The following is a 288,358-nucleotide window of genomic DNA, read 5'->3' as shown; positions in this document are numbered from 1 at the left end:
ACACATCTGAAGTTTCCCAAAAGCATGTTGCAAAAGGTGTTCTGGTCTGATGAAACCAAAGTTGAACTTTTTGGCCTTAATTCCAAAAGATATGTTTGGCGCAACAACAACACTGCATATCACCTAAAGAACACCATACCCACAGTGAAGCATGGTGGTGTCAGCATCATGCTTTGGGGCTGTTTTTCTTCAGCTGGAAATGGGGCCTTAGTCAAGGTAGAGGGAATAATGAACAGTTCCAAATACCAGACAATATTGGCACCAAACCTTCAGGCTTCTGCTAAAAAGCTGAACATGAAGAGGAACTTCATCTTTCAGCATGACAACGACCCAAAGCATACATCCAAATCAACAAAGCAATGGCTTCACCAGAAGAAGATTAAAGTTTTGTGATGGCCCAGCCAGAGCCCAAACCTGAATCCAATTCAAAATCTGTGGGGTGATCTGAAGAGGGCTGTGCACAGGAGATGCCCTCGCATTCTGACAGATTTAGAGTGTTTTTGCAAAGAAGAGTGGGCAAATCTTGCCAAGTCAAGATGTGCCATGCTGAAAAACTCATACCCAAAAAGACTGAGTGCTGAAATAAAACCAAAAGGTGCTTCAATAAAGTATTAGTTTAAGGGTGTTCTCACTTATGCAACCATATTATTTTAGTTTTTTATTTTTATTTCCCTTTACCTAAAAGATTTCAGTTTGTTTTTCAATTGACCAATAACAGTTTCAATTGAGTTGTACAGTTTATAGGTCACATTACAGGTGGAAAAAGATCGGAAAAAATTTCTTTGTCTCATTTTTTTACATCACAGAAACCTGACATTTTAACAGGGGTGTGTAGACTTTTTATATCCACTGTATGTGCCCATTTTAAAATACTTGAGGATATGTTTGAGAAATTCATACAGTATATGCTATTTCACATTAGTCAACTTGCATGTGCAAATAATGTTATGAATACTGATCCTGAAGCTAATGTTGGTTGCTCTTTCAGAACAAGCTAATAAGGGTTATCCAGTTGTAGAAAACCTTGAAAGTAAGTCTGTAGTACTGTTGATATGGCCAAATACCTTGCATTCATGCTTATAGTCATGTTTTTAATGAGAGGTTGGAAAAGTCAACCTAGCATGACTAATGCACTCCTTTTTGTCAAGTATATTATAAAATATATTGAACAATAATATAAATGCATTTGTATTATATTAAAGGGGCAGTCAACACCAGAATTTTTGTTGTTTAAAAAGATAGATAATCCCTTAATTACCAATTCCCCAGTTTTGCATAACCAACACAGTTATAATTATACACATTTTACCTCTGTGATTACCTTGTATCTAAGCCTCAGCAGACTGCCCCCTTATTTCAGTTCTTTTGACAGACTTGCAGTTTAGCCAATCAGAGCTGTCTCCATGATAAATTCACGTGCAGGAGCTCAATGTTATCTGTATGAAACACGTGAACTAATGCCCTCTAGTGGTGAAAAACTATCAAAATGCCTTTAGATTAGAGGCGGCCTTCAAAGTCTAAGATATTAGCATATGAACCTTCTAGGTTTAGCTTTTAACTAAGAAGACCAAGAGAACAAAGCAAAATTGGTGATATAAGTAAATTGGAAAGTTGTTTAAAATTAGATGCCCTATCTGAATCATGAAAGTATTTTTGGGACTTGACTGTCCCTTTAAGCACGGTGATGTATGCAGAACATAGGTTGTGATTGCAATAATATAGAGGTGATAAATAAATTTTAATTACTTATTTTAATTAATTACAAGAACACTGGACACTGTGATATATTCCTTAATTAGAAAATATTGATCAAATACAATTACTGATATGTTCCACCTTCGCAAACCGGTCAAGGGCCCACATATATCAGGCACGCACACTGGGAAAGTTTCATTTGATTATTTTATTTATATTATTTATATGGTTCACAAATCGAAGATTCAATTTTCGGACATTTATAAATGTAAGCAAATAATATTTTAAGATATAATTATATTTTCCAATGTATTGATATATGTAATATATTGCTGCCCTAGGCATAGGTCTAGTTTGAAATATGAAGATATATGCTTGCATATATTTTTATATGTACATACATAATGATATTTCCATAAGTATAATAGTGTAAATATTCCTATACATGGGACAACAATATATATTACATATAGCAATGTATTTCTATATTGAAACACTTGCATTGTTTGCAAGATTTACAATGTCAATGGGAACCATGCCTCAAAAAATCTAATGTTTACTTTTTTACACCTAGTTGAGCTGTGGTAATGTTTCTCAATGTATTGACAGCCTCCGACAGTGTATCCACGGATTACAATTTCATTGGAAACCTGGAATAAGTGATCACTTAACGGCTTCTAATACTTCTATGGGGCACGAAAATGTTTTCAGCAAACAGACCCCAGCTACCGATATTTAGGTAGAACACGACATCGGAAGAAGTTGATAAACACAATTGTTTCAGACCGCAGATTTATCGGTTTGTGTGCCCTTGTGCAAAACAAATTACGGCTCAGTGGAAGCAAGCGCTTACTCTGGTGAGAAGAAGAAATTTTAAGGCAAAATGTCTTTCCTTTTTTACACGGAGATAATCTTTACAGTTATGTTGCATCACTTGTAAATAATTTAGCATATGACTAATATACCTCTTTAAATCTTGACTTCTATGTCTGCTTAGAGAATCTGGTGGTAAAGGGTAATTCATTTTTTATATCATTTTACACACGGTATTACTATAAAGATATGGACAAACTCGAACTGAATTCCTTTGATGGAGCAGAACAGCTAACGCCATCCCATACATCACATGCCCATTAGAATCTACAGCACAGCTTTCCCATGATTAGTGTGACAACATAACTAGAAAATTGCTTGTTGCCATAATCAAGCATTGCTGCAACATCTAAAAGTGGAACCCATCCGGCTTTAGAATCTTGCTGATAGATATGTTTTTCACTTCATTTACTTAGCTTATTACTTGTTTTGTATCTAAACACATAAAGATAATGAATGGAATGCTAATGAAAAACTCATGATCATTTGGATTTATTGAAAAAGAATTTTGTTAGAATAAATTAGGATGTCATTTTTACCCATTAAAGTATTTGGCAAAGTTTTCTATTTCTGCAGAAGAATGAAAATAATCACATTTTTGCTGACTATGTACAATTAAACATTTCTGCCAGTTACTCTGTCGCACGTACTCTGTTTTTTTGGACGAGCAGATCATTCTGCATCACTTTTACAAATACATTTTATATATCTTAGAAATTATTTACAATGCTCAATTAAATGAATTAATTTGCATTTATTTAAAGGAGCATGTTCTCATTAATATGAGAGCACAGCATATATACATACTGATTTATATTCTTTTTTTTTCCCCTAGAAATATATGGAGTCAATATATTTCACTTTAAACTGAAACTAAGGCAGCAGAATTAGTTGTGAACTGATTACTAATTATCACTGACTTATAGCTAATTTCAAAATAGACTTAGAAATCAGTTTTTTTTATATTGTGATTGGGTAAACATGAAAAACAAAATGAGAAAAAAAGTTTTTTAAGGAAGATTTTTAGAAAAAAACATCAGCAAATTGATTCATCATAGATGAAGACCACATTGAGGGCCAGATTTCAAGTGAAGTGGAATTTATCGCTCCTGCTCGAGCCCTAATACCGCTGAAAGTAAACTTGTTAGCGCTTATTGCAAGTTGAAAGTCATTGTTTTTTTTGCACTCCAGCAAAACCCGATGTGCGCTAACTTCAGGACTTTAGATATCACAACCACACTAACTTTTTCTCCCCATACACTTCAATGGAATGCACTGAAGGAAAAAAATCTAACACGTATCGATTGAGCGCTAATCTGACACTACGTTTAACCAAGTGTACCATACCCAAAGGTAATTATGCATATTTTTAAAATTCCAATGTTCTTCAAATAGAAGAAAATATTTTTATGTATTTATACATACCTATATATACATATATAGATACATACAGATATATATATATTTAAACATAATATATATGTGTGTGTATACATGTGTTTAATTGTGTTTATATGTATGTTTATAGAGGTATGCAGATATAAATACATAAATATACTTCTATACATTCTATACACACATGTTCAGGGGCCGATTTAACATGCTGCGAATGCAGCAATTTCTGCGCGAGCCATTAGGCTCACCGAAAACATAAGTTAAGAAGCGGTGGTCTTAAGACCACTGCTCCTTAACTTATCCGCCACCTCTGAGGCGGCGGACAGCAATCAGCCCGATCAGATGTGATTGGGATGATTGACACCCCCTGCTAGAGCATGGGGAACACCACATAGCTGGTGTGACCACTTTGGATTTACCTTTTGGGACATTTGAAAAAGATACCAGTTAGGCATCGAAACGTCATGTTTTTCCCAAGATTTTAACTTTTTGTATTAATAAAAGCTAAATTTTACTTACAAATGACCAGTGAGTGCTGCCTTTTTTATATATGTGTGTGTGTGTGTGTATATATATGTGTGTGTGTGTGTATATATATATGTGTGTGTGTATATATATGTGTGTGTGTGTGTGTGTATATATATATATATATATATATATATATATTCTAATATTCCAATATGAGTAGGAGATTTTTACTCACACTTTCAGAGACCAGGGTGTCAGGAAAAATAGATATAATCCAAAAAAGACTTGAATCTGCACTCACTGGACTCCTTATAGAGGTGGAGTACACTGTTTATTAAAGTGACGTTTTGGAGCTCAACAGATTGAAGAAAGGAGCTGTTGTGCTTCAAAATGTCGCTTTAATAAACATCAGTTGCATATGGGTCTAGTGAGTGTAGATTCAAGTCTTTTTGGATTATATATATATTTAAATATACTGTACTGTATATACATAAATACTGTATACCTATATGTATAATCTACAATAAATAAAGAAGGTACCTCATGTGCATATCAATAGGTCAGCAGCAACAAACATTGAGCTTGAGATACAGGGTGCTCACGTCTCGCTGCAGCACCCTGTTGTGCTATTGGACACACGATCACTGGCCCAAGGATACTGGAACCGATAGAACCCCCTGGAAAATGGTTGTCCACAAACAGCAAGCTGGAAATGATTCAATAAAGCTCAATATGTATTAAAATCCAATAAAAACATTAGTACAACATAAAATGAAGATAACTAATTACGTAAAACCACACAAGCACTGTGTTTCTCGGTTGAAGCCGTTTCATCAGCCACATTTAACCAACATAACCAGCAGGTTTAAACACACGTAACCAATCTGTACTCCAAAGGTGTGTTTAAACCCATCAACAATCAACACAATGCTAATTCTATCTAACATGGTGTACCTTGTGAATCTGGGCCCAATTTAGGTAAGGTCACAGGATATTCCCTATCTGCTCTCTCCCTCCAGGTGGCTCTTTTGAGTGGTTGCCATCTTGTTTGTGCAGCACTAGAATTTCTCAAAACATACATTTTTAGTTCCTAATTTTCTTGGGACCACAAAAAACTATGGCTTATGTTCTTAGTTTTGGTTTTTCCAAGGGGGCCACAAAAACTATGGCTATATGTGGTCCATAGGTGCTAGTTGGTCATCTTTTTGTTCAAGACAATCAATCAAGAAAAAAAAAAAAAATCTTTGGGTTTGTAATTGAGGCTTTTATATTCTACTGTTGCAGACAATCAGAGGCTTAACTCTTTGTGGTCAATTTATTAAAGTCTGGCAGACATGATACGCTGTAGTGTATCATGTCCACCAGACATCGCTGAATACGGACAGCATATGCTGTCCATATTCAGCATTGCACAAACAGTTCTAGTGAACTGCTTGTGCAATACCGCCACCTGCAGATTTGCGGCCGCTAGCAGGGGGTGTCAATCAGCCAGAGGTGGCATATGAACTAAGGAGCAGCGGTCTATAGACCACAGCTTCTTAACTCCGGTTTCCAGTGAGCCTGAAGGCTTGCGCGGAAACAGGGTGAATTGGCCCAATTCAGCCAATAATAAATTGACCCCTTTATATATCTGTTTCAGATTAACACTCTAAAACACAAAAACAATCTAATAAAAATAATTTAGCAGAACAAATGATTTTTTCTGAAATGTAGTTACTACTTTTATCTCTGGGGGAAAATATGGAACTTATTTAACACTCTCAAGGGAACTTTCAAATTAAAAACAATCTTCACTTGGAGATGTGCAACTATATACATTAGTTTACAATCATGTAGAGAACTTTTTTCAGGGATAAATTATATTAACATTTATTGGGCCAAGCTTTGAAACTAAATCCTTTTGGGTCTTAGTAAATTTAAGACTAATGTCTCTATTTTAGAAATATCTTTTGCTAAAGCAGAGTACTTCCAATTCCATTTTAATGTGATAAAATACTCTAGAGATGGAGCATGAATACTTTGTCCAAAATCATTTACATTTATGGTTGGTCTTACTTAATGTTTAATTATCTCACTGTTATTACTGCCATTAAATGCTTTGAAAAGGAAAATGTCTAGCATCGCAATCTACATGTTCATTAGAGTTGTATTCTATGTTCTGCAAGTATTTATCTTTAACTTCAAAACAAAAAACTCTTGGAATGTGGTTGCCCCATGTGGCAAACCTTAATCCTTTGAACAGATGATTATGATTCACTGTGAGTACAAATTTATTTACTGAGGCTACTAAATTACGTGAACAGTATAATTGTGCCAGAGCTATTGGGTAGTTTTTTCTATTTAAAAAGTAGTAATTGTTATATCTGTCCTACAGCAAAACAGTGGAAGGCAATAATTTATGTCTCTTAGTGGGTAAACATGATTCCTGTTCATACTTACAGAGCCAAACACATATTTGAAATCCTTTTTTTTTGTTCAACTTTTCTAAGATGAAACTATGTATTACTTATCTGTGGAAGTAGTTTATTTTATAAATCAATCAAATTATTTATTTAGTTATTTTGTGAGTGAACCATATAAATCATGATTTATTTTTTTTATCATGAGAAACTTTGAGGCTGCAGATATACCTCAAATGGCAAAAAAAAAAACACTATCATAAATGAAAAAATTGTTTATAGAGAACATTGCAAGTAACGTCATACATGAAAGTGATATTTGGCTCCACTGTGTAATACCAGTGCATGCTAATGTGTGCTGGTATTACAAGTTAACAGAAATGTGAACGCAAGCTCACATTCTCATTGCTGGGCAACATTGCGCTCACAAGAGCACGCTTACATAGGCTCCGATGGGAGCCTTATTCTGATGCTGTCAGAGACAGCATGAGAACCTAAGCACAGCAAATGGGGTAAGTAGCTCAGCGATTGCAGCATTTGTAAATATGTATGTATATGCCGATATACATATATATATTTATGTATTAATATGTGTATATACACGTATTAACACATAAATATATACAGTATGTATATAAGCATACACATATATATTTACTGGGAACACACAGTTCCCAGAGACCGCAATGTAAAGACACTTTTCAGTGCCGTTTTTCACCCCACTCTAGCCACTTTTACCCCAAAGTACTGCCTAGAGCAATTATTTTATTATAAATAATGATGCTGCTATCTTTCACCATGATTACAAGTTGTGCGGTAAATGGGGCCGTACTGCTATTTCCATAGCGCTGCCATTACAAGTCACAATAAAACTTTCTTTTGTTATACGGTATGGTGCGTTAAGCCGCATACCTCTCAAAATCCAAGTTACAACTTGGCGTGCTTGTGCATGTATTCTCCCATAGAGATCAATGGAGAACAAATGTAGGAAAAAAACCTAACCCATTAAAGTCTATGGAGAAAAGAAAGTTTTACAAAAACCTAACACCCTAAAATAAACCCCTAGTCTATTAACCCCACATCATTTCCCTCAAATCGCCAACACTAAATAAACTGATTACCTCTAAACCGCTGTCCGCCACACATTGTCAACACTAAATAAACTGATTAACCTCTAAACCACCGTCCAACACATCGCTAACACTAAATAAACTGATTAACCTGTAATCCACTGTCCCCCACATTGCCAACACTAAATAAACTGATTAACCTCTATACCCCCACCCCCTACATCGCTACTACTAAAATAAACCTATTAACCCCTAAAACACCATCCCCACACTCACGACTACCTAAAATAAACTATTAACCCTTAAACCTAATACCCCCTAACTTTAAATTAAAGTTCAAATTTACTAACTACCTTAAAATAAATAAAAACTTTCCTGTGAGAACAATAAAACCTAAGCTAAAACTACCATTACAGGAATTAATTAAAATCTAAAATTACAAAAAAAAAATAACATTAAAGAAAATAACAAACAAAATTATCCAAAATTTGTTCCTAATCTAATCCCCTTAAAAAGCCACACCAAAATAAAAAAACCCTAATCTAACAATAAACTATCAATAGCCCTTAAATGGGACTTTTGTAGGACATTTCCCTAAAGCTATCAGCTCTAAAAAAAAAAAAAATACAAATTCCCCCTAAAATTACAACCCCTACCTACACAACCTCCCAAAATAAAAAAAACACCTAAAGGGTCATTTGTATGGGAATTGCCCTTAAAAGGGTAATCAGCTCTTTTATTGCCCATAAAAATAAAAAATAAACTAATTTAAAAAATTAAACCTACCCCAACCACCCCCAAAAAAAAAATTAATACTAACCCCAAAATAGGTACTCACCATTACTAATTTCCGGCGATCCATCTTCTTCCAGGTGGCAAAAAGTCTTTATCCAGGCGGATCCATCTTCATCCATCGTGGGACCAACTTCTTTATTCTTGCCGGAGAAGAAGGATCGCCGTACTTCATCAATGGTGAGTACCTATTTTGGGGTTAGTGTTAGGTTGTTTTTTTTGTTTTCTTGGGGTGGTTTTTTGTTTTATGTTAGGGCTTTTTTTATTTTTATGGGCTGTAAAAGAGCTGATTGGTAATTAGTAAGTTTTTATTATTTTGGGAGGTTGGGTGTTTTATTATAGGCTGTACTATGTATTTGTTTCAGGGCAAAAGAGCTGTAAAACTTAGGGCAATGCCTTACAAAAGACCCTTTTAAGGGCTATTGGTTATTTATAGATTAAGGTTTTTTTAATCTTGGGCTGTTTTTAAGGGGGGTTTAGATTAGGAATAACTTTTTTTTATTTTGGATAATTTTGTTTGTTATTTTCTCTAATGTTATGTTTTTTATTTTTTGTAACCTATTTTTTTGCCTATAAGATTAGTTTATTTTTTAATGTAATGTTAGGTTTTTTTTCTGTAATGTTAATTTTTTTTCTTTTGTGTAATTTTAGATTTTTATCATAAGGGCTAAACCCCCATTGGACATTTATCTACTAGAACTCCCCCCCCCCCAACATGAAAAAATTACACAGACACGACAATTGGGTTAAGACCGGTCATGGTCACTTTTATTTAATAATTTAACTTTATTAACTATAGACTTCATAGAAGTCTATCATCATCACCAAGTGGCGGCATAAGGAGCAAACTGCTAACCCCAAACACCAAGAGGACAAGGCTGGAGAGGAATATTGGTTAAGCGTGCCTTTTGCTAGGCCACGCCCATGCAGAGCAGCGAAACGCCCTAGAGGAGCATGGTCAGCAGGCCTGCGGGGTGAAGCACCCCATGGTTGGCACCTAGGGACATACGCTCCTCCCATTAGCTCGACCGTCACCCGTTTCGGGCTTACGCCCTTAGATGAAGCCTTGACCTCCCGCTGCCAGGGGATAATTTCTAACCTAACCTGAGCTACGGGAAATTGCCTAGAAAGCCATCCAGCAAACTAGTACAACTAGGGGACGGGAAATTAACGCTGAGGTCTTACATGAGAGAGTTCAACTAATCAGACTCCAGCCTCAGGGACTAGAGCTTAACACCTTTTCCATTGCCACCATTATCACATTCTTTTCAAAATTATATCCAAAAAGGGGGAGGGAGGGAGGGAGGGCGGGGAAAAACTGCTTGAAAGATCTGGAACAAAGATGATGAAGCCAGGCCTGCACATGCTTAAATAGTGAGTACAAAGATCCTCCCCTTACCTTGCAACAATGTTGCAAGGGCACATACACACTGCTAGATCCCATGTCAGGCAGGGGGTGAGGCCCTTAAAACGTTCCTTGCTGACAGGCAGCCCTACACTATCATAAGGGCTAAACCCCCATTGGACATTTATCTACTAGAACTCCCCACCCCCCCCCCCAACCTGATAAAATTACACAGACACAAAAATTGGGTTAAGACCGGTCATGGTCACTTTTATTTAATAATTTAACTTTATTAACTATAGACTTCATAGAAGTATATCATCATCACCAAGTGGCAGCATAACGAGCAAACTGCTAACCCCAAACACCAAGAGGACAAGGCTGGATAGGAATATTGGTTAAGCGTGCCTTTTGCTAGGCCACGCCCATGCGGAGCAGCAAAACGCCCTAGAGGAGCACGGTCAGCAGGCCCTCAGGGTGAAGCACCCCATGGTCGGCACCTAGGGACATACGATCCACCCATTAGCTCGACCGTCCCCCGTTTCGGGCTTATGCCCTTAGATGAAGCCTTGACCTCCCGCCACAAAAGCCTACCTTACAAACTAAGGAAGCTCTTGCCGCCACAACCCTTAAATTTGAGTAGACAAAACCCTCCTTATATCAGTCAATAAAATTCCTAAACCCTATTCAGACAGGTGAACCCCATCTGGCCTGTACAGATGCCGTTTATTGGCAGACAGGGCCTCGTGCATCACTGCAAAACCCCCAGCGGCCATGACCGCTCTGCCCAACTCCCTGTTCACCTTCTTACGCACCCTATATATATAACCTGTAATCCACTGTCCCCCACATTGCCAACACTAAATAAACTGATTAACCTCTATACCCCCACCCCTACATCGCTACTACTAAAATAAACCTAATAACCCCTAAAACACCATCCCCACACTCACGACTACCTAAAATAAACTATTAACCCTTAAACCTAATACCCCCTAACTTTAAATTAAAGTTCAAATTTACTAACTACCTTAAAATAAATAAAAACTTTCCTGTGAGAACAATAAAACCTAAGCTAAAACTACCATTACAGGAATTAATTAAAATCTAAAATTACAAAAAAAAAAAAAAAAACATTAAAGAAAATAACAAACAAAATTATCCAAAATTTGTTCCTAATCTAATCCCCTTAAAAAGCCACACCAAAATAAAAAAAAACCTAATCTAACAATAAACTATCAATAGCCCTTAAATGGGACTTTTGTAGGACATTTCCCTAAAGCTATCAGCTCTAAAAAAAAAAAAAATACAAATTCCCCCTAAAATTACAACCCCTACCTACACAACCTCCCAAAATAAAAAAACACCTAAAGGGTCATTTGTATGGGAATTGCCCTTAAAAGGGTAATCAGCTCTTTTATTGCCCATAAAAATAAAAAATAAACTAATTTAAAAAATTAAACCTACCCCAACCACCCCCAAAAAAAAAATTAATACTAACCCCAAAATAGGTACTCACCATTACTAATTTCCGGCGATCCATCTTCTTCCAGGTGGCAAAAAGTCTTTATCCAGGCGGATCCATCTTCATCCATCGTGGGACCAACTTCTTTATTCTTGCCGGAGAAGAAGGATCGCCGTACTTCATCAATGGTGAGTACCTATTTTGGGGTTAGTGTTAGGTTGTTTTTTTTGTTTTCTTGGGGTGGTTTTTTGTTTTATGTTAGGGCTTTTTTTATTTTTATGGGCTGTAAAAGAGCTGATTGGTAATTAGTAAGTTTTTATTATTTTGGGAGGTTGGGTGTTTTATTATAGGCTGTACTATGTATTTGTTTCAGGGCAAAAGAGCTGTAAAACTTAGGGCAATGCCTTACAAAAGACCCTTTTAAGGGCTATTGGTTATTTATAGATTAAGGTTTTTTTAATCTTGGGCTGTTTTTAAGGGGGGTTTAGATTAGGAATAACTTTTTTTTATTTTGGATAATTTTGTTTGTTATTTTCTCTAATGTTATTTTTTTTATTTTTTGTAACCTATTTTTTTGCCTATAAGATTAGTTTATTTTTTAATGTAATGTTAGGTTTTTTTTTCTGTAATGTTAATTTTTTTTTATTTTGTGTAATTTTAGATTTTTATCATAAGGGCTAAACCCCCATTGGACATTTATCTACTAGAACTCCCCCCCCCCAACATGAAAAAATTACACAGACACGACAATTGGGTTAAGACCGGTCATGGTCACTTTTATTTAATAATTTAACTTTATTAACTATAGACTTCGTAGAAGTCTATCATCATCACCAAGTGGCGGCATAAGGAGCAAACTGCTAACCCCAAACACCAAGAGGACAAGGCTGGAGAGGAATATTGGTTAAGCGTGCCTTTTGCTAGGCCACGCCCATGCAGAGCAGCAAAATGCCCTAGAGGAGCATGGTCAGCAGGCCTGCGGGGTGAAGCACCCCATGGTTGGCACCTAGGGACATACGCTCCTCCCATTAGCTCGACCGTCACCCGTTTCGGGCTTACGCCCTTAGATGAAGCCTTGACCTCCCGCTGCCAGGGGATAATTTCTAACCTAACCTGAGCTACGGGAAATTGCCTAGAAAGCCATCCAGCAAACTAGTACAACTAGGGGACGGGAAACTAACGCTGAGGTCTTACATGAGAGAGTTCAACTAATCAGACTCCAGCCTCAGGGACTAGAGCTTAACACCTTTTCCATTGCCACCATTATCACATTCTTTTCAAAATTATATCCAAAAAGGGGGAGGGAGGGAGGGAGGGCGGGGAAAAACTGCTTGAAAGATCTGGAACAAAGATGATGAAGCCAGACCTGCACATGCTTAAATAGTGAGTACAAAGATCCTCCCCTTACCTTGCAACAATGTTGCAAGGGCACATACACACTGCTAGATCCCATGTCAGGCAGGGGGGAGGCCCTTAAAATGTTCCTTGCTGACAGGCAGCCCTACACTATCATAAGGGCTAAACCCCCATTGGACATTTATCTACTAGAACTCCCCACCCCCCCCCCCAACCTGATAAAATTACACAGACACAAAAATTGGGTTAAGACCGGTCATGGTCACTTTTATTTAATAATTTAACTTTATTAACTATAAACTTCATAGAAGTATATCATCATCACCATGGCGGCATAACGAGCAAACTGCTAACCCCAAACACCAAGAGGACAAGGCTGGATAGGAATATTGGTTAAGCGTGCCTTTTGCTAGGCCACGCCCATGCGGAGCAGCAAAACGCCCTAGAGGAGCACGGTCAGCAGGCCCTCAGGGTGAAGCACCCCATGGTCGGCACCTAGGGACATACGATCCACCCATTAGCTCGACCGTCCCCCGTTTCAGGCTTATGCCCTTAGATGAAGCCTTGACCTCCTGCCACAAGAGCCTACCTTACAAACTATGGAAGCTCTTGCCGCCACAACCCTTAAATTTGAGTAGACAAAACCCTCCTTATATCAGTCAATAAAATTCCTAAACCCTATTCAGACAGGTGAACCCCATCTGGCCTGTACAGATGCCGTTTATCAGCAGACAGGGCCTCGTGCATCACTACAAAACCCCCAGCGGCCATGACCGCTCTGCCTGTTCACCTTCTTACGCACCCTATATGCTACTCTAGGAGGGAAGCCGTGCCAATGGAGCCGGGCAACTATGTTAGACCATCCGATCCTAACTCCCTGAAAAGTTGTCGCTAACCACCGAATATCCGACTTCATGGCAGATATGAGATCTAAAGCTGGGGTGGAGCCTAAATCATTACCTCCCACATGCAACAAAACTATCTGGGGGACACCCCATCTGCGCCGGGCCTCTTAAAGCAATTGGGGCAAATCAGACCAACGCAAGCCCCTGCGTCCAAGCCATCTCAGGGATGCCCGGGAAAGCTGGAATCCTAATTGCTGTCCTTCTGGGAGGGATAGGGCTCTGAAGGCAGCCCAATGAATAAAAGAGTGCCCAACTATCCATACCCTAACAGGACGAATGGTGACACCTAGGATAGATAAAGATAATTAACACATTGACCAACGGTTAGGAAACATAACTTACCACTCTGCACATGGGAAAGATGGAGGGAGCTACTCAACTCCCTACCGATGGGCGGATGTACCCCCTGTATTTCCAGCGTCCCAACCTCTTAATAGCCTCCACGGGCCACCCTAGCATGGCAGCAATAGTGGCGGCTCCAATCCTAAACGAATGTGGAGTGATTTTTGCCGTATCCAACCTTGACAAAGCGGCTGCTTTGAACAGAACTCGTTGGAATTGATATCTAGATAAATTAGACCCGTCTTTGTGTACCAAGAACTGGGCCCCTCCAACTGGCCTAACCTCCATAAAGGACTTCGCCAGCGCCACTGGATGAGGCCTGCAAACACTGGGCTGTAATGGGTTCCATCACGTCCTCTGACATGGTTCCAGCCTGCCCCAACCTTTCACCACCTGACGCACCAAGAACAAGCCGGAAAAATCCGGCAACCCATACATCTTGATAAAGAACGTCAAGGCTGCCAGTCTCCCATGCACCCCGCCTTTTTTAACGCCCCCATTCCACATACTCACCAACCATTCCAACAATAAATCCTGGGAACCATTAACAAGTGCTACTGACCTGTTGTGACAGAACTTGAGCCACTCCTCCCAATGATGCGAATAGGATGTCCAAGTTGAGGGGGCTAAAGACGCTCGCACTAGGTGCAAAACTGCCTCCTGTTCTATGCTATCTACCAAAGAAAAGGGGGACATATGCGACCTTTAACCGCTGCCTCCGGCACCAACCTCCTAAACTGCTCCCACTGAAATCTGGATAACGCATCAGCTACCTTGTTCTTCCATGCATATGCCATGCATGGAAATCAATATTCAGCACCAAACATCTGAGGTTTTTCGTCAGCCCCAATGTCGGCCAGCTATGAGGCCATGGCTCCGCACTCCACTCTCCATTCAAAAATGCCCCATAGCCAAACGCGCCAGCCGCATCTGTGTATAGGTGAAGTGCCCGACTAGACACCGGGCCTTCCCTCCACAGTCGCACCCCATTAAATTCCCTCAGGAAACAGTGCCAAATGCCCAGATCTTCTCTCATATCTGAAGTGCCCCTAATCAACCTACACTTCTTCTCACCGCCTTTCAAAGGCTCTTCCATGCGGCGATTAAATATCTGACCCATGGGAATCACCTTGCCCGCAAAGTTCAGAAGACAAGCAGGGTCTGTAAGCCCCGCAATGGTATCGAGTGAGCTGCAGCAGCCATCGAAACCGCTTCCAGCATGTGACGTACCTTGTCCTTGGGCAAGCGGCATAGCTGGGTACTAGAATCAATCTCAATGCCTAGAAAGGTAAGCCTTGTGCAGGGGCCTTGGGTTTTATCCTCCGCCAGAGGAACCCCAAATTTACTCATCAGCTCCCTCATGATTCCCATTGCCCAAACACACGCCTCTGACCCTGGATCCCCTACCAGCAAAAAATCATCCAGGTAGTGCGCAACGGAGCCCCCCCCCCATTGTCATCTCAACTGCCCAATGCAAAAATGTACTAAACATTTCGAAGAAGGCACAAGAAACAGAGCAGCCCATCGGCAAACAGCTGTCGACATAATACTGTCCCTCAAATTTAATGCCCATCAGCCGAAAAGAAGAAGAAGAAGAAGGACCCCCACCCGGGGGTCGACTGTACCAGAAAAAGAGACACAGGGGGGTCCAAGGGGCTTGGCAGAGGGTCCCCTGCAAACAAGGGGCCCAACACCCCTGAAGATGGCCGCAAGGATTGCATCAGCCAATAGGATTTTTTCACCTTTAATTCCAATTGGCTGATAGAATTCTATCAGCCAATTGGAATTCGAGGGATGCCATCTTGGATGACGTCATTTAAAGGAACCTTCATTCATCGTTAGTCGTCGGAAAAAGAGGATGCTCCGCACCGGATGTCTTGAAGATGGAGCTGCTCCGTGCTGGATGGATGAAGATAGAAGATGCTGTCTGGATGAAGACTTCTGCCCATCTGGAGGACTACTTCTGCCGTCTTGGATGAAGACTTTTCCAGGCTTCGTTGAGGATGGATCTCCGGTCTTCAAAACTGTAAGTGGATCTTCAGGGGTTAGTGTTAGGTTTTTTAAAGGGTTTTTTGGGTGGGTTTTATTTTTAGATTAGGACTTTTGGGCTGAAAAAGAGCTAAATTCCCTTTTAAGGGCAATGCCCATACAAATGCCCTTTTCAGGGCAATGGGGAGCTTAGTTTTTTTTAGTTAGGATTTTATTTGGGTGCTTGGTTGTGTGGGTGGTGGGTTTTACTTTTGGGGGGTTGTTTGTATTTTTTTAAAGGTAAAAGAGCTGATTTCTTTGGGGCAATGCCCTGCAAAAGGCTAGGTTTTTGGTTTTTTTTTGGGGGGGGGGCTTTTTTATTTTGATAGGGCTATTAGATTAGGTGTAATTAGTTTAAATATCTGATAATTTCTTTTTTATTTTGTGTAATTTAGTGGGTTTTTTTTTTGTAATTTAGGTAATTGTATTTAATTAATTTAATTTATTTAATTGTAGTGAAATGTTAGGTGTTAGTGCAAGACAGGTTTGGTTTTATTTTACAGGTAAATTTGTATTTATTTTAACTAGGTAGTTAGTAAATAGTTGATAACTATTTAGTTACTATTCTACCTAGTTAAAATAAATACAAACGCCTGTAAAATAAAAATAAACCCTAAGCTAGCTACAATGTAACTAATAGTTATATTGTAGCTAGCTTAGGGTTTATTTTATAGGTAAGTATTTAGTTTTAAATAGGAATAATTTAGGTAATGATAGGAATTTTTATTTAGATTTATTTTAATTATATTTAAGTTAGGGGATGTTAGGGTTAGACTTAGGTTTAGGGGTTAATAAATTTAGTATAGTGGCGGCGACGTTGGGTGCGGCAGATTAGGGAATAATACATGTAGGTAGGTGGGGGGCGATGTTAGAGGCGGTAGATTAGGGGTTAATAATATTTAAGCGAAAGGATGAAAAGGTTAGAAGGAGCGCCATACAGAGAGGCTTTAGTACTTGTATTTTAATTTAGAATAACTTAACGTTATATATTTATACGTAAATGACAAATGACAATTGGACTATATAAGTGGAGACAGACTTCTCCTTATGAATTGTTATACTTTTGTGGATAACGGATTGAGTTAAAACCAAAGGATATAAAGATCTAATCCATATATTTGGTAGGTGGGTTATGAGTAAGCTAATCACTCACTGGGTATGTGCAAGTGAAAAATGATTCAAAGCAGTATGTTCAGGAATCTATTTGATACAATTATAGACAAATCTAAAAACAGTTTTGGATTAAAAATGACAAACATTTGTGTAAAACACAATTCTAAAATGCTTAATATTATCTGTTAGGCTAATATATCCGCTAGGAGGACACCTATAATAGCAATAGCTAAGTATATGTAAGTTATGAGAGCAGCGTGAAAATAATAAATGTTGTGATATTAAGTATCAGAGTGAGAACAAGAATTTGGGATAGAACACTCTTAGTGTACAGAATGTGGGAAAGGAGATCGTTGCTGAAAAAACACTCCTAGTGTAAAAAAATGGAAAAAAAGAGGATCGTTGCTGATTAACGTGACAGATAAAGATTGTACTTAGAGGACGGTTAAGGGAAGTGCTTTAGTTTGTAAAGAATAGTAGATATCGATACGTTAATGTAACTATATATAGTGAGAAAAAAACGTTACAATAATGTAACTGTGTTACGTGTCGAGGTAAAGTTTAGTGAAGAGAGAGGGATATATCCAATAGTTTTATGTATGATGAATATGTTAAGAGTCCAGCGGGAAACACAGCTATAATGTGCAGAAATCAATGATCGCATATAGACATGTGTTAATAGATGTGTATACGATAAGTGAATATTCTTGTGATGTCAGTTAGAAAATGAAGGAGACGGCGCTCCTATGATAATTTGTATGACAATATGAGGATATTCAAAGATGACGAAAATGCAAAAATGGATTGGCCAATCCAATACAGATATATGATATTGAAATAACTCTTAGCGATTTACACAATAGAAATTAAAACATAAAATAAAACAATTAAAAAAGATTTGGATGATGTCAGATGAAATCTGACTATAAACACATAGAAAAAAATGTCTTTCTAAGACCAAATGGGTAAAAAATAAAAAGTTAAAAAACACAAACTTTAGTCTTTGGGGGTTTAAAAGTCCAAATGATGTCTTTTGTATCCAAACGATTGTTGAGTTAGAAAACAGTTAGATCTGGAGTAAATCCATATGACAGATATCCCAATAAGGACAATCAAGTTATTGGTGAAATATTCAACTTGGGAGTTTAGTGAGGAGATATCCCTGTTTACCTATATCGGAAAAAAAAGAGAAAAGTGACTTGGCAAAGCGAACAATTCTCAAAGAAATTTAGGAGACAGGCTTACCTATCTATAGCAAATATTCGGGCTGGTCTGTCGGAGTTCGTCAACGCGTTTCAACCTCTGAAGGAGGTCTTCATCAAGACTAGTACCAGCTACTTTGCTTTGCTAGAATTTAAAGTATTCCATAGCCTATAGCGTGTAGGGGATGTGGCTTGGAATCGTGCCACTTTTTAGTAATTCCTTGGTGGCCATTTTGAATATGGGCGTTAGTGTGGGCAAAAATCGGTTCTTAAGACAGATCTTTGGTAGCCAAGATGTATAGTGATATTCACATCTATGGCCATCACATCTATAGTAAATAGGTTGTATATAAATATATATTACAGTGATTTTAGACTACAGCCTGAAATATTAAGTTGCTACGATAGGTAAGGTACAATATTATGGTATATATCCCATATCACAGTACATGTACATAAAAAAGGGGTGATCTTAAAGAATATTTTAGTATAAATCATTAGTTCAAGAAGAACATATGTAGATTGCATCTATCATAATAAAATGATGACAGATAACCTCATTAAATGTGGCATAAAATCCTAACTAGATATATATTGCAACCTGACAACCTTAAAGGTGTATATTAATGCACTTATACTATTTGGTGTAAATGGAAATATCAATGAATCTTGCTTGAAACTTAATGAAACCTAAGAAAAGTGAAGGGAAAAAAAATAAATAATTTTAAAAGTGAAGGAAAAAAATAAATATTGATTGTTGATTGTTGATTTCATCTGACATTTCTATTGTGTACATCACTAAGAGTTATTTCGATATCATATATCTGTATTGGATTGGCCAATCCATTTTTGCATTTTCGTCATACTTTGAATATCCTCATATTGTCATACAAATTATCATAGGAGCGCCGTCTCCTTCATTTTCTAACTGACATCACAAGAATATTCACTTATCGTATACACATCTATTAACACATGTCTATATGCGATCACTGATTTCTGCACATTATAGCTGTGTTTCCCACTGGACTCTTAACATATTCATCATCCATAAAACTATTGGATATATATCCCTCTCTCTTCACTTAACTTTACCTCGACACGTGACACAGTTACATTATTGTAACGTTTTTTCTCACTATATATAGTTACATTAACGTATAGATTTCTAGTATTCTTTAAAAACTAAAGCACTTCCCATAACCGTCCTCTAAGTACAATCTTTATCTGTCACGTTAATCAGCAACGATCCTCTTTTTTTTCCATTTTTTTACACTAGGAGTGTTTTTTCAGCAACAATCTCCTTTCCCACATTCTGTACAACAAGAGTGTTCTATCCCAAATTCTTGTTCTTCATCTGATACTTAATATCACAACATTTATTATTTTCACGCTGCTCTCATAACTTACATATACTTAGCTATTGCTATTATAGGTGTCCTCCTAGCGGATATATTAGCCTAACAGATAATATTAGGTATTTTAGAATTGTGTTTTACGCAAATATTCGTCTAATAATTTGTGTTTGTCATTTTTAAAACCAAAACTGTTTTTTATATTTGTCTATAATTGTATCAAATAGATTCCTGAACATACTGCTTTGAATTATTTTTCCCTTGCACATACCCAGTGAGTGATTAGCTTACTCATAAGCAACCTATCAAATATATGGATTCGATCTTTATATCCTTTGGTTTTAACTCAATCCGTTATCCACAAAAGTATAACAATTTATAAGGACAAGTCTGTCTCCACTTATATAGTCCAATTGTCATTTACGTATAAATATATAACGTTAAGTCATTATTCTAAATTAAAATACAAGTACTAAAGCCTCTCTGTTTGGCGCTCCTTCTAACCTTTTCCATCCTTTCGCTGTAACATACAACAACCGTATTGGGCGGCCGTTTCTTTAGAAGTCGAGCCAGTACCCTGTTATTTCTTGGCACTTTCCACTACACACCACTCCTATTGTTAATAATATTTAACTAGTGTTTGCGAGGCGGGATTGCGGCGGTTTGGTTAATATGTTTAGTATAGTGGCGGCATTGTCCGGAGCGGCAGATTAGGGGGTTAATAATTTTATTTTAGTGTTTGCGATGCGGGAGGGTCTCGGTTTAGGGGTTAATAGGTAGTTTATGGGTGTTAGTTATGAGTTTTATGCTACAGCTTTGTAGCGTAAAGCTCTTAACTACGGACTTTATTGCATTACGAATCTTGCGGGATAGGCTGTACCGATCACTTTTTGGCCTCCCAGAAAAAGCTTGTAATACCGGCGCTAAGGAAGTCCCATTGAAAAAGACTTTACGCAAATTGCTTAAGTTAATTTGCGGTATGGCCAAAAAAGTGTGCGGTGCCCCTAAACCTGCAAGGCTTGTAATACCAGCGGGAGTGAAAAAGCATCGTTACAACCCATTACGCTGCTTTTTCACTCAAAACTCGTAATCTAGCCGTATATATGTTATAATGTATAATACCTTATATGTTATAATATATTATATAGTGTATGTTATAATATATCATTCCTTATTTGTTATAATATATCATACCTTGTATGTTATATAGTATCATACCTTGTATATTATAATGTATCATACCTTGTATGTTATAATGTATCAATATGTTATACTTTATCATACCTTAAATGTTATAATGTATCATACCATATGTTATAAAGAATAATACTTTTTATGTTATAATGTATCATACCATATATGTTATAATGTATAATACCTTATATGTTATAATATATCATACCTTGTATGTTATCATATATAATTCCTTTTATGTTATAATATATCATACCTTGAATGTTATCATATATAATTCCTTTTATGTTATAATATATCATACCTTGTATGTTATCATATATAATTCCTTTTATGTTATAATATATCATACCTTGAATGTTATCATATATAATTCCTTTCATGTTATAATATATCATACTTTGTGTGTTATAATGTATCATACCTTGTACACTATAATGTATCATACCTTGCATGTTATACATTATCAAACCTTCTTTGTTATAATGTATCATGCCTTGTATGTTATAACGTATTATACCTTGTATGTTATAATGTATCAAACCTTGTATGTTATAATGTATCATGCCTTGTATGTTATAACGTATTATACCTTGTATGTTATAATGTATCAAACCTTGTATGTTATAATGTATCATACCTAACCTTATATGTTATAAAGTATCATACCTTATATGTTATATTTTATCAAACCGGACAGATAGCGCAGCATGCTAAGGCACTGTGGCTGAGCTCTGTAATAACCCAATGTAGAAAAGTCAGAAATTGCCCAAGCACCAAAGGTGTAGCAAAATTTGTTTGCAGGTGTGCCAACTATTGGACCTGCACCAAGGTCCCAAGAAAACAGTCCAAAAATAATAGTATAGCTGCACCACCAATTGTATTAAAACATCATAATTTTATTTAGCCACTTTAAAACAGACAACGTTTCTGACCCATGTCCTTATTCATGTCTAACATTCAACTCTAAAAACAAACCTTATAAAGGCTGTAGCACCACCCACCACACCTATTTTCACCTGTGATCACTTAATACAAAATAAATTTTACTTTTGTGTTACGTAATGCCATCTAGTGGCCATCATTAACATCTCTTGTTGCATTATCATACTTTTTCAACAAAGGACATAAAGAGAACAAAAACTTTTTCATCATTGTTAATTATACATCAGGTTAATATACTCAGTATAGAAAAGGAATAAATATAAACTTATTATCTTTATTCATTGTATTGCAATGTATCTTTTTCATAAAAAAAACATAAAAAAGAGATTTTTGCTTTTTCTTAACTCTCTTTAGACATTGCTAATTCAAATATCTTTTGACAAAAGGCCAATCTTCATTATTTCCCTTCCAATTAGATCATATTAAATGATCATCTTAAAAAGAGAATAATTAATAATAATAATAATTATTAATTAATTAATAATAATTAATAACGCACCACCCTTATCAGCCTCCTTAAAAATATAGCCTGTATTCTCTTTAAGACTCCTAACATTGTTCCAATCCTCTCTATTAAAGTTAACATTTGAATGAGCAAATTTAGAGTGACCTTTTTCTACATTCCTGCAGAGTTTTTTTAATATCATTCTCAACCAATTGTATGTATGTACTCACACCTGGGTTCACTGTTTGCGGTGTAAAATTACTTTTATTGTATAAACCCAGTGATTTAAGCCCAAGTTTGTTACATACATTATCCTTATTGACAGAGAAATTTACATTACCAACATTCCCCTCTGCAAAATGACACTTTAATTTCAGGGATCTAAAAAAACGATGTAAATCTTTTTGCAATGTAAAGGTATCAAGTCTCTGCTGTGTTGGACAAAATGAAAGTCCTTTAGATAATGTCTCATGTTCCCCTTGTCTCAGAGGGTGGGTACTCAGATTGAGCACTACTGACCGTGTTTGCTGCGTGTCATTACCCGGTGTGTGCTCCTGCCTCCACCCCTCTGGCCCCTCTGACCTCTCCGGCGGTTCCCGATGCCTCCACCGCCTCTGATATCTCCTGCCACCCCATCTGCATTGCTTCCTCTTTCCGGATCAGAGTCCCCCGACGCTGAATCAGAAGTTTGGCTCCATGAGCCTGCATATTCATTCCTGGCCTCACGACGTCTGTAACCGGAACTAGCTCCACGGGCACTTCCGGGACCACTTCCGGTCCGTCCTCCAAAGCCCCGGTACACAGTTCTGGACTGATAATCCCTTTCATCTCGGTTCCACTTGTTACGTTTTCTCTCCTGGATCTCTTCCCTCAGCTTGAGGACCTCTTTATCAATCGCCTCTATGTATTGCAGTAGGGCATCTGGAGAAAGGTTAGTTTGGAGTTCTTGCTTTAGTGCATTAATCTGTTCTTTCTGTTTGTTCAGCTCTAGTTGTAAATACTCCACAGTCAAAACCATAAGGTCAAAAGAGCATTTATTTAGGATTCTCTCAAATTTCTGGCAATATTCTTGATTATCTTTTAGCAGTGTTGGTCGTGTGTTCATGCGCAGCCCTCTAGGTATGCGCTTCACCCGATGGTATTCTGCCAAAGTGACTGCATGTAACTCATATGCAGTATTTTTCTTTTTGAGATGTTCAAAGTCTTTATTAGTTGTCTGCAATGGGGTGGTCTGCAGAAAATCCCTAGATCCACAGATTAGGGTGGTGATACGTGCTGCTTCAGTCTCTGTGTAGCAAAAGGTGTGTGGCTCCACTTTGTCCAATTCCGTTGTTTCATCCATGATCCCCTGTGCCTGTGGCTGGTGCAATAAAACTATAGAAAAGTCAGAAATTGCCCAAGCACCAAGGGTGTAGCAAAACTTGTTTGCAGGTGTGCCAACTATTGGACCTGCACCAAGGTCCCAAGAAAACAGTCCAAAAATAAGAGTATAGCTGCACCACCAATTGTATTAAAACATCATGTTTTTATTTAGCCACTTTAAAACAGACAACGTTTCGGACCCATGTCCTTATTCATGTCTAACATTCAACTCTAAAAACAAACCTTATAAAGGCTGTAGCACCACCCACCACACATATTTTCACCTGTGTTCACTTAATACAAAATACATTTTACTTTTGTGTTACTTAATGCCATCTAGTGGCCATCATTAACATCTCTTGTTGCATTATCCTACTTTTTCAACAAAGGACATAAAGAGAACAAAAACTTTTTCATCATTGTTAATTATACATCAGGTTAATATACTCAGTATAGAAAAGGAATAAATATAAACTTATTATCTTTATTCATTGTATTGCAATGTATCTTTTTCATAAAAAAACATAAAAAAGAGATTTTTGCTTTTTCTTAACTCTCTTTAGACATTGCTAATTCAAATATCTTTTGACAAAAGGCCAATCTTCATTATTTCCCTTCCAATTAGATCATATTAAATGATCATCTTAAAAAGAGAATAATTCTTGGAGTTGATAAACAATTCTCAAACACGTCCTTCAACAAAGGATATAAAAACAAAAAGGTCAACCCAAAAATAATTCTCTCCTTTATAAAAATTCAAGTTTCCAAAACCCTCCACATAATCAGCATTAAATTAGGGAAAATATTGACTAAATGAATTAAAATTCAAAAATATGAAAAAAACCTTTCAACAAAAGATACCCAAAGAACAGAGTAAATACAACCATCCGTATCCCTGAAGTTTTAAACCCAAGGCATTTTATGAAAAAACTTGTCAGTAAAACTGCTATCAAGAACCTAATCATCCATACTTACTGACACACACTCCAATCCATTTCCCTATTCATTCCATTGGGTGTCATAGTCCCCAGTTCATGAATCCAGTACAATTCTCTATACTTTAACAGCTTAACCCTATTACCACCCCTCCTAGGAAGATCTATATGTTCCAATATCTGGAATCTCAGCTGATTGATCTGATGCCCAGCAGTAATGAAGTGGTGAGATACAGGGGCATCCAATTTACCTGTTCTAATATTACTTTTGTGTTGGTTAATGCGCTCCCGTACCTTCTTGGTGGTCTCGCCAACATACCCCAGACCACATGGGCATTTAATCAGATACACCACAAACTTAGAGTTAAGAAGTATAGTAATCTCTAAGTTTATACTTTTTACCCAACGAGGGGTGTGTAAAAAAGGGGCCCCTAATGATACTATTGCAATTTTGAAAATTAAGGCATGGGAAACATCCCAAGTTTTTATGCCCAATTTGCCCCTGGGTAATCCTACTCCTTGGGCCCACATCAGCTTTGACCAATGTATCTTTAAGGTTCTTACCCCTTTTGAAGGCAGCCATAGGGGGACTAGAGAATTCTTCAACATTGGGATTAGAAATTTGTAAAATGTGCCAATGTTTTTTTAGTACTTTTTGTATTTGGTTACTCCAAGGCGAATAATCATTAACAAAGATCATTCTTTTATCTTTCTTATTTCTCATCCTCTCCTTAAGTAATTCTGTCCTAGGGATCTGCAATACATCTTCAATCCCCTGTTCAATTAGGTTACTTGGGTATCCCCTCTGTTTAAAATGTTCACCCATTTCCAATAATCTCTCTTTTACCAGATTTTCATCTGAGACAATTCGTCTTACTTGCATAAATTGGCTTTTGGGTAAACTTTTTAACAGTGCCGGGGAATGCGCACTCTTATAGTGCAATAGATTGTTATAGTCTGTCTGTTTTTTAAAAAGATCAACAGCTAACAGCCCATCTTGTTTATACACTGAGGTATCAAGGAAATCAATCCTTTCCTCACTTATGGTCTGTTTGAACTTTATATGCCGTGTAGCACTATTGACATCTTTAACAAACTGTTCCAGGGTTCCAATGTCACCCAACCAAATGCCAAAAATATCATCTATATAGCGCCACCAGGTGGCACCATATAGATGAAAAAAATGATGGTTATAAACAAAATACTCTTCAAATGTGTTCATACAAATATTTGCATAGGTTGGGGCGCCATTGGAACCCATGGCCGTACCCTGTAATTGCAGATAAAAATTATCTTGAAAAAGAAAGAAATTACATCTCAATACAATATTCAAAAGATCAAGAATAAAGTTTCGCTGGTCATTATTGATGGTTATATCCTGATCCAAACACCTATTCACTGCCCCTACACCTGCCTCATGTGTGATTGAGGTGTAAAGGCTAGTTACATCAAGACTATAAAGTATACCTTTGTTGTTCTCAAGTACTATATTCTGTAGTTTGTTGATAAAATCTTCTGTATCCCTGATATAGGAGGTGGAATATGTGTAGGGTCTAAGGACTCTGTCCAAATATATGGAGGCTTTAGATAGTGTGGAGCCCACCCCTGCCACTATGGGGGGGCCAGGGGGTTCTTTCAAATTTTTATGAACCTTTGGGAGCGTATATAGGACAGGTATAATGTCCTCTGTATCCAAAATAAATTTTGTTGTCTTGTTGTCAATCACTCCAATCTTCTGAGCTCTCAACACACACGCTTCCAGCTCTTTCTTTACTTTGAAGATTGGATTCATTGACAACAATTGATATACTTCACCATCTGCCAACTGTCCCAAAATTTCTTGTATATGGTAATCCCTCTCAAGGACCACTAACGCACCACCCTTATCAGCCTCCTTAAAAATATAGCCTGTATTCTCTTTAAGACTCCTAACATTGTTCCAATCCTCTCTATTAAAGTTAACATTTGAATGAGCAAATTTAGAGTGACCTTTTTCTACATTCCTGCAGAGTTTCTTAATATCATTCTCAACCAATTGTATGTATGTACTCACACCTGGGTTCACTGTTTGCGGTGTAAAATTACTTTTATTGTATAAACCCAGTGATTTAAGCCCAAGTTTGTTACATACATTATCCTTATTGACAGAGAAATTTACATTACCAACATTCCCCTCTGCAAAATGACACTTTAATTTCAGGGATCTAAAAAAACGATGTAAGTCTTTTTGCAATGTAAAGGTATCAAGTCTCTGCTGTGTTGGACAAAATGAAAGTCCTTTAGATAATGTCTCATGTTCCCCTTGTCTCAGAGGGTGGGTACTCAGATTGAGCACTACTGACCGTGTTTGCTGCGTGTCATTACCCGGTGTGTGCTCCTGCCTCCACCCCTCTGGCCCCTCTGACCTCTCCGGCGGTTCCCGATGCCTCCACCGCCTCTGATATCTCCTGCCACCCCATCTGCATTGCTTCCTCTTTCCGGATCAGAGTCCCCCGACGCTGAATCAGAAGTTTGGCTCCATGAGCCTGCATATTCATTCCTGGCCTCACGACGTCTGTAACCGGAACTAGCTCCACGGGCACTTCCGGGACCACTTCCGGTCCGTCCTCCAAAGCCCCGGTACACAGTTCTGGACTGATAATCCCTTTCATCTCGGTTCCACTTGTTACGTTTTCTCTCCTGGATCTCTTCCCTCAGCTTGAGGACCTCTTTATCAATCGCCTCTATGTATTGCAGTAGGGCATCTGGAGAAAGGTTAGTTTGGAGTTCTTGCTTTAGTGCATTAATCTGTTCTTTCTGTTTGTTCAGCTCTAGTTGTAAATACTCCACAGTCAAAACCATAAGGTCAAAAGAGCATTTATTTAGGATTCTCTCAAATTTCTGGCAATATTCTTGATTATCTTTTAGCAGTGTTGGTCGTGTGTTCATGCGCAGCCCTCTAGGTATGCGCTTCACCCGATGGTATTCTGCCAAAGTGACTGCATGTAACTCATATGCAGTATTTTTCTTTTTGAGATGTTCAAAGTCTTTATTAGTTGTCTGCAATGGGGTGGTCTGCAGAAAATCCCTAGATCCACAGATTAGGGTGGTGATACGTGCTGCTTCAGTCTCTGTGTAGCAAAAGGTGTGTGGCTCCACTTTGTCCAATTCCGTTGTTTCATCCATGATCCCCTGTGCCTGTGGCTGGTGCAATAAAACTATAGAAAAGTCAGAAATTGCCCAAGCACCAAAGGTGTAGCAAAATTTGTTTGCAGGTGTGCCAACTATTGGACCTGCACCAAGGTCCCAAGAAAACAGTCCAAAAATAATAGTATAGCTGCACCACCAATTGTATTAAAACATCATGTTTTTATTTAGCCACTTTAAAACAGACAACGTTTCGGACCCATGTCTTTATTCATGTCTAACATTCAACTCTAAAAACAAACCTTATAAAGGCTGTAGCACCACCCACCACACCTATTTTCACCTGTGTTCACTTAATACAAAATACATTTTACTTTTGTGTTACGTAATGCCATCTAGTGGCCATCATTAACATCTCTTGTTGCATTATCATACTTTTTCAACAAAGGACATAAAGAGAACAAAAACTTTTTTCATCATTGTTAATTATACATCAGGTTAATATACTCAGTATAGAAAAGGAATAAATATAAACTTATTATCTTTATTCATTGTATTGCAATGTATCTTTTTCATAAAAAAACATAAAAAAGAGATTTTTGCTTTTTCTTAACTCTCTTTAGACATTGCTAATTCAAATATCTTTTGACAAAAGGCCAATCTTCATTATTTCCCTTCCAATTAGATCATATTAAATGATCATCTTAAAAAGAGAATAATTCTTGGAGTTGATAAACAATTCTCAAACACGTCCTTCAACAAAGGATATAAAAACAAAAAGGTCAACCCAAAAAGAATTCTCTCCTTTATAAAAATTCAAGTTTCCAAAACCCTCCACATAATCGCCTTGGAGTAACCAAATACAAAAAGTACTAAAAAAACATTGGCACATTTTACAAATTTCTAATCCCAATGTTGAAGAATTTTCTTAAAGATACATTGGTCAAAGCTGATGTGAGCCCAAGGAGTAGGATTATCCAGGGGCACATTGGGCATTAAAACTTGGGATGTTTCCCATGCCTTAATTGTCAAAATTGCAATAGTATCATTAGGGGCCCCTTTTTTACACACCCCTCGTCGGGTAAGAAGCATAAACTTAGAGATTACTATACTTGTAACTCTAAGTTTGTGGTGTATCTGATTAAATGCCCATGTGGTCTGGGGTATGTTGGCGAGACCACCAAGAAGGTACGGGAGCGCATTAACCAACTCAAAAGTAATATTAGAACAGGAAAATTGGATGCCCCTGTATCTCACCACTTCATTACTGCTGGGCATCAGATCAATCAGCTGAGATTCCAGATATTGGAACATATAGATCTTCCTAGGAGGGGTGGTAATAGGGTTAAGCTGTTAAAGTATAGAGAATTGTATTGGATTCATGAACTGGGGACTATGACACCCAATGGAATGAATAGGGAAATGGATTGGAGTGTGTGTCAGTAAGTATGGATGATTAGGTTCTTGATAGCAGTTTTACTGACAAGTTTTTTCATAAAATGCCTTGGGTTTAAAACTTCAGGGATACGGATGGTTGTATTTACTCTGTTCTTTGGGTATCTTTTGTTCAAAGGTTTTTTTTCATATTTTTTAATTTTAATTCATTTAGTCAATATTTTCCTAATTTAATGCTGATTATGTGGAGGGTTTTGGAAACTTGAATTTTTATAAAGGAGAGAATTATTTTTGGGTTGACCTTTTTGTTTTTATATCCTTTGTTGAAGGACGTGTTTGAGAATTGTTTATCAACTCCAAGAATTATTCTCTTTTTAAGATGATCATTTAATATGATCTAATTGGAAGGGAAATAATGAAGATTGGCCTTTTGTCAAAAGATATTTGAATTAGCAATGTCTAAAGAGAGTTAAGAAAAAGCAAAAATCTCTCTTTTATGTTTTTTTTTATGAAAGAGATACATTGCAATACAATGAATAAAGATAATAAGTTTATATTTATTCTTTTTCTATACTGAGTATATTAACCTGATGTATAATTAACAATGATGAAAAAAGTTTTTGTTCTCTTTATGTCCTTTGTTGAAAAAGTATGATAATGCAACAAGAGATGTTAATGATGGCCACTAGATGGCATTAAGTAACACAAAAGTAAAATTTATTTTGTATTAAGTGAACACAGGTGAAAATAGGTGTGGTGGGTGGTGCTACAGCCTTTATAAGGTTTGTTTTTAGAGTTGAATGTTAGACATGAATAAGGACATGGGTCCGAAACGTTGTCTGTTTTAAAGTGGCTAAATAAAAACATGATGTTTTAATACAATTGGTGGTGCAGCTATACTATTATTTTTGGTCTGTAATAACCCAAGGGGTGCATGTTTGATCCCCGGCAAGGTCCACTCAGCCTTTCATCCTTCCAAGGTCGATAAAATGAGCAGCACCTTGAGACCCTTACGGGTGATTAGTCGTGCTTTGCTAGTACCCAATACATACATACCTTAAATGTTATAATGTATCATAACATATGTTATAAAGTATAATATGTTATAATGTATCATACCATATATGTTATAATTTATAATACCTTATATGTTATAATATATCATAACTTATATGCTATAAAATATAATTCATTTTATGGTATACTGTATAATTCCTTTTATGGAATAATGTATCAGACCTTTTATGTTACAATGTATCCTTTTTTGTTATAATATATCTTACCTTATATGGTATAATACATAATTTATTTTATGGTATAATGTATCATTCCTTATTTGGTATAATGTATCATACCTTTTATGTTATAATGTAGCATTCCTTTTATGTTATAATGTATTATTACTTTTATGGTATAAAAAATCATACCTTTTATGATATATTGTATCATTCCTTTTATGGTATAATGTATCATACCTTATATGTTATAATGTATCATTCCTTTTATGGTATAATGTATCATACTTTATATGGTACAATGGATCATTCATTTTATGGTATAATGCATCATATCTTTTATGTTATAATGTATCATTCCTTATACGGTATAATGTATCATTCATTTTATGGTATAATGTATTATACCTTTTATGTTATAATGTATCATACCTTGTATGTTATAATATATCATTTCTTATATGTTGTAATATATCATACCTTTGTAAGTTCCCACGGGAATAGGGCCCTCAATCCCTCCTGTATGTGTTTGTAAATTTTGTCCTGTATCTTACAAGTCTTTTATTGTTTTATTTAAATGAATTGTATCCATGGACAGCGCTGCAGAATATGTTGGCGCTTAATAAATAAAGTATAATAATAATAATAATAATACCTTATATTTTATAAGGTATCATACCTTATGTTATAATATATTATACCTTATATGTTATAATGTATTATACCTTATATGTTATAATATATCATACCTTATATGTTATAATGTATCATACCATATATGTTATAATGTATAATTCCATATATATTATATCATACCTTATATGTTATAAGGTATAATACATGTTATATGTTATAATATATGTTATATGTTATAATATATAATACCTTGTGTGTTATAATATATAATTCCTTATATGTTATAATATATCATACCTTCGGCTAGATTACGAGTTTTGCAGTAAGAGTGGTGCGGTATTAACTTGCACGTTATCTGGCAAGATGTGAGCGTACAGCAAAATTGATCTCCATACCGCACTCCAATACCAGCGCTGCTGAAAGCTGCAGTGAGCTGGTTTTACGTGCTCGTGCATGATTTCCCCATAGACATCAATGGGGAGAGCTGGCTGATAAAAGTCTAACACCTGCAAAAAAGCAGCGTAAAGCTCCGTAACGCAGCCCCATGTATTTTTCCATGTTTTCCTATGGGGAAACAAAATTTATGTTTACAACTAACACCCTAAAATGAACCCTGAGTCTAAACACCCCTAATCATAAACTGATTAACCCCTAATCTGCCGCCCCCGACATCGCCGACACCTACATTATGCTTAATAACCCCTAATCTCCCGCTCCGTATATCGCTGCCAGTATAATAAACATATTGACCCCTAAACCGCCGCACTATTGCCTTGCAGACACTAGTTAAGTATTATTAACCCCTAATCTGCCGCCCCTAACATCGCCGCCACCTACCTACATTTATTAACCCCTAATCTGCCGCCCCCAACGTCGCCACCACTATACTAAATGTATTAATCCCCCCAAAAAAAGTCTAACCCTAACCCTAACACCCCCTAGCTTAAATATAATTAAAATAAATCTAAATAAAAATTCCTACCATTACCTAAATTATTCCAATTTAAAACTAAATACTTATCTGTTAAATAAACCCTAAGCTAGCTACAATATAACTAATAGTTACATTGCAGCTAGCTTAGGGTTTATTTTTATTTTACAGGCAAGTTTGTATTTATTTTAACTAGGTAGAATAGTAACCAAATAGTTATTAACTATTTACCTAGTTAAAATAAATACAAATGTATCTGTAAAATAAAACCTAACCTGTCTTACACTAACACCTAACATTACATTACACTACAATTAAATATATTTAATACATTAAATACAATTACCTAAATTACCAAAAAAAAACCACTAAATTACACAAAATAAAAAAGAAATGATCAGATATTTAAACTAATTACACCTAATCTAATAGCCCTATCAAAATAAAAAAGCCCCCCCCCTAAATAAAAAAAACCCTAGCCTAAACTAAACTACCAATAACCCTTAAAAGGGCCTTTTGCGAGTCATTGCCCCAAATAAATCAGCTCTTTTACCTGTAAAAAAAATACAAACAACCCCCCAACAGTAAAACCCACCACTCACACAACCAACCCCCCACATAAAATCCTAACTAAAAAAACCTAAGCTCCCCATTGCCCTGAAAAGGGCATTTGTATAAGCGTTGCCATTAAAAGGGCATTTACCTCCTTTTAAGCCCAAAAGCCCTAATCTAAAAATAAAACCTGGCCAAAAAACCCTTAAAATAACCTAATACTAACCCAGGAAGATCCAATTACAGTTTTGAAGACCGGACATCCATCGTTAACGAAGCCGGTAGAAGTCTTCATCCAAGCGGCAAGAAATCCTCAATGAAGCCTGGAGAAGTCTTCATCCAAGCCGGCAGAAGTGGGCCTTCAGACGGGCAGAAGTCTTCATTCAGACGGCATCTTCTATCTTCATCCATCAGGCGTGGAGCAGCTCCATCTTCAAGACATCGGGCATGGAGCATCCTCTTCTTCTGACGACTAACGACGAATGAAGGTTCCTTTAAATGACGTCATCCAAGATGGCGTCCCTTGAATTCCGATTGGAATCGGAATTAAAGGTGAAAAAATCCTATAGGCTGATGCAATCAGCCAATAGGATTGAGCTCGCATTCTATTGGCTGATTGGAACAGCCAATAGAATGTGAGCTCAATCCTATTGGCTGATTGGATCAGCCAATAGGATTGAAGCTCAATCCTATTGGCTGATTGCATCAGCCAATATGATTTTTTCACCCTTAATTCCGATTGGCTGATAGAATTCTATCAGCCAATTGGAATTCAAGGGACGCCATCTTGGATGACGTCATTTAAAGGAATTTGTCGTTAGTCAATGGAAGAAGAGGATGCTCCATGCCGCATGTCTTGAAGATGGATCCACTCCGTGCCTGATGGATAAAGATAGAAGATGCCGTCTGGATTAAGACTTCTGCCCGTCTGGAGGACCACTTCTGCCGGCTTGGATGAAAAATTCTCCCGGATTCTTTGAGGATTTCTTGCCGCTTGGATGAAGACTTCTTCCAGCTTTGCTGACGATGGGTGTCCCGTCTTCAAAACTGTAAGTGGATTTTCGGGGGTTAGTGTTAGGTTTTTTTTAAGTTTTTTTTGGGTGGGTTTTATTTTTAGATTAGGGCTTTTGGGCTGAAAAAGAGCTAAGTGCCCTTTTAAGGGCAATGCCCATACAAATGCCCTTTTCAGGGCGATAGGGAGCTTAGGTGTTTTTAGTTTGGATTTTATTTGGGGGTTTGGTTATGTGGGTGGTGGGTTTTACTGTTGGGGGGTTGATTGTGGGGTTTTTTACAGGTAAAAGAGCTGATTTCTTTGGGGCAATGCCCCGCAAAAGGTCCTTTTAAGGGCTATTGGTAGTTTAATTTAGGCTTGCATTTTTTGTTTTTTGTGGGGGGGGGGGCTTTTTTATTTTGATAGGGCTATTAGATTAGGTGTAATTAGTTTAAATATCTGATAATTTCTTTTTTATTTTGTGTAATTTAGTGTTTGTATTTTTTGGTAATTTAGGTAATTGTATTTAATTAATTTAATTTATTTAATTGTAGTGTAGTGTTAGGTGTTAGTGTAAGACAGGTTAGGTTTTATTTTACAGGTAAATTTGTATTTATTTTAACTAGGTAGCTAGTAAAAAATTAATAACTATTTAGTAACTATTCTACCTAGCTAAAATAAATACCAACTTGCCTGTAAAATAAAAATAAACCCTAAGCTAGCTACACTGTAACTGTTAGTTATATTGTAGCTAGCTTAGGGTTTATTTTACAAGTAAGTATTTAGTTTTAAATATGAATAATTTAGGTAATGATAGGAATTTTTATTTAGATTTATTTTAATTATATTTAAGTTAGGGGGTGTTAGGGTTAGGGTTAGACTTAGGTTTAGGGGTTAATACATTTAATATAGTGGCGGCGTTGTAGAGGGGGCAGATTAGAGGTTAATAAATGTAATGTAGGTGGCGGTGGGCTCCGTTAATATATCATAACTTGTATGTTTTAATGTATTATACCTTCTATGTTATAAAGTATCAAACCTTGTATGTTATAATGTATCATACCTTATATGTTATAATATATCATACCTTATATTTTATAATGTATCATATCTTATATGTTATAATATATTATACCTTATATGTTATAATATATCATACCATATATTTAATAATGTATCATACCTTATATGTTATATTGTACCTTATATGCTATAATATATCATACCTTATATGTTATCATATATATATATATATATAGATAGATAGATAGATAGATAGATAGATATACAGTATATATATATATATATATATATATATATATATATATATATACAGAGAGAAATGCACTCACAGGAACGAACATCCAGCTCAATACCATTGTTAGCCTGTTCTATAGAGATTTACCACCTGGGTGCAACTTCTTTTAGCCCAGCAATGCTTTTCACAGAGTAAAACTTTCCTGTAGTATATCAGTCTGATCCTGCCTATTACGGTCAGTGCAACACCGAAATACCAGGCAATTCTTCTCTGAAAAAGGAATACAGCAACCCCAGACGATCGTTTTGGCCTTCATTGGGCCTCGTCAGTGAGGTGTAGCCACATTCCTCTAAGCACACTGAGCAAGGAGTCCACGTCTGGTTGCCCCTTTTTCCCTTAGGGAGACTAAATACATACAGAGAGAAATGCACTCACAGGAACGAACATCCAGCTCAATACCATTGTTAGCCTGTTCTATGGCGATTTACCACCTGGGTGCAATTTCTTTTAGCCCAGCAATGCTTTTCACAGAGTAAAACTTTCCTGTAGTATATCAGTCTGATCCCGCCTATTACGGTCAGTCCAGCACCGAAATACCAGGCAATTCTTCTCTGAACAAGGAATACAGCAACCCCAGACGATCGTTTCGGCCTTCATTGGGCCTCGTCAGTGAGGTGTAGCCACATTCCTCTAAGCACACTGAGCAAGGGGTCCACGTCTGGTTGCCCCTTTTTCCCTTAGGGAGACTAAATACATACAGAGAGAAATGCACTCACAGGAAAAAATGGGGAAACCAGATGTGGACTCCTTGCTCAGTGTGCTTAGAGGAATACTGCTACACCTCACTGACGAGGCTCAATGAAGGCAGAAACGATCGTCTGTGTCAGGGTTACTGCTTGCTAATGATCTGTCCCTTTAAGAGCCTCCTATATCAAGCACTTCCCCCCAGCATTCATTGCTGGTTAATTGAGAAAGGATTCACAGCACAAGCGTTACACTGAGAGTTTTCCTCACTCTCCAACAGCCTCATAAATTCTTATTTGAAGAGTTACTGATAACATCTCTTATTTTTCATTCCTACATCTAGCAGCTCTTCTACTCAATTCAACACTGGAAGATATTTCATACTATAAGGAAATCAAACTAACTCGACATCAAACCCTGAAGCATTTACAAGGTAACAGGATTCAAGCAGCTTCATACACAGCACAGCAAGTAGCGGTGACGTCATCAGCTGCAGCCGCAACCGCTCTCCCTCTGAGTACCACGCTGCTGTTCATAACAAACGGACAAGTAACAATTCCTGTGTTCTCAGGTCAGACCTAATTATTTTATTATTAATCGTTATCCTTACTTAATTTGATGAACTTTACCTGCCTAATTAAGGAATACTATATTTTACGTTACTGCTTAATTTGAACTGTTTGCATTATCAAATGCCCTGAAAGTAATACAGTTTATGAAGTTAATAAACTGTCACTTATTGGGCAAATAGTAATACATTATATGAAGCACTGACAACGAATTCATCAAGCTTCTTTTATGTTACAAACCTACTTTTGAGGAAATTGTTGGTTCTTATTTATAAAACAAAATTAAATGCTTGTTCAAATTGCTACAAATACAGACTATTACAGAATTAACCAGCCCTAAGGAAGAAAGGATTTAGTGTTTGTGTACACAGAATTATCCTATACTAAACATATACTTTCAACAGCAATTATGGAACAAGATCTTTTAAGTGATAAAGTTCAAGTCCTGTCAGACAGATTAGAAGCTCTATCAGGTTCTTTCCATGAACTACAAGTGGAAAATCAGGCTTTGAAGGCCTGCTTAAGAGAGACTCTGGCACCTAAACCTGCAAGTGCAGATTCTATCCCTAAACCTATGGTCTCCCCCCCAGAAAAATTCTCTGGTGACCGTTCAAGATTCAGAGAGTTTAAAAACTCCTGCTTGTTGCTTTTTCAATTAAAGCCACGTACTTATCCCACAGAAAGATCAAGAGTGCTCACTGTGATATCATATTTGAGGGGGGAACCTAGGGCTTGGGCTGACTCTTTTTTTGAAAATGATGATGCAATACTGGGATCTCTAGATGAATTCTTTGATCAAATGTCAGCATTATATGATGACCCTTTCAAACAGGTCACAGCTGAAAACTTACTTAGATCTTTAAAACAAAGAAAGAACCCAGTGGAGTCTTACATCACACAATTTAAAATTTCTGCCCGTGATTCGGGATGGAATGAGGTCCCCCTTAAAACTCAATATCGTTTAGGATTGTCTGAGGATATAAAGGATGAACTTTCACGCACAGGTATTCCAGATTCATTGGAAGATTTCTTTTCTCTCACTATTAACATAGATAGACGGCTTAGGGAACGCCGCTCTGAAAAGGCTAGCGGTACAAAAAGCTTTCTCTCCACACCTGTTTATCAAACTAAGGAATCACCACAACCTATGGACATAGGCTTCATAAAGGGTCCCCTCTCCTCTCAGGAAAAGACTAGGAGGAAGTTGCATAGTTCGTGCATGTATTGTGCCTGCCCTACACATGAAGTAAAGGACTGCCCAGTTCTGGCTAGGAATAAGAAGGGTAGGTTGCCTAACATCTCTGAATCCCTGTTGATGAAAACCATTAAACCATCATATTTAACTATCCCTATTATTTTACAGTGGGATCAAATCAGGATAACAACTGAAGCTATCCTGGACACCGGCTCATGTAGAAATTTTGTTGATTTTTCTTTTGTGAAACAGAATAAAATACCTCTGGTCTCTAAGAAAACTCCAGTCTCTGTGAAGGTCATTGATGGCTCTTTTTTAAAATCAGGTCCTGTCACACACCAAACTACACCATTACAGGTAATATCTTGCACACACATCACAGAAACACTCACTTTCGATGTCATATCTTCACCAATGTTTAATGTAATCCTTGGTATAAATTGGTTTTGTAAACACAAACCAACTATAAACTGGAATGACCTCAGTTTATCTTTTCCTCATCTCACTCAAAATAGTGAGACATCATCAGATTTAATTATGCTACAGGTTGAGGATAATATTTTACCCAAACAATATGCAGACTTCTCAGATGTTTTTAATAAAAAAGAAGCTGAATGTTTGCCCCCTCATAGGGATTACGATTGTCCTATTGATTTACTCCCAGGAGTTTCAATTCCCTATGGACATATCTACCCCCTTTCTAAACCAGAACTAGAACACCTTAAAAATTATATCGATGAGAACCTCCGAAAAGGTTTTATAAGACCTAGTACCTCTCCTGCAGGTGCAGGCATATTTTTTGTTACCAATAAAGATGGCACGTTAAGACCAATCATTGATTACAGGGAATTGAACAGGCGTACCAGAAAAAACAGGTACCCCCTACCTTTAATCCCTGAATTAATTGAAAGATTAAGGGGGGCCTCAATTTTCACTAAATTGGATCTTCGAGGTGCCTATAATCTTATACGAATGAGAGCTGGCGACGAATGGCTCACTGCTTTTCGGACTAGATATGGGCTATTCGAATATACAGTGATGCCATTCGGTCTGTGCAATGCCCCAGCAACATTCCAATGCTTAATCAATGATCTTTTCAGAGATATTTTGGATGTATATGTTGTTGTCTATTTGGACGATATTCTAGTTTACTCACAAAATTTAGATCAACGTAGAATGCATGTTAGAGAGGTTCTCACTAGGTTACGAAAAAATAACCTATACGCTAAACTAGAAAAATGTATATTTGAATCAAATAATATCTCTTTTCTGGGGTATAACATCTCTCCTGAAGGAATCAAGATGCAAGATGACAAGGTTCAGGCCATTCATAATTGGCCGACTCCTCAATGTAAGAAAGATGTTCAACGTTTCCTTGGCTTCTCAAATTATTATAGGAAATTCATTCCTGGATTTGCTGCTATTACCAAACCTCTTACTGAACTCACCAAATTGAATCATCCTTTCAGGTGGACAAGCCATACTCAACAGGTATTTGACCTTTTAAAAAATAAATTCACTACAGCACCCATTCTCCAATACCCGGATTTAGAAAAGCAATTCATCCTGGAATTTGACGCTTCTGAGTTCGCAATAGGGGCAATCCTCTCTCAAAGGAAATCATTCAAAGAACCCTTACATCCGGTCGCATTCTTCTCTAGATTCATGCAACCAGCAGAGTTAAATTATCCAGTTGGCGAGAAAGAATTACTTGCAATAAAGTGTTCCTTCGATCACTGGAGGCACTTGCTTGAGGGTGCAACACAACCAACTGTCATATATACTGACCACAAAAATCTGCAATATCTTCAGTCTAATCGAACTCTATCCTCCAGACAATTACGCTGGAGTCTTTACTTCTCTCGTTTCCATTACATCATTACCTACAGGCCTGGTACAAAAAATGGCAAGGCTGACGCCCTCTCTAGACAAGGTCCTAAACCTATAATACCATGCATTCCTACTACTATTGTTCCTAAGGACTCTATCATTGGAGTTATAACAAGTCTAACTACAGTGATAAAAGATGCTACTGCTATTGATCCATCAGTACCTCATACAGATCTTACTTACAATTCTGATGGCTTACTCTATAAGGACGGGAAGCTATACATACCTCCAAATCTTAGATCTTCAATCTTGAAAACAGTTCATGAGTCCCCCCTTGCTGGACACATGGGAAGGGATAAAACTTTGGATTTACTTAAGAGATCTTTTTGGTGGCCTACTCTTAACCTCGATCTCAAAGAATATATTTCTAAATGTGTTATATGTGCAACCTCCAAACCTTCTAAACAACTCCCTGTGGGTCTTTTACAGCCTTTACCTGTACCTCAAGTACCCTGGGAGGCGGTATCCCTGGACTTTATCGTGGACTTACCTGTCTCTAACAAATATACCACTATAATGGTTGTCACCGATCTATTCTCAAAGATGGCACATTTCATACCGGTTACCTCCCTACCCACTTCCAAGTTCACCAGTGAATTGTTCATTCAAAACATTGTAAGACTGCATGGAATACCTAAAACCATCCTTAGTGACCGTGGAACCCAATTCACATCTAAGTTCTGGAGAAATTTGTGTGCTGCTCTGCATATAGAACAAAAACTCACCACTGCTTACCATCCTCAGACGAATGGGCAGACGGAGAGGGTGAACCAGTGGCTAGAGCAATACCTACGTTGTTTCTGCTCTCACCAACAAGATTCTTGGGCCACCTACTTGCCCCTAGCAGAATTTGCCTATAATAATAATAAGAGTTCTACAACTGGCACATCACCATTTTTTATAAATTATGGTTTACATCCAAATTTCACACTACTTCCGAAGATTGACACCCCATGTCCTCAGGTGAATGATCTGGTTAATGACATTTCTGCTAACTTTTCTTCAATTCGTGAACATATTCTTCAGGCACAGGCATCACAACGCAGGTACTACGATCTTCGCCACAGACCTAGTCCTCAATATTCCGTAGGACAACAAGTATGGCTCTCCACTAAGAACCTCAAGATACCTTATCCTTGTAGGAAACTAGGTAAACTCTTTTTGGGTCCTTACCCTATCGTCAGGGTAAATGGTCCAACAACAGTTACACTCCAACTACCATCAACTTTTAAGATACATCCAACTTTCCATGTGTCTCTTATCAAACCTTGCAACCTACCCATAACAAATATTACATCAGAAGACCCAATACCTTCTGCTAATCTTGATTGCCAGTATGAGGTTCATAGCATTCTGGATTCTAGACTACGTCGTGGGAATCTTTTCTATTTGGTTCATTGGAAAGGTTTTGGCCATGAGGATGATTCCTGGGAGCCTGCCTCGAACATATCTGCTCCACGTCTGATTTCCCTCTTCCATAGACGTAACCCTGATCGTCCTAGGCCTTGAACCTCGCTGTGGTTCTTTTTGTGGGGGGCTCTGTCAGGGTTACTGCTTGCTAATGATCTGTCCCTTTAAGAGCCTCCTATATCAAGCACTTCCCCCCAGCATTCATTGCTGGTTAATTGAGAAAGGATTCACAGCACAAGCGTTACACTGAGAGTTTTCCTCACTCTCCAACAGCCTCATAAATTCTTATTTGAAGAGTTACTGATAACATCTCTTATTTTTCATTCCTACATCTAGCAGCTCTTCTACTCAATTCAACACTGGAAGATATTTCATACTATAAGGAAATCAAACTAACTCGACATCAAACCCTGAAGCATTTACAAGGTAACAGGATTCAAGCAGCTTCATACACAGCACAGCAAGTAGCGGTGACGTCATCAGCTGCAGCCGCAACCGCTCTCCCTCTGAGTACCACGCTGCTGTTCATAACAAACGGACAAGTAACAATTCCTGTGTTCTCAGGTCAGACCTAATTATTTTATTATTAATCGTTATCCTTACTTAATTTGATGAACTTTACCTGCCTAATTAAGGAATACTATATTTTACGTTACTGCTTAATTTGAACTGTTTGCATTATCAAATGCCCTGAAAGTAATACAGTTTATGAAGTTAATAAACTGTCACTTATTGGGCAAATAGTAATACATTATATGAAGCACTGACAACGAATTCATCAAGCTTCTTTTATGTTACAAACCTACTTTTGAGGAAATTGTTGGTTCTTATTTATAAAACAAAATTAAATGCTTGTTCAAATTGCTACAAATACAGACTATTACAGTCTGGGGTTGCTTTGTTCCTTGTTCAGAGAGGAATTGCCTGGTATTTCGGTGCTGGACTGACCGTAATAGGCGGGATCAGACTGATATACTACAGGAAAGTTCTACTCTGTGAAAAGCATTGCTGGGCTAAAAGAAGTTGCACCCAGGTGGTAAATCGCCATAGAACAGGCTAACAATGGTATTGAGCTGGTTGTTCGTTCCTGTGAGTGCATTTCTCTCTCTGTGTGTGTATATATATATATATATATATATATATATATATATATATATATATATATATAACCTTATATTGTATATAGTATTATACCTTATATGTTATCATATATCATACCTTATATGTTAAAATGTATCATACCATATATGCTATAATGTATAATTCCTTATATGTTATAATATATCATACCTTATATTTTATAATATATCATACCTTATATGTTATAATGTATCATACTATATATATAATATAATGTATAATACCTTATATGTTATAATATATCATATCTTGTATGTTATAATAATATCATTCCTTATTTGTTATAATATATCATACCTTGCATGTTATAATGTATCATACCTTATATGTTATACTTTATCATACCTTAAATATTATATTGTATCATATCATATGTTATAAAGTATAATACCTTATATGTTATAATGTATCATACCTTATATGTTATAATATATCATACCTTATATGTTATAATATATCATACCTTATATGTTATAATGTATCAATCCTTTTATGGTATAATGTATAATTTCTTTTATGGTATAATATATCATACCCTTTATGTTATAATGTATCATTTCTTTTTTGGTACAATGTATCTTAACTTATATGGTATAATGCATCATTTATTTATGGTATAATGTATCATTCCTTATATGCTATAATGTATCATTCCTTTTATGGTATAATGTACCATGCCTTTTATGGTATAATGTATCATACCTTTTATGTTATAATGTTTCATTCATTTTATGGTATAATGTAGCATTCTTTTTATGTTATGATGTATCATTACTTTTATGGTATAATGTATCATACCTTTTATGATATATTGTATCATTCTTTTTATGTTATAATGTATCATACCTTATTTGGTATAACGTACCATTCCTTTTATGGTATAATGTATCATACATTTTATGTTGTAATGTAACATTCCTTTTATGGTATAATGTATCATTACATATATGGTATAATGTATCATTCCTTTTATGGTATAATGTACCATTCATTTTATGGTATAATGTATCATACCTTTTATGCTATATTGTATCATTCCTTATATGGTATAATGTATCATTCATTTTATGTTATAATGCATCATTTCTTATATGTTATAATGTATTATTTCTTTTATGGTATAATGTATCATACCTTATATTTTATAATGTATAATACCTTATATTGAATAATGTATCATTCCTTTTATGGTATAATGTATCATTCCTTTTATGGTATAATTTATCATTCCTGTTATGGTATAACATATCATTCCTTTTATGGTATAATGTATAGTTCCTTATATGGTATAGTGTATCATACCATATATGTGATAATGTATCATTCCTTTTATGACCTTGACATGGTGCCTGGGCTTGTCCCATTTGGCCAGATGCGGTTACTAACTTTTCCAGGTTTGCTTTCATTCTTAGCTGAGAGTTTGAAAGTGAGTGCTGGACTTTATCTGTGTGCTGTATTAATTTATTTTTTAATTTTCCTTATGGGTCTTGCACCCAGACTTGTCTGGGGTTAACCGCCTGAGACTCTGGACACAGCACAGCTTCCTGTTAGTGCTATTGAGCACCCCAGGCTGAGCATGTTGCAGGGTCATAGGATGTGCACCCAGTCCAGTCTGAGAGTTAAGTTACCTTTCCGTGTTTTGTTTATGTCTAGGGTGATTAAAAAAAAGATATTAAATCAACCTCAGTTTTTCTTATTATGAGCAAACAAGTATCAACTTCCTTGAAACTAATACAGTATAGACAATAATATATAGTATATAATATAGTATAATATATAATGTGATATAATATAAACTCCCTTAAATAGAAAAATAATCTATGGTGAAATATTGGAACTAACTCCTCCACAGAAGCGACCAAGAGCTGAGACAAGGTGGTATAAGGAGTTAGTGGGTATGAATGGTCAGTCCTGCTGATCCAAATAGGGCCTATAGATTCATTACTGAGGTGTGTTGTAGAAGTAATCACTTAGGAAGCAATGAAAAACACGAATTAGGGTGCGTTATAGACAAGACAAGCCACCTAATTAGTTCCCCTAAAATAGGGGGCTCATTGCATGGGAGGGCAGAGTGGTGGGTTAGGTATATTAGGTCTTATGTTACTGGAGTAGGAAGGGTTTACCAGAGCTAATTTACTAAAGGATGTTGAACTTCTCAGATCCCCTTGTCGACCTCTGGGTGACTTATGGCACAGTTAGGCGATAAAAAATATAAAAGGTTAAGAATCAGAATTAACATTGAAAATATACTTAGCTAAAATTAGCATGATGCTAGGGGAACTAACTTGTAAAGTATAGAATTCTATGGTGTGATGGATGAGTATAGGCTTTAGGCCAATAAACATTAGCATGCAAGTATATATCAATGAGTAAATAATGCGTCACCTTTGGGCTTAATGTATAAGGTTAATAGGAGAGTAGCACCAAGTCCACTGGTAGCAATGTCATTGTGATGAACAAGGTTCTAATGTGTGTGCACATAGACAATAAACATCAATAAAAGGATTAAATCCCCAACCTCCTAGCGACAGTCCTCCACAACCTCAGTTCAATATTTATCCAAAGAGAGTCCAGTTGTAGTACCTCATTCATGAATAGTATCTGCCTGACTCACAAACCGTGCAAACCATATACAGATATATCCCACTGCTCACAGAAATAATAGGAAAAAATAAGTTAGGTTTATAATGTGGTATTGCCATTACCTCTAGAAAAAAAAGATTACTGCCGTATGTCCCTCGCTAGTGTAAGATAAAATATAAAGGCATTTACGCTATAAAAGAAAACTTAGTTCTCCCCTCCCCTTAATTGGGACCTGTCTACTGAGTGTGGGCCCTACACCCAGCGCAGGTGGACCTTGTCAACTAGAAAAAAATTGTAATTAAAGGAAAGGAGAATATGGCAAATTCTAAGAGGGTTAGGCAGGAATAAATGGGCTAGATAACACAACCTATAAATTACGCAGCTGAACTAAAGGAGCAGGCAGGTATGTATAAAACAGGGTATGGCTGAACCATACACTGTGTGACATATGTTAGGGTTAATACTAAGAATTAATATTAACATAAAACTGTGGGGCAATTCTATAACGCAAGCTAAATGGCTTAATGTAAGAGGCTAAGGATTGCTGGTTATTTAATTATATAGAAAAAGTAATGGGCTAGAAATATACACAGCCACGTGAACCTGTATGTATACATAAATATAAGCCCGGGGCCTATCAACACCAGTTAACTGTATACAGAGCATAACAATATATATAGGTAGACACTATTATGTTTGTTTTTATCTCTTATGTATCAAAAGGTAGGGTCCAGGCAGGACTGTATGTGAAAAAAATAATCTACAAAGGAGCCTGTACTAGCATTGTTTTCCTCAAAATATGCACTAATCTAGCTATATCAGGATAGGTATCTTCATGACATAATCTAATAAACAGTGTAGCAAAAGCGTAAGGGTGTGGAATACCATAAAACATTAAACACAAGCCAACTATAAGCAGTTAATTGCTATTTTAAGGCATTCTAAAGAACATCCAGCCTACTAACATATATATCCCATATGCTAACCAATCACGAGACAAAAGATAGTCTACTTATTATATCAGAGAATTGAATAGGCATTTGCCTTGATTTGCCTTGAGCTAGAAAAGGGAATCTAACCAGGAGAGGTATATAAAAAAAAAATACAAGCTAGACAAACATACAAATCAGGTAAATAACCATAGTCAAAAAAAGATTTTGTGAAAAATTAAGAAAGAAAATTATTTGCTAGGGCGTCAAGCAGTATTGGGGTCAGCAGGGGAGCCTACTTTAGTTATTAGGTAAACAATACTAGTTAGTATACTATAGGATAGGGCCCTTTATAACAATAAAGCAATACATCGCATGATGTATAAAACAGGATGTAATACAGAGTGATCTATCTAAATAGCACAAGACTGGAGGCATTTAAAATGGCTAATCAGTAGTGTATCAGAGCGTCAAGTCCAATGCTGGTTGGCCTTTAAAACTAATAAGTCTATTTTATATAACTAGAATGAATGTCAGTTTTCCTATTCAATCTCACTGGCAGACCTAGTAAGATGTATTCTCTACCCCACACCAGACCGTAAGGTTGAAGACTCTCCATGGACTTGCTGTTGCAACCTATCCCATTATGTTTCAGTCAAGGCATGAAGCTCACTAGCTAGAGCAGGTTGTGCTGTCAGGTAGCGGAACATCTCACTATTTCCAGAGCTCTTGAGTTTCTCAAGGACCCCCTCCAGGGTATGAAGGTAAAACAATCTTGCGCCGCTCCCTAGGCTGATTGTAAGTGCCGCTTTAGGATCGTAACCAGCGCCAGGGAAGCCAAGTTTCCTAGTAATGCTAGGGAAGCAGGAACTCTGAATGTCCATTAACCCCCCTTTCTGAGCCTGATTTTGCCAAGTCAACAGCCCGGTATAAGATATTACCTCTTTCTCGGCCGTGCACAAAAGAGCTGTATCTTGTATATTTCCGCTTGGTTTGTGTAGTCCGTTGCTCTGGTTAAACTGGTAGGCAGATATGTAGGTATGAGTGGGTTTAACAGAATTCTGACTCAGGTATGCTTTTATACCCTGGAAGGAGGCCTCAATATAGCCCAAAGCAATTGATTCCCAATCTTCCATGGCCACCATTTTCTTACTCGGAGACAGCAATATCGCAGCTCCGATAGCTTCTAGGGCTGCTGTGGTAGCTTGTTTCAGTGTTCTGGGGATTAATACCGGTTCACCCTGCGATCATTATGAGCTGGAAGTCTTATAATGGCCGTTTTCTGCCTTTCATCAACTGCTCCTACAAGCTGTATGTCTATGTTCTTCTCGCATGCTGATATTAGAAGTTAATGTGGAGTATAGGTGCCCAGACCTGGTTAGCAGGATACATTATGTAGACATCTTATAGGGATCCTTAGCAAAGTGGTAATATCTCATGGTAAACTGAGTTTTTACCTAAAATATTGGACTTAAGAGCCAGAGCTCTTGCAACAAGCGTCCGACATCTTAGGCAGTTGGCTCCGCCCCCCGTAAGTATATACTTTCAAACTGTTAATTAAATTAAGGATTAGATGATTTGAAGATAAGCCCCCCCCCCATGTTATTCATTGCAATCACCAGTTTCACATATGTTAACAAGCAACACACAACTATAAAAAAAACACCACACCTAGCCTAACCTCAGAACAGATATTTCAAAATGCAGGGTGAGAGAGAAGCTGACAATGCTGAAGTTAGACAGCGTAGGCCTGACATCCCCAGAGTGAGGCTGGATATAGAAACCCTGAATGAGCAGCAGGTGTTTGAAAGTTTCATGCTCACCAGCGAGAAAATATATCAGTTATATGCCCTGTTGCAAGACAGGCTGGAAAGCCATGGCTATTCAAGCAGGACTGTCCCTGGAATGACCAAACTACTAGGGGCACTTCATTTTTTTGCTTCTGGATCCTTTCAGGTGACAGGGGGCATTGTAACTGGGGTGCATAAGTCTACGTTTTTTAAGCATCTTTCACAAGTTCTTGATGGACTTTATGATAAATGCAGAATTTTTTTTCCCCCACATCACCCAGAGGTTGGCGTGATGTTAAGAGGGACTTTTTTATTTTAGGTGGCATACCCAATGTCCTTGGGGTCATTGAGTGCACTCATATTGGCCTAAGACCCCCTGTGCGCAGGGAGATAATATTTAGGAATCACAAACACTTCCACTCCTTAAATGTGCAGATTATATGCAATGCAGACATGCACATATTACATGTCGTGGCAGGGTTCCCAGGAAGTAGCCATGATGCCTACATCCTCAGGAATTCTGGTGTGTGAAGATTGTTTGAGACAAATTGGGGGGTAGTTATCAAGCCGTTAACCTCAAATACACTGGAATTCCGCAGCGTATTTGTGGCGAGGCTGATTCGCCTTAGTTATCAAAGGCTCGAGACCGGCAAAAGTAGAATTTTGTGACTCAGTCCGACACAGATCGATTCTTACGTCACTCCAGATGTTCCGCACACAAGTGCGGCACATTCTCACTACTTTTGCTAGTTATCAAATGACTAGCAGGTACGCTCGGCACTTTTACGGCCCAGCGTACCTGGTTTTCAAACCGCCACCCCTGGAGGCGGCGGATCCCATAGGAATCAATGGGAGTCTGACCATAGCAAAAGTACAAGTTCGCTGCTGACAGACATCCCATTGATTTCTATGGGAGCTGTCTAGCTGTCTGCACCTAACACCCTAACATGTACCCCGAGTCTAAACACCACTAATCTGTCCCCCCCTACACCGCCGCAACTAAATAAAATTATTACCCCCTAAACCGCCGCTCCCGGAGCCCACCGTAAGCTACTCTATACATATTAACCCCTAAACCGCCGCTCCCGGAGCCCACCGCAACTATAATAAATGTAAAATCGCTGCTCCCTGAACCCGCCGCAACCTATATTACATGTATTAACCCCTATCTTGCCCCCCCTACACCGTCGCCACCTATAATACATTTATTAACCCCTAATCTGCCCCCCCTACACCGTCGCCACCTATAATAAATTTATTAACCCCTATCCTGCCCCCCACTACGCCGCCGCCACTGTAATAAAATTATTAACCCCTAAACCTAATCTAACCCTAACGCCCCCCTAACTTAAATATTAATTAAATCAATCTAAATAATATTTTTATTATTAACTAAATTAATCCTATTTAAAACTAAATAATTACATTTAAAATAAACCCTAATATAGCTACAATATAAATAATAATTATATTCTAGCTATCTTAGGATTTATTTTTATTTTACAGGTACCTTTCAACTTATTTTAACTAGGTACAATAGCTATTAAATAGTTATTAACTATTTAATAACTTACCTAGCTAAAATAAACTGAAATTTACCTGTAAAATAAATCCTAACCTAAGTTATAATTACACCTAACACTACACTATACGTTAATAAATTATTCCTATTTAAAACTAAATACTTACCAGTAAAATAAACCCTAAGATAGCTACAATATAAATAATAATTATATTCTAGCTATTTTAGGATTTATATTTATTTTACAGGTAACTTTGTATTTATTTTAGCTAGTTAGAATAGTAATTAAATAGTTATTAACTATTTAATAACTACCTAGCTAAAAGAAATACAAAATTACCTGTAAAATAAATCCGAACCTAAGTTACAATTAAACTTAATACTACACTATCATTAAATTAATTAAATAAACTACCTACAAATAACTACAATTAAATACAATTACATAAACTAACTAAAGTACAAAAAATAAAAAAGCTAAGTTACAAAAAATAAAACAATAAGTTACAAACATTTTAAAAATATTACAACAATTTTAAGCTACTTACACCTAATCTAAGCCCCCTAATAAAATAACAAACCCCCAAAATAAAAAAATGCCCTACCCTATTCTAAATTAAATTAAGTTCAAAGCTCTTTTACCTTACCAGCCCTTAAAAGGGCCATTTGTGGGGGCATGCCCCCAAAACTTCAGCTCTTTTGCCTGTAAAAGAAAAATACAACCCCCCCCCCAACATTAAAACCCACCAAACACATACCCCTAATCTAACCCAAACCCCCCTTACAAAAACCTAACACTAATCCCCTGAAGATCATCCTACCTTGTCTTCACTCAGCCGAGCAGCGATGGAACCGAAGTGGACATCCGGAGCGGAAGAAGTTAATCCTCCAAGCGGCGCTGAAGAAATCTTCCATCCGATGAAGTCATCATCCAGGCGGCGCTGAAGAAATCTTCCATCCGATGAAGTCATCATCCAGGCGGCGCTGAAGAAGTCTTTGATCCGGCCGATGTCATCTTCCAAGAGGCGCTGAAGAGGTCTTCACCGACGGCCTACGACGAATGAAGGCTCCTTTAAGGGACGTCATCCAAGATGGCGTCTCCTCAATTCCGATTGGCTGATAGGATTCTATCAGCCAATCGGAATTAAGGTAGGAAAAATCTGATTGGCTGATGGAATCAGCCAATCAGATTGAGCTCGCATTCTATTGGCTGATCGGAACAGCCAATAGAATGCGAGCTCAATCTGATTGGCTGATTGGATCAGCCAATCGGATTGAACTTGAATCTGATTGGCTGATTCCATCAGCCAATCAGAATTTTCCTACCTTAATTCCGATTGGCTGATAGAATCCTATCAGCCAATCGGAATTCGAGGGACGCCATCTTGGATGACGTTATTTAAAGGAACTGTCATTCGGCGAGTAGGCGTCGGTGGAAGAGGATGGATCCACGTCGGCTGGAAGAAGATGGCTCCGGAAGAAAGAAGATTGAAGATGCCACTTGATAGAAGACTTCAGCCCGATGATGGACTTCTTCAGCCGCCGCTTGGATCAAGACTTCAGCCCGATGATGGACCTCTTCAGCCCGATGATGGACTTCTTCAGCCCCCACTTGGGCTTGGATGAAGACTTCGGAGCCTCTTCTGGACCGACCGGTGATACCCGGCGTGGTGAAGATAAGGTAGGGAGATCTTCAGGGGCTTAGTGTTAGGTTTATTTAAGGGGGGTTTGGGTTATATTAGGGGTATGTGGGTGGTGGGTTGTAATGTTGGGGGGGTATTGTATTTTTTTTTACAGGCAAAAGAGCTGAATTCTTTGGGGCATGCCCCACAAAAGGCCCATTTAAGGGCTGGTAAGGTAAAAGAGCTTTTCTATTTGTATTTTAGAATAGGGTAGGGCATTTTTTTATTTTGGTGGGCTTTGTTATTTTATTAGGGGGCTTAGAGTAGGTGTAATTAGCTTAAAATTGTTGTAATCTTTTTCTAATGTTTGTTGTGCAGATTAGGGGTTAATAATAATATGCAGGTGTCAGCAATAGCGAGGGCGGCAGATTAGGGGTTAATAAGTGTAAGGTTAGGGGTGTTTAGACTCGGGTACATGTTAGGGTGTTAGGTGCAGACTTAGGAAGTGTTTCCCCATAGGAAACAATGGGGCTGCGTTAGGAGCTGAACGCTGCTTTTTTGCAGGTGTTAGTTTTTTTTTCAGCTCAAATGGCCCCATTGTTTCCTATGGGGAAATCGTGCACGAGCACGTTTTGAAGCTGGCCGCGTCTGTAAGCACCGCTTGTATTTAGAGTTGCAGTGGCGGTAAATTATGCTATACGGTCCCTTTTTGGAGCCTAACGCAGCCCTTCTGTGAACTCTAAATACCAGCGGTATTTAAAAGGTGCGGGGGAAAAAAAAACAGCGTTAGCTATGCGGGTCGTTACGGACAAAACTCTAAATCTAGCCGTTCATTTCTGTTGATTCCATAGGAGACCTGAAAAGTTCATCACAATACCACTCCCCTCCCTCTCGCCTCATCCCCATATTTACCACATTTTCCCTAAATAAATGTGTACTTTACTCAGATATAGTCATGGTGAATGCTTCTTTATTTCCAGCTATGTACTAATCAATGCATTCATCTTTAAAGGGACCTAAAAAAATCGCTTCTCTTATGATTTATGTATAACATAATTATCTAAAATCTCATTTTTATTATATTCCAAATATGACTTTGTTCTCTTGGTATGATTTTTTAAAGAGCAGCAATGTACTCCTGGTTACTAAAAATGAGTACATGGGTGAGCCAATGACAACCAGGATATATATTGCCAACAATAAACAGTTCCAACCTAGGTTCTATGCTGCCCCTGATCTTACCTAGATAAAACTATAATTAAAGGATACTAAGAATATTAAGCAATATAAAGAATATAATTATATTAGATTGGCTTGTAAATATATATGTTTTAGCAAAATAATGGAATCAAATATTTGTGTTATGTCACTTTAAATTAAATGGATAGTTTATTCCCAATAAAACATTCATGAACCAGATAAATCATTTAATTCCAATCAACTTACATATGTACTCATAATCAATTTAATTTAATTATGTTTCTTATTTCAATCATGTATTTAAGTATAGGAGACGTTCCATGTAATGTTCAGCACCTGTGGTGCATTTGCTGATTGTTGCCTTTATTTAGACAACAATCTTCAAGTGCTCCCCATGTGCAGAATCAAAATGGGTAGATTCCTAAGCTAACATTCCTGTTTTACAAAATTGCAGATGATAATGAAGTAAAATAGATTATAGGAGTACATATTTAAGTATATAAATACTGCATGCTCTGATTCATGAGTTTAATTTGGACTAGACTATCCCTTTAAGAAATATTTCAGATGCTCATTTCAAAGAGACAAATCCAGATATATAGGGCGCGATCCGATATACGGCTTAGTTTTCGGCGCAAGCGAGAGAACCCGCGCCGCCCGTAATTTCACCTCGCACATCGGGGTATCCAATATACGGCACCGTGAGATGCTAAAGTGGCATAAGTAGGACAAACTGGCGTGGTTCCTAAAAGTGAACAAATACACATTTTAGTTGTCGCAAGTACTTACACCAGTATTTTGTCCATGTAAAGTCTCAATAAAGTGTAGTTTTATGCAAATTAGGCTAACACTCGTAAAAATTACCCGCAAGTTAACTCCATCTAAAAATGTGCAACGTAATTACGCTATTCAGAAGTCATCTATAAACCCATGCGCAGCTGCCATTTTCTTCAGTGTGTTTGGATGGTTCGTTGAGCTACAGCACACTACAGTGAGTTTAGGATTAGTAAGAGTAGTGAGAGAGGCGCAGCATAATAGTTAGTTAAGTCAGATTTTTGTTTGGGTAAGCTTGTACATTTACTTACACTTATTTTTACATATTGCACACATATTGCATACATACATATACAAAATACACAACACTTTTTTTTTTCTAACACCTCACACATTTTATTTCAATTTTACTGTGTGATAGGCTGAGTGTTTGGTTGTGATTGTGTGTGATTGAACTGGAAGTGAGTGTGAGTGTGTGAGTGTGTGTAGTGTGAGGATGGCAGGGAGAGGTATTGCGGAGGGGAGGAGGGGAGCGGAGTTGCAGGGAGAGGAGTAATGTAGCGGACAGGAGGAGCAGCGGGGTCCCCATCAGGGATTAAGTGGAGTGGAGAGAGGGAGAGTTAGAAGGGATGATGGGAGGGGAGATGCCCAGAGACCAGGCACACTTAGAAGAGGGACAGAGGGTGCACATGGGGACAGAAGGGGGGGAGGAGGGAGAGGATAGGGAGGAACCCACAACAGGGACAACCCAGGGAGCAAGCCAGGTGGCCACAGAGGATGAGCGCATGAGATGCCCAAACTTCTCATTCAATGAGAATGTTGCACTAGTCTAGGCCATCATGGACAACCACAGTGCCCTCTTTGGCCAGGAGAAGGGCAAAGGCGTTGCCCGAAGGCGTAAGGCAGCATGGTTGGCGGTAGAGGATGCTGTAAACAGTGTGGCCCCGCAGAGGAGGACTGTCAAGGGACTTAAAAAAAGGTGGAACGATTGTAAGAGGCGGGTGAAAGAGAAGATGGGGCAAGAAGCCATGCACCAGAGGGGAACAGGCGGTGGTCCACCCCTGGAAACCGAATACAACACCTGGCAGCAGGGGCGTATTTAGGTTTTGTGCTCAAAATTCTGCTGCCCCCCCCACCCTCCACCCCACCCCAGGTTTAAGGCCTTTTTTAGACATAATATTTTGGGGTGTAAAAAATTAAAAAAATAATGTCTTTTTAAGTAGATGTTCACCAGGACTTGCATTCAATCTGGTCACACACACACACACACACACATATATATATATATATATATATATATATATATATATATATATATATATAGACATTATTTTGCAAGTCAGATGATTAAAGTGTTTATATCAGAATAAAATATCCTTCACTGTATGTTAGTTTGTCAGTAGGTAGTTGTTTAACCTTAAACATCTTCTTTGGTGATTGACAGTTATTTAAGCAAAATATCTGCTTGGATAAATATGGAATGAATATACAAACTGGCCTTTAAAAGTACTTAAAAAATACAACAGTAGTTATGATAGGTTTAGGAATTGTATCCTAGGGGATAAAGTCACATGATACAATCATAATAAAGTATATACTTGTATTGTTTCTGAATGTATTAAATGCATACAACATATTTTCAGTTGTGTTTTAAGTCACATAGTTGTATAGATTCAGCAATAAATACTTATTCTTTGCATGTATGACAGATAGACAAACAGTAAATGTACAAGTATTTAGTGACTAATCCGTTTAAGTATTTTAATGCCTAATGAAGATGTATTGAAGGGAGAAAGGCATATGCTGTTTCACAGTGGTCACGTTGTAGTGCACACTCCACTGTGTAGTCTGTGTGAGTCTCAATCACGCGGTGGAGCCAGGAAGAATACCGCATTCCCTCTCAGTCCAGGCCAGGCTGCGCAAGTGAGCTCCGCCTCCACTGTCATCACGTCATGCGCACCCACATACAATCCCATAGGATAGCAATAAGCCGGGCCAGCCATTTAAGTCATTAGTAATTGGTTGATTTAGCCACCCGGCCCTGAGTTCAGTAGAGTGGCCCTAGGGACTCAAAATTCTGCTGCCCCTTAAAAATCTGCTGCCCTAGGCACCGGCCTTGTTGGCCTATGCCTTAATACGCCCCTGCCTGGCAGGAGATGATACGCAGCTCCCTAAGTATCACAGCAGCCTGTGGACTTCCTGGGGCTCAGGACTCAGGGGCTGCAACCACAGCACCTCATGCTGGTGAATAACATCCCACACACCAGTATTATATGTATTTGAGATATAACATCCTTTAATGTCACACATTCATGCACACAATGAGGAGCATGGTATTTGGCCTACTAACAAAAACATCTACAATTATATTTCACATTAATGCTACTTAACACAATGCAATTCATGATATGAGGTGGAATAGTGCAATACTAACATGTCTCAGAGTAACACAGGCCACAAGCCACATGTTGAGTTTTCAGTAAATTGACACTATAGCCATCACAATACTTTTAGCTCAGAAAGCAGGTTCTGTGCCTACATCAGGCTAAAGTAAATTGTGTGCACATAGTTTCAATTAAATAACAAATTTTCTCCATCACTGACATGTACACATAACTATTGTATGAAACACATACCTGAATACTGTGCAGATTAAAATCCATTGTGCACATGCATGTTATACAGTTTGACATGAGAATGAGTATTGTCCCTAGCATGTATCAATGTACATTGTATGCCCACATGGACATATATATATGACTGTACTAATCCCTATCATCATTTGACTCCTCCACAGAACCTCCTGTCACCAGGCTGCTAACAGGCAAACCGCCACCTCCACCACCAGTCACAGGCATACAGCCACCTCCACCACCAGTCTTCAGGCAGCAACATGGACAGTATGCTCCCAGGCATGAGCAGGGTTGGATTGCCTCAGTTGAGGACCCAGAAGTGATGCCACCACCATTGGCATACGACCCCTGGCAAGATACCTGGCCTGAGGAATATTATTTTGGCTTTGAGGGGGAGCCAAGTCAGCCATGAAGGGTCCATGTCTTTACCCCCCCCCCCCAACACAATATCAGGCCAGGCATGGCTTTTACACACAGGGGATGTCGCAAGAAATGCAAACTGGACAGGCTGAGTGGTCACACACTAGTCGTCAATGGGACTACCAATCCAGCCTGAGAGCTCCACCATCCACTTCCCTAGGGAGAGCTCCACCATCCTCTTCCCTTGGGAGAGCTCCACCACCCTCTTCCCTCGGGAGAGCTCCACCATCCTCAGATGAGCATATAGCTGAAGTTGTCCCTGAAGCACCAGCAGCTGAAGTTGTCCCTGAAGCACCAGCAGCTGAAGTTGGCCATGAAGCACCAGCAGCTGAAGATGGCCATGATGCACCAGCAGCTGAAGTTGTCCCTGAAGCACCAGCAGCTGAAGTTGGCCATGATGCACCAGCAGTTGAAGATGGCCATGATGCACCAGCAGATGAAGTTGGCCATGATGCACCAGCAGCTGAAGTTGGCCATGATGCACCAGCAGATAGAACTGAACCTGCACCTATAATCACTGCTGCTCAAGAGCCTGTAGATCCACTGTATTCTCCCCTGGGCGAGGAATACATTTCACTCCTGAGGAGGCTCATAACAAGCTGTGAGAGCAGACAAAAAGGCCAACACAGGTTTCACAGGAGCCAACAGAGGTTACTCCAGCGTACCATAGAGCTGCAGAGCGACATGGCAGCATCATTAAATGGTATAGTACAAAACCAGTCGCAGATGATGAGAGTTATTTCTGATATGCAGATGCAGATTGACAACAGATGGCGGGAACAAAACCAACTCTTGGGTGTGTTGGTTGAGCACTTTACACACCAGCAGGACACTGCCTCCAGCCTATCATCTGTGGCCAGCACACCAGCAGAAACAGAACAATCCTCTCAAACCAGGTGAACAAGAAAATCCACTACAGCCACCTCAGCTCCCTCATACAAGAAGCCAAAAAAGAAATAAATATTCTTATAGTTCACCATAAATCTTGTCCTCTGTTATTTACCATATATTTGTCATCCACATCCATGTGAGGTGTGTTTTAGTACAGTAATATTGTTAAAATATATAATAAGACCTGTGTGGAAATGGCCCAAAAAAGGTCATATTATCATGTTTATGACATATTCATGTTCTATAAACCACATCACATAGTTGTGTATGAAGGGTACATATAGTAATATTCACTTATAAGATGTAAATCAAGGTTTCTCACATCGAATATAAATTGACACATGGGTATATCTAAATAATAATTTATTTACAGAAGGTGTGAACATAAGGTATAAACATTTTCATTCTTCTTAATGATAGTCAATAAATCATAGTGACCTAAACATCAATTAAACAAATGAGACATTTTCAGTAATTAGGGTGGTTAAGGGAAGGGGGTTGGGATGTAGTAGTTTCACTTACATGCAGTGGAAATCCGCAGTATGTAATTCTGCAAGACATGATATATACACATGAAATGGTTGGTGAGGACAGTCAAACATCATAATACATGTGAATGTTACGGTTTACTGTACTTATGAACAAGCAACTTACAGGTGAAGTATTCACGGATCACAAAGTCCCTCACTTCATTCCCCCTCATTGTCCCCCTGTCCACATCCTCAGGTACAGGAACCAGCTGTTGTTCTTCTGGTTCCATGTCCCCCAATATACGTGTGTCCACAGCAATGTTGTGTAGAAAACAACATGCATTGACAATGGAACACACTTTGTTGGGGTTATACTGTAAAGCTCCACCTGTCAAATCCAGACACCTGAATCTGGTTTTGAGCAGGCCAAAGCTCCTTTTGATGACATTTCAGGTCCGTATGTGGGTCTCCTGGTACCTGAGTTGTGGCTCTGTAAGGGGGTGCACCAAGGGGGTTAACAGCCATGGTCTGTAGCCGTACCCTGCGTCACCTGTCATGTAACATATGTATTCTGATTACTACAGGTTCATCATGTGCTTAAAGGGACATAACATGGATTTCATTTAAAAGATATTTTTTTCAAAAACATTAAATTGGTGCATTGTAAGCTATCTACTTTTATACGAATCCAAACAAAGTTAAAGGGACACTGAACCCAAATTATTTATTTTGTGATTCAGATAGAGCATGTAGTTTTAAACAATTTTTCAATTTACTTTTATCACCAACTTTGCTTTGTTCTCTTGGTATTCTTAGTTGCAAGCTTAACCTAGGAGTTTCATATGCTAATTTCTTAGACCTTGAAGGCCACATTTTTTCAGAATGCATTTTAACAGTTTTTCACCACTAGAGGGTGTTAGTTCACGTAATTCATATAGATAACACTGTACTCGTGCACGTGAAGTTATCTGGGAGCAGGCACTGATTGGCTAAACTGCAAGTCTGTCAAAAGAACTGAAATAAAGGGGCAGTTTGCAGAGGCTTAGATACAAGATAATCACAGAGGTTAAAAGTATATTATTCTAACTGTGTTGGTTATGCAAAACTGCGGAATGGGTAATAAAGGGATTATCTATCTTTTAAAACAATAAAAATTCTGGTGTAGACTGTCCCTTTAAGAAAATGTCCTTTAAGTGAAAAACTATTTATAGTATACTGTCCCTTTAAAGGGACATGAAACACACATTTCTTCTTTCATGACTTAAAAAGAAGCTGCAATTTTAGTCAACTTTATAATTTACTTCTATTATGTAATTTTCTCCATTCTCTTAATATCATTCGCTGACAAGCATATTAGATATGCTCATTAGCTACTGATTGGTGGCTGCACATAGATGCCTCATATGATTGGCTCATCTATGTGCATTGCTATTTCTTAAACAAAGGATATCTAAAGAATAAATCAAATGAGATAATAGAGGTAAATTGTACTGTTGTTTAACATTGTATTCTCTATCTGAAACATAAGATAATTATTTTGTGTTTAGTGTCCCTTTAGTAGAAATATACAGACAGAATGAAGGTACTCACCAAGCAGCCATCCTCCCGAGAGTGTGCCAGATTCGAAAAGCTGGAATAAGGAGGTCTGGCGCAGGATGTAGGAATCATGTGCACTACCTGGAAAGCCTGCATACACATGTGTGAATTTCAGAGTGGTATCGCAGACCATCTAGCAAATCAAGGAATAAAACCCTTTCCTGTTAATATAGAGGATTGGCTCCTCATGTGGGCCCACGATACGCACATGTGTGCAATCAATTGCCCCATGACATTGGGAATACCCCCCAGTCGATAGAAGCCTTGTTTAAGACGGTTCCATTCCTGGGGGGTACGGAGGAAATTAATGTATCGCTGTGTCTGGTTATCTAGAGCAGTCAAAACCTCCCCTAGAATCCTGGAGAAGGTAGACTGCGCTAGGCCAGACATAAGGCCCTCTGTTGACTGGAATGAGCCGGATGCCAAGAAGTGTACAACACACAACAGCTTCTGCATACCAGTCAGAGCTCGGTTCCTATTCGCTTGAGGGTCAATATTATCCTTCAAGACCTCATATAGGTCAATGAGGCTTGCAGAAGTCAAGCGATACTTTTCCCTGACCTCCACTTCTGTCATCCTAAACCCAAACAGGGTGACCCTAACCTTGTGTATCCTTGGTGCCCTTGCTCTTCCCCTCTGCTGAGGCCGACGTCTTATAGGCCCTGCTGGCCTATGACCAGCTGCAGCAACAACAGCAGCAGGGGCAGCACCAGGAACAGGGACAACAGCAGGAGGAGCAGGGAGAGCAGCAGGAGCAGGGATGGCTACAGCACCATGATCAGGGACCTCAGCAGCAGGTGCATCCTCCAACAGGGGCTTAAAGGGCTTCCAGTACCCCTTGTGCCCCATGATGCTGTCTGTGTATTTGTTGCAGAAAATGCAGGGGAAACATGATGGCTAATGAGGGTGTGCATTGCCAGGTGTTTTAAGGCTGCAGGTGAGAGGTTGTGCTGTTTGTGATTGGTTTGACACACTTGCAGGGGTAGGAATTAAGAATGCTTAGAAGAGGTTTAACTGTTTGAGGTTTGCTGCTGATATGTATGTTGTTGAGCATGCATTTGTTGGGCCTTCAGAGAGTTACGTTGTTTTTTTAGTCAGTGCAAGGGTTCCTGTGCCTGCAATTTGTGGTGAGATGAGAATGGAGTAGATTTTCTGAATTCTGAGCGCATAAGTCTTTACGCTGTATATTGGATACCAAACTGCGCGTGTTTTGTATGTCTATGGGTAAAAATAATACTGGCGAAGGCAGAAATATACGCGCGTACGTTGTATGCTACGCCGTATATGTGATACCAAACCAGCGCAAAATTTGGCGTTGCCGGCTTTTGCGGGCGACGCTGCATATTGGTTTGGGCCCCTAATCCTTAAAATAAACATATATTATCAATACATACAATCCCCTGAGATTGCACAGTTGAATGACATGGTAACCTGATAGAAAATAAAATAGAAAAATAAGGCAAAGGAATTAAGTTGTTTATAATAAAGATGAGTTTTATTATTACAGATTTACCCTCATTCAAATGTAATTTTCAATGTGAAAATCATTGAATATATTTATTCAATACAAAACGATGACACATTAAAGTATAATGTGGCATAGTACTAATATTTATAGAATATATGTAACTAGTCCTAAAGCCCATTCACACGGGCCATTTTTTGCAGTACAGCAGTCCCACCCCTTGCGCTCTCTCCCTCCCCCTCTCTTTTGATCTCTCTCCCCCCTCTCTTTTGCTCTTTCTCCCCCTCTCTTTTGAGCTATCTCCCCCTCTCTTTTGCGCTCTCTCCCCCTTCTCTTTGGCGCTCTCTCTCTCCCCCCTCTCTTTTGTGCTCTCTCTCTCCCCTCTCTTTTGCTCTTTCCCTCCCCTCTTCTCTTTTGCGCTCTCTCTGCCCCTCTCATTTTTCTCTCTCTCTCCCCATCTCTTTTGCGCTCTCTCTCTCCCATCTCTTTTGTGCTCTCTCTCCCCCATCTCTTTTGTGCTCTCTCTCCCCATCTCTTTTGAGCTCTCTCTCCCCCATCTCTTTTGCGCTCTCTCTCCCCCTCTTTTTTTAGCTCTCTCTCCCCCCTCTCTCTCTCCCCCTCTTTCTTTCCCCCCCTCTCTCTCTCTCCCCCCTCTCTTTTGTGCTCTCTCTCTCTCCCCCTCTTTTGCTCTTTCTCTCTCTCCCCCCTCTCTTTTGCGCTCTCTCTCCCCCTCTCTTTTGCGCTCTCTCCCCCTCTCTTCACACTCTTTCCCCCCCTCTTTTGCTCTCTCTCTCTCTCCCCCATCTCTTTTGCGCTCTCTCTCCCCTCTCTTTTGAGCTCTCTCTCTCCCCCATCTCTTTTGCGCTCTCTCTCCCCCTCTCTTTTGAGCTCTCTCTCCCCCATCTCTTTTGCGCTCTCTCTCCCCCTCTTTTTTTAGCTCTCTCTCCCCCCTCTCTCTCTCCCCCTCTTTCTTTCCCCCCTCTCTCTCTCTCCCCCCTCTCTTTTGTGCTCTCTCTCTCTCCCCCTCTTTTGCTCTTTCTCTCTCTCCCCCCTCTCTTTTGCGCTCTCTCTCCCCCTCTCTTTTGCGCTCTCTCCCCCTCTCTTCACACTCTTTCCCCCCCTCTTTTGCTCTCTCTCTCTCCCCCACATCTTTTGCGCTCTCTCTCCCCTCTCTTTTGAGCTCTCTCTCTCCCCCATCTCTTTTGCGCTCTCTCTCTCCCTCTCTTTTGAGCTCTCTCTCCCCCCCTCTCTCTCCCCTCTCTCTCTCCACCCCCCTCTCGATCCCCCATCTCTTTTGTGCTCTCTCCCCCTCTCTTTTGAGCTCTCTCCCCCCCTCTATCTCCCCTCTTTCTCTCCCCCCCTTCTCTCTCTCTCCCTCCCCCCTCCTCTCTCTCTCTCCCCCCCTCTCTCTCTCCCCCCCTCCTCATCTCTCCCCCTCCTCTCTCTCTCTCCCCCCTCCTCTCTCTCTCTCCCCCCCCCTCTCTCTCTCTCTCTCTCTCTCTCTCTCCCCTACTCTCTCTCTCCCCCCTCCTCTCTCTCTCTCTCCCCCTCCTCTCTCTCTCCCCCCCTCCTCTTTCTCTCCCCCCTCCTCTCTCTCTCCCCCCTCCTCTCTCTCTCTACCCCCTCCTCTCTCTCTCTCCCCCTCCTCTCTCTCTTTTCCCCCCTCCTCTCTCTCTCCCCCTCCTCTCTCCCCCCCTCCTCTCTCTCTCTCTCTCCCCCTCCTCTCTCTCTCCTCCCCTCCTCTCTCTCCCCCCTCCTCTTTCTCTCCCCCCTCCTCTCTCTCTCCCCCCTCCTCTCTCTCTCTCTACCCCCTCCTCTCTCTCTCTCCCCCTCCTCTCTCTCTTTTCCCCCCTCCTCTCTCTCTCCCCCTCCTCTCTCTCTCTCCCCCTCCTCTCTCTCTCCCCCTCCTCTCTCTCTCCTCCCCTCCTCTCTCTCTCTCTCCCACCTCCTCTTTCTCTCCCCCCTCCTCTCTCTCTCTCCCCCCTCCTCTCTCTCTCTACCCCCTCCTCTCTCTCTCTCCCCCTCCTCTCTCTCTTTTCCCCCCTCCTCTCTCTCTCCCCCTCCTCTCTCCCCCCCTCCTCTCTCTCTCTCCCCCTCCTCTCTCTCTCCTCCCCTCCTCTTTGTCTCCTCCCCTCCTCTCTCTCTCCCCCCTCCTCTCTCTCTCCCCTCCTCTCTCTCTCCCCTCTCCTCTTTTGTGCTCTCTCTCTCTCCCCCTCTTTTGCTCTCTCTCTCTGCTCCTCTCATTTGTGTTCTCTCTCTCCCCTTCTCTTTTGCGCTCTCTCCCCCCTTCTCTTTCGCTCTCTCTCTCTCCCCCCTCTCTTTTGTGCTCTCTCTCCACCCTCTTTTACTCTCTCTCTTTCCCCCTCTCTTTTGCTCTCTCTCTCTCCCCCATCTCTTTTGCGCTCTCTCCCCCTCTCCTCTCTCCCCTCCTCTGTCTCTCTCTCCCCTCCTATCTCTCTCTCTCTCTCTCCCCTCCTCTCTCTCTCTCTCTCTCTCCCCTCCTCTCTCTCCCCTTCTCCTCTCTCTCCCCCCTACTCTCTCTCTCTCTCTCCCCTACTCTCTCTCTCCCCCCTCCTCTCTCTCTCTCTCTCTCTCTCCCCCTCCTCTCTCTCTCCCCCCTCCTCTTTCTCTCCCCCCTCCTCTCTCTCTCCCCCCCTCCTCTCTCTCTCTACCCCCTCCTCTCTCTCTCTCTCTCCCCCTCCTCTCTCTCTTTTCCCCCCTCCTCTCTCTCTCTCTCCCCCTCCTCTCTCCCCCCCCTCCTCTCTCTCTCTCTCTCTCTCCCCCTCCTCTCTCTCTCCTCCCCTCCTCTCTCTCTCTCTCTCCCCCCTCCTCTCTCTCTCCCCCCTCCTCTCTCTCTCCCCCTCCTCTCTCTCTCTCTCTCTCTCTCCCCCTCTTCTCTCTCCCCCCTCCTCTCTCTCCCCCCCTCCTCTCTCCCCCCTCCTCTCTCTCTCCCCCCCTCCTCTTTGTCTCCTCCCCTCCTCTCTCTCTCCCCCCTCCTCTCTCTCTCCCCTCTCTCTTTTGTGCTCTCTCTCTCTCCCCCTCTTTTGCTCTCTCTCTCTCTGCTCCTCTCATTTGTGTTCTCTCTCTCCCCTTCTCTTTTGCGCTCTCTCCCCCCTTCTCTTTTGCTCTCTCTCTCTCCCCCCTCTCTTTTGTGCTCTCTCTCCCCCCTCTTTTACTCTCTCTCTTTCCCCCTCTCTCTCTCTCTCTCTCTCTCTCTCTCTCCCCCCTCCTCTCTCCCCCTCCTCTCTCTCTCTCTCTCTCTCTCTCTCTCCCCCCCTCCTCTTTGTCTCCTCCCCTCCTCTCTCTCTCCCCCCTCCTCTCTCTCCCCCCTCCTCTCTCTCTCCCCCCCTCCTCTTTGTCTCCTCCCCTCCTCTCTCTCTCCCCCCTCCTCTCTCTCTCCCCTCCTCTCTCTCTCCCCTCTCCTCTTTTGTGCTCTCTCTCTCTCCCCCTCTTTTGCTCTCTCTCTCTGCTCCTCTCATTTGTGTTCTCTCTCTCCCCTTCTCTTTTGCGCTCTCTCCCCCCTTCTCTTTCGCTCTCTCTCTCTCCCCCCTCTCTTTTGTGCTCTCTCTCCACCCTCTTTTACTCTCTCTCTTTCCCCCTCTCTTTTGCTCTCTCTCTCTCTCCCCCATCTCTTTTGCGCTCTCTCCCCCTCTCCTCTCTCCCCTCCTCTGTCTCTCTCTCCCCTCCTATCTCTCTCTCTCTCTCTCCCCTCCTCTCTCTCTCTCTCTCCCCTCCTCTCTCTCCCCTTCTCCTCTCTCTCCCCCCTACTCTCTCTCTCTCTCTCCCCTACTCTCTCTCTCCCCCCTCCTCTCTCTCTCTCTCTCTCCCCCTCCTCTCTCTCTCCCCCCTCCTCTTTCTCTCCCCCCTCCTCTCTCTCTCCCCCCCTCCTCTCTCTCTCTACCCCCTCCTCTCTCTCTCTCTCTCCCCCTCCTCTCTCTCTTTTCCCCCCTCCTCTCTCTCTCTCTCCCCCTCCTCTCTCCCCCCCCCCTCCTCTCTCTCTCTCTCTCTCTCCCCCTCCTCTCTCTCTCCTCCCCTCCTCTCTCTCTCTCTCTCCCACCTCCTCTCTCTCTCCCCCCCTCCTCTCTCCCTCCCCCTCCTCTCTCTCTCTCTCTCTCTCTCTCTCTCTCCCCCTCTTCTCTCTCCCCCCTCCTCTCTCTCCCCCCCTCCTCTCTCCCCCCTCCTCTCTCTCTCCCCCCCTCCTCTTTGTCTCCTCCCCTCCTCTCTCTCTCCCCCCCTCCTCTCTCTCTCCCCCCTCCTCTCTCTCTCCCCTCTCTCTTTTGTGCTCTCTCTCTCTCCCCCTCTTTTGCTCTCTCTCTCTCTGCTCCTCTCATTTGTGTTCTCTCTCTCCCCTTCTCTTTTGCGCTCTCTCCCCCCTTCTCTTTTGCTCTCTCTCTCTCCCCCCTCTCTTTTGTGCTCTCTCTCCCCCCTCTTTTACTCTCTCTCTTTCCCCCTCTCTTTTGCTCTCTCTCTCTCCCCCATCTCTTTTGCGCTCTCTCCCCCTCTCCTCTCTCCCCTCCTCTGTCTCTCTCTCCCCTCCTCTCTCTCTCTCTCTCTCCCCTTCTCCTCTCTCTCTCCTCTCTCTCTCCCCTCCTCTCTCTCCCCTCCTCTTTGTCTCTCAGTCTACCCTCTCTATCTCGCGACCGTGCCCGACCTCGCCCCTTCACACCCGACCACGCCCCTTTTACAACCATTTGTGTCCGGTCATGCCCCCTTCATGTTGGTCATTCCCCAGCTCACGCCCGGCCAAGCCCACTTCTGCCACAGATGAGATCAGCTAGGGAGTAGGACTCAAAGGCCAGGTGTGTTTGTCCTTGTGCTGTCTCTACTGCGCATGACAGCTTTGGACAAACACACTTGGCCTTTTATATAATAGGATATCATGTCTGCTAAAGCAGCGATTACATCTGCAATATTTAGAATATGAACTAAAATGCATAAGTGCTAAATATGACATACTTCAAGATATTTGAAGTATTGTCTTTAACATGGAGTTATTGAAACAATTTAAAAGTGCATAGTGCATTGGTCCCAGGGAGAGTCTGTGTCTGTTCATATGATGTAAATTAAAATGTATTAATCACCTCTATATCAGGGCAATCACATATATGCTTTGCATACATCAGTGCTTAAATATCATAGAGATGCATTTCTCTAATCAGTCTAAATATTTAATAATATTCTTGACAAAAAGGAGTGCATTAGTCATGATAGGTATAGGTTTCAGATATTACATTCCAAACTATAAAAATTAATGCAAAGTATTAGGCCATATCAACAGGAAGGAGTATTTACTTTACAACTCTTCTACAACTGGATAACCCTTATTAGCTTCATCTGAAGGAGCAAACATATGCTCGTGGAATATTAATCATAACATTTACACATGCCACGTTAACAGATGTTAGATAGCATATACTGTATTGATTTCAGACACGTATCCTCAAGTATTCTTAAATGGCATAATATTCTTGATAGAAGTACACATACATTTATTAACAATGTACACCTGCATATTAATTGACATCATGTGAAATAAAAATGAATAACGAGGTTAATATTTTGCTAATGAACAGCTTTAGAATAATATTGTAATATATTTTTTAATATGGATTAAAAAAATATGCATATTTATGAGATGGAAATCACACTTAAAAAGTGCTTTAGTGCACAAATTAGACATGATATATCTTGGGGGGGGAATATTAATTAATTCTTGCGGCGGGATTTGGACTTTGGAAGAGAGGTACTTGGGGGGGAACTGTGGTGTCTTGTGCGTCTCCCACCAGCTAAATGTGAGGCTAACAGAAGTGATTCAGGGTTCTGCAGGGAGATAACGGAGGATGTAAGTGAGGATGGAGTTTGCGGCCTATCTGCGAGCCTCTCCACTGCCTCTACCAGGCGGACAAGTGAGGCTGCGGAAAGCCTGCTGCTGCTGGAGCCTGGACGGCCTAAGCTCTCTATATATCATCTTCTGTATATCATCCTGATGTGACTGTTGTAGACCTGGTGTCTAAGGTACAAATTGTTGGCTGGTTACAGGGCTGTCTCTCTGTATTGTTGACTGGGAGGTTTTCTGTGATGGCGGTGATGGTGGTGGTGTGGATTCCTGGTGTGCCATAGGAGTGGGAGGCATATAGTATAGATGATGCAGATCTTTATGCTGCTGTGATGGGTGCATCATCTGCTTCGGTGAGTGCAGCTGTTGCAGTGAGTGCAGCTGTTGCGGTGGGTGCAGCTGTTGCGGTGGGTGCAGCTGTTGCTGTGAGTGCAGCTGTTGCGGGAGTGCAGCTGTTGCGGTGGGTGGAACTGTTGTGGTGGGTGCAGCTGTTGCTGTGAGGGCAGCTGTTGCGGTGGGTGCAGCTGTTGCGGTGGGTGCAGCTGTTGCTGTGAGCGCAGCTGTTGCAGTGGGTGCATGTACTGCCAGTGTTGAGGAGGATGTGTCTGCTGGGGTTCATACCCCATAACATAGTATGTCGCCCCCGAGGTAGATGGGGAAGGGCCTGACACATCCTCCACCTCATATGTCCTGGGCTGCTGCATATCACATTCTAGTTGGCTGATATAGGAGGTAGTTTCCCCATAGACATCCTCCTCCTCCTCAGTGAATGTAGAATCATCCTGCTGTGGTATTGGTGCAGCTTAATAGTCCTCCTGTTCGGAACCTACAAGAAAATATATGTATATATTATCTGTCTAATAGAATATATTACTTTGTAGCATAACAATACAAACAATTAGATTTAAAATTAAAGGAAAAAAAATGGCAAACTCCATCTAGAGGTGCGCTTGAGAGTGAAACATATCCAAATTCCAAACGATGGATGAAGATCTAGGCTGCTCTCTCAACACAAAACAGTTCACCAAAAGAAATCCTAAAAAGGAACAAAGAGGCGCCAATAGGGTAATATCGTAGGAACCAAGGGCAAACAGGTAAGGCCAACAGTTATACTCACAGACGAGGCGGCACTATGGTATGCCAGATATCGCAGACCGGGGCCTATTCGTCGCCCGGCAGACAACCACTCGGCAAAAGACACTGAACCATCACGTGGGGCCTTTACGCCAATCGGATTGACCAATCGATGATGAATCTTGCCGCACACCTCTCTCTTCTGAAAATCCCAGCGGATCAATCGTACTCAGCGAGTACTTGGGGGGGTCAGAGAGGCACTACACAGAGCCGTTTCATCAGGCTATACTCCATACACCAGTATAGCCTGATGAAACGGCTCTGTGTAGCTGAGAAACCCGTTGCTCTTCACTTTTAAACTTTTAATAAATAGTTTTTTATTATACCCCTTTGGAGCCTTGATTTTTATCACCATTCTACAAGTTACTGGTGTTTTAGGATTCAAGACTTTCAGTGCCTCTCTGTCCTCACCGAGTACTTGCTGAGTACGATTGATCCGCTGGGATTTTCAGAAGAGAGAGGTGTGCGGCAAGATTCATCATTGATTGGTCAATCCGCCGTCCAGAGAGGTGTGGACGTGATTCTGTACCTGATTGGCAGAAAGGCCCCACATGACGGTTCAGCGTCTTTTGCCGAGTGGTTGTCTGCCGGGCAATGAATAGGCCCCGGTCTGCGATATCTGGCATACCATAGTGCCGCCTCGTCTGTGAGTATAACTGTTGGCCTTACCTGTTTGCCCTTGGTTTCTACAATATTACCCTATTGGCGCCTCTTTGTTCCTTTTTAGGATTTCTTTTAGATTTAAAATTGTTGTGTATATATGTACATACATACATAACAACATACATACATACACAGATACATACATACACACATACATACATAAAGTGTGTTTGGTATGAAATCTAAGCATATATGACCATAACTGATTAATCTTTATAGATTTTGTCGTAAAGGAACATTGTAAATAACAGCTTTATATGAAATTTTTGATATTATTGAATATTATGTTATCAGTATCCTTGCTTGTCGGAGCAGATATACTATACAGAGTGTTTGCTGAACATATTAAATACAACTATGTAAATTGACATTTGTAGCTAAAAACAGATGGATATTTATGATCTAAAACATATATACAACATATAACTGGTTATATTTAATATAGAATATTCACCTTCATACATCTCTTCAGCTGGCACAGAGGTGTCCATTGTCCCCTTACATCCGTGAACAGCTTCACCCGAGATGATGTTGGACAGCATCTCCTCCCATGACTTCATGCAAAGGACCACCACCTGTCCCACGTACATATTTAGCCAGCTGCACCATCTTGGCCTTGGTTTCCCTCCTGCAGTCATGATATCTGTGTTTTATGCTGGCAGTAGAACAATTGCGTCCTAAGCAGCTGACTGCCACTCGAATCTCCTCCCACAACTTGTTCCTGACACCCGCCCTCAGGTTAGCGTTCTCCAGCTCAGGTGCCCTCTCCAAGTAGGCCTTAACAAGAGCATGCCCTTCACACCTGAAGGGCCAGCAGAAACAGACTCTCCCTCCTGTGACTGGGGACCAGCCCTCTCTACCTCCTCTGTCCCTGCAGGCTGTGACAGGCTACCACCAGCACCACCCCCACTTGCCACAGTCTGCCCCACTCTCCCTCTTCTTTGGGTGTCTAGTTGAGGCTGACTCCTCCTCACTCCTCACTCCTCCCAACTCCACTCCTCTTCCACCCTCTCTCCTTCCCTCCTCTGCCAGGGTTTGAGGAAGGACAAATCCTCAACCCAAACCTCGGCTCCTAGACCTGCCTATACTCCTCCCTACTTCCCCCCTACCCCTCCCTCCAACTCCACTAGGCCTATCCATCCCTTTCTCCTTCCTTCCGAACTCTAACCTAACACTAAAGTCCCTAGCTTACCTACCTACACTAATTCACCTAACCAAACCCTAAATTAAATATCCCCAAAACTAACTACCTAACCTATCTAGACTCTAACTATCTCTATTCTATATCCCTGCAAATAAAAAAAATGTGGGGGTGAAAATAAACAAAGGGATGTAAATGAGAAAAGGATGGGCTAAATATAAAAAAAAAAAAGGATTCTAACAACATTAAAAGAAAAATAATAAGGGATGCAAATGAAGAAAGGAATGGGCTATATAGTCAAATGGAAAAAAATATGGGATATTTAAAAAAAAAAGGATAGACAAAATGTATAAATGAAAAAAAAAGTGAAATAAAGTTATATAGTGAGGAATGGAAGGGTAGTTAAAGGGGAGATGGGAAATGGGATAAGGGGGTTAATGAAAGGAGTAATAAAGGAAGATGGGGATATGGGGGGTTGATGAAATAAAAAAAGATGTGAATGTGTTTGTATCAAATAAAAGTGTGTGTGTTTGTGTATATAAACTAATGTGTGTTTATTAACTAATGTATGGATGTGTGTGTGTGTTCCTAATATTATATGAGGTCTACAATAAGAATATATGAAAAACAAATCTCCAACGCCTAGATTTAGAGTTTTGCGGCCAAAGGGGTGCGTAGCTAACGCTGCCTCCCCCGCCCCCCGCACCTTTTAAATAACTCTGGTATTTAGAGTTTTCTGAAGGGCAGCGTTAGGCTCCAAAAAGGGAGCGTAGAGCACATTTACCGCCACTGCAACTCTAAATACCAGCGTTGCTTACGGACGCGGCCAGCTTCAAACACGTGCTCGTGCACGATTTCCTCATAGGAAACAATGGGGCATTTTGAGCTGAAAAAAACCTAACACCTGCAAAAAAGCAGCGTTCAGCTCCTAACGCAGACCCATTGTTTCCTATGGGGAAACACTTCCTAAGTCTGCACCTAACACCCTAACATGTACCCCGAGTCTAAACACCCCTAGCTTTACACTTATTAACCAGCATATTATTATTAACCCCTAATCTGCCGCTCTGTACACCGCCGCAACCTACATTATCCCTATGAACCCCTAATCTGCTGCCCCTAACATCGCCGACCCCTATATTATATCTATTAACCCCTAATCTGCCCCCCCCCCAACGTCGCCGCTACCTACCTACACTTATTAACCCCTAATCTGCCGACCGGACCTCACCGCTACTATAATAAATGTATTAACCCCTAAACCGCCGCACTCCCGCCTCGCAAACCCTATAATAAACAGTATTAAAACCTAATCTGCCCTCCCTAACATCTGTGACACCTAACTTCAAGTATTAACCCCTAATCTGCCGACCAGACCTCGCCGCTACTCTAATAAATGTATTAACCCCTAAAGCTAAGTCTAACCCTAACACCCCCCTAAATTAAATATAATTTTATTCTACCGAAATAAATTAAATCTTATTAAAAAAATTAATCCTATTTAAAAATAAATACTTACCTGTAAAATAAACCCTAATATAGCTACAATATAAATAATAATTATATTGTAGCTATTTTAGGATTTATATTTATTTTACAGGCATTTATTTTAACTAGGTACAACAGCTATTAAATAGTTAATAACTATTTAATAGCTACCTAGTTAAAATAATTACAAAATTACCTGTAAAATAAATCATAACCTAAGTTACAATTAAACCTAATACTACACTATCAAAAAATTTATTAAATAAACTAGCTACAATTAACTACAATTAAATCAACTAATCTAAATTACAAAAAAACAAACACTAAATTACAAAAAACAAACAAACACTAAAATACAAAAATAAAAAAGATTACAAGACTTTTAAACTAATTACACCTACTCTAAGCCCCGTAAAAAAATAATAAAGCCCCCCAAAATAAAAAAATGCCCTACCCTATTCTAAATTAAAAATTAAACAGCTCTGTTACCTTACCAGCCCTTAAAAGGGCCTTTTGCAGGGCATGCCCCAAAGAAAACAGCTCTTTTGCATTTAAATACCCCCCCCAACATTACAACCCACCACCCACATACCCCTAATCTAACCCAAACCCCTCTTAAAAACCCTAACACTAAGCCCCTGAAGATCTTCCTACCTTATCTTTACCACGCCGGGTATCACCGATCCGTCCAGGAAGAGGCTCCGAAGTCTTCATCCTATCCTAAGAAGAGGAGATCAGGACCAGCAAACATCTTCATCCAAGTGGCATCTTCTATCTTCATCCATCCGACGAGGAGCGGCTCCATCTTCAAGACCTCCGGCGCGGATCCATCCTCTTCTTCCGACATCCTAAGTGCGAATGAAGGTTCCTTTAAGGGACGTCATCCAAGATGGCATGCCTCGAATTCCGATTGGCTGATAGGATTCTATCAGCCAATCGAAATTAAGGTAGGAAAAATCTGATTGGCTGATTGAATCAGCCAATCAGATTCAAGTTCAATCGGTTTTGCTGATCCAATCAGCCAATCAGATTGAGCTTGCATTCTATTGGCTGTTCAGATCTTGTCGTTAGAATTCTAACGCTCACTTCAGCCAAGACTCCAAATATCAGCGTTAGAAAGATCCCATAGAAAAGATAGGATACGCAATTGACGTAAGGGGATCTGCGGTATGGAAAAGTCACGGCTGGAAAGTGAGCGTTAGACCCTTTCCTGACTGACTCTAAATACCCCCTAACGCTGGTTTTGACGGCTAAAGCAGAACTCTAAATCTAGGCGCAACTATCCACTAACTCTGAAAAAAATATCCAAACCACCAAACTCCTACCAGCGCAACTAGCTCCCGTGTCTTTCTCTCTAGAGGCGATCACAGGTAAAGAGAGCAGGCGCAAACCGTTATTCTTATAGACAGAGGTTGCGTTACCATGGCAATGCACTTGTTATGGTGAGCTTTTCGTTGAATCCGACATCGGTTGGCAGCGCAAACTTACGTTTGGCCGAAAAGAGCGACTGCACGAAACAAGCTAATCTTTTCAATAGAAACCTAAAATGGATTTTTAACGATTCAATGGAAGCGATCTCTTAATGTTTGTTGAACATTTACATTATTTTTTTTTAAACAAATGTAAATATTCCTCTGTTATAGGTGAAAAAGACACAGAAACACACAGAAACTCTAACACAAATACAGACACACATGCAAAGATTCACTCGCACACACAGAAACACTAACACACATACAGACACACACAGGTAAAAACACTAACACACACAGAAACACTAACAGTCGCATAGACACAAATGCACAGACACACACACATAGACACAAATCTACACAGAAACTTTAACACACACAGCAAAACACACACACATTCACAAAAACATAGACACACGCTCACACAGAAACACTAACACACGCACAGACACACACATTCACACAGAAACAGTAACACACACAGAAAAACATACACACATTCACAAAAACATAGACAAGACCTTGCTGAATGCGGAGAGCAATACGCTCTCCATATTTATCATTGAATATATTGTGTAAAATCTCATGCTCTATCAGAGTCATGAAACAAATTTGGATTTCATATCCCTTGAATTTGGGTTTCATATCCATTGAAAGTCATTTTATATCAGGCAAAAATGATTTTCTGTAAGAGCCTGTATGTTTAAATTTTATTATAGTTAATACTTTTCTGTGCAATTAATTTTTTAGCAAGCATTTGTATTTATTTTGTAAGACTTGTAAGCAATTTTTGAGTTCTTTAGAGCCTAGTTTTCCAAAATATATAAGGTTTCAATTTTAAGAGGTATTTTTGCCTTAGTGATTTTACATATAAAAATGTAAATATCAAAAGCAGTGACAACAATGAGCACTATGTGACCCACACAAAGCATAAGCAAAATACATATCTGACTTACAGTACAATAAACCCAGGAGGTACATATAGGGCATCGGAACAGGCGGAGTATTAGGGGACCAATGGGAATAGAGGATGTCAGATATAATTACAAATGGAAGCCCGGGGCGTGATCCAATATACGGCGCAGGTTTTGGCGCAAGCGTGGAAACCTGCGCCACCCGTAGTTTCACCTCGCACATCGGGCTATCACATATACGGCGCCGACAGTTGCTAAAGTGCCGTAAGTACAAATTTATGGAGTCGCCAGTGACTTACGGCACTTTAGAAACTGCCACCGCCTAAAAAAACGAACTAAAATATTAAATCTCCCGTAACTGTCTAATACGCCTCCCAAAAATAGCCCGACACGTATACACTTCTATCGGCAATCCCCCCTCTCACTCCTAACAATAAATGTATTAATCCCTAAGCCGCCGCTCCCAGACCCCGCTGCCACCTATATTATATGTATTCCCCCCTAATCTGATCCCCCTACTCCGCCGCCACCTATATTATATGTATTACCCCCTAATCTGATCCCCCTACACCACCGCCACCTATATTATATGTATTACCCCCTAATCTGATCCCCCTACACCGCCGCCACCTATATTAAATTTATTACCCCCTAATCTGACCCCCCAACACCACCGCCACCTATATTAACTATATTACCCCTAATCTGAGCCCCCTATACCGCCGCCACCTATATAAACCATATTACCCCCTAAACCTAAGTCTAACCCTAACACCCCCTAACTTAATTATTATTTAAATAAATCAAAATAATATTAATATTAACTAAATTATTCCTATTTAAAATTAAATACCTATAAAATAACCCTAAGATAGCTACAATATAATTAATAATTACATTGTAGCTATTTTAGAGCTTATATTTATTTTACGGTAACTTTGTATTTATTTTAACTAGGTACAATAGCTATTAAATAGTTATTAACTATTTAATAGCTACCTAGTTAAAATAATTACAAAATTATCTGTAAAATAAAGCCTAACCTAAGTTACCATTACACCTAACACTACTGTACACTATCAATAAATTAATCAAATAAACTACAATTATCTAAACTAAAATACAATTAAATAAACTAAACTATATTACAAAAAACCTCACTAAAATATAAAAAATAAAAAAATATTACAAGAATTTTAAGCTAATTACACCTAATCTAAGACCAATAATAAAATAAAAAAGCCCCCCAAAATAATAAATTTTCCCTACCCTAAACTAAATTACAAAAGTAATCAGCTCTATTACCAGCCCTTAAAAGGGCCTTTTGCGGGGCATTGCCCCCAAATAATCAGCTCTTTTACCTGTAAAAAAAAAGGAACAATCCCCCCCATTACAACCCACCACCCACACACCCCTACTCTAAAACCCACCCGATCCCCCCTTAAAAAAACCTAAGTCTAATCCCCAAGTGGTCCTTACCTGTCCTGAAGACCGGCGGAGAAGGTCCTGTTCCAGGCGGTGAAGTCTTCTTCCAAGCAGCAACCTCTTCTTCTTCCAGGAACCAGCTGGCGCGGAGCGGAGGAGTTGAAGACCGATGACCGCGGAGCTGAAGACCGTTGACTCTGGAACTGAAGACCGGCCATGCTGGAACTGAATATCGGCGATGCTGGAACTGAAGACCGCGGAGCCATGGAGCGTGGAGGATCCTCTTCCTACGATCTCCGCCGTACACTGAATAGGAATTCAAGGTACACGATTAAAAATGGCGTCCCTTAAATTCCTATTGGCTGATTTGAGCCTTCAAAGTCAAATCAGCCAATCGGATGAGAGCTACTGTAATTCTATTGGCTGATTTGAATAGCCAATAGAATTACATTAGCTTGACGGTCTTCAGCTCCGTGGTCATCGGTCTTCAACTCCTCTGCTCTGCACTGGCTGATTCCTGGAAGAAGAAGAGGTCACCGCTTGGAAGAAGACTTCACCGCCTGGAACAGGACCTTCTCTGCCGGTCTTCAGGACAGGTAAGGACCACTTGGGGGTTAGACTTAGGTTTTTTTAAGGGGGGATCGGGTGGGTTTTAGAGTAGGGGTGTGTGGGTGGTGGGTTGTAATGGGGGGGGATTGTTCTTTCTTTTACAGGTAAAAGAGCTGATTACTTTGGGGCAATGACCCGCAAAAGGCCCTTTTAAGGGCTGGTAATAGAGCTGATTACTTTTGTAATTTAGTTTAGGGTAGGGAAATTTTATTATTTTGGGGGGCTTTTTTATTTTATTAGGGGGCTTAGATTACGTGTAATTAGCTTAAAATGCTTGTAATATTTTTTTATTTTTTGTAATTTAGTGTTTGTTTTTTTTTTTAATATAGTTTAGTTTATTTAATTGTATTTCAGTTTAGATAATTGTAGTTTATTTAATGAATTTATTGATAGTGTAGTGTTAGGTGTATTTGTAACTTAGGTTAGGATTTATTTTACAGGTAATTTTGTAATTATTTTAACTAGGTAGCTATTAAATAGTTATTAACTATTTAATAGCTATTGTACCTAGTTAAAATAAATACAAAGTTACCTGTAAAATAAATACAAACCCTAAAATAGCTACAATGTAATTATTAATTATATTGTAGCTATCTTAGGGTTTATTTTATTGGTAAGTATTTAGTTTTAAATAGGAATAATTTAGTTAATAATATTAATATTATTTAGATTTATTTAAATAATAATTAAGTTAGGGGGTGTTAGGGTTAGACTTTAGGGGGTAATATATTTAATATAGGTGGCGGCGGCGTAGGGGATCAGATAAGGGGGTAATACATATAATATAGGTGGTGGTGGTGTAGGGGGGTCAGATTAGGGGGTAATATATTTAATATAGGTGGCGGCTGGGTCCGGGAGCGGCGGTTTAGGGGTTAAACAGTTTATTAGGTATTGCGGTGGGGGATTGCGGTTGACAGGTAGATAGACATTGCGTTAGGTGTTATTTTGCAGGCATTTTAGGGAGTTATGGTGCTTCAATACTCAGCGTAAGTCTTGCTACGCCTGCATTTTATGGCGAGGTGAAAATGGAGTAAGCTTTCTCCATTTTTGCCACGTAAGTCCTTACGCTGTATATTTGATACCAAACTGCACAGGTTTTGTATATCACTCTATGGGCCAAAAAACTACGGCCGAAGGGTGAAATATACGAGCGTAACTTCTATGTTACACCATATATGTGATACCAGACCACAGCAAAACTTGACGTCGCCGGCTTTTGCGGGCGACGTTGCATATCGGATCGAGCCCCCGATGTCTGAGAATCTGAATAATAAAACAGCAGGTTCTCTCTTGCAATCTGTAATGGGACCAGACAGGGTTGCCCCCTGTCCCCCCTCTTGTTCGCTCTGACAATTGAAATATTAGCGAACAGGATTAGAGCAAACCCAGAGATAAACGGAATCAGTATAGGGGACACCACACATAAGCTCACTATGTATGCTGATGATGTCCTACTGCTGATATCAGACGTGGGACAATCCCTCAACATGGCCATTGAGGAATTCACACTCTTTGGTAGTGTCTCGAACTTTTTATTAAACCCTTCAAAATCTGAGATTATGAACCTCACAATCCCTGGGGCTGAGTTTGAGAAATTAGATGACGATTGTCCCTTGCGAGTAATAAGGGATAAACTGAAATATCTGGGGATATTCCTGACACCTAGTGTTAAAGAGATAGTGACTTTGAACTACAAGACCATCAGGGATGAGATCCTTAGAGATCTGTCGAACTGGAGAAATAAAACCATCTCCTGGTTAGGCCGTATAGGAGTGGTCAAAATGAATGTGATGCCAAGGGTGCTTTACATCATGCAGACCATCCCATCATTTACAGCCTCCCACATCATACATCAAATACAGTCCGCTGTAGAGTCTTATATATGGCGAGATCTGAAGCCAAGAATCAGTAGGAGAACTATATTCCTACCCCGGAACAGAGGTGGATTGGGTGTGCCTGACTTGAAAGTATATCAAGGGGCAATTTCCCTTCAGAGATTAGTTGAATGGTGTCACAACTCAACACAAAAAGCCTGGATACAGGTGGACAATGCTATCCTCAAGAGGGGAAATGTGGGAGCCCTAGCGTGGATCTCTCCCACACATAGACCCCTTGAGATTAAACTCTACCCTCTGATAGAGGAGGTGCTCACGAATTGGGATAGATTAATTAGGAAGACTTCTCATGTATCCACCTTTGTCTCACCAGTTACTCCTCTCAGAGAGAATCCTGATTTGGATTTTCTAACCAGACCCTCTTCTCGGTATGAGACATATGGCCTTGCTGAATCGGCAGTACATAACATATTTCAGCAGGATAAATTGAAATCCCAGGAGGAATTGGCGGTATGGGATAATGGGGTGTTTGCCTCCTGGTTCAGAATGGCACAGATTAGACACTACTTTGATACTCACAGAGACAAAAAAATTTTGACAAGGCGCATGACTCCCTTCGAGACTCTCTGTACGATGACGCACCACCCAACCCATTTGATCTCACAACTATATAAAATACTGTTGCTGGGAGAAGGCCATTTTCTCCCATCTTTCACACAGACCTGGCAAGACGAACTAGGCCTTGAGATAGGGCACAAGGACTGGCATAAAATCTTTGACCGGACGAGAAGGGCTTCTGTGTCGGCTAAGATACAGGAGACACAATATAAATTGTTAAGTAGGTGGTACCTGACTCCCCACAGACTAAAACATATATATCCACACACAAGCGGGAACTGCTGGAGAGGATGTGGAGGGGAGGGAACCCTTTTACACGTTTGGTGGGCCTGCCCGAGGATACAACCTTTCTGGACCAGAATCCTGGCTGAGATGAGTAGAATACTTGATATGATCATACCTCCTAACCCTTGCTACTTACTATATCACCAGCTACCTAAAATTGTTGGGGAAGATAAGTTCCTACTTCTCTTGTTGATGCTTAATGGCGCAAAAGGCCTAATCCCCTTATATTGGAAAAAACAGAACACTCCCACTATACAAGAATGGAAGAACAAAGTTGCTGAGACTTGAAAGATTCCACTATCTTAAAATTGGGAAATTAGGCACACATGAGCTTATGTTGTTGAGGTGGGAAGGGCGAGGAGTCTAATTTTTTTTATAAAGTTACTTGTCACGGAGATTGAAATAAGAGAACATGATCTCCATTCCCCATTTGCTGTATCAGTTCCCCTGGGTTTTTTTTTTTTTCTTCTCTCGCCTCTCTCTTCTTCTCCTACCTTCTACATCCCCCCTCTCCTGCAGGCAGACTTCCCCACCCTACCCCAACTTCCCTTTCTTGTTAGTTAATGATTTACATAGTCGAGATTAACTTAGCCCCCAGTAGTGTGTTAAAAGTGAGCTGTGGTAATGAGACTTTTCTAGTTGATCTATACTCGACGAAATACGATAGTTATTATGCATTTATTGTTATTTAAATAGATGAATCATCCGATATGGATAGCTCTTTTCATAAAAACAGCCAATCTAAATAGCCTTAATAGTATAATCAGTGTATAGTGGCTGTGTAACTATCGCCGATATCTAGGCTGTTAGAGTTGAATTGAATATTTACTATACCACGAAATGACTCTTGATCAATGTACACCTGAACAATCATATGTAATATTGAATATGGTTATGTATTTATCGTAATTTTATGTTTGCTCATTTTGTTATCTCATTTCGCTAATAAAGCTTATTTGAAAACTAAAATAAAAAATAAAAAAAAATTAAAAAAAAACAGCAGGTTCTCAGATTTACAATTTATCATTAGTGATGTCGCGAACCTAAATATTTCAGTTTGCGAACGGCGGACTCGAACTTCCGCGACTGTTCGCGAACGGGCGAACCGGGCGAACCGCCATTGACTTCAATAGGCAGGCAAACTTTAAAACCAACAGGGACTCTTTCTGGCCACAATAGTGATGGAAAAGTTGTTTCAAGGGGACTAACACCTGGACTGTGGCATGCCGGAGGGGGATCCATGGCAAAACTCCCATGTAAAATTACATAGTTGATGCAGAGTCTGGTTTTAAGTCATAAAGGGTATAAATCACCTAACATTCCTAAATAGTTTGGAATAACGTGCTTTAAAACATAAGGTATGATGTTGTATTGATGAGGTAGTGTAAGGGTTACGCCCGCTTCACAGTGACAGACCAAACTCCCCGTTTAAAGGGACAGTCTACACCAGAATTTTTATTGTTTTAAAAGATAGATAACCCCTTTATTACCCATTTCCCAGTTTTGCATAACTAACACATTTATAATAATATACTTTTAACCTCTGTGATTATCTTGTATCTAAGCCTCTGCAAACTGCCCCTTTTTTCAGTTCTTTTGACAGACTTGCAGTCTAGCCAATCAGTGCCTGCTCCCAGATAACTTCTCGTGCCCGAGCACAGTGTTATCTATATGAAATACATGAACTAACATCCTCTAGTGGTGAAAAACTGTTAAAATGCAATCTGAAAGAGGTGGGCTTCAAGGTCTAAGAAATTAGCATATGAACCTCCTAGGTTAAGCTTTCAACTAAGAATACCAAGAGAACAAAGCAAAATTGGTGATAAAAGTAAATAGGAAAATTGTTTAAAATTACATGCTCTATCTAAATTAAGAAAGTTTATTTTGGCCTAGACTGTACCTTTAACGCACCGCAAACAACCACAAACAGTCCATTTGCACAACCGCAAACTCCCCATTTGCACAAGGTTGGATACCAAGCTAGCCATGTCCCGTTCCTTGACCTCACTGATGTCATTGAAGGTCTATTCCTCCACCCAGCCACGTACAACACCAAGGGTCCCCGAAAGGTGACAACAAGCCCCCTGGGACGCCTGCTGTGTTTGGTCTTCCACCTCCTCAAAGCCACCTTCCTCCTCTGACTCCTCTTCTTCAGACTCCTCTCTCTGCGTTGCCTCTCTCTGCGTTATTATAAGGTGTGTTAAGTAGTACTATTCCTATCAGTTTAATCCCTGTTATGTCCCCTATCAGGGGACGTGTATATGGCATGGATTTTAGGAACTGGGAGATGGAAAAAGATGCTTGGTCGGTCCTCCTACTTCAAATTTGGGGCACTGTGCGTGCAATCTAATGTGCCACCAGATAGGAGTGGTGTGTTAAGTAGTACTATTCCTATCAGTTTAATCCCTGTTAAGTGCCTTTTTTTTGGTTTGGTTTTTGAAGCCACAGTGCAGCATCAGAGGCCAGAAAAATTTGGCATGTACACATGCCTGAAAAATTAGGTATTGTTGAAGCCGTTGCTGTAGCAGCGGCCAGAAAAATTGATGTTTGTTTCCCAGGCAGAAAGTGCCCTAAAACATTGCGGCTTGAACCATAGTTGGTGGTGGATAAGTCACGCAAATCATCCGGCATTCGAAGATAAAATACAGCAGCGTGTGGACCATTTTTAGCCCAAGGCAGCTCATCTCATCAGGCCTTTTTTACTCAAATGTATCACCCAATGTCAGTCCCTTTGGGATCCATCCCTCATTCATTTTAATAAAGGTGAGGTAATCTAGACTTTTTTGACCTAGGCGACTTCTCATCTCAGTGACAATACCTCCTGCTGCACTGAAGGTCCTTTCTGACAGGACACTTGAAGCGGGGCAAGCCAGAAGTTCTAGTGCAAATTGGGATAGCTCAGGCCACAGGTCAAGCCTGCACACCCAGTAGTCAAGGGGTTCATCGCTCCTCAGAGTGTTGAGATCTGCAGTTAAGGCGAGGTAGTCTGCTACCTGTTGGTAGAGTTGTTCTCTGAGGGTGGACCCCGAAGGGCTGTGGCGATGCAAAGGAGTTAAAAAGTTCTGCATGTCCTCCATCAACAACACGTCTGTAAAGCATTCTGTCCTTGCTGGCGTGGTCGTGGGAGTTGGAGGATTACTTTCACCTCTTCCCCTGTTAGATTCCCGTTGTGCTGTGACATCACCCTTATACGCTGTGTAAAGCATACTTTTTAATTTATTTTGGAACTGCTGCATCCTTTCCGACTTGTGGTAATTTGGTAACATTTCAGGCACTTTATGCTTATACCGGGGGTTTAGTAGCATGGACACCCAGTACAGGTCGTTCTCCTTCAGCTTTTTTATATGAGGGTCACTCAACAGGCACGACAGCATGAAAGACCCCATTGCACAAGGTTGGATGCCGAGCTACTCATGTCCCGTTCCTCATCCTCAGTGATCTCACTGAAGGTATCTTCTTCCCCCCAGCCACATACAACACCACGGGTACCAGATAGGTGACAACGAGCACCCTGGGATACCTGTTGTGGTTGGTCTTCCTCCTCCTCCTCAAAGCCACATTCCTCCTCTGACTCCTCTTCCTCACAATCCTCTTCCAGCGTTGCCGCTGGTCCAGCAAGCGATGCTGATAAGGCTGTTTCTGGTGGTGATGGTGACCACAACTCTTCCTCTTCACGCTCATCTACGGCCTGACCAAGCACTCTTCGCAGGGCACGCTCCAGGAAGAAAACAAATGGTATGATGTCGCTGATGGTGCCTTCGGTGCGACTGACTAGGTTTTTCACCTCCTCAAAAGGACGCATGAGCCTACAGGCATTGCGCATGAGTGCAAAGTAACATGGCTAAAAAATTCCCAGCTCCGGAGATGCTGTCCTAGCACCCTGTTCATACAAATACTCGTTAACGGCTTTTTCTTGTTGGAACAGGTGGTCAAACATTAGGAGTGTTGAATTCCAACATGTTGGGCTGTCACAAATCAAGCGCCTCACTGGCATGTTGTTTCGCCGCTGGATATTGGAAAAGTGCGCCATGGCCGTGTAGGAACGCCTCAAATGGCCACACACCTTCCTGGCCTGCTTCAGGACATCCTGTAAGCCTGGGTACTTATGCACAAAGTGTTGTACGATCAGATTACACACATGTGCCATGCACGGCACATGTGTAAACTTGCCCAATTTCAATGCCGCCACCAAATTACTTCTGTTGTCAGAAACCACTTTGCCGATCTCCAGTTGGTGCGGAGTCAGCCACTGATCCACCTGTGCATTCAGGGGGACAGGAGTGCTGGTGCGGTGTGACTCTCTGCTTTCAGGCAAGTCAACCCCAAGACGGTGTGACACTGCCGTATCCGGGATGTGGAATAGTACCTGCGGAGCTGGGGGGTGCCGTTGATCTGGAGCAAGACGCAGCAGCAGAAGAGGACTCAGCTGAGGAGGTTTTGGAAGAGAATGGAGTAGGAGGAGTAGAGGAGGTGGCAGCAGGCCTGCCTGCAAGTCGTGGGCGGTGTCACCAACTCATCCTCTGCAGAGCCACGCATTCCATGCTTGGCAGCCGTCAGCAGGTTTACCCCAATGCGCAGTGTAGGTGATATACCTGCCCTGACCATGCTTTGCAGACCAGCTATCAGTGGTCATATGGACCCTTGCCCCAACACTGTGTGCCAGACATGCCATTACTTCCTTTCGCACAATCGAGTACAGGTTGGGGATTGCCTTTTGTGAAAAGAAATTTCGGCTGGGTACCTTCCACTGCGGTGTCCCAATAGCTGCAAATTTTTTGAATGCCTCAGACTCCACCAGCTTGTATATTAAAAGCTGGCAGGCTAAGAGTTCAGACAAGCCAGCTGTCAGACGCTGGACAAGGGGGTGACTTTGTGACTTTGGCTTCTTATGCTCAAACATGTCCTTGACAGACACCTGACTGTGGGCAGATGATGAGCAGGAACTGCTCCGGAAGAGATACGGAGTGGCGGATGGTTGAGAGGGGGCAAGGAGGACAGCAGTGTTTGACGTGGCTGAAGATGTTGGACCAGGAGGAGGATTGCGGCTTTGAGTTTGTGTGCTGCTTCTACTCATGTGTTGATCCCATAGGTGTTTGTGATGTGCGATCATGTGCCTTCGCAAAGCAGTTGTACCTAGGTGGGTGTTGGACTTCCCACGACTCATTTTCTTTTGGCACAGGTTGCAAATGGCATCGCTGTTGTCAGAGGCAGACACACAAAAAAAATGCCACACTGCTGAGCTCTGCGATGACGGCATTGTGGTGGTGGCAAAAGCATGCGTTGATTGGCGTGCTGTCTGGCTGACCCCGAGTGCCGATGCATGCTGTCTGACTGTGCCACTAGCTCCTTGCGACGACCTCCCCCTGCTTCCAACTCGTCTCCTCCTCTCTGTCTCCCCATCTGAACTTTCCCCTGTTCTTCTTCTCTTCTAGCGGGCACCCATGTGACATCCACGGACGCATCGTCATCATCAACCACTTCACTTGTATCTGACAAATTAACAAAGGAAGCAGCAGCGGGTACAACATGATCATCATCACACCGTACGTCCATGTCTGTATTGCTGCCTGACTGAGACATATCACTGTTATCTACATCCTCTGTCAATGATGGTTGCGCATCACTCATTTCTTCCAACTGATGTGTAAAAAACTCCTCTGACACATCAAGTGAAGCGGCTGTGGTGCTAGTGTTGGTGGTGGCGGCAGGCTGGTGAGTGGTAACTTGAGAGGTGCCCGAAGATAAGCTGGAGGAGGATGGTGCATCAAGGTTCAGAGCGGAAGGTATAGAAGATTGGGTGTCCTGTGTTATAAAGTCAACTACTTCCTCAGAACTTTTCGAGTTCATGGGACGTGGCCTCTGAACACTGGGAATATTTTAGTGCCAAAGGGAATCACAGCACCACAACCACGACAGCACCTGCGGGTTGGCCTGTCATTTTTTTTTTAAATGTACACTTACACTACTATTAAACAAAATATGAGTGGTGGCACTGGGCAAGTGGGCTCAGTATAAGCTGTGAGCCTGACACAAAAAAGCAGACTGATGTTTCACAGTCCAAAATGTTTTTTGTTTTTAAATTTACAATACTGTTACACCAGATATGAGTGGTGTGGCACTGGGCAAGTGGGTCTGGCACACACATTGGCAGGCAAGCAACTGCAATTAGATTACACAAGCAGACTGATATTTCACAGTCGAAAAAGTTTTTTTTTTTTAAATTTACACTACTGTTACACCAGATATGAGTGGGGGCACTGGGGGCACAGTATACGCTGTGAGCCTAGCACACACGCTGGCAGGCAGGCAACTGCAATTAGATTAAACTAGCAGACTGATGTTTCACAGTCGAAAAAGTTTTTTTTTTTTTAATTTACACTACTGTTACACCAGATATGAGTGGGGGCACTGGGCAAGTGGGCACAGTATACGCTGTGAGCCTGGCTCACACGCTGGCAGGCAACTGCAATTAGATTACACTAGCAGACTGATGTTTCACAGTCAAAAAAGTTTTTTTTTAAAATTTACACTACTGTTACAACAGATATGAGTGGTGACACTAGTTGGCAAGTAGGCCTGGCACACACGCTGGCAGGCAGGCAACTGCAAATAGATTACACAAGCAGACTGATGTTTCACAGTCAAAAAAGTTTTTTTTTTAAATTTACCCTACTGTTACAACAGATATGAGTGGTGACACTAGTTGGCAAGTGGGCCTGGCACACACGCTGGCAGGCAGGCAACTGCAATTAGATTACACTAGCAGACTGATGTTTCACAGTCAAAAAAGTTTTTTTTAAAAAAAAATTACACTACTGTTACAACAGATATGAGTGGTGGCACTAGTTGGCAAGTGGGCCTGCACACACGCTGGCAGGCAGGCAACTACAATTAGATTACACTAGCAGACTGATGTTTCACAGTCAAAAAAGTTTTGTTTTAAAAAATTTACACTACTGTTACAACAGATAATAGTGGTTGCACTAGTTGCCAAGTGGGCCTGGCACACACGCTGGCAGGCAGGCAACTGCAATTAGATTACACTAGCAGACTGATGTTTCACAGTCAAAAAAGTTTTTTTTTAAATTTACACTACTGTTACAACAGATATGAGTGGTGGCACTAGTTGGCAAGTGGGCCTGGCACACACGTTGGCAGGCAAGCAACTGCTATTAGATTACACTAGCAGACTGATGTTTCACAGTCAAAAAAGATTTTTTTTTAAAAAAATTACACTAGTGTTACAACAGATATGAGTGGTGGCACTAGTTGGCAAGTGGGCCTGGCACACACGCTGGCAGGCAGGCAACTGCTATTAGATTACACTAGCAGACTGATGTTTCACAGTCAAAAAAGTTTTGTTTTTTTTAAATTTACACTACTGTTACAACAGATATGAGTGGTGGCACTAGTTGGCAAGTGGGCCTGGCACACATGCTGGCAGGCAGGCAACTGCAATTAGATTACACTAGCAGACTGATGTTTCACAGTCAAAAAAGTTTTTTTTTAAAAAAAATTACACTACTGTTACAACAGATATGAGTGGTGGCACTAGTTGGCAAGTGGGCCTGGCACACACGCTGTCAGTCAGGCAGGCAACTGCAATTAGATTACACTAGCAGACTGATGTTTTACAGTCAAAAAAGTTTATTTTTAAAAAATGTACACTACTGTTACAACAGATATTAGTGGTTGCACTAGTTGCCAAGTGGGCCTGGCATACATGCTGGCAGGCAGGCAACAGCAATTAGATTACACTAGCAGACTGATGTTTCACAGTCAAAAAAGTTAGTTTTTTTAAATTTACACTACTGTTACAACAGATATGAGTGGTAGCACTAGTTGGCAAGTGGGTCTGGCACACACGCTGGCAGGCAGGCAACTGCTATTAGATTACACTAGCAGACTGATGTTTCACAGTCAAAAAATATTTTTTTTTTAAAAAATTTACACTACTGTTACAACAGATATGAGTGGTGGCACTAGTTGGCAAGTGGGCCTGGCACACACACTGGCAGGCACTCAACTGCAATTAGATTACACTAGCAGACTGATGTTTCACAGCCAAAAAAGTTTTTTTTTTTTTTTAAATGTACACTACTGTTACAACAGATATGAGTGGTGGCACTAGTTGGCAAGTGGGCTTGGGACACTGGCTGGCAGGCAGGCAACTGCAATTAGATTACACTAGCAGACTGATGTTTCACAGCCAAAAAAGTTTTTTTTTTTAAAAATTACACTACTGTTACAACAGATATGAGTGGTGGCACTAGTTGGCAAGTGGGCCTGGCACACACGCTGGCAGGCAGGCAACTGCAAGTAGATTACACTAGTAGACTGATGTTTCACAGTCAAAATTACACAGGCAAAAAAAAAAAAAGACTGATGTTCTAGCCCTAAAAAGGGCTTTTTGGGGTGCTGTCCTTACAGCAGAGATCAGATGAGTCCTTCAGGACTGTAGTGGACACTGAATACACTAGCCTAGCTATCAATTTCCCTATGAAATCAGCAGCAGCTACACTGTCCCTCCTCTCACTAACAATGCAGCTTCCGAATGAATCTAAAATGGTTGCTGTCCAGGAGCTGGGAGGGTCTGGGAGGGAGTGTCTGCTGCTGATTGGCTGAAATGTGTCTGCAGACTGTGAGATACAGGGTCAAAGTTTACTCAATGATGACGAATAGGGGGCGGATTGAAAATCGCATATGGTCGCTCGCCGCTGCGAATGCGAACAAGCTATGTTCGCCGGGAACTATTCGCCGGCGAACAATTCACGACATCACTATTTATCATGTGCTGTGCAAACTACAGACCATTATGGGAAGAGCAACCATACACCCATGAGCAGGAAAAATCTATGTTCAAGCTGTTGGGAAAAAAAAACAAACAGCCAGATTACGAGTTTTGCGTTATGGCTGCTCGTTAATAACTTGTATGTTATTTTCACTGCTCACCTTTCATAGCGCTGCTATTATAGCTTTGCAAAAAACAGCTTGTGCGGGCGATATGGTTGCGTTGAGCTCCATACTGCACCCAAATACAAGCTGTGTTTTGACGTGCTTGTGCACGATTTCCCCATACACATCAATGGGGAAAGCCTAACACCTGCAATCGCATAGCGTAAAGCTCTGTAACGCAGCCCCATTGATGTCTATGGGGAAAAAAAAATGTATGTTTAAACCTAACACCCTAACATAAACCCTGATTCTAAACACCCCTAATCTTACGCCTCCGACATCGCCGACACCTAGATTACAATTATTAACCCCTAATTTGCCGCCCCAATGTCGCCGCCACCTATATAAATGTATTAACCCCTAATCTGCCGCCCCCAATGTCGCCACCACCTATATAAATGTATTAACCCCTCACCTGCCACCCCCAATGTCGCCGCCAGTATACTAAAGTTATTAACCACTAAACCACTGTCCTCCCACATCACTAACACTAAATAAATATATTAACCCCTAACGTAACCCTAAGTCTAACCCTAACGTAACCCTAACACCCCCTAACTTAAATATAATTATAATAAATCTAAATGAAACCTACTATTAATAACTAACTAATTCCTATTTAAAACTAAATACTTACCTGTAAAATAAACCCTAAGCTAGCTACAAAATAACTAATAGTTATAATATTGTAGCTAACTTAGGTTTTATTTTTATTTCACAGCTAAGTTTTTATTTATTTTAACTAGGTAGACTAGTTAGTAAATAGTTATTAACTATTTACTAAATGCCTAGTTAAAATAAATACAAAGTTACCTATAAAAAAAAAACCTAACCTGAGTTACACTAACACCTAACATTACAACAAAATTAAATTAATTAAATTAACAAAATCCATTTTTCTAAATTACAAAAAAGTAAACACTAAATTACACAAAATAAAAAAAGAAATTATCAAAAATAAAATGAATTACACCTAATATAATAGCCCTATCAAAATAAAAAAGCCCCCCCAAAATAAAAAATAAAAATGAAAGCTCAATCCTATTGGCTGATTGCAACAGCCAATAGGATTCCTATTGGCTGATAGAATTCTATCAGCCAATTGTTATTTAAGGGATGCCATCTTGGGTGACGTCATTTAAAGGGAAACTTCATTGTTCAACAGACGTCGGAAGAAGAGGATGCTCCTCGCCGGATGTCTTGAAGATGGACCCGCTCCGCGCCGGATGGATGAAGATAGAAGATGCCATTATTTTTTGTACTTTAGGTAATTGTATTTTGTTAATGTAATGTATTTATTTTTATTGTAATGTTAGGTTTTAGTGTAAGGCAGGTTAGGTTTTGTTTTACATGTAAATGTGTATTTATCTTAACTAGGTAGGTAGTAAATAGTTAATAACTATTTACTAATTAGTCTACCTAGCTAAAATAAATACAAACTTGCCTGTGAAATAAAAATAAAACCTAAGATAGATACAATGTAACTATTAGTTATTTTGTAGCTAGCTTAGGGTTTATTTTACAGGTAAGTATTTAGTTTTAAATAGGAATTATTTAGTTATTAATAATAGGTTTTATTTAGATTTATTTTAATGATATTTAAGTTAGGGGGTGTTAGGGTTAGGTTTAGGGTTTAATAGGTTTATTATAGCGGCAGGGTTGGCGGACAGCAGATTATGGGTTAATTTTTTTAAATAGTGGTTTTGATGCTAGAGGGCGGTGGTTTAGGGGTTAATAATTTTATTATAGTGGCGACGATGTCGGGGAGCGGTGGAATAGGGGTTAGTGGCAGTGATGTCCAGAGCAGCAGATTAGGGGTTAATAAATGTATTATAGAGTTTGTGATGCGGGAGGGCCTCGGTTTAGGGGTTAATAGGTAGTTTATGGGTGTTTAGTGTACTTTGTGACAGTTTAGTTATGAGTTTTATGCTACAGCTTTGTAATGTAAAGCTCATAACTACTGATTTTAGATGGCGGTACGAATCTTCTCGGTATAGCCTGTGCCGCTCACTTTTTGGCTTCCCAGGCAAAACTCGTAATACCGGCGCTATAGAAGTCCAATTGAAAAATTACTTTTTTAAAACTGCAGTACTGACGTTGCATGATGGACAAAAAAGTATGCGGTACACCTATACCTGCAAGACTCGTAATAGCAGCGGTAGGGAAAAAGTAGCGTTATGAAGCATAACGCTGCTTTTTCACTCATAACGCCAAACTCGTATTCTAGCTGAATGTTATTAGGAAAGTAGCAAAATATGTCACAGAAGCCAAAAATTAGAAAAAAAAATTAGATATTGTAAACCACACCCCATTACCCTTGGTCTCATGGGATGAATTGTTATGGATCAATGTGGTACTGTAATATACTCTAGTCAATGGGGTTGATCACAATCGTTTAGAAAAAAACTATTAAATGATTTGTCTACAAAAATTCCCACAGACTTTTAATAGTGTTTTTTTTTTCTGTTGAAAGTAATTAGATAAGTGATAGTGAAAGGATAGGGATCAACCTAAATGTGCTATATATTCTAAATCGTTCTTCTATTGATTTGTCACTAGAGGGAGCCAGTCTGCTCTAATCCGTTGAGCACAAATTTTGTTTGCAACTATTTACTTTTCATTTGTAATCTGCACGCTAGTTAGTATGGTCGTGATTATGCTTATTGCTTAGCGCGCTAAAAGCACCACTTGTAATCTAGCACATAGTAAAGGAATGGAATTTGTTCAAAATAGAACATTTTATATGTTTTATACAAGACAGTCCTTTTAAAGTGTGTTCCTTCCTATGGGCAAGATTATGACTGATCCAGTAAGCTTAATCAGTAGCATTCCAGTAACGTTACTAGTTTATGTGTATTAAAAAACTTTAGTTACTCATAACCTCATACTGACATCTCTAAATGGCTGCTGTTTATAAGAATGGAATGGCTTAGAAATAGAAGTTAAAACAAGTTTACATAACATATTTTTAAGATTGAAAAATTCTCAAATTCATGAAAATGTTGCCCTTAACTAGGCTGACCATATTGCCGCTTTAAAAAGGGACACATATGAAAAATACATATGTCAGGGCTGTTTTCAGGGCTGTTTAAAGAAATGGTTTTGTATAAGAACCCTCACATATGTATTTTTCATATGTGTTCCTTCTTAAAGCGGCAATATGGTCAGCCTACCCTTAACCCAGGTAAGCTATGGGGTAGCAGCAATCAGATCTCCTGTCCCATGATAAACGGGACAGTTGGGATTTTTTGGATTTCAATCTTCCTTTTTTTATTTCATCACTTTCATTCTCTAGTGCTTCTGCATTGAAATTTTTAATGAGTTTTAAGACTTTATAAGCATTGCAGGTGCTGATACCACTATTAGCATAACTAAAGAAATGCTAATTTAACTAATTGTCAAGCCACATAATGTCAAATAAAAATGAACAATTGAAAAAACAATAGATAATGATATAATTATACATCATAAGGGAAAGTGAACTTATCATTTGCTGTTTTTTCGGTTAATACATTATATTATAATGTCCCATTGTTCTTTGATTGTGTGAATAATTAAGTGTGAATATCAGAAATAGCAAAGGTTAAAGCTATTTTTATGATTTCATATTTTTAATCATTCATTAACTTGCTAAAACTGGGGTTTCTAACCTTTTTGAGAAGCAATCAGAAATATTCTTCTGAGTAAGTTTAGCAATATAGACATAAATGCATGACCTAGTCACCTAGACAGTCTAGTCAAAACTAAACTTTCATGATTCAGATAGGGCATGCAATTTTAAACAACTTTCCAATTTACTTTTATCATCAAATTGGCTTTGCCCTCTTTGTATTCTTTGTGGAAATCTAAACCTAGGTAGGGTCATATGCTAATTTCTAAGCCGTTGAACTGCCTCTTATCTCAGTGCATATTTATAGTTTTTGACAGTTAGACACTGCTAGTTCATGTGTGTCATTTAGATAGCATTGTGCGCACTCTCGAGGAGTTAAGAGTCAGCACTGATTGGCTAAAATGCAAGTCTGTCAAAATATCTGAAATAAGGGGGCTGTCTGCAGAGACTTAGAAACAAAGTAATCACAGGGGTAAAAATGTATATTAATATAACAGTGTTGGTTATGCAAAATTGGGGAATAGGTAATAAAGGGATTATCTATATTTTCAAACAATAAGAATTCTGGAGTAGACTGTCCCTTTAAAAGGACATTCTTCTGTGAATTTCTCTCTGTGATAATGTGCTCTTATTAATGTATTAATCTTATAAATCTAATCTATTTTACCTTTGGAGTTTGGTATATTGTTCACAAGTATCTCCTTTATTTTGTAATTTGAAATAGCTGCTATAGCTTGATGAAACCACCACCTATAATGAAACTATGAATACTGCAGTATCCTTTATAGAAAAACTGTGTAAACAAGAGGTAGCAGCCAAAACCTTACTGTGGAAAAGGGAGAAATAGGGAGAGTCCAGCCCATTTAAAAGGATGTTCCTGCAGCTACATGGAATACAATGAAATGGTATCAGCTATTTTTCTGAGTACATTGTTCTTTTAATGTTTTTCAAAGACTTGTGTTACTACATGTACAGCATTGGCTGTATTGGATATTGTATAATTAGGTTACAATTAAAATGTCAGTAGTAAGTATTGGCCATTGTCTATAAAGAGAGAGATAAGATCAGAAATCCTTTGTGTATAGAGAGTTATTAAACAGTGGCCATTTTGCATTGGGAAGCAGAAACAAGATACACATCTCTGTTCTTCCTGCAGGTTCAGTCATTTTAAATGAACGTGTTCCTGAGAACAATGGGTGGTGGTTTTAGTGAGCACAATCAATTATTTCAAATACAAACATTAAATCAAAATGAACAATTATCCATTCATGTGATACTCATTAACATACATTTAATTTACCAAGTGAATGGTAAAATGGATGTCCCTACAAAAGCTCGTTTGTTTTTATTCTTGTGAAATGTTAAAGAGTTCTGTGTTACAGTCAATGGGGTCAATTTATTAAGGTGCAGACGAACATGATACGCTGTATCGTATTCTGTCCGCCGCACATCGATAAATACCGACAGCATACTCTGTCGGCATTTATCATTGCACCAGCAGTTCTTGTGAACTTCTGGTGCAATGCCGCCCCCTGCAGATTTGGCCGCTAGCAAGGGGTGTCATTCAACCCGATCATATCCGATCGGCTGATTGCTGTCCGCCACCTCAGTCTTAAGACCGCTGCCTCTTAACTTCCGCTTCAGGCGGACCTGAAGCAGAGTGGGTCGGAAGCAGCATCCACTGCTTCATAAATCGACCTCAGTGCGTGATTAGTCTTACAGCGCTAGTTGTAAAATTTCCTGTTAGGTTTAAAGGGACAGTATGCTATAAAATTGTTTTTTCCTCATTGTGTTTCCAATTATTTTTTTTACCAGCTGCTTAGTATAAAATGTATGAGATTTGCTTTTTAAGGCTTATTTGTGTATATGAATTAGCTGGTTTTGTGTTTTGAGGCCACAACATAATAAAATGGGCTGAGCTTGTAAGTATAATCAGATCTCGTTACTTTATCACATTGTGTACATATATCTGCTTCTTTATCTTATATATGTCCATAAACCAATCACCAATACTTGGATAGAACAATGGAAAATTAACATTGTATTACCTTATCTCTTCTATAACCCACTGGGAGTGTAATTTCTTCTACTGGTTGTGTTAATACAGCTTGGCCTTGAGGCCAAAAACTTTCAGGATGGGTGGGGATAACACAGGCTAAATAAACTAATTACATTTCCAATAATATAATGAAAATACTTGTAAACAATTTAATACACTCCAGCAGGTAAAGTGGATCATTGGGAACATATTAAAGGGGAGAAATGTTTTGAGTAAACTGTCCCTTTAAGATCTTTGTCCCACATATTTCAAATATGTTCAGATTGCTTTCTTACATGTAACACAATACACATTTGTAGAGCTTACTGTCACTTTCATCTTAATCATGATCAGTGTAAGTATTGGTTTTAATTTGGTGCTTTGACTGGCAGTACTTCTGTGGCATTATAATATATAAAATTAGTATTAGGATAGTATTAGTTAGTTAGGATTTAGACAGCAGTGAGTTAAAGGGACATGAAATCCAAATCTTTTCTTTCATGATTCAGATAGAGAATACAATTTTTAACAACTTTCCAATTTACTTCTATTATCTAATTTGTTTCTTTCTCTTGATATCCTTTGCTGAAGAAACAGCAATGCACTACTGGGAGCTAGCTGAAAAACCAATGACAAGGCATATATTTGCAGCCACCAATCAGCAGCTTCTTAGCCTACTTTGGTATACTTTTCGACAAAGTGTATAAAGAGAACAAAACACATTAGATAATAGAAATAAATGGGAAATTATTTAAAATTGTATTGTCTGAATCACAAAAAAGGGGATTGTATGTCCCTTTAAGTCAAGGACGTTCATATACCTAGGTACATAGAACAGGTGCCCATGCCAGTCATAACAATAATGAGACCTGTAGTCTATGGAAATGTATTAAAGCATTATTAAACTATGAATGACTAGAATTAAAGGGACACTGAACCCACATTTTTTCTTTCATGATTCAGATAGAGCATGACATTTTAAGCAACTTTCTAATTTACACCTATTATCAAATTTTCTTTATTCTCTTGGTATCTTTATTTGAAATGCAAGAATGTAAGTTTAGATGCCGGCCCATTTTTGGTGAACAACCTGGGTTGTCCTTGCTGATTGGTGGATAAATTCATCCACCAATAAAAAAGTGCTATCCAGAGTTTTGAACCAAAAAAGCTTAGATGCCTTCTTTTTCAAATAAAGATAGCAAGAGAACAAAGAAAAATTGATAATAGGTGTAAATTAGAAAGTTGCTAAAAATTGCATGCTCTATCTGAAACACGAAAGAAACAATTTGGGTTCAGTGTCCCTTTAAAATAGAAGTATCTATGTCATGCAAATTGGTTAAAGCCTTGTGGCATAGAACAAGCTGATTGGTCTGAGATGAGTATAAATCCTGTAAGATCTTAGCTGAATATTGTTACTGGATACTTCCTGGATGTTGAGGTCCCATATTAATTGTAATGCTTGTTTGTAATGATTAATAAATACATTCATGTCAATAAGATAACTGGGGCATAAGATAACTATAATTAAGGAAATCATTTTCACTAACAGTTTTTTATCTCTCCTCTTTGAGTGATATCAAACCCCCTGTTACTGGTCACTCACAAAGGGACAGGCCCTAGACTGGGAAATTTGGATAAAACAATTTCAACTTTATCATTTTAATGGCAAGTACCATTATTTACTATTAACCCCTTAATTACAGATGACAACACAAGGTCATCACCCGCACAGTGCTTTTAGTAAAGAAGCCACTTCACAGAACTTAAAGGTCCAAGCAACTCAACATTTTACTTCTATTATTGAATTTGCTTCATTCTCTTGGTATCCTTTTTTGAAGGAGCATCCATTAACTACTGGGAGCTAACTGAACACACCGGGTAAGCCAATGGCAAGAGGCATATATGTGCAGTCACCAATCAGCAGCTAGGCTCCCAGTAGTTAATTGTTGTGCTTGAGCCTACCTAGGTATTATTTCCAACAAAGGATACCAAGAAAATTAAGCAAATTAGATAATAGAAGTAAAATTGAAATTTGTTTAAAATTGTATTATCTATCTGAATCATGACAGTTTAATTTTTACGTTACCGTCCCTCAAAGGGAGATGGATGGGGTTAAGTATTTATTTAAACCCCGCTATCTCAGCTCTCTTAAAGGACCAGTCAACACATTAGATTTGCATAATCAACAAATGCAAGATAACAAGACAATGCAATAGCACTTAGTCTGAACTTCAAATGAGTAGTAGATTTTTTTATAACAAATGTCAAAGTTATGTATATTTCCACTCCCCTTGTACCATGTGATAGCAATCAGCCAATCACAAATGCATATACGTATAGTCTGTGAATTCTTGCACATGCTCAGTTGGATCTGGTGACTCAAAAATTGTAAATATAAAAGACTGTGCACATTTTTTTAATGGAAGTAAATTGGAAAGTTTAAAATTACATGCTGTATCTGAATCATAAAAATTGAATTTAACCTGAGTGTCCCTTTAAGCCCTAGAAACCCCCCAGACTCACCATTTGAAAGGTAATCCCCCTTTTTTTTAAACAGTGTGTGTTTTACGGGGAAAAAGGAAAGCACATTTTTTTAAACAAAAATAAAACAATTTAAACACAATTTACAGTTACATACCCTTGTAACAGGTCATCAAAATGGCCAAGAGACCCCAATGACCACTTATTATAAAGCTCAGAAGCCCCTCTTTAAAAAAAAATAAAAAAATAGTACCTTAATAAGTTTTAATAGCCAGGTGATTATTGTGATAATAGTGATGACCTGGGGGGATTAAATGTGCATTTACTTGAGAAGAGGCTTATGGGAGCCCCTATGTGCACATCAAAGTTAAATACTTAGGACCAAAGGCCCTTAGTTATACCAGAATAACAACTTCTTTTTTTTTTTTTTCTTTTTTTTTTATTGAGGTTTATTTAAAGGCATACATCAATCAGAAAAATAAATTCTTGTGTCACGTGAGATAAGGCTTCAATGTTACAGGAGTGGTAAAAAAAAAAAAACATAAAAGAAACGTAGAGCCAACAATTTACATAGCATGCAAACATTATACAGATAGGATGCCAATCATTTAGGAACCTTCTACATGACACAATAGGCTACTCTTGGACCATCATAAGTAACAGGAAATAGTAAGGCGAAAGAAGGAAATTGTAAACAAGGAGACCACTTTTGGATCTCATTAGTAAACCTTGATTTTATAAGGTTTTATAACGTGCTTATATAATTTTTGTAACGTGCAATAACTGGTAATTGTTAAAGCTTGCAATAACTGGTAACTTTAACAAAGGACACTGGAAATAAAAGTGCTAGCCTACTAGTCAAAAATTAAACAGAATATGGAGCTAAAAAGAAGCATATTTATAGTTCTGAAGATCCCTTCATATAGTTTGAATGGAAGGGAAGGTCCGGTATGAACTGAAGTAGCCAATGGAGGTTGCCTGATAGGGTTGCTCACAGGGAATGTTGGGGTTCGTTATAACATTCCTACCTAAAAGGTTGATATTTATATTTTAAGGAAAATTAATAATAAAGGGAGGCATAATGGTTCACATCATTATGGGAGATATGATTACTAGTATAAACATTGCATGGAAGTTCTGGATGGGCCAATCTGGTAGTTGAAAGAACAATAAAAGGTTTGCATTAGAAACCAAACAGTGATCTATTAGGCTGTGAAACTTGTATGCAAGTAGTCTAGCCCACCTTCACCTTTAGGAAAAACATCATACGAAAAATTAGCATTTGTAACTTGCAATAACTGGTAACATTTTTATTTTTTTTATAAAAAGGACACTGAAGGTAAAAGTGCTAACGCCCGTCTATTAGGTAAAGATTAAACAGAATATGGGGCTAAAATAAAGCATAACTATGATTTTTATGATCTCTCCATGCAGTTTAAATAGAAGGGGAGGCCAAATACAAAATGGGGTAACTAAAGGGGGTTGATTGATAGAATTGCACATGGCGAATGTTGAGGTCTGCCAGAATGTTTATAACTGAGAAATTAATATATTTGTCTTTTAAAGAGAGTTAATAATAAAGCATGGCATAATGACTCAGATCTTGAAGGAAGGTATGATTACTGAAATAAATATTGTATGAAAGTCCGGGATGGGCTAATCTGGTAGTTGAGAAAATAAAAAGGTTTGCATTTAGTACTGAACAGCTATCTAGAAAACTGTGGAACATGCACCTACATTTCTAAAATTAAATTAAGCATTTGTATATAGCACAAGGAACCAGAGTAAATAAATAGTACTCCTCTCCACTCCCCCAGGCTGATAACAATAGTGCGGGACCTGCCCGTGCAACATACATAACTAATATTTGAAGGGAGAGAGAAAAGCACACTCCATAGCACTAAGTGCAACATGAATAGATAGCATTTACACAGTAAAGGATTAGCTAACATGGGTAATAACATTGAAAATTAGTGATGTGGGCAATCACGAAGGGCAATATGTAACTATGTAATTAAGTACAGTGAAACCAGATACCTCAAACCTAAATTTACCAATATCCAATGTATAAAAACTGTGATAATAGCCAGACAAGAGAGCATTGTGAATGTGAATTATGTCAAACAGAGGAACCTCGTATTAGAGTCCATTAGTCTATGTAAATATAGCTGAGTGACATGTCCGGAATATTGGATGTCCAGATGCTTAACCTACTTCATAAAACAGGTAACGGCCTCCGTTTTGGCCCCCGGACAGATAAGGTAACCAAGCCTCCAGGATCCCATCCAAAGCACGTCAATGTCATGTAGAGGTATAAGTTCAGATTCTGCAAAGCTGGCAGCGGGCTGAGCTGCGTCACCAAGGGACATCCACGGTCCCATCATGGCTGAAGGGAATATGCGGCAAAAGAGCTCAGACTGATGGGATCCTGCTTCTGCACTAAGAGAGCCTGTAGTGTAACAGCAGAGACCTGAGGTAAGCTATTGACGCTACTCAGGGCGATCGTTGCATCTTTCTCCGGCACTAGATCAAGCTGAGCTGGTGCTTCTCCGTCTTTAGGCTCACTGTCTCTCTCCATTATGCTAAGGGTGGGGTACAAGGGCTGGGGCCCCAAAGCGCTGTCACCCTCTCTCTCTATCATGTAGGTCTCGGGTTGTTGGAGTGGGTTAGCGCTGCAGCTAAGAAAAGCTGCATTTAGCTCAACCTCTAAGGCAGCATGGTGACCAGCTAGCACCCTGCGCAGCTCCTCCAGGAAACTTGCAGGGATCTCCATTGTGTATGCGTAACGGTACACTATAGGCAAGGATGAGGAAGTCCAAGTGTATAGTGTGTCTTGTTGAAAAAAGTAGATGCCAGACTTATAAGCACAGGACGTGCTTCCTAACGCACTAGCACTTACTATAAAATAGGAAAGGGACCTAGGAGCGCCAAAAGTAGGCGGAGGAACTAGAAGTGGGCTAATAAATATCAAAATGAAAATCAAAATCGGGCCCTCAATTAGCAAGTGGTCCAATATCTTTCAAATTAAGCGAAAAAATGGATACAAACCATTAACAATATAAGGTACAATTTAATCAATTAAGGTACAATTTAAACAATTAAAACATAGATAAAATCATGGATCCATGGTACAGTAACATCAATGGCATATAAAATTAGCATATGATAAAAACAATACGTAAAAAACAATACGTAAAAACAATCTGATTAAATGATGCTGGTATGAGCAAGAAAAATGGGCAAGAAAGGATGTCAGTGGGAACCGTGTTCCCTATATAAGGTGCGGATGTGCCTCTAAAGAATTATTCCAAAAAATAGGAAAAAGTGTGCGTAGGGGGGTACCCCCTCAAAAAATGAACAGTACCAAAAATTGTGTCTGTGATAATCCAAAACACAGAAAAAACAAAATATCAAATATCAAAAGTCAAAAGTGTGAAAAAAATTGTGTAGAAGGCTGTATATAAATGTGTCCGTGTAAAAAGATCGTGGAAAAAAACGGTGATAAACAATGTCAGTAAAGTAAAGATCCAAATAGTATGTGTGTTGTTAGGCAAAATTTCCTTCAGTTTCCTCAAAGGAAGGTTCCAAACAATATGATGATAGTGGGTGAGGGAGTGTCCGGTAAAACCTGGCTGTAGTCCTTATATCCAATCTGTAAAAGAAACATACAATAGTGCAATAAAGCTAATGGATATGTGTATATAATAGGAAAAAAGCTCACCAAATTGCCAACGCGTTTCGGCCCAAAACTGGGCCTTTTTCAAGACTATGGATGGTGTGTAGTGGTGGCTCTATTTAAGGCTAGTAATAGCCAATCAGTGTATCTGTGCTGATTATTTGGCGCCCAAAATTTCGCGCCAAGAATTTTGCGCCAAAAATTTTGCGCCAAAAATTTTTCCCGGAAAAGGAAGTGCTTATGCTTATAAGCTTATGCTAATATTTTTTTAAAAATTTTTTCCTATTTTTTGGAATAATTCTTTAGAGGCACATCCGCACCTTATATAGGGAACACGGTTCCCACTGACATCCTTTCTTGCCCATTTTTCTTGCTCATACCAGCATCATTTAATCAGATTGTTTTTACGTATTGTTTTTTACGTATTGTTTTTATCATATGCTAATTTTATATGCCATTGATGTTACTGTACCATGGATCCATGATTTTATCTATGTTTTAATTGTTTAAATTGTACCTTAATTGATTAAATTGTACCTTATATTGTTAATGGTTTGTATCCATTTTTTCGCTTAATTTGAAAGATATTGGACCACTTGCTAATTGAGGGCCCGATTTTGATTTTGATATTTATTAGCCCACTTCTAGTTCCTCCGCCTACTTTTGGCGCTCCTAGGTCCCTTTCCTATTTTATAGTACCTATTTAAGGGTAGCTAGGTACCCTTCCAGTACCTAGGAGCTAGTAGGAATTTTGTGTTAGCGCTGTGAGATACCTTAGCACTAGCACTTACTCCCTAGAGAGGCCATGAAGCAAATTCCAAAACTCTTGATCATCCTTGATGTTGCATGGCCTACACAGATTAAAAGCTCTGCCCGCTGTGCCTCACACAGCTTCCTCCATCAGGGCAAATGTTCTTGTTTACATAGACTAAACTGACACCACTTCCAATACACCCAGCTCTGCCCAACCACATCCACAGCACATACTTGGCCTCACCCCTTCTGTTTCACAAACCACTGGCAGACCTCTTCACCTCTCCCCAGTGCTGTTATAATGTGGGGGGGCACCTTTGTAATGGCTTGACTGCCAACGGTGAACTACAGCTCTGTGTGTTATTAAGAATCCCCTTACAACAACTAATGCCTTGTGAGGACTGAGGTTCCAACATGAATACTACAGCCTCTCTCACAAAACTGCAGAATGTCTGTACAGTGAGACTATTGACACTACCCCCTGGTACTGGGAATGGTTCCTGCAGCTCCCCCTTTAGGACAGCCAAGGTACTGTAGCTCCTTCCACTTATTTTAAATGTTTAGGGCTAGATTGCGGGTGGAGCACAATTTAGTGCTCCTGCTAAATCGCAAATGGCGCTAGATGGAGGCTTTTTGTGTGCGTCGGGTTGCGCTCATATTAGGACCCTTAGAATAGGGTATATTACTTTTTTATGGCAAAAGAGCTGATCCCTTTATGACAATGCCCTACAAAATGTCCTTCTTAGGGAAAAAATTTAGGATAGGATTTTATTTTAGAATAATGTTTTTTACTTATTTTTTAAAAAAAACAAAAGAGCTCATCACTTTAGGGCAATTTCCTACAAATGCCCTTCTTAGGGCAATTTTTAGTGTAGGTATTTTTAAATATTAGTTTTTTTTGGGGGGTAACTGTTTTCAGTATAGGAGTTTTTAATGCAAAAGAGCTATTCACTTCAACCAGGTCACTGACAGACAAATGCCCTTTTAAAGGCAATTTGTAGAACAGGTTCTAGTGTAAGTATAAGGCTTTATTATTTTGGGGTGGGCTTTTTTAAGGAGACTTTAGTTTTAGGGTAGGTGTTACTGGGGGGGAGGGGGTGGTAGTCTTTTTTTGGTAAAGTGTTTTTTATTTTTTGTAATGCTAGTATTTTTTATTTTGTTGTAACTCCGGGGGTGTTAGGTTAGGGATCTTGGGGGGTTAGTGTTGTTTTAGATGGTTTATTGGCAGTTAAGGGGTTAATAGGTTAGGGGCAGTTTGTGGTGGGGCATTAGTGGTTAGGGGGTTAATACGTTAGGGGCAGTTTGTAGTGGGGGTTGTGGTGGTATAGGGCTTAAGTAGTGTAGGAGTTATTGTGGTGGGGGATTATGGCGGTAAAGAGGTTAAGTCGTGTAGGGCTTATTGCAGTTAGGGGTTATTGAGTTGGGGGGTTATGGCGGTATGGGGGTTAAGAAGTGTAGGGGTTGTTTCAGTTGTTTGCTAATGGGCGATGCTGCTTTGAATATTTCACCAGCATCTCTCGCCAATGCTGACTTTAAATAGTACTGTCGGCACTTTTGAATATCTCGCCACCTTGTGGCACGCCAATCACCAGGGCCTTAGTCCCAGCATTATTATTTGTGCATGCTGCAGGGCCTTGCTGTCTGCTATTTTGAGAAACTGTAATTCACAGGTTGATGAGCAATTAGCGGTTATTGTTTATTTAAATGTCAACTTAAATAGCTTCGGTTTTTGTTGTTTTTTTTATTACATTTTACTTTCGTTACTATTTAATGACAACAAATTTACACAATACAGTAACAGAAGGATGTTACAAACGTACAATGTTTTTGTAAATCAAATTAACTGTACCCCAAAACTGATAAGTGTAATATACTAAATAACAAAAAGGGGGGGGGGAGCTGCTCTTAGTGCCAGCGTCTTTTATTGGTCCCAGTCTGGCCTTTTTTTTTTTTTGCCACACTGCTTACATGTAGCAGTAGCACTAGCTACTACTTTATTTTAAACTGTCTTCTTGCATTTAAAAGGGAAATTAAACCCATTTTTTTCTTTTATGATTTAGATAGAGATCACACTTTTCAACAACTTTCCAATTTACTTCTGTTGTCTAATTTACTTAATTCTCTTGTTATCCTGCATTGAAGAAGCAGCAATGCACTACTGGGAGCTAGTTAACGCAGTGGGTGAGCCAATAACATGAAACATAAATGTGCAGCCACCAATCAGCAGCACCCAAGCCTACATAGGTATCCTTCTCAACAACTAATATTAATACAAAAAGCAAATAGGATAGATTGGAAAGTTATTTAAAATCACAAGCTCTGTCTAAATCATGAAATAAAAAAATTGGAGTTCATGTCCCTTTAATTCCAAACATCCCTGAATATAAATATCAGACATTTAATTTGATTAAATCTCTAATGTTCCCTTTTAAGAACACTCTATAATTCTGACCTGCATCATTATACATTTTCTGTAATACATTTATTAGACAATCTCAGGGGGAGGCTTGGGAAAAATAAACATAATAAACATATCTAGTAGTCATAACTAATTATCAGCAATTTTAATTGGAATCAATCATCACAGTGAGAGATTTTTCCTTTCTTTGGATCATTAGTAAACATCAAGAGATTGTTTTATGGAAAATATTGTAATCAAGTAAGTCATTACCTTCTCTATTTCACAATCTTATAAAAGGCTTATTTTCAAGCTAAAATATTAACAAATATCTAGTTATTATAAAAACAAAGAACAAATATCTGATTAGGATATCTATGAAAATATAGTAAACACCACACAAATTGTTTCTCGAAAATATTCTGAAATTAAAGGGACATGAAAAGTAAAATTAAACTTTCATGATTTTGATAGAATAAGCAATTAAACATACAAGTTGCTTATATTATTGAATTTAATTTCATTATCCTTTGTTAAAGAGCATACTTAGGTATCCTTAGATCATACCCCTTACCATAAAGACCCTCTTCAAGCCACAAACCCACATCAGAACCGATCCTTTGCCCTGCAACCACTTTTTCAGCTTAATGCCTATATCAGACCTTAGATGAGACCCCTGGACTTGCAGTCCATTTGTTAGTCATTAGCTTATGCCATGCCTTAAATCAGACCCCTGATCCTGCAGCCTCTCTGTCAGTCACATGCACTCTCAGTGCCTCAAATCAGACCCATGATCCTGCAGCTTCTCTGTCAGTCACATGCACTCTCAGTGCCTCAAATCAGATCCCTGGTCCTGCAACCTTTCTGTCAAGCACATGCACTCTCAATCCAAAGAATCAGCCCCCTGGCCCTGCAGCCTCTTTATCAGTCACATGCACTCTCAGTGCCAAAAATCAGACCCCTGATCCTGCAGCCTCTCCAGGGCCGGATTTCCCATTAGGCACAGTAGGCATGTGCCTACAGGCACCTTGCAGTGAGGGGTGCCTGCCTGTCAGTAATTAAAAAAAACATATTCGCCAGGCATGTTTAGTTTCACTTTTATTTTATGTACTTCTGTTGCCTCACACAGCCAAGCTCCATGCTGATGTGTAGCAGACACTTTTTGTTGAAGGAATGAAAGCTTCAGAACAACAGGTTAGGACTGTACAAGGCTTCTAATGCTGCCTAGAATGACAACATAACAAGCAGAGCACTTTAACCCCTTGGCTACCAGAGAGGATTGCAGTATATTAACTTGTTATGTGCTGTAGTGCATTTTGATAGCCAGGGGTTTAAATTCTGCATCAGGATGAATGTTTTTGTTGTATAAAGGCATTGGAGGGGAGGAGGTTATGTGCTGCTCTGCTCTTTATTATAACATGCCAATTGTGATTTACAGCCTTTAGGGCACTTTGACAACAAAGTTTGTAGACTGTAAGGCTGTAAAATGTGTATGTGTGTAAACCACTCACATGGCATATTTGTTTGTATGTATGTATATGTATGTGTATATATATATATACATACACACACATCACATTAAACATTGTTAATCTGTTCTTGTATCAAGTAAGTGTAGTATGTTTGTGTTTTGTGGTAAAAATATTTATATTTCAGAACAAATTAAATGTAACATCTGTGTGTATTTGTACCAAAAATATTCACAAGATCACAAGTTCACAAGTTTTTTTCATGTAGTGGAAACAATACCTACATTTTATATTTTCTTCCACTGGCTGCACAGGTTGTTAAGCACATAGTCAAAGTCATCTCCAGAAAAGTATTACACTAATGGCTTGTCAATAAACATGTCCTATGAGCCCATCTGGATCTGCACAGATGTGTATTGCTGTCTCAGAACTGACATTAAATATGTGTTTAACTCTTTTACAAGAGGCTAACACACTTCTGTGCAAGCACTAGTGCAATGATAAAATGCCCTAGCAAACTGTCACATTTTATGTCCCTTTAAAGAGGGTTTTCTTTAGAATATTTTGCATTAAAAGTTTAACATGATTTGTTTTTGTTATACATAATAGAAATTGTATGACCATTTCAGTAATGTGAATATTGATTTTTGGTGTAGCTTCTATTACAACAAATATTGCAATTGGTGTGTGTATTTGTGTATCTCCATAAAATGGAAAATGTAATTTTACATCTAATATTTATTTTTAGTTGTCCTAAATAATAATAAAAAAAGTCCTCATATTTTCCCACTTTTTTTTGGGGGGGGGGGGCGCTTCAGGTCTTTGTGCCTACAGGCAACTGAGATGTAATCCGGCCCTGAGCCTCTCTGTCAGTCACATGCACTCTCAGTGCCTCAAATCAGACCCCTGACCATGCAGCCTCTCTGTCAGTCACATGCACTCTCAGTGCCTCAAATCAGACCCCTGACCATGCAGCCTCTCTGTCAGTCACATGCACTCTCAGTGCCTCAAATCAGACCTGTGACCATGCAGCCTCTCTGTCAGTCACATGCACTTTCAGTGCCTCAAATCAGACCCCTGGTCCTGCAACCTCTCTGTCAGTCACATGCACTCTCAGTGCCTCAAATCAGAATCCGGGTCCTGAAGCCTCTCTGTCAGGCACATGCAGTCTTCGTGCCAAAAATAAGCCCCCTGGCCCTGCATCCTCTCTGTCAGTCACATGCACTCTCAGTGTCTAAAATAAGACCCCTGATCCTGCAGCCTCTCTGCCAGTCTGTCAGTCACATGCACTCTCAGTGCCTCAAATCAGACCCCTGATCCTGCAGCCTCTCTGTCAGTCACATGCACTTTCAAGGCCTGAAATCAGACCCCTGATCCTGCAGCCTCTCTTTCAGTCACATGCGCTCTTAGTGCCTAAAATCAGCCCCCTGGCCCTGCAGCCTCTCTGTCAGTCACATGCACTTTCAGTGCCTCAAATCAGACCCCTGGTCCTGCAGCCTCTCTGTCAGTCATATGCATTCTTTGTGCCAAACATCAGCCCTGGCCCTGTAGCCTCTCTGTCAGTCACATGCACTCTCAGTGCCTCAAATCAGACCCCTGGTCTAGCAGCCTCTCTGTCAGTCACATGCACTCTCAGTGCCTCAAATCAGAGCCCCGGTCCTGCAGCCTCTCTTTCAGTCACATGTGCGCTCAGTGCCAAAAATCAGCCCCCTGGCCCTGCAGCCTCTCTGTCAGGCACATTCACTCTCAGTGCCTCAAATATGACCCCTGATCCTGCAGCCTCTCTGTCAGTCACATGCACTCTTATTGCCAAAAATCAGCCCCCTGGCCTTGCATCCTCTCTGTCAGTCACATGCACTCTCAGTGCCTCAAATCAGACCCATGATCCTGCAGCTTCTCTGTCAGTCACATGCACTCTCAGTGCCTCAAATCAGATCCCTGGTCCTGCAACCTTTCTGTCAAGCACATGCACTCTCAATCCAAAGAATCAGCCCCCTGGCCCTGCAGCCTCTTTATCAGTCACATGCACTCTCAGTGCCAAAAATCAGACCCCTGATCCTGCAGCCTCTCCAGGGCCGGATTTCCCATTAGGCACAGTAGGCATGTGCCTACAGGCACCTTGCAGTGAGGGGTGCCTGCCTGTCAGTAATTAAAAAAAACATATTCGCCAGGCATGTTTAGTTTCACTTTTATTTTATGTACTTCTGTTGCCTCACACAGCCAAGCTCCATGCTGATGTGTAGCAGACACTTTTTGTTGAAGGAATGAAAGCTTCAGAACAACAGGTTAGGACTGTACAAGGCTTCTAATGCTGCCTAGAATGACAACATAACAAGCAGAGCACTTTAACCCCTTGGCTACCAGAGAGGATTGCAGTATATTAACTTGTTATGTGCTGTAGTGCATTTTGATAGCCAGGGGTTTAAATTCTGCATCAGGATGAATGTTTTTGTTGTATAAAGGCATTGGAGGGGAGGAGGTTATGTGCTGCTCTGCTCTTTATTATAACATGCCAATTGTGATTTACAGCCTTTAGGGCACTTTGACAACAAAGTTTGTAGACTGTAAGGCTGTAAAATGTGTATGTGTGTAAACCACTCACATGGCATATTTGTTTGTATGTATGTATATGTATGTGTATATATATATATACATACACACACATCACATTAAACATTGTTAATCTGTTCTTGTATCAAGTAAGTGTAGTATGTTTGTGTTTTGTGGTAAAAATATTTATATTTCAGAACAAATTAAATGTAACATCTGTGTGTATTTGTACCAAAAATATTCATAAGATCACAAGTTCACAAGTTTTTTTCATGTAGTGGAAACAATACCTACATTTTATATTTTCTTCCACTGGCTGCACAGGTTGTTAAGCACATAGTCAAAGTCATCTCCAGAAAAGTATTACACTAATGGCTTGTCAATAAACATGTCCTATGAGCCCATCTGGATCTGCACAGATGTGTATTGCTGTCTCAGAACTGACATTAAATATGTGTTTAACTCTTTTACAAGAGGCTAACACACTTCTGTGCAAGCACTAGTGCAATGATAAAATGCCCTAGCAAACTGTCACATTTTATGTCCCTTTAAAGAGGGTTTTCTTTAGAATATTTTGCATTAAAAGTTTAACATGATTTGTTTTTGTTATACATAATAGAAATTGTATGACCATTTCAGTAATGTGAATATTGATTTTTGGTGTAGCTTCTATTACAACAAATATTGCAATTGGTGTGTGTATTTGTGTATCTCCATAAAATGGAAAATGTAATTTTACATCTAATATTTATTTTTAGTTGTCCTAAATAATAATAAAAAAAGTCCTCATATTTTCCCACTTTTTTTTGGGGGGGGGGCGCTTCAGGTCTTTGTGCCTACAGGCAACTGAGATGTAATCCGGCCCTGAGCCTCTCTGTCAGTCACATGCACTCTCAGTGCCTCAAATCAGACCCCTGACCATGCAGCCTCTCTGTCAGTCACATGCACTCTCAGTGCCTCAAATCAGACCCCTGACCATGCAGCCTCTCTGTCAGTCACATGCACTCTCAGTGCCTCAAATCAGACCTGTGACCATGCAGCCTCTCTGTCAGTCACATGCACTTTCAGTGCCTCAAATCAGACCCCTGGTCCTGCAACCTCTCTGTCAGTCACATGCACTCTCAGTGCCTCAAATCAGAATCCGGGTCCTGAAGCCTCTCTGTCAGGCACATGCAGTCTTCGTGCCAAAAATAAGCCCCCTGGCCCTGCATCCTCTCTGTCAGTCACATGCACTCTCAGTGTCTAAAATAAGACCCCTGATCCTGCAGCCTCTCTGCCAGTCTGTCAGTCACATGCACTCTCAGTGCCTCAAATCAGACCCCTGATCCTGCAGCCTCTCTGTCAGTCACATGCACTTTCAAGGCCTGAAATCAGACCCCTGATCCTGCAGCCTCTCTTTCAGTCACATGCGCTCTTAGTGCCTAAAATCAGCCCCCTGGCCCTGCAGCCTCTCTGTCAGTCACATGCACTTTCAGTGCCTCAAATCAGACCCCTGGTCCTGCAGCCTCTCTGTCAGTCATATGCATTCTTTGTGCCAAACATCAGCCCTGGCCCTGTAGCCTCTCTGTCAGTCACATGCACTCTCAGTGCCTCAAATCAGACCCCTGGTCTAGCAGCCTCTCTGTCAGTCACATGCACTCTCAGTGCCTCAAATCAGAGCCCCGGTCCTGCAGCCTCTCTTTCAGTCACATGTGCGCTCAGTGCCTAAAATTAGACCCCTGGACCTGCAGCCTCTCTGTCAGTCACATGCACTCTCAGTGCCAAAAATCAGACCCCTGATCTAGCAGCCTCTCTGTCAGTCACATGCACTCTCAGTGCCAAAAATCATCCCTCTGGTCCTGCAGCCTCTCTGTCAGTCACATGCACTCTTCGTGCCAAACATCAGCCCCCTGGCCCTGTAGCCTCTCTGTCAGTCACATGCACTCTCAGTGCCTCAAATCAGAGCCCTGGTCCTGCAGCCTCTCTGTTAGTCACATGCACTCTCAGTGCCTCAAATCAGACCCCTGGCCCTGCAGTCTCTCTGTCAGTCGCATGCACTCTTAGTGCCAGAAATCTGCCCCATGACCCTGCAGCCTTTCTGTTAGGCACATGCACTCTTAGTACCAAAAATCATCCCCCTGGCCCTGCAGCCTCTCTGTCAGTCACATGCACTCTCAGTACCTCAAATCAGACCGCTGGTCCTGTAACCTCTCTGTCAGTCACATGCACTCTCCGTGCCAAACATCAGCCCCTGGCCATGTAGCCTCTCTGTTAGTCACATGCTCTCTCAGTGCCTCAAATCAGACCCCTGGCCCTGCAGTCTCTATGTCAGTCACATGCACTCTTAGTGCCAGAAATCTGCCCCATGACCCTGCGGCCTCTCTGTCAGGCACATGCACTCTTAGTACCAAAAATCAGCCCCTTGGCCCTGCAGCCTCTCTGTCAAGCACATGCACTCTTAGAGCCAAAAATCAGCCCCCTGGCCTTGCATCCTTTCTGTCAGTCACATGCACTCTTAGTGCCAAAAATCAGCCCCATGACCCTGCTGCCTCTTTTTGTCAGTCACATGCACTCTCAGTGGCAAAAAGCAGCCCCTGGCCCTGCAGCCTCTTTATCAGTCACATACATTCTTAGTGCCAAAAATCATCCCTCTGGCCTTGCAGCCTATCTGTCAGTCACATGCACTCTCAGTGCCAAAAATCAGACCCCTGATCTAGCAGCCTCTCTGTCAGTCACATGCACTCTCAGTGCAAAAAATCATCCCTCTGGTCCTGCAGCCTCTCTGTCAGTCACATGCACTCTTCGTGCCAAACATCAGCCCCCTGGCCCTGTAGCCTCTCTGTCAGTCACATGCACTCTCAGTGCCTCAAATCAGAGCCCTGGTCCTGCAGCCTCTCTGTTAGTCACATGCACTCTCAGTGCCTCAAATCAGACCTCTGGCCCTGCAGTCTCTCTGTCAGGCACATGCACTCTCAGTGCCTCAAATAAGATGGAAAATGTAATTTTACATCTAATATTTATTTTTAGTTGTCCTAAATAATAATAAAAAAAGTCCTCATATTTTCCCACTTTTTTTTGGGGGGGGGGGGCGCTTCAGGTCTTTGTGCCTACAGGCAACTGAGATGTAATCCGGCCCTGAGCCTCTCTGTCAGTCACATGCACTCTCAGTGCCTCAAATCAGACCCCTGACCATGCAGCCTCTCTGTCAGTCACATGCACTCTCAGTGCCTCAAATCAGACCCCTGACCATGCAGCCTCTCTGTCAGTCACATGCACTCTCAGTGCCTCAAATCAGACCTGTGACCATGCAGCCTCTCTGTCAGTCACATGCACTTTCAGTGCCTCAAATCAGACCCCTGGTCCTGCAACCTCTCTGTCAGTCACATGCACTCTCAGTGCCTCAAATCAGAATCCGGGTCCTGAAGCCTCTCTGTCAGGCACATGCAGTCTTCGTGCCAAAAATAAGCCCCCTGGCCCTGCATCCTCTCTGTCAGTCACATGCACTCTCAGTGTCTAAAATAAGACCCCTGATCCTGCAGCCTCTCTGCCAGTCTGTCAGTCACATGCACTCTCAGTGCCTCAAATCAGACCCCTGATCCTGCAGCCTCTCTGTCAGTCACATGCACTTTCAAGGCCTGAAATCAGACCCCTGATCCTGCAGCCTCTCTTTCAGTCACATGCGCTCTTAGTGCCTAAAATCAGCCCCCTGGCCCTGCAGCCTCTCTGTCAGTCACATGCACTTTCAGTGCCTCAAATCAGACCCCTGGTCCTGCAGCCTCTCTGTCAGTCATATGCATTCTTTGTGCCAAACATCAGCCCTGGCCCTGTAGCCTCTCTGTCAGTCACATGCACTCTCAGTGCCTCAAATCAGACCCCTGGTCTAGCAGCCTCTCTGTCAGTCACATGCACTCTCAGTGCCTCAAATCAGAGCCCCGGTCCTGCAGCCTCTCTTTCAGTCACATGTGCGCTCAGTGCCAAAAATCAGCCCCCTGGCCCTGCAGCCTCTCTGTCAGGCACATTCACTCTCAGTGCCTCAAATATGACCCCTGATCCTGCAGCCTCTCTGTCAGTCACATGCACTCTTATTGCCAAAAATCAGCCCCCTGGCCTTGCATCCTCTCTGTCAGTCACATGCACTCTCAGTGCCTCAAATCAGACCCATGATCCTGCAGCTTCTCTGTCAGTCACATGCACTCTCAGTGCCTCAAATCAGATCCCTGGTCCTGCAACCTTTCTGTCAAGCACATGCACTCTCAATCCAAAGAATCAGCCCCCTGGCCCTGCAGCCTCTTTATCAGTCACATGCACTCTCAGTGCCAAAAATCAGACCCCTGATCCTGCAGCCTCTCCAGGGCCGGATTTCCCATTAGGCACAGTAGGCATGTGCCTACAGGCACCTTGCAGTGAGGGGTGCCTGCCTGTCAGTAATTAAAAAAAACATATTCGCCAGGCATGTTTAGTTTCACTTTTATTTTATGTACTTCTGTTGCCTCACACAGCCAAGCTCCATGCTGATGTGTAGCAGACACTTTTTGTTGAAGGAATGAAAGCTTCAGAACAACAGGTTAGGACTGTACAAGGCTTCTAATGCTGCCTAGAATGACAACATAACAAGCAGAGCACTTTAACCCCTTGGCTACCAGAGAGGATTGCAGTATATTAACTTGTTATGTGCTGTAGTGCATTTTGATAGCCAGGGGTTTAAATTCTGCATCAGGATGAATGTTTTTGTTGTATAAAGGCATTGGAGGGGAGGAGGTTATGTGCTGCTCTGCTCTTTATTATAACATGCCAATTGTGATTTACAGCCTTTAGGGCACTTTGACAACAAAGTTTGTAGACTGTAAGGCTGTAAAATGTGTATGTGTGTAAACCACTCACATGGCATATTTGTTTGTATGTATGTATATGTATGTGTATATATATATATACATACACACACATCACATTAAACATTGTTAATCTGTTCTTGTATCAAGTAAGTGTAGTATGTTTGTGTTTTGTGGTAAAAATATTTATATTTCAGAACAAATTAAATGTAACATCTGTGTGTATTTGTACCAAAAATATTCACAAGATCACAAGTTCACAAGTTTTTTTCATGTAGTGGAAACAATACCTACATTTTATATTTTCTTCCACTGGCTGCACAGGTTGTTAAGCACATAGTCAAAGTCATCTCCAGAAAAGTATTACACTAATGGCTTGTCAATAAACATGTCCTATGAGCCCATCTGGATCTGCACAGATGTGTATTGCTGTCTCAGAACTGACATTAAATATGTGTTTAACTCTTTTACAAGAGGCTAACACACTTCTGTGCAAGCACTAGTGCAATGATAAAATGCCCTAGCAAACTGTCACATTTTATGTCCCTTTAAAGAGGGTTTTCTTTAGAATATTTTGCATTAAAAGTTTAACATGATTTGTTTTTGTTATACATAATAGAAATTGTATGACCATTTCAGTAATGTGAATATTGATTTTTGGTGTAGCTTCTATTACAACAAATATTGCAATTGGTGTGTGTATTTGTGTATCTCCATAAAATGGAAAATGTAATTTTACATCTAATATTTATTTTTAGTTGTCCTAAATAATAATAAAAAAAGTCCTCATATTTTCCCACTTTTTTTTGGGGGGGGGGCGCTTCAGGTCTTTGTGCCTACAGGCAACTGAGATGTAATCCGGCCCTGAGCCTCTCTGTCAGTCACATGCACTCTCAGTGCCTCAAATCAGACCCCTGACCATGCAGCCTCTCTGTCAGTCACATGCACTCTCAGTGCCTCAAATCAGACCCCTGACCATGCAGCCTCTCTGTCAGTCACATGCACTCTCAGTGCCTCAAATCAGACCTGTGACCATGCAGCCTCTCTGTCAGTCACATGCACTTTCAGTGCCTCAAATCAGACCCCTGGTCCTGCAACCTCTCTGTCAGTCACATGCACTCTCAGTGCCTCAAATCAGAATCCGGGTCCTGAAGCCTCTCTGTCAGGCACATGCAGTCTTCGTGCCAAAAATAAGCCCCCTGGCCCTGCATCCTCTCTGTCAGTCACATGCACTCTCAGTGTCTAAAATAAGACCCCTGATCCTGCAGCCTCTCTGCCAGTCTGTCAGTCACATGCACTCTCAGTGCCTCAAATCAGACCCCTGATCCTGCAGCCTCTCTGTCAGTCACATGCACTTTCAAGGCCTGAAATCAGACCCCTGATCCTGCAGCCTCTCTTTCAGTCACATGCGCTCTTAGTGCCTAAAATCAGCCCCCTGGCCCTGCAGCCTCTCTGTCAGTCACATGCACTTTCAGTGCCTCAAATCAGACCCCTGGTCCTGCAGCCTCTCTGTCAGTCATATGCATTCTTTGTGCCAAACATCAGCCCTGGCCCTGTAGCCTCTCTGTCAGTCACATGCACTCTCAGTGCCTCAAATCAGACCCCTGGTCTAGCAGCCTCTCTGTCAGTCACATGCACTCTCAGTGCCTCAAATCAGAGCCCCGGTCCTGCAGCCTCTCTTTCAGTCACATGTGCGCTCAGTGCCTAAAATTAGACCCCTGGACCTGCAGCCTCTCTGTCAGTCACATGCACTCTCAGTGCCAAAAATCAGACCCCTGATCTAGCAGCCTCTCTGTCAGTCACATGCACTCTCAGTGCCAAAAATCATCCCTCTGGTCCTGCAGCCTCTCTGTCAGTCACATGCACTCTTCGTGCCAAACATCAGCCCCCTGGCCCTGTAGCCTCTCTGTCAGTCACATGCACTCTCAGTGCCTCAAATCAGAGCCCTGGTCCTGCAGCCTCTCTGTTAGTCACATGCACTCTCAGTGCCTCAAATCAGACCCCTGGCCCTGCAGTCTCTCTGTCAGTCGCATGCACTCTTAGTGCCAGAAATCTGCCCCATGACCCTGCAGCCTTTCTGTTAGGCACATGCACTCTTAGTACCAAAAATCATCCCCCTGGCCCTGCAGCCTCTCTGTCAGTCACATGCACTCTCAGTACCTCAAATCAGACCGCTGGTCCTGTAACCTCTCTGTCAGTCACATGCACTCTCCGTGCCAAACATCAGCCCCTGGCCATGTAGCCTCTCTGTTAGTCACATGCTCTCTCAGTGCCTCAAATCAGACCCCTGGCCCTGCAGTCTCTATGTCAGTCACATGCACTCTTAGTGCCAGAAATCTGCCCCATGACCCTGCGGCCTCTCTGTCAGGCACATGCACTCTTAGTACCAAAAATCAGCCCCTTGGCCCTGCAGCCTCTCTGTCAAGCACATGCACTCTTAGAGCCAAAAATCAGCCCCCTGGCCTTGCATCCTTTCTGTCAGTCACATGCACTCTTAGTGCCAAAAATCAGCCCCATGACCCTGCTGCCTCTTTTTGTCAGTCACATGCACTCTCAGTGGCAAAAAGCAGCCCCTGGCCCTGCAGCCTCTTTATCAGTCACATACATTCTTAGTGCCAAAAATCATCCCTCTGGCCTTGCAGCCTATCTGTCAGTCACATGCACTCTCAGTGCCAAAAATCAGACCCCTGATCTAGCAGCCTCTCTGTCAGTCACATGCACTCTCAGTGCAAAAAATCATCCCTCTGGTCCTGCAGCCTCTCTGTCAGTCACATGCACTCTTCGTGCCAAACATCAGCCCCCTGGCCCTGTAGCCTCTCTGTCAGTCACATGCACTCTCAGTGCCTCAAATCAGAGCCCTGGTCCTGCAGCCTCTCTGTTAGTCACATGCACTCTCAGTGCCTCAAATCAGACCTCTGGCCCTGCAGTCTCTCTGTCAGGCACATGCACTCTCAGTGCCTCAAATAAGACCACTGATCCTGCAGCCTCTCTGTCAGTCACATGTACTCTTAGAGCCAAAAATCAGCCCCCTGGCCTTGCATCCTCTCTGTCAGTCACATGCACTCTTAGTGCCAAAAATCAGCCCCATGACCCTGCGGCCTCTCTGTTAGTCACATGCTCTCTCAGTGGCAAAAAGCAGCCCCTGGCCCTGCAGCCTCTCTGTTAGTCACATGCACTCTCAGTGCCTCAATTCAGACCCCTGGCCCTGCAGTCTCTCTGTCAGTCACATGCACTCTTAGTGCCAGAAATCTGCACCATGACCCTGCAGCCTCTCTGTCAGGCACATGCACTCTTAGTACCAAAAATCAGCCCCCTGGCCCTGCAGCCTCTCTGTCAGGCACATTCACTCTCAGTGCCTCAAATATGACCCCTGATCCTGCAGCCTCTCTGTCAGTCACATGCACTCTTATTGCCAAAAATCAGCCCCCTGGCCTTGCATCCTCTCTGTCAGTCACATGCACTCTCAGTGCCTCAAATCAGACCCCTGACCATGCAGCCTCTCTGTCAGTCACATGCACTTTCAGTGTCTCAAATCAGACCCCTGGTCCTGCAACCTCTCTGTCAGTCACATGCACTCTCAGTGCCTCAAAGCAGACCCCTGGTCATGAAGCCTCTCTGTCAGTCACATGCACTCTCAGTGTCTCAAATAAGACCCCTGATCCTGCAGCCTCTCTGTCAGTCTGTCAGTCACATGCACTCTCAGTGCCTCAAATCCGACCTCTGATCCTGCAGCCTCTCTTTCAGTCACATGTGCTCTCAGTGCCTAAAATCAGCCCCCTGGCCCTGCAGCCTCTCTGTCAGTCACATGCACTCTCAGTGCCTCAAATCAGACCCCTGGTCTAGCAGCCTCTCTGTCAGGAACATGCACTCTTAGTACCAAAAATCAGCCCCATGACCCTGCTGCCTCTTTTTGTCAGTCACATGCACTCTCAGTGGCAAAAAGCAGCCCCTGGCCCTGCAGCCTCTTTATCAGTCACATACATTCTTAGTGCCAAAAATCATCCCTCTGGCCTTGCAGCCTATCTGTCAGTCACATGCACTCTCAGTGCCAAAAATCAGACCCCTGATCTAGCAGCCTCTCTGTCAGTCACATGCACTCTCAGTGCAAAAAATCATCCCTCTGGTCCTGCAGCCTCTCTGTCAGTCACATGCACTCTTCGTGCCAAACATCAGCCCCCTGGCCCTGTAGCCTCTCTGTCAGTCACATGCACTCTCAGTGCCTCAAATCAGAGCCCTGGTCCTGCAGCCTCTCTGTTAGTCACATGCACTCTCAGTGCCTCAAATCAGACCCCTGGCCCTGCAGTCTCTCTGTCAGGCACATGCACTCTCAGTGCCTCAAATAAGACCACTGATCCTGCAGCCTCTCTGTCAGTCACATGTACTCTTAGAGCCAAAAATCAGCCCCCTGGCCTTGCATCCTCTCTGTCAGTCACATGCACTCTTAGTGCAAAAAATCAGCCCCATGACCCTGCGGCCTCTCTGTTAGTCACATGCTCTCTCAGTGGCAAAAAGCAGCCACTGGCCCTGCAGCCTCTCTGTTAGTCACATGCACTCTCAGTGCCTCAATTCAGACCCCTGGCCCTGCAGTCTCTCTGTCAGTCACATGCACTCTTAGTGCCAGAAATCTGCACCATGACCCTGCAGCCTCTCTGTCAGGCACATGCACTCTTAGTACCAAAAATCAGCCCCCTGGCCCTGCAGCCTCTCTGTCAGGCACATTCACTCTCAGTGCCTCAAATATGACCCCTGATCCTGCAGCCTCTCTGTCAGTCACATGCACTCTTATTGCCAAAAATCAGCCCCCTGGCCTTGCATCCTCTCTGTCAGTCACATGCACTCTCAGTGCCTCAAATCAGACCCCTGACCATGCAGCCTCTCTGTCAGTCACATGCACTTTCAGTGTCTCAAATCAGACCCCTGGTCCTGCAACCTCTCTGTCAGTCACATGCACTCTCAGTGCCTCAAAGCAGACCCCTGGTCATGAAGCCTCTCTGTCAGTCACATGCACTCTCAGTGTCTCAAATAAGACCCCTGATCCTGCAGCCTCTCTGTCAGTCTGTCAGTCACATGCACTCTCAGTGCCTCAAATCCGACCTCTGATCCTGCAGCCTCTCTTTCAGTCACATGTGCTCTCAGTGCCTAAAATCAGCCCCCTGGCCCTGCAGCCTCTCTGTCAGTCACATGCACTCTCAGTGCCTCAAATCAGACCCCTGGTCTAGCAGCCTCTCTGTCAGGCACATGCACTCTTAGTACCAAAAATCAGCCCCCTGGCACTGCAGCCTCTCTGTCAGGCACATGCACTCTCAGTGCCAAAAATCAGACCCCTGATCTAGCAGCCTCTCTGTCAGTCACATGCACTCTCAGTGCCTTAAATCAGACCGCTGGTCCTGCAACCTCTCTGTCAGTCACATGCACTCTCCTTGACAAACATCAGCCCCCTGGCCCTGTAGCCTCTCTGTTAGTCACATGCTCTCTCAGTGCCTCAAATCAGACCCCTGGCCCTGCAGTCTCTCTGTCAGTCACATGCACTCTTAGTGCCAGAAATCTGCCCCATGACCCTGCAGCCTTTCTGTTAGGCACATGCACTCTTAGTACCAAAAATCATCCCCCTGGCCCTGCAGCCTCTCTGTCAGTCACATGCACTCTCAGTACCTCAAATCAGACCGCTGGTCCTGTAACCTCTCTGTCAGTCACATGCACTCTCAGTGCCAAAAATCAGACCCCTGATCTAGCAGCCTCTCTGTCAGTCACATGCACTCTCAGTGCCTTAAATCAGACCGCTGGTCCTGCAACCTCTCTGTCAGTCACATGCACTCTCCTTGACAAACATCAGCCCCCTGGCCCTGTAGCCTCTCTGTTAGTCACATGCTCTCTCAGTGCCTCAAATCAGACCCCTGGCCCTGCAGTCTCTCTGTCAGTCACATGCACTCTTAGTGCCAGAAATCTGCCCCATGACCCTGCAGCCTCTCTGTCAGGCACATGCACTCTTTTTTTTTTTTTTTTTAAATATTTGTATTGAGGTAATCAAAACACTCATAAAACAGTTACAATTTGAAGGGCAACATCACAAACACAATAATGCAAGAGACAATGGATACATAAGTCAGTTCTTCAGTTAATAGGGAGTCACCTCGACTAGCTGGGTCAAAGTGTTACCCTTCAACACTATGCCTCATTTTATTATTATATCTGCAAAGTGTCCCCAAAACAACAGAGATCCCCCCAAGGGAAACTTAGGTGTAGTTGAGGACACAACATTAATACAATAATACAGTTTACTTACAGTCAATCAATAATTAGTAAGGGATTAAGCTCAGACAACTCTACCATGAATAGTATGCTTAAAGTGGTATCTTGGAATTACATAAGAGAGATCAAACAAGAGAGACAATAGTGTAGTTATTAGGCACAAGAAATCTTCCTATCTCCTGACCAACATATTAGAGTTACATAAGCACAGAATCTGTAAGCAACACAATACATAACGTTAGACACATTAATTATTACCGTAGTTGGTCCGAAGAGCCTATTTACACTTTTAGGAGGACAAACTTGAACATAGGCTCTACGAATAGGGCAGAGACTGCTAAACTCTGCCAAAAATGATGCGGAGGATAAACTATTTATCCCTTGCCGCATAAAAGAGATAAGGGGGGGGGGGGCAGGGGCCAACCAAATCAAATGGCCCTCTACTCTATCAGCATGTCAAACCCAGTCACTGAGTGTGTAGATCTAGAGGGGATGCAGGGATGGGGAGGGGCACCATGAGACTATGAAATATTTTTTGCCATAAAAAAATACGGCAAATTGTGAAATTGAAGGTTGGACTGGTTACACTCACACGTAAAACAAAATAAGCTTGTATACAGTATATAAACCTTATGCTTTAACCTGCCAATAATTTACATAGGGGGAGGAGACTCAATTACATTAATTAGTACGCTCCTGAGGTGCTACATATAGAGTCTGATAATAAGCTTGCGATTGAAAGATAATGCATACGACCAGATGGTGGGTTACGTCAGAGTTACATAGTCAACACTCGGGAATCTTATATAGTACTCTTCAATAAGCTGTGCCCACCCCCCTCTGTTGCACATTATAACTAGGAGGACCTGAAACTATCGTTGAGGGAATGGGTAACTAGGAGTATTTATCCGAATTTGGTAAAGAATATCCTTATAAACCACCTGGATCCCTGGAGCTTCGCACTGGATCACGCCCAACAGAGACATCCAACTTAAATGCCTAATGACAAAATAGAGGTATATGAACTTTCTAGCACAATCTCTAAGCTAGTCATATTTGGAGATATATTCGTCCATTCCCAATTGCATAGGATAGTAATAGAGATAAGGAACTTGAGAATCCGAAAAATGGCAAGCAAGAGAGGTCCAGGGAAGAGGGAAGCCATCAGAGGGCTGGGTCTGGATAGTGGTTAGGAAAGTAAAAGGAAGGGAGGGAAAAGGAGAGGGAGGGACGAAGAAATGGGGGGAGGGAAGGGGAAGGGAAGAGGAGGGTAGGGGGGAGAGTAAGGAAGAGAGGATGGGGGGGAAGTTAGGAGAAAGGAAAGGAGGGGACGTGTCACATAGAGTGTCGCAAACTCCAGGTTTAAATACAGTCAAAGATACAGTTTTAGATATCTTGAAGATCACACAAGGAGATAAGGAACTGAATAATCATGTAATCACATTGATTCCACCCCCATCCCCGTCCCCCCCAGCGACCATCACTAGAATGACAACCAACCGCTCTTAATTGGCAAACAGGGGGGCCCAGGATGCAGGGAAGCTAACTGGGGGAATCAGATCTGGGATGTAATTAGGGCAGTAAAGGGGAGGGAGGGAGCTGAGGGAGGGAGTAAAAAAAGTGGAGGGGGGGAAGGGGGGGAGGGGTATAGGGGAATGGGGAAAAGGAAGTGGGAAAGGGAGAGTGAAAGCCAGGGATAGGGGAGAGAGGGGGGAAAGGGAAAAGTAAGGGAGGGGAAAGAAGGGAAGAAGGGGGGAAGAGGGGGAAGAAAGGAAAGGGAAAAGGGAAGGGAGGAGGGGAGGAGAAGGAAGGAGGGTAGGGAGGAGGGAGGGGGAGGGAGGAGGGAGGGTAAGGGAGGGGAGGGGGATGGGGAAAAGGGAGGGGATTGGGGGAGGTAGGGGAGAGAGGGAGAGGGAAGTGGGAAAGGGAAGGGGGGAAGGGGAGGGGCAGGGGATAGGGAAGGTCCAAAGGAACAAGCAGAGTTGGGTGAGAAGCAGAAGAAGAGAGAATAAACCAGGACTCAAAGGCAATTTTGATAACTTAAAAAAGACTAACAATCATGGGTGTAGATAACTGGCAGTCCTCAAAATTGTTGATTACCACTTGTAAATATTAAACAGTAAACTAAGAACTAAGTAGCTGTCCAATAGTATGTTACCACTCCTTGAGCGGCAACATAATGTTTCCAACAGTCTTAGTCCGAGCATGGACCTGGTCAGTAAACAGATGGACCAGATTTCAAGAATCCATGGCTTGATGCAGGGAAAAAGGGGCAATCTCTTCCAAACACGAAGGGGGGAATCATCTGGCTGGATCTTGCCTGCCCGGGTCCCAGGCCTGAGCCACCGCTCTCAATGGAGGGCCCAGCCTCCGTGGCCGGGGCGGATCAGCATCTGCGTTCTCAGCGGGTAGATTCCAGAGTCTCAGCAGGTCGTGAGCCTGTCTTGGAGTGAGAGCTGTGTGTTGGGTGCCGTCTTTGGAAATGATCAGTTTGGTGGGGAACCCTCCATCTGTAGCGGATTTGGTTCATTCTGAGGGCTCTTGTGACTTCATTGAAAGTTCTCCTTTGTTGGAGTGTGAAGGATGATAGATCTGGGAATAAGGCTACGTCTTTAAATTGCTCTGGTAGCTGGGGTTGCCGCAAGGTAGCCCTTAGTAGCTTGTCTTTATATGTAAAGTAGTGTAGTCTAGCTATGGTGTCTCTTGGTTTGTCCATAGGCAAGTTCTGCTGTCTGGCTGCTCTGTGAATTCTATCAATCTTAGTGTCAGCTTCCTCTGAGGGACCCAAGATAGCTCTGAATAGTGCTTGGGCATATCTCTCCAGCTCCTGGGGGCCAACCGATTCAGGGATACCCCTAATTCTGACGTTATTCCGTCGGGAACGGTCTTCGAGGTCAGCCAATTTCGCTTCGAGTGAGGATACCTGATCAGCAAGGTTCTGAGTGTAGCTAACCCAGTTGGTATGGTCAACTAACAGGTCCTCCTGTTTACGTTCAATGATGTCAGTGCGCTCATTAACTGAGACAATGTCTTTCCTCAAGTCGTCAAAAGACCTTTCTAATTTGTCGAATCGCTTTGCGAAAGATTGACTCTGTTAATCCAGGAGCTTCTTCATAGAGTCCATAGTGATCAGCCCATCTTGGGACCGCGAGGGCGGTGAACATCGAACTCTGGCCCTTCCCTCCTAGAGGGAGGGGGATATTGATCTTTCATCATCAGAGACCTCCGAGTTAGGGTCTCTTATGGGATGGAAATGGTATGTTTTAAGGATTGAGATCCCTTCTGCTTTTTACTGGCTTGTTGCGACATGTTAGAGTAAGCAATATGGTGGAGAGTGAGAATATCTTCAGGGAGGGGACAGGTCTGGAGTCACACTTGAGTATGTTTGGCAACTGCAGTAGACAAACAGAGAGGCGTGTGATTTGGTGGTTTTAGGGAGACTTTACTGTGCAGGTAACTTCTGATATAGCCAATTGGTCGTTTAAATTCTTACTTAGCTTCAGGGAGTGCCCCCCCTCAGGGAGAATGCCACCACTGGGCTCAGTCGGTAAAAGGAAATAGGATATGACCCGCTCTTATGCCAAGAGCGGGAAAGGGGGAGGAGAGACACTCAGTCACACCTGGTAACTATTTAGTGTGCGGGGCTTAGGCCTCTAGGTAGTTGCAGGGGATGCAGCTGTGTAGTGTAGGTGCTTAAGGATTCAGCAATGTTCATTTAAATCAAGCACTCGCAGCTTTCGGGATACTGTGTGCACCAAACAGGATATTCTATGCTTATATTGTAGACACCTTCACAATTATTATATCCCAGTAGCTGTCAGGCAAATAGGGCTGGGCTGAGGCCAGTGAGGCCAGTAGATAGTGTGTCTGTGCTTAGTTCCCAATGTGCCCGTTTGTTAGGGCTTCTAGTTTAGCAAGTGAGTTTCCAGTGGTTGTGGGCTGCTTGCGGCACAGGAGGGGCCAGGTAAGAGATATGTGCTTGATAAGGTGCCCCCAAGTCTTAAGTAGCTAGTTCTTTTCAGAGCTCTCTATGTAGCTGCTGCTGCTGGGGTAATCCCCTGTGTAAGGCAGCCACGTGGGTCAGGATCTTAAATGTTCCGGCTGTAAGGGATCAAATACATGATAAGTGCCGGAACCCTGAGTAAGTCTCAGTCCTGAATACTATCCCTGAGTTGGCTGGAAGTACAGAGCCTGACTTTCAGGGCATGTGGGCCTCAATAAAAATGGCGGATATTCGCGCCAACTCTTCTAGGGGCCTCCGTGCATCAGGTTAGTGTGGGCTTGTGTGGGGTCTGAGGGCTATCAGTCTGTTGGGGGTAAATAGGTCATTTGGACCGGGAAATCGCTGATCACAGCAACTTACTGTAGTGATGACAAGCTGCGTAGCCGGCTAGCGGGTAGTGGAGGATGTCACTCACACGATGCGCAGTCTGATGAGCAGCCGGGGCCCGATGTATACCAGAGAGGGCTGTTTACCGCACACCCTCTCAGCTTGTCTCTTGCTATTAATCTTCGGCTCCGGAGCGGATCACCGCCTCTCCGGAGCTGGCATAGGCTGCAGAAATCTGGCTAGGAAGGACCCGGTCTGTGCCGCTAGAGCAAAGTGTCTCAAAATCCAGGTGCGGTCCTTTTAGTTGTTGGGCAGTATCCCAGGAGCACAGGAGAGACGTTTCACCCCCAATGGGGCTCTAGAATCGAGCAATAAGATATTTTTTAGGGTTAATAAGTGAGGAGCTCACATATAGGACGTCTGGCTCTGTTAGCGGTTAGCTCCGCCCCCCCAGGCACATGCACTCTTAGTACCAAAAATCAGCCCCCTGGCCCTGCAGCCTCTCTGTCAGGCACATGCACTCTCAGTGCCTCAAATAAGACCCCTGATCCTACAGCCTCTCTGTCAGTCACATGCACTCTTAGTGCCAAGAAGCAGCCCCTGGCCCTGCAGCCTCTTTATCAGTCACATACATTCTTAGTGCCAAAAATCAGCCCCCTGGCCCTGTAGCCTCTCTGTTAGTCACATGCACTCTCAGTGCCTCAATTCAGACCCCTGGCCCTGCAGTCTCTCTGTCAGTCACATGCACTCTTAGTGCCAGAAATCTGCCCCATGACCCTGCAGCCTCTCTGTCAGGCACATGCACTCTTAGTACCAAAAATCAGCCCCCTGGCCCTGCAGCCTCTCTGTCAGACACATTTACTCTCAGTGCCTCAAATAAGACCCCTGATCCTGCAGCCTCTCTGTCAGTCACATGCACTCTTATTGCCAAAAATCAGACCCCTGACCATGCAGCCTCTCTATCAGTCACATGCACTTTCAGTGCCTCAAATCAGACCCCTGGTCCTGCAACTTCTCTGTCAGTCACATGCACTCTCAGTGCCTCAAATCAGACCCCTGGTCCTGAAGCCTCTCTGTCAGGCACATGCAGTCTTCGTGCCAAAAATAAGCCCCCTGGCCCTGCATCCTGTCTGTCAGTCACATGCACTCTCAGTGTCTCAAATCAGACCCCTGATCCTGCAGCCTCTTTGTCAGTCACATGCACTTTCAAGGCCTGAAATCAGACCCCTGGTCCTGCAGCCTCTCTGTCAGACACATGCACTCTCAGTGCCTCAAATCAGACCCCTGATACTGCAGCCTCTTTGTCAGTCACATGCACTTTCAAGGCCTGAAATCAGACCCCTGATCCTGCAGCCTCTCTGTCAGTCACATGCACTTTCAAGGCTTGAAATCAGACCCCTGATCCTGCAGCCTCTCTTTCAGTCACATGTGCTCTCAGTGCCTAAAATCAGCCCCCTGGCCGTGCAGCCTCTCTGTCAGTCACATGCACTCTCAGTGCCTCAAATCAGATCCCTGGTCCTGCAGCCTCTCTGTCAGTCACATGCACTCTTCGTGCCAAACATCAGCCCCTGATCTAGCAGCCTCTCTGTCAGTCACATGCACTCTCAGTGCCTCAAATCAGATCCCTGGTCCTGCAGCCTCTCTGTCAGTCACATGCACTCTCAGTGCAAAAAATCATCCCTCTGGCCTTGCAGCCTCTCTGTCAGTCACATGCACATTCAGTGCCTCAAATCAGACCCCTGGCCCTGCAGCATCTCTTTCAGTCACATGCACTCTCAGTGCCAAAAATCAGACCCCTGATCTAGCAGCCTCTCTGTCAGTCACATGCACTCTCAGTGCCAAAAATCATCCCTCTGGTCCTGCAGCCTCTCTGTCAGTCACATGCACTCTCAGTGCCTCAAATCAGAGCCCTGGTCCTGCAGCCTCTCTGTTAGTCACATGCACTCTCAGTGCCTCAAATCAGACCCCTGGCCCTGCAGTCTCTCTGTCAGTCGCATGCACTCTTAGTGCCAGAAATCTGCCCCATGACCCTGCAGCCTCTCTGTTAGGCACATTCACTCTTAGTATAAAAATCAGCCCCCTGGCCCTGCAGCCTCTCTGTCAGGCACATGCACTCTCAGTACCAAAAATCATCCCTCTGGCCTTGCAGCCTATCTGTCAGTCACATGCACTTTCAGTACCTCAAATCAGACCGCTGGTCATGCAACCTCTCTGTCAGTCACATGCACTCTCCGTGCCAAACATCAGTCCCTTGGCCCTGTAGCCTCTCTTTTAGTCACATGCTCTCTCAGTGCCTCAAATCAGACACCTGGCCCTGCAGTCTCTCTGTCAGTCACATACACTCTTAGTGCCAGAAATCTGCCCCATGACCCTGCAGCCTCTCTGTTAGGCACATGCACTCTTAGTACCAAAAATCAGCCCCCTGGCCCTGCAGCCTCTCTGTCAGGCACATGCACTCCCAGTGCCTCAAATAAGACCACTGATCCTGCAGCCTCTCTGTCAGTCACATGTACTCTTAGAGCCAAAAATCAGCCCCCTGGCCTTGCATCCTCTCTGTCAGTCACATGCACTCTTAGTGCCAAAAATCAGCCCCATGACCCTGCGGCCTCTCTGTTAGTCACATGCTCTCTCAGTGGCAAAAAGCAGCCCCTGGCCCTGCAGCCTCTCTGTTAGTCACATGCACTCTCAGTGCCTCAATTCAGACCCCTGGCCCTGCAGTCTCTCTGTCAGTCACATGCACTCTTAGTGCCAGAAATCTGCCCCATGACCCTGCAGCCTCTCTGTCAGGCACATGCACTCTTAGTACCAAAAATCCGCCCCCTGGCCCTGCAGCCTCTCTGTCAGGCACATTCACTCTCAGTGCCTCAAATAAGACCCCTGATCCTGCAGCCTCTCTGTCAGTCACATGCACTCTTATTGCCAAAAATCAGCCCCCTGGCCTTGCATCCTCTCTGTCAGTCACATGCACTCTCAGTGCCTCAAATCAGACCCCTGACCATGCAGCCTCTCTGTCAGTCACATGCACTTTCAGTGCCTCAAATCAGACCCCTGGTCCTGCAACCTCTCTGTCAGTCACATGCATTCTCAGTGCCTCAAATCAGAATCCTGGTCCTGAAGCCTCTCTGTCAGGCACATGCAGTCTTCGTGCCAAAAATAAGCCCCCTGGCCCTGCATCCTCTCTGTCAGTCACATGCACTCTCAGTGTCTCAAATAAGACCCCTGATCCTGCAGCCTCTCTGTCAGTCTGTCAGTCACATGCACTCTCAGTGCCTCAAATCAGACCTCTGATCCTGCAGCCTCTCTTTCAGTCACATGTGCTCTCAGTGCCTAAAATCAGCCCCCTGGCCCTGCAGCCTCTCTGTCAGTCTGTCAGTCACATGCACTTTCAAGGCCTGAAATCAGACCCCTGATCCTGAAGCCTCTCTTTCAGTCACATGTGCTCTCAGTGCCTAAAATCAGCCCCCTGGCCCTGCAGCCTCTCTGTTAGTCACATGCACTCTCAGTGCCTCAAATCAGACCCCTGGCCCTGCAGTCTCTCTGTCAGTCGCATGCACTCTTAGTGCCAGACATCTGCCCCATGACCCTGCAGCCTCTCTGTTAGGCACATTCACTCTTAGTATAAAAATCAGCCCCCTGGCCCTGCAGCCTCTCTGTCAGGCACATGCACTCTCAGTACCAAAAATCATCCCTCTGGCCTTGCAGCCTCTCTGTCAGTCACATGCACTCTCAGTACCTCAAATCAGACCGCTGGTCATGCAACCTCTCTGTCAGTCACATGCACTCTCCGTGCCAAACATCAGTCCCCTGGCCCTGTGTAGCCTCTCTTTTAGTCACATGCTCTCTCAGTGCCTCAAATCAGACACCTGGCCCTGCAGTCTCTCTGTCAGTCACATGCACTCTTAGTGCCAGAAATCTGCCCCATGACCCTGCAGCCTCTCTGTTAGGCACATGCACTCTTAGTACCAAAAATCAGCCCCCTGGCCCTGCAGCCTCTCTGTCAGGCACATGCACTCTCAGTGCCTCAAATAAGACCACTGATCCTGCAGCCTCTCTGTCAGTCACATGTACTCTTAGAGCCAAAAATCAGCCCCCTGGCCTTGCATCCTCTCTGTCAGTCACATGCACTCTTAGTGCCAAAAATCTGCCCCATGACCCTGCGGCCTCTCTGTTAGTCACATGCTCTCTCAGTGGCAAAAAGCAGCCCCTGGCCCTGCAGCCTCTCTGTTAGTCACATGCACTCTAAGTGCCTCAATTCAGACCCCTGGCCCTGCAGTCTCTCTGTCAGTCACATGCACTCTTAGTGCGAGAAATCTGCCCCATGACCCTGCAGCCTCTCTGTCAGGCACATGCACTCTTAGTACCAAAAATCAGCCCCCTGGCCCTGCAGCCTCTCTGTCAGGCACATTCACTCTCAGTGCCTCAAATAAGACCCTTGATCCTGCAGCCTCTCTGTCAGTCACATGCAATCTTATTGCCAAAAATCAGCCCCCTGGCCTTGCATCCTCTCTGTCAGTCACATGCACTCTCAGTGCCTCAAATCAGACCCCTGACCATGCAGCCTCTCTGTCAGTCACATGCACTTTCAGTGCCTCAAATCAGACCCCTGGTCCTGCAACCTCTCTGTCAGTCACATGCACTCTCAGTGCCTCAAATCAGAATCCTGGTCCTGAAGCCTCTCTGTCAGGCACATGCAGTCTTCGTGCCAAAAATAAGCCCCCTGGCCCTGCATCCTCTCTGTCAGTCACATGCACTCTCAGTGTCTCAAATAAGACCCCTGATCCTGCAGCCTCTCTGTCAGTCTGTCAGTCACATGCACTCTCAGTGCCTCAAATCAGACCTCTGATCCTGCAGCCTCTCTTTCAGTCACATGTGCTCTCAGTGCCTAAAATCAGCCCCCTGGCCCTGCAGCCTCTCTGTCAGTCTGTCAGTCACATGCACTTTCAAGGCCTGAAATCAGACCCCTGATCCTGCAGCCTCTCTTTCAGTCACATGTGCTCTCAGTGCCTAAAATCAGCCCCCTGGCCCTGCAGCCTCTCTGTCAGTCACATGCACTCTCAGTGCCTCAAATCAGACCCCTGGTCTAGCAGCCTCTCTGTCAGGCACATGCACTCTTAGTACCAAAAATCAGCCCCCTGGCACTGCAGCCTCTCTTTCAGGCACATGCACTCTCAGTGCCTCAAATCAGAGCCCTAGTCCTGCAGCCTCTCTGTCAGTCACATGCACTCTCAGTGCCTCAAATCAGAGCCCTGGTCCTGCAGCCTCTCTGTCAGTCACATGCACTCTCAGTGCCAAAAATCAGACCCCAGATCTAGCAGCCTCTCTGTCAGTCACATGCACTCTCAGTGCAAAAAATCATCCCTCGCTCTGGCCTTGCAGCCTATCTGTCAGTCACATGCATTCTCAGTGCCAAAAATCAGACCCCTTATCTAGCAGCCTCTCTGTCAGTCACATGCACTCTCAGTGCCAAAAATCATCCCCCTGGTCCTGCAGCCTCTCTGTCAGTCACATGCACAATTTGTGCCAAACATCAGCCCCCTGGCCCTGTAGCCTCTCTGTTAGTCACATGCACTCTCAGTGCCTCAAATCAGAGCCCTGGTCCTGCAGCCTCTCTGTTAGTCACATGCACTCTCAGTGCCTCAAATCAGACCCCTGGCCCTGCAGTCTCTCTGTCAGTCGCATGCACTCTTAGTGCCAGAAATCTGCCCCATGACCCTGCAGCCTCTCTGTTAGGCACATGCACTCTTAGTACCAAAAATCAGCCCCCTGGCCCTGCAGCCTCTCTGTCAGGCACATGCACTCTCAGTACCAAAAATCATCCCTCTGGCCTTGCAGCCTCTCTGTCAGTCACATGCACTCTCAGTACCTCAAATCAGACCGCTGGTCCTGCAGCCTCTCTGTCAGTCACATACACTCCCCGTGCCAAACATCAGCCCCCTGGCCCTGTAGCCTCTGTGTTAGTCACATGCTCTCTCAGTGCCTCAAATCAGACCCCTGGCCCTGCAGTCTCTCTGTCAGTCACATGCACTCTTAGTACCAAAAATCAGCCCCCTGGCCCTGCAGCCTCTCTGTCAGGCACATGCACTCTCAGTACCAAAAAATCATCCCTCTGGCCTTGCAGCCTCTCTGTCAGTCACATGCACTCTTAGTGCCAGAAATCTGCCCCATGACCCTGCAGCCTCTCTGTAAGGCACATGCACTCGTAGTACCAAAAATCAGCCCCCTGGCCCTGCAGCCTCTCTGTCAGGCACATGCACTCTCAGTGTCTCAAATAAGACCCCTGATCCTGCAGCCTCTCTGTCAGTCACATGTACTCTTAGAGCCAAAAATCAGCCCCCTGGCCTTGCATCCTCTCTGTCAGTCACATGCACTCTTAGTGCCAAAAATCAGCCCCATGACCCTGCGGCCTCTTTATCAGTCACATACATTCTTCGTGCCAAAAATCAGCCCCATGACCCTGCGGCCTCTTTATCAGTCACATACATTCTTCGTGCCAAAAATCAGCCCCCTGGCCCGGTAGCCTCTCTGTTAGTCACATGCACTCTCAGTGCCTCAATTCAGACCCCTGGCCCTGCAGTCTCTCTGTCAGTCACATGCACTCTTAGTGCCAGAAATCTGCCCCATGACACTGCAGCCTCTCTGTCAGGCACATGCACTCTTAGTACCAAAAATCAGCCCCCTGGCCCTGCAGCCTCTCTGTCAGTCACATGCACCCTTAGTGCCAAAAATCAGCCCCATGACCCTGCAGCCTCTCTGTCAGGCACATGCACTCTTAGTACCAAAAATCAGCCCCCTGGCTTTGCATCCACTCTGTCAGTCACATGCACCCTTAGTGCCAAAAATCAGCCCCATGACCCTGCAGCCTCTCTGTCAGTCACATGCACTCTCAGTGGCAAAACATTTTCCCCTGGCCTTGCATCCTCTCTGTCAGTCACATGCACTCTCAGTGCATCAAATCAGACTCCTGGTCCTGCAGCCTCTCTGTTAGTCACATGCACTCTCAGTGCCTCAAATCAGCCCCCTGATCCTGCAGCCTCTCTGTCAGTTACATGCACTCTCAGTGAATCAAATCAAACCTCTGATCCTGCAGCCTCTCTGTCAGTCACATGCACTCTCAGTGCCAAAAATCAGCACCATGACCCTGTGGCCTCTCTGTCAGTCACATGCACTCTTAGTGCCTCAAATCAGCCCCCTGATCCTGCAGCCTCTCTGTCAGTCACATGCACTCTCAGTGCCAAAAATCAGCACCATGACCCTGCGGCCTCTCTGTCAGTCACATGCACTGTTAGTGCCTCAAATCAGCCCCCTGGTCCTGCAGCCTCTCTATCAGTCACATGCACTCTCAGTGCCTCAAATCAGCCCCCTGATCCTGCAGCCTCTCTGTCAGTCACATGCACTTTCAGTGCCTCAAATCAGACCCCTGGTCCTGCAGCCTCTCTGTCAGTCACATGCATTCTCAGTGCAAAAAATCAATCCCCTGATACTGCAGCCTCTCTGTCAGTCACATGCACTCTCAGTGCATAAAATCCGACCCCTGGTCCTGCAGCCTCTCTGTCAGTCACATGCACTCTCAGTGCATAAAATCAGACCCCTGGTCCTGCAGCCTCTCTGTCAGTCACATGCACTCTCAGTGCCTCAAATCAGACCCCTGGCCCTGCAGCATCTCTGTCAGTCACATGCACTCTTAGTGCCTCAAATCAGACCCCTGGTCCTGCAGCCTCTCTGTCAGACACATGTACTTCTCAGTGCCTCAAATCAGACCCCTGATCCTGCAGCCTCTCTGTCAGTCACATGCACTCTCAGTGACTCAAATCAGACCCCTGATCCTGCAGCGTCTCTGTCAGTCACATGCACTCTCAGTGCCTCAAATTACACCCCTGATCCTGCAGCATCTCTGTCAGTCACATGCACTCTCAGTCAATCAAATCAGACCCCCTGGTCCTGCAGGCTCACTTTCAGTCACATGCCCTCTCATTTCCTCAAATCAGACCCATGGTCCTGCCGCCTCTCTGTCAGTCACATGCACTCTCAGTGCCTCAAAGCAGAACCCTAGTCCTGCAGCCTCTCTGTCAGTCACATGCACTTTTAGTGCCTCAAATCAGACCCCTGGCCTTGCATCCTCTCTGTCAGTCACATGCACTCTCAGTGCCTCAAATCAGACCCCTGGTCCTGCAGCCTCTCTGTCAGACACATGAACTCTCAGTGCCTCAAATTAGACCCCTGGTACTGCAGCCTCTCTGTCAGACACATGAACTCTCAGTGCCTCAAATCAGACCCCTGGTCCTGCAGCCTCTCTGTCAGTCACATGCACTCTCAGTGCCTCAAAGCAGAACCCTAGTCCTGCAGCCTCTCTGTCAGACACATGAACTCTCAGTGCCTCAAATCAGACCCCTGGTCCTGCAGCCTCTCTGTCAGGCACATGAACTCTCAGTGCCTCAAATTAGACCCCATGATCCTGCAGCCTCTCTGTCAGACACATGAACTCTCAGTGCCTCAAATTAGACCCCTGGTACTGCAGCCTCTCTGTCAGACACATGAACTCTCAGTGCCTCAAATCAGACCCCTGGTCCTGCAGCCTCTCTGTCAGTCACATGCACTCTCAGTGCCTCAAAGCAGAACCCTAGTCCTGCAGCCTCTCTGTCAGACACATGAACTCTCAGTGCCTCAAATCAGACCCCTGGTCCTGCAGCCTCTCTGTCAGGCACATGAACTCTCAGTGCCTCAAATTAGACCCCATGATCCTGCAGCCTCTCTGTCAGACACATGAACTCTCAGTGCCTCAAATTAGACCCCTGGTACTGCAGCCTCTCTGTCAGACACATGAACTCTCAGTGCCTCAAATCAGACCCCTGGTCCTGCAGCCTCTCTGTCAGTCACATGCACTCTCAGTGCCTCAAAGCAGAACCCTAGTCCTGCAGCCTCTCTGTCAGACACATGAACTCTCAGTGCCTCAAATCAGACCCCTGGTCCTGCAGCCTCTCTGTCAGGCACATGAACTCTCAGTGCCTCAAATTAGACCCCATGATCCTGCAGCCTCTCTGTCAGACACATGAACTCTCAGTGCCTCAAATTAGACCCCTGGTACTGCAGCCTCTCTGTCAGACACATGAACTCTCAGTGTCTCAAATTAGACCCCTGGTCCTGCAGCCTCTCTGTCAGGCACATGAACTCTCAGTGCCTCAAATTAGGCCCATGGTCCTGCAGCCTCTCTGTAAGTCACATGCACTCTCAGTGCGAAAACTCAGCTCCATGGCCCTGCAGCCTTTCTGCCAGTCACTTTATTACTCAGTGCTTTAGATCAGACCCTTGGCCCTGCAGCATCTCTTTCCACTACATAATACATAAAACTTCCAGTCAAGGTGCATTGGGGTGCTGTGGGTGAGACCATAATGATGATTGTAGCACCCACAAACTCACAGCTATCAGCTGCCCTAACTTTGCAAGGTTGTGTCTTCTGTACAACTAGTTCTCTAGGCAGAGTATGAAGAGGGGTACAGTAAAAGGGGGATTTTAATAAATAAATAAATAGAAATAAAAAAGGTCATAATAGATAAGATTCATATTTGTATGCCTACCTACTTTATTCTAAGCAACTGGATAATTTTGCAATGTTTTATTTTCTAGAAACCCACCTCAGATCCCCAGGCACTGCAGACCTCATCCATATACCACCTTAGTCTTAGATTAGACCCCCCTGGCACTAAAGCCCTTTCATGAGCTGCATTAGACTTCAGATGAGGTCCCCTGGTTCTGAGATCTTTTAGAGAGCTACATGCCTACATCAGACATCAGAACAGACCTCTGGTTGTGAAGCCCTTTCATGAGCTACATGCCTACATCAGACCTCGTAACAGACCCCATGGTCCTGAAATCTGTCTTAGAGCTACATGCCTGCATCACACCTCAGAACAGACCCCTGGTTCTGAAGCTCTTTCATGAGCTACATGCCTTCATCAGGCCTTGTAACAGACTCCATGGTTCTGAAATCTGTCTACAACAGACCTCAGAACAGACCTCTGGTTGTGAAGCCTTTTCATGAGTTACATGCCCACATCAGACCTCAGAACAGACCTCTGGTTGTGAAGCCTTTTCATGAGCTACATGCCTACATCAGACCTCAGAACAGACCCCTGGTTCTGAAATCTTTCTGAGAGCTACATGCCTACATGAAACCTTATATCAAACCCACTGGTCCTGAAGTCTTTTCATGAGCTGCATGCCTGCATCAGTCCTCAGATCACACGCCCTTGACTTTAAGCACTTCTGTGAGCTGCATGCCTACATCAAACCTCAGATAGAACACCCAGGCTCTAAAACCATTCCATGAGTTGCAAGTTTGCATCAGACGTCAGATCAGAGCACCTGGTCCTGAATCCCTTCAGTTAGCTGCATACCTGCATAAGCCCTCAGAATAAACCCCCTGGTCCTGAAGCCCTTCATTTAGCTGCATGCCTGCATAAGACCTCAGAATAAACCCCCTTGTCCTGAAGCCCTTCAGTTAGCTGCATGCCTGCATAAGACCTCAGAATAAACACCCTTGTCCTGAAGCCCTTCAGTTAGCTGCATGCCTGCATAAGACCTCAGAATAAACCCACTTGTCCTGAAGCCCTTCAGTTAGCTGCATGCCTGCATAAGACCTCAGAATAAACCCCCTTGTCCTGAAGCCCGTCAGTTAGCTGCATGCCTGCATAAGACCTCAGAATAACCCCCCTTGTCCTGAAACCCCTCAGTTAGCTGCATGCCTGCATAAGACCTCAGAATAAACACCCGGTCCTGAAGCCCTTCAGTTAGCTGCATGCCTGCATAAGACCTCAGAATAAACCCCCGGTCCTGAAGCCCTTCAGTTAGCTGCATGCCTGCATAAGACCTCAGAATAAACCCCCTTGTCCTGAAGCCCTTAAGTTAGCTGCATGCCTGCATAAGACCTCAGAATAAACCCCTTGTCCTGAAGCCCTTCATTTAGCTGCATGCCTTCATAAGACCTCAGAATAAACCCCCTTGTCCTGAAGCCCTTCAGTTAGCTGCATGCCTGCATAAGACCTCATAATAAACCCCCTTGTCCTGAAGCCTTTCAGTTAGTTGTATGCCTGCATAAGACCTCAGTATAAACCCCCTGGTCCTGGTCCTGAAGCCCTTCAGTGAGCTGCATGCCTACATCAGACTTCAGATCAGATGTTTCGGGTATGTTATCCCAGTCTTCAGACTTTAAAAACACAATTACACATACCTGTAACTATATAGAAACCCCTCACCAAACATCCATGCCGCACCCGGAAGTCCCACAGCGTCCTTTCTGCACCACTGTGCAGGTCCGGCCATTACCATGGGAACCCGGAAGAGGTGTTGTGTACAAATCTGAAATTAGAAACAAGTAAAAATAAACAAACTTCCAAGTCATCCTATTAGCAACATCTATACAATCTGCTAAGAACCCTATCTTCTGTTAAGTCATATATCATTATATCGTACTCAATATGAATATCTAGAGTGAATAATATGCTCTTCTATCTATATTTCTGAGCAATATATTTTTCAGCAATACATTTATTAAACCTGTCTAGATATTGCTTAGCTTCATTTTAATCTAAGGGGGGATTGGGTGGGTTTTAGAGTAGGGTTGGTTGTGTGGGTTTTTCATGTTGGGGGGGGTTGTAATTTTTTTTTTTTACAGGTAAAAGAGCTGATTACTTTGGGGCAATTCCCTGCAAAAGGCCCTTTTAAGGGCTATTTGTAATTTAGTGTAGGGTAGGGCTTTTTTATTTTGGGGGGCTTTTTTATTTTGTTAGGGGGATTAGAGTAGGTGTACTTAATTTAAAAATCTTGTAATTTCTTTATTATTTTCTGTAATTTAGTGTTGTTTTTTTCGTACTTTAGATAATTTTATTTAATTGTAATTAATTGTATTTAATTTAGGTAATTAATTTAATTGTAGTGTAGTGTTAGGTGTAATTGTAACTTAGGTTAGGTTCTATTTTACAGGTAAATTTGTCTTTATTTTAACTAGGTAGTTATTAAATAGTTAATAACTATTTAATAACTATTGTACCTAGTTAAAATAAATACAAACTTGCCTGTAAAATAAAAATAAACCCTAAGCTAGCTACAATGTAACTATTAGTTATATTGTAGCTAACGTAGGGTTTATTTTATAGGTAAGTATTTAGTTTTAAATAGGAATAATTTAGTTAATTGTAGTCATTTTATTTATATTTACTTTAATTATATTTAAGTTAAGGGGTGTTAGGGTTAGGGTTAGACTTAGGTTTAGGGGTTAATAACTTTATTATAGTGGCGGTGACGTTGGGGGTAGCAGATTAGAGGTTAATAAATGTAGGTAGGTGTTAATAAATACAATGTAGGTGTTGGCGATGTTGGGGGCGGCAGATTAGGGGTTCATAAGTATAATGTAGTTGGCAGCGTTGTTCAGAGCGGCAGATTAGGGGTTAATAATATAATGTAGGTGTAGGTGATGTTGGGGGCAGCATATTAGGGGTTAATAAGTCAAAAAGATTAGGGGTGTTTAGACTCAGGGTTCATGTTAGGGTGTTATGTGTAGACATAACTTTTATTTCCCCATAGGAAACAATGGGGCTGCGTTAGGAGCTTTACGCTGCTTTTTTGCAGGTGTTAGTTTTTTTCAGCCGACTCTCCCTCATTGATTGCACGAGCACGTTTTACCAGCTCACCGCTAACGTAAGCAGCGCTGATATTGAGGTGAGATGTGGAGCTAAATTTTGCTCTACGCTCACTTTTTTGCGGCTAACGCCGGGTTTGTATAAACCCGTAATACCAGCGCTGTCTGTAAGTGAGCGGTGAGCATAAACTGCTCGTTAGCACTGCACAGCCTCTAATGCAAAACTTGTAATCTAGGCAAGTGTATCCAGCAGCAGTGCCACCAGTCAATGATCAAGAGTTACAACATGAACAAGTAAGCCACCACTCTAACAATGTGCTGAAGTCACCAGAGTTTGAAGCAAAAAAGTGGGTTAACAGCAGTATTAGAACTAACAAGAAGTGGGATCCTCCAGTTAGTGTGGATCATTTAAGTGAGACTCAGCAACAAGCAGTAAGGCAAATGTTGAGGGAAGAATGTCATACCTTCGCCTTTGATAATGATGATATTGGTTGCATCCCATCTCTCAACATGCAAATCACTCTTAAAAAGATACCACACCTGTTCAGAAGACATACATGTCAGTTCCAAAACCCCTCCATCAATAAGTGAAGGAGTACATTCAAGATCTGCTAAACAAGGGATGGATAACTCAGTCAAGATCATCATACTCTTCACCCATGGGCCTCTAGTTATCAACGTGTCTACTTACCTGCCATCGCCGGCCCCAATACGCCCGCCTAAGCTCGCCTACCATCGCCGCCGCGGACCTAAATAATCTCGCCAAAGTTATCAATAAAGCTGTCAAAAAGTCACGCACCAAGTACGGGGCGATGAGCAGCGGACTGTGATAGTTATCACTCATCTGAACTCGCTGCTCTTCGGCTTTTTCCCAGCTTTATTGCTAGCCTGTCACTAAGCACCCACACTAAACTATACTGTTCTACCCCCTATACCGGCGCCCCCGGAGCCCCCCGCAACTAAATAAAGTTATTAACCCCTAAACCGCCGCTCCCGGACACCGCCCCAACTATAATAAATGTATTAACCCCTAAACGGCCGCTCTCGGAGCGCACCGCCCCCTACATTATACCTAGTAACCCCTATCCTGCCCCCCTATACTGCCACAACCTATAATAAATGTATTAACCCCTATCCTGCCGATCCCAGACCCCGCCGCAACTAAATAAATTATTTAACCCCTTAACCGCTGCTCCCGGACCCCGCCGCCATCTATATTAAACTTTTTAACCCCTAATATTCCCCCCTACACCGTCGCCACCTATAATAAATTTATTAACCCCTATCCTGCCCCCCCTATACCACTGCAACCTATAATAAAATTATTAACCCCTAAACCTAAGTCTAACCCTAACACCCCCCTAACTTAAATATTAATTAAATACATCTAAATATTATAACTCTTATTAACCTAATTAATCCTATTTAAAACTAAATACTTACCTGTAAAATAAACCCTAATATAGCTACAATATAAATAATAATTATATTGTATCTATTTTAGGATTTATTTTTATTTTACAGGCAAATTTCAATTTATTTTAACTAGGTACAATAGCTATTAAATAGTTATTAACTATTTAATAGCTACCTAGTTAAAATAAAGAAACATTTACCTGTAAAATAAAAACTAACCTAAGTAACAATTACACCTAACACTACACTATACTTAAATAAATTATTCCTATTTAAAAATAAATACTTAACTGTAAAATAAACCCTAAGATAGCTACAATGTAATTAATAATTACATTGTAGCTATTTTAGGTTTTATATTTATTTTACAGGTAACTTTGTATTTATTTTAGCTAGTTAGAATAGTTATTAACTATTTAATAGCTACCTAGCTAAAAGAAATACAAAATTACCTGTAAAATAAATCCTAACCTAAGTTACAATTAAACCTAACACTACACTATCATTAAATTAATTAAATAAATTACCTACAAATAACTATGATTAAATAAACTAACTAAATTACAAAAATAAAAAAAACTAAGTTACAAAAAATAAAAAAATAAGTTACAAACATTTAAAAAATATTACAATTTTAATCTACTTACACCTAATCTAAGCCCCCTAATAAAATAACAAAGCCCCCCAAAGAAAAAAGAAATTCCCTACCCTATTCTAAATTAAAAAGTTAACAGCTCTATTACCTTACCAGCCCTTAAAAGGGCCTTTTGCGGGGCATGCCCCAAATAATTCAGCTCTTTTGCCTGTAAAAATAAAATACAACCCCCCCAACATTAAAACCCACCACCCCTACTCTAACCCAAACCCCCCTTAAATAAACCTAACACTACCCCCCTGAAGATCCTCCTACCTTTAGCCGTCTTTAGCCAGCCGACCACCGATGGAACAGAAGAAGACATCTGGAGCGGCAGAAGTCATCATCCAAGGAGCGCTGAAGAAGTCTTCCATCCGATTGAAGTCAACATCCAGGCGGCACTGAAGAAGTCTTCCATTCGATTGAAGTCATCATCCAGGCGGCGTCTTCAATCTTCATCCATCCGGAGTGGATGCCATCTTCTTCTACCGATGACTGAACGACGAATGACAGTTCCTTTAAGTGACGTCATCCAAGATGGCGTCCCTCGAATTCCGATTGGCTGATAGGATTCTATCAGCCAATCGGAATTAAGGTAGGAAAATCTGATTGGCTGATTGAATCAGCCAATCAGATTGAAGTTCAATCCGATTGGCTGATCCAATCAGCCAATCAGATTGATGTCGCATTCTATTGGCTGATCGGAACAGCCAATAGAATGCGAGCTCAAGTTTAGGTTCCCAAACAAGATCCACCATAATATGGGAAAAGAGTTTGAGAATCAAATGTTTACAAGGCTGAAAGAACTCTCTGGAGTCCAAGGCTGAAATTTGTTAATGCCATGTGACCACTTACCACTGGAAAAAGCTGAAAAGGCTGCAGACCAGCCAAAACCAAAGAAAAATGATTATCTGAAGAAGAAAAGGAAAGTAAAACAAAAGACACAGCCTCAATTTAACCTGGATAGTAACTCAGAGGAAGATTACCAACTAGTTTACAGATTCAAGCTTCTCGTAAAAAAGAATTCTAGAAAAAGAGACTCAATTGTAAACCCGAAAGCTAGAGTTTTCTAACCCCAAGTTACCCAACAGTCAATTGAATACTTACCACCAGATGATGTAGCAGTATTGATACTGTTTGATGAAGATATACAAGATGATCGACACAGTGAATGTGAAGATCAAGTTTCTCAGCTAGCACTTGAAGCAAAATAGTCTTCTGATGAAGAACAAGAAAACCCTGTATAATCACCTAGATCACATCCACACAGAGAGAGGCGCCAACCAAGAATGTTGACTTATGAAACCTTAGGGCAACCTTCTGTGATACAAAGAGAAGTACCGGTGAAGGACATTCACACAACACATTGTAGTTCAAGCTTCTGGAGATCATGGAATACAATGGACTTACAGATCGCTTGTTAAAGTGATATCTAGAGAATGGAAAGTTAAAATACTACTGTTATAGACATTAGAGAATACTGACCAGTAACATTGTTGTAAAAGCTTAATAATTATTTTGTGAAATTCTTTAAGATGTATTATGTCAAAAGTTTAGAAGAGATAATATGGTTGTATCGGACTAAGAGTAACTGTAGGTTGTAAAATTGAGTCTGATTACAGTAAAGTGTAATTAAAAGAAACTGGTTTAAGTGAACAATTGTAATGTTCTTCAATTCTCTACTGGGAACTGAACATTGCAATAGCAAAAGTATTATGGTCCAAGCAAATAGTGCACCATGAGCTTTATCTATGACCCTTAGTACACAGTAAGAAGTGTAACTACCATGTTTAGGATTTATTCCTGTGAATATATTTATATATATATATATATATATATATATATATTTATATATATTGGTGTTGTGATATAGAACACAACTTCTAAACAGTCAGTTCTTATAATACACAGATCTAATGTGTTATTCTTCAAAAAGAGGAAATGTCTGCTGACATTTAATTTTGTGGGGTAGAGTGTGGCAATCTGTGTATTAAAAGGGTATTAAACTCAACGCACCCCAAAAGAATACAGTATGAAGCATTGAATATCAACTGATTGTATTAAACGTTTTGTTTGTTTGTTATTATTGACAAATTCCTTTCTGCATTGTTCATAGTTCTTGTGCTAATATTTTAACCTCCTACCAGCAGGTGGTGATTGCTATGTTCTCAGCCACAGTAACTAATTGTTACCATGGAAACACCTCAATGGTTTAGTAATCCTGGAACAAGCACTGAATACAGTTAAATGGCCATAATACCCAAATGTTTAAACCCTTGAAAGTGAATCAGCATAGCTGTAAAAAGCCGACTAGAAAATATCTCCTGAACATCTCTATGTAAAAAAGAAAGATATTTTACCTCAAAAGTTCCTCAGTAGCCACCTCCCATTGTAAAGGATTTCTAAGCAGCATTTTAGTGTGTCTGTCCTGGGACAGCTGAAAGGATGAGCCTCATGAACTCTCATATTATTTCACCAATCAGGTAAAGGAAGCTTACTATGAAATCTCATGAGAGTTAAGTCAAATCTCATGAGATCACAGTAAGAGTTCATGACCTCAGCACTGCTGATGCTGATTGGCTGCTGTTCATTTCTTCATTTTTTAATTTTTTCTTACCTGCAGGTGGGAGCAGGTGAAGTATAACTTTTTACACAGAACTTACTCTGCTGAGCTGAGGAGATTGTGAGGTAAAATATCTTCCTTTTTTACATAGAGATGCTCAGGTAATATTTTCCTGTCAGCTTTTTACAGTTATACTGCATCAGTTTCAAGTGATTTAGCATATGAGTATTATGTCCCTTTAAGAAACATAGCACCAGAGTAAAACAGTTATTTATCTGTTTCAGGTAGGCAGAATAGCATCCAAATATAACAGTTAATAGGAAATGGTATTAGAGTTGATTAAATATGACATAACATTGTATGGAATGGAGTTTATTAAGACAGACCTCTGCAGATCAGTTGCTATAACAGGCCTTGTATAATGTGTATTGTAAACTGCAGTCACTGTATTAACATCTGTATAGTTTATTAAGACCTCTGCAGATCAGTGCTATAACAGGCCTTGTATAATGTGTATTGTAAACTGCAGTCACTGTATTAACATCTGTATAGTTTATTAAGACCTCTGCAGATCAGTGCTATAACAGGCCTTGTATAATGTGTATTGTAAACTGCAGTAACTGTATTAACATCTGTATAGTTTATTAAGACCTCTGCAGATCAGTTGCTATAACAGACCTTGTATAATGTGTATTGTAAACTGCAGTCACTGTATTAACGTCTGTATAGACGAATGAATGGCGACAGGTTAACAAAATAAAGGCAGATCAGTTCAAACTATGTTTTATTTGTGAGGATATAATGCTATATACTCCAATAGTGTATTGTGCTGTATACTCCAATAGTGTATTATGCTGTATACTCCAATAGTGTATTATGTTGTATAAACTTGTTTAATTTCAGATATGTTTTCACAATTGTTTATAGAAAAGAGAATGTATAATAATAATTTATATTATAATGGTATATATAGTCAGTGGTTCAGTAATCCTGTAAAAAGCACTGGATACAGTTAAGAAACATAGCACCAGAGTAAAGCAGAGTTATTTATCTGTTTCAGATGAAAATCACAAAATAAATGTGTTGCACCAGAACAAGCTCTGCCTCTTTATTCTAAAATTGCAACATATTTTGGTGAGCCAGCCAGGAGGAGTAAATTAAAGCAAGAAAAGACTACATTTTTGTATATATAGAAATACTCATGCTGACAACATCATGTAATTTATTTGGCTGCTGAAAATGAAACATTAACATAAGAGATAAACTTCCTATTACGTCCTATGTACCCTAGATTAATCAATAAACACACAACAACAGGTTTTGGGCTAAAGACCGTTCACGGTCATGTTTATTATATAAAATAAACCTCTTAATTTACGGCTATATATGCCAATCTAGGAAACTCAGTAATAATAGCATAGAACTGTATAAAGTTCTTAAACTGGTGGCGGCAATGAACTAGCTAGCTTAACCCCTACTGACAGACACAGTGACTGCAGCGTGGCACGGATTGGGCTCGCCCAATTGGCAGAGAGAGAAAGCCTTTAATTGGTAGAGCTATTTGGCCTGCAATATGCAGGGGGGAGTAACCCCTAGGTTGGCACCTAGCGGGTGTCGCCTCCCCCATCCTAGGGCATCACTCTTCTCTCTCCCTGCCCGCTCTCTGGGCCCTGACCGACCGCCAGCTTAGTAAGGCGACCTCATCAAATGAGTCATAAACACATGCCTGAAACAGGTGGAAGGCTACAATTAAAACCTGGGCTTAGAGAGCTAGTTCACATAAACCTACCCATGCCAGGGTGAACCCTAACCATTACCACTATAAGCCGCCACCTCTTTTTCCAGGGACGGGCGGGCGGGGAAAGCTCCCTTGAAGTCTGGAACCAGGAACAAAGAGGCCGCATCCACTGCAGCCAGGACCTATAAAGGTCAGCAGAAACACCCGCCCCCACACTTGCAATAATGTAGCTGTCCTAGTACACTCCAGACTTCAATTCAGTTATCCCTTAATTATGTTACAGGCCCTCTAGAGGGCCCTCTACTTCCATAAGAGATAAACTTCCTATTACGTCCTATGTACCCTAGATTGATAAAAAAACAAACACACAACAACAGGTTTTGGGCTAAAGACCGGTCACGGTCACGTTTATTATATAAAATAAATCTCTTAATTTATGGCTATATATGCCAATCTAGGCAACTCAATAATAATAACATAGAACTGTATAAAGTTCTTAAACTCATGGCAGCAATGAACTAGCTAGCTTAACCCCTACTGACAGAAGGCCAGGACCCTACACGGTGACTGCAGCGCGGCACGGATTGCGCTCGCCCAATTGGCAGAGAGAGAAATCTGTAATTGGTAGAGCTATTTGGCATATGATTCGTAGGGGGAAGTAACCCCTAGGTCGGCACCTAGTGGGCGTCGCCTCCCCCATCCTAGGGCATCACTCTTCTCTCTCCCTGTCCTGACCGACCATCACAAGAGGCATCCACCTCTTGCCGCCACATAACTGACAAGCTCACAGATAACAATAAATATTTTTCTAAACTTTCAAAACTTTCTTTTTTTTTTTTTTATACTACAACCAAAAGAGCTTTCGGATAACCCTGAGGAAAATGTCTAATCCCACATCCGTAAGATGGATGCCATCAGGGCTATAGAGAGTCTTATTGGCAGTCGTTAGTGCATCATGCCTTATGGCAAAACCGCCTAACGCCGTGACCGTTCTCCCCATTTCTCTGTTCAGCTTTTTCCGAACATTGTACGCTGCCCGCTGTGTAACAATGTACCTCCAACGCAGTCGTGCAACTACGTTGGACCACCCAATCTTTACATTCTGGATCCATGCACATACCCAACGTAGGTCTGAAGCCATTTTTTTAATTCAATCCAAGACTGGAACAGACCCCATGTCATTCCCACTCAAGTGCAGTGTGATAATGTGAGGTTGCCCCCACCACCTATGAGCATCTTGAAGAAAGACTGGCAACTCATCCCACGTTAAACCCCTGCATCCCAGACACCGAATGCTAGCTCTGGATGAGGGAAATCCCAATTGCTGCCCATCTGGCAAACGCAGACCCCTGATGGACGCCCAATGCACAAAGGAGTGCCCTACTATCCAAACGCGTGCCGGTGGAGAATTCGTGCTTGAAATAACAGGATGTATAAGCTGATCTAAAACACTAACACCCTTTTGAAGCATAGAATTTCAACAAAAACCCTCATGCCCCAATACCATCATTAGTCATGTGACCCCCCAAGGGCCTAAGCCTTAGTGAAGAGCGTCCCCTAACGGCTGAATATATAACTTAAATCTGCCTGATTTCCACCGCCCTAGCCGTCTGATATCCGATTTGGAGGAACCACTGCTAGCCACGCTCGTGGCCGCCTCAATCCAGAATGAATGGGATGCAACTTTTGCAGTGTCAAAACCCGCTGCTGACGCCTCCTTAGAGAGCACATTCTTAAACTGAAATATCGATAAAGAAAAACCGTCCTCATGTATGAATAGTTGCAGCGGACCCTGTGGTCTCACCTTACAATATTCTTAAAAATTCCGAACCGGACAACATTCAGGAATTTTGTGCCTCCTGATCCGTTTTAGACCTAGGGACCAGCAGCAACAACCCACTCTCAGCAAGCCGAACATGCTCCCATTTGATACTCCCCGTCTGCACCCGCCCTGGAGGAAGCAAACAATTCCCCCACTCATAATGCCCCAGCCAGAGCAAAAGAGAAACCCGCTTGAAACAGCGAATGCCGATGAACACACTGACTGCAATGTCCCCACCAACTTACACAACCTTAAAGGTGTGATGGGTTCCCTGTTATCCTTGTTGCGTGGGGCCAACTACCCCCACCCTTTCAGGACCTGCCTCACCAGGAATGTGCCCGAGCGATCCGCTATACCAACCGTCTTCTTAAAGAATGAGAGTGCCTACCCTGCGCCCCTAATCTAGACACCTCTTGACTGCGCAAGCAAGCTAACCAATCAAGCATGTGTACGTGGGTAGCCGACTGGACCTGGAACCCTTGCTGACTGGAAAAACTGACCCAAGCCTTATAGTGGTTTTTGTAGGATCTCCACGTCTTAGGAGCCAAAGAAGCCCTCACTAGGGGGATGACACTTTCCCAGCCCCCGCCATCTGCCAAAGAAAAGGAGGGCAAGTTAGGCCTGTTTTCTCGGCCCGTGGCACAAACTTTCTAAACTGATCCCAGTTAAACCTAGACCATGCATCCGCAACTACATTTTTTACCCTAGGCACATGACTAGCCGTGAAACTATTATTCAACTGCAAGCAGTGCAACACTAGATCCCTCAAATATGTGACTACCCTCATGGACGATGCCGACAAACGATTTATGTTGTTCACCACATTCATGTTTTCTGACCAAATAATTACAGCCCAATTGGTCAATTTATGTCCCCACAGCTTGATTGCCACTATTGGAAAAAGCCCCAATAGGGTCAGGTTCCTTGTGAGACCTGCCACAACCCAGTCCTCCGGCCATGGAGCCGCGTTCCATTCGTCGTGTAGGTAAGCACCGTACCCAACCCCCCCCCCGCCGCATCCGTAAAAAGGTGCAGTGTTTGGTTTGAAATAGGGTCTTTCCTCCATAAGCCAATGCCATTTAATTTCTTCAGAAATTCCTCCCAAACTCTGAGGTCCTCCCTCATCTCATTGGACACCCTAATCCATGCTCTATTCCCTCTAGGACCCTGCAGCTGATTTTCCAACCTTCTATTGAAGATTCTGCCCATTGGTATTGCCCGACCCGCAAAATTTAGCAACCCCAGCAGGGACTTTAATTCCTTAAGGGAAATAAAGTCTGCGCTAACCACGGACAAAACCACCTGAAGCAGGCGGTCTAACTTGTCCTGCAGAAGCCTGCAAACTGCAGCCCGTGTATCTATTTCAATACCTAGGAATGTAAGACAGGTACAGGGGCCTTGCGTTTTTTCATTCACCAAAGGCACCCCAAATCTCCCCATCATATCTTGCATAACCGCCATCATCTGAGCACATTCGTCTGAATCAGTCCCCCCCACCAGCAGAAAGTCATCCAGATAGTGGGCCCCAGACGCCCTTTGCACTACCCAGTGTAAAAAGGAGCTGAAACTTTTGAAAAGCATGCACAATAGTGAGCATTCCATGGGGAGGCATTTGTCCACATAGAATGCTCCGTCAAACTTCATGACCATGAGCCTGAAGACAGACGGGTGCAGGGGCAACAACCGGAATGCTGACTCTATGTCTAGCTTCGCCATCAAAGCCCCCTTTCCCTTGCCCTTGATGATCAACAGCGCATCGTCAAAGTACTTATAATGCATTGAGCTCATCTCCGGGTCAATGGCGTCATTCACTGATGCCCCCTTTGGAAAGGACAGGTGATGTATGCGTTTAAACTTGCCGGTGTCCTTCTTAGGCACTACCCCCAAAAGGGACACCACCAGATCAGACAAAGGCTGCTCCCAAAAAATGTCAGCCACCCTGCCCAACGCCACTTCCTTGCCCAGTTTCTCCCTGAATACCTCCGGGAATTCGTAGGTCGATTTAAGGTTACAGTGAACCGTAGAACCCACTCCACAACCTCCCACAGGAATTCTAAACCCCTCTACCAACCTTGCCCTGAGCAGCTGAGCCGTCCCAGGATCAGGGTAATTCACCAGCCATGGCCCCATGGCTGCCGAATTAAGGGGCGTTGGGGCCCTTGTTACCAAGGCCCCCTTTTGGGACTGACTTCTTGGTGCCAGGCTCCTTCCTTCTACTACATTCGACCCCAGGGTGTTGCCCGCTACAGAATTTGCAAATGTGCTGAAAGGAACAGTGTGCCCCCTATCGCATTGCTTATCCTGGAATTTCCAGCATTCCCTACCCCGCATTTTTGGCTGAGGAGATGGCCGGCTTGTCCCCTGGCGTGTCACAGGAGAGTTAATCGTCGCACCCTCTAACCCCTATTTGGACCACAGGTGGAGATCCTGTGTTCCAAAATGCAGGAAAGGGTTTCCCACCATTGTCCTACGGAAAGCCATGTTGTACTCCCACCATGCGCCTTCCTTAAACCTCAAGTGGATATAATCTATGGTATCCTCATACTTAAACAGTTTATGACCCTGTGAATCCCACTTGTTCACATAACAAGTCACCAGCACCCTAAAGCAGTGCTGCCACTCCTCATACGTCTCAGATGTCTGCACTTTCTTAGGGCCTGTGCCGTCCTCTGCCCGTTCCCTGGCCCTACATGCCTCTGGTGAAAGCTCAAAGATGTTGATGTAATGCCCATCTTAGATTTTCTTCACCACCTTAGATTTTAGGTGCCCATACAAGGAGTGCACTAAACATATGTAGGTGTCCCCATGAGAGGCTACTTTCCCACAGTCCCCAAGCCCGGGATAGCTACGCTGTGTGAAAGGAACCACCTCTGTGCCTGCTGTGGGAGTCACTTTACCTTTAACCTGCGCTGCAACCAGCTTCTTAATCATTTTGAACATCTCTTTCTGTCCCTTACCCACTAAGTCTAAATTACCCTCACTCTCTGAGCCTGACTCACTAGTAGATGTGCTTGCTCTACGTGTGGTGATGTGTGCAATAGGTACTCACCACTGGGGGCCAATGGTGTAGCAGCTCCTGCTGGCGTTGGGGCCGCCACAGCAGGCGTCGTGGCCGTAGGTGCTGTTGTACGCCACAGCAGGCGTCGTGGCCGTAGGTGCTGTTGTATCCTGCCCGGATGATGATGCCATGGCACTTGCAGCTGGACCAATGGTGATGCCCTGTGAAAATAAAAGAGATTAGGGCGAACTCTGCACAGAAGAACGCACCCCTGAAGGGGTCCCTGCCATCCTACCCTGTTCCCCTACCCCACACATACCAAAAGCAATAGCCACTGCCCTGCGGATCACATCCTCATGCATACCTTGGTATTCTCCCTGGGCCGGCATAACAACATCCCCATTTGCAGACCCCTGTGCCCCTGTATTCACTGCATCCACAATCCTGTTAGCAAAAACGCAAGCCCCAACAGATGCAACCCCAACATTCATGCCCTCTTGTTCCTGTGCATTTATTCCCATGCAGCTCCCCATCTCAGCACTGCCCACATGCATATCAGCATTACCCCTTGCTGCTCTCCTCCCCCCAGTAGTCTGTCCCGTAGCCTTTCTGCCCTGCCCTCTGCCTCCCCTCCCAACAGGAGCGCGTTCGCCTGCGCAGAGCCTCCCTGACTTACTGGGGATGGCTTGCTGTGAAGACTGGCTCCTGCTCCTAGCCCCGCTCCTCTGATGGCTTCTGCCATGCTCCTCCTTGCTGGATGACTCATCCGGGGAGGAAGCGTGCGCCATCAACCCAGTCCCGATGGAGGCCTAGGATCTCCGGAGACCACTGCACCCACACTGACCTGACCAACGGCCCCAAACCCACCCATGCTTGACAAGCTTGCTGGGGACAAGCTCCCCATAAAGGCCTGAGCCAGCAGAAGCACAGACTGAAGGGCCATCGGGGGTAAGGCCTACAGCTGCTGCCAAGAAGTTTCCACAGCAGCAGATGCAGCTGATGGCGGTCCTGAGGTTTCAGGGGTGCCACGAGGGGCTTGTTGCAAATGAAAAGGGTGGGGAATGGGAACGCTGGGAATGCTGTGACCTGGTAATGGGCTCCAGGACAGCATGCTCGCCAGGCACATGGACATCAGTTAATGGGAGTGGAACCTGGGGGACCCCTAGAACACTTGTGGCATCAGGGAGGGAGCTGAAATCCATCAGGGGTGACTGGGGCCCAGAGCCCACTGAAAGGCCCTGGAGGCCCAGTCCCCTCCTGACATTAAGTCTAGCTGCTAGAAGGGGGGCTGCCCGGGGCCTAGCTGGAGGGGTAGGGGCTACCACATCTTCAGTCTCAGATGCACCACTTGCAGATCCCTGCATGCCCAGCACCTCCTGCGCAATCTCACGATACTGCTTAGGTGGCAAAGACTTTCTCCTGGAACGCTGCAACGCTGCAAGACACGAAAGAAAGCTCCCTTGAAGTCTGGAACCAGGAACAAAGAGGCTGGATCCACTGCAGCCAGGACCTATAAAGGTAAGCAGAAACACCCGCCCCCACACTTGCAACAATGTAGCTCTCCTAGTACTCTCCAGACTTTAATTCAGGTATCCCTTAATTTTGTTACAGGCCCACTAGAGGGCCCTCCCACTTCCATTAGAACATGTTGTAGCTCAATAATTATTATTAAATTATTTTCAGCCAAATAAATGGCATATATATATATATATATATATAGACAAGGTAAAGTTCAGCACCAATTCTCATACTTATGGGTGCAAGCAGTCTCTGTCTCTGACAGATAATAATATCAAGCGTAGAAATGGCTGCAGCACTCCAATTTCTTTTAAGAATATTTTATTACAAGCAGTGAAAGACAGGCGACGTTTCGGGCTTCTGCCCTTTCTCAAGCCAAGTGATTAGTGCATAATTCAAGCCCACTTTTTATAGGCAGTACATGTGACCAACAACAGGTGTATTTAATACAATTACTAAGGTTTGGTATCTTAAAGGAACAGTATCTTAATATCACAGACATGATTTATTCTTTCATATTTTTCGTTTTTTTTTTTTTTAAAACATATCTGAAATTTATGTGATATTATAATAATCATTGTAACCAAACATTATGTGATAATGGGAAAAAAACAACTTCAACTATTAATCGTGAATTACGTGCAAATATCTGTTAGTGCATTATATAAAAATTACATTCATCTTTAATAACATTTAAAGAACACTTTCTTTCATAAAATAAAAAAACTAACAAATATGATCTAATCTTGCAAGATATGTTACTTTACCGATAGATCTAAACAGGAGCAAAGCACTTAAAACTAAAGCTGGTTAAGCTTAACTTGGGGATAATTTAGGGATGTGATTTACAATAAGTAAGTGAAAAGACTACCTTATTGTTTAATGCCAATATTATTATCATAGTTGTATTCTATTTAATGCGGCAAAAACATTTTGCTTGTTGTCCTTTGATTCTTATATAAATCTCGATCTAAACTGTAGAAGAGAAAAGTTTACAGTTATTATCACAATTTAATGATTAAAGGAATAAAAACAAATTGTAATCTTCGTTTAATCCTTTTGGGTGCATACTTTCTAATCTATTTATCCATATAAGCTCTTTCTGTTGTAATTTTTTTATTCTATCCTGTCCTCTTCGCTGTATCGGGACTTGTTCCAATATCTGGAACCTTAATTGATTCACATTCTGATTATATTCTTTAAAATGTAATGACACTGGGAGATCTGTGACGCCCTTACGTATGGTGTATTTATATATATATATATATATATATATATATATATCTGCTGATATGGAATATTCCTGTATATAAATACAGTCACCCCCCCACTTATGTTTACTTATCAACAAAGGTTTTCCAATTTTAACATTTATTCTGAACGGGGTAGTAAGTTTGTTTGTTTTTGCTATAAATTATCTCAAAATCCTGCAAATTGCCTGAATTTGATGCATTCTACACAGTGGTTGATTAGATCCTTCAAACGCCTATAAAGTATTACTTTCAGCTCAATATTGCTCCCTCTGTCCCTCTGTGTTTGTGTGTCCCTCTGTGTGTGACTGTGTCCCTCTGTGATTGTGTGTCCCTCTGTGTGTGACTGTGTCCCTCTGTGTTTGTGTGTCCCTCTGTGTGTGACTGTGTCCCTCTGTGTGTGACTGTGTCCCTCTGTGTTTGTGTGTCCCTCTGTGTGTGACTATGTCCCTCTGTGTTTGTGTGTGTGTCCCTCTGTGTGTGTGTTCCTCTGTGTGTGACTATGTCCCTCTGTGTTTGTGTGTGTCCCCCTCTGTGTGTGTGTTCCTCTGTGTTTGTGTGTTTGTCCCTCTGTGTGTGACTATGTCCCTCTGTGTTTGTGTGTACCTCTGTGTTTGTGCGTGTGTCCTTCTGTGTATGTGTGTCCCTCTGTGTGTGACTATGTCCCTCTGTGTTTGTGTGTCCCTCTGTGTTTGTGCGTGTGTCCCTCTGTGTGTGTGTGTGTCCCTCTGTGTGTGACTATGTCCCTCTGTGTTTGTGTGTCCCTCTGTGTGTGACTGTGTCCCTCTGTGTGTGACTGTGTCCCTCTGTGTTTGTGTGTCCCTCTGTGTGTGACTATGTCCCTCTGTGTTTGTGTGTGTGTCCCTCTGTGTGTGTGTTCCTCTGTGTGTGACTATGTCCCTCTGTGTTTGTGTGTGTCCCCCTCTGTGTGTGTGTTCCTCTGTGTTTGTGTGTTTGTCCCTCTGTGTGTGACTATGTCCCTCTGTGTTTGTGTGTACCTCTGTGTTTGTGCGTGTGTCCTTCTGTGTATGTGTGTCCCTCTGTGTGTGACTATGTCCCTCTGTGTTTGTGTGTCCCTCTGTGTTTGTGCGTGTGTCCCTCTGTGTGTGTGTGTCCCTCTGTGTGTGACTATGTCCCTCTGTGTTTGTGTGTGTGTCCCTCTGTGTGTGTGTGTCCCTCTGTGTGTGACTATGTCCCTCTGTGTTTGTGTGTGTGTCCCTCTGTGTGTGATTATGTCCCTCTGTGTTTGTGTGTCCCTCTGTGTTTGCCCCTCTGTGTTTGTGTGTCCCTCTGTGTGTGACTATGTCCCTCTGTGTTTGTGTGTGTGTCCCTCTGTGTGTGACTGTGTCCCTCTGTGTTTGTGTGTTCCTCTGTGTTTGTGTGTCTGTCACTCTGTGTTTGTGTGTCCCTCTGTGTGTGACTGTGTCCCTCTGTGTGTGACTGTGTCCCTCTGTGCAATTTTATATTATATCTGATATCTCAGCACTCTGGCGCTGATACTAGACAGTGCCTCCCCAACCATTGAACTCACTGCACATCCCCGAGTTATTCCCACCATCAAGTCCTTAAAATAAAGGATCAAAAAATATGATTTTGATTCAAATCATTGTGGTGTTAAAACATTGACTGCCCAGCACTAAAAGCAACTGAATTGTCTGCCTGTTTGTTGATTATGTTGATTAGAAGCTAAATAAATATTTTAAAAGCATTTTAACCTGTTATAGTGTTAGTAAAATATGCATTGTTATGTAGTCCAAATACACACCCCTTGAACTATTATTTGCAGATTTAATTTACAAGGAAAGTATTTTACTGTACATAAATAATAATTACCATTACGGGGAAGTCAATTTTGAGATTTATGACCACTCTAAGAGGCCTATCTATCAAGCCATCAACTTTCTTGCATTCGATGGCACCAATACGCTCGCCTAACATCGCCTAACATCGCGGATGCTTACCTGAATACGATCTCCATATTAATAAAATAAGCCGGCAAAAAGCCATGCACCAAGTATGGGGCGGTGAGCAGCTGACTGTTGTTAACTAGCAGTCATCGATCTCGCTGCTATTCGGCCTTTTACTAACTTTATTTATACCCTGTCACTAAACAACACACTATACTAAAATGTTTAACCCCTATCCCACTGCTCCCCGACCCTGCTGCAACTAAATAAAAGTATTAACCCCTATCCTACTGCTCCCAGACCCTGCCACAACTAAATAAAAGTATTAACCCCTATCCCGCCGCTCCCAGACCCCACCGCAACTAAATAAAAGTATTAACCCCTATCCCGCCGCTCCTGAACCCCACCGCAACTAGATAAAAGTATTAACCCCTAAACCCCTGGCCTCCCACATCACTACCACTAACTAAACCTATTGACCCCTAAACCGCCAGCCCCCCACATCGCCATAAACTAAATTAAGCTATTAACCCCTTAACCTAACAACCCGCTTTACTTTACATTAAAATTACAACATACCTATGTTATAATAAATTTAAACTTACTTTTAGAATTAAAATAAACTATATTAAACTATTAATTAACCTACCCTAACTATTATCCTACAACTGAATTAAACTATATTAAACTATTAATTAACCTACCCTAACTATTATCCTACAATTAAATTAAACTATATTAAACTATTAATTAACCTACCCTAACTATTATCCTACAATTAAATTAAACTATTATTATTATTATTATCAGTTATTTGTAGAGCACCAACAGATTCTGCATCGCTATATATATTAAACTATTAATTAACCTACCCTAACTATTATACTAAAAACTATATTACATATTTAAAAACCAAACCCTACTCAAAATATTTAAATCTGCAATTAAAAATTTCTAAATTACAAAACAAATAAACACTAAGTTACAAAAAAAAACACAGTATCAAAAATAAAAAAATAATTACACCTAATATAATAGCTCTATCAAAATAAAAAAGCCCCCCCAAAATAAAAAAACCCTAGCCTTAAAAGGGCCTTTTGTGGTAAAACCCACCACCCACACAACCAACCCCCCCAAAATAAAAACCCTATCTAAAAAAATTAAGCTCTCCATTGCCCTGAAAAGGGCATTTGTATGGGCATTGCCCTTAAAAGGGCATTTAGCTATTTTACTGCACAGACCCTACTCTAAAAATAAAACCCACCCAAAAAAAAAACCTTAAAAAAACCTAATACTAACCCTGACGATCCACTTACAGTTTTTGACGTTCCGCTTGAATGATCCATCCAGCCGGCAAGAAGTCTTCATCCGGGCGGCCTCTTCCATCTTCATCCAGCTGGCAAAGTCTTCACCCATGTGGCCTCTTCCATCTTCATCCATCCGGCGAGGAGCGGGTCCATCCTGAAGACATCCGGCGCGGAGCGGGTCCATCCTGAAGACATCCGACGAGGAGCTCCTCTTCAATATGTTTCCGCCATAAACTGGATCTTGAATGCAAGTGACATCATCCAAGATGGAGTCCCTTGCATTCCTATTGGCTGAAAGGTTCTAATCAGCCAATAGGATTAGAGCCGATAAAATCCTATTGGCTGTTCCAATCAGCCAATAGGATTTGAGCAGCACTCATCCTATTGGCTGTTCCAATCTGTGGAATTCCAACGTATTTCAGGTTGACGGCTTGATAAATATCCCCCCAAACATCAAACTGAATTCCCTATTAAAAATGTTTAATTATGCACAGTTAAAGGGATAGTATAGTCAAAATTAAACTTTCATGATTCAGATAGAGCATGCGATTTTAAGCAACTTTCTAATTTACCCCTATTAAATTTTCTTAGTTCTCTTGGTAACTTTATTTTAAAAACAGGAATCTAAGCTTAGAAGCAGGACCAATTTTTGGTTCAGTACCTGGTTATTGCTTGCTGATTGGTGTCTAAATGTAGCCATCCAATCAGCATGTGCTAACCAGGTTCTGAATCTGAACCAAAAATGGTCCGGCTCCTAAGCTTACTTTCCAGCTTTTTTAAATAAAAATACAATGAGAACGAAGACAAATTGATAATAGGAGTAAATTAGAAAAGTGCTTAAAATTACATGCTATATCTGAATTATGAAAGTTTAATTTTGTCTAGACTATCCCTTGAAAAAAAAAAGGATGCCCAAGGAAAGCTTGGAATACAATTAACTAAGCAACATGCAACACAATGATTGATTGATCAGCACAGGTGCTCATTAATACCTATTCTAATTGGCTATAGCAATAGAGATAACTTAAAGGTATAGGAACCCAAAAATGTACTTTGGTGATTCAAACAGAACATACAGTATTAAATAAGTTTCCATTTTACTTCTATAATCAAATTTGCTCTGTTCCCATGATATTCGTTGCTGAAAAGATACCTAGATATGTGTCTGCAGCTGTAGATAACAGAAAATAGTGCTGCCATCTAGTGCTCTTGTAAATGGATAGCATTACTGCAAAACTGCTGCCAAATAGCGCTTCAGGCACGTGCACGCTCCTGAGCTTATATCCCTGCTTTTAAACAAATGATGCCAAGAGAACAAAGAAAATGTGAAAATAGAAGTAAATAAGAAAGTTGTTTAAAATAGTATGCTCTATCTGAATCATGAAATAAACATTTTGCATATCTCTTTAACCCTATTCAATAAGATTCCCAATGCGCATTTCCTCAGACTGCAAAACAATGCAAAAAATAATTTAAATGCTGATTTTTACAAGACGTACAAAGACCTCAACTTCCACCTAGACAACCCCAATGACCACCACACAACTAACCTTTTGGAAAACCTTGGAACCATCGGATTGAAGCAACTCGTCAACTGCCAAACCCACGCAGCCGGACACACCCTCGACCTGATCTTCTCTGCTTGCAACCACGTCTCAGTCAACCACATCACCAAACTCCAGTGGACCGACCACCACCGCATACACTCCACCCTAAAAAAGTCCGCCCAGTGACCTCCACAGACAACAACTCCTCCGTCCACAACCTCCACCACTGGATTACCGACTGCGCCAACACCCTGGCCCCCCTCAAGAAACCATCCAGCTGCCAACGCACCAACAAGGCCAGCTGGTTCACCCTGACCCTCCAGGACTCCAAATGCCACTGCAGACATCTAGAAAGAACCTAGAGATTCAGCAAGACCCCTATGGACAAAGCGGCCTACAAAGAAGCCATCAGCACCACCTCATCAAAACCACCAAGAAAACAGCAATCCAAGACAGAATAAATGCCAATGTCCACAGCTGCAATTAGCTGTTCCCAGTCATCAAATAATTCTCCAAACAGTGACACCAACAACATCCCGCTCTCCCAGGACCTCTGCAACAACCTTGCCACATACTTCCATCGCAAGATCATCGATATCTACGACAGCCTTGCGCCCCAGACCTCTACCAACCACCACCGACCCACCAACCCCCACAGACACCGCACCCATAAACACTTCTGCCTACCTCTCATGGACTATCTGGAGCCCCCTCACCACAGAGGACACCCTAAGGATCATGAGATCGATCCACTCCGGAGCACCCTCGGACCCATGCCCGCATTACATCTTCAACAAAGCAGGTGACACCATCACCCCCGAACTCTGTTGCATCATCAACTGCTCCATCGAGACCGGCACCATCCCGGAAGACTGGAAGCATGCAGAGGTGAACCCCTGCTGAAGAAACCCATGGCAGAACCCAAGGACCCTAAAAACTTCTGTCCGATCTCACTACTCCCCTTTCTGACCAAAGTCATTGAGAAGGCAATCATTGTTCAACTAGTAAACCACATTGAAGTCAACCACACCTTGGACCCCTCCCAGTCTGGTTTCAGTAGCAAACACAGATGACATCCGTACCCTACTTGACCAAAGAGAGACCGCCGCCCTCATCCTCCTGGACCTCTCAGCAGCATTCGACACCAGCTCCCACCACACACGCCTACACGACACCAGCATCCAAGACAAAGCCCTGGAATGGATCACCTCTTTCCTCACCGGCAGAACCCAGAAAGTGAGACTCCCGCCCTTCACCTCCAAGCCCACAGAGATCAGCTGCGGTTTACCACAAGGCTCTTCTCTGAGCCCTACCATCTTCAACATCTACATGGCCCCCCTCACCACCATCATCCAACGACACAACCTAAACATTGTCTTCTAAGCTGACGACACCCAGCTGATCCTCTCACTCACCAGAGACCCCACCACTGCCAAGATAATATCCATGAAGGGATAACTGCAGATGCCGCCTGGATGAGAGAAAGCTGCCTCAAGCTGAAGGCAAACAAGGCTGAAGTCCTGCTCCTCAGACCCACCACATCCACCTGGGATAACTCCTGGTGGCCCACAGCTCTTGGACCCCTGCCTACCCCCACCGACCACGCACAAAACCTGGGTGTCATCCTGGACTCATTGCTCTTCATGGACTGACAAGTCAATGCAGTCTCCTTTTCATGATTCCACATACTCCACTTGCTGCAAAGTATCTTCAAGTGGATCCCAAACGAGACCAGGAAGATAGTCACCCATGCCCTCATCAGCAGCCGACTGGACTATGGAAACGCACTCTACGCTGGCTCCACCATCAAGCTCCAAAACAGACTCCAGTGCATCCAGAATGCCTCGGCCAGACTCATCCTCGACCTCCCTCGCCAATGCCACATCACCAAACACCTGCGAGACATGCACTGGCTACCCATCAACAAAAGGATCACATTCAAGCTTCTCACCCAAGCGTTTAAGGCCCTCCACAACATCAGTCCCGAATACAGTTTTGATCGGCCGACCAAGCCCTCGCAGTCATCCCCCGCATCAGAATGACCACAGCGGGAGTCAGATCCTTCTCTCACCTGGCAGCAAAGACATGGAACACTCTCCCGCTGCACCTCAGACAAGCTACCTCCCTAACTAACAGCCAGATTACAAGTTTTGCGTTATGAGCGGCTCGGTACTAACTTGCAAGTTATTTCTACTGCTTTTACAGGTTTGCAAAAACCCGGTGTTAGCAGGCAATATGGCAGCGTTGAGCTCCATACAGCACACAAATACCAGTGCTGCTTTGAGCTGGTTTTACGTGCTCGTGCATGATTTCCCCATAAGCATCAATGGGGAGAGCCAGCTTAAAAAAAGCCTAACACCTGCAATAAAGGAGCCTAAAGCTCCGTAACGCAGCCCCATTGATTCCTATGGGGAAAGAAAATTTATGTTTACACCTAACACCCTAACATAAACCCTGAGTCTAAACACCCCTAATCTGCCGCCCCCGACATCGCCGCCACCTACCTATAATTATTAATCCCTAATCTGCCGCCCCTAACATCGCCGACATCTACCTACACTTATTAACCCCTAATATGCATCGCCGCCACCTATATTACAGTTATTAACCCCTAATCTGCCACCCCCGACATCGCCGCCACCTACCTACACTTATTAACCCTTAATCTAATGACCCCAATGTTGTTGCTACCTACATTATACTTATAAACCCCTAATCTGCCGCCCCCAATGTCATCGCTACCTACACTTATTAACCCCTAATCTGCCGCGCCTAACGTCGCCACCACTTTACTAAAGTTATTAACCTCTAAACCTAAGTCTAACCCTAACACCCACTAAATTTAACATAATTAAAATAAATCTAAATAAAAATTACAATTAATACCTAAATAATTCCTTTTTAAAACTAAATACCTATAAAATAAACCCTAAGCTAACTACAATATAACTAATAGTTACATTGTAGCTATCTTAGGTTTTATTTTTAGTTCACAGCTAAGTTTGTATTTATTTTAACTAGGTAGATTAGTTAGTAAATAGTTATTAACTATTTGCTAACTACCTAGTTAAAATAAATACAAATTTACCTGTAAAATAAAACCTAACCTGTCTTACACTAACACCTTACGTTTCACTACAATTAAATCAATTACAATAATTAAATATAATTAACTAAATTAAAAAAATAAAAATAAACACTAAATTACACAAACTAAAAAAGAAATCAAATATTTAAACTAATTACACCTAATCTAATAGCCATATCAAATAAAAAAGCCTCTTTTGTGTAATTTAGTGTTTTTTTAATTTTTGTAATTTAGTATATATAATTTTTGCATATTTAATTAATGTAATTTATTTAATTGTAGTGTAATGTTAGGTGTTAGTGTAATACAGGTTAGGTTTTATTTTACAGGTAAATTTGTATTTATTTTAACTAGGTACTTAGTAAATAGTTAATAACTATTTACAACAAACAACCAGAAAGATATGTTTTAGGACATATAATACTGTCCGAAAAAAGCAAGGGAAAATGAACAAGCACACGGAAAAGACTTTAGAAAAACCATTTAATTCAATATCCCAAAAAAACAAGTAAATCACATGTTAGTGCTTAGCAGCACCACATGAAGTAAACACATAAACACATAAAAAACAAACAAAATGAGAAACGTCATGAGTATTCCCTACTGCTAAGCATTTGTATGCAGGAACATAAATATACCTAGTGCACATAAAGTATATAATTGTATCAAAATTCTTACACATAGTACATGCTTGAAGAGGAGCTAAATAAATAGCTATACATATGGTTCTATGGACAGATACAGTCTCTTGTACCTAAGGCTTCCAAAACAAACTTATAACCATAAGTAGTGGGATTCAACCGCAGCGATCCTGCTGCACACAAGGTCATATAGCCACTGTACAGTTAAAGGGTATGTTTGCACTTATCTTTGATAGCATGTTGTTCCAGCGTTTCAGATTTACCTGCTATCTCCACATTCAGCGTTTCCCAGCCACGTGATGTTTCCCAGAGGGTAGTGGTTATATCATCACAGGGGTCTGTGAGTAGTTATCAACAGATAAACAAACAACCAGTCCTCATTGGCCAGGCGAAATCCCAGATGAAGCAGCAAACATATAGGCCTCTATTTTCAAAGTCTGGCGGACCTGATCCGACAGTGCGGATCAGGGCTCAGAGCAGGTGGACAGGTTATGGAGCAGCGGTCTTTAGACCGCTGCTTCATAACTGGTGTTTCTGGTGAGCCTGCAGGCTCGCCAGAAACACGGGGCCTCAAGCTCTATCTGGAGCTTGATAGATATGCCCCATAGAGTGCAATTGCTAACCTCGAAGGTAGCAATGATTACCAAGATGTACCGTCTTATATGTAGTTAAATGTGCTCTCTATCGAGCGGATCCTCATCGCATAAGTATGTTTCATGCAGAATGTAGCGCCTCACGCTGTCATCCCGGGGTGTTGCTGTTCTGAGCTGTTAACAGCAATAGGACCATAACGACTCATGCATTAAAAGTTTCCCAGGAGGTAGTCGACTTGCTCCAGGGTCCTCCACACATAAGTGCCAACGCACGTTTCACCCCCACACCGAATATGTGTCACAGGGGTTCATCAGGGCATACTGAATCCTAACCGGATTTCCTCTTTTATAACACCTGATTAACTTCAGGTGATTGCTCCCACATCCATTTCAATCTCTTAAAGGCCTCCTTATATTGCAATGTGTAGTATCTTAAGCCCCAAATTAGAAAGGTTAAGGGGAGTGTAATTATAAACTGGCATCACCTAATTCTAGCGATTCTGCCATCATCATCTCCCTTAAACATATGTACCCACTTCATTTAATACGGCATAGACTCTGTCGGAAGTTTATATAAATATGTACATGATTTAAAACCTATATACACACTTTAGGATATTGTACACCTAAAGAGAATTAGTTTAAAGGAAGCTTGCAAACTCTATCTTATCATTTAACCCAGCTGGAAGTCTAGTCCCCAGCCTATATATCCATTAAATTGATAAAGGTCAGATTAGATTTATCTCCAGTTTTAATAACCAATGGGACAATAGCAGGTCAGCAATGAAAAGAAATTGGCATATCCTCACTTTGGATGATAAAGTCAGGAATGTGATAGGTGATGGAACCCTGATGATGGCCAGAAAAGCCCAACGTTTAAAAGATAAACTGGTAAAAAGCCAGTTTTCTAGAGGACCTTCTAACTCAGATTGGCTGCGTAAGGACAGGTGAATTAAAGGTAGCTTTCCATGTGGGCACTGTGTATACTGTGCACACATGGATAGCACTAAACAATTCTCTGTCTTAGATGATAAGATTTATGATATAAAATTATTTTTTAATTGTAGGTCTGAAGGAGTAATTTATCTTTTGCGGTGCTCGTCTTCTATGTTGGTAAAATGAAAAGGTTGGTGAAGGACCGGGTACAGGAGCACTGTGAGGATATCCTCCATTCTAGAGACACTAATGTTGCTAGGCATTTTTGTGTATCACATAATGGTAATGTGGAGTCCCTGAAATTTATTATAATAGATAAAGGGATAACGAATGGACGAGGTGGCAACAATAATAAAGTTCTATTACAAAAAGAAGCCAAATGGATATATAGGTTGGGAACTAGACTTCCAGCTGGGTTAAATGATAAGATAGAGTTTGCAAGCTTCATTTAAACTAATTCTCTTTAGGTGTACAATATCCTAAAGTGTGTATATAGGTTTTAAATCATGTACATATTTATATAAACTTCCGACAGAGTCTATGCCGTATTAAATGAAGTGGGTAAATATGTTTAAGGGAGATGATGATGGCAGAATCGCTAGGAATTAGGTGATGCCAGTTTATAATTACAATTCCCTTAACCTTTCTAATTTGGGGCTTAAGCTACTACACATTGCAATATAAGGAGTTGGTGCCCTTAAGAGATTGAAATGGATGTGGGAGCAATCACCTGAAGTTAATCAGGTGTTATAAAAGAGGAAATCCAGTTAGGATTCAGTATGCCCTGATGAACCCCTGTGACACATATTCAGTGTGGGGGTGAAACGTGCGTTGGCACTTATGTGTGGAGGACCCTGGAGCAAGTCGACTACCTCCTGGGAAACTTTTTTTTTTTTAAAAAGAATTTTTTATTGAGACAACATATTAAACAACAGTATGCCAATAGATATAAAATTGGAGGTACAATGTAATGTCATTGGATAATACAATTAAATGTCAAATATTGCATACTTTTATATAAAAAAAAGGAAAGAGTGGACAAGAAACATGGAAATAAGGATGAAAGCAAGTCTATACATTAAATGGGTCTCTTTTCTGGAAGTAACGTTTTGTAGATACAGGTTTAGATATTGAGTCTGTGTTTAGAGATGATATTGGTACTCAGCATGATAGAGATATAGAATATTGGGATTTATGTAAGACGGACATAATGGGTTATAGAGGAGAAGAAAGAGGAGAAGAGAAGCAGGGAAAGAGGAGAGAGAGAGATAAAAAAAAAAAAAAAAAAAAGGAGAGGGGGTGAAGGAACGGGAAAGCAGAAGATGATTAATGGGTCTATGGTGTGGTTTAAGGGCTTGAGGACCAGTTGGGGAACCTAGTGAGCCATGGGAGCCAAATTTCATAGAAGGCATTAGTGCTATCAAGTACTCTGAACGAGTATTGTTCCATTTGGCCAATGTAATGTGTAGATGAGATTACTTGAGAGAGAGTTGGCGACCTCTCCTCCCTCCAAGCTCTAGCTAGGGTCAGTTTTGTGGCCATGAGGACATACATCGTGAGTGCTTCTCCAGAGGTGGTAAGGTCAGACATCCGCATGTGTAAAAGGGCAACCTCAGGGGTAAATGGGGGGGTGAGGTCTAATGCCCGAAGGAGTGTAAATACTTTCTTCCATAATGGCTGAATTATTGGGCAAGACCACCATATGTGGAGTGGAGAACCAAGCATCTTGCATCCTCTCCAGCACTCTGGGGATTGGGAGTGATAGATCTTGTGTAGGATGGTTGGTACATGGTGCCAACGGACCAAAATCTTATAATGTAGTTCCCACAGTGTGGCACAATGGAGGATCTTTTTGGTTATTTTAATTCTGGCATGCCAATCCTCTAGAGTAAGAGTGAGACCGATTTCTCTCTCCCAGGCCTGATGCTGTGAGATTTTTTGCAAAGGAGCCGGGTTTATAAGTAAATTGTAGTGAAGAGTCAGGAGATGTCGGAGAGCGTGAGCTCCCCGCCATGCTTTCTCCCATGTGGTTAAAGGGCGTAGAGTTTGTTTAGGGTAACCCCAAGTGCGTAAGCGAGTGCTCAATCGGAATCCCTCAAAGTGTAATTTAGGTGGAAGTTGAAATTTCGCACACATTGCTGGGTGTGAGAGCCATGTGTCTAGCTCATAGAGGTCGGAGACCTGTAGTGCGTGTACCTGTGGCCATAGGTCACGGTGGGAGTCTGGAAGGCAGAAGAGAGCGGCAGAGATTGTCATGGCGGGTGAGGGGTGGGGGGAAATGTCTGGGTGGTGTCTGATTTGATCCCAAAATCGGAGTGTGTGTCTGAAAATAGGATGTAGGCCGTCAACGTCTCGTCTATGGTGGGGGGGGATCCAGATTATGTCGGGGAGGGTTATATTTGAGGGCAATAGTGAGGATTCTAGAGAGTACCAGCAGAGATGTCTCTCAGGATCATTCCAGCGAAGGATATGTGAGAGTCTTGCGGCATTGTAATATGAGATCATATTCGGGAGAGCAAGGCCTCCCTGTAAGATCGGTTTTTCGAGTGTGCGACCTGAAGTCCTAGGTCGACGGTCTCTCCAGACATACGAAGTGATTAGACTTTGAAATCTATTAAGGAGTGGTCTCGGGATGTTGTAAGGAATAGATCTAAAAAGATATGTGACCTTGGGGAGGAAGGACATCTTTATCGCGGCAATGCGGCCTGTCCAAGAGATCTCCCTAAACTCCCATGAATCTAGCAACTTCCTAAATTCCGGAAGTCTATCGGTATAATTCTGTGATATCGTGGTCAGGGGATCTGGGCTGAGGTGGACTCCTAGGATCTTAAGCGAAGAAGATTTCCATTGGAAGTGATAGGTGGACTGTAGTATAGAGAGGGTTTGCGGAGGGATGTTTATGGGAAGGGCCTCAGTTTTAGTTACATTCAATTTATAGAAGCATAGTGAGCCGAATTTCTCGAGGAGAGTAAAGACTGCAGGGAGAGAAGTGTCAGGAGAAGTGAGGAAGAGAGTGATGTCATCTGCATAGAGGGAAATTTTATGGGTATGTGGACCTATTGTTAATCCTAATGTCTGAGGGTCTGATCTGATAGATTGAGCTAAGGGCTCTATAGTGAGGGCAAACAACAGTGGGGATAGGGGACAGCCCTGTCGGGTACCATTTGCAATCGTGAATTTGGGAGATTGGAACCCCACCCCGCGAACAGTAGCCGTGGGGCGGTTATAGAGAGTTTGAACCGCACCTACAAAGGAGGTAGGAAAACCAAAGATGGTCATAGCCTCCCATAGGAACTCCCACCTGACCCTGTCGAACGCTTTTTCTGCGTCTAGTGACAGGGCCAGGAAGGGGATTTGTCGGCAGTCCGCAAGATGTAGAATATCCAGGATTCGTCTAGTTGCATCAACTCCTTCTCTATTCAGGATAAAACCAACTTGATCGTTCGCTATAAGGGAGGGAATAACTTTTGCAACCCTATTGGCAAGGAGTTTGGCATATATTTTGGTGTCAGTGTTAATCAATGAGATTGGTCGATAGCTGCTGCATAGATCAGGGGGTTTACCAGGTTTTAAAATGGTAACTATTGTAGCTTCTAGAAATTCAGCTGCTAGAGGGGTACCTGATAGTACGTCTTGGAAGAACTTACCGAGGATAGGGAGGATCTGAGGTAAGAAGGTCTTGTAAAACCTTGCTGTGAATCCGTCTGGGCCAGGGGCTTTCCCTAATTTTAGGTTGCGTATAATGTTTGAGATTTCTTGTGTGGTGAACGGGGATGTCAGAGGGGAGGAATCCTCGGGAGATAATGAGGGGAGGGCAAGGGATCTAAGGAACTCAGAGATATGTTGGACTGAAGAGGCCGGAGATTCCAGGTTGGACTCTATATTGTAAAGGTCAGAGTAATATTGCCTGAAGGTGTTGCCAATTTCACGAGGGGCAGTAACCTGTGTCCCTAGGAGAGTGCGTATGGACATGATTCTGGCTTGGGCTGTGCAATTTTTAAGTTTGTTGGCTAGAAGCGTGGAGGCTTTGTTAGCAAAATGGTAATAGATCCTTTTATACTTCTCTAACATGGATTGAGTTCAAGAGTTTGGATTTGTTTCATAGTGTCTGAGATTTTGTCATTGAGAGAGGGGGAGTATGTGTGAGATAGGTCTGCTCTAAGTTGGCGAAGCTGGATGTTCAGAGAGGATAAGGAGGACTTGCCTTTTGCCCGAGCCTCCCATTCGAATTGGATGAGGTGGCCTCTCACCACTGCCTTCAGGGCGGCCCACTGGTTTTGTGCTGAGGTCTGATCATTGTCATTAAGGGAGATATAATCTGTGATTATGTTCTGTAGGGAAATCTCCTCCTGGGAAACTTTTAATGTATGAGTCGTTATGGTCCTATTGCTGTAAACAGCTCAGAACAGCAACACCCTGGGATAACAGCGTGAGGCGCTACATTCTGCATGAAACATACTTATGCGATGAGGATCCGCTCGATAGAGAGCACATTTAACTACATAAAAGACGGTACATCTTGGTAATCATTGCTACCTTCGAGGTTTAGCAATTGCACTCTATGGGGCTTATTTATCAAGCTGAGATTGGAGCTTGATGCCCTGTGTTTCTGGCGAACCTGCAGGCTCGCCAGAAACAGCAGTTATGAAGCAGCGGTCACAAAGACCGTTGCTTCATAACCTGTCCGCCTGCTCTGAGCAGACGGACACACATAGCCGGAAATCAACCCGATCAAGTACGATCGGGTTGATTGACACCCCCCTGCTGGCAGCCCATTGGCCGCGAGTCAGCATGGGGCGGTGTTGCACCAGTAGCTCTTGTGAGCAGCAAACATATTTGTTTTTTTTATGTGTTTATGTGTTTATGTGTTTAATTCATGTGGTGCTGCTAAGCACTAACAGGTGATTTACTTGATTGTTTTTTTGGGATATTGAATTAAATAGTTTTTCTAAAGCCTTTTCCGTGTGCTTGTTCATTTTCCCTTGCTTTTTTTAGGACAGTATTATATACATATCTTTCTGGTTGTTTGTTGTAAATAGGTATATAAGGGAAGCACCAAAAAGCAATATCAGCAATATTCTCTACTCTTTCTGTTTTTGTATAATAGTTAATAACTATTTAATAACTATTCTACCTAATTAAAATAAATACAAACTTGCCTGTAAAATAAAAATAAACCCTAAGCTAGCCACAATGTAACTATTAGTTATATTGTAGCTAGCTTAGGGTTTATTTTATAGGTAAGTATTTAGTTTTAAATAGGAATTATTTATTTAATGATAGTAATTTTATTTAGATTTATTTTAATTATATTAAAGCAAGGGGGTTTTAGGGTTAGGGTTAGACTTAGGGTTAGGTTTAGGGGTTAATAACTTTAGCATAGTGGCGGTGGTGACGTTGGGGGTGGCAGATTAGGGGTTAATATTTAACTAGTGTTTACGATGTGGGAGTGCTGCGGTTTAGGGGTTAATATGTTTATTATAGTTGCGGCGATTAATATTTTTATTTTAGTGTTTGCAATGCGGGAGGTAGTTTATGGGTGTTAGTGTACTTTGTAACACGTTAGTTATGAGTTTTATGCTACAGCTTTGTAACGTAAAACTAATAGCTACTGACTTTCAGTTTACAGTACGGATCTTGTAGTTATAGGCTGTTCTGTTCACTTTTTGGCTGGACAGGCAAACTCGTAATAACGGCGCTATGGAAGTCCCATTGAAAAGGACTTTTTGAAAGGTGTGGTAGTTACGTTGCGTTACGGCCAAAAAAGTGTGTGGTACAGCTATACCTGCAAGACTCGTAATAGCAGCGGTAGTGAAAAAGCAGCGTTATGAAGTTTTTTCACTCATAACGCAAAACTCGTAATCTAGCTGTAAGTTCAGAAAGGACCTCAAGACCTGATTCTTTGACTGAACTGCAGCAACCCTAAGTGCCTTGAGATCCTTGCGGGTGAGTAGCCGCGCTTAAAGGGACATAATACTCATATGCTAAATCAGACATACTGATTTGTTGCTTAGAAGTCCTTTGCAATGGGATGTGGCTCCTGAGGAACTTTTGAGGTAAAATATCTTTCTTTTTTACATAGAGATGTTCAGGTGATATTTTCTAGTCAGCTTTTTACAGCTATACTGCATCACTTTCAAGTGTTTCAACATTTGGGTATTATGGCCCTTTAACAAAAAAATAATAGATAGACTAAATAATATTCTGTTTATTTCAGATACCAAGAAAATGAAGCACATTTAATTATAGAAATAAATAGAAAGTTATATAAAATTGTATGTCCTATCTGAAGCATAAAATACAAATTGTTTTGATGTATTTAAATCTTCCATGTTAGTTGAAATTTAAGTGAATTGCAAATTCATGAAATAGTTTGAACCTGACCATTAACTTGCTTGTATCAAACACTTTTATCCATTAGCATCTTGCACACTTGACCTTCTATAGAGAAATATATAACTAGATTTGTGAGAAATTCTTTTTTCCCAGTGCAATCTATGATAATGTATTCTTTTTTCTGTTTTATATTCACATCAAGCTAATATTTATTTTTTCAGTGCTATTTATCTGACCTTCAGCGTATGGAATTTGCCCTTTTCTAATGTTTGCATGTGGTGGTTTTTTTTAACCTTTTTTCTGGAGTTCTGAATAGCTTAATATTGTGCTGCATAATTTTGTTCCAGCTGTGCTACATTCTTGGAATTCACAGAAATTCCTTTTTTTGTTAAAATAATTCTTTTAACTTTGACAGATTATTTTAATGATATCTACCTAAGAAAAAAAGAAAAGAAATGAAAAAGAAGAATATGAAAAATATGAAAAATAATACAGACATAAAATCCCAATTTTTTTAATGACATCACATAATGGGCCAGAATACAAGTGGAGCGCTAAATATCGCTTTGATGAAAGCGATATTTGTGCTCCACTGTATAATACAAGTGCACGATAATGTACACATGTATTACAAGTTTTCAGCGAGGTCGCGTTCGCATTGCTGGGAAGCATTGCGCTCACGAGAGTGCGCTTCCATAGGCTCCTATGGGAGCCTCGTTCTGATGTCGTCAGAGATACATATATACAGTATGTATATGCTGATATACATATATATTTATGTGTTAATATGTGTTTATACATGAATATATATGTATATAAGCATATAATATATATTTACTGGGAACACACAGTTCCCATAGACTGCAAAGTAAAGGCACTTGGGACCCCGGAGGAAAAGGGTTTGTTTGCAAACTTGTGGGTCTCGATAGTACCACGGGGCATTCAGGAGTTCCTATGAGATCATCGGCTTGGCCTCCCCCTAGCTGATAAAAACAAAATTTATGCTTACCTGATAAATTTCTTTCTTTTGCGATGTACCGAGTCCACGGATTCATCCTTACTTGTGGGATATTATCCTTCCAAACAGGAAGTGGCAAAGAGAGCACCACAGCAGAGCTGTCTATATAGCTCCCCCCTTAACTCCACCCCCCCCCCCCGTCATTCGACCGAAGGCCATGGAAGAAAAAGGAGAAACTATAAGGTGCAGAGGTGACTGAAGTTTTTAATAAAAAATACCAGGCCGTTGACTCGGTACATCGCAAAAGAAAGAAATTTATCAGGTAAGCATAAATTTTGTTTTCTTTTGCATGATGTAACGAGTCCACATATTCATCCTTACTTGTGGGATACCAATACCAAAGCTTTAGGACACGGATGAAGGGAGGGACAAGACAGGAACCTAAACGGAAAGCACCACTGCTTGCAAAACCTTTCTACCAAAAATAGCCTCCGAAGAAGCAAAAGTATCAAATTTGTAAAATTTTGAAAAGGTATGGAGCGAAGACCGAGTCGCAGCCTTACAAATCTGTTCAACAGAAGCATAATTTTTAAAAGCGCATGTGGAAGCTACCGCTCTAGTAGAATGAGCTGTAATCCTTTCAGGAGGCTGCTGTCCAGCAGTCTTATAAGTCAAACGGATGATACTTTTCAGCCAAAAGGAAAGAGAAGTCGCCGTAGCCTTTTGACCCCTACACTTTCCAGAATATGTTGACGAAAATCTTTGGTTGCCTGCAAATAAAATTTCAAAGCACGAACCACGTCCAAGTTGTGCAACAGACATTCCTTCTTAGAAGAAGGATTAGGACACAGAGAAGGAACAACAATTTCCTGATTGATATTCCTGTTAGTAACAACCTTAGGTAGGAACCCAGGCTTGGTACGCAAAACCACCTTATTAGCATGGAAAACAAGATAAGGCGAATCACATTGTAATGCAGATAGTTCAGAAACTCTTCGAGTTGAAGAGATAGCAACTAGGAACAAAACTTTCCAAGATAAAAGCTTAATATCTATGGAATACATGGGTTCAAACGGAACCCCCTGAAGAACTTTCAGAACTAAATTTAGACTCCATGGAGGAGCAACAGGTTTAAACACTGGCTTAATTCTAGCTAAAGCCTGACAAAAAGCCTGAACGTCTGGAACATCTGCCAGACGCTTGTGCAACAGAATATACAGAGCAGATATCTGTCCTTTTGGGGAACTAGCTGACAATCCTTTCTCCAATCCCTCTTGGAGAAAAGACAAAATCCTAGGAATCCTGATTTTACTCCAGGAGTAGCCTTTGGATTCGCACCAAAAAATATATTTACTTTCGAGCCTGAATCAAGGTATCTATGACCGACTCAGGAATGAAGAGCTCGACAAGTGGCCAAAATCTTTGATTTCCTGACCTCCGTCAGAAATATTTTCATGTCCACTGAGTCTATCAGAGTCCCTAGAAATTAAACTCTTGTGAGGAGGGGAAAGAGAACTCTTTTTTATGTTCACCTTCCACCCGTGAGATCTTAGAAAAGCCAACACTAAGTCCGTGTGAGACTTGGCTAGTTGAAAAGTCGACGCTTGAATTAGAATGTTGTCTAGATAAGGCGCCACAGATATGCCCCGCAGCCTTAGAACCACCAGAAGGGACCCTAGCACCTTTGTGAAGATTCGTGGCGCTGTGGCCAACCCGAAGGGAAGAGCCACAAACTGATAACGCTTGCCCAGAAAGGTGAACCTGAGGAACTGGTGATGATCTTTGTGGATAGGAATGTGTAGATACGCATCCTTTAAGTCCATGGTGGTCATATATTGACCCTCCTGGATCAATGGTAAGATAGTCCGAATGGTCTCCATCTTGAAAGATGGGACTCTTAGGAATTGGGTTAGGATCTTGAGATCTAGAATTGGTCTGAAAGTTCCCTCTTTCTTGGGAACCACAAACAGATTGGAGTAGAACCCCTGCCCCTGCTCTGCTTTTGGAACTGGGCAGATCACTCCCATGGTAAAAAGGTCTTCTACACAGCGTAAGAATGCCTCTCTTTTTGTCGGGTTTACAGACAATTGAGAAAGATGGAACCTCCCCCTTGGAGGAGAATCCTTGAAATCTAGAAAGTATCCCTGGGTTACAATTTCTACTGCCCAGGAATGCTGAACGTCTCTTGCCCAGGCCTGAGCAAAGAGAGAGAGTCTGACCCCTACTAGATCCGGTCCCGAATCAGGGGCTACCCCTTCATGCTGACTTAGTGGCAGCAGCAGGCTTTTTGGCCGGATTACCTTTGTTCCAAGCCTGGTTAGGTCTCCAGGTTGGCTTGGATTGAGCAAAGTTCCCCTCTTGCTTTGCAGCAGAGGAAGAGGAAGTGGGACCACTCTTGAAGTTTCGAAAGGAACGAAAATTATTTTGTTTGGTCCTATTTGACTTATCTTGAGGGAGGGCATGACCCTTCCCTCCAGTAATGTCTGAAATGATCTCTTTCAGTGCAGGCCCGAATAGGGTCTTACCTTTGAAAGGGATGGACAAAAGCTTAGATTTAGATGACACATAAGCCGACCAGGACTTAAGCCATAACGCTCTACGCGCTAAAATGGCAAAACCTGAATTCTTTGCCGCTAACTTAGCAAGATGAAAAGCGGCGTCTGTAATAAAAGAATTAGCTAACTTAAGAGCCTTAATTCTGTCCAGAATATCATCTAGTGGGGTCTCCATCTGAAGAGCCTCTTCTAAAGCCTCAAACCAAAAGGCAGCTGCAGTGGTTACAGGAACAATGCACGCTATAGGTTGAAGAAGAAAACCTTGATGAACAAAAATTTTCTTTAGGAGACCTTCTAATTTTTTATCCATAGGATCAATGAAAGTACAACTGTCTTCAATAGGTATAGTTGTACACTTAGCCAGAGTAGAAATAGTTCCCTCCACCTTAGGGACCATCTGCCATGAGTCCTTTATGGTGTCAGATATGGGAAACATTTTCTTAAAAACAGGAGGGGGAGTGAATGGAATACCTCGTCTATCCCACTCCTTAGTAACAATGCCCGAAATCCTCTTAGGGACCGGAAAAACATCAGTGTAAACAGGAACCTCTAAATATTTGTCCATTTTACACAATTTCTCTGGAACTACAATAGGGTCACAATCATCCAGAGTCGCTAAAACCTCCCTGAGCAATAAGCGGTGGTGCTCTAGCTTAAATTTAAATGCCGTTATATCTGAATCTGTCTGAGGGAACATCTTTCCTGAATCAGAAATCTCTCCCTCAGATAGCAAATCCCTCATCCCTACCTCAGAACATTGTGAGGGAATATCGGATACGGCTACTAAAGCGTCAGAAGGCTCAGCATTTGATCTTAACCCAGAGATACTGCGCTTCCCTTGCAACCCTGGCAGCTTAGATAAAACCTCTGTGAGGGTAGTATTCATAACTGAAGACATATCTTGCAAGGTGAAAGAATTAGACGCACTAGAAGTACTTGGCGTCGCTTGTGCGGGCGTTACTGGTTGTGACACTTGGGGAGAACTAGATGGCAAAACCTGATTTCCTTCTGTCTGAGAATCATCTAAAGTCAAAATATGCTGTTTGCAATTTATAGACATATCAGTACAATTGGGACACATTCTGAGAGGGGGTTCCACAATGGCTTCTAAACAAATTGAGCAATGAGTTTCCTCAATGTCAGACATGTTTAACAGGCTAGTAATGAGGCAAGCAAGCTTGGAAAACACTTTATTTAATGAAAAAAACACAATTTGCAAAAACGGTACTGTGCCTTTAAGAGAAAAAAAGGCATACACAAACTGCAAAACAGGTTAAAATTGCTTCAAATTTTCCGAAATTTTAACAGTGTACCCACTAAACTTTAGAAGGATTGCACCACAAGTAAATAAGCAATAAACCCCCAAATGAAAAAAACTGATTGATAAATGTCTAAAACCGGTAAAAACCCCTGTTAGCAACTTGCCACAGCTCTCCTGTGGCCCTACCTGCCCTTAGGGAACAATAATATGACGATAAAGCTTTGATTATGGTCCCAGAAGAGTATCAGGACCTATGGAGAAGTTGCTTGCTGCTTGACTGTATAACTAAATGCGCAACTGAGGCGTGAAAATAGGCCCTGCCCATCGCACTCGATGTTGCTGGGGCCTACACAAAATCCAACAAACCTTGTTTGCAAGCCATGTGGGTTATAAAAACCCCAAATAAGCCAAATGAACCCTCAAACAAATGTCCCATCAGAATAAAAACCATTACTCCCAGAACACACAAATGTTTGTCCAATCTCTCATACACACACTAAAGCTATATATTACGGATGGGTGACAACCAGGGGCGGTTCTACACAGGGGCCCACAGGGGCCAGTGCCCCTGTAAAAATGTCCCTGGCCCCCCCTGTGGCCCCCCCTGAGCTGGCCACTGAGCTGACTGAAAAATACCGGACAAGATCAAGGCTATTTATCTGCTTCCCAGTCCCTGAAACGCTGTCTAGTCAAAGTGTGGGGTTAACAAAATGAAGTAAATATATACTGTATATGTATGTGTGTGTGTTTATGTGTATGGATTTGTGTGTGTGTGTGTGTGTGTATGTATGTGTGTATGTATGTGTGTGTGTATGTATGTGTGTGTGTATGTGTGTGGTATGTGTGTGTATATGTGTTTGTGTATGGATTTGTGTGCATGTACGTGTGTATATATGTGTATGTACTCTATATACGTGTGTATATATCTGTATGGATGTGTGTGTATATGTATGTGTATATATATGTGTATGTATGGTGTGTGTATATATGTGTATGTGTGTGTGTACATTTATACACACACACACACACACACACATATATACATATATATATATATATATATATATATATATATATATATATATATATATATATACATATATAAAATTTGTTTCTGTTTTTTAATATGCCCCCCTGATTAAACACTGGCCCCACCTTGGCCCCCCCAGTAAAATTTGTCTAGAACCGCCACTGGTGACAACCCCGGCAGGTTCAGTTTCCATTATCTGATATTGGCTGGATTAAACATGTACATTTTCATGCACACCTCTATATTACTTTGAGAGGGTTAAATCTTGCTATACTACAAGTTGCTAGAATCTAGCTCATATCCATTCAGAAAATAGAGATGAGAGGCTGTAATATTTCTTTATTTAGGAGATCTTGAGATGTTTAGATAACTTATTCTACGTTGTTCCTATAATCTGTTACTCACTACTATGTGTTTAGTAAGTCCACATTATTTTACCATGCTATTCGAATATACTGTGAGTTGAGGTTTTACTTTAAAAAGGGGCTTATAGTTACCACTGCATCTCATTTCAGCATGCAAATGTAGTTCATATGACGTGGTTGTGCAGTAAGACCGTTTATCATAGTTAGTATTGTTCACAGATTCTACTACGGCAGGGTTAATGTTTATTATGCTTATGGTTATCAACTATGCTACTAATGCGGCACTCTCTCATAATGTATATCTTAGGCATCTGTGCTCTCTGATACCTGTGTTAAATGTTTATGGGGCTCCCTACATATATACTACGCCTCTATTATTTTGAATTTGCATCATGCACGTCCCACTATGATAATCCTTAGAGGACTTCATTTAACAGCTGGGTCTCTTGCAGCAGCCTAATGTTATAGAGTTAAAATGTGATTGTTAGAGCTTTCCTGAGTCTCTCACATCAAATATGTTTTCTCTATATAATGTCATTTGTTTACTAGCCCATGGTTTATAATGTGCATTAAGTGTAACACAAAATGTTAAGGTTTAGGCTGTTATGTTTCAACAAGAAGGTAACCTTAAGCTAAGCTCTCAACTACTATAGTTCAATACTACCTAAAGTATAGTCTTATGGAGGCTAGTTCCTAATTAACATCTAATCTATTTTAGTATGACCTGTGTAACAAGGTTGGTGTTAATATAAAAGTTCCATATTGCCTTAAGTTACAGCCTCTTATTTATCTACTTAACATCCAACTAAGGAAAGCCTCCTTAACAACTTACGATATATAGCGTCAACTTAGCTTCTGTAATATCCATTGCTACGACCCATCCCCCCCAAATCTACCTACCCCCCTCATCAAAAGCAGCTCCTGTCTGCTGATTCACCCTAATTAACACCCAAACCATATTACAACCCATTCATACCTGTAGGTGCACTCACCATCTAATTAATCCTTTCCCTCCTGCTTACTAAAGGTGATTTATTAACTTAAACTGTTGAACCCCCTATAAATCCTATGTACCACTACCAGGCTTTTCAAATCTTTGCATCTACACCATATTATGATCAATAATGTTAAGTAGAATTTGGTTTACAGAAAAAGAGGTTCCAAATATTTATATACAGTTTATATATTTGTGTTTTATCTATTGCTCTCTCGCTAGATAGCATTGAATGACGCACAAAAAATCAGTATATGCTGTTGTCACTTTTCAATAACTGATGAGACTATGCACTTCTATTATGTAATCTGGTCACTTGTTGTTACCATATCTACCAACCTCAATAAAAAATGATTTTTTTTTAAAAATAAAAAAATATATGTTTGTTTTATGAAATTGCAGCAAAAATTACTGATGAAGAGTAAGAGATTAGACCGAATTAATCTGTAAAGAGACATTAGACTGAGACATTAGACATACATCATGGTGACTAATGAGTGGATCGTCTATAGTTGAGGTGAGTGACCAATCATTTCAAACTCATAAAGCTGGACCTGGAAGCAGTAAGGCTAATGACTGGGTGCTCCTGTGTAGTGACGATAATGCAGATGACCGGGCTGCAGATTATGGTGCCTGACCAATGATACAGCACCCGGAGGGACATATACATATAGGTGCCTACTGGTCCAGAACCTAGGTGCTAAGCTACTCTCCAGCACTTATTAAGATGATTACAGCAATCACTTGAATCCTTGTCCAGCATTGCAGTATTTTCCAGCGTATTGCAGGTTTTATATAAGGAATTATAATGTATCTATTAGCTACCCACTTGGTAGAGGCAATATTTGCCATGGTGACCTAACATTATTTTCTTGCTGCCTATTTTACTATTGATATTACCTGCCTAATGTGTCTTGAGTCAACTGTACCTGATATGTATTATCTGCCTTTTGTATTTAATAGCAATATAGGCCCATTGTACCTTCTGTAAAAAGTAGTCAATCTTAACCTTTAAATTGTAGCTATCAATTTTAACCTGTCAGTAGTAGCTGTCAATCTTAACCTGTAAAAAGTAACTTTTAATATTAACCTGACAATAGTAGCTGTCAATCCTAACCTGTGAAATATAGCTGTCAATATTTACTAGTAAATAGTAGCTGAAATCCTAACCTGTGAATAATAGCTGTCAATCCTAACCTGTGAAATATAGCTGTCAATCTTAAACAGTAAATAGTAGCTGCAGTCCTAACCTGTGAATAGTGGTTGTAAATTCTAACCTGTGAATATAAGTTGTCAATTCTAACCTGTGAATAGTAGTCTTCAATTCTAACTATAAATAGTAGCTGTTCATCTTAAACAGTAAATAGTAGCTGTTAATCTTAACCTGTGACATGTAGTTGTCAAGTCTAGCCTGTGAATAGTAGCTGTCTATCCTAACCTGTGAAATGTAGCTGTAAATATTAACCTATGAATAGTAGCTGTCAATCATAAGATGTGAAATGTAGCTGTCAATCCTAACCAGTAAATTGTAGCTGCAATTCTAACCTGTTAATAGTAGCTGTCTATCCTAATTGGTGAATAGTAGCTGCCAATCTTAATCTGTGAATAGTAGCTCTCATTCCTAACTTGTGAATAGTAGTTGTCAATCGTAACCTGTGAATAGTAGCTGTCAATCTTAACCTGTAAATAGTAGCTGTCAATCCTAAATTGGGAAGAGTAGCTGTCAATCTTAAAGGGACACTGAACCCACATTTTTTCTTTTGTGATTCAGATTGAGCAGCAATTTTAAGCAACTTTCTAATTTACTCCTATTATCAAAAGAAGGTATCTAAGCTAAGGAGCCAGACAATTTTTGGTTCAGTACCCTGGACAGTACTTTTTAATTGGTGGGTAAATTTATCCACCAATCAGTGAGAACAACCCAGGTTGTTCACTAAAAATGGGTCGCATCTAAATTACATTCTTGTTTTTCAAATAAAGATACCAAGAGAATGAAGAAAATTTGATAATAGGACTAAATTAGAAAGTTACTTAAAATTGCATGCTCTATCTGAATCCCGAAAGAAAAAAAAAATTGGTTTCAGTGTCCCTTTAACCTGTGAAAAGTAGCTTTCAATCCTAACCTGTGAATAGGTTAGGTTGGGGAAACTTTTCTCGTTAACCAGAAGTCTGATCTCGGGTTAATGATTTTTAACGCTAAGTGTAAAAGTGAGCTTGCGTTAGCATTAACCAGCCACTTGTAATGGCTGGTTATTTTACGTGCTCCAGTAAATGGGCCCCTTTACAGGTGCACATTAAGATAGTGCCTCACTTGTAATCTAGTCCTATATTATTGTCAGTGCCTTTTAGAAAAATGCACAATAAAACATTTTACACTATGTCCCCCTAAAATATTAACGCTACTAAAAAAATATATATATATATATGAAATTCAACTGGTTAATTTAAGTTTCCTCTTTCCCTCTTTTATGAATATTGCTAACAGATTAAAATTATTAGTTCATTTTAGATTACACCAAGTACTGTATTGTATTCAAACTTTAGTACTCTATATTCTTTAAAGTAAGCAGAACATAAATGTAGCAAAAATGTAAAAAACATAAGGATATATTTGCTGATTGTTGTTATATATTATATAATGAAGTGTTAACATAATTGTAAACTAATTGTTGCTTAACCTATCAGGATTATTATAAATTCTATAACTAGAGTTGGAACTCAAAAGATTCCTCAGAATGTGGTGAAGGATAAAATAAGAAGATGCAGGTGTCGACAGAGCACATGTATCAGTGAAGCAAACAGAGAAGGCTAATCAAGCGCAGATCCAATGTATAAATAGGGAAAATCCTCAAGCTTCTTGTATTTTAAAATGAACTTTATTATTCCATCAAAGGTCCAAAATACAGTAGTGTTTCATGTTAATTCATGCCCTTAATCATGGTGTATGAAGGGCATGAATTAGCGCAATTTTTTGCTGTATTTTGGACCCATGTTTGTATAATAAAGTTAATTTTGAAATACAAGAAGCTGGAGAACTTCATCTATTTATACAATGAGTAAAACAAGGTGATAGAGAAATAATCGTCTAGATTACGAGTTTGGAATAGAATGCGAGCCAATAGGATTGACCTCGCATTCTATTGGCTGTTCCAATCAGCCAATATATTGCGAGGTCAATCCTATTGGCTGATTGGATCAGCCAGTCGGATTGAACTTCAATCCGATTGGCTGATAGTATCAGCCAATAAGATTTTTCCTACCTTAATTCCGATTGGCTGATAGGATTCTATCAGCCAATTGGAGTTCAAGGGACGCCATCTTGGATGACGTCATTTAAAGGAACCTTCATTCTTCGTTAGTACTTCATTTGCAGAGGATGCTCCGCATCGGCTGGATTGAAGATGGACTTGCTCCGCTCCGGAAGGATGAAGATAGAAGATGCCGTCTGGATGAAGCCTTCTGCCTTCTGGAGGACCTCTTCTGCCCGATCAGATGAAGACTTCTGCCGTATGGAGGACCACTTGTGCCCGGCTGGGTGAAGACGGCTCAAGATAGGGTGATCTACAGGGGGTTAGTGTTTTTTTAAGGGGGGATTGGGTGGGTTTTAGAGTAGGGGTGTGTGGTTGGTGGGTTGTAATGTTGGGGGGGTATTGAATTTTTTTTTTACAGGTAAAGAGCTGATTACTTTGGGGCAATGCCCTGCAAAAGGCCCTTTTAAGGGATATTTGTAATTTAGTATAGGGTAGGGACATTTTATTATTTTGGGGGGCTTTTTTATTTTATTAGGGGGATTAGATTAGGTGTAATTAGTTTAAAATTCTCGTAATTCTTTTTTTATTTTCTATAATTTAGTGTTTGCTTTTTTTCGTAATTTAGTTTATTTAATTTAATTGTAATTAATTGTAGGTAGTTTAGGTAATTAGTTTAATGATAGTGTATTGTTAAGTGTAATTGTAACTTAGGTTAGGTTTTATTTTACAGATTATTTTGTACTTATTTTAGCTAGGTAGTTATTAAATAGTTAATAACTATTTAATAACTATTGTACCTAGTTAAAATAAATACAAAGTTGCCTGTAAAATAAAAATAAATCATAAGCTAGATACAATGTAACTATTAGTTATATAGTAGCTATCTTAGGGTTTATTTTATCAGTAAGTATTTAGTTTTAAATAGGAATAATCTATTTAATTATGTTAAATTAATTTCGTTTAATTTAAATTATATTTAAGTTAGGGGGGTTAGGGTTAGACTTAGGGGTTAATAACTTTATTATAGTGGCGGCGACGTTGGCGGCTGCAGATTAGGGGTTAATAAATTTAATATAGTTGCAGCGACGTGGGGGGGCAGATTAGGGGTTAATAAATATAATGTAGGTGTCAGCGATGTTGGGGGCAGCAGATTAGGGGTTTATAAGTATAATGTAGGTGGCGGCGGTGTCCGGAGCGCAGATTAGGGGTTAATAGTATAATGCAGGTGGCGACGATGTCGGGGGTGGCAGATTAGTGGTTAATAAGTGTAATATTAGGGGTGTTTATACTCTGGGTTCATGTTAGGGTGTAGACATATTTTTTTATTTTCCCATAGGAAACCATGGGGCCTAGTTATCAAGCTGTCAACCTCAAATACGCTGGAATTCCGCAGCCTTTTTTTTTTTTGTTTTTTTTTGTTTAAATGATTTTTATTGACAAGAGGTACACTGATAAACAAGCGATAAAGGTACATTTCTTATATCAACATTAAAGTAACAATTCACTGGAACAGCAACCTTCAATAATCAGTGACCAAGTTTTTTAAGAAATTTTTTAAGGATTAGCTAAAAGTAGCGGTGAGTCACACCAGGACAGACCTGGGTGAAGGTAGTCAAGAAGGGGTACAAGAGGAAGTGTGGTTAGGTGAGTGGGGTAGGGCTTAGGGTAAAAGGGTTAAAAGGAAAGGATATAGGGTTTTATCCCATCTGGTTTGGCGTAATATTTGTGTTGGAGGATTATGATTATGTCGCGAAGGTCCCAAGGGCGGGGTGGTATGTGATTGTTAACGCTAAGGGAAAGTTGTGGAATAAGCCTAATAAGTACGGTCAAGAGAACCCTGCTCCCATATAAACTGAATGTTAGATATCATATCTTGTTTACCTAGATAGCAATAATGCATCTTTTCTAGTGTAAGAATATGGCTTACTTCACATTGCCATTGGGCGACCGTGGGTATCTCTTGTGTTTTCCACAATCGGGGAATTAACCTCTTAGCACACGATAGCATTAATAAAAGCAGTTTCTTGCGGTAGACACATGTGAGCTTAGGAATGTGACTAAGGAGAATGATTTGTGGAGATAGAGTAATGTTAGTGCCCAGGATATTAGATATGCGTCTCTCTATTTGGTTCCAAAAGTTATTTAGGAGAGGGCAAGACCACCAAATATGGATGATGGTACCCTCTTCCCCACATCTCCTCCAGCAACTGGAGGAGGCGGTAGGGTATATAGCCTTCAAGCGTTGTGGGGTTAAATACCACCGAGCTAGTATTTTGTAATTTAGTTCGGAAATGGTCAAGGAAATGGAAGAGGAGTGTGTGCGGCAGAAGCATCGTCTCCAAGCCTCTACGTCTAGGTCAGTGAGGAGCTCATCTGTCCATCTCTTTAAGTATGTTGGCTTTTTCTCAGTGAATGAGCCTCTGAGGATTTTGTATATCATGGATAGATGCGCTTTACCTATTATTGGGTTGGCGCATAACTGTTCGAAAGCAGTTAAGGGTCTCAGTATCGTTTCTTTATAAGGGCTGTGGTTAATGGCGTGTCTGATCTGTAAATAAGAGTACCAGCAATGAAAGGGTGATCCTAGCTCTTCGTTAAGCGTGGCTCTGTCCTTCACACCTGAGGGGGTGGTTATTAAGTATATTGGTAAGGCCGTAAGGAGTTTGTTGGCAGGGGTATGCGTAAAGCGGCTATGTTTGAGAAACAGGTGGTATTGAAGTAAAGGGGTTAAGGGAGATATTATTGTGGATACTCCTTTTGTATGTGTTAGTATATCATCCCATATAGCCAAGGTGGTTTTAATGTAATCGTTGAGTTGTATGATATGCGGTCTAGAGTCTTTGGGTATCCAAGGCAAGTCTCTCATGTGGTTAACTCGTGATAGATAGCTTTCTATTTGTATCCAAATCTTTGAGGGGTTGGCGTGATTCCATGCCACGACTCTGGCCAGATGTGCAGCTTTGTAGTAATTAAGTAAATTAGGGACACCCAACCCCCCGTCCTCCTTACTCAAGTACATAGTGTGTTGGGCTATTCTGGGTCGTTTGTATGACCAAATAAAGGAATTAATCAATTTTTGCTGTTTACGAAGAAAAGGTTTCGGTATGGCCATGGGTAGGGTTTGAAAAAGATATAGATATTTAGGTAGTATCATCATTTTCACTGTGTTTATCCGTCCAAGCCAAGATAAATGTCCTTGTCTATGCCAATTTTCTAATAAGGTTTTGATGTTATTTTGAAGGTTAATGAAATTATCGGGGAATAATTTATGTATATCTTTGGGGATCGTTAAGCCTAGGTATTTGAGTTTATCGACTAATAGAAATTTTGTGTGTTGTGTTATACTGAGGATTTCTTGAGGAGTTAAATTAATCAGCATTATTCCTGACTTCTCCATATTAATGGTGAAGTTGGAGATTTGTTTATAGTCGTCTAGTATTTGTATTAGGGCCGGTAGAGAAGTAGTCGGGGACCCCAAGGTAAAGATCACATCATCCGCAAACAAGAGGCATTTTTGGGTTATATCCCCAAACTTGAGGCCTTGGATTTGTTGGCAACTTCTGATTTGTAATGCTAATACTTCGACTGTGAGAGCAAATAATAGGGGTGAGAGTGGGCAGCCCTGACGGGTTCCATTGGAAATGGGGAAAGATTGAGAAATAGTGTTATTTACTTTAACTTTTGCACTCGGATTGTGATAGAGTGCCTTTATTCTATTGATGAATAACTCAGAGAAGCCGAATTTTGACAGTGTGGACCACATAAATTGCCAGTCCACCCTGTCAAATGCTTTCTCAGCATCTGTAGATAGTAGGGTAAGTGGTGAAAGATCATAATGTGCGCATTGCAGTGAGTGGAGCAGTCTGGTTGTATTGTCCTTGGCTTCCCTTCCTTTAATGAAGCCCACCTGGTCAGGGTGGATAATATCAGGTAATATCAAATTCAAGCAATTGGCTAATATTTTAGCGTATATTTTCATGTCTATATTTATAAGTGAGATTGGTCTATAATTGCTAACCGAATCTGTAGATTTGCCTGGTTTAGGAATAACTGTGATCACTGCTTCTAGAAGGGAGCCAGAGAGAATAACACCACGATCGATATCAGTATAGAGCGATAGAAGATGGGGGTTAAGCTGTTGTTGTAAAAGTTGGTAAAATTTCGTTGTGAAACCGTCAGGGCCCGGGGCTTTGCCGTTTGGTAATGATTTTATGACCGAACTAATGTCTTGAAGGGTGATGGGGGAATCTAAAAATTGTCTGTTTTCCTCCGTAATAGAAGGTATGTCGACAGTAGCTAAGTACGAATTTAAAAGTTCCTTCTTATTTTGAGATGGGGTATCTACTATATTGTATAGTTTCTTATAGTAAGAAACAAATGAGTTAACAATTTCTTCATTAGTGTGGGTGGTTTCACCGGTAGGTCGTCGAATTGTTCTAATGAAATTGGAGAGTCTCTGTTTTTTAAGGGATCTAGCAAGTAGACGCCCAGCTTTGTTGCTTTCTACAAAAAAATTGGATTTGGTGGTCAGTGCTCTCATATGGGCTTTTTGTACTAGAAATCTATTAAGGGCCTCTCTTGCTGCAGTCATATTAGCGAGTTTAGAAGAAGAAGATGGGTCTGATTTAAGTGCAGCTTCACAAGTCGTCAGATCGTTAGTTAAGGAGGTGAATTGGGCGGTATGTAGTTTGCGCTGTGTTGCGTTATGTTTTATTATGACCCCCCTTATGTAACATTTATAGGCCTCCCAATTGTTTGCGGACGACGTGTCCTCCGGTCTATTTAAGGCAAAGAATTCATCTGAGAATTTTTTAAGGTCGTCAACTATAGCTTGGTCAGTTAGTAGGTGGTCATTGAGTTTCCAGTTGTATGTAGTGTTAGGTTTACTTGCCCACTTGAAATTAGTAGAAACCATACTGTGGTCGGACCAAGAAGTGTGAGTTATTTTTGAGTTAACTAGGCCTGAGAGAAGAGTTTGATCACATAAAATGTAATCTAGTCTAGAATATGTGTGCTGTGGGTGCGAGAAGAAGGTGTAGTCCTTCCTATCAGTGTGTACCATTCTCCAAGTATCAAACAGATTAATAGCTTGTAAGGCCATACAGTTGGATTTAAGGGTGTTATTACGCAGATAAGATTTCCCACTAGATGTGTCTAGAATTGGATTCATAGGGAAGTTGAAATCTCCACCAACGATAATCGGACCTTTGGCTGTATCTAGTATTACGTTGGTTAGATGTTTAAAGAAATGGGGGGTGGGTCTATTCGGGGCATAGATATTTACCAGAGTAATAGGAGCGCCGTAGCACAGTCCAACTAGAATTAAGATTCTGCCTTCACTATCTGAATATTTTTGTAGTAACTCGAAGGGAAAGTTGCGTCTAAATGAAATACTGACTCCATTTTTCCTATGTGTACCTGAGCTACAGAAGTGTTGATCGAAATATCTCCTAGATAGAACTGGTTCGTGATTTTTCTTAAAATGTGTTTCTTGAGTCATAATGATGTCAATTTTACGTTTATGGAAATCGTGAAACGCAATAGAGCGTTTTTCCGCTGAGAGGAAGCCTTTAAAATTTTGTGTGGCTATGTGTAGAGCCTCTGCCCTGTGGTGTGGGGAAAGAGCTGCCATAATATCAAGTGTGTATGTCTTTGGAACTAATCTATATAGAGAAACCAGATGGGATATTGGGAAGGGTTTTTATTTAAGGGGGACCTGCTGAAGTAGTAAGAAGGAGCTGGTATTGGTGGTGTGAGTAATCAGGAGGGAACAAATAAGATAGGGAGGGATGAAAGGAGGGTAATGGTAATAGAAAACAATATTAGAGCAAATAACAATGATTAGAACAGCATTAATTCAGTTAGCAGTAAAATAGAATATAATTTCTGAAAAAATGTAGATATGAATTTATAATAGAATTGTAATTTAAAATTCTGTTTTGGGAGCTATTGTTACAGGCCGGGTGTTAGTGCAATCAAAGGTGACATATAAATTATTTAATGAAATGTGGTACTTGTTCAGCAGTGAGGAATATGTGTCTTGTGGAGATTGTCTGATTCGAGACCTGTTACTAGTTTTAGGGTGTCATATATAGTGGTGGGAAGATGGCACTAAGGGTGTCGTATGACAGTGATACAATTGTTTGTTATAACAGACTGAGCGGCTGTACAATGTGTTGTTGTGTCTCTATATATGTCAAAAATTCGGGCCCTATTAGGTAGTCACTGAAAGTCGTAGCTTTAAAATGGATAGTATGACTATGACCCTGACTACATTAGGGTATACCGCCACCTTTGTCTATGGGTCTGTAATTATAGCTATAGAAGAGTTGTATATGTAGTGTTTAATCTGTATTCTGTGTGATAGTGTCAAAACATAATCAACTTTGAGCAACAACAGTGAGTTAAACTTAATACATAACTTAACATAACATTAAATAAAAGGAATACAATGTCCTCATAACATGTCTGAGATACAGGCTCCACCGGATATAGCTCAGTGCCTTTCTCTATCCCCCTTGAGTATGTGTAAGGGTAGATAAATATTCTGAGTTCAGGCACAGATAGTTCTTGTACAATTGGCAGAATGTGGAGAGCAGCTCAACAGCAAGAAAATAACATATACATAAAACATGTGGAAAAAACATATGGTTATCTATAGATCTATAACTGAAGATCACTACAAAAAGGATATTGAGAGGCTCATCTTCAAAGCTCAGGTTCGGCTATAAAGGACAAGCAAGGGAAAAGAAGCAAATAGTGTTAAAATAACATGATAAGATTACTCATCTGGCAGAGTCCGTGTCCATGGTATCAGTAATGTCCATGCTAGTGGAGGAGATTTGTCTTCTTTTATTCTGACTGGGGATGGTATCTGGACCCGGTCTTCTTTGAGGCAAAGGGTTGGGAAATCTGTTTTGTAGCTTGTGGGGTGAGTGAGGAGTGTTTTCATCTGGCGTGGAGATATTTAAGATGTTGCAAAATCTGCTAATGTCAGAAGGTGAAGAGCACTCTGTTTTCTTCCCATTTTTCATGACGATAACAGATGTAGGAAAGCCCCACCTGTAAGGGATGCGAAGTGTACGAAGGTGGGATGTTAAGGGTTGGAAGTCGAGCCTCTTTTGTAGTGTCCTAAGGGATAAATCCTGGTAAATTTGTATCTTATGGTCCTGAAAATGAATAACTTGCCTTTTCCTGGCAGCATTATATATCTCCTCTTTTTGTCTATAGTTCTGAAAGTGTACTACAATGTCTCTTGGGGGAAAGTCTTCAGGAGGTTTTGGGCGGAGTGCCCTGTGGGCTCTATCTAAAGGAATTTCTGAATGCTCCGGAAGATTGTCTCCTAATATGACAGTAAATAGAGCCTGAAGATATTCTCGGATGTCGTTGGTTAAGACTGTTTCTGGTATCCCCCTAAATCGGAGATTCCCTCTTCTGGTACGATTTTCCAAATCGTCAATTTTGTCTTCCAGTTCTGTGATGTGTTGGATTTGCTGTACCTGATTAGTTGAGAGATTTGCCAATTTTTGTGCTACAACATACTCATGTTCTTCCAGGGTGTCCACCCTGTGACCAAGATCGTTGATTTCTTTTTTCAAGTCAGCGCATTCATCCTTGATACATGTTTCGACCTGTTCGATTAAGGCTGCTATGGCTTTGTAGGTTATTGGTGTGTCATCTTCTTGGGTCAGAGTCGTGGTTGCAGTGTCATTAATTATAGATGAGCTACTATCTTGATCTTCATCGATGGAAGTCATCTGGGGTTCTGTTGATTTGGCTGTAGATATTTGGTCTGTTTTCTTAAAAAAAGCGTGTACTGCGCTCTGATTAGCTTGTGATGATTCTTGGCGGGTGTTCTTTCTTTGCGACATATTGTTGGAGGTTGGTAGTAGGCTTTTATAATCTTCCTTAGAGATCTCGGTGCACAGTACCCCCAGGGGAGTATACCCTCACAGGGTGATAACGGTAAAAGGGAGCTGGATATGACCCGCCACAGTTTCGTGTGGCGGGAAAGGGGGCAGGGGTATGTGCTGAGACGTGCTGTAAAAGATATAATAATCTTGAGATTAGATGACAGCAGTGACCTGTTTTGTAGCCCCTGTAAGAGGATGTGTATGTCCAGCTTTTAAGGCGCTTTGTGCTTTCCTATTTATTTTATATGATCTGGGTAGAAAGTCAGTGTATGACAGGTTAAAGTAGCTAGTAGATTGCAAAATCAGGCAAGCATTCTCACGAATAAAGATTCTTTTGCTAGGATATATCAGTTTTGAGGGTAATGGTAGTGTAGATTAAGCTGAGCTGGTGACTGAACAAGCTTTAACAGTGGGTCTGCACTCCAAAAGTAGGTATAATAGTGCTCTCTGTAGTTTGAGTAAGCAGGAAGAAAATTTGCATATACATTAAAAGTGCGTCATTTTCTGTGACTTTTAATCCTGATATAGTTCTGACTCTTTTTTTGTCCCACATACATATAAGGAGGTTATTAGTAAAAGGTAGCCTCAGCTTTCAAGTGTCTCATCAACTTGATAAAGTTAATAACATCTCGTAGTACAGTAGCGATGAGTGTTTAATACAGAGGTGCGTTATATGAACGGATCTCAGCTTATCTGCGGTGGTATGTATGTACATGGATTAGGCAATATTCAGCAGTGGTGAGGATCCGGTGGTAAGATAAACCAGTGAGTCGTTTGTACAGACATTTATAAAATGAGTGCTCACATGGAGTAATAATAGGCCCAAGTCAGTGTGTATAGTGCCAGCGTCTTACCGGACATTTGTTGAGCTGGGCCCGATCCTGGCAGATTGTGTAGCCAGTGGTGTTGGTACAGCCGGTGTCTCTGGGCGTCCTGGTCTTAAGCGCCTTCCTTTTCAGCTGTAAGGCTCCGGCACTTGCTGTGTTCAGCACTGAGAGCCCCGTGATTGCGAGTGCCGCGGTGTTTGCTGCAGTGAGGGCCGTAGGCCTGTCGGGTTATTCCGGTCTCGTGCTAGGTTAAGAGCTGAGTTTTCAAGGATGTCTGCTTTGTTACTTAGTGCATCTATAAATCATTAAAGGTTCACCATAAGTGCGGACATAATCGCTTTTTTAGCGAAAACACCCGGCCCGTTCACAGAGCTTCACTGAAGTGCGGCCATCATGGTCGGCTGCTCGCTCCGCCCCCCCATTCCGCAGCCTATTTGTGGCGTGGCTGATTCGCCTTAGTTATCAAGCCCTAGATACCGGCAAAAGTAGAATTTAGTGACGTAAGCTTCGATCCACCGGACTCAGTCCGACACAGATTGATTTTTATGTCACTCCAGATGTTCCGCACACAAGTGCGGCACAATCTGACTACTTTTGCTAGTTATCAAAAAACTAGCAGGTACGCTCGGCACTTTTCCGGCCCAGCGTACCTTGTTTTCAATCCGCCGCCCTGGAGGCGGCGGATCCCATAGGAATCAATGGGAGTCTGACCATAGCGAAAGTTCATGTTCGCTGCAGCCAGACATCCCATTGATTTCTATGGGAGCTGTCTACACCTAACACCCTAACATGTACCCCGAGTCTAAACACCCATAATCTGCCCCCCCTACCCCGCCGCAACTAAATAAATATTTTACCCACTAAACCGCCGCTCCCGGAGCCCACCGCCAAGCTATAATAAATATGTTAACCCCTAAACCGCCACTCCCGGTGCCCTCCGCAACTATAATATATGTATTAACCCCTAAACCGCCACTCCCAGACCCCGCCGCCACCTACATGATACCTATTAACCCCTATCCTGCCCCTCCCTATACAGCCGCCCTCTATAATAAAGTTATTAACCCCTATCCTGCCGATCCCGGACCTCGCCGCAACTAAATAAATAGTTTAACCCCTAAACCGCCGCTCCCGGACCCCGCCGCAACCTATATTAAACTTATTAACCCCTAATCTGCCCCCCTTACACCGTCGCCACCTATAATAAGTTTATTAACCCCTATCCTGCCCCCCCTACACCGTCGCCACTGTAATAAAATTATTAACCCCTAAACCTAAGTCTAACACTAACCCTAAAACCCCCCCTAACTTAAATATTAATTAAATAAATCTAAATAATATTTCTCTTATTAAATAAATCAATCCTATTTAAAGCTAAATACTTACCTTTAAAATAAATCCTAATATAGCTACAATATAAATAATAATTATATTGTAGCTATCTTAGGATTTATTTTTATTTTACAGGCCTCTTTCAATTTATTTTAACTAGGTATAATAGTTATTAAATAGTTATTAACTATTTAATAGCTACCTAGTTAAAATAAAGTTACAATTACACCTAACACTACACTATCATTAACTAAATTAAGCCTATTTAAAACTAAATACTTACCTGTAAAATAAACCCTAAGATAGCTGCAATGTAATTAATAATTACATTGTAGCTTTTTTAGGATTTATATTTATTTTACAAGTAACTTGGTATTTATTTTAGCTAGTTAGAATAGTTATTAAATAGTTATTAACTATTTAATCACTACCTAGCTAAAAGAAATACAAAATTACCTGTAAAATAAATCCTAACCTAAGTTACAATTAGACCTAACACTACACTATCATTAAATTAATTAAATAAATTACCTACAAATAACTACAATTAAATACAATTAAATAAACTAACCAAAGTACAAAAAATAAAAAAAGCTAAGTTACAAAAAATAAAAAAAATAAGTTACAAACATTTAAAACATATTACAACAATTTTAAGCTACTTACACCTAATCTAAGCCCCTTAATAAAATAACAAAGCCCCCCAAAATAAAAAAAATTCTCTACCCTATTCTAAATTAAAAAGTTCAAAGCTCTTTTACCTTACCAGCCCTTAAAAGGGCCTTTTGCGGGGCATGTCCCAAAGAATTCAGCTCTTTTGCCTGTAAAAGAAAAATACAACCCCCCCAACATTAAAACCCACCACCCACATACCCCTAATATAACCCAAACCCCCCTTAAAAAAACCTAACACTACCCCCCTGAAGATCATCCTACCTTGAGTCGTCATCAGCCAGCCGACCATCGATGGAACCGAAGAGGAGATCCGGAGCGGCAGAAGTCATCATCCAAGGGGCGCTGAAGAAATCTTCCATCCGATGAAGTCATCATCCAGGCAGCGCTGAAGAATTCTTCCATCCGGGCAATGTCATCTTCCAAGCGGTGTCTTCAATCTTCATCCATCCGGAGCGGAGCCATCTTCAGACGAGCCGACGCGGAGCCATCCTCTTCTTCCCGACGACTACCGATGAATGGATATTCCTTTAAGGGACGTCATCCAAGATGGCGTCCCTTAAATTCCGATTGGCTGATAGGATTCTATCAGCCAATCGGAATTAAGGTAGGAAAAATCTGATTGGCTGATTGAATCAGAAAATCAGATTAAAGTTCAATCCGATTGGCTGATCCAATCAGCCAATCAGATTGAGCTCACATTCTATTGGCTGTTCCGATCAGCCAATAGAATACAAGCTCAATCTGATTGGCTGAACTTCAATCTGATTGGCTGATTCAATCAGCCAATCAGATTTTTCCTACCTTAATTCCGATTGGCTGATAGAATCCTATCAGCCAATCGGAATTGAAGGGACACCATCTTGGATGACGTCCCTTAAAGGAAAATCCATTCATCGGTAGTCGTCGGGAAGAAGAGGATGGCTCCGCATCGGGTCGTCTGAAGATGGCTCCGCTCTGGATGGATGAACATTGAAGACGCCGCTTTGAAGATGACATCGCTCGGATGGAAGAATTCTACAGCGCCGCATGGATGATGACTTCATCGGATGGAAGATTTCTTCAGCGCCCCTTGGATGTTGATTTCTTCCGCTCCGGATCTCCTCTTCGGTTCCATCAGTGGGTCGGGCTGGCTGAAGACGACAAAAGGTAGGATGATCTTCAGGGGGGTAGTGTTAGGTTTATTTAAGGGGGGTTTGGGTTAGATTAGGGGTATGTGGGTGGTGAGTTTTAATGTTGGGGGGTTGTATTTTTCTTTTACAGGCAAAAGAGCTGAATTCTTTGGGGCATGCCCAGCAAAAGGCCCTTTTAAGGGCTGGTAAGGTAAAAGAGCTTTGAACTTTTTTAATTTAGAATATGGTAGGGCATTTTTTTATTTTGGGGGGCTTTGTTATTTTATTAGGGGGCTTAGATTAGGTGTAAGTAGCTTAAAATTGTTGTAATATGTTTTAAATGTTTGTAACTTATTTTTTTTATTTTTTGTAACTTAGCTTTTTTATTTTTTGTACTTTAGTTAGTTTATTTAATTTAATTTAATTTTAGTTATTTGTAGCTAATTTATTTAATTAATGTAATGATAGTGTAGTGTTAGGTTTAATTGTAACTTAGGTTAGGATTTATTTTATAGGTAATTTTGTATTTCTTTTAGCTAGGTAGTTATTAAATAGCTAACTATTTAATAACTATTCTAACTAGCTAAAATAAATACCAAGTTAACTGTAAAATAAATATAAATCCTAAAATAGCTACAATGTAATTATTAATATTATTAAGGGTTTATTTTACAGGTAAGTATTTAGTTTTAAATAGGAATCATTTAGTTAATGATAGTGTAGTGTTAGGTGTAATTGTAACTTAGGCTAGTTTTTATTTTACAGGTAAATTCCTCTTTATTTTAGCTAGGTAGCTATTAAATAGTTAATAACTATTTAATAGCTATTGTACCTAGTTAAAATAAATTGAAAGATGCCTGTAAAATAAAAATAAATCCTAAGATAGCTGCAATATAATTATTATTTATATTGTAGCTATATTAGTTTTTTTTAAAAGATAAGTATTTAGTTTTTAAATAGGATTAATTTATTTAATAAGAGAAATATTATTTAGATTTATTTAATTAATATTTAAGTTAAGGGGGTTTTAGGGTTAGTGTTAGACTTAGGTTTAGGGGTTAATAATTTTATTACAGTGGCAGCGGTGTAGTGGGGGGGCAGGATAGGGGTTAATAAACTTATTATAGGTGGCGACGGTGTAGGGGGGGCAGATTAGGGGTTAATAAGTTTAATATAGGTTGCGGCGGGGTCCGGGAGCGGCGGTTTAGGGGATAAACTATTTATTTAGTTGCAGCGAGGTCCGGGATCGGCAGGATAGGGGTTAATAAATTTATTATAGAGTGCGGCGGTATAGTGGGGGCAGGATAGGGGTTACTAGGTATAATGTAGGTGGCGGCGGTGTCCGGGAGCGGCGGTTTAGGGGTTAATACATTTATAAGAGTTGCGGGGGGTTAATAACTTTATTGAGTTGCGGGGGGCTCCGGGGGCGCCGGTATAGGGGGTAGAACAGTGTAGTTAGTGTGGGTGCTTAGTGACAGGCTAGCAATAAAGCTGGGAAAAAAACGAAGAGCAGTGAGATCGGATGAGTGATAACTCTCACAATCCGCTGCTCATCGCCCCGTACTTGGTGCGCGGCTTTTTGACAGCTTTATTGATAACTTAGGCGAAATTTTGCAGGTCCGCGGCGGCGATGGTAGGCGAGCTTAGGCGGGTGTATTGAACCGGCGAAGGCAGGAAAAGTAGACTCGTTGATAACTACCCCCCCAATGGGGCTACGTTAGGAGCTGAACGCTGCTTTTTTGCAGGTGTTAGGTTTTTTTTCAGCCAGCTCAGCCCCATTGTTTCCTATGGGGAAATCGTGCATGAGCACGTTTTGCCAGCTTACCGCTACCGTAAGCAACATTGGTATCGAGGTGAGATGTGTAGCTAAATTTTGCTCAACGCTCACTTTTCAGAAGCTAACGCCGGCTTAAAGAAAACTCGTAATACCAGCATTGTTTAAAGGGAGTGGTAAGAAAAAAAGGAGCGTTAGCAATGCACAGCTTTACCGACAAAACTTGTGATCTAGCCGAATATATTTTACTGTTTCAGTGGCTTATTTACATTTGCTGTTTATGTGTGGTGCACTCATACGGCTTCACAGTTGTCCAATACTCAGCCATTATGCACTAAAAGTATGCCCCAGAAAGGCCTGACACTACTTTATATGTTAAAGGAAGCAAAGGAGTAGGGATGGTTGGATGTTTTGCAACATTAAAAAAATTAAACAAATTTTAACACATTTGTTTGGCATTTCAAAATGTTTGTACAACATTCTAAATGTATTTTTCTATTCAAAATTTTCTAATTTGAATGTTGCAAAATTTTAATTGAACTAGACAATATTCTAAAAAAAAATGAATTTATATATTTGTAATCATATTTCTATTGCTCTTTTTAATTGTAATATTCTAATAATGCAATATTTAAAATAAAAATAAATTAATTTGAATTGATATATTTGTATCTTTTATGTATCGCGGAGGCAGCAGATGTGGTGATGGGGAGAATTAGAGGGGGGATTAGAAGGAGCTCAGTCTTGGACATGTTGATATTTTGGTGGTTAGAGGCCATCCAGGAAAAAATGTCAGATAAGCAGTCGCTGACGTGAGAAAGGACAGAAGGAGAGAGTGTAGGGGTGGATAGGTAGATCTGAGTGTCATCAGCATAGAGGTGATAGTTGAAGCCATAGCTGTTAATAAGTTTACCCAGTGAAAAAGTGTAAATAGAGAAGAGTAGAGGACCCAAAATAAACCCCTTTTAGGGTTCAGAATATTTTTTGTGAACCTCTTTTTTGCTTTTAATTTTTGTCATAATAAATGTATACTTTTTTGGTACAAACAGTGTGGTGACCATAAAGGGACATAATACTCATATGCTAAATCACTTCAAAGGGATGCAGCATAACTGTAAAAAGCAAACATTAAAATATGACCTGAGCATCTCTATGTAAAAAAAGAAAGATATTTTACCTCACTATTTCCTCAGCTCACCAGAGTAAGTGTTCTGTAAAAAGTTATCTTTCATCCACTGCCCAGCTTGCAGGTTAAAAAAAAAATATGAAGAAATGAACAGCATCAGCAGTGCTGAGGTCATTAACTTTTTTACTGTGATCTCATGAGATTTCATAGTAAACTTCCTTAAATTGAATAGGTAAATAACATGAATGTGCATGGGGGATTAAACACACCCTTTGGTTTGCAATGAGAGCCAAAGTTGTAGCATAATCCATAAGTAGTAATGTATTTTTTCATTTTTATCCCTATATCTACTAGTGCACCAAATGTGGAGCAATACTATTGTTTGATTTTGAAAGGGTATACAAATTTAATAAAGTTTCTAATTTACTTTTATTTTGTAATAAAAGTTTATATTTATACAAATTTGGTGCAAAGTTTTGCCCCAAACTTGTCGCACTAATAGATATAGATATAACAATGAAATAAATACACAACATAATATAGCTAACTTCCTTTTTATTTGTTGGAAAAATCTATGTGCACCATGTCTAAGCCATGTAATACAAGTCACACTCTCCACTTTGTGCCATATTTGACTCAACACTTTTTGCACCAATTATGACGCAAACTCCTAAATAACCCACACACTAGTGAATTTTTCCACCACTTTTGATTGGAATATGCATAATCACATGATTTATGACATCTGCCAATCTGATTCAAATATACATTATAAACTATCACTAATGAATCAAATTTGCTCGATACTTGTGTCATTGATCACTCATCAGAACTTGTAAGTGCCATTTGTTACATTGTGTATTATACTTTGAAAGTGTGTATATGTGAAATTAGTATTAAAGATAAACATTGATGCTGACATTAGGACACACAGTGTAATATTTTAGACAAGGATTTTAAAATTCAAATTGATGTTTAATTCAATAGAATCTTAAGCTGATAGCTCAAAGGGATAGCCCACCTAACATTAAACTGTCATGATAGCCCACCTAACATTAAACTGTCATGATTCAGATACAGCAGAAATTAAAATCACCTCTTTACTGTCATGCTATATTCAGTGTATTTCTTCCTCCTCTTGAATTTCTTTTTCAGTAAGAAATGTCATCTTATATGCCAGCCCATCTTATAACACCTGTGTAGGGGTCTTAAAGGGACAGGAAACCCTAAAATATTATTTAATGATTTGGATAGAACATACAATTTTAAACAACTTTCTAATTTACTTCTATTATCAAATTTGCTTCATTCTCTTGTAAACCTTTGCTGAAGGAACAACATTGCACTACTGGCAGCTATCTGAACACATCTATTTAGCCAATTACAAGAGACAAATGTGTGCAGGCACCAATTAGCAGCAGCCCCCACTAGTATGGGATATGTGCGTATTCTTTTCCAACAAGGGATACCAAGAGTACATAGCACATTTGAAAATAAAAATGAATTTTAAAGTGTTTTAAAATTACATGCTCTATCTGAATCATGCAACTTAAAGGGATATTCCAGTCACAATTTAAATGCACATAGATTGACTACATCTTTGAATAGAAACATATTTGATATATATGTATTGGCAAGAATGTTTCTAGTAAAAGTTATTACTGCAGCTGCTCAGATCACCAGTGGGGCTTTTATCATGTCAGCAATTAACAAATTGAGTAATTACCAGGTGCACGGAGCATACTTAAATACACCTTTGAAACGGCTATAACTTTTATTTCAAGCATTTTTGCTAATACATGTATATTACAAAAATGCTTCTATTCAAAACTGAAATGCACCCATGTGGATTCCAGTTTTGACTGGAATGCCCCTTTAAATTTTTACTTTCCTATCCCTTTAAAATATCCATTGATTGCAAATAAATAAATATGATACTCTGATTACATGTTATATTTGCAATTATTCCAGCTCAGACTAATAAGGGCTGATGCTGTATCTGGTATTTCGAACCCACATTAAACACTTCTTTACCTTATATACTAACAAATAATGACACGACACAGAGAGCTGGGTTTAAAGACCATAACATGGTCACATTTATTAACGAATTGAATAACTTGACTTCAACGGAAGTCAGTAAATATTTAACCTGTGGCGGCATTCGAGGCCTAGTAAAAATTATCACTATTAACTCCATATGACCGGAGGTCGCAGCCAGATGTTGTGGAATTGCAACTGCCAAGAGGGGGCCGCAAAGGCGGTCCCACCCCATTCCGTCTAGTAGGCGCAGACGTCCTAAAGGATCTTCAGCCAGCAGACCCGCGGGGCGGGGCCCCCCAGGTCACGACCTGAGGACAACACCCCCGCCCATTAGCCCGACTGTCACCTCTGCAGACTCCGCCCTCAATTGTTAAAGGCTACGACCTCCCGCCTCTAGGAGATATGTATTTGATGATGCGCTTCTACCTCTAAGGCACTGATGAAGCCAAGCCATGCAGCAAGGCTCCTTCCAGGAAGCACAAAAAACTACGGCTAAGGACTTACAATGACTAGGTCAACTAACCCCATCCCTGCCTTTTGCACCTAAAGACCAGCAACCTATTAGGAAGCCATCTGCCTGAATGACACCAACGATATAACATGTTGAATGTATCAACCTTTCAACAAAACAAAAAAGAGAGGGTTGGGAGGGAGGGAAACTTTCTCCTTGCAAAATCCCAGTCAGAAGAGGCCAGATTGTTCCAGAACTTCTCTTATAAGAGGTAAGCTTAAGACCTTCCCTAACTTTGCAACATTGTTGCTACTACACTACACTGGGATTTTCCACTAGCCTGTCAGCTCATCCCTTAACTCCATTACAGGAGACTCTGCTACCTTTCATTCCCCTAAGGGCTGATGCTGTATCTGGTAGTTCCAACCCCCATTAAACACTTCTTAACCTTATATACTAACAAATAATGACACAACACAGAGAGCTGGGTTTAAAGACCATAACATGGTCACATTTATTAACGAATTGAATAACTTGACTTCAACGGAAGTCAGTAAATATTTAACCTGTGGCGGCATTCGAGGCCTAGTAAAAATGATCACTATTAACTCCATATGACCGGAGGTCGCAGCCAGATGTTGTGGAATTGCAACTGCCAAGAGGGGGCCGCAAAGGCGGTCCCACCCCATTCCGTCTAGTAGGCGCGGACGTCCTAAAGGATCTTCAGCCAGCAGACCCGCGGGGCAGGCCCCCCAGGTCACAACCTGAGGACAACACCCCCGCCCATTAGCCCGACTGTCACCTCTGCAGACTCCGCCCTCAATTGTTAAAGGCTACGACCTCCCACCACAAGAGACAGGCACTCCCAAACCGGGCTCTTGCCGCCACCAGCTAAATATTGCTAATGCGCTTTTGAGGTCCGCCAGGAAGATCGCCAGCCCTTCATCAGACAGGTGCACCCTGACTGGGCGATACAGCCCATTTTTATCCGCTGAGATCTGCTCGTGGCGCAGGCACCCGAGGCTGAAGGGGTCAGGGTCAACCATGCCCCTCTCCCTTTCTGATCCGTCTTTGAATGCGGGATAAACAATAACAGATTGTCCCCGGCCCATTTGACATGGTCCAACTGCATTCCCGACTTGACCGCCTCCTTCGAGGCGGCGACCAACTCCCCCGGCCTAAGTGCTGCGAAGAATGCCAAAGAGAAAGTGCACTGGAACAGCTCCTTTTCTCCGTGCCCAATGCACACTTCCCCTATGGCGTTGAGCAGCTTAGCTAGCCTTTACAACGTCACCGGCTCCCGGGCATCTTTCGCCCTGCCTTCTAATCTGCCCCAACCCTTAATCACCTGCCGAACCAAAAACCCTTTTTTTATGTTAGGCAGTTCCAACAGGTTACAGAAAAAGGAGATAGCTGCTATCTTGTTAGGCATGGCCCCTTAAGAAATCCCCATTCTGTTCCAATCGGCGAGCCACTTCAAGAACAACTCCCTAGACGCTTCCCCTACTGCGGTGCCCTGCTCAAGACAATAACCTACCCACTCACCCCAGTGTTGTGAATAGGCCCTCCACGTATTCGGTGCCAGGGATGCCCGCACCAGATGCCCCACAGACCTCAATGCCCCGCCAACTGCCAAATAGAGGGGGGACAAGGTAAGCCAGCTGCTGCCGCGTTAGGAGCAAGTTTGTGGAACTGCTCCCATTGGAACCTTGAAAGCGCGTCTGCCAGGGTGTTATTGACCACAGGGACGTGCCTTGTGGCAAACTGAACATTGTATTGCAAGCACCTAAGCACCAGCTGGCGCAAGTATCTAACCACTATAGGCGATGAAGCAGACAATCCATTTATGTCAAACACAACGCTGGCATTGTCTGTCCAAAATACAATGAACCTGTCCTTTAGGACCGGTCCCCATAGCTCCATAGCCACAACAATGGGGAAGAGCTCCAGGAGCGTTAGGTTCCTGGTCAAGCCCCTCTGCACCCAGGACAGGGGCCACGGTTCGGCGCTCCATTGTCCATCGAGGTAAGCACCGTACCCGAATGCCCCTGCTGCATCCGTCAGCAGGTGCACTGTCTGACTGGAGGCCCTGGGGGCGCGCCAGAGTAGCGTGCCATTAAAGTCCCGCAGAAAGCGCTCCCATACCCTAAGGTCTTCCCGCATCTCTTCAGAGACGGTGACCCTACGCGCCACTTCGGGAATGGAAAGCAACGCTTCCATCCTTCTATTGAAGCCGCGACCCATTGGTATGATCTTGCATGCAAAATTGAGCAGCCCCAGGACTGATTGCAGTTCCCTGGTGGGCATGCTCTTCGCCACCATTGCATTGCGCACCGCTGAGAGCATAGCGTTCACTTTGTCAGTGGGGAGATGACATAGCCTTGCAGCAGTGTCTATCTCGATCCCCAAGCACGTAAGTCTCATACAGGGGCCCTGTGTCTTATCCTCGGCCAACGGCACGCCGAATTGCGCCATCAATGCTCTCATTACTGTCATGAGCCGGTCGCATTCCCGAGTTTCCGCTGCGCCTACCAGAAGAAAAATGTTCTAGGTAGTGGGTGACCACACCCCCGCCTGTGGCCATCACAATCGCCCAGTGCAGAAACGTGCTAAATTCCTCGAAGTAAGCACAGGATAGCAAACAACCCATGGGCAGGCATTTATCTATGAAATAACTGCCTTCAAATTTACACCCCATCAGCCTGAATGATGAGGGGTGTAAGGAGAGCAGCCGGAAGGTGGACTCGATGTCCATCTTAGCTAGCAGCGCGCCCGGACCCGCTGCTATCACCAACTCCAATGCCTGATCAAAGGATTGATATGACACCGAGCTTATCGTTGGGTCAATTGCGTCATTGACCGACGCGCCCCTCGGGTATGACAGGTGTTGTATCAGGTGAAATTTTCCAGGGTCCTTCTTAGGGACCACCCCCAGCCAACACTCTCTGCCCCGCCTCGGGTATGACAGGTGTTGTATCAGGTGAAATTTTCCAGGGTCCTTCTTAGGGATCACCCCCAGCCAACACTCTCTGCCCCGCCGCTTGACAAGACCTTGTGGCCTAGAGGGCCCTGCTTGCGTAATCGACCCCCCCCCTTTCTCAGGGACAAGTAAGGACCATAGGTCCAGGTCCTTGACCCCAAAATTAAGTACAGGGTTCCCGACCATTTTCCTCCTGAATTCGCTATCGTATGCTCTCCACATGCCTTCCCCGTATCTGTTATAAATGCATTCTATAACTTCCGCATACTTAATCACATCCACGGCGGACTCCGGCCTCTGTTCTACGTAACAGGAGGAGAAGACCCGGAAGCACCGCCTCCATTCTTCAAACGTATCTGGTCACTGGAACTTTTTAGGTCCAGTACCGTCCTCGCTGAGCTCCTTGTCATGCTGTGCTTCCAGCGACAGCTCGAACATGTTCACATATTTGTGATCACACATTTTCTAAACCGTCTTGGGCTTAAGATGTGCATGAAGGCAGTGGATCTTGCAGGAGTATGAATCCCCTTGCAATGCCACTTTTCTCCCACTAACCACTTGTTCCTGCACCTGTCCTGTGCTAGCCCCCTCCGCAGCGCTGCTCGCGGATGCCGCGGACAAGCTCTGCCCTACCGGCACCAACGAATGCTCCGCGCTACCTGGACCTCTAGCCTGATTTCGCTCTGCCACTAGGAGCTTCAGCATCCTAAACATGCGACGCTGGCCCTTGCTATTCAGCCCTAGCTTCCTCCCCCCGTCAGAGTCTGAATCAGTGCTATAGTCAGTGTCAGTGGTGTGTGACATGTGTAATAAATTTCTCTCACCAGCTGCCGAGGTGGAAGGCGCCGCCAAATCGGATGCTGCTCCTGCTGATCCTCTTCCTGCTGCTTGCACGGCTGTCCCGGCTCCTACTGCGCTGGAGGTCTCCGGCACTGGCACTGAATCCATTGTGTCCTGTAAGCAAGGAGCAAACAAGAGGGGAGTATCCAGGCCTGCCACAGGTCCCCCGTGACTTCCGCCCCTGAGGGGGGTGGATGTGCTAGCCCCAGCCCTAATAGGAACCACATTCGCACCCTGCACATCATGAAAACCACTCCATTTATTCCCTGCCTCTGCCTGGCTGTTCATGGCCCTGAAGCTGCGCACTGCTGCAGCACCTGCATGCTGACCCCCTTCCGCATTTGGCCTAGAGCTGCGCAGCCCTCCTGCACCTCCCTGTTGCAAAATGTACCTATCCTCAACAGCTGCTACCTCACTCTCCCCTAGTTGCTGCTCATGGTATGCGCTAATAGGGCCTGCTTGCTGTTCGTGATGTGCGCTAGTAGAGGCCCCCAGGTGTACCCTCTGACTCCCCATTTGAGCGCTGCGCGCCCCCACAAACTCATGTCTTCCAAACTTGGGCCCCCTAAGCCTCCCCCTTTGCAAGCCGCGCCCTCCATACAGTACTGGTGTCCTAATCCCAGAGCGTTGCGCAGTGGAGCAGGCCTGCCTGGATACTCCCTACTCACCTGTGGCGAGTACCCGGCTAGGCCTCTTTCTGGCCCCTGGAGCTCCTCTTGCCGCTCCTTGTTCCGGCCGTCTGACCGCACTGACGCCGGAAGTGATGTCACGCGCGGCAGTCGTCAAACCGGAGGTGGGCGCAGCCGATGCTAGGCCACAACCGGAGCCCGCGCTAGAAGTAGCAGGCTCCGACTGAGCCACCAATGAAGTGCTGGGGCCCGGAATGGAAGGGGTGACAGGGTGGTGGGAGGTAGAAGGCCCAGCCAGCGCAGTGGACTGCGCCACCAATGATGCCTCCGGACCAGGCCCAGAAGGCCCGGATGGATGTTGGGAGCCACTAGGCCCCAGAATTGCAGGGGGCACCACCGGAGGCAGGATGGCAGCAGTGAGAGCCTTAAACAGGCCCACAACAGCCGCCGCCGCCTCCTGGGACATACCGGAGGCCGTAAGGGCCCCAAGACCGGCATCCATGGCCCTTTCCAATTGTGAGGGCACCCCCTCAGGCCCTGCATCCGTCCTGTCCGGAACCTTAGCAGTATCAGGCCTGGCGGATGCAGTCCCCGAGGGTGTCACCACTGCAGAGGTAACATGTCTGGGTGGGATGGAAGAGGATACTGGCCTGTCTTTAACTGGAGTTGGTGGCACCACGTCCTCAACCTCTTCTTCTCTTCTAGCTGCACTTCGCAAGGATCTCCCTGGTGTCTCCCTGAAGGGAATTGGCACAGCAACATCACTTCTCCTAGAACAAGACATCTTCGCTGGAAGGATGGCACAGAAACTTTCTCCTTGCAAAATCCCAGGCAGAAGAGGCCAGATTGTTCCAGAACTTCTCTTAAAAGAGGTAAGCTTAAGACCTCCCCTAACTTTGCAACATTGTTGCTACTACACTACACTGGGATTTTCCACTAGCCTGCCAGCTCATCCCTTAACTCCATTACAGGAGACTCTGCTACCTTTCATTCCCCTAATACATTTACAATATATACATATAGTGGTATAAATAAACACAGAGATATGACAGACAACAAAAAAAGGAAATTAGGGACATGCAGATATGTTTGCAAAAGATTTCTGACATAACACATACAGTATATAGCTTTAGAGAAATGTGCTTGTTCGTGGACAGTAATGAAATGGTATAAATAAAGTTGGGAAAAACCCGAATAACCACAACATTGATGACTGTTTGTTAACACCAGTACGATGCTCTTCACTCCGTACTTGACGCGCGTGCTTTTGACGGCTTTTTTGATAAATAAGGGGATCGTATTCAGATCCGCGGCAGCGATGTTTGGCTAGCATAGTTGACGCTTTGATAAATAGGCCCCTAAAAGTTATGTTTTGCATTTTGAATATAAATACTTCAATTGCAATGTTCTTCACTTAGAAGAAAAAATTATTTTTATTTTTAAATATCTATTTCTAAAAAAAAACATAAATATGTAGAATTATGTATTTAAGAAAAAATAGAATGTATTCTATGTGCAGAGCATTGGAATGTGAAATATTCATATTTTCATGTCGGGTTAGCGCACTTGAGAACATGTGATTGGGTTAGAGCGCAAGTAGGGTGTTTTTTTTAAAGTTTTCTTACTCCATTGACTTCTATTGGGAATGCGTTAGCGTGGTCTCGATATTCTAATTCCTCTAGAAGTAAGCTATTTGCATGCATCGGGTTTGTGCGCGAGCAATAGCTTTTTACTTTTAACTTGCAAATAGGGTTCCTCTTGTAATCTGGCCCTTAGGGAATAAACACAAGCTTCCTACACAGTACCAGAAACTAGAGATTGAGCTAACAGATTTCTGTACCCAAAACACAACTGGTAATATAAGCTGCATTTCTACAAATAAATGTATCTTTATACACAGCTTTTAGCCACAATGTTTTGTTATGAAGCCTTATAAGGGAAATACTTTCTCAAATAGTGAGTCTGGTGCTCACATGTAACCTGATGCCAGGTAGGCTTGTTGTGGAGACAGAGGTATTAGTGACCCTTCTTTCCATCATGATATAGTCAGCTAGCACTGTTTTGCAATGAGCAAGGAGGAGGGATCTTGCTTGGGGTTTATGTTTTTTATATTTCCCACCTCCTAACTTCCAGCTCTAACTAGAGCCATTTACAATAAATAATGTTTCCCAACCAGAGTGTGCTATGCTGTGCTAAGTATCAGCTATACCTACAGAAGCTCCTCAACCAAAGAGCGCTATTCCTACTCCCCCCCCCCCTCGTGCTAAGTATGAGCACCCCCCTCACACCACACTAGGAGGCCTATTTATCAAGCCGTCAACCGAAAATTCGCTGGAATTCCGTAGCGTAATTGTGGAGAGCTTGATTTGCCTTATTTATCAAAGGCTACAGACCGACAAAAGTAGAAATTTGTGACGTAACATACGATCCGCCGGTTTCAGTCCGACACAGATCGATGGTTACGTCACTACAGATGTTCCGAAAGCAAATTCGGCACTATCTGACTACTTTTGCTAGTTAACAAAAATCTACCAGATACGCACACCACTATTCCGGCCCAGAGTACCTGGTTTTCAATCCGCCGCCCTGGAGGCGGCGGATGCCATAGGAATCAATGGGAGCCTGAAAACAGCGAAAGCTCATGTTCGCTGCTGCCAGATATCTCATTGATTCCTATGGGAGAATAAAATTTAAGTTTACACCTAACACCCTAACATGTACCCCGAGTCTAAACACCCCATATCTGCCACCCCCTACACCGCCGCCACCTACATTATACTTATTAACCCTAATCTGCCACCCCCCGCCACCTCCATTTTACTTATTAACTCCTAATCTGCCGCCCCTACACTGCCGCCACCTACATAAAGTTATTACCCCTATCCCGCAGCTCCCGGAGCACACCGCTACTAAAAAAATTTGATTAACCCCTAAACCCCTGGCCTCCCACATCACTACCACTTACTTAACCTATTAACCCCTAAACCGACAGCCCCCCACATCGCCATAAGCTAAGTTAAACGATTAACCCCTAAACCTAACAACCCACTAACTTTTTATTAAATATTAACTCATCCCTATCTTATAATAAATTTAAACTTACCTTTAGATTTAAATTAAACTATATTAAACTATTAATTAATCTACCCTAACTGTTATACTAAAATTATATTAAACTATATTAAACTAATTAATTTAATCTACCCTAACTATTATACTAAAATTACAATAAACTATATTAAATTAATAATTAACCTACCCTAACTTTTAAACTAAAATTACAATAAACTACAATTTAAATTAACTATATTATATATTTAAACACCTAACCCTACTCAAATAATTTTAATCTACACTAAAAAATTACTAAATTGCAAAAAATAACAAACACTAAGTTACACAAAAAAATAAACACTAAGTTACAAAAAAGAAAAAAGAAATGATCAAATATTTAAACTAATTACACCTAATCTAAGGGCCCTATGAAAATAAAAAAAGCCTCCCCAAAATAAAAAAAAACCCTAACCTACAATAAACTACAAATAGCCCTTAAAAGGGCTATTTGTAAAAAAAAATACAAACAACCCCCCAACAGTAAAACCCATCACCCACACAACCAACCCCCCAAATAAAATCCTGATCTAAAAAACCTAAGCTCCCCATTGCCCTGAAAAGGGCATTTGGATGGGCATTGCCCTTAAAAATACATTTAGCTCTATTCCAGCCCAAACCCTAATCTAAAACTAAAACCCAATAAACCCAATAAAACCTTAAAGGACCATTCAACACAGTAGCTTTGCATAATCAACAAATGCAAGATAACAAGACAATGCAATAGCACTTAGTCTGAACTTCAAATGAGTAGTAGATTTTTTTCTGACAATTTTAAAAGTTATGTCTATTTCCACTCCCCCTGTACCATGTGACAGCCATCAGCCAATCACAAATGCATACACGTACCATGTGACAGCAATCAGCCATTCACAAATGCATACACGCTTATTCTTGCACATGCTCAGTAGGAGCTGGTGACTCAAAAAGTTTAAATATAAAAAGACTGTGCACATTTAGTTAATTGAAGTAAATTGGAAAGTTGTTTAAAATGGCATGCTCTATCTGAATAATGAAAGTTTAATTTTGATTGAGTGTCCCTTTAAAAAATCCTAACACCAACCCCAGAAGATTCACTTACAGTTTTGAAGATCCGATACACATCCTCCAAGAAGCCGGCAGAAGTTTTCATCCAATCGGCCAAAGTCTTCATCCAAGCCCGCAGAAGTCTTCACCCAGACTGCATCTTCTATCTTCAACCATCCGGCACGGAGCAGCTACATCTTCAAGACATTCGAAGTGGAGCATCTTCTTCTGATGACGTCTTCTTCGGAATGAAGGTTGCATTAAATGACGTCATCCAAGATGGCATCCCTTAGATTCCGATTGGCTGATAGAATTCAGAAATAAGGTTGAAAACATCATATTGGCTGTTGCAATCAGCCAATAGAATGCCAGCTCAATCCTATTGGCTGATTGCAACAGCCAAAATGATTTTTTCAACCTTAATTCCGATTGGCTGATAGAATTCTATCAGCCAATCGGAATCTAAGGGACGCCATCTTGGATGACGTCATTTAAAGGAACCTTCATTCCCGAAGAAGCCGTCGTCAGAAGAGGATGCTCCGCGTCAGATGTCTTGAAGATGGAGCTGCTCCGCGCCAGATAGATGAAGATAGAAGATGCCGTCTGGGTGAAAACTTCTGCGGGCTTGGATGAAGACTTTGGCCGCTTGGATGAAGACTTCTGCCGGCTTCTTGGACGATGGATGTCGGATCTTCAAAACAGTAAGTGAATCTTCTGGGGTTAGTGTTAGGATTTTTTAAGGTTTTATTGGGTGGGTTTTAGTTTTAGATTAGGGTTTGGGCTGCAATAGAGCTAAATGCCCTTTTAAGGGCAATGCCCACTCAAATGCCCATTTCAGGGCAATGGGGAGCTTAGGTTTTTTTAGAATAGGATTTCATTTGAGGGTTGGTTGTGTGGGGGGGTTTTACTGTTGGGGTGTATTTTTATTTTTTTTCCAGGTAAAAGGTTCTTTGGGTCAATGCCCCGCAAAAGGCCCTTTTAAGGGCTATTTGTAGTTTATTTTAGGCTAGGGTTTTTTTTATTTGGGGGGGGGGGCTTTTTATTTTCATAGCCCTTTGTCAGTGTTTTTTCCCTGCTGTTTGCCATGTGCTGCTGGCAGCCATTTTACTCACCTCTCTTCCTGACTATGGTGAATTGTGGGGATGCTGCTCATTTCCTACACTTCCTTTTATGGCCAGACTGGTGTGCATCATCCATGTGAGACAGGATGCAGTCTCAGAATTGTGATGTCATCACTTATTATTTAAAGGGCCTCTGTTCAGTATGCTTCGCCTTTGCGTTGTCTCAGACCTGTTTGTGAGAGTTCCCGTGTATTACCTGGCTGCCTGACGTCCTTCCTGGTTCCTCATTCCTGACTTGTTCCTGACTCTGCTGTTTTCCTTGTTTCTGATTCCGGCTCGTCTGACTATTCGCTTTGGCTCCTGACTCGGCTCGTCTGGCTACCAGCTCTGGTTTTGACTCCTAGCTTGTTATTAGACTTGTGGACTTTTTATTATTTTTTGCTATGAATAAAGGTGTGATTATTTTTGCACTTCTCGTTTCAGTCTGATTCCTGTCACCCTGACATTACGCAAAGGCCATGAATCCTGATGGTGCTAATAATCCAACTTTACCTGCCATCATTTCCAGGATGGATGGACAGGATCACCGCTTGGATCAATTTGCACTAGCCCTGTAAATGCTGCTGACTCGCACTGCACATTTGGACCAAAGTGTCCCGCAATTTATGGCTGCTCCTGTTTCCGCTGCTGCACCTATGCCTACCAGGAGCATGTCCGGTTCTGCACCTCTACCTCACCGATATGGAGGCAATCCTATTCAGTGCAGGGGCTTTTTGAACCTGGTGGGCATTTACTTTGAGATGTTACCTCAGGTGTTTCCCTCTGACAGAGCTAAGGTGGGATTTCTCATCTCGCTACTCTCTGACACAGCTCTTGCCTGGGCTAATCCCTTGTGGGAGACTAATAAACCTGTGATTTCAAATTACCCTGAATTTGTGGCCTCCTTTCGAATGGTATTTGATGTTCCGTCTCGCTCCTCCTCTGCTGCTAAACGACTCATGTCCATTCAGCAAGGTACAAGATCTGTTGCTCAGTATGCTATTGAGTTCGGTACGCTTGCCGCAGAGATAGGTTGGAACAATGAAGCCCTTGTTGCCACCTTCTTTCATGGTCTCTCTGATGCGATTAAAGAAGAAGTTGCTGCCAGAAATTTACCAGAGGATCTCGAGGCATTGGTGTCTTTTTTTATCCTAATTGACATCAGACTCAGAGAGAGGCCCTCTTTCAAGGAGCGCTTGCGGAAGCCTCCTGTTCTGTTGTCTCCTACATGTTCCCACCCATGCCTCCCTCTTCTCCCATGCCTCCTGGTCCCGAGTCACCAGGTACTGCTGAGCCAATGCAGTTGGGATTCACGCGTCTCTCCGCGGCGGAGAGGGCCTTTAGGATGAGGGAGGGGCTCTGCCTCTATTGTGGGTTACAGGGCCACCTTTTGAAGTCTTCTCCTACACGGCCAGGAAACGCTCACACCTAAGATCCTGTCGGGTGCAGACCTTGGGTAGTTTATCCTCGTTCCCGGAACCGCTTAAGGAGAAACCTTTTGTCATGGTTGTCCTTTCCTGGGTGGACTCCTCCATAGTCACTCAGGCTCTTGTTGACTCCGGTGCTCCAGGCTATTTCATTGACAGTGCTTTTGTATCAAATTACTCCATTCCTGTTTTGCCTCGGTCCATTCCGCTTGCTATTGAGGCCATTGATGGCAGGCCCCTTCAGCCCGCACTCATTACTGAAACTGCTCCTTTGTCCATGGCTGTTGGGGCTCTCCATTTTGAAACCCTCCAGTTCCAGGTGATAAACTCTCCGCATTTTCCGGTTGTTCTGGGTTATGCCTGGCTCCAAAAGCACAATCCCAGTCTTGACTGGCGCAGGTCCGCAATTTTGTCGTGGTCCCCGCAATGTATTTCCACTTGTCTTCGGAAACCAGTTAAAGTCTTGTGCACTTCTTCGGTATCTCAATTGCCAGAGGAGTACCGAGAGTTCCTAGACGTGTTTGACAAGGTGCGTGCCAGTACGTTGCCTCCTCATCGGTCTTACGATTGTGCCATAGACCTGCAACCCGGAGCCATTCCTCCTCGGGGCCGGGTGTACCCTCTGTCTATTGCAGAGAATTGTGCTATGGAGGAGTATGTTGCTGATGTTCTGTCACGGGGAATCATCCGCAAATCCTGCTCTCCTGCAGGGGCTGGCTTCTTCTTTGTGAAAAAAAAGGGTGGTGAGTTAAGACCATGTATCGAAGTTTCTTAAAAACTTTTCTTCCTCTAGGAGGAGGTTCCGGTGGAGGTGGAGCTACACAGGTGTGGCTGCTCAGGTGTGCTATGCAGGTGCAGCTCTCAGGTGTGGCTCAAGCTGCAGCTCCAGTCTGATAGATGTTGGTGGCAGATCTATTGCGCCGTGCCCTGAGTGAGGGGGCTATTTTCTCCAGGACAGTCAAAAGAAGATCTGATCCAGAACTCTAACCAGTGGCATGTTACCCCACTGGCTCTTGCAAAACCCCAGCTACCTGGACCCTTGTTATTGGCAGTAATTACCTCTTGTCTGCATTCTAAAAATTAGATCTGTACCTCACTATCTTGGCCTCTCTTTCAGTTTGGGACCAAATCTGCCCGCTCCGTAAGAACTGTGCCGTTTTACCTAGGAAATCCTCCCCCCCCCCCTCAATACGATAAACCAATTCTGCCAGACGGAATCTGAACTCTCCGTGTCACCCCAAATTTACTTGCTGCTATTCTGTGGTTCTTTCAGCAGTACTGATAACCGGCTTCTTCTCTCCCCCTCTCCCGGCCCTGGAGCGGGGGCTCAGTGAGGGGGCTGTTTTCGTTGGCTGGTCACGTTGTCGGAGCGGCGTCACTCTCTCCCCTCCCACCGATGATGCGTGAGGGGAGGTGACTACGGAAGCCTGGTAGAGTGGCGACACAGGAAGCGACAGGAACAACATTCCCCGGGCAGAGCTGTTCACCGGGTTGCTGAGGCTGAAAGATAACTGACTGCCGGTGAGACAACATTGGAAGGGGTGAGTTCCTATTTCAATCCACCGTCCTTGGCATGCTTAGGGGTCTCACCACCTGGCATTTTTTTGAGGGGGGAAAGTGGATAACTGCGGAGGGGGCAGACAGACTTTAGAATTGAGAGTGGGGTACATTATGTCTAAGGACAGTTACTAAACAAAAAAGACTTCAAAAGACTCTGGGAGAAATAAAAAAAAAAATCTCTTTTTTGTCATTGGAAAAGTTTGTTGGAAAATAAAGAGGGAAAAGAAAAAATATAACAAACATATATATGTATGCTCTCTCACTTGCCAGCATATACTGTGAAGACATAGCTGGTTGGCAATACTTGTTAAATGCTTAGAATATCTTGCATATAGTTATTGAAATGCAACTACCTATTGCTACAATGTATTTTCCTGTGTATTAATTGGCTGGGTTTAATAAGCGTATATTCAGAAACATTCAAATTGTACTATATTTGCACCTAGCAACCAGTGCTTGCTTTTCTGATTTTTGTTTCAGCATATTGTTTGTGGGTATTTGATATATAAGGTTCTGGTATTTGTAAACTTTAAATTACTATAAAGCCAAAATGTAATCTTTTGTATTACAGAATAAATAGTTAATTGCAGGATAGGTCTAGAGACACAATCAGTATTCTTATACTATATTTACTCCCTGTAGAAATCTTTATTTCTGTTTTTCTCAAAGCTCAGTAAGTTCACACCTAGACAAATACTCAGGTTGTAATATAAAGAAATCAGCATCATCTCAAGCTATTTAAAAAAAAATCACTATATTAAAGTAAACTACATTGTTCTGGGCCAGTTGAAGGAGGAAGGAAAAAAAAAAGATACTGCACTACATTTTCACCCAACAACCAGAGCTGTTGATTTGATTTTTTAACACATTATGGCCTAGATTCGGAATTCGAGGGACGCCATCTTGGATGACGTCATTTAAAGGAACCGTCATTCGTCGTTCAGTCGTCGGCCAGGATGGATGTTCCGCGGTGGAGGTCTTCAGGATGCTGCCGCTTCGCTCCGGATGGATGCCGCTTGGATGAAGACTTCAATCGGATGGAAGACCTCTTCTGGCCCGCTTGGATGAAGACTTCAGCCGGATCATGGACCTCTTTAGCCCCCCGCTTGGGCTTGGATCAGGACATCGGAGGAGCTCTTTTGGACCGATCGGTGAACCTGGTATGGTGAAGACAAGGTAGGATGATCTTCAGGGGCTTAGTGTTAGGTTTATTTAAGGGGGGTTTGGGTTAGATTAGGGGTATGTGGGTGGTGGGTTGTAATGTTGGGGGGGGGGTATTGTATGTTTTTTTTTACAGGCAAAAGAGCTGAATTTCTTGAGGCATGCCCCGCAAAGGGCCCTGTTCAGGGCTGGTAAGGTTAAAGAGCTTTGAACTTTAGTAATTTAGAATAGGGTAGGGCATTTTTTTATTTTGGGGGGCTTTGTTATTTTATTAGGGGGCTTAGAGTAGGTGTAATTAGTTTAAAATTGTTGTAATATTTTTCTTATGTTTGTAAATATTTTTTTATTTTTTGTAACTTAGTTCTTTTTTATTTTTTGTACTTTAGCTAGTTTATTTAATTGTATTTCTTTGTAGCAATTGTATTTAATTAATTTATTGATAGTGTAGTGTTAGGTTAATTGTAGGTAATTGTAGGTAGTTTATTTAATTAATTTATTGATAGTCTAGTGTTAGGTTTAATTGTAACTTAGGTTAGGATTTATTTTACAGGTAAATTTGTAATTATTTTAACTATTTTAGCTATTAAATAGTTCTTAACTATTTAATAGCTATTGTACCTGGTTAAAATAAATACAAAGTTACCTGTAAAATAAATATAAATCCTAAAATAGCTATAATATAATTATAATTTATATTGTAGCTATATTAGGATTTATTTTACAGGTAAGTATTTAGCTTTAAATTGGAATAATTTATTTAATAAGAGTTAATTAATTTCGTTAGATTTAAATTATATTTAATTTAGGGGGGTGTTAGTATTAGGGTTAGACTTAGCTTTAGGGGTTAATACATTTATTAGAATAGCGGCGAGATTTGGTCGGCAGATTAGGGGTTAATAATTGAAGTTAGGTGTCGGCGATGTTAGGGAGGTCAGATTAGGGGTTAATACTATTTATGATAGGGTTAGTGAGGCGGATTAGGGGTTAATAACTTTATTATAGTAGCGCTCAGGTCCAGTCGGCAGATTTGGGGTTAATAAGTGTAGGCAGGGGGAGGCGACGTTGTGGGGGGCAGATTAGGGGTTAATAAATATAATATAGGGGTCGGCGGTGTTAGGGGCAGCAGATTAGGGGTACATAAGGATAACGTAGGTGGCGGCGCTTTGCGGTCGGCAGATTAGGGGTTAATAAGTGTAGGCAGGTGGAGGTGACGTTGAGGGGGGCAGATTATGGGTTAATAAATATAATACAGGGGTCGGCGGTGTTAGGGGCAGCAGATTAGGGGTACATAAGGATAACGTAGGTGGCGGTCGGCAGATTAGGGGTTAAAAATTTTTTTTAGAGTGTCGGCGATGTGGGGGGACCTCAGTTTAGGGGTACATAGGTAGTTTATGGGTGTTAGTGTACTTTAGAGTACAGTAGTTAAGAGCTTTAGAAACCGGCGTTAGCCCAGAAAGCTCTTAACTACTGACTTTTTTCCTGCGGCTGGAGTTTTGTCGTTAGATGTCTAACGCTCACTTCAGAAACGACTCTAAATACCGGAGTTAGAAAGATCCCATTGAAAAGATAGGATACGCAATTTACGTAAGGGGATCTGCGGTATGGAAAAGTCGCGGCTGGAAAGTGAGCGTTAGACCCTATTTTGAGTGACTCCAAATACCGGCGGTAGCCTAAAACCAGCGTTAGGAGCCTCTAACGCTGGTTTTCACGGCTAACGCCAAACTCTAAATCTAGTCCTATGTGTGGTCATGTGAGATATAAGGTTTGGTGCTATATTAATAACAGAATATCACTAAGTTAAAATAAAATTTTGTGCATTATTCATTTATTTGCTGTAGTAGTCAGTGAATTATATTATAGCTGTTTTTGTTGATACCTCAAGGAACTTAAAAGTTAATAGTCAATTGCTGGATAGGTTCAGAGGTATACTCAGCACTGCTCACAGCAAATTTAACCCTATGAGGTTACTTAAACTATACTATATCTGTTCTCAGCAATTAGTACTTGCTCCTTTGATTTTTCTTTTAGCTCACTGCTTGTTTGTTATGTACAAAGCTCTGATGTTTTTCAAATATTAAAACATTATAAAGTTGAACTGACCTTGTTATATTTTCCTACTGCAGCTGTCAGCCAAGCATACTGTAGCTGTTACGGTTGATGTTTCAAAGTTAAATAATTGTTTGCTGGACATCTGCAGAGGTATAATTAAGAATTCTTATAGTGCATCACCTGCTATATAAATTCCTTTTTTTTTTTTTTTCAATGAAAGATACCTTTCTAATTACACATAGGCCTAGATTTAGAGCTGGGCGGTAGCCGTCAAAACCAGCGTTAGAGGCTCCTAACGCTGGTTTTTACCACCCGCTGGTATTTACAGTCAGTCAGGAAAGGGTCTAACGCTCACTTTGCAGCCGCGACTTTTCCATACGCAGATCCCCCTACGCCATTTGCGTATCCTATCTTTTCAATGGGATCTTTCTAACGCTGGTATTTAGAGTTGTGGCTGAAGTGAGCGTTAGAAATCTAACGACAAAACTCCAGCCGCAGAAAAAAGTCAGTAGTTGAGAGCTTTCTGGGCTAACGCCGGTTTATAAAGCTCTTAACTACTGTGCTCTAAAGTACACTAACACCCATAAACTACCTATGTACCCCTAAACCGAGGTCCCCCCACATCGCCGCCACTCTATTAAAATGTTTTAACCCCTAATCTGCCGCTCCGTACACCGCGGCCATCTACGTTATCCCTATGTACCCCTAATTTGCTGCCCCTAACACGGCAGACCCCTATATTATATTTATTAACCCCTAATATGCCGCCCCCAATGTCGCCTCCACCTACCTACAATAATTAACCCCTAATCTGCCAACCGGAGCTCACCGCTACTATAATAAATGTATTAACCCCTAATCCGCCTCACTCCCGCCTCAATAACCCTATAATAAATAGTATTAAACCCTAATCTGCTCTTCCTAACATCGCCGACACCTAATTTCAAGTATTAACCCCTAATCTGCCGACCGGAGCTCACCGCTACTCTACTAAATTTTTTAACCCCTAAAGCTAAGTTTAACCCTAACACTAACACCCCCCTAAGTTAAATATCATTTTTATATAACAAAATAAATTAACTCTTATTAAATAAATTATTCCTATTTAAATCTAAATACTTACTTGTAAAATAAACCCTAATATAGCTACAATATAAATTATAATTATACTGTAGCTATTTTAGGATTAATATTTATTTTACAGGCAACTTTATAATTATTTTAACCAGGTACAATAGCTATTAAATAGTTAATAACTATTTAATAGTTACCTAGTTAAAATAATTACAAAATTACCTGTAAAATAAATCCTAACCTAAGTTACAATTAAACCTAACACTACACTATCAATAAATAAATTAAATAAAATAACTACAATTATCTACAATTAAACCTAACACTACACTATCAATAAATTAATTAAATACAATACCTACAAATAAATACAATGAAATAAACTAACTAAAGTACAAAAAATAAAAAAGAACTGTTACAAAAATTTTTTTTTTTTTTACAAACATTAGAAAAATATTACAACAATTTTAAACTAATTACACCTACTCTAAGCCCCTAATAAAATATCAAAGCCCCCCAAAATAAAAAAATGCCCTACCCTATTCTAAAATTAAAATAGAAAAGCTCTTTTACCTTACCAGCCCTGAAAAGGGCCCTTTGCGGGGCATGCCCCAAATAATTTAGCTCTTTTGCCTGTAAAAAAAAAACATACATTACCCCCCCCAACATTACAACCCACCACCCACATACCCCTAATCTAACCCAAACCCCCCTTAAATAAACCTAAAACTAAGCCCCTGAAGATCTCCCTACCTTGTCTTCACCTCACCAGGTTCAGCGATCGGTCCAGAAGAGGGTCCGAAGTCTTGATCCAAGCAGCGGCTGAAGAACTCCATCATCGGGCTGAAGTCGGAAGTCCATCATCAGGATGAAGTCTTTCTATCAAGCGGCATCTTCAATCTTCTTTCTTCCGGAGCGGAGCCATCTTCTTCCCAGCCGACTTGGATCCATCCTCTTCAACCGACGCCTACTCGCCGAATGACGGTTCCTTTAAATAATGTCATCCAAGATGGCGTCCCTCGAATTCCGATTGGCTGATAGGATTCTATCAGCCAATCGGAATTAAGGTAGGAATATTCTGATTGGCTGATGGAATCAGCCAATCAGATTCAAGTTCAATCCGATTGGCTGATCCAATCAGCCAATCAGATTGAGCTCGCATTCTATTGGCTGATCGGAACAGCCAATAGAATGCAAGCTCAATCTGATTGGCTGATTGGATCAGCCAATCGGATTGAACTTGAATCTAATTGGCTGATTCCATCAGCCAATCAGAATATTCCTACCTTAATTCCGATTGGCTGATAGAATCCTATCAGCCAATCGGAATTCGAGGGACGCCATCTTGGATGACCTCATTTAAAGGAACCGTCATTCGGTGAGTAGGCGTCGGTTGAAGAGGATGGATCCAAGTCGGCTGGGAAGAAGATGGCTCCGCTCCGCTCCGGAAGAAAGAAGATTGAAGATGCCGCTTGATAGAAGACTTCATCCCAATGATGGACTTCCGACTTCAGCCCAATAATGGAGTTCTTCAGCCGCCGCTTGGATCAAGACTTCGGACCCTTTTCTGGACCGATCGCTGAACCTGGTGAGGTGAAGACAAGGTAGGGAGATCTTCAGAGGCTTAGTGTTAGGTTTATTTAAGGGGGGTTTGGGTTAGATTAGGGGTATGTGGGTGGTGGGCTGTAATGTTGGGGGGGGTATTGTATGTTTTTTTTTTACAGGCAAAAGAGCTGAATTATTTGGGGCATGTCCCGCAAAGGGCCCTTTTCAGGGCTGGTAAGGTAAAAGAGCTTTTCTATTTTAATTTTAGAATAGGGTAGGGCATTTTTTATTTTGGGGGGCTTTGTTATTTTATTAGGGGGCTTAGAGTAGGTGTAATTAGTTTAAAATTGTTGTAATATTTTTCTAATGTTTGTAAATATTTTTTTATTTTTTTTGTACTTTAGTTAGTTTATTTCATTGTATTTATTTGTAGGTATTGTATTTAATTAATTTATTGATAGTGTAGTGTTAGGTTTAATTGTAAATAATTTTAGGTATTTTATTAAATTTATTTATTGATAGTGTAGTGTTAGGTTTAATTGTAACTTAGGTTAGGCTTTATTTTACAGGTAATTTTGTAATTATTTTAACTAGGTAACTATTAAATAGTTATTAATTATTTAATAGCTATTGTACCTGGTTAAAATAAATGCAAAGTTGTCTGTAAAATAAATATTAATCCTAAAATAGCTACAATATAATTATAATTTATATTTTAGCTATATTAGGATTTTTTTTAGAAGTAAGTATTTAGATTTAAATAGGAATAATTTATTTAATAAGAGTTAATTTATTTTGTTAGATAAAAATTATATTTAATTTAGGGGGGTGTTAGGGTTAGACTTAGTTTTAGGGGTTAAAAAATTTATTAGAGTAGCGGTGAGTTCCGGTCGGCAGATTAGGGGTTAATACTTGAAGTTAGGTGTCGGCGATGTTAGGGAGAGCAGATTAGGGGTTAATACATTATTATAGGGTTATTGAGGAGGGAGTGAGGCGGATTAGGGGTTAATACATTTATATAGTAGCGGTGAGCTGCCCGGTCGGCAGATTAGGGGTTAATTATTGTAGGTAGGTGGCGGCGACGTTGGGGGGCAGCAGATTAGGGGTTAATAAATATAACATAGGGGTTGGCGGTGTTAGGGGCAGCAGATTAGGGGTACATAGGGATTATGTAGGTAGCGGCGGTGTACGGAGCGGCAGATTAGGGATTAATAATAATATGCAGGGGTCAGCAATAGCAGGGGTGGCAGATTAGGGGTTAATACATATAATATAGGGGTCGGCGGTGTTAGGGGGGGTACATAGGTATAATGTAGGTAGCAGCGGTGTACGGAGCGGTAGATTAGGGGTTAATAATAATATGCAGGGGTCAGCGATAGCGGGGGCGGCAGAATAGGGGTTAATAAGTGTAAGGTTATGGGTGTTTAGACTCGGGGTACATGTTAGAGTGTTAGGTGCAGACGTAGGAAGTGTTTCCCCATAGAAAACAATGGGGCTGCGTTAGGAGCTGAACGCTGCTTTTTTGCAGGTGTTAGGTTTTTTTTCAGCTCAAATAGCCCCATTGTTTTCTATGGGGGAATCGTGCACGAGCACGTTTTTGAAGCTGGCCGCGTCCGTAAGCAACGCTGGTATTGAGAGTTGCAGTGGCGGTAAATATGCTCTACGCTCCCTTTTTTGGAGCCTAACGCAGCCATTCTGTGAACTCTAAATACCAGCGGTATTTAAAAGGTGCGGGGGAAAAAAAGCACGCGTAGCTAATGCACCCCTTTGGCCGCAGAACTCTAAATCTAGCCGTTAGTTACTTATAAATTGAACTCAGGTTAATATTCTGCTATTCTGCACAAAATTATTTTACACACTACAAGGCATGCCTAGACTAAGCAGAGCTCTAAACATAGCCTTGTAGAGACAATCTAGTTGAAAGGTGCCAAGACAAGTGAGGGAGGTTCTTATATAAACAAACTTGATTCAGTTCAATATATCTAATTCCTCTGACCTCTCCCCTTAAAAATAAGTGTCAGGGACATACGACATAAAATTGATTGACTCTACAATTTTCACCCTGCTATAGTTAAATCACCCAGGGTCTGAGTTTATTCCTTCAAGTAACAGGTACTAGCCTCTAGGTAATATTACAGAGCAATTATTGTGTACAGTTGAGCAACCTCTTTTTAAAATACTACCATTGCTGTCAGGCTGCGCCTGACTCGGCAAGCGAGCCCTAATTCACTTCCTGGTTATCAGCTGTCTTTCTTCTTTTCTCTTCCTTCTTTCTGCCAACCAGGTTAATAACTAGCACAACCCTTGTCCCTGCACTACTCCCCACACTTAGATTCCTCCACCCCCTACCTCACTTTTTCCTGTCCCTTTTTTTTTCCCTTTGCACTGGGAGGTTCCTCTCCCCCAATATAAATAGTTTACCCCCTTCTTTTTTCTTCTTGATTTTGGCACATGGATACATTTTTTCACTCTCACTCTAAGACTCCCTCGTCCAGTCATGACCGCAAGGCAAAGAGATAGGAGAGCGAAGAACACCTCAGATGCTCCACCTGATTTACAAGTAACATCTGCCGCTGTACTCCCTATGACTGATACACTTGATATGCAAGTCTTAGTCACTAGAATTACAGAAGCCCTAACTCCCAATTTTGATGCGCTCAAATTAGAGATCAGACAAGATATTACACTGCTATCACAAGAAGTTAGACAGTTTGCCAACAGAATTAACGAAGTTGAACAAACGATGTCAGATGTGGAAGATCTTACCACTATTCATAGCGCTAACATAGAATCTACTAATCTTTCTATTACCACAATACAGGCTAAACTCAAAAATCTCGAGAACCAGGCCCGTAGGAATAACATTCGGCTAATAGGGGTCCCAGAGGATAAGAAATATGAGCACTTAAACTCTTTTATCTCTTAAGTACTACCCCAACTTCTTAAAATTCCATCTAACTACCCACATATCACAGTGGAAAGGGCACATAGGCTAGGCAGACCGTGGGTGGACAACAAAGGTAACCACAGACCCAGACCAGTGATAGCAAAACTTTTAAACTATCAAGATAAAATTACATTGATGCAATTTTATCGAAAGAACCAACCTATTACACTTGGGGAAACTAAAATCCTCATGTTCCAGGATTTTTCAGCTGAGACAACATCTAAAAGGAAGGCACTAGCCCCCACTTGCACCAAACTAATCCAAAAAGGATACAAAGCCACTATTATTTACCCCGCAAAACTTAAAATTACAGAGGATGAGAATTTTTATATACTAAACAACATGCAAGAGGTAGAGCAACACCTGAAAGATTTTAACTTGGTAGGAACACAATTGCTAGGCCGAAAATAAGCCACTACTGTATGGTTCTTTTTTTTATTTTTTTCCTCTCTTTTCTTAAGCTGTAATGAACATTAACCATGCTGGTCCAGAGGGGGCATTCCCCAGGGGGGGTTATCTACTCCCCCCCCCCCATTTCCCATTTTATTTTTTTTATTTTCTTCTTTCTTCTTCCTTTCCTACCCTCCACACTACCCGCATCATTTTACTAGTTTGATTTTAAATGGCAAATTTTAAATTAATTTCCTGGAATGTGGGTGGGATTTCTACCCCCATTAAGAGAAAAGCCATTCTTACACACTTGAGGAAACTCGGGACGGACATAGCATTCTTACAAGAAACACATTTGACATCAGGGGAGTCCCTGAAACTCAGATCTTCCTGGGTGAAAGAAATTTTCTTTTCCCAAGGGGTTGGAAGGAAGAGAGGGGTGGCCATTTTAATAGGGAAAAAAATTAACCTAGAGGTCATTCACAGTGAAGTAGATCATGAAGGAAGATTTGTGATAATAAAAGTAAAAATCGGAAAAATAATCTTTACCATGTGTAACATTTATGCTCCTAACAAATTGGATCCAGATTTCTGTTTTAGGATCCAGGCCAAAATTCTCTCCATTCAGGAAGGCCATCTGGTCCTTGGTGGCGATTTCAACATGTCTCCTCATTGCCCATTGGACAGACTTAGAAACTCCAATAAAACACTCAAACAAAAAAAGGACAACTTAGAATCTAAATTAATAAAATTAATTACGCAGAATCTTGCGATAAAAGACCTCTGGAGGCTTCAGAACCCTGATGTCAGGGATTATACTTGTCTATCCAAGGCTCATAAAACCCTTTCTAGAATTGATCTATTTCTCATTAATGATAGGCTAAAGCTGTCAGAAGTAAAAGCAGATATACTGCCTATCTTTCTTTCAGACCACGGTCCTTTCTCACTGGAGTTCCAGCTCAACCACCTTAAAAACAGATCAACACGCTTCAACTTTCCTTCATATCTCGCGACCGATCTGAAATTTAAAAACTGGATCAAACTCAAATTTTCCGATTATCTACAACATAATCAAGCCCACATAGGTTCCCCTCTGGTTTTCTGGGAGGCAGCGAAGGCAGTGCTCAGGGGTGAAATTATAGCTTACAGTGCTGCAAGGCTTAGAAAAATTAGAACAAGAGAGAAAGAAATTACTAACGCAATAATTAATTCTTATAACTCTTATCTGCTGGAAAAATCTGCTACAAACTGGGCAAAATATGTCCGGGCCAAAAACGCTGGAGACGCATTCGCTGTCTTTCAGGAAACCCAGAGGGATCTAAGATTTCAAGCCAGGATCTATAGATTCGGAAATCCGGCAAATTGTTGGCGAACCTGGTCAAAAGGGAGAAAAAGTCACCTCATATTGAGAATATTCAACAGAATGGTATCTATCTTAATAAATCGGATGAAATTGTTGAGACATTTGTTAGGTATTATCAGGAACTGTACTCCTACAGGAGTTCAAACCTTACTGAAGCAGTACAATTTTGGAGTCATATTTCCTGTCCTAAAATTTCGGCTGAGATGGCTGATTCTCTCAATGCCCCAATTACCGAAATAGAGATAAAAAAAATCATTTCAGAGCTCGCCACTAATAAAGCACCAGGGCCAGATGGCCTTCCGAATGAGTTTTATAAAATTATGAGCTCTGAGGTCACCCCCTACCTTCAAAATCTATATAATAGTATGTATGCCAAGGGTAATCCAGTGGCTGCCTCCTTTTCTGCCTCCAACACTACGCTAATTCTGAAGGCTGGGAAAGATCCCACCCTCAGGGAGTCTTATAGACCCATATCTCTCTTAATTGGAGACTACAAAATTCTATGTTCAGTTATTGCCGGGCACCTTCAGACACCACTCGCCATTGTTATTCACCCGGATCAGGCTGGGTTTCTCTATGGTCGAAACTCCTCAGCAAAAATTAGGGAGGCTATAGTTATTGCGGAGTATTTTAAGACCATGCAGGTGTCGGAGAGTGGGGGAGATGGGATGGAACCGGACTCAGCAGAGCAAGCGTTTGATTCAATACATTTTGATCATCTATTTACCCTCTCTTGGTTAATTTGGTTTTAAGGACCAGTTCTTAAATTTTATCACAAATTTGTATAAAGCACCATTTACAAGGTTGATGGTTAATCAAACCCTCTCACCACAGATAATTCTTGGGAGGGGAACACGCCAGGGGTGCCCCCTGTCCCCCCTACTTTTCGACATCTCAATCGAACCGCTGGCAATCATGGTTAGACAACAGTTGTCAGGAATTAGAATAGGTAACCAGGTCATAAAAATTGCTCTTTATGCCGATGATCTTCTCTTATATCTCTCGGATACCAACACCAGTATCCCTAAACTTTTAGATATCACTGCCATATTCGGGGGGCCTTTTCCGGTTACAAGATAAATGAAGCAAAGTCAGAATTGCTATGGCTCAGACAGAATAGTAACTCTCCTTCTGTTATCCCTTTTTCTGTGGCCAGAAACTCTCTCAAATATTTAGGTATTTTTATCCCTACTTTATCAGGGGAGATCCTACAATCTCAATTTTTCTCCAATTCTAGCAAATATAAGGAGAAACTTAAAAATTGGCAATCCCTGCCACTATCTATCTCCGGTCGGATCGCCCTATCAAAATGATTTTGCTTCCGAAACTTCTTTATGTATTACAGAACGTTCCTCTAATTATGTGGAAAGGGATATCTGCTGTCTCAATAGCATACTTAGTAGATTTCTCTGGCAGGAGAAAAGACCCAGAATATCCCTAAGTAAACTCTTTCTTCCAAAAAGCAGCGGTGGCCTTGCATTACCAGATATTCGTTCATACAACTATGCTTTCTTGGTCCGGGTGGTGGCTGATTGGATTTCACACAGTAATTATGTCACGAATAACCCCTTAGAGGAAGATATATGTAGTCCTTACCTACCGCTAGCCTTAATTCACTGCCCTCCCAAAGAATTACCAAGCTAAATCAAACGGCTTAAATCCTTTTCTAACCCATTGAAGGCTTGGTAGAAAGTGAGTAGTTCATTATCCTTAAATTGTAAAGTTTCTCAGTATCTCCCACTAAGGGGGAACCCGAAATTTCCTGTAGGGTTGAACTCTGTAACATTTAAAAAATGGCATAACCTAGGCTTGGACAGGTTGATACAACTCTGGGACACAGAGAGAAAATGTGTCAAATCTTTCGATGAATTAAAAACAGAGTTTCAAATTAAGAACAAGGAATTATTTGCATATTTGCAAAGCAGAGCATCTCCTCTGTGAGTTGATGAGTGAGACAAGATGGAATTGGACTCTGGGTAAATTAGAAAGCTGCTCACTTTGTTCAAAAACAGTGTCAGATCCATCTCTATGTGTTATCAGCTAATTAAACTCAGCAAGGGTGAATTAGAACTGGAGGAAAACTACTTCCCTATGGAATCGGACTGTTACCTCATTCAAACATTGATATAAAAACCGTCCAATCCTCAATTTGCAAAGTAGCCCAGGTGACTCTATCAGCCACCTGGCGGGAAGATGCAGTCAAACTCCTACACAATGCATATTTCAACTCCCGAAAAGGGCCATAAAATTCATTATTTTGCTTTTAATAAATGCCCGAAATGTGCGCTCCCTGCAGCTGACTTAATGCACATGAGTTGGACCTGTCCTAAAATAAGGCATCTTTGATGGAAGCTAGAGTTTTGGTTCAATAAAACTTAAATGTCTCTCAACTGGCTTTTACACAGCAACAGATCATCTTTGGTACAAAGCAAACATAATCCAAATGATAAATTGATATTTCTTTCTATACTGGCAACTAGATATCTTAGTCTTAAAAATTGGAAATTAAGAATAGCCCCATCTATTCCAGAGATCAAGAATTGTTTTGAAAAAACAATGCTTGCTAGAACAAAGGGACACTAATCTAGATAATGACTATGACATTAGACAATTTTTTGCCAAATGGTCCAGCCCTTTATTAGGTAATTACTTAAAAGATTTTAATGACAGATATGCTAATACCGATATTAACAATATAACAATAGTTAAAAATGCAATGGTAAAGATTCAGTTAATAAAGTAGGTGAAGTGGATCCACGCAGGTACATATAATTATAGTAAATATAGTAGACAATAATATAGTAGACAATAATGTAAAATCAGTTTGTAATAAACAATTCTTGAACTATATGCTTGATAATCCTAAAACAAATACATGCAAAGTGGCTGGCAATGCAAATAACAAATAATGAGAAAGGCCCAGAGAGGGCCGAAACGCGTAGACACTGGTTAAGCCTTATTTCATTTGGGAGCATTTATTGTTTATAGATCTACACATTTGTTATATCTTTTCTCCACAGGGTTTTTATTTGGTCAGCAATTTGGTTGGCCCACAGCGGACAGAAGCACTAACATTGGAGACACACTTAACTTTTTTTGCACTTTTTTTCTCACATATTTTTGGATTTCATCATCATTGTTCTCAACATTTGGTTATCCACTACACTATGTTCTAGGATTCCACACTTTTTAGTGCCATTTAATTTTTGGACACCTTATTTTTCTACAGGTTATCACCTTGGACTCAATTTTTGCACTCATTTAAGTTGTGATTTGAACTATTTTTTTAGAATTTTCCAGCACTATTTGTTTTTGTGCACATCTGAATTCATTATTTGTTATTTGCATTGCCAGCCACTTTGCATGTATTTGTTTTAGGATATCAAGCATCTAGTTCAAGAATTGTTTTTACAAACTGATTTTACATTATTGTCTACTATATTATTGTCTACTATATTTACGAAATTAGTTGTACCTGCGTGGATCCACTGCACCTACTTTTAACTGATCTTTAACATTGCATTTTTTAACCATTGTTTATATTGTTAATATCGTTTTTGCATATATGTCATTAAAAACTTTTAAGTAATTCAACCTTAGCCTCCTCTGGTTGGCGCCTAGGTATAATTCCCTTTTCTTGATTCTTACGAGTGATAGCTAGGTTATCACTGCCCTGGGCACAAAAGGTTGTAGTTGGCGCTGGGGTATACATTAATATTTACTTTATAGGTCATTGCCAGATACAGAGATGAATGACTTAATATTCCCATTCAGAAACTCGGAACGGGTGCTTCTAGGTGTCTGGTAACAATTTATTAGTTGAGAGGAGCTTAGATGATTTTCTGGGATTTCCCCTGGTCTCATACAATTGCACTCTCTTCCCTAGTCTCTGGCTTCGGCGGGGGGGGGGGAGTGGATTCTTTCTGGGTGTCCTTGTCCTTCCCCTTCCTTTTTCTCTTGTTTTGTTCTCCTTCCTCCCCTTTTTTTTTTCGTTTCCCCCTCTTCCTTCTTCTCTTTCTCTTTTTTCTTTTTTGGCTTTGGCATCCCATGTTGGGTTGACTAATTCAGAGATAAAATTTAGCAGAATATTTACTTGCTCACTGTTCTTGATTTAAATGTAAAACAATTTTGAACTGTTTGATTTTTGTGATTTCTTCTGACATTTGTTTTTCTAAATTACTGTTGACATTTAAATAAAATAATTAATAATAATAAAATGGAAAATATGGGAGATAATTACATGTGAGGAACCTAGGTGTCTTAGGCTCTTGACAAATTCCTGAGATATTTGAGAATTTATATGTTATGTGCAAATGAGAAATATTGAAGATAATTCTCTGTTGAAATTGTATTGCCTGTTTCTGTCCTGATTCCTTGGATCATATTTTGTGATGTTATTGGTATGATGTAATACTTGATGTTCACAATGTGTTTCTCTCAATAAAAAAAAAAAAAAATAAAAAAAAAGAAAAAAAACTTTTCTTCCTTGGTGAAAACCTATCACAGACATGACCCGTAAAGAGAATGATCCACTCAATTGGTCACCTACTGCCATTAAGGCCTTTGATAGTCTTAAGACTGCCTTTGCTGCCGCTTTAGTTCTGGCTCATCCTAACCCTGTCATGCCTTTCGTTCTTGAGGTCGATGCGTCTGAGACTGGAGTAGGTGCCCTCTTGTCTCAACGTCCTACGCCTGATGGTTTCCTTGCATCTGTGTTGTTTCTTGTCTAAGAAATTGTCTCCAGTGTGAGTGCAATTATGAAATTGGCGACAGGGGAATTACTGGCCATAATTTTGGCACTCAAGGAATGGAGGCATCTTCTCAAGGTACTAGCTTGCCAGTGCTCATTCTTACTGACCACAAGAATTTAACTTATCTATCCAAAGCAAAACATTTGTCGCCCCGACAGGCCAGATGGGGCGCTATTTTTGTCTCAGTATAATTAGTGGTCTCCTACCTGCCTGGTAGTAAGGATGTTAGGGCTGATGCCCTCTCTCGACAATTTTGCCTCTGTCCAAGGAGGAGTTTTGTACCTACTCCTGTTATAGCTACTGACCATATTTTGGCTACCATACGTACTAATTTGACTTCTCCCTTGGGGGAGGAGATCATGGCTGCCACAAACCAATGCACCTCCTGAGAAACCTAGTGGTAAGTGTTTTGTTCCTGAGAATCTTCATAACTAAACTAAACACTTACCACTATCGTAAAGCCGCAGGTCACCCAGGCAAGAACCAAATTATTTGGTCTGTCACTCGACAATTCTGGTGGCCAGGTCTTCGTTCTGATATTGCTGCATTTGTTGCCTCCTGCTCAGTTTGTGCACAGAATAAGACTCTTCGACGTCTTTGTGTTGGGTCTTTTTCAACCTATTGCTAATGGTGAGCGTCCTTGGACATATCTTTCCATGGAATTCATTGTCGAGCTCCCTGTTTCCAATGGCAATACTGTTATCCTTATGGTGGTTGACCGTTTTTCTAAATGTCAGATTGCATTCCCTTGATGAAGCTGCCTACCGCTCAGGAGCTTGCTTCAATTTTTGCCCGGGAGGTCTTCCATTTACATGGGTTACCCAAGGAGATAGTGTCGGACCAGGGTAGCCAGTTTGTCTCCAGATTTGGTGTTCCTTTTGTGCTGAAATGGGGATCCAGCTTTCCTTCTCCTCCGCATATCACCCTCAATGCCAATGGGGCTGCGGAACGGTCTAATCAAGCTCTGGAACAGTTCCTCCATTGCTATGTCTCAGATCACCACAATAATTGGTCTGAACTGTTACCTTGGGCAGAGTTTGCTCGTAATAGTGCTATTAATGCCTTCCTCCAAGTTATCCCCGTTCAAGGCGAATTATGGGTTTCAAGTTTCCCATCCTTACCCGATTCATTCATGTCTGATGGTATTCCTGCTTTGGAGGAGCATCTCCGGCAACTCCATTCATGTGGGTGCAGATTCAGGATTGCCTTCATCGTTCTATGCAGAGCCCAAGAGTTCCAGGCTGATCATAGGCGTCTGCCCGCCACCTTCCTACCAGGTTGGTGAGAGAGTTTGGCTGTCCCTCCTGCAACTTGAACCTTCGCGTGCCTTCCATAAATTGGCTCCCCGTTATGTTGGTCCTTTTCGAATACTCCGACGGGTTAATCCTGTGTCCTACGCTCTTGACCTTCCTCCTGCTATGCGCATCTCCAATGTTTTTCATATCTCCCTCTTGAAAACCATTGGTTTGTATCAGTTTACCACTGTGTTGCCTCGGTCCCCATCCTATCTTTGTTGAACAACCATAAGGAGTATGAGGTCAGCAGCATTATTGACTCTCGTATGTCCAGGGGCTGTGTACAGTATTTGGTTCACTGGAGGAGCTACGGTCCGGAGGAGCGTTTTTTGGGTTCCCTCCTCTGATGTTCATGCTCTCACCCTCCTCTGTTGCTTCCATGCCTGTTTCCCCAATAAGCCTTTTTGTCCTCCAGCGGGGAGGGGTCGTTGACGGGAGAGTACTGTCAGGGTTTTTTTCCCTGTTGTTTGCCATGTGCTGCTGGCAGCCATTTTACTCACTCTCTCTCCTGACTATGGTGCATTGTGGGGGATGCTGCTCATTTCCTACACTTCCTTTTATGGCCAGACTGGTGGTGCATCATCCATGTGAGACAGGATGCAGTCTCAGAATTGTGATGTCATCACTTAGGCCTAGATTTAGAGTTCGGCGGTAAAAGGGCTGTTAACGCTCCGCTGGTTTTTTTCTGGCCGCACCATAAATTTAACTCTGGTATCGAGAGTTCAAACAAATGCTGCGTTAGGCCTCCAAAAAAGGAGCGTAGAGCTTTTTACCGCAAATGCAACTCTCGATACCAGAGTTGCTTACGGACGCGGCCGGCATCAAAAACGTGCTCGTGCACGATTCTCCCATAGGAAACAATGGGGCTGTTTGAGCTGAAAAAAAACCTAACACCTGCAAAAAAGCAGCGTTCAGCTCCTAACGCAGCCCCATTGTTTCCTATGGGGAAACACTTCCTACCGGTCTGCACCTAACACTCTAACATGTACCCCGAGTCTAAACACCCCTAACCTTACACTTATTAACCCCTAATCTGCCGCCCCCCGCTATCGCTGACCCCTGCATTACACTTTTAAACCCCTAATCTGCCGCTCCGTAAACCGCCGCCACCTACGTTATCCCTATGTACCCCTAATCTGCTGCCCTAACATCGCCGACCCCTATGTTATATTTATTAACCCCTAATCTGCCCCCCACAAAGTCGCCGACACCTACCTACACTTATTAACCCCCTAATCTGCCGAGCGGACCTGAGCGCTACTATAATAAAGTTATTAACCCCTATATCCGCCTCACTAACCCTATCATAAATAGTATTAACCCCTAATCTGCCCTCCCTAACATCGCCGACACCTACCTTCAATTATTAACCCCTAACTGCCGACCGGAGCTCACCGCTATTCTAATAAATGTATTAACCCCTAAAGCTAAGTCTAACCCTAACACTAACACCCCCCTAAGTTAAATATAATTTTTATCTAACGAAATAAATTAACTCTTATTAAATAAATAATTCCTATTTAAAGCTAAATACTTACCCTGTACAATAAATCCTAATATAGCTACAATATAAATTATAATTATCTTATAGCTATTTAGGATTAATATTTATTGTACAGGCAACTTTGTAATTATTTTAACCAGGTACAATAGCTATTAAATAGTTAAGAACTATTTAATAGTTACCTAGTTAAAATAATACAAATTTACCTGTAAAACTAAATCCTAACCTAAGATATAATTAAACCTAACACTACCCTATCAATAAAATAATTAAATAAACTACCTACAATTACCTACAATTAACCTAACACTACACTATCAATAAATTATTAAACACAATTGCTACAAATAAATAACATTAAATAAACTATCTAAAGTACAAAAAATAAAAAAGAACTAAGTTACAGAAAATATAAAATATTTACAAACATAAGAAAAATATTACAACAATTTTAAACTAATTACACCTACTCTAAGCCCCCTAATAAAATAACAAAGCCCCCCAAAATAAAAAAATTCCCTACCCTATTCTAAAATACAAATATTACAAGCTCTTTTACCTTACCGAGCCCTGAACAGGGCCCTTTGCGGGGCATGCCCCAAGAATTTCAGCTCTTTTGCCTGTAAAAAAAAACATACTATACCCCCCCCCCCAACATTACAACCCACCACCCCACATACCCCTAATCTAACCCAAACCCCCCTTAAATAAACCTAACACTACCCCCCCCTGATGATCTTCCTACCTTGTCTTCACCATGCCAGGTTCACCGATCCGTCCTGGCTCCAAGATCTTCATCCAACCCAAGCGGGGGCTAGACATCCACTGAAGAAGTCCAGAAGAGGGTCCAAAGTCTTCCTCCTATTCCGGCAAGAGAGGACATCCGGACCGGCAAACATCTTCTCCAAGCGGCATCTTCTATCTTCTTCCATCCGATGACGACCGGGCTCCATCTTGAAGACCTCCAGCGCGATCCAACCTCTTCTTTCCGACGACTAGACGACGAATGACGGTTCCTTTAAGGGACGTCATCCAAGATGGCGTCCCTCGAATTTCCGATTGGCTGATTAGGATTCTATCAGCCAATCGGAATTAAGGTAGGAATTTTCTGATTGGCTGATGGAATCAGCCAATCAGAATATAGTTCAATCCGATTGGCTGATCCAATCAGCCAATCAGATTGAGCTCGCATTCTATTGGCTGATCGGAACAGCCAATAGAATGCGAGCTCAATCTGATTGGCTGATTGGATCAGCCAATCGGATTGAACTATAATCTGATTGGCTGATTCCATCAGCCAATCAGAAAATCCTACCTTAATTCCGATTGGCTGATAGAATCCTATCAGCCAATCGGAATTCGAGGGGACGCCATCTTGGATGACGTCCCTTAAAGGAACCGTCATTCGTCGTCTAGTCGTCGGAAGAAGAGGATGGATCCGCGCTGGAGGTCTTCAAGATGGAGCCGGTCGTCATCGGATGGAAGAAGATAGAAGATGCCGCTTGGAGAAGATGTTTGCCGGTCCGGATGTCCTCTTCTTGCCGGATAGGAGGAAGACTTTGGACCCTCTTCTGGACTTCTTCAGTGGATGTCTAGCCCCCGCTTGGGTTGGATGAAGATCTTGGAGCCAGGACGGATCGGTGACCTGGCATGGTGAAGACAAGGTAGGAAGATCATCAGGGGGGTAGTGTTAGGTTTATTTAAGGGGGGTTTGGGTTAGATTAGGGGTATGTGGGTGGTGGGTTGTAATGTTGGGGGGGGGGTATAGTATGTTTTTTTTTACAGGCAAAAGAGCTGAAATTCTTGGGGCATGCCCCGCAAAGGGCCCTGTTCAGGCTGGTAAGGTAAAAGAGCTTGTAATATTTGTATTTTAGAATAGGGTAGGGAATTTTTTATTTTGGGGGGCTTTGTTATTTTATTAGGGGGCTTAGAGTAGGTGTAATTAGTTTAAAATTGTTGTAATATTTTTCTTATGTTTGTAAATATTTTATTATTTTCTGTAACTTAGTTCTTTTTTATTTTTTGTACTTTAGATAGTTTATTTAATGTTATTATTTGTAGCAATTGTGTTTAATTAATTTATTGATAGTGTAGTGTTAGGTTAATTGTAGGTAATTGTAGGTAGTTTATTTAATTATTTTATTGATAGGGTAGTGTTAGGTTTAATTATATCTTAGGTTAGGATTTATTTTACAGGTAAATTTGTAATTATTTTAACTAGGTAACTATTAAATAGTTCTTAACTATTTAATAGCTATTGTACCTGGTTAAAATAATTACAAAGTTGCCTGTAAATAAATATTAATCCTAAAATAGCTATAATATAATTATAATTTATATTGTAGCTATATTAGGATGTATTTTACAGGTAAGTATTTAGCTTTAAATAGGAATTATTTATTTAATAAGAGTTAATTTATTTCGTTAGATAAAAATTATATTTAACTTAGGGGGGTGTTAGTGTTAGGGTTAGACTTAGCTTTAGGGGTTAATACATTTATTAGAATAGCGGTGAGCTCCGGTCGGCAGATTAGGGGTTAATAATTGAAGGTAGGTGTCGGCGATGTTAGGGAGGGCAGATTAGGGGGTTAATACTATTTATGATAGGGTTAGTGAGGCGGATTAGGGGTTAATAACTTTATTATAGTAGCGCTCAGGTCCGCTCGGCAGATTAGGGGTTAATAAGTGTAGGTAGGTGTCGGCGACTGGTTGTGGGGGGGGCAGATTAGGGGTTAATAAATAAACATAGGGGTCGGCGATGTTAGGGGTAGCAGATTAGGGGTACATAGGGATAACGTAGGTGGCGGCGATTTTGCGGTTCGGAAGATTAGGGGTTAATTATTTTAAGTAGCTTGCGCGACGTTGTGGGGGGGCAAGTTAGGGGTTAATAGATATAATACAGGGGTCGGCGTTGTTAGGGGCAGCAGATTAGGGGTACATAAGTATAACGTAGGTGGCGGTCGGCAGATTAGGGGTTAAAAATTTTAATCGAGTGGCGCGATGTGGTGGGGGACCTCGGTTTAGGGGTACATAGGTAGTATTATGGGTGTTAGTGTACTTTAGGGGTACAGTAGTTAAGAGCTTTATAAACCGGCGTTAGCCAGAAAGCTCTTAACTCCTGCTATTTTTCAGGCGGCTGGAATCTTGTCGTTAGAGCTCTAACGCTCACTGCAGAAACGACTCTAAATACCAGCGTTAGAAAGATCCCATTGAAAAGATAGGCTTACGCAAATGGCGTAGGGGGATCTGCGGTATGGAAAAGTCGCGGCTGAAAAGTGAGCGTTAGACCCTTTAATCACTGACTCCAAATACCAGCGGGCGCCCAAAACCAGCGTTAGGAGCCTCTAACGCTGGTTTTGACGGCTACCGCCGAACTCTAAATCTAGGCCTTATTATTTAAAGGGCCTCTGTTCAGTATGCTTTGCCTGTGCGCTGTCTCAGACCTGTTTGTGAGAGTTCCTGTGTATTACCTGGCTGCCTGACGTCCTTCCTGGTTCCTGATCCCTGGCTTGTTCCTGACTCTGCTGTTTTCCTTGTTTCTGATTCCGCTTGTCTGACTATTCGCTTCTGGCTCCTGACTCGGCTTGTCTGACTACCAGCTCTGGTTTTGACTCCTGTTTGTTTTTTGACTTGTGGACTTTTTATTATTTTTTGCTATGAATAAAGGTGTGATTAATTTGGAACTTCTCGCTCAGTCTGATTCCTGGCACCCTGACACCCTTAGATTAGGTGTAATTAGTTTAAATCTTTGATAATTTCTTTTTTATTTTTGTAATTTAGTGTTTATTTTTTGTGTAACTTAGAGTTTGTAATTTTTAGTGTAGATTTAAATTATTTGAGTAGGGTTAAGTGTTAAAATATGTAATATAGTTATTTAATTTGTAGTTTAATGTTATTTTAGTTTAAAAGTTAGGTTAGATTAATTTTTATTTAATATAGGTTTAATGTAATTATATTATAATAGGTAGGTTAATTATTAATTTAATATAGTTTAATGTAATTTTAAAGGTAAGTTTAAATTTATTATAAGATAGGGATGAGTTAAAGATTTAATATAAAATTAGCGGTTGTTTAGGGTTAAATAGTTAATTTAGTTTATGGTGATGTGGGGGGCTGGCGGTTTAGGGGTTAATAACTTTATTTAGTTGCGGTGGGCCTGGGAGGAATAGGGGGTAATAACTTTTGTAGGTGGCGCGGGATATAGGGGGCAGCAGATTAGGGGTTATTAACATAATGTAGGGTGGCGGTGGGCTCCGGGAGCGGAGGAATAGGGGTTAATAACTTTAGTTGCGGCAGGGGTCCGGGAGCGGCGGGTTTAGGGGTTAATAACTTTAGTTGCGGCGGGGGTCCTGGGAGCGGCGGGGTATAGGGGTTAAACAGGTCTAGTATAGTGGCGGTGCTTAGTGACAGTATACAAATAAAGCTGTGAAAAAGCCGAATAGCAGCGAGATCGATGACTGTTAGTTAACAACAGTCCGCTGCTCATCGCCCCGTACTTGGTGCGCAGCTTTTTGACAGCTTTTCTGTATAATATGGAGAACGTATTCAGGTCCGCGGCAGTTAGGTGTTGTCAGGCAAGCGTATTGGTGCAAGTAAGTTGACGGCTTGATAAGTAGGCCTCTAGGCATCAGTGCTACAGCCAGACTGCAATTAAATGAAAAAAGTGTGTACACGTGCACAACTTAGAGGTGATGGTGCTTGTCACCCAGTCTTTTTTATTGACATGGGGCCAGATTACAAGTAGCGCTAAATTATATTTTTTTGCGTATTACAAATTGAAAGTAAACAGAAGATGATTATATATATAGGAATATCGTTTAAAAACACTTAGGACATATTCCCCTATGTGTAGAACATTGAATGTGAAATATTTACATAAATATGCACTATAACACATAAGTGAATATTGCTAAATATTGTTTTTCATGTTTTCAGCTACTTGACTGCAAAGGGGCTCCAATGTACACACATATATATATATATATATATATATATATATATATATATACCAAATCAGATACAGACCAGCACTCTCTAAGATTCATGCAGCTTCCAGGGTGCTCTTGAACAAATCCTCAATTTCTTTAATGTGACGTTTCAGGGTTTTTTACCCCTTCTTCAGACCATAAAAAACAATATATTTACAGTCAAGACTTTCCCTCCTATATATACCCCACACTGTGCAGCTAATTCAACTCATGTGTGCAGAACCAGCGTCCCGTTAGCGCTACTGCGCATGTGCAAACAGCCAATTACGGCAACCCACATGAGTCGCAACAAAAAAGTAAAGTGTAAATGCACATTCAAAGTTAAGCAAATAATTGCATTCAGCACATAATCATTAGTACCCATTTGCTACGCACTTGACAATTAGAATATCAACCAGGCATGTCCGTATCCTGTTAAGCCTTGATTAGGCGTTATTGAGCAAGGACCAGAATCAGTTAAATCGATAATACCGTATGTTATATATGCATCAATTTAATCCTATATAATAAAAGGCCAAGTGTGTTTGTCCGAAGCTGTCCATGCACAGTAGAGACTGTGCGCGAGGACAAACACACCTGGCCTTCCAACTGACCTGGCGTTGTGTGGTGGAGTGGGCGTGACCGGATGGGTGCTGAGTGGGCGTTGGCTGGGGGGTGGGCCGGACGTGATGCGGGCGGGGCCGGGTGGTGATGCGGGTGGGGTTGGGCAGGGCCAGATACAGAGAGATAGAGAGCTCTAAAGAGGGGGGATAGAGAGAGCAGAAGAGAGTGGATAGAGAGAGCAGAAGAGGGGGCATAGAGAGAGGGAGAGAGAGACAGCAAAAGAGAGAGGGGGAGAGTGCACAAAAGAGAGGGGAAAAGTGCGCAAAAGAGAGGGGGGAGAGTGCGCAAAAGAGAGGGGGGAGAGAGCGCAAATGAGAGGGGGAGAGAGCGCAAAAGAGAGGGAGGAGATAGCGCAAAAGAGAGGAGGGGGAGAGAACGCAAAAGAGAGGGGGGAGAGAGCGCAAAAGAGAGGGGGAGAGAGAGCGCAAAAGAGAGGGGGAGGGAGCGCAAAAGAGAGGGGGTGGAGAGCGCAAAAGAGAGGGGGGAGAGAGCGCAAAAGAGAGGGGGAGAGAGCACAAAAGAGAGGGGAGAGAGCAAAAGAGAGGGAAGAGACAGCAAAAGAGAGGAGAGAGCAAACGAGAGCAGAGAGAGAGCAAACGAGAGGAGAGAGAACAAACGAGAGGGGGCAAGAGAGAGAGCAAAAGAGAGGGAGACAGACAGCAAAAGAGGGGGAGAGAGAGAGAGAGCAAAAGAGAGGGAGAGAGAGAGCAAAAGAGGGGGAGAGAGAGCAAAAGAGAGGGGGAGGGAGAGCAAAAGAGAGGGGGAGATAGAGAGCAAAAGAGAGGGGGGGAGAGAGAGAGAGCAAAAGAGAGGTGGAAGAGAGAGCAAAAGAGAGTGGGGAGAGAGAGAGCAAAATAGAGGGGGGAGAGAGAGAGAAAAAAAGAGGGGGGAGAGAGAGAGCAAAAGAGAGGGGGGAGAGAGAGCAAAAGAGATGGGGGAGAGAGAGAGAGAGAGAGAGAGAGTAAAAGAGAGGGGATAGAGAGACAGCAAAAGAGAGGGGGAAGAGAGAGAAAAAGAGAGAGGGGAGAGAGAGAGCAAAAGAGAGGGGAGAAAGAGAGAGCAAAAGAGAGGGGGGATAGAAAGAGAGCAAAGGGTGGGACCGCTGTGCTGCAAAAAATGGCCCGTGTACACAGGCTTTAGGACTAGTTATACATAACCTGCTATGTCATATGGTATTTCATACCTTTGTATTGTAACATTCACAGAAGCATCAACTGTCATTAGTCGATTATTTACCCATCTGTATATACCCACTTCATCAGTATGTCAGATGTGTCCAGTATATGTATACGCCCGCTATGTTGTAGTTAACTCCACGATAATTACTAGAGTGACAGACCAATAGCCAACATATAATACGAGTGTACCCTCCAACAGAATTTAGCTGGAATGTAAATATATACAAACACATATGTACCAAGGTAATCAGAACCGTATAAAAAACAATCCACAACTATGCAAAAACATTATTCTATATATCACTAAGTACATATCAATCCTGATAAAACACATTGCGCTAATAGGTATGCCATCCTATTTAAGCGCATAGGCATCAGCTGCCAATAATCAATTGGCTATCCATCTGTTCATACTCACATCCCCAAGACATCAACTCTTGCATGTCAAATGTGTCCGCTATAGGTATACGCCCACCCGGCTGTTGTAAACATAACCTTAGTTACTATAATGACAGGTCAGCAGCCCCCCTCTGATATGAGTATACCTCCAGCAGAAATGCATTCATTAGCTACAAAATAGATATGTATATATATATATACAGGGAGTGCAGAATTATTAGGCAAATGAGTATTTTGACCACATCATCCTCTTTATGCATGTTGTCCTACTCCAAGCTGTATAGGCTCGAAAGCCTACTACCAATTAAGCATATTAGGTGATGTGCATCTCTGTAATGAGAAGGGGTGTGGTCTAATGACATCAACACCCTATATCAGGTGTGCATAATTATTAGGCAACTTCCTTTCCTTTGGCAAAATGGGTCAAAAGAAGGACTTGACAGGCTCAGAAAAGTAAAAATAGTGAGATATCTTGCAGAGGGATGCAGCATTCTTAAAATTGCAAAGCTTCTGAAGCGTGATCATCGAACAATCAAGCGTTTCATTCAAAAATAGTCAACAGGGTCGCAAGAAGCGTGTGGAAAAACCAAGGCGCAAAATAACTGCCCATCAACTGAGAAAAGTCAAGCGTGCAGCTGCCAAGATGCCACTTTTCCACCAGTTTGGCCATATTTCAGAGCTGCAACATCACTGGAGTGCCCAAAAGCACAAGGTGTGCAATACTCAGAGACATGGCCAAGGTAAGAAAGGCTGAAAGACGACCACCACTGAACAAGACACACAAGCTGAAACGTCAAGACTGGGCCAAGAAATATCTCAAGACTGATTTTTCTAAGGTTTTATGGACTGATGAAATGAGAGTGAGTCTTGATTGGCCAGATGATGGGCCTGTGGCTGGATTGGTAAAGGGCAGAGAGCTCCAGTCCGACTCAGACGCCAGCAAGGTGGAGGTGGAGTACTGGTTTGGGCTGTTATCAACAAGATGAGCTTGTGGGGGCCTTTTCGGGTTGAGGATGGAGTCAAGCTCAACTTCTAGTCCTACTGCCAGGTTTCTGGAAGACACCTTCTTCAAGAAGTGGTACAGGAAGAAGTCTGCATCCTTCAAGAAAAACATTATTTTCATGCAGGACAATGCTCCATCACACGCGTCCAAGTACTCCACAGCGTGGCTGACAAGAAAGGGTATAAAGAAGAAAATCTAATGACATGGCCTCCTTGTTCACCTGATCTGAACCCCATTGAGAACCTGTGGTCCATCATCAAATGTGAGATTTACAAGGAGGGAAAACAGTAGATCTCTCTGAACAGTGTCTGGGAGGCTGTGGTTGCTGCTGCACGCAATGTTGATGGTGAATAGATCAAAACACTGACAGAATCCATGGATGGCAGGCTTTTGAGTGTCCTTGCAAAGAAAGGTGGCTATATTGGTCACTGATTTGTTTTTGTTTTGTTTTTGAATGTCAGAAATGTATATTTGTGAATGTTGAGATGTTATATTGGTTTCACTGGTAAAAATAAATAATTGAAATGGGTATATATTTGTTTTTTGTTAAGTTGCCTAATAATTATGCACAGTAATAGTCACCTGCACACACAGATATCCCCCTAAAATAGCTATAACTAAAAACAAACTAAAAACTACTTCCAAAACTATTCAGCTTTGATATGAATGAGTTTTTTTGGGTTCTTTGAGAACATGGTTGTTGTTCAATAATACAAAAATACAACTTGCCTAATAATTCTGCACTCCCTGTATATATATATATATATATATATATATATATATATATATATATATATATATATATATATACACACCTAGGGAATCAGAACCGTTTTTAAACAAAAATTAACTATGCGAAGGTCATTACATCTCTAAGTATATCACAGTCTTGATCACGCACACTATGTTAGTAGACAATGTTATCATAATGTGTATATGGCGATTTCCTCTTGTTATAAGTGTGAATATCTGTATTTGATCACCATGTTTTTCAATTAGTAATCAGGAATTCATATACTCTAATAGTCATTTGTCATATTTGTCAGGGGGTTACTGTATTAATGCAGTGGGCAGTTGTACATCCTGTAGCTTATGTCAAAGAATGGGAAGAGATCATAACTATAACTTGGTAATACTGCACTTTGCTTTTTTTGTTGTGCCTCATGTGGGTTGCCGTTAATAGGCCGTTTACGTATGCACAGTAGCGCTAATGGGACGTCGGTCCTGCACACATGAGTTGAATTAGCTGCACGGTGTGGGGTATATATATAGGAGGATATGTCTTGATTGTAAATATATGTTTTTATGGTCTGAGTAAGGGTTTAAAAGACCCAGAAACATCACATTAAAGAAACTGAGGAACTTAACACCAGAGAGTGCCTGATTTCTTCTGGATTTATATATATACAGTTGGCTGAAAGATATGAGGCAGACAATATGCATTTATGTATTTTAAATGTATATTATTATTTTTAGTTATTTGTAGAGCGCCAACAGTTTTCACAGGGCTAATATGTATTTACAGATATATACATATAAAAAAAGTTGGCTGAAAGATATGAGGTCTCAGGCAGACAAAGGGCTTTAACGTAGCGATACATAAAAATATGTGTACATATGCACTTATGTATAATTTATGTTATATTATTATTTTTAGTTATTTATAGAGCGACAACAGATTTTGCAGGGCTAATATGTATTTACAGATATATACACACACATATATACAGTATCCCACAAAAGTGAGTACACCCCTCACATTTTTGTAAATATTTTATTATATCTTTTCATGTAACACAGAAAAAATGACACTTTGCTACAATGTAAAGTAGTGAATGTACAGCTTGTATAACAGTGTACATTTGCTGTCCCCTCAAAATAACTCAATACACAGCCATTAATGTATAAACCATTGGCAACAAAAGTGAGTACACCCCTAAGTGGAAATGTCCAAATTGGGCCCAAAGTGTCAATATGTTGTGTGGCCACCATTATTTTCCAGCACTGCCTTAACCCTCTTGGGCATAGAGTTCACCAGAGCTTCACAGGTTGCCACTGGAGTCCTCTTCCACTCCTCCATGACAACACTGGTGGATGTTAGAGACCTTGCGCTCGCCCACCTTCCATTTTTAAAATGCCCCACAGATGCTCAATAGGGTTTAGGTCTGGACACATGCTTGGCCAGTCCATCACCTCAGCTTCTTTAGCAAGGCAGTGGTCGTCTTGGAGGTATGTTTGGGGTTGTTATCATGTTGAAATACTGCCCTGCGTTCCAGTCTCTGAAGGGAGGGGATCATGCTCTGCTTCAGTATGTCACAGTACATGTTGACATTCATGGTTCCCTCTATGAACTGTAGCTCCCCAGTGTCGGCAGCACTCATGCAGGCCCAGACCCATGACACTCCCCACCACCATGCTTGACTGTAGGTAAGACAGACTTGTCTTTGTACTCCTCATCTGGTTGCCACCAAGCATGCTTGACACCATCTGAACCAAATAGGTTTATCTTGATCTCATTGGACCACAGGACATGGTTCCAGTAATCCATGTCATTAGTCTGCTTGTCTTCAGCAAACTGTTTGCAGGCTTTCTTGCGCATCATCTTTAGAAGAGACTTCTTTCTGGGATGACAGCCATGCAGACTAATATGATGCAGTTTGCAGTGTATGGTCTGAGCACTGACAGACTGACCCCCCTCCCCTTCAACTGCTTTAGCAATGCTGGCAGCACTCATATGTCTATATTTACCAAAGACAATCTCTGGATATGACACTGATCACGTGCACTCAACTTCTTTGGTCGACAATGGCGAGGCCTGTTCTGAGTGGAACATGTCCTGTGAAACTTCTGTATGGTCTTGCCCACCGTGCTGCAGCTCAGTTTCAGGGTCTTTGCAATCTTCTTATAGCCTAGGCCATCTTATGTAGAGCAACAAATTTTTTTTTCAGATCCTCAGAGAGTTCTTTGCCACGAGGTGCCATGTTGAACTTCCAGTGACTAGTATGAGAGAGTGCAAGAGTGATAACACCAAATTTAACACACCTGCTCCCCATTCACACCTGAGGCCTTGTAACACTAACCAGTCACATGACACCGGGAAGGGAAAAAGGCTAATTGGGCCCAATTTGGACATTTCCACTTAGGGGTGTACTCACTTTTGTTGCCAACGGTTTAGACATTAATGGCTGTGTGTTGAGTTATTTTGAGGGGACAGCAAATTTACACTGTTACACTGACTGTACACTCACTACTTTACATTGTAGCAAAGTGTAATTTCTTCAGTATTGTCACATGAAAAGATATAATAAAATGTTTACAAAAATGTGAGGGGTGTACTCACTTTTGTGGTATACTGTATATATGTGTGTGTATATATCTGTAAATACATATTAGCCCTGCAAAATCTGTTGTCGCTCTACAAATAACTAAAAATAATAATCTAACATAAAATATACATAAGTGCATATGTACACATATTTTTATGTATCCATACGTTAAAACCCTTTGTCTGCCTGAGACCTCATATCTTTCAGCCAACTTTTTTTTAAAATAATTTTTATTTGATGTGTTATTATAAGTGTAACTGTAGTTTGTAATGTTTTTTTTAATGTGTTTTGACAACTTTTAGTCAAGCATAACAGTTAACCAGAGCACTGAATTTGCACTATCCCCGCAAATAAATTAAATTGCATTTGAGCGAATACATTTACTTTCAACCGATTATCTCTTGAATGCAACGGTTAGCACTTTTTTTTCCACTTCTTCCAGGAAGGCTAAATTGCATACTCCATATACTTAAGTACACTGTATTTAGCTGACACTGCAAAATGCCACACAATTATTGTTCACATCAGTGCAAAAGCTCATTTACATCTGGTCTCTCTTCAGATCTAATAAATCTTTCGCCTTTTACATCTTGTCTCCGATTAGCCAAAGCAGAGGAGATAAGATAAACCTACTTAAGAGGCTTTTAAAAGGGTCTATCCCTGTAGTGTTGACACAATTATCACAGTGTTAGATGCACTTTAATGTCTATTTAAGCATTGCATTGCAAAGTATCTGCATGAAAAGTATGTAAACACCATTTGTGTAAAGATTGTGTTTGTCCCACGTTCCCTAGAGAGACTAAAAAGCAGACCCTAGTTTAGATATTTTTCATTTTTGTCCTTTAGGGGGTGTGGGACAAAGCAATAAATATTTAGGGCTAGATTACAAGTGGCACGCTAACGTTAGCATGCACACGCAATAGAAGAATATTGAGGGCACATTCATCTCCATCCATATTACAAGTTTAAAATAAACGCGCTAGCTTGAGCGCAATCTAATTCAACGTGCGCCGGGTTCGCTCGACTGAAAACCTTGGGTTACATCAAAAACCTTGCACAAAAGTTACATCAAGACAACATCAATACATTAAAATAAAGTGTTACACTCATATAAGCAGTATGGGGTCGATTTAACAAGGTCCGTATCAGCCCCAATGCCTCTGTTTTTGCGCAAGCCTTCAGGCTCGCTGGAAACAGGAGTTAAGAAGCAGCGGTCTTAAGACCGCTGCCTCTTAACTCATACGCCTCCTCTGAGGCCGCGGTCTGCAATCCGCCGGATCTAATACGATTGGGTTAATTGATACCCCCTGCTAGCGGCTGATTGCCCGCAAATCTGCAAGGGTCGGCATTGCACAAGCAGTTCACAAGAACAGCGTATGCTGTCGTCATTTATCGATGTCCGCTCGCACATACATAATTCGGCCCCTATGTGATTAATATTAGTCATACAAATATTAATAATTATTTTTATTTTTTTTTATTTTTATTTGAGGCTCAAAATAAAGCATACAGAAATATAAAACAAGGTAACATGAGAACAATGCAGTATGTGCATGAAATAAAACAGTTTCAGGGTGGCAATGAATGCATCAGAAAATAAATTCAAAGGGAGATTTATACAAACAACATGCCAGTTAGTGTACACGCCTCCTTAATGAAGCAAGAGGCTGCTCTTGGACCTCGAAGGTAAAGGACAAAATCACAGAAGGTTTTTTTTTTTATTGTTGATTGCAAGAGACCGTTCTTGTGTCCCAAGTGACTAACCTCATTTTCCAGATTTTATATACAGGCGCTTTTCTGTTTCTCTGAGCTAATATAGTTAATGAGAGTAGGATTAAAGCATGTCTACATACAAGCTATAGACTGCACAAACGTTATAACACCCAGACAAGTATTAAAAATATAGTTGTAATCGGGGAGGTTTGATAATATAACTAGTGTATTATGGAGAATTTAGCCCTTCTATATCCATTTAGAGAGCTTCATATTCATATTATTAATCTGAGCACTTCCAGCCCCTGTTAGCGTCTGGTAGGAACAATAATAGGATGAGTATGTAAATGTAAGTCCACATATTCCATAGGGATAACATTTTAGGGGACAAGTATAGACCTTTGCCGGATCGCTATGTACATACCTCAGATTTAGGATTCAGACATGAAGTCATCATTAGTAATTTGAGGCTTGTAACCCCTAGAAGACATAGGTAACTAGCCAACCACTCTGTTATAAGGACAAGTCTGTAAGGTATGTTACTTAGCGGATCTGTATTTCATTTACAGATGTTAATAGCTTTGGGAAGATAGTGTCTCATCACTTATAATGTAAAAAAATAAATAAATAAAAAAAAAACAGAAATTCTTTTTTCTTCTCCTTTTTTTTTCCGGTTCTTAAGAATATGTTTAGGGTTGCGACATTAGTGGAACATATTATGTGTATCAGGGGCCCCTTGGTAGATTGGAGTATGCCAGCTAGAGCCATGTAGAGGGCGGGGGTTATACCAATACATACCTCATGCTGGGTGAGGGGATCTGCAGTTTAACAGCATACAACATTAGGATACATTTGTTTTTTAGTTAATATTCCCAGGATAACAGTACAGTGGAGAAAACAATACGATAAGACACAAAATTTTACAGGACAAATACAGGGGGAATTGAGGGCCCTATTCCCGTGGGAACTTACAATCTAGATGGGTAGGAGGCTTGGAAACAGGAGGTGGGGACTGCAGAGGTGAGAATGATATTAGTGAGGAGATAGAGGGCAACTGTTAGTTAATTGAAGATAGTTTGTTAATAAGTCAGGTGATAAGCTTCCCTGAACAGAAAGGTCTTTAGGGAACGTTTAAAGGAGGAGAGGTTAGGGGCAAGTCTAACATGTCGAGGAAGTGCGTTCCAAAGGGTTGGTGCTGCACGAGAGAAGTCCTGTAGTCTAGAATGAGAGGAGGTAATGGTAGAGGACGCAAGAAGCAGGTCGTTGTTGGATCTTAGGGGACGGGCAGGAGTATATTTGTTGATGAGTGAGGACAGGTAGGGTGGGGCAGCATTGGTGAGGCTTTGTAGGTCAGGGTGAGAATTTTGAATTTAACTCTGTTGTGAATGGGGAGCCAGTGAAGGGACTCACAGGGAGGCGCAGCAGAAACAGAGCGTAGAGAGAGGTGGATTAGCCTTGCAGATGCATTTAGGACGGATTGGAGGGGAGAGAGGTGGGAGAGAGGGAGGCCAGTTAGTAAGTTGTTACAGTAGTCAAGTCGGGAAATTACCAGGGAGTGGATGAGCTGTTTGGTAGTTTCAGCACTTAGAAATGGGCGAATTTTGGAGATATTGCGTAGGTGGTTGTGGCAGGATGAAGAGAGCAGTTGGATGTGGGGAATAAAGAACAGATTTGAGTCAAGCGTGACTCCGAGGCAGCGGACTTGGGGTGATGGGGAGATAGTGGTGCCGCCAACAGTGATAGAAAAATTAGAGACTGGAGTGGAGCTAGAGGGGGGAATTAGAAGTAGTTCGGTCTTGGACATATTTATTTTTAGGTGGTGAGAGGCCATCCAGGAGGAAATGCCAGATAAGCAGTTGCTGATGTGAGAGTTGATAGAAGGAGAGAGTGCAGGGGTAGAAAGGTAGATCTGGGAATCATCAGCATAGAGGTGATAGCTGAAGCCATAGCTGTTGATAAGTTTACCCAGTGAAGAAGTGTAAATAGAGAAGAGTAGAGGACCCAGGACAGAGCCTTGAGGTACTCCAACAGACAGAGACAATAGAGATGAGGAGTCACCAGCAAAAAAGACTGAGAAGAATCTGTTAGAGAGATAAGAGTGAATCCAGGAGAGGGCAGTGTCACAGAGACCAAGAGAACTGAGAGACCGTAGGAGAAGGGGATGGTCAACAGTGTCAAAGGCAGCAGATAGGTCATGTAAGACAGTTGCCAAATATTACTAAAGAAGGCTTGGAGTTAATCAATCTTTTAACATGTAGGTGTATAGTGGGACTATCCTTCTGTGGACAACATGGGGTTACACTTCAATGTTTGCAATGTCCTTAAGGATGTCTAATGAGAGACGCTCACTCCATCAGAAGAGCAAATCTGTTTACCCAACTCCGGCTTTTACCCTGGGCCCGTTGTGAAAGAGCAGCTTACTGTTTGCAAAGCTCGTGATGGCCCCCAGCTGCTGTTGATGCCGGCGTACTGGATGCTATATGGTTGGAGGCCCCGGGCACTGTAGTAGCAGGGCAAGCATCCAGTTCCCTAGAGGGTCCAGAAGATTGAGACGATAGAGAAAGTTCTTGGCAGAGGCTTGACTGCTATTAACCTGGTAGTGCCTCATGTAGACCGTGTCAGAGCAGCTCTGGTGAAGTGCAATCCCAGGAAACCCCATCCCCCACCCAGGGGGGTCAGCAGAATCTCTCCCGGTGGTCGGCAGAGCTGGCCCCTGGACACGCCACAGCAGATGACCATCTAGGAGTGGGTTTAGTGTATCCCATATGGGTGACGTTGCCGGTTGGCGTAAATGACTTTGTGCTCTCTCTGTGTTAAAGCAGAGGGTTCCAGGTCCCCACTCCAGAAAGCCAGGGAGGGGAGGTTAGATTGAAGCAGGACTTGCATCGGGTTTCCCCCCTTTTCATCCGTCAGGCACTCTGTGCAATCCGGTCTCTGTGGGAGATCAGGCGGCCATAGATTTTCCTGTGATGGTTCTTGCTGCATGGCTGTGCTTCCCAGTGTATTAGGTGCAGTCCGTATGGAGAGGGCTTGGTCAAATGTCAGACATATTTTCTCTTCATACTCCTCCAGTAGTAGCTTAAGAGAAACGTAAAACTCCTCCATAATCAGCAAATGTCAGCGATGTATATGCAACTTATATCTTAGACTGCTACGCAGTTGGCATCCAGGGATACCGGCTGGGGGATTGATATGGAGGCCGTAGCCTCAAGATGGTCTCCGGAATATTAGGGCTGCAGAGTAGTGTAATATATAGCTCAATTTATGCAGAATTCCTTCCCAAACTAGGATATATATGAAGGTTTGTACAGAAAATAATTCCAAATATCAAGGATTTTTAGAAAAAGATCCTGCAGAGAGGAGCAGCTCAAAATATTTCGACCTAAGATGGCCGCTGCCCGGAAGTTCCCCCATTAATATTTTTTTTTATAAGGGTTCAAAAGTATATGGTTTATGGCCATGTATTTGTGTTTTTGACTGCAAAGGGATGTAATATATATATATATATATATATATATATATATATATATATATATATATATATATATACACATATACTGTATATATAAATGTCTAACTAAAAATTCTATAATAATGTTTTTTAATGTGTATTTACTGTAAATATTACTCATTCCAAAGTTCTTTGCATAGTAGACAATCTTATTTTTATTTTTAATATATATGTCTATATATATCTGTCTATACCTATACCTGTATATCTATATTCATATAGAAATACAGTATAGGTATAATATATACATTACATGAACATTATCAGATATATAAAGAAATATATATTTAATAATCAAAAATATTTTTTTCTATGTGGACAACATAGGAATGTACAATGTGTAACATGCTTAAGGTTTCACGCTTTAGATCACAGTGTTGGGTTAGCTTAAGACACATTACTTAAATATTAAATATCAAAAATTATTATTTATACTGTAAAAAATATTTAGATATTCTTTGAATCATTAAGTTTTTATTTTATCATTTAAAAAAAAAAAAAAAAAAAAAACAGTTTTTGCTGGTAAAACTGCCACCTATACTGAAAATGTCAATACCACATTAATGGCTACAGAAAGAAAGTACAGTTCCCGGGGGGGGGGTACTGAAATGTTCAATCACAATTGTTATCTCAGACAGAGACAAGAACGTTGTTGTGTTTATATAGAGTGGTAAGATAAGGTGAGTGGTAAGATTAGGTCTGCTCTCCCTGCAACTTCAGCCTATTTTAATGGGCTTTGGTTTCAAAGCGCAAAACAAGCTATTTTGTACACAGAAATAAACTCAAAGGAACAATTCCCCATAGCGTTTATACTTTCCAGTTGGTATAGCACATCATTGGAAGCACATTAAGAGGAATCCAATTCTAAACTAACACTTTAAAGCTGGTATATACAATGGAAGTGTAAAACCAAATAGGCTAGGAGACAAGGGTTAAGGCCTGAGGTAGAGAGAAGAGTAGAGGGCAAGAGGACAACAATGTTGCAGTCTTGTGGGTGTAGATCACCTACGTTATAAAAATGCTCAGTATCAGGCTGCTTGCCTATTTCTCCATCTTCATTGTCAGTGAGCCTTTTCCCACCCTCCCAATCCTGAAGAAAGTTTGGCGGCCTGAGCATTTCGACTTCCTTAGAGTTCCTCTAATATCCAATGATGGGGTTAGGGTTATTTGAGCTTTTCTTCATACGTTGTTAATATTTTGCTTCCTCTGTGTGTTAACCAGCTCCTAATGACATTGGTAACAGCAGGGCTCTTTAGGATTGGAATACAATGACAATCTGACTGCGGGAAGTCATGGTTTGTTCCATCGGGACAGAGAGGTTGAGGTGGAAAGATGGCCTGTAAAAAGGGTGGACAAAACGTTCAGGTAGTGCCCCTCCTTTAGTCTATAGGCCCTCACCAATTAACCAAATGTCTCTGTATTGAGGGGGGTATTCTCCATTGCTGCCCTCGTGACCATTGTCCTCTAGTACTGCTGAGGAGGTAGAAACTCACTTGCCGCCATCCAGTCATGAAAAGTTTAGCCGGTTTTGATGTTAAACTAATTAAACAGTTTCACTGTCTTTTTCCCACTTCTGTGTGTGTTATTTAGTGTAAGGTTTACTTATACTCTGGGAATGACCAACTAGGCAGTTAATCCCTTATAAAAAAAGAAAAGAAGGCGCTCCAATGGCATAAAATCTTTGTGTTCAGGCCCCTAGACACGGGTCCCCCTTTAAACAGGATACTCACAAAGCTGAAGCACTTATCTCAACGTGCATGTGAAGCAATCGGGGTCCTCAAGAACTCCCCAGCTGGCTCACCTCCCGTTACCAATGGATCAGGATAAGTCACTTACGTGAACACAAAATGAAATCCCACAGCGATCTTAATCACCATACAGGATAACAAAATGACTTAAAAAGCTTCCCAAGCTAACTTGGAAGTAAATTTAATCAAATGTGTGATACACAGTTAAAGGGATAGTAAACACCAAAAATGTTATTGTTAAAAAGATAGATAATCCCTTTATTTACCATTCCCCAGTTTTGCATAACCAACACTGTTATATTAATATCATTTTTACTTCTGTAATTACTTTGTATTTAAACTTCTACAGACTGCCTCCTTATCTCAATTTTTTTGACATGGATTTCAGGCAATTAGTGATAACTCTTAAATAACTCCACGTGCATGAGCACAATGTTATTTATAGGAAATGCATGAACAATTGCCCTCTAGCTGTAAAACAAACTGTCAAATGTATTCAGATAAAAGGCAGCCTTCAAGGTCTTAGAAATTAGCATACGAGCCTACCTAGGTTTAGCTTTCATCTAAGAATACCAAGAAAACAAAGCAAATTTGATGATAAAAGTAAATTAGAAAGCTGTTTAAAATTACATGCCCTATCTGAATCATGAAACTTTAATTTGGACGTTACTATCCCTTTAAAACGATTGCCATACATGTTCCGCAAGAATAACTTGCTTCCTCAAGCAGCAAAGTATATACATAGCATTAGTGGCTGGATATATACAAAACATATACTGACACGTAATCTCATACATATAAACATATTTTAAAGTCCATTTAATAAAAGTCAATTTAATACAATGTTTTAGGAACAGATTAGAATTCTTCAGCTCTCTTATGTTTTCTAAATATCTTCAAAAGACTTGTGCTGAGGGTGGTGTCTGATAAGTAAAATGCCTTATAATGTCAACTGCTGACCCTATGGACTGTCAGACACTCACTCATTTACTTTTCTAGGCTATAGAGAATGAGATACGTTTTGTTCTGTGCAGTGTTTAATTAAAAGTATCTTTACAAGACCTACTGTGTCACTACAAAAGAATGAGATAGCTTGAACAGACATTGGAAAGCAGCGAGTCCGGCGGTAAGCAGAGAATTCAGTGATAACTGGCTTGAAGCTTAGAGAGAAATATTAATAAATGATAAAAGACTAAGGGGAGAGAGATTGTGGGGTAAATAAATGATTAATAAATGTAAAAGGTGTGTCTGAAGCTTTAAAGGCACATTAATCCCCTCTTGATTTTGTGTAAACATTCTGCATTGTGCAAGATCTGTAATGAAGGTTTTCAAACTGCTGCACATTACCTAAACCCTCAGTTTGTTTTGCAGCAGGTCACAGAAATTCCCCACGCGCTGATCCAGAATAGACTGTCTGCCTTAACTTGCTGTTAGGGGTTTATAAGCCCACCCCTTGTCCTCTAGCTAACCCCTTGCCCTTCTTCCAAGTGGGGTCACATAATTAGGGTTGCCACCTCAGCCAGGGAGGAACATGTATTGTGTTTGTTGTCAGCACTATTCCTATTCCTCCCTGCAGCATGTGTAACTTATAAGTGCTCTGTATTGTATGGGACGGGTGGCAACCGATAACCCTTGCTTCCATTCTTCTCATTCAGGGTTAACTATGGTTGGCCTCTCTAGAGAGCGGTGACAAGCTCACTCTTTATACAAAAGCATGATTGTTTCTTTCATGATTCAGATAGAACACACACTTTTAAACAACTTTCCAGTGCACTTCTATTATCAACTTGTCTGATTTTTTTTTTTTATCCTTTGTTGAACATCAGTAAGATATGTTCAGGAGCGTGCACGTGTCTGCAGAACTAAATGACAGCAGATTTGCAACACTGTTATACATTAGCAAGAACACTAGATGGCAGCACTATTTCTTGACATGTAGTGCTGCAGATGGGCACGCTACCTATCTTGTTATCTCTTCAACAAATAATAAAAAGGGAACAAAGCAAATTTGATAATTGAAGTAAAATGAAATCTTTTTTAAAGTTGTATTCTCTGTCTAAATAATGAATGAATACATTTGAGTTTCATGTCCCTTTAAATGTTCTGTTAAAACTATTCCTGGTTAAATTATTAATGTATTTTCATCCTGGTGAACAATTTAACAATAAATTCTAAAACTATATTTTGAAAAGAAACTTTTGATTTGGAAATGGAACCTTTTAAACATAAATATCAAACTGAATGCAGAATAATGACGCAAGTTGTTTTCCCAATTCAGCTGCCAATTGTATAGATGAGTCACATGATGAGCACTTTGGGTACTAATGTGGGGTCACAGTTCAATGCTTCACTATAACATCACAGAACCAATATCTGAATATAGATGCCATGGGATAGCACAACGTCCCCATGAAAATGCTGTATAATATATGCAGGGTTCAGGCAAAAAAACCAACAACTTTATCTTATGAAGTGGGCTACATAAAAGAACCGAAGGGCCACATTGGACAACTATGGGCAGTAATGCCATTTGTATTTATGTATAATATATATCAGCAGTTGAGCAAAAAAATAAATATCTTTATAAGTATATGAAACTGAAATTTCATTAGCAAAATTGCAGTGTTTTTAAGTTCAGGGACATACCCTTTTAAAACCCACTTGAATGTTTTTTGTCTTATCTCCATTTGGAGCAACAAATAAATTCCTGCACAAAGCAAGTGATCACTGTGTAGCATGTTGCAGGGTCATGTTATGGATTCTGGCCTTCATTGGATTTAAATAACAGGAAACCTAATCAAAAAAATAATGCAAGTTCATTACAAATAGTATTTATTGCACATATTTAAAGGGATGTTGTACTCAGCAATATTCTATCATGTATAAACATGTTAAAACATTTTTTGCATGAAAAAAAAAGCTTTTTAAAGGGACATGCTATTAAAATCTATTGTCTCTTCCATTCCATCAAGAAGAGAATGTTTTGGAATGTATCACAGTCCTTTGTTATCTGGAAAATGGATGTTCCTTGTCTGAATAAAACAACTTTTTTTGTGGGAGTTGTCCCTGCCAACCAGTAAGCTGGTTCTAACATTTTCTGCTATGTTTGCTATAAATTTAAACAGCTTTTACTTATTTTCGTGAAACACAAATATTTTAAGACATTTCGCAACTGCCCTTTCAAATTCATGGTAGCAACATTTTGGCTAACATTTCCCATTACATTTAAAGTAAAAGAAATGCACAGGCCTCCCAACTGTCTCTATCTCAAGGGGATAATCGCTGATTCTGAGCTCTGTCCTGCAGTACCTCTGAGACAGTCATTTGTCCCTTTTTGCTAAATTTATCTAGACCCCACCCACTGAGTACCTACATATGCCCATGGACTGCCGGCTCATCCACTGACCACCCAGACACACCCACAATCCCATTTAGACACCCCTACTGACCACCCAGACACACCCACAATCCCATTTAGACATGCCTACTGACCACCTAGACACACCCACAACCCCATTCAGACACGCCTACTGACCACCTAGACACACCCACAATCCCATTCAGACATGCCTACTGACCACCCAGACACACCCACAATCCCATTCAGACACGCCTACTGACCACCCAGACACACCCACAATCCCATTTAGACATGCCTACTGACCACCCAGACACAACCACAATCCCATTTAGACATGCCTACTGACCACCCAGACACAACCACAATCCCATTTAGACATGCCTACTGACCACCTAGACACACCCACAATCCCATTCAGACATGCCTACTGACCACCTAGGCACACCCACAGCCTGACACACTAACCACCCATGATCCCATCCCTTCAAACACAGCTCCACCCACAAAATGGTGATAGGTCCCTGTCAACCTCCTGAGTCTCTGATACCAAGCCACAAATGTTGAGAGGTTTGAATGAATATTTTTTTTTTTTTTAAATAATTTTTATTTATTTTAACAAAGTATAGCAATCATTGGGGACTCGCAGGGCCCCTACACATTATAGTACATAACATGTCAAACAGTACTTATATAACTGAAGCGTTGATGAATCAGAGGTAGAAGTCGGTACATTTCTGAGAGATTATCAAAAGAGGTTGGGGGGGGAGGGGGGGGGGGGAGGGGGGGCTCATCTATATGGGTGGGGGAGGTGGGGGGGGGTCCTATCAGGAATCGTCTGAGGCAGACGATGCGTGGATTCTTATACTCTGACCTGGGGGAGCCATGTGGTGTCGTGTGTGTCCGTCCAGTCAGCCCAAATAATCTCAAAATGGTCACTTCTGTCAAGACTATAGAATATGTCTCTTTCCATAGCGTGTAAGTAGGCCATAGTTCTGAGAATATCAGACCAACTAGGGGGAGAAGCTTTCTTCCAGCATCTAGCAATATTAGTTTTAACTGATGACAGGAGATAAACACAAAAGATCTGCTGATGTTTAGGGAGAACGTGCAAATTTAGATGTAGGAGTGCTGTGGCAGGGCTTTTGGGTAGGTGGATCTTGAGAGCAGATTTAATATTTTCCCTGCGGAGGATCTGTGTAACTGGCTGGAAGTATCTGCGGTGCTGTAAAGTGTGCGCAGATAGGTCGGGCAGCAGCTGTATGTCCTTGAATCTCTCTGATCTCTGTGGTTTTCAAAAGGCCGCCTGCATGAGTCTGTCCTTGAAGAGAAAGCTATGGAAACAGACTATGACGTCTCTCGGTTTCTCCTGTGAGACATTTCTAGGTCGCAAAGCTCTATGTTCTCGTTCCATGGTGTCAGATAGCCCCTCCATTGGACCCAGCAGGTCTTTGAAGAGATCTTTCAGGAAAGTTTGAATCTCAGCAGGTTGGATGTCCTCAGGAATTCCTCTGAACCTTACGTTGTTTCTGCGTGCCCTATCCTCCACATCAGCAAGTTTAAACTCCAGCTGACTGATCTGGTCCGCCAGAGATTCCGAATATGCCAGCAAGTTTGTGTGGTCGGTGGCAAGATCGTCCTGTTTTCTTTCCAGGGAGTCCACCCTGTCACCAATCTCAGAAATGTCCTTGCGGAGTTCAGCATGGTTGCGCTGAATTTCCTTGGTAATGGAGATAGTTTGGTTTGCAAGCATTTTTTTGAGGGTTTCCTCTGTGATTAGGTGTTGTGATCTGACATGTGGCGTGAGGTCAGGTTGGGAGCTGTCACCTAGAGATTCAGAGTCACTCTGACCATCGTTAAAATCTTCAATCTGGTCTTTAGTGGGTTGCGTGAAATGGTCCAGGACCGTTTTTTTCACTGGACCTGGAGTTTTCGAATGTCTCCTGGCGTTATGGGGCATTTTCAAATGAGAGGAAAATACCCTATATTAAACAGTTGAGCCTTAGTTAGAGATTGTTAAGGAGGCTTGTGGACCTGACAGGTTGACAAAGTGAAAAGAAGAAGATAAACATGCACATTAGTATTACATGACGGAGTGGGGCCAGCCGTCCACTTGCGACCTCTATCTCCCCATAGTGGTGTTTATGGGCAGAATGTTACCCTATAACACTGTACGTTTATCAGGAGATGCCAACATACGTGGAGAAAGAGGCCCAGTGGCGCCTTGTGTAAATTACCTTTAACTTATAGTGAGGCGCCTCTGTATTTCCTGAAATAGGTATTCCCTTCGGACTCAGGGAAGGAGGGATACGACCCGAAGGAAGGGGAAAAGGAGAGTGGAGGTGACCAGCCTACGTGAGCAGGCCGGAAAGGAGAAGTCCGAAGGGGGGGGTTCAATGAGAGCAAAAGTGATTAACACCAAAATGGGCTTATCAGCATACACTACCAGAGTCAGTGACTCCTGCCGATCGATGCACAAGGCGAGAAGCTAAGTTGGTCCTCTCTTTTGACTGACAAATTGCATAAGTGTAGCAGACAGGCAGGAGGAACTGGGGTCTAAATAGTGTGGTGTAGTGGTGTGTTGGGTTAATAAACTATGCGCTGTGGGGGTAAAAGCTAGGGAGTTTCGAAGAAGTAATCTCACAAACTTCAAAGTGGGGGTAAAATCTGGATTGGATGAGACTCTTAAGCGCTTGTGCTTAATTACCCAATAAGGAAAGATAGTCTTACTATGTAGTTGGATTCAATGAAATCTATTTATTTTTAGAATTATAAATACATACAATAAAATTTAAAACAATAGAGATTGATTCTTAAAACAAATCTAACTGGTTGGCCAACCATACAGTGTGAATAAAATTATATAATATGTTTTCCAATCCCTGTTACTTAGTGTATTATACAAACATATCTGTTTATTTGAATTTTAGAATTTTGGTTTAATTGCAGATATTTTTTATGGATTTAATATAGTGGACTTGTGAAGAAGTATGGTATCCACAAAGAATATTCGCAATATTAATTCTTAATTACCATATTTACCATATTAGTTTGTTTAAAGCTGAACATACATAATTAAAATAGCGTCAATGGTATCAACATTAGTAACAAATAATAAAAAATAAAAGTGAAACAAAAATAAAGTGATACAGTAAAAATCGTATAATAAGTTATGAAAGATAAAGTCTTTCTGCCGTGATCGTTAGAGTAATTGTTGCTTTTTGTTAAAAGCGCTGCTGTTAAGTCCTCCGTGGGGATAGTATGTGTGGGCGTGCTGCAACATGTTTTTGTCTAATTGCTATATATGTTGCGATTTTAAGTCACTGTTAAGTAGTTTTGGTTATCTGCCCTTCACATTAACTTCCTTAGTTGGTGTAGGTATAATAAATCTTACCAGTTGTTTCTTTTGGGATACTTTGTTTCTGGTCTAGTTTCTTTTTGTACCCAATTCAATCTTTACTGTGATAAATGTGGATCGGAAGCCGGGATAGCCGCTGCCGGTGTTGTAGTGGTTTCAGTATGTCGCGTTGGTTTGTCTCCGCGATTACACACACTTGAAGGAGTAGATGCTGGGGTAATGTGGTAGTGTGCTTTAACAGTTAATCCTTTCGTCAGATGGCTGGTCTTTTTGCCCGGTTCAGGTTTTCAAAACCTCTTGAATTGTTGTGAATGTGTTCTGTTTAGATCCGTACTCTATTTGTTTCAGAGTATCCGATCTGCAGGTGTCCACAGGTTTCTTTGGGCCCAATTTTAGGTAAGGTATTTCAGTTGTTCTTGGCGGTCCTTTAAAAGGAGGACTAGGTGCTTTGAAGGTTGTTCTTGAACGCTTCAGAATATCTTTCAAGCGTATTTGTTGATCCGTGGTTTGATGTAGTCTTGGCGGTCCACTTTGAAAGTGGAATATGAAAATGTTTAGTGTAGCAAGGAGTAGGCAACGCGTTTCAGCTGATTAATACAGCCTTTATCAAGCATATCCTTGCAGTTGTAAACAGTGAGTTTTTGTATTCTGTCGTTTGATTCTATTGGATCCCCTAGGTAGTTGTATCTTTACAATCTAGTGATCCTATTGGTTGTTGTGTCGGTGCTTTTGATTAGTCATTCCTTAGCATGTGGCCTATTAATGGTTCAGTTTATCACGGTAATGGGGGAATTTTCACTTATTTGTATCAGATGACCAAGTAAATGCATAAAACGTTATGAAAACTTGTTCCAGTAGTAAACACAAATACGAATGTATTGTTATAATAAAAACATAAATAACTTTTTTGTACATCAGAGAATCTGTCCTTACATGGTTTGTGAGTCTAAATAGTGTGGTGCCCCACGTCCTGTAAGAGAAAAATGCAAGTTATGTGAAGTCACAACACTCAAGTAAAATAAAACACTCCACTCTGTGCTAGGGCCGCAGAGGAACAGAGGTTACACTTGTGTGAGTAGTGCAGTGTACACTTAGCATAAAGGTATAGCATATGAAAATTAAACGTTAGCAGTACACACAGAAAAATTAACACTCCACTCTGGGCATCAGCCACAGAGACACATATGCTGACGCAGCAGCTAAAGTAAACTGACTTTAATAAGACCACAATTGTCCCAACTTCTGTTTTAAGATAAAGTTCCCAGTGGGAAAATGATATACCAGATTAGGCTTCAACCAGTGGGAGCAGGATGACCAACCATTGAAGGTGTCAGTATTATGTAGGTCCTGGGACAGAGGAATGTATGGGGCCTTAGCCTCACAAGCCAATGTTAGGGGCTTGTAAAAAGACGTGATTAGTGAAAGTTCAGGAGGCTAGGCTATATGTAGGGCAGTTTATCTATTTCTGTAGCTCTGCCTAAGCTCCCCAATGCTTTCTCTCCATGACCTCTTAGTTTAATAGTCTCTGTACTGGGCGTTTATAACGGTGCTATGCAACACTCTCTGGGCCCTTTCCACCTCCTAGTCAAAGGTGTCTACCTATAACAATCCTACTCTCCTGAAGCCCCTTTCGTGTTACCTTGCTTGTATCTTGCAGATTGTCCTAGTCCTGTACCGCACGGAGGCCTCTGCAGTGCAGAAGATGGGATCGATATGCCCCTTTATTATGTATGGGAGCCCCTGTTGTGGAGACACAATCTTTAAGGACCTCGATGTCACGTGGGAGTGTACAGGTGCCGGTATATATGACCGGGTATGCCGAGTAATTAAGGGGAGGTAGGAGGGCTATGTGTGGTGCTACTTTCCCTTACGTGCTCACCGTTGAAGAGTGAATGTGTCGGCCCGTTCCTCCTCTATTGCTCCGGATGCTGTATGTTATCCGGCTTGTGCTGGGGCTAGGAGTTCCATGGACAAGATGGCGGATTTTTCGCGCCAGTTCTGGAGCAATCAGGTTGACCTCCGCTGCCTCCGCTCACTCACCGCCCTTTCTTCACCGAAGTTCTATAGCAGGAATCACCGGTACGTTGTGGTTAGTGATGGGCTGTCCTCTGTGCCTCCTTGTAGCTCCCTTGCCTTCGGTCTCTGTCTGTCACATAGCCGTTTTCGCTCAGTCAGACTGAGCCGAAATCACAGTTCAAAAGACTCTCCGTTATAGTACCGTAGCTCACCGGAGCGGATCCCCGACCCTCCGGTGTGCGGTAGACAGACGATCTCGGTGCCAGGGCTTGAGTCTCAGGTGTTTGTAATTTCCAGCCCGTAGCTCTTTTAGTTACCGGTGCTATGCCAGGAATGTGGGTTGATGAGACTCTGCTGCCACTGTTATTTTATAGGTCCAGGTACATCAAAGAACACAAGCCTGTACTCATTAGCCTCTAAATTTTATGAAATAAGTATAATTTTAGTGTGTTTTTGGTGAATAGACAGAGAGCTATCTCAACACACGTCTTCTCTGCTTGGCAGCTAGCTCCGCCCCCCCATGAATATTTATTTATACTTTATACCCAAGTATTTATTGTTCACTGGCCAATAGGAGCAATGACCACAGCAAATAATGGTTTATCCAGTGCAGGAGCATTAATCTTCCAAAAAAACAACAACACTAATACATTTTAATACACCCTGTTTAGATAGAGCTAAGAACAATTTTACGTACAATATCCCTTTAACCCTTTCGTTGCTAAGTTTTGTTAAACCAATTTGCTTAGCTGATTTTTAGCTTTTTTGCTGCTTCAATTTTACATGAGCCATTCCAGCCAATATTAAAGTTTGCATGGGTGCATGTCAGTTTTGAATAGAAGCATATTTTTAATATACATGTATCAGCAAAAAATCATCTAATAAAAGCTATAGCGGTTTCAAAAGTGTATTTAAATATGCACCGTGCACCAGCATTTTAAACTGAGAATATCTAGCTATGCTTCACATGCACATGCAGAGAAAAATGTTAACACTTAAAGGGGCATTCCAGTTAAAATTTAAATGCACATTGATGAATTACATCTTTGAATACAAACATATTTGCATTATACAAAAATGCTTCTAGTAAAAGTTATAACTGTTTTAGTTTTAACATTGTTCTCTGAATGTGCATGTGAAGCATAGCTGGGTTTTCTCAGTGCACCAGCATTTTAAGTACATCAGCTGCTCAGCTCACCAGTGGGGCTTGTACTATATCAGCAATTAACAAATTAAGTAATTGCCAGATGGTACAAGCACCTTAGACTCTCTAAGCAAGTGCTGTTTTTTAAATGCTGGTGCACGGTGCATACTTAAATACACTTTTGAAACAGCTATAGCGTTTATTAGAAGCATGTTTGTTAATACATGTATAATACAAAAAGCTTTTATACAAAATTGAAATGCATCTATGTGGATTCCAGTTTTGGCTGGAATATCCCTAAAGAGCCATGTTTTTTACTGGAAGCATTTTGCCAATACATTCATATTGCTAATATCTTTCAATGTAAATATATAATTCATCTATGTGCATTAAATTTTGACCGGAATGTCCCTCAAAACGCTATTGCAAGTCTTATTTCAGTGAGTGACCCATACAATCTATATACTGTTTTTTGCAGCATATTTAGAACATACCATTGTTATATATATATAAAAAACCTAATTTTGTATCTGTATTTAAAAATAATCAGGGAGACTGACCATCTCCCAGTGGCTTAAGCACCCCACCCAAGCTCAGGTGTGCTCATGACAGTGTAATGGAGTTGTGAATATTAAGCTAGGGAGTCTCATTCTATTATGAAGAGTAAAAGCAGGAATGATTCAGCCCTCTGTGACAAAAGGATTGTAGTGTTAGGACCAGTCTATATTGGGGCACCTTGTAAGTGGTGACTGGCTAAGCAAAATATGGTTATATTGTGTGACTAAGATCCCAATTTTATTTAAAAAGAATAGTTGTCTCTTGATGATGTTTGCAGGCATTTTTTTGCAGCAGTTCAAAAAATATGTTGTGCTTTTGAAAATGGATGTGCGCCAATACCTTTTTGTTTGTGTAATTACTGGTAGTACTAGTGATGTCGCGAATTGTTCGCCGGCGAATAGTTCCCGGCGAACATAGCTTGTTCGCGTTCGCCGCGGCGGGCGAACATATGCGATGTTCGATCCGCCCCCTATTCGTCATCATTGAGTAAACTTTGACCCTGTATCTCACAGTCTGCAGACACATTTCAGCCAATCAGCAGCAGACACTCCCTCCCAGACCCTCCCAGCTCCTGGACAGCAGCCATTTTAGATTCATTCTGATCCTGCATTCTTAGTGAGAGGAGGGATAGTTTAGCTGCTGCTGATTTTATAGGGACATTGATAGCTAGGCTTGTGTATTCAGTGTCCACTATAGTCCTGAATGATTCATCTGATCTCTGCTGTAAGGACAGCACCCCAAAAAGCCCTTTTTAGGGCTAGAACATCAATCTTTTTTTTTTTTTTTTTTGCCTGTGTAATTTTGACTGTGAAACATCAGTCTGCTAGTGTAATCTAATAGCAGTTGCCTGCCTGCCAGCGTGTGTGCCAGGCCCACTTGCCAACTAGTGCCACCACTCATATCTGTTGTAACAGTAGTGTAAATTTTGTAAAAAAAAACTTTTTGACTGTGAAACATCAGTCTGCTAGTGTAATCTAATTGCAGTTGCCTGCCTGCCAGCGTGTGTGCCAGGCCCACTTGCCAACTAGTGCCACCACTCATATCTGTTGTAACAGTAGTGTAAATTTAAAAAAAAAAAACTTTTTTGACTGTGAAACATCAGTCTGCTAGTGTAATCTAATTGCAGTTGCCTGCCTACCAGCGTGTGTCCCAGGCCCACTTGCCAACTACTGCCACCGCTCATATCTGTTGTAACAGTAGTGTAAATTTAAAAAAAACTAAACTTTTTTGACTGTGAAACATCAGTCTGCTTGTGTAATCTAATTGCAGTTGCCTGCCTCCTGCCAGCATGTGTGCCAGGCTCACAGCGTATACTGTGCCCACTTGCCCAGTGGCACCACTCATATCTTGTTTAATAGTAATGTAAGTGTACATTTAAAAAAATAAAAACTTTTTGGACTGTCAAACATCAGTCTGCTTTTTTGTGTCAGGCTCACAGCATATACTGTGCCCACTTGCCCAGTGCCACCACTCATATCTTGTTTAATAGTAGTGTAAGTGTACATTTAAAAAAAAATGACAGGCAGAGGCAGGCCACCCCGCAGGTGCCGTCGTGGTCGTGGTGCTGTGATTCCCTTTGGCCATAGAATAATGCCCAGTGTTCAGAGGCCACGTCCCATGAACTCGAAAAGTTCTGAGGAGGACATAGTTGACTTTTTAAAACAGGACACCCAATCTTCTATAGCTTCCGCTCCGAACCTTGACGCACCATCCTCCTCCAGCTTATCTTCGGGCACCTCTCAAGTTAACACCACTTGCCCGCCTGCCGCCACCACCAACACTAGCACCACAGCCACTTCACTTGATGTGTCAGAGGAGTTTTTTACACATCAGTTGGAAGAAATGATTGATGCGCAACCATCATTGACAGAGGATGTAGATAACAGTGATATGTCTCAGTCAGGCAGCATTACAGACATGGACGTACGGTGTGATGATGATGACATTGTACACGCTGCTGCTTCCTTTGTTGATTTGTCAGATACTAGTGAAGCGGTTGATGATGATGATGCGTCGTGGATGTCACTTGGGTGCCCGTTAGAAGAGAAGAAGAACAGGGGGAAAGTTCAGATGGGGAGACAGAGAGGAGCAGGAGGAGGAGACGAGTTGAAAGCAGGGGAAGGTCGTCGCAAGGAGCTAGTGGCACAGTCAGACAGCATGCATCGGCACCCGGGGTCAGCCAGACAGCACGCCAATCAACGCATGCTGTTGCCACCACCAGAATGCCGTCATCGCAGAGCTCAGCAGTGTGGCATTTTTTTGTGTCTGCCTCTGACAACAGCGACGCCATTTGCAACCTGTGCCAAAAGAAACTGAGTTGTGGGAAGTGCAACACCCACCTAGGTACAACTGCTTTGCGAAGGCACATGATCGCACATCACAAACACCTATGGGATCAACACATGAGTAGAAGCAGCACACAAACTCAAAGCCGCCATCCTCCTCCTGGTCCAGCATCTTCAGCCACATCAACCACTGCTGTCCTCCTTGCCCCCTCTCAACCATCCGCCACTCCGTCTCTCTTCCGGAGCAGTTCCTGCTCATCTGCCCACAGTCAGGTGTCTGTCAAGGACATGTTTGAGCGTAAGAAGCCAATGTCACAAAGTCACCCCCTTGCCCAGCGTCTGACAGCTGGCTTGTCTGAACTCTTAGCCCGCCAGCTTTTACCATACAAGCTGGTGGAGTCTGAGGCGTTCAAAAAATTTGTAGCTATTGGGACACCACAGTGGAAGGTACCCGGCCGAAATTTCTTTTCACAAAAGGCAATCCCCAACCTGTACTCAATTGTGCGAAAGCAAGTAATGGCATGTCTGGCACACAGTGTTGGGGCAAGGGTCCATATGACCACTGATAGCTGGTCTGCAAAGCATGGTCAGGGCAGGTATATCACCTACACTGCGCATTGGGTAAACCTGCTGACGGCTGCCAAGCATGGAATGCATGGCTCTGCAGGGGAGGAGTTGGTGACACCACCACGACTTGCAGGCAGGCCTGCTGCCACCTCCTCTACTCCTCCTACTCCATCCTCTTCCATAACCTCCTCAGCTGAGTCCTCTTCTGCTGCTGCGTCTTGCTTCACATCAACGGCACCCCCCCAGCTCTGCAGGTACTATTCCACATCCCGGATACGGCAGTGTCACACTTGCCTGAAAGCAGACGTCACACCGGACCAGCACTCCTGTCCACCCTGAACGCCCAGGTGGATCAGTGGCTGACTCCGCACCAACTGGAGATTGGCAAAGTGGTTTCTGACAACAGAAGTAATTTGGTGGCGGCATTGAAATTGGGCAAGTTGACCCAGGTGCCGTGCATGGCACATGTGTGTTATCTGATCGTACAACGCTTTGTGCATAAGTACCCAGGCTTAAAGGATGTCCTGAAGCAGGCCAGGAAGGTGTGTGGCCATTTGAGGCGTTCCTACACGGCCATGGCGCACTTTTGCGATATCCAGCGGCGAAACAACATGCCAGTGAGGCGCTTGATTTGCGACAGCCCGACACGTTGGAATTCAACACTCCTAATGTTCGACCGCCTGCTCCAACAAGAAAAAGCCGTTAATGAGTATTTGTATGACTGGGGTGCTAGGACAGCCTCTGCGGAGCTAGGAATTTTTTTGCCACGTTACTGGGCGCTCATGCGCAATGCCTGTAGGCTCATGCGTCCTTTTGAGGAGGTGACAAACCTAGTCAGTCGCACCGAAGGCACCATCAGCGACATCATACCATTTGTTTTCTTCCTGGAGCGTGCCCTGCGAAGAGTGCTGGATCAAGCAGTAGATGAGCATGAAGAGGAAGTGGAAGAGTTGTGGTCACCATCACCACCAGAAACAGCCTTATCAGCATCGCTTGCTGGACCTGTGGCAACACTGGAAGAGGATTGTGAGGAAGAGGAGTCAGAGGAGGAATGTGGCTTTGAGGAGGAGGAGGAGGAAGACCAACCACAACAGGCATCCCTGGGTGCTCGTTGTCATCTATCTGATACCCGTGGTGTTGTACGTGGCTGGGGGGAAGAAGATACCTTCAGTGACATCACTGAGGACGAGGAATGGGACATGAGTAGCTCGGCAACCAACCTTGTGCAAATGGGGTCTTTCATGCTGTCGTGCCTGTTGAGGGACCCTCGTATAAAAAAGCTGAAGGAGAACGACCTGTACTGGGTGTCCACGCTACTAGACCCCCGGTATAAGCATAAAGTGCCAGAAATGTTACCGAATTACAACAAGTCGGAAAGGATGCAGCATTTCCAAAATAAATTAAAAAGTATGCTTTATACAGCGTATAAGGGTGATGTCACAGCACAACGTGAATCTAACAGGGGAAGAGCTGAAAGTAATCCTCCGACTCCCACAACCACGCCGGCAAGGACAGGACGCTTTACAGACGTGTTGTTGATGGAGGACATGCGGAGCTTTTTAACTCCTATGCATCGCCACAGCCCTTCGGCGTCCACCCTCAGAGAACGACTCGACCGACAGGTAGCAGACTACCTCGCCTTAACTGCAGATATCGACACTCTGAGGAGCGAAGAACCCTGGGTGTGCAGGCTTGACCTGTGGCCTGAGCTATCCCAATTTGCAATAGAACTTCTGGCCTGCCCCGCTTCAAGTGTCCTGTCAGAAAGGACCTTCAGTGCAGCAGGAGGTATTGTCACTGAGAAGAGAAGTCGCCTAGGTCAAAAAAGTCTAGATTACCTCACCTTTATTAAGATGAATGAGGGATGGATCCCGAAGGGACTGACATTGGGCGATACATTTGAGTAAAAAAGGCCTGATGAGATGAGCTGCCTTGGGCTAAAAATGGTCCACACGCTGCTGTATCTTATCTTCAAATGCCGGATGACTTGCGTGACTTATCCGCCACCAACTAGGGTTCAAGCCGCAATGTTTTAGGGCACTTTCTGTCTGGGAAACAAACATCAATTTTTCTGGCCGCTGCTACAGCAGAGGCTGCAACAATACCTAATTTTTCAGGCATGTGTACACACCAAATTTTTCTGGCCTCTGGTGCTGCACTGTGGCTTCAAAAACAAAACAAAAAAAAAAGACACTTAACAGGATTAAACTGATAGGAATAGTACTACTTAACACACCACACCTATCTGGTGGCACATTAGATTGCACGCGCAGTGCCCCAAATTTGAAGTAGGAGGACCGACCAAGCATCTTTTTCCATCTCCTGGTTCCTAAAATCCATGCCATATACACATCCCCTGATAGGGGACACCGCAGTGGAGGTACCCGGCCGAAATTTCCTTGCACAAAAGGCAATCCCCAACCTGTACTCGATTGTGCAAAAGGAAGTAACCTTACCATTGGTTCTAGACCGCACGTCTTGTAATTCTCTGTCTGGGAAATTATCTATCTATCAAATCTATCTATTTATCTATCAAATCTATCTATCTGTCTATCGTATCTATCAAATGTATATTGCATCTATTGATCTATGAAATCTATGTATCTATCTATCAAATCTATCTATCTCGTGGCCGGACTGTTTTGTGACAGCCACTTGTGTTTCGGACAAATGTCCGTCGGCCAAATGTCCGTCGGCTAAAAGTCCGGCTACGATTGCACACGCAGTGCCCCAAATTTGAAGTAGGAGGACCAACCAAGCATCTTTTTCCATCTCCCGGTTCCTAAAATCCATGCCATATACACCTCCCCCGATAGGGGGAGTAACAGGTATTAAACTGATCAGAATAGTACTGCTTAACACACCACTCATATCTGGTGGCATAGTAGATTGCACGCGCAGTACCCCAAATTTGAAGTAGGAGGACCGACCAAGCATCTTTTTCCATCTCCCGGTTCCTAAAATCCATGCCATATACACGTCCCCTGGCGCTGCAACTGCCTCTGGGAACCTTACCATGGGTCCCAGACCGCACGTCTTGTAATTCTCTGTCTGGGAAAATATCTATCTATCAAATCTATCTATTTATCTATCAAATCTATCTATCTGTATATCGTATCTATCAAAATGTATATTGCATCTATTGATATATGTAATCTATGTATCTATCTATCAAATCTATCTATCTCGTGGCCGGACTGTTTTGTGACAGCCACTTGTGTTTCGGACAAATGTCCGTCGGCCAAATGTCCATCGGCTAAAAGTCCGGCCACGATTGCACGCGCAGTGCCCCAAATTTGAAGTAGGAGGGCCAACCAAGCATCTTTTTCCATCTCCCGGTTCCTAAAATCCATGCCATATACACCTCCCCCAATAGGGGGAGTAACAGGTATTAAACTGATCAGAATAGTACTGCTTAACACACCACTCATATCTGGTGGCACAGTAGATTGCACGCGCAGTACCCCAAATTTGAAGTAGGAGGACCGACCAAGCATCTTTTTCCATCTCCCGGTTCCTATAATCCATGCCATATACACGTCCCCTGGCGCCACAACTGCCTCTGGGAACCTTACCATGGGTCCCAGACCGCACGTCTTGTAATTCTCTGTCTGACAGCCACTTGTGTTTTGGCCAAATGTCCGTTGGACAAATTTCCGTCGGCCAAATGTCCGTCGGCTAAAAGTCCGGCCACGATTGCACTCGCAGTGCCCCAAATTTGAAGTAGGAGGACCGACCAAGCATCTTTTTCCATCTCCCGGTTCCTAAAATCCATGCCATATACACCTCCCCCGATAGGGGGAGTAACAGGTATTAAACTGATCAGAATAATTACCTCACCTTTATTAAGATGAATGAGGGATGGATCCCGAAGGGACTGACATTGGGCGATAAATTTGAGTAAAAAAGGCCTGATGAGATGAGCTGCCTTGGGCTAAAAATGGTCCACACGCTGCTGTATTTTATCTTCAAATGCCGGATGACTTGCGTGACTTATCTGCCACCAACTAGGGTTCAAGCCGCAATGTTTTAGGGCACTTTCTGCCCTAATTTTTCAGGCATGTCCCTCGGCTAAAAGTCCGGCCACGATTACACGCGCAGTGCCCCAAATTTGAAGTAGGAGGACCAACCAAGCATCTTTTTCCATCTCCTGGTTCCTAAAATCCAGGCCATATACACCTCCCCCGATAGGGGGAGTAACAGGTATTAAACTCATCAGAATAGTACTGCTTAACACACAACTCATATCTGGTGGCACAGTAGATTGCACGCGCAGTACCCCAAATTTGAAGTAGGAGGACCGACCAAGCATCTTTTTCCATCTCCCAGTTCTTAAAATCCATGCCATATACACGTCCCCTGGCGCCGCAACTGCCTCTGGGAACCTTGCCATGGGTCCCAGACCGCACGTCTTGTAATTCTCTGTCTGGGAAATTATCTATCTATCAAATCTATCTATTTATCTATCAAATCTATCTATCTGTCTATCGTATCTATCAAATGTATATTGCATCTATTGATCTATGTAATCTATGTATCTATCTATCAAATCTATCTATCTCGTGGCCGGACTGTTTTGTGACAGCCACTTGTGTTTCGGCCAAATGTCCGTCGGACAAATATCCGTCGGCTAAAAGTCCGGCCACGATTGCACACGCAGTGCCCCAAATTTGAAGTAGGAGGACCGACCAAGCATCTTTTTCCATCTCCCGGTTCCTAAAATCCATGCCATATACACGTCCCCTGGCGCCGCAACTGCCTCTGGGAACCTTACCATGGGTCCCAGACCGCACGTCTTGTAATTCTCTGTCTGACAGCCACTTGTGTTTCGGCCAAATGTCCGTCGGACAAATGTCCGTCGGCTAAAAGTCCGGCCACGATTGCACACGCAGTGCCCCAAATTTGAAGTAGGAGGACCAACCAAGCATCTTTTTCCATCTCCCGGTTCCTAAAATCCATGCCATATACACCTCCCCCGATAGGGGGAGTAACAGATATTAAACTGATCAGAATAGTACTGCTTAACACACCACTCATATCTGGTGGCACAGTAGATTGCACGTGCAGTACCCCAAATTTGAAGTAGGAGGACCAACCAAGCATCTTTTTCCATCTCCCGGTTCCTAAAATCCATGCCATATACACGTCCCCTGGCGCCACAACTGCATCTGGAAACCTTACCATGGGTCCCAGACCGCACGTCTTGTAATTCTCTGTCTGGGAAATTATATATCTATCAAATCTATCTATTTATCTATGAAATCTATCTATCTATCGTATCTATCAAATGTATATTGCATCTATTGATCTATCTATCTAATCTATGTATCTATGTATCTATCAAATCTATCTATCTCGTGGTTGTGCAAATGGACTGTTTGCGGTTGTTTGCGGTGCGTTAAACGGGGAGTTTGGTCTGTCACTGTGAAGCAGGCATAACCCTTACACTACCTGATCGATACAACATCATACCTAATGTTTTAAAGCACGTTATTCCAAACAATTTAGGAATGTTAGGTGATTTATGCCCTTCATGGATTAAAACCCGACTCTGCATCAACTATGTAATTTTCCGTGGGAGTTTTGCCATGGATCCCCCTCTGGCATGCCACAGTCCAGGTGTTAGTCCCCTTGAAACAACTTTTCCATCACTATTGTGGCCAGAAAGAGTCCCTGTGGGTTTTAAAATTCACCTGCCTATTGAAGTCAATGGCGCTTCGCCCGTTCGCGAACAGTTGCGGAAGTTCGAGTCCGCCGTTCGCGAACGGAAAATTTTAAGTTCGCAACATCACTTATTACTGGGTCATATTGGCAGCACTCCCAAAGATGTGTATATAAACTTATTGTAAGGTGTGCTAAAAAAAAACAAAGTTTGTATCTGTATTTATTTATATTTATATATATATATATATATATATATATATATATATATATATATATATATATATATATAGTTCATTGCATGTGAGACAGCTGCAACAAAAAATGTTAAACAAATGTGTATAAGATATTAGTAAATAACATAACACAGTAATCAGGTGACCACTTTTGCTATTCTGGTCAATTTTCTAAATTGTTATCAAGGGTGTTATGCCAGAGTGGAAATAAAAGCTCATTTTATCTGCCAGGTGATATCACCTATCTATTGAGACAAAATGTACACACAAACATATATATATATATATATATATATATATATATACACACACACACACATATACATATTCATACATACACATTCATTTTATTTATTATACACATATACACACACACATATACACATACACACACATATATACACACATACACACACATATACAGGTACATATATACACAAACAGATATAAACACACTATGGTTTGCCACCTCAGCCATGTTTTCCTTGACACGGCCCGAAGTGGCAACCCTAACACACACACATATAGAGAAACATATACACAAACATACATTCACAGACATACGCACACATATAGACAAACATATACACAAACATACATTCATAGACATACACACACATATAGAGAAACATATACACAAACATACATTCACAGACATACACACACATATAGAGAAACATATACACAAACACACATTCACAGACATGCAGACACATATAGAGAAACATATACACAAACACACATTCACAGACATACACACACATATAGACAAACATATACACAAACATACATTCACAGACATACACACACATATAGACAAACATATACACAAACATACATTCACAGACATGCAGACACATATAGAGAAACATATACACAAACATACATTCACAGACATACACACACATATAGAGAAACATATACACAAACATACATTCACAGACATACACACACATATAGAGAAACATATACACAAACATACATTCACAGACATACACACACATATAGAGAAACATATACACAAACAAACATTCACAGACATACACACACATATAGAGAAACATATACACAAACACACATTCACAGACATGCAGACACATATAGAGAAACATATACACAAACACACATTCACAGACATACACACACATATAGAGAAACATATACACAAACATACATTCACAGACATACACACACATATAGAGAAACATATACACAAACATACATTCACAGACATACAGACACATATAGAGAAACATATACACAAACATACATTCACACACATACACACACATATAGAGAAACATATACACAAACATACATTCACAGACATACACACACATATAGAGAAACATATACACAAACACACATTCACAGACATGCAGACACATATAGAGAAACATATACACAAACACACATTCACAGACATACACACACATATAGAGAAACATATACACAAACATACATTCACAGACATACACACACATATAGAGAAACATATACACAAACATACATTCACAGACATACAGACACATATAGAAAAACATATACACAAACATACATTCACAGACATACACACACATATAGAGAAACATATACACAAACATACTTTCACAGACATAGACACACATATAGAGAAACATATACACAAACATACATTCACAGACATACAGACACATATAGAGAAACATATACACAAACACACATTCACAGACATACACACACATATAGAGAAACATATACACAAACATACATTCACAGACATGCAGACACATATAGAGAAACATATACACAAACATACATTCACAAACATGCAGACACATATAGAGAAACATATACACAAACATACATTAACAGACATACACACACATATAGAGAAACATATACACAAACATACATTCACAGACATACACACACATATAGACAAACATATACACAAACATACATTCACAGACATACACACACATATAGAGAAACATATACACAAACATACATTCACAGACATAAAGACACATATAGAGAAACATATACACAAACATACATTCACAGACATACAGACATATATGGAGAAATATATACACAAACATACATTTACAGACATACACACACATATAGAGAAACATATACACAAACATACATTCACAGACATGCAGACACATATAGAGAAACATATACACAAACATACATTCACAGACATGCAGACACATATAGAGAAACATATACACAAACATACATTCACAGACATACACACACATATAGAGAAACATATACACAAACATACATTCACAGACATACACACACATATAGACAAACATATACACAAACATACATTCACAGACATACACACACATATAGAGAAACATATACACAAACATACATTCACAGACATAAAGACACATATAGAGAAACATATACACAAACATACATTCACAGATATACAGACATATATAGAGAAATATATACACAAACATACATTCACAGACATACAGACACATATAGAGAAACATATACACAAACATACATTCACAGACATACACACACATATAGAGAAACATATACACAAACATACATTCACAGACATACACACACATATAGAGAAACATATACACAAACATACATTCACAGACATACACACACATATAGACAAACATATACACAAACATACATTCACAGACATACAGACCCATATAGAGAAACATATACACAAACATACATTCACAGACATACACACACATATAGAGAAACATATACACAAACATACATTCACATACATACACACACATATAGAGAAACATATACACAAACATACATTCACAGACATACACACACATATAGAGAAACATATACACAAACATACATTCACAGACATACACACACATATAGAGAAACATATACACAAACATACATTCACAGACATACAGACACATATAGAGAAACATATACACAAACATACATTCACAGACATACACACACATATAGAGAAACATATACACAAACACACATTCACAGACATGCAGACACATATAGAGAAACATATACACAAACACACATTCACAGACATACACACACATATAGAGAAACATATACACAAACATACATTCACAGACATACACACACATATAGAGAAACATATACACAAACATACATTCACAGACATACAGACACATATAGAGAAACATATACACAAACATACATTCACAGACATACACACACATATAGAGAAACATATACACAAACATACATTCACAGACATACAGACACATATAGAAAAACATATACACAAACATACATTCACAGACATACACACACATATAGAGAAACATATACACAAACATACTTTCACAGACATAGACACACATATAGAGAAACATATACAAAAACACACATTCACAGACATGCAGACACATATAGAGAAACATATACACAAACACACATTCACAGACATACACACACATATAGAGAAACATATACACAAACATACATTCACAGACATACACACACATATAGAGAAACATATACACAAACATACATTCACAGACATACAGACACATATAGAAAAACATATACACAAACATACATTCACAGACATACACACACATATAGAGAAACATATACACAAACATACTTTCACAGACATAGACACACATATAGAGAAACATATACACAAACATACATTCACAGACATACAGACACATATAGAGAAACATATACACAAACACACATTCACAGACATACACACACATATAGAGAAACATATACACAAACATACATTCACAGACATGCAGACACATATAGAGAAACATATACACAAACATACATTCACAGACATGCAGACACATATAGAGAAACATATACACAAACATACATTCACAGACATACACACACATATAGAGAAACATATACACAAACATACATTCACAGACATACACACACATATAGAGAAACATATACACAAACATACATTCACAGACATACACACACATATAGAGAAACATATACACAAACATACATTCACAGACATAAAGACACATATAGAGAAACATATACACAAACATACATTCACAGACATACAGACATATATAGAGAAATATATACACAAACATACATTCACAGACATACAGACACATATAGAGAAACATATACACAAACATACATTCACAGACATACACACACATATAGAGAAACATATACACAAACATACATTCACAGACATACACACACATATAGAGAAACATATACACAAACATACATTCACAGACATACACACACATATAGACAAACATATACACAAACATACATTCACAGACATACAGACACATATAGAGAAACATATACACAAACATACATTCACAGACATACACACACATATAGAGAAACATATACACAAACATACATTCACAGACATACACACACATATAGAGAAACATATACACAAACATACATTCACAGACATACACACACATATAGACAAACATATACACAAACATACATTCACAGACATACACACACATATAGAGAAACATATACACAAACATACATTCACAGACATACAGACACATATAGAGAAACATATACACAAACATACATTCACAGACATACACACACATATAGAGAAACATATACACAAACATACATTCACAGACATACAGACACATATAGAGAAACATATACACAAACATACATTCACAGACATACACACACATATAGAGAAACATATACACAAACATACATTCACAGACATACAGACACATATAGAGAAACATATACACAAACATACATTCACAGACATACAGACACATATAGAGAAACATATACACAAACATACATTCACAGACATACACACACATATAGAGAAACATATACACAAACATACATTCACAGACATACAGACACACCCCTCCCACTTCCACCAGTTGTCAAATACCTTATATCTTTAGCCCTTCCCCAAAATTCCTTTCTTTATTAACCCTTTCTTTCATATTTATTAAGCCTTAATTAACCTCTATTTGTGTCTTTAGAATTGTTGTGTTTGTTTTAAAGTAGTATTTTGAGTTGTGTGGGAAAGTTAAACTAGTTTTAATACAATGAGCGTGCCACTACTGCTTCCAATTGAAAGTATAGGGTGAGCTATATAAGTATCAGATGAGTTAAAAAAAAGCTTCTGCTAATCGCTAAATAACACATCACATTATTTCATTTGTGCTTGATTTGTGTTTAAAGGGATACGAAACCCACATTTTTTTTTCATGAATCAGATAGAACATGCAATTGTAAGCAACTTTATCATTTACTCCTATTATCTAATTTTGTACTCTTGGTATCTTTATTTGAAAAAGCAGGAATGTAAGCATAGGAGCTGACCCATTCTTGGTTAAGCAACTGGATAGCACTTGCTGATTGGTGGCTAAATGTAGCTTATTGGTGGCTAAAAAAGCAACCTAGGTGGGTGCTTAACCAAAAATGGTCCAGCTCCTATGCTTACATTCCTGCTTTTTCAAATAAAGATAACAAAGAAAAATGTATAATAGGAGTAAATTAGAACTTGCTTAACATTTCTTGCTCTATCTGAATCATGAAAGCAAGTATCCCTTTAATCCCTCCAAAGCATTTCAATGATGAGTCAATCAACAGACCTCCCACTTATCCTGATTAGAGAAGGGCAGTCCCTCATTCTAAACTCTGTCCCGCTGTACCTCTGAGACAGATTTACATCCTGATTTGATGGATTTACCTTAGCTATGCTCACAGACACCTCGGAAACACCCATGAACAACCCAGACACGCCCACCTTCTACTGTGACCCCACCCCTCATGACACGGTCCTACCCACTAAACAGCAACAGGTTCCCCCTCATCCTCCTGAGCCCCAGATACCCAGCTAAAAAGGTTGTGAGGTCTGAATCAGGCATGGCAGTTGCACATCCCTAACCTTAGTTTGCTCAGTAGCTGCAATGCTTGCCATTCCCTATTGGGGCTTTATTTGTGTGTTTAACCTCTTTTCAGGGGTTTAACTTATACCAAGCTAGAGTCAGCAATGCAAAAATAATAGTATTAGAAATGTATGTTTTTCCTTTAATTACAAGGAAAATATTTGCCATTGACAAAGATCAAATAGTGCGTTTGTGGGGAACATAAAGTCACTGTGATAAAAATATCTCTGGAAACTTGTAAGGGCAATGCAGTATTGGAATGAACCCACTTAGCTCTTTGATAGGATCTCTGAAACCTTGTACATATAAAAGCTGGAGAAAATTGGTTGGTGCTTTAAAGATAGGAATTAAAATCCATGAAAAGCCTAGCGGGCTGCACGTATCACAGAGAGTGAATACACGAGAACAGGATTGCTCTGTTACATGAGAAACGCAACACTTGGCCGATGTCTTGTACAAGCATTAGTGGATACCAATGACCAGGGGACTCCAGCTGCAAGCCATTAGCAAAGTGGACACAAACTATGTATTGAAATTCCTAACCTTACACAGATTTTAACCAAACTATTAATTATGGAGATTCATAACCTGCAAAAACCCATTACTCTTCTCATAAAAGCTTATGGAGCAGAATATGAACCTATTAAACATTTATGGAAACAAAGAAATTGATGTCAGAAAAGCCATTTGGCCCATTTATCCTGTCAGATTATTTTTTATTTGCTTTAAAATAATGTACTGTTTATGACAGATAGCCCATCCTATGTTATTCACGGTCATTAGCCATATGTTAAAGGGACATGTTATGTTACATAAATCCTCTTATATCCCTGATGCAACTGTAAGAAAGATCCATTTTAATGATGTATACGAGGGGATTGCTATATTGAGAACTAAGATGAGTTGACCAGAATAACTGTCCTGTGAGCAGCTCCTTTTCCCTCTCAACCCAAAATAAATAAATAAATAAAAAAATAACAGCCAAGTCACATTTTACATTATATGACTTTTGGACATTTTAGGATCAAAAAAGGAGTGAAATACCCACGCTCATAAATAAAACAAAGTCTTTATTTTTGATGCTTTAAAAATTGTGAAAGCATGCCACCAATACAAAAATGGAGAAAGGAAAGCGCAGCACAAGAGCTTACGCGTTTCGGCAAACTGCTGTATTCATGAACAGGGGATTGCAGGAGCTCTGAGGCGCATCCAGAAGATGACAGACAAGAGGGTGAGTGGCATTACATGGAGGTCTATTACCGCATGATCACTGGGTCAAGGACAACAAAGTTGTAAGGTATGTGCTCTTTGCATTAAGATCTTCACCATGCATATACATAGACTGCGGAATTGCTAATTGATTCCAACACTCGCCTTGAAATATTAGTACACGCCAGCTCCACATCCCATCAAATAAGTGCTATAAAGGTTTCAGACCAACAGATATAAACTGCTGGGGAACTGCCTGTGCAATGCCTCCCCCTGCAGATTCTCATTGCTTGTGCAATGCCGCTAGCAGGGGGTGTCATTCAGCCCGATCGTATAGGATCTGGCAGATTGATGTCTGCAGCTTCAGAGTAGGCGATCCAGTTAAGGAGCGGCTTGAGCGGAAACAGAGGCATCAGGGGCCGTTCGGCTCTTGATTAATCAGCCCCTAAGTATCTTTCAGTGGAATATTTTTAGCAGAAGCCTGATTATTATGGTAAAGTAAAAAAATAGATGATAGAGAGGATGTTAATCTTTATAACAGTTTACAGGTAACTAGCAGTAAGTAGACCGGGGGATAATTAAGGGTAAGATGGGGTAAAGGGAAATATATTTTCTTATGAGTGTGATAAGTGCAGGCTAAAAGAGATGAGGGAATGTACCAGGGGAATAGAGATTTTTTGGAAATATGAGTTAGTGTTAGAATTAGAGAAGCAGAAAGAGGTGGAGAACGTTAGGAGGAAATGGGTTCAGGGGGACAAGAGGGAAAAAAAGTATATCCTCTGTGGTAATGGGTAAGATACACAGTAATTCAATAGCTGTGGGGATAGATGGAATAATAGGAAATGGGGTTTGAAGGGATAGTCTAGTCAATATTAGACTTTTCATGATTCAGATAGAGCATGCGATTTTAAGCAATTTTCTAATTTACTCCTATTATCAATTTGTATTCCTTTCCTTGGTATCTTTATTTGAAAAAGCAAGAATGCAAGCTTAGGAGCCAGCCCATTTTTGTTTCAGCACCAGGGTAGCGCTTGCTGATTGGTGGCTACATTTAGGCACTAATCAGCAAGCACTAACCAGGTACTGAACCAAAAATGGACCGGCTCCTAAGCTTACATTCTTGCCTTTTCAAATAAAGATACCAAGGAAACGAATAAAAATTGATAAAAGGAGTAAATTATAGAATAGCTTAAAATTGCATACTCTATCTGAATCATGACAGTTTAATTTTGACTAGACTATCCCTTTAATAAGATTCACAGGTTGAGAAACAGTTTCACTTTAAAGGGACATGAAGCCCAAAATATTTATTTCATGATTCAGATAAAGAGGCCTACTTATCAAAGCGTCAACTGTGCTGCATTCTCTGGCACCAATACGCTCGCCTGACATCGCCTAACATCGCTGCCGCGGACCTGAATACGTTCTCCATAGTTAGCAAAAAAGCTGTCAAAAAGCTGCGCACCAAGTATGGGGCGATGAGCAGTGGACTGTTGTTAACTAACAGTCATCGATCTCGCTGCTATTCTGCGTTTTCACAGCTTTATTTGTACCCTGTCACTAAACACCGCCACTATACTAAACTGATTAACCCCTATCCCGCCGCTCCTGGACCCGCCGCAACTAAATAAAGTTATTAACCCCTATCCCGCTGCTCCCGTATACTTATTAACCCCTAATCTGCCACCCCCTATACCACCACCACCTACATAAAGTCATTAACCCCTATCCTGCCACTCCCGGAGCCCACCGCAACTAAATAAATGTATTAACCCCTAAAACGCCAGCCCGCCACATCGTCATAAACTAAATTAAACTATTAACCCCTAAACCTAACAACCAGCTAACTTTATATTAAATATTAACTCATCCCTATCTTATAATAAATTTAAACTTACCTTTAGATTTAAATTAAACTATATTAAATTAATAATTAACCTACCCTAACTATTATAATAAAGATACATTAAACTATATTAAATTAATAATTAATCTAACCTAACTTTTATACTAAAATTACATTAAACTACAAATTAAATTAACTATATTCTATATTTAAACACCTAACCCTACTGAAATAATTTAAATCTACACTAAAAAATTACTGTTACCAAAAACTAAGTTACAAAAAATAACAAACACTAAGTTACACAAAAAAATAAACACTAATTTACAAAAAAGAAAAAAGAAATTATCAAAGATTTAAACTAATTACACCTAATCTAAGTGCCCTATGAAAATTAAAAAGCCCCCCAAAATAAAAAAAAACCCTAATCTACAATAAACTACAAATAGCCCTTAAAAGGGCCTTTTGCGGGGCATTGCCCCAAAGTAATCAGCTCTTTTACCTGTAAAAAAAAAATACAAATACCCGCACAACAGTAAAACCCACCACCCACACAACCAACCCTGCAAATAAAAAGCTAACTCAAAAAACCTAAGCTCCCCATTTCCCAGAAAAGGGCATTTGGATGGGCATTGCCCTTAAAAGGGCATTTAGCTCTATTGCAGCCCAAGTCCTAATCTAAAACCCACCCAAAAAAAAACCTTAAAAAATCCTAACACTAACCCCAGAAGATTTACTTACAGTTTTGAAGATCCGACATCCATCCTCCAAGAAGCCGGGAGAAGTCCTCAATGAAGCGGCCAAAGCCTTCATGCAAACCCACAGAAGTCTTCATCCAGACGGCATCTTCTATCTTCATCCATCCGACGTGGAGCGGCTTCATCTTCAAGACATCCAACGCGGAGCATCCTCTTCTTTCTGATGACTACCAATGAATAAAGGTTCCTTTAAATGACGTCATCCAAGATGGCGTCCCTTAGATTCCAATTGGCTGATAGAATTCTATTAGCCAATCGGAATTAAGGTAGAAAAAAATGCTATTGGCTGTTGCAATCAGCCAATAGGATTGAGCTTTCATCCTATTGGCTATTCCAATCAGCCAATAGGATTGAGTTTGCATTCTATTGGCTGATTGGAATAGCCAATAGAATGCAAGCTCAATCCTATTGGCTGATTGGATCAGGCAATAGGATTGAAGTTCAATCCTATTGGCTGATTGCATCAGCCAATTCGTCCGGTAGTCGTCGGAAGAAGAGGATGCTCCGCGTCGGATGTCTTGAAGATGGACCCGCTTTGCGCCGGATAGATGAAGATAAAAGATGCCGTCTGGATAAAGACTTCTGCCCGTCTGGAGGACCACTTCTCCCGGCTTGGATGAAGACTTCTTCCGGCTTGGATGAAGACTTCTCCCGGCTTAGTTGAGGATTTCTCTGGCTTCGTTGAGGATGGATGTTGGATCTTCAAAACTGTAAGTGGATCTTCAGGGGTTAGTGTTAGGTTTTTCTAAGGGTTTATTGGGTGGGTTTTATTTTTAGGTTAGGGCTTTGGGCCGCAATAGAGCTAAATGCCCTTTTCAGGGCAATGGGGAGCTTAGTTTTTTTTAGTTAGGGTTTTATTTGGGGGGTTGGTTGTGTGGGTGGTGGGTTTTACTGTTGGGGGTGTTTGTATTTTTTTTACAGGTTAAAGAGCTGATTTATTTGGGGCAATGCCCCACAAAAGTCCCTTTTAAGGGCTATTGGTAGTTTAGTTTAGTTTAGGTTTTTTTTTTTTTGGGGGGGGGGCTTTTTTATTTTAATAGGGCTATTAGATTAGGTGTAATTAGTTTAAATATCTTGTAATTTGTTTTTTATTTTCTGTAATTTAGTGTTTGTTTATTTTGTAATTTAGCTAATTGTATTTAATTTATTTAATTGTATTTAATGTAGGTAATTTATTTCATAGTAGTGTAGTCTTAGGTGTTAGTATAACTTAGGTTAGGTTTTATTTTACAGGTAAATTTGTATTTATTTTATCCAGGTAGTTAGTAAATAGTTAATAATACTATTTAGTAACTATTCTACCTACTTAAAATAAATACAAACTTGCCTGTAAAATAAAAATAAACCCTAAGCTAGCTACAATGTATCTATTCGGTATATTGTAGCTAGCTTAGGGTTTATTTTACAGGTATTTATTTTTATATAGGAATTATTTAGTGATTAAATATAATTTAAATAAATCTAAATAAAACCTACTATTAAGTTAAGGGGGTGTCAGGGTTAGGGTTAGACTTAGATTTAGGGGGTTAATAAATTTAGTATAATGGCGGCGACATTGGGGGCAGCAGATTAGGGGTTAATAAAAGTAGGTAGGTGGCGGCGATGTTATGGGCGGCAGATTAGGGGTTAATACTATTTAACTAGTGTTTGCAAGGCGGGAGTGCGGAGGTTTAGTGGTTAATATGTTTATTATAGTGGTGGCGATGTCCGGAGTGGCAGATTAGGGGTTAATAAATATAATGTAGGTTGCGGCGATGTTGGGGGCAGCAGATTAGGGGTAATAAGTATAATGTAGGTGGCTGCGGTGTCCAGAGCGGCAGATTAGGGGTTAATAAGTATTATGCAGGTGTCGGCTATGTCGGGGGCGGCAGATTAGGGGTTAATAAGTGTAAGATTAGGGGTGTTTAGACTCGGGGTTCATGTTAGGGTGTTAGGTGTAAACATAAAATGTGTTTCCCCATAGGAATCAATGGGGCTGCGTTACTGAGCTTTACGCTGCTTTTTTGCAGGTGTTAGACTTTTTCTCAGCCGGCTCTCCCCGTTGATATCTATGGGGAAATCGTGCACGAGCACGTATGACCAGCTCACCGCTGACTTAAGCAGCGCTAGTATTGGAGTCTGGTATGGAGCACAATTTTGCTATATGCTCACTTCTTGCCTTTTAACGCCGGGTTTGTAAAAACCTGTAATACCAGAGCTGTTGGTGAGCGGTGACAATAACGTGCAAGTTAGTACCGCACCCCTCATAACGCAAAACTCGTAATCTAGCCGAAAGTTATTAACCCATAGTCCGCCAACCCCACATAATGCAAAACACCTAATTCCACTATTAAAGAGATATTCTAGCCGAAATTTGAAACCACATGGGAGCATTTCGGTATTGAACAGAAGCATTTTTGTAATATATATGCATTAGCAAAAATGCTTCTAATAAAATCTATAGCTGTTTTAAAAGTGTATTTAAGTATGCACTGCAGATTCACATATCAGACAGGCAGCATAACCCTTAGGACGCTCCAAGTACAATTATGCTCTACACTACCATAAGGGTTAAATCGGCATTACTTTATTACCACTTTATCCAATAAACACAGACACCACGTGCGCGATCCGATATACGGCGTAGTTTTTGGCGCAAGTGAGGGAACCCGCGGTGGCCATAATTTCACCTCGCACATCGGGCTATCCAATATATGGCGCCATCAGATGCAAAAGTAGCGTAAGTAGGACAAACTGGCGTTGTTCAGAAAAGTGCGCAAATACACATTTTAGTAGTCGCAAGTACTTATGACGGTCTTTTGTTCACGTAAAGTCTCAATAAAGTGTAGTTTTATGCAAATTTGGCTAAGACTCGTAAAAATTACCCGATACTCCATCTAAAACTGCGCAACGTAATTACGCTATTCAAAAGTCATATATAAACCCATGCACAGCCTCCATTTTCTTTAGTGTGTTTGGATGGTTCGTTGAGCTACAGCACACTACAGTGAGTTGAGGATTAGTAAGAGTAGTGAGAGAGGCGCAGCATAATTGTTAGTTAAGTCGGATTGTTGTTTGGGTAAGCTTGTACATTTACTTACACTTATTTGTACATATTGCACACATATTGCATACATACATATACAAAATACACAACACTTTTTTTTCTAACACCTCACACATTTTATTTCATTTTTACAGTGTGAACTGGGAGTGAGTGTCAGTGTTATGAGTGTGTGTAGTTTGAGGATGTCAGGGAGAGGTAGGGCGGAGGGGAGGAGGGGAGCGGAGTTGCAGGGAGAGGAGTATTATAGCGGACAGGAGGAGCAGCGGGGTCCCCGTCAGGGAGTTAGTGGAGTGGGGAGAGGGAGAGTTAGAAGGGATGATGGGAGGGGAGATGCCCAGAGACCAGGTACACTTAGAAGAGGGTCAGAGGGTGCACATGGGGACAGAAGGGGGGAGGAGGGAGTGGATAGGGAGGAACCCACACCAGGGACATCCCAGGGAGGAAGCCAAGTGGCCACAGAGGAGGAGCCCATGAGATGCCCAAATTTCTCATTTGATGAGAATGTTGCGCTAGTCCAGGCCATCATGGACAACCACACTGCCCTCTTTGGCCAGTAGAAGGGCAGAGGCGTTGCCCGAAGGCGTAAGGAAGCCTGGTCAGCGGTAGAGGAGGCTGTAAACAGTGTGGCCACGTAGAGGAGGACTGTCGAGGGACTGAAAAAAAGATGGAATGATTGCAAGAGGCGGGTGAAGGAGAAGATGGGCCAGGAAGCCATGCACCAGAGGTGAACAGGTGGTGGTCCACCCTTAGAAGCAGAATACAATGTATGGCAGGAGATCATACGTAACTCTCTGAGTATCACAGCAGCCCGTGGACTTCCAGGGGCTCGTGACTCAGGGATTGCAACCACAGCACCTCATTCTGGTGAGTAACATCCCACACACCAGTATGATATGTATTTGAGATATAACATCCTTTAATGTCACACATTCATGTACACAATGAGGAGCATGGTATTTGGCCTACTAACAAAAACATCTACAATTAGATTTGACATTAATGCTACTTAACACAATGCAATTCATGATATGAGGTGGAATAGTGCAATACTAACATGTCTCAGAGTAACACAGGCCACAAACCACATGTTGAGTTTTCAGTAAATGGACACTATAGCCATCACAATACTGTACTAATCCCTATCATCATTTGACTCCTCCTCAGAACCTCCTGTCACCAGGCTGCAAACTGGCATGCCACCACCTCCACCACCACCACCAGTCACAGCCATGCAGCCACCTCCACCACCGGTCTTCATGCATCAACATGGACATTATGCTCCCAGGCATCAGCTGGGTTGGATTGCCTCTGTTGAGGACCCAGAAGTCATGCCACCACCATTAACATACGAGCCATGGCAAGATACATGGCCTGAGGAACATCCTTTTGGCTTTGAGGGGGAGCCAAGTCAGCCACGAAGGGTTGATGTCTTTACCCCCCCCCCCAACACAATATCAGGCCAGTCATGGCTTTTCCACACAGGGGATGTCGCAAGGTATGCAAAGTGGACAGGCTGAGTGGTCACACGCTAGTGGACAATGAGACTACCAATCCAGCATGAGAGCTCCACCATCTGCTTCCCTTGGGAGAGCTACATCATCTGCTTCCCTTGGGAGAGCTCCACCATCTGCTTCCCTTGGGAGAGCTCCACCATCCGCTTCCCTTAGGAGAGCTCCACCATCCTCAGATGAGCATATAGCTGAGGTTGTCCCTGAAGCACCAGCAGCTGAGGTTGGCCCTGAAGCAGATACAGCTGAAGTTGGCCCTGAAGCAGATGCAGCTGAAGTTGTCGATGATGCACCAGCAGATAGAGCAGAACCTGCACCTACAATCACTGCTGCTCAAGTGCCTTTTGATCCACTGTATTCTTCCCTGGGAGAGGAATACATTTTACTACAGTGGAGGCTGATAACAAGCTGCAAAAGCATTCAAAGAGGCCAACAGAAGTTTTATAGGAGCCAAGAGAGGCTACTCAAGCGTAGCATCGAGCTGTAGAGGGACATTGCAGCCTCATTAAATGGAATTGTCCAAAATCAGTCTCAAATGATGAGAATCCAGTCTGATATGCAGATACAGATGGACAAAAGATGGGGGGAACAAAACCAACTCTTGGGTGTGTTGGTTGAGCACTTCACACACCAGCAGGACACTGCTTCCAGCCTTTCATCTGTGGCCAGCACTCCAGCAGAATCCTCTGAAGCTTCCCAAACCAGGAGAACCAGGAAATCCACTCCAGTCACCTCTGTCCCCTCATCCAAGAAGCCAAAAAAAAAAAATTCTTATAGTTCACCATACATCTTGTCCTCTGTTTTTTACCATATAATTGTCATCCACATCCATGTGAGGGGTGTTTTAGTACACTAATATTGTTAAAACATAATAAGGCCTGTGTGGAAATGGCCCAAAAAAGGTAATATTATACAATTTCTAACATATTCTTGTACTATAACTCCCATCCACAATAGTTGTTTCTGAAGGGTACATATAGTAATATTCACTTGTAAGATGCAAATCAATGTATCTGACATCCAATATAAATTGACCCATTGGTATATATATTAGTGATGTTACTGATAGGGTGGGCATTATCAGGTGTTTTAAGTCTGCAGGTGAGAGGTTGTGGTGTGTGTGATTGGTTTAACACAATTGCAAAGAGGCAGCCTTCAAGAAGGTGTTATAAATGAACATATGAACCATACTAGGGTTTGCTTTCAACTAAGAATACCAAGAGAACAAAGCAAGTGTTCAAATTAAATCTGAAAGTAGTTATAAATAACATGCCCTATTTGAAACAAGAAGGTTTTCTTTGGAGTTGACTGTCCCTTTATATATTTTGGCATCAGTGCCAAGCTGTGTTAGCATTAGAATAAATTACACTCCAGTGGGTTCTAAAGAGATGAAGGTAATACAATTTACAGTAAATAAGCAAGTATATGTCCCCAATGTGATAAAGTACCTACAAGCTCAATCCATTTGACTATTTCAAATACACAAATAAACCTTAAAAAATCAATATCATAGTATACTGTCCCTTTAACATTGAGATGCTGCTTAAATGTATGTGTTTGTTAAGGCTTCCACTGAGTTACGTTGTTTTTTTAGTCAGTGCAAGGGCTCCTGCGCCTGCAATTTGTGACGAGATGAGAATGGAGTAGATTTTCTGAAATCTGCGCGCGTAAGTACTTACGCTGTATATTGGATACCAAACTGCGCGTGTTTTGTATATCAGTCTATGGGTAAAAATAATACGGGCGCAGAAATATACGCGCGTAACTTCTAGGTTACGCCGTATATAGGACACCAAACCCACGCAAAATTTGGCGTTCCTTGCTTTTGCGGGCGACGATGCATATCAGATCGGGCCACTATTTGGAGGTATTAAACCATGCAGCAAGGTCATGTTTATTAAATAACCAGGCACAAATAACTAAACTTTTTTTCCAAAGCTTTAACACTAGATAGCGGCAACTGAGGTACTAGCATATATTTATATATATACTAGTCGATAAGCCTGCCCAGAGGGCAGTCTAATTATTTTTTAAACTACAGATGTAGAAACAACGTATTTTGTAACTCTTCTTTTATATAAAAATTTAAGCTCCAGCTGTAGCAATACTATAAACCTAACATTTCTTAACCTATATTTCTGCCTTCCCCATAAATCGCAATTAAAACTAAAATTAATAACCACTTAACTGTCAACCACCCACATCGCAATACACCTAATTACCCTATTAACCCTAAACCACAAACCCCCCCATCGCAATAAACCTATTTACCCTATTAACCCCTAAGCCGCAAAACCGCTACATCGCAATAAACCTATTTACCCTATTAACCCCTAAACCACAAAACCCCTACATAGCAATAAACCTATTTAACTTATTAACCCCTACATCACAAAAAAACCCACATCGCAATAAACCTATTTACCCTATTAACCCCTAAACCACAAAACCCCAACATCACAATAAACCTATTTACCCTTTTAACCCCTAAACCACAAAACCCCAACATCACAATAAACCTATTTACCCTTTTAACCCCTAAACCGCAAAACCCCTACATCGCAATAAACCTATTTAACTTATTAACCCTTTAAACCCACAACACAAATAACTATTTAAATAACTAAGTACAGTACACTAACCTAACACCCTCTAACCTAACAACCCCTAACCTAATACCCCCTAACCTAAAAAACCCTAACACCCCATTAAATAAACCCAAATTACCTAAACTAATACATTTTAAAGTTACAAAAAAAAAGAAAAATAAGTTTACAAAAAATAAGCCAACACTACAGAAAATAAAAAAATCAAACTACCTAATTTAACAAAATTAAACCTAATCCCTATTAAAATAAAAAAGACCCCCCAAATAAAAATAACCTCTACTTTAATAATAACCGTGTAGGGATTTTGCGGTTTAGGGGTTAATAGGGTAAATAGGTTTATTGCGATGTAGGGATTTTGCGGTTTAGGGGTTAATAAGTTAAATAGGTTTATTGTGATGTAAAGGTTTTACGGTTTAGGGGTTCATAGGGTAAATAGGTTTATTGCGATGTAGGGATTTTGCGGTTTAGGGGTTAATAAGTTAAATAGGTTTATTGCGATGTAAGGGTTTTGCGGTTTAGGGGTTAATAGGATAAATAGGTTTATTGCGATGTAGGGGTTTTGCGGTTTAAGGGTTAATAGGGTAAATAGGTTTATTGCGATGTAGGTATTTTGCGGTTTTAGGGGTTAATAAGTTAAATAGGTTTATTGCGATGAAGAGGTTTTACGGTTGGGGTGCAAAGTGGGGGTTTTGCGGTTTAGGAGTTAATACTTTGTGTAGGATTTTTTTTTTGTTATATTTCGTGCGGGCGGTGTTTTTTCTTTAATACTTGACGCGGGCAGTTATTTTATTTTTTTAAATACTTTAATGTGGGAGATTTGGTTTTGTTTTTTAATGCTCCATTTGCCTTCACTGCATCCCAATGGATTCCGAAAATGGCAGGGTGGTGAAAGAATCCACCGTCATTTTCGAAAAGGGGGTTGGCATCATCCGTTAGGGATTTCTAGGTCAGCAGGCCCGAGGCGAGAGGAGTTATAAGCTGTGACTTGCAACATCATGCCACCCCCTTACAGAAGCAAGAAAAATGATTAGGCCGTGACCTCGCCACAAGAGCTACACAGACCCCTCCCTCCTAACTGGAGCTCTTGCCGCCACCACCTACAGATTATTTAGATATATAGGGAGTCTCACAATACAAACCAACTAAATGCTTCCTTCAAATTTGCTTAAAAAAAAATTAAACCCTCTTCAGTCAAGGGCACACCATCAGGTCTATAGAGGCGTCCCCAATAATTTTCTCGTGCCTGATCACAAAACCACCTTCCTCCACGACCCCCCTCCCCACATCCCTGTTCAATTTCTTCTGAATCCTGTAAACTGATCTATGCACTCGCACATTACTCCACTGCAACTGAGCTATAACATTAGAGCAAGCCAAACGCACACCTGGGAAGCGAACTTTCAACCACCCCATATACGATTGAATAATGGATGTCAAAACAAGCACCGGCACAGTTCCCACATCATTCCCCCCCAGCTGCAGCACAATTGTGTGGCGAGGTAAAAATGGAGTAAAATGTCTGCATTTTGCGTGCGTCTTTGCGCTGAATATGTGATACTGACTTACGACGCCGGTCCTACGTTTACTTTAGTTTATGGTAGTAAAAGCTGCGGGCGACATATAAAATATATGTGCCGCATTGCATGCGGCACCGTATATGTGATCGCTACATTTATGAAAAGATTGCCAACGCTGTTTTTGAGGGTGACTCCGCTTATGTAATCTTGCCCCAGTTATGGGATGTGTTTTTGTTTTTGGTGTTCCCTTTCCAGATGATGCATAGGGACATACAAAGGAACATATGGTATGTTTTAATTGGTTAGAGCACACAATTGCTTATTACTGGCTCTAGATTAATGTGTGTTTTTTACCTGCTAAGGGTTAAGTTAAATAGGTACAGTCCCTTTTTTATCCCCAGGGCAGGATATGGCTATTCAGCCAAACAAGTGTTGAATTTGCACACGCCTACCAATCACTAATCACTGACCATCTTCTACTCAACAGTTGAAAGTCTCCCAGCTCCTGAGTGGGACCGTAGCTATGTTTTAACATTGTCATTTTGTTAGCGACACTTTTATTATTTTGCAGCTCAGGGACACCCCCCTAAAAAAGCCTCTCAAGTGTTGTTCTTTTCTCATTGGCTGCAGTAAACTATAAGCTAATGCACATAACAACTAATCACTGTGAAGCATGTAGGTGGGCCAGGCATCTGAATACCACAAATTGCACTGCTGCTTCTATCAAAGGAATGGGAAAACATTTCAAATTTGAAGGGACAGTAAGCACCTAGAGACTTTTATATACCATGTTTAGTTATGTGCAATGAAACAACTTTTATTATTTATTTATTTTGTCCCCTTTTTATGTAATTTAGCTCTAAAATTTGTGAATTTCCAATTTTCAGTACTTGAAATGTACCTGCTGATGTCACAATGCTAACACTGCTACATACCTATCCCTAATTGGTTTTAACTAATAACAACTGCAAAGCAATGCATTTTATACTACTAATATGATCATGGTTAGCCTTGTTGTCTGTGGACTAAAGCCCAGCTTGGCTCCTCCAGATAAGCTAAATGGGTGGTGGAGTTTCACTAATGAAAGACAGTTGTGGTAAGAAGGATGTTACAGGGACATGAACCCCAGGGTGCTCTGAGTTCCAAGATAGCAGCACAAAGTATGAAAATACAGAGCTGGCACTGTAAAGGATTACAATAAGAGATCATCTCTAAAGAGAGCTGCTGGCACAGGAAATAACAACTGCACAATGAGTATAATGTTCAACAAATTGTAATTGGGGTTAAACACATACAGCGAGATTACGAGTTTTGCGTTAACAGGGGTGCGTTGCTAACAAGCAGTTTTTTCTCACCGCTCACTTAAGACAATGCTGGTATTACGGGTTTTTTTAAACCCGGCGTTAGCCGCAAAAAGGTGAGCGTAGAGCAAAATTTAGCTCCACATCTCACCTCAATACCAGCGTTGTTTACGGTAGCGATAAGCTGGCTAAACGTGCTCGTGCACGATTTCCCCATAAGAATCAATGGGGCAGATTCATCTGAAAAAAAACCTAACACCTGCAAAAAAAGCAGCGTTCAGTTCCTAACGCAGCCCCATTGATTCCTATGGGGAAAGGAATTTTATGTCTACACCTAACACCCTAACATGAACCCCAAGTCTAAACACCCCTAATATTACACTTATTAACCCCTAGACTGCCGTCCCCGACATCGTCGTCACCTACATTATAATTATTAACCCCTACTCTGCCGCTCCGGACACCGCCGCCACCTACATTATCCCTATGAACCCCTAATCTGCTGCCCCCAACATCGTCGATTATTCCTATTTAAAACTAAATACTTACCTGTAAAATAAACCCTAAGCTAGCTACAATATAACTATTAGTTACATTGTGGCTAGTTTAGGATTAATTTTTATTTTACAGGCAACTTTGTATTTATTTTAACTAGGTACAATAGTTATTAAATAGTTATCAACTATTTAATAGCTACCTAGTTAAAATAAGTACAAATTTACCTGTAAAATAAATCCTAACCTAAATTACAATTACACCTAACACTACACTATCATTAAATACATTACCAAAACTAACTACAATTGCCTACAATTAAATTAAATAATCTAAAGTACGAAAACCCCCCCACTAAATTACAGAAAATAAAAAAATAATTACAAGAATTTTAAACTAATTACACCTACTCTAATCCCCCTAATAAAATAAAAAAGCCCCCAAAAATAAAAAATTCCCTACCCTTTACTAAATTACAAATAGCCCTTAAAAGGGCTTTTTGCAGGGCATTGCCCCAAAGTAATCAGCTCTTTTACCTGTAAAAAAAATACAATACCTCCCCAACATTAAAACCCACCACCCACACACCCAACCCTACTCTAAAACCCACCCAATCCCCCCTTAAAAAATTTAACACTACCCCCTTAAAGATCACCCTACCTTGAGACGTCTTCACCCAGCGAGGCAGAAGAGGTCCTCCAAGCGGCAGAAGTCTTTATCCAGACGGCATCTTCTATCTTCATCCATCCGAAGTGGAGCGGGTCCATCTTCAATCTAGCCAACGTGGAGCATCCTCTTCAAACGAAGTCCAAGCGAAGAATGAAGGTTCCTTTAAATTACATCATCCAAGATGGCGTCCCTTGAATTCCGATTGGCTGATAGGATTCTATCAGTCAATCGGAATTAAACTGATGGTAAACTCTCCCCTTTTTAAAATCAGATCTGGAATGTAAGCGCTATTTTAGATAGAGGTTTATTCATCATGTGCAATGAAGATGCGCTATAACTTAGTTATTAATATAGATATGAAATTCAAATACCCCACGTTACACCACCCACTTCAAAAGTCAATTTTCCTGTCAGCTAAATGATTGAATTACTCTCCAATCAATGCTCTAGCTACAACAAAAGTGCCATATGGGGAGAGCGCTGATTGGACAACAATTCAATCTGTTAGCTCACAGAAAATTTGACTTTTGAAGTGGGCGGAGGAGCATGCAGTATTTGAATTTCATATCTATATTAAAAAGCATGTTATACTGCATCTTCATTACAGCTACTGAATAAAACTCGATCTAAAATAGCGCTTACATTCCAGATCTGATTTTAAAAAGGGGAGAGTTTACCATCACTTTAAGGTAGGAAAAATCATATTGGCTGATCCAATCAGCCAATAGGATTGAGCTAACATTCTATTGGCTCTTCCAATCAGCCAATAGAATGCGACCTCAATCCTATTGGCTGATTGCATCATCCAATAGGATTTCTCCTACCTTAATTCTGATTTGCTGATAGAATCCTATCAGCCAATCGGAATTCAAGGGACGCCATCTTGGATGACGTGATTTAAAGGAATCTTCATTCTTCGATTGGACTTCGTTTGAAGAGGATGCTCCGCGTCGGCTGGATTGAAGATGGACCGCCCCGCTCCGGATGGATGAAGATAGAATATGCCATCTGGATGAAGACTTCTGCCGCTTAGAGGACCTCTTCTGCCCGGATCGGATGAAGACTTCTGCCCCTCTGGAGGTCCACTTGTGCCCTGGCTGGGTGAAGATGTCTCAAGGTAGGGTGATCTTCAAGGGGGTAGTGTTAGGTTTTTTTAAGGTCGGATTGGATGGGTTTTAGAGTAGGGTTGGTGTGTGGGTGGTGGGTTTTAATGTTGGGGGGTATTGTATTTTTTTTACAGGTAAAAAAGCTGATTACTTTGGGGCAATGCCCCACTAAAAGCCCTTTTAAAGGCTATTTGTAATTTAGTATAGGGTAGGGAATTTTTTTATTTTGGGGGGATTTTTATTTTATTAGGGGGATTAGAGTAGGTGTAATTCGTTTAAAATTCTTGTAATTATTTTTTTATTTTCTGTAATTTAGTGGGTTTTTTTTTTTCAAACTTTAGTTTATTTTATTTGATTGTAGTTAATTTAAGTTAGTTTAGGTAATTTATTTAATGATAGTGTAGTGTTAGGTGTAATTGTAATTTAGGTTAGGATTTATTTTACAGGTAAATTTGTACTTATTTTAACTAGGTAGTTATTAAATAGTTAATAACTATTTAGTAACTATTCTACCTAGTTAAAATAAATACAAAGTTGCCTGTAAAATAAATATAAACCATAAGCTAGCTACAATGTAACTATTAGATATATTGTAGCTATCTCAGGGTTTATTTTATAGGTAAGTATTTAGTTTTAAATAGGATTAATTTATTTAATTGTAGTGATTTTATTTTGTTTTATTTAAATTATATTTAAGTTAGGGGGGTTAGACTTAGGGTTAGACTTAGGTTTAGGGGTTAATAAATTTAATATAGTATTAGCGACATTGGGTTCGGCAGATTAGGGGTTAATAAATGTAGATAGGTGTCGGCGACGTTAGGGATGGCAGATTAGGGGTTAATAAAATGTAACTAATGTTTGCGAGGCGGGAGTGCAGCGGTTTAGGGGTTAATATATTTATTACAGTGGCGGCAATGTCCGGTCGGCAGATTAGGGGTAAAAAACTTTAAGTGTTTCCGATGTGGGGGGGGGGAGCTCGGTTTAGGGGTTAATAGGTAGTTTATGGGTGTTAATGTAATTTGCAGCACTTTAGTTAAGAGTTTTATGTTACGGCGTTAGCCCATAAAACTCTTAACTACTGACTTTTAAATGCGGTAGGAGTGTTGACAGGAGAGGGTCTACCGCTCACTTCTTCCAAGACTCGTAATACCGGCGTTAGGCAAGTCCCATTAAAAAGATAGGATATGGGGGGCGTGTCCAAGCTAAGATGGCGTTCAGTCACATTTTTATAAGCTCCGAGTCAAATTACTCTAACTAACCTTTATCCACTGGAGATTGTACCCCAATCACTGGAATTATGCTTTCAGGACTCCCAATATAGATGATTGATCAGTCGGTCATATGGCCTCTTAAGTTTATCTAAGATTTATAAGCTTTTAATCGGCTGAGGCCTATTGTGGAGTACAATTGAGGAGCTGCGACTTTCTTTATTAATAACCGAGGTGTTGCAGTCTCTCCAGGGCGGCTATACTTACCAACTCTACATCCATGCAGGCGCTTCACGTAATCCTAAGGTCCCAGCTTGCGGCCTTAGAGCTCCAAATGGACCGACAATTTGATGATTTACAGGGCCTATGTAAGTCCATGTGCAAGCCGTTAGACATGAACGAGCAGGAAGGGACAAGAGCTAACCGATCACTCCAGCTTGCGGAACTGAATCCTCAGATGCTGCTCTCTAACAAACAGGATAACCCTCGCAAAATACTGAGGTGTGAGTTGACCAGCAATTTGGGGCGGCCTGCTTTACACTTACTGGAGGCTTGTGAGATAAGGTTCCCCTTCGCTTCTTTGAAAGAGGATACAGCTGTCTTCCTGAGTAATACCGTGGACCCCTTTACTGCCCGAGAAGAGGAGGTAACAGCCCACTTGCAGCCCATTAACAGACATGGTTACACAGACGCTCTGAGAGTTTGGACTTGCAACACAGGCCAGCACTACACTAAAACGGAGCGGCCGTACCTGCTAACTGATCGTCGGAGTCACAATAACATGACATTACACTCTTCTTTACTTTCTCCCCTCTCACCGGAGATAGAGACGTGGACATGGCTTCAGCAGCAAAGAATGCATGACTGACTGAGAGGCTACAAACTCGATGCCCCATCTGAGATCTGGTGGTTCAGGAAGATTGGAGTGGGCTAAATTTCTTTGTACTGTAGGACTGACATCCCGGTATGATATAGCTTGCCTTGTTGAAGGGATCATAGTGACTACGTCCCCACATTAGCCCTGGTATAAATGTAACTTCTGTTTTGAACTCCTTATTTTGTTTCTTTATTTTACAATATGTTTGAATTGCAAGCCTTTAGATGCTAACTTCCCTCTTCTTCTTTTAGCGATTCCTTCCCTTATTCACTTTCCCTGAACTAAGTCATAATCCTAGTTTAATGCTCAAGAGGTCTGGTAGCACTCAATATCCTTTACTGGCATTATATAATCTCACAATGTTTGAGAGAGTCCCTAGATAATTAAACTTGTTTACTCTTATACGTGATATTGCTAAGTAAAGGGTTTGCTGTTTTCTCAGATGAGAGCAACGAGGTAGATAGTTATGTTCAGCTTAACTACCCTAGACAGACTTATTAGATGTTATACACTATTTTATGTATGCTGGTATTTGCTACCTCTATGCTTCTCTACTATGGGATTATTTAGATATAATATTTTCAATTAAGTACTCACAGTATACCACCATTAAGATAGCCCCAAGTAACCCTTGTTTAATGTGTTTATTTTGGACAAATATATCTTATTATATTTATCTGGAGTGGGGTATTAGACTTCATTGTTGAGTTGCTAAGGTGATGTTTACTTATCTTTGTACACCTCATCCCCACTCATCAACCATGCAGCTCACCCAGATCTAACCCTAACACATAAAGTATTGCAGTATATAAGTCTATTTAGATTGAGCATCACTAAATAATTGGTATTTAACCCCTCGCTATAGAATACTTGTGGACCTGGCTCCTGTTTACAGAACTTAAAAAATCTGACTTTCTTTCAACCTAGACACTTATACAAATTTGAATCCTCACTACTTTATCTCTCAATATGGGCTTATATGCCATAAATATAGTTACTCCTTGAAGTAGTTTAGCACTTGGTAGACCATAGTCTCCAATACAATAAATTAAGATTCAGATACAGGGTTGCTTTTAGATTAAATTTGCAAGCTATAACTTATTCCACATATATCTTATAAAGCCTTAGTACTTCTATGATGTACAGAGATCCATAATCACCTCCTCTAGGTATGGAATATGGCTTAGCACACAGACAACGGACCTTTGTCAAACACATGTGGAGGTTAGGATTAGATGTAACTTCACTTTTGCCCCAATGTGTAATGTGGGCGATACGGGTACCCTGAAATAATTCTATTAAGAACTCTATTAAGAGCAATATAGCTTGATAACAGTTTTGACCCCCAAGTCATTGACCAAGCAGTTAAATTTGTTATATCTTTTAGTCTTTATGAGGTTATTCCGGTTAATAATTTACGTCTACAGACATAACCCACACTTTTGATGAGTCTCTGGATTACTCCCATTTATGGGCAACTCTTACTCAGAATTTCTTATTAGTCAGTTATTCCCCATCTACCTTCTTTGAATATACAGTTTTTGAAAGGAACCTTTATTCTGGGAAGTCTTACACACCTAACCATTAGGATGTTCTTTATTGAGCAATCACTCTCCAGGCTACTCTTGGGCCCTCTGTATCAACTAATAGGGACATATTCATAACCTGGACAACCCACTGTAGAATTTAATCTCTACACCCCACTCCTAGAATTAGTGACACCTTAACTAATTGAGTTACATATCTCTTCTTCATACTACTTTCTGATGCTCATATTATAGTTCCTTTTGCCCAGGATATAGTTAACGGACATATACTGGGGAAAGAACAAGGTTTTGAGGTTTTGGTTATATATATTTCCTTGATGTGTTAATGTTATATTTGTACCCGTTCAATATGATCTTGATACCTAATTATTATTATTTGTATACACTGTACCACACCAAAATCCATATTTCTGGCATATTCCAAGCAACAACCCACATCACTCTTCCTTGATGGTCTAAGAATGATATTCTAATTAACAGAATGTGGTTCTATATATCATTACAGCACTGTGAGATGAGACCAGCACAGGGCAATGCCTTCCTAAGCTTTGGTGCAAATTGATCAAGCTGGCGACCTCCAGCTCCACAATGTCAAACAAACAAAACTGTCCACAGCACCAATGTAATAAAAGGAATCTTCTTTATTGAATGTATAAAAGCATACAAGACAGGTATGCGACGTTTCGAGACCGCAGTCTCTTAATCCTGCATGATTAAGAGACTGCGGTCTCGAAACGTCGCATACCTGTCTTGTATGCTTTTATACATTCAATAAAGAAGATTCCTTTTATTACATTGGTGCTGTGGACAGTTTTGTTTGTTCTATATATCATGAGATATCCCCTGCAGCCATCCACTTACATACTACATTAGTTCTATAGGGACCCCAAGATAAAATCCTTATTGGACTCCATCATGATAAAATCTAGACACGCCCCCCCCTTACCCCTATTATTCTTGAGCAGCTCTTGCCTGCTGATATCCCCCTTCCCAATTTATATTTCTCATACATCATTACACTTTAACTACTTAAAAAAAGAAAAGAGATTTCACTAAATCTAGTCCATTCACTTACTTGGTTGTTCAACAAAGGTGTCATTTATAATCCTACAATTGAAATCGTACCTACAAAAGAGTTCTTAGATGCCTATCTCTCAGTTTCACAAATGTGTTGTAAAGCTTATTACATACCATATCAACCTACATACGATATGTGTAGCTTCTGTTATTGTAAACGGATAAAAGTCTTTTGTTGTTTGTATTTGAAATCTCAATAAAAATTATTTAAAAAAAAAAAAAAAAAGATAGGATACGCAATTGACGTAAGGGGATTTGCAGTAAGCTCGAGTGGCGGAAGAAAAGTGAGCGGTACACCTGTACCTGCCAGACTTGTAATACCAGCGGGCGTTAAAAAGCAGCGTTGGGACCTCTCTTTTTTGCTTTTTAAGGCTAACGCAAGACTCGTAATCTAGCCGATGGTTAGAGTACCAATTGGGAGCTGGAGGGAATTGCTGGTCCTGTATAGAAACTACTGATTAGGTCAGCAGCAGTTTCCTCCTGGTACCTGCAGTTTTCTGTGGCTCCTGAGATGTAATTTATCCCTTCGTGTGGGTTAAACACATAATCAAAAACTCGCCAGCAGTGAGATAAATCTCCTAAAATCTTTGGGAATTTTTTTTACACCATATATTGTAACATATGTGTCTCTCCTTCACAACCAGAGCCTGCATAGCAAAGTAAACATCTCTCAAGCTAAAATATGCTTTTCTAAAATTCTTTCAGGGGCAGAATTGACAACACTTAGATCATTTCACCTGAGCGGCGAGCTTTAGATCATTGGGAACATAGATTTGCAGCAGTGCTAATGGTAATATGACGTGCTGTAATAGTGTAACATTAGACATCATTTTTTCACTATATTGACTCATTAACCCCTTTTTGCGATTGCCACCCATGCTGTAGAAGCTGTAATTCTATATGCTTCCTACAGCCATGAAAGCCCCTGCAATGGATGATGTACAGGGCACGTTGGTCATCGCTAACGAGTTAAATGGAAAAATCACATTTCTTAGTGTCCCTTTAATATTCGCTAAACATATGGCAATGAATTGAATTATACTGAAAAGACACTGATTATTTAAAAAAAGCAACCTACATATTTACAATATTTTCCTGGTAATGTCAGACTAACAAATGTCCTTAGAGATTAGGGTCATCCTGGGAAATGCTAACCTAATGTTATAAAAGCTGTTATGCTGCTTTCACTAATAGACTAAGCCATAGATTCAGCCCACACAAACCACTTACACATAATGCCAGCATTTAATTGGGGTTAAATCTTAAATCCGTGAAATATTAATCATAAAGATGGAGTATGTGCATGTATTTGTGAACAAGCCTTATATAACTGCCACCTAACACACATATCACTGTAGGTCCCTCAATGCAATAACAACATATATCCCATTAAGATTGTATCACAAAATATAACAAAATATGGAAGTGGCACAGTACTTGTATATTGTATACATTTATTTTTAATTTTTTTTGGTATTGGGTACAACTGCTAAAAAAAATATTTTGGAATAATAATCTCCCAGTGGTTAATAATCTTATTGTTTATACTCATTTCAGAAATAATTTTAGAAATAATCAGTTTTATTTATATACAGTCAAAATTGTATTTGTACTTCTAAACTCACTAGGGTCTATCCCCTTGCCAAGTATATTACTTCTAATCCAGCGCTGCGGAATCTGTTGGCGCTCTACAAATACCTGATAATAATAATAATAATAATAATAATAATTTATAGGGTAAACCATTTCTAAATATTGTTGATGTTTTTGGTAACCATTTTTTGAGCCGCAGTTGGGTTTTCATAGTAACATAGTACTTGAATTATGTTCCTATATAAATAACAATATGTATTTACATAAAAAATTGTACTCAAACACATATCTCCATAATTCCAACTAGGCCTATGCCTAGGGCAGAAAAAAATATCACATATAAACAAAAAAAAGACGTTTTTTCATTACATACATTTTTTCATTTAATTTTGTAATGAATTTCATGTATCTTTACGTATCTCTATAGAGGTGATTACAGATAAGCATATTTTAAACGTTAAGGACAGGTTACCATAGCAATAGATTTGTTATGGCTCGATTATCGAGCCATAACAAATCTATTTGTTAGCTTACACCTACACAAAAAGAGCAACTGCACGCAATGCTCAAAAATGTAAATGGAAACCTGGTACTAAAATGGAGCCGTAAACTACTTTTATGTGCCGGTCACTTCTGTAGCTGAAGGCTCCATTTTTACCGACTAAATAGAAACTAGCCCTAGGT

This window comes from Bombina bombina, chromosome 5, assembly GCF_027579735.1.
Source record: "Bombina bombina isolate aBomBom1 chromosome 5, aBomBom1.pri, whole genome shotgun sequence".
Lineage (NCBI taxonomy): Eukaryota > Metazoa > Chordata > Amphibia > Anura > Bombinatoridae > Bombina > Bombina bombina.
The sequence above is the reverse complement of the archived record's forward strand: the minus strand, read 5'-3'. Positions refer to the sequence as shown.